This window comes from Salmo salar, chromosome 16 (genome assembly GCF_965601325.2).
Source record: "Salmo salar chromosome 16, fSalSal1, whole genome shotgun sequence".
In the NCBI taxonomy this organism is placed as follows: Eukaryota; Metazoa; Chordata; class Actinopteri; order Salmoniformes; family Salmonidae; genus Salmo; species Salmo salar.
The window spans coordinates 76,009,182-76,297,539 of record NC_138306.1 but is presented as its reverse complement, the minus strand read 5'-3'; the positions used below and the strand labels follow the sequence as shown (position 1 = coordinate 76,297,539).

General features: G+C 44.6%; 10 protein-coding genes and 1 long non-coding RNA gene across 34 annotated transcripts in view; 5 read left to right on the top strand and 6 right to left on the bottom strand.

Annotated features, from left to right (window-relative positions):
• LOC106597322 (ubiquitin carboxyl-terminal hydrolase 9X) overlaps window positions 1–15,426 on the bottom strand; it is a 24,179-nt gene extending 8,753 nt beyond the window's left edge. For 2 of the 3 annotated variants that reach the window (XM_082962949.1, XM_045697826.2), the window contains exons 1-30: window positions 15,144–15,426; window positions 11,912–12,175; window positions 11,142–11,379; window positions 10,918–11,030; window positions 10,584–10,802; window positions 10,343–10,458; window positions 10,010–10,261; window positions 9,479–9,617; window positions 9,139–9,291; window positions 8,604–8,915; window positions 8,283–8,419; window positions 7,920–8,144; window positions 7,649–7,762; window positions 7,234–7,462; window positions 6,731–7,038; window positions 6,346–6,586; window positions 6,017–6,166; window positions 5,807–5,927; window positions 5,489–5,619; window positions 5,101–5,379; window positions 4,746–4,871; window positions 4,496–4,654; window positions 4,194–4,360; window positions 3,810–3,918; window positions 3,437–3,583; window positions 3,148–3,294; window positions 2,803–3,010; window positions 2,212–2,432; window positions 318–514; window positions 5–178 (exon numbers count right to left, since the gene is read on the bottom strand). In XM_082962949.1, the coding sequence (XP_082819075.1) occupies window positions 5–178; window positions 318–514; window positions 2,212–2,432; window positions 2,803–3,010; window positions 3,148–3,294; window positions 3,437–3,583; window positions 3,810–3,918; window positions 4,194–4,360; window positions 4,496–4,654; window positions 4,746–4,871; window positions 5,101–5,379; window positions 5,489–5,619; window positions 5,807–5,927; window positions 6,017–6,166; window positions 6,346–6,586; window positions 6,731–7,038; window positions 7,234–7,462; window positions 7,649–7,762; window positions 7,920–8,144; window positions 8,283–8,419; window positions 8,604–8,915; window positions 9,139–9,291; window positions 9,479–9,617; window positions 10,010–10,261; window positions 10,343–10,458; window positions 10,584–10,802; window positions 10,918–11,030; window positions 11,142–11,379; window positions 11,912–12,010 (5,231 nt within the window). In that variant the 5' untranslated portion in view covers window positions 12,011–12,175; window positions 15,144–15,426. Of the gene's footprint in view, window positions 1–4; window positions 179–317; window positions 515–2,211; window positions 2,433–2,802; window positions 3,011–3,147; window positions 3,295–3,436; window positions 3,584–3,809; window positions 3,919–4,193; window positions 4,361–4,495; window positions 4,655–4,745; window positions 4,872–5,100; window positions 5,380–5,488; window positions 5,620–5,806; window positions 5,928–6,016; window positions 6,167–6,345; window positions 6,587–6,730; window positions 7,039–7,233; window positions 7,463–7,648; window positions 7,763–7,919; window positions 8,145–8,282; window positions 8,420–8,603; window positions 8,916–9,138; window positions 9,292–9,478; window positions 9,618–10,009; window positions 10,262–10,342; window positions 10,459–10,583; window positions 10,803–10,917; window positions 11,031–11,141; window positions 11,380–11,911; window positions 12,190–15,143 lie in introns of all 3 variants that reach the window. The other variant, XM_082962950.1, reaches the window with a different exon arrangement.
• Window positions 15,427–24,371: 8,945 nt separating this feature from the next.
• On the bottom strand, window positions 24,372–28,189 carry LOC145861138 (uncharacterized). Its single transcript, XR_014380976.1, has 3 exons — window positions 27,594–28,189; window positions 25,473–25,622; window positions 24,372–25,181 (listed from the first exon to the last, which is right to left on the bottom strand). It is a non-coding gene; the product is annotated as an uncharacterized LOC145861138 (long non-coding RNA).
• Window positions 28,190–32,579: 4,390 nt separating this feature from the next.
• LOC106575564 (guanylate cyclase soluble subunit beta-2) lies at window positions 32,580–36,761 on the top strand. The gene is made up of 11 exons (XM_082962418.1): window positions 32,580–32,679; window positions 34,047–34,207; window positions 34,314–34,413; window positions 34,483–34,688; window positions 34,902–34,988; window positions 35,161–35,284; window positions 35,455–35,603; window positions 35,748–35,894; window positions 36,033–36,124; window positions 36,223–36,410; window positions 36,595–36,761. Exons 1-11 carry the CDS (start codon window positions 32,595–32,597, stop codon window positions 36,759–36,761), a joined length of 1,506 nt encoding a protein of 501 aa, XP_082818544.1. The 5' UTR covers window positions 32,580–32,594.
• A 24,774-nt stretch (window positions 36,762–61,535) lies between these two features.
• On the top strand, window positions 61,536–76,114 carry LOC106575551 (importin subunit alpha-4). 2 transcript variants are annotated; one of them, XM_014152127.3, is made up of 16 exons: window positions 61,536–61,763; window positions 64,596–64,640; window positions 66,636–66,725; window positions 66,859–66,888; window positions 66,986–67,134; window positions 68,202–68,287; window positions 68,536–68,622; window positions 68,731–68,900; window positions 69,844–69,888; window positions 69,988–70,119; window positions 72,543–72,671; window positions 72,900–73,004; window positions 73,119–73,190; window positions 73,339–73,501; window positions 73,650–73,744; window positions 74,049–76,114. In XM_014152127.3, exons 1-16 carry the CDS (start codon window positions 61,695–61,697, stop codon window positions 74,145–74,147), a joined length of 1,566 nt encoding a protein of 521 aa, XP_014007602.2. In that variant the 5' UTR covers window positions 61,536–61,694; the 3' UTR covers window positions 74,148–76,114. The 2 variants fall into 2 exon arrangements, with proteins under 2 accessions (XP_014007602.2, XP_082819074.1); XM_082962948.1 differs by having other exon boundaries at window positions 68,202–68,289; window positions 68,532–68,622.
• Window positions 76,115–76,246: 132 nt separating this feature from the next.
• Window positions 76,247–92,086, top strand: LOC106574681 (RCC1 and BTB domain-containing protein 1). 7 transcript variants are annotated; one of them, XM_045697822.2, is made up of 15 exons: window positions 76,247–77,915; window positions 78,007–78,076; window positions 78,414–78,552; window positions 83,966–84,200; window positions 84,384–84,534; window positions 84,682–84,848; window positions 85,388–85,546; window positions 85,688–85,795; window positions 85,948–86,090; window positions 88,037–88,114; window positions 88,256–88,446; window positions 88,634–88,760; window positions 88,937–89,088; window positions 89,216–89,346; window positions 89,852–92,086. In XM_045697822.2, the coding sequence occupies exons 1-15, from the start codon at window positions 77,727–77,729 to the stop codon at window positions 89,990–89,992; spliced, it is 2,181 nt and encodes a 726-aa protein (XP_045553778.1). In that variant the 5' UTR covers window positions 76,247–77,726; the 3' UTR covers window positions 89,993–92,086. The 7 variants fall into 7 exon arrangements, with proteins under 7 accessions (XP_045553778.1, XP_045553777.1, XP_014006156.1 ...); XM_045697821.2 differs by having other exon boundaries at window positions 88,253–88,446; XM_014150681.3 differs by lacking the exon at window positions 78,007–78,076 and having other exon boundaries at window positions 88,253–88,446.
• On the bottom strand, window positions 80,467–82,585 carry LOC106574683 (ADP-ribosylation factor-like protein 11). The gene has a single exon (XM_014150688.3). The coding sequence runs from the start codon at window positions 81,170–81,172 to the stop codon at window positions 80,891–80,893; it is 282 nt and encodes a 93-aa protein (XP_014006163.1). The 5' UTR covers window positions 81,173–82,585; the 3' UTR covers window positions 80,467–80,890.
• A 1,359-nt stretch (window positions 92,087–93,445) lies between the features above and the next one.
• Window positions 93,446–101,515, top strand: LOC106575553 (cytidine and dCMP deaminase domain-containing protein 1). The gene is made up of 10 exons (XM_014152130.3): window positions 93,446–93,707; window positions 94,367–94,470; window positions 96,147–96,324; window positions 96,410–96,772; window positions 96,985–97,212; window positions 97,723–97,772; window positions 97,948–98,117; window positions 98,631–98,817; window positions 99,067–99,124; window positions 100,753–101,515. Exons 1-10 carry the CDS (start codon window positions 93,584–93,586, stop codon window positions 100,851–100,853), a joined length of 1,563 nt encoding a protein of 520 aa, XP_014007605.1. The 5' UTR covers window positions 93,446–93,583; the 3' UTR covers window positions 100,854–101,515.
• On the bottom strand, window positions 101,450–118,719 carry LOC106575554 (calcium-binding protein 39-like). Its single transcript, XM_045697820.2, has 9 exons — window positions 118,493–118,719; window positions 106,935–107,060; window positions 106,097–106,261; window positions 105,864–105,982; window positions 105,597–105,765; window positions 105,283–105,342; window positions 104,500–104,565; window positions 104,234–104,377; window positions 101,450–104,066 (listed from the first exon to the last, which is right to left on the bottom strand). The coding sequence occupies exons 2-9, from the start codon at window positions 107,034–107,036 to the stop codon at window positions 103,887–103,889; spliced, it is 1,005 nt and encodes a 334-aa protein (XP_045553776.1). The 5' UTR covers window positions 107,037–107,060; window positions 118,493–118,719; the 3' UTR covers window positions 101,450–103,886.
• Window positions 118,720–120,146: 1,427 nt separating this feature from the next.
• Window positions 120,147–195,818, bottom strand: LOC106575542 (guanine nucleotide exchange factor DBS). 11 transcript variants are annotated; one of them, XM_082962945.1, is made up of 28 exons: window positions 195,725–195,818; window positions 153,137–153,220; window positions 151,056–151,170; window positions 146,490–146,580; window positions 136,209–136,328; window positions 135,966–136,082; window positions 135,625–135,774; window positions 135,238–135,362; window positions 134,315–134,429; window positions 134,041–134,160; window positions 133,058–133,249; window positions 132,581–132,772; window positions 132,150–132,309; window positions 129,728–129,866; window positions 129,029–129,095; window positions 128,736–128,851; window positions 128,346–128,508; window positions 128,006–128,224; window positions 127,633–127,854; window positions 127,244–127,415; window positions 127,045–127,117; window positions 126,844–126,944; window positions 126,496–126,588; window positions 125,939–126,013; window positions 123,792–123,872; window positions 122,801–122,910; window positions 122,446–122,671; window positions 120,147–122,249 (listed from the first exon to the last, which is right to left on the bottom strand). In XM_082962945.1, exons 2-28 carry the CDS (start codon window positions 153,210–153,212, stop codon window positions 122,170–122,172), a joined length of 3,510 nt encoding a protein of 1,169 aa, XP_082819071.1. In that variant the 5' UTR covers window positions 153,213–153,220; window positions 195,725–195,818; the 3' UTR covers window positions 120,147–122,169. The 11 variants fall into 11 exon arrangements, with proteins under 11 accessions (XP_082819071.1, XP_082819068.1, XP_045553765.2 ...); XM_082962942.1 differs by lacking the exon at window positions 195,725–195,818 and adding an exon at window positions 191,411–191,824; XM_045697809.2 differs by lacking the exon at window positions 195,725–195,818 and adding an exon at window positions 184,757–185,051.
• A 1,854-nt stretch (window positions 195,819–197,672) lies between these two features.
• On the bottom strand, window positions 197,673–223,314 carry LOC106575555 (tubulin, gamma complex associated protein 3). 2 transcript variants are annotated; one of them, XM_014152133.3, is made up of 21 exons: window positions 223,065–223,314; window positions 221,753–221,860; window positions 221,202–221,269; window positions 221,026–221,100; window positions 218,988–219,208; window positions 218,189–218,343; window positions 217,270–217,382; window positions 215,112–215,306; window positions 214,849–214,981; window positions 214,592–214,758; window positions 209,172–209,282; window positions 208,955–209,063; window positions 208,178–208,367; window positions 207,895–208,030; window positions 205,840–205,908; window positions 205,194–205,329; window positions 204,954–205,042; window positions 204,637–204,768; window positions 203,948–204,088; window positions 200,009–200,125; window positions 197,673–198,030 (listed from the first exon to the last, which is right to left on the bottom strand). In XM_014152133.3, the coding sequence occupies exons 1-21, from the start codon at window positions 223,138–223,140 to the stop codon at window positions 197,869–197,871; spliced, it is 2,703 nt and encodes a 900-aa protein (XP_014007608.1). In that variant the 5' UTR covers window positions 223,141–223,314; the 3' UTR covers window positions 197,673–197,868. The 2 variants fall into 2 exon arrangements, with proteins under 2 accessions (XP_014007608.1, XP_014007609.1); XM_014152134.3 differs by having other exon boundaries at window positions 214,849–214,975.
• Window positions 223,315–226,115: 2,801 nt separating this feature from the next.
• LOC106575556 (phospholipid-transporting ATPase IH) lies at window positions 226,116–288,052 on the top strand. Of its 4 annotated transcripts, XM_082962939.1 has the most exons (30): window positions 226,116–226,586; window positions 257,528–257,650; window positions 257,813–257,902; window positions 258,032–258,220; window positions 258,930–259,058; window positions 259,383–259,486; window positions 259,601–259,651; window positions 259,786–259,850; window positions 260,726–260,807; window positions 261,118–261,268; window positions 261,669–261,866; window positions 261,948–262,121; window positions 263,045–263,211; window positions 263,825–263,896; window positions 264,010–264,083; window positions 264,570–264,673; window positions 267,183–267,364; window positions 272,717–272,968; window positions 273,345–273,522; window positions 275,179–275,281; window positions 275,422–275,567; window positions 275,644–275,703; window positions 275,867–275,994; window positions 279,668–279,803; window positions 280,542–280,565; window positions 282,057–282,122; window positions 282,502–282,605; window positions 282,882–283,047; window positions 283,745–283,842; window positions 287,349–287,484. In XM_082962939.1, the coding sequence occupies exons 1-29, from the start codon at window positions 226,548–226,550 to the stop codon at window positions 283,820–283,822; spliced, it is 3,435 nt and encodes a 1,144-aa protein (XP_082819065.1). In that variant the 5' UTR covers window positions 226,116–226,547; the 3' UTR covers window positions 283,823–283,842; window positions 287,349–287,484. The 4 variants fall into 4 exon arrangements, with proteins under 4 accessions (XP_082819065.1, XP_082819063.1, XP_082819066.1 ...); XM_082962937.1 differs by lacking the exon at window positions 283,745–283,842 and having other exon boundaries at window positions 287,349–288,052; XM_082962940.1 differs by lacking the exon at window positions 280,542–280,565.
• Window positions 288,053–288,358: the final 306 nt, after the last annotated feature.

Here is a 288,358-nt window from a genome sequence, read left to right as displayed (position 1 = left end):
TCACCTGTGTGGGCAGTCACGGCAGATTTTCTGGTCGGCAAAGGAGCCTCCCAGCACCTTGCTGAGCATGGAGGGGTGGCCCATGGCCTTCAGAGCCTCGTCCAGACTGTCCACTAAAGAGTTGAAGAACTCCAGGGCATCGTGCTGCTCTCGCAGATTCACCGGCTCACCCCATAACCTACAGGATAGAGATAGCTCTTAGTCTTCCAAGACCGTTTGTGTTAAAATTGGTTTCAAAATAAACAGCTTGTAGTCTGTATTCCACTACATTCCTTGACATTTCATTGTTTTACCTCAGCCTGCTAACGCTAGCTCACCTGAACTGTTTCCAGAAGCCTCGGGGTACGTAGTACTGCAGTCGGGAGGAGGCCAGGTGACCAAAGATGACCTGTAGGTGGCGTAGCACCCCGATGTTGTACTCCTTCCTGTCCTCCGACTTACTCAGCGAGGGCTTGTCGTCAAACTGGTGTTGGTAGGCGAACACCTCGTCCCGCGCCGTTCCGTCTGCATTCGTCTGAGGAGGGAAAGTAACAATCCCCCGGACGGATTATTTAAGTTCAAAATGTACATCTTGGTTCTTCTACACAACATCCGTAAACACGCGGTAATATGAACTTCAGAGGGATTTCATTTCCCTAGTCCCTTAGCTCTATACCAAGTGGTGGGGCTGCCATAAAAAGCATCTCAGATTGTAGCTTTAACCTGTTAGGGCTAGGGGGCAGCATTTGCACGTCTGGATAAAAAAAATGTACCCGATTTAATCTGGTTACTAATCCTACCCAGTAACTAGAATATGCATATACTTATTATATATGGATAGAAAACACTCTAAAGTTTCTAAAACTGTTTGAATGGTGTCTGTGAGTATAACAGAACTCATTTGGCAGGCAAAACCCTGAGACATTTTCTGACAGGAAGTGGATACCTGATGTGTTGTATTGACTTTAAACCTATCCCATTGAAAAACACAGGGGTTTAGGAATATTTTGGCACTTCCTATTGCTTCCACTAGATGTCACCAGCCTTTACAAAGTGTTTTGAGTCTTCTGGAGGGAGATCTGACCGAACAAGAGCCATGGAACGATGATGTCCCATTAGACACCTGGCGCGCGAGTTCATGTTGGGTACCCTCGTTCCAATACGTTATAAAAGAGTATGCATTCGTCCACCTTGAATATTATTCATGTTCTGGTTAAAAAAGGCCCTAATGATTTATGCTATACAACGTTTGACATGTTTGAACGAACGGAAATATATTTTTTCCCCTCGTTCATGACGAGAAGTCCGGCTGGCTTAGATCATGTGCGAACAAGACGGAGATTTTTGGACATAAATGATGAGCTTTTTTGAACAAAACTACATTCGTTATGGACCTGTGATACCTGGAAGTGACATCTGATGAAGAGAATCAAAGGTAATGGATTATTTACATAGTATTTTCGATTTTAGATCTCCCCAACATGACGTCTAGTCTGTATCGCAACGCGTATTTTTCTGGGCGCAGTGCTCAGATTATTGCAAAGTGTGATTTCCCAGTAAGGTTATTTTTAAATCTGGCAAGTTGATTGCGTTCAAGAGATGTAAATCTATAATTCTTTAAATGACAATATAATATTTTACCAATGTTTTCTAATTTTAATTATTTAATTTGTGACGCTGACTTGACTGCCGGTTATTGGAGGGAAACGATTTCCTCAACATCAATGCCATAGTAAAACGCTGTTTTTGGATATAAATATGAACTTGATAGAACTAAAAATGCATGCATTGTCTAACATAATGTCCTAGGAGTGTCATCTGATGGAGATTGTAAAAGGTTAGTGCATCATTTTAGCTGGTTTTATGGTTTTGGTGACCCTGTCTTTGACTTGACAAAACATTACACACAACTCTTGTAAATGTACTGTCCTAACATACTCTAAATTTATGCTTTCGCCGTAAAACCTTTTTGAAATCGTAAAACGTGGTTAGATTAAGGAGATGTTTATCTTTCAAATGGTGTAAAATAGTTGTATTTTTGAAAAATTAGAATTTTGACATTTATTTGGATTCAAATTTGCCGCTCTTGAAATGCACCTGCTGTTGATGGAGTGCACCACGGGTGGCACGCTAGCGTCCCACCTAGCCCATAGAGGTTAAGCTAGTCATTTTGCAATTATTCAATCTGAAGAGTGAATACAGTTTTGATTGATTCCCAGTCAGTCCAGTCACCTCGTTCTCCTGCTTCTCGTCCCCGGACAGTTCATCGTCCACGTCGGTGCCAGTGCCCTCCACGGCCAGGACGCCGTTACGGATGGGCGGGATCATGTAGAGCTGCTGGATGACCGAGTTCATGTAGCAGGTGGCCCCCGCGTTCTTCAGCCCCACAAAGCCTTTGGTGGGCCGTGGCCCCACTGGGGGGAGGTATTCCCACTCTGTCAGAGCCTCACAACCTGAGAGACAGGGAGAGAAGGAGAGGGAGGTGTTCAACGTTTATCCATTCCACATATATGACCAACACAACAATGAATATCAGAAAAACATTTATAATTCATTGGGGAGAGGTACAATTTACCAGTATAGATAGAGGAATATGTGAGAAAAATAATAATTAGGAATTTCAGATTAAGTGACTATGTAGTACTTATCTGTGAGTGTATAGTTGGTGTACCTAGGTAGTACATGTCAGTGAGTGTATAGTTGGTGTACCTAGGTAGTACATGTCAGTGAGTGTATAGTTGGTGTACCTAGGTAGTACATGTCAGTGAGTGTATAGTTGGTGTACCTAGGTAGTACATATCAGTGAGTGTATAGTTGGTGTACCTAGGTAGTACATGTCAGTGAGTGTATCAACGATCTGCTTGAGGTTCCGGACACAGCCGACCGGCAGAGCCACCAGCAACTCGAAGCCGGCGTTGATGGAGGCGGGGCTGCTACAGACAGGGATGGCCTGCTCCGTAGGGAACTCCCCACTCTTCATGTACTGCAGGTACACGTTAGACGCCGGGAAGATGAAGTCATCTATCAACTCCTGGAGAAAGAGTGGGGTGAATTAGCAGAATGGACATTCCCATTCAAAGCATCATCCTATGGTGCTTTGTCCTGTGACTATATTGAGTGGACTATTTGGCAACCATACTGGATTTCATAAACAACATAATGACCCACCTTTATGAGGTTGGCCCCGCCCTTCTCACAGCCAATGTAGTACTTCTTCTCTGGTGTCTGGAAGGCCAGCAGCTCCTTGGTGACCCCCAGGTGACCTTCTAGAATGGTCTCCTCCACCCCCGTCTCTCCTGTCCGCTTCACCTCATCCTAATGGTAAAAACACCAAACTGCCATTTAGCGGTAATATTTATGAGAGATATGAAAGCCCATATTAGGTCTTCTCTACAACAACACCATGTTAAACTGCATTTCATTTTATAACAATGAAAAGACTTCTCTTGTCCAATACCCTGATCTTCTTGAGCCAGTCGATCTCGTTGTTGAGCAGCGCCTCAGCGTTGGGCAGGTTGATGTTGCTGTTGTAGGCGTAGTTCAGCAGGTGCCTCAGCAGCGTAAAGTAGTCCCCTGCGTGCTTCGCCCTCTCCTTTGCCGTGCTCTGGAGGAGAGAGGAAGGATACGTGTTACAACAACAAGGGGTCCCAATGGAGTGGGGTGAAGCGTTTCAGTGTGTTACATTTCCTCCTCTAATGATGAAGGCTGGGATTGAGAGATGGTAAGCTGATCCTAGGTCTGTCCTTAAGGGCAACTTCTACCCAGAGCTGAAGAATGACTATTGTGTCAGTAGGGGAGAGCGAAGAGATGGGAGATGGAAGGATACTCACCCCTAAGACGGTGAAGAGGAGGGTGATGAAGAAGAGGAGGGGTCTGTGTCCCATACAGCACCTAGTGGCCATGAGGAAGAACTGCTCCTGAGCCATCTGACGAACTGACCTGGGGACAGACAGATGACAACAGGTTCATTTCACTGTCAAAAGGTGCTTTTGACGTCGTTTGATGACAATTTTATATTGGCTTGTTTTTGTGAGATTAAGTTCGAACACCAAGGGGCGGTTTCCCCGACACAGGTTAAGCCTAGTCCTATACTAAACTCAATGGAGAATCCATTGAAAATGCTTTTCAGTCCAGGATTAGTCTGTGTCCAAGAAATGCCCTGAATGAACGGATCCCCAACACAGACATAGATTAACAGCCAGATGAAGACATACTTGCTGTGGCAGTGCAGTAGCAGGTCTATGATGTAAGTCTGCCAGGCCTTCTCCTTACTGAGCGTGTCCAGAGCGGTGGGCAGCAGGGCAAAACACAGGGTCATGATCTCCAGCGCCTCACAGCACACCATCTCATCCTCCCCGTCCGGCTCCTTACCCGCGTTCGTCTGTAGAGGTGATGAACACACACACCGCTGTGAGTTTATAGAAGACACAGAAACTCTCCATACAAACCCCTAGAAGTCTGCATTTCACACCTTAACAACCAAGCACACACCATCTCAGTTTAGAAAGGGTTTTACCTTCTCATAGATCTGACTGATCTCTTCATTAGAGCTGAAGACCAGCTGTACCGTGCCACAGCCTGAAGCCCACACGATCTTCTGCACCGCCCGGATCACACAGAGATCTGGGATGTACTTGGATGCTTGGAAGAAGTTCTGGGAGTTCGGGGGCAGAGACTGCCAAAACATTGAGCAGACGTTTACGGTCGTACTCTTTTTGACTAGCCGTTGTTACCCGGTTGAACGCATGTGTAAGCACTCGTCTCACCTCGTCAGAGATCTGTTGGGCCAGTCGTATGGCCACGTTGCGGAGCATGCACTCAGAGGCGGGGTTGGGGATATTCTGTAGAGCACTCTGGAGGACCAGGGCCTGGTCGTGGGTCGCCTGGTTGATCTGGAGAGGAACAAAAACAGAAGACTGTGGATTAAGAACACCAGTCATATTCAAGCTCATTGAAATACTCAGTGAAGGTATGTTTGGGGTGATCATGGTCTGTCCATTCGGGGTCTGGTAACAAGGGTCCTGCTACCCAGATTGTTCTGCACTCCTCGAAGCTGTAGTAATACAAGGTTTCCCCGTATTTACAGAGGTAATATAACGGCAATACAAAAGGGTTATTTACTGGTGATGCGGGGCTGGTCCCCTCCACTACGGGCTGGCAGGCCTCGGCCACAGCTTTGACGTGTCCGAACCCCACGGCGGTCAGCAGCAGCTTGGCGATCTTCAGGGCATTGAGGTACGCCCCCCGTCGCGTCTCCATGTCGGCCGACGGCAGGAAGTTGTTCCTGGTGAGCATGCTCAGAACGAGCGGGAGGCCGCCGCTCTTCAGGAAGTTGTACTGGAAGTCGCTGGCGTCCTCGCCAAGGGTGCCGCTGGCCGGCATCAGCAACGCATACACCACCTGGGGAATCAATCCAATCAATAAAACGTGGCAGGAGGATGTGAAGAGCGTAAGGGGTAATGAATCGATCACGTAAACCACCACACACACAGCGGCGTGTGTTACCAACCTCAGTGAGGTAGAGGACTTGTGAGGGCGAGGGGCCAAAGAAGCGGGAGTCCAGTGTGGGGCTCAGGCTGTTCTCTCCCAGCTTGGCATGATCCAGACAGATAGCACGCAGGTTCTCCACGGTACTGTTGTCTACACACAGCTCAACCAGAACATCAGTCAGGACGAATCATTTCAAACCACAGTAAGTAAGTAAAAAAAGAAAGAGAAAGAGAAAAAGAAAGAGAGAGAGAGGATGAGAGATGCTGTTTCGGAGCCACAGAAAGACAGCAAGCTATATTGAGAAAGAATGAGAGCGTGAGAGAGAAAGACAGTGTACCTGGAGGCATAAGCTTCATGAGGAGCCTGGCTCCGTCTCTCAGCAGAGGCATGTTGAGGGTACAGCCCAGGTCTGCGACCTGCCACAGGAACGAGATGTAGCGCAGGTGGAGAGACATGATCTACAGAGAGGAAGACGTTACTCAGGAGAAGACGACACATTTTACATTTCTCACGTGAGGAAAGGTGTGTGTGTGTGTGTGGGTCTTACCACTCCAGGCAGGCAGCCCTCCACCTCTGGGTTGGGCCCTTCGCTGAAGTGGTTGCCGTGGTTACTGGGCGAGCCGGTGGAGGAGTCCGAGGAGCTGTCAGGACTGGAGGGCACGGTGGCACTCACCTGGGTCAGCTTGGCTGTGATCAACTACACACACACAATATACCGATTTGAACCGAACGCTAACAGATACACTGTGCTTTCATCATCTAATCCTAGTAGATTAGTGATTCCAGAAGGGAGTAAAATTGTATTTAAACACATCGGAACTAAGGCCTAATTCAAAACCAGTGCATGGGCCATTGATTACGAAATGACTAGCTCACTGCTTTATCCTTGAGGTTGAGCTGTCCAATCAGCTTTCTGTCATCCGCCGGGTCGACAACCTCCCCGCCAATGAAGAGCTCTATCTTGGTGTGTGTGGCGTTGGCCTTGATGCGTGTGAGGATGCCGCGGCGCACCGAGCCGATGGTGTCATTGGTGTGAGACCAGATGTCCAGGTCATCCACCTGACGACCCTGGTTAGGGAAACGCACGATCAACGTGATGTGCTTCCCCCGGAACGCCCTGAGAGAGAGAAAGGGGAGAAAGGAAGAGAGGGATTGGTCAGTCAAAATGTTGGCGCTGAAACTCTGACAAACTAAGTTGGCCCTCGCTTTCACAAGTGTGTGTTGGTGTGAGTCCGTGTGTGAGCGTGCGCCTCTCTCCTACCTGGACATGGGCAGTATGGACCTCTCCTCGTGGTAGTCGCTGTCACACTCGTTGATGTACTCCTTGAGCACAGTGAGCACGCGAACCATGCGGATAGCCTCCTGCCGGGCACAGTTGATGCTGTCCTTGTCCCCGTCCAGGACACACAGCGTGTCGTACGACGCCTTCAGACGGTCAAAACACAACTGGATGAAGTCCTCGTGGATCTCCACCTGGTTGACCTGCAGCTTGGGTCCCAGGTTGGTGTAGATCTCCTTCAGCAGGTCGATGGCTCGGCTGGCGATGTCATCAGTACCCTGGATCACCACCTGGTAGAACAATGCAAAGCTGTTTTGTGCACTCTCCCCCTCCAGGGTTAATCCAGGAACCAGATTGTTGTCTATAAAAGCATATAACAGCAATAAGAGGAGTTTTAACTCGAATGGTAGTCCAGTCCTTTGAACTCCAGGTTTTACGGTATGTTCAGAAAGCTTTATAACATTGATAAGCTTTTTAACACTCACCCTCCAGAGGTAGTCCAGTCCTATGAGTTCCAGGTCATCCATCATGTAGGCCCTGCGTTTGGCCACCAGTTTGCCCTCGCGGCAGTTGACGGCCTTGAAGAACCTCTCGAAGCACTTCATGCCGTTCTCCGTGAGCAGTGACGGGTCCAGCTGCAGAACATTGTTCTCAAAGAAGTCCTTGTTGATGTCCGGGTCCAGGTCTGGCTCATCTCCCATTAACTTAGAGTACCTAGAGTTGGAAAAGACAGTATAAAGAAATAAAGGCTCAGACTTGCTTATAACAATTTATAAAGTATGATGCCAGCAGGCTTTAAGTAAAGTGCTACCAATAAGATTTGAACTAACCTGGAATAATTAAAAGGGGAAATCATATTTAATATACATCAAAGACTGGTCTAAACAAACGTGTACGTACCATTTGAAGCACGCCTCCCGGTCACACAGGAAGACGGCGCTCTCAGCCAGACACCTCCAGATCTGCTTAGCCTGAGGTGCACATAGCCACAACTGTCCGTCCTTCAACAGGAACCTGGAGAACAAGATGGTTCAAAGCAGTTAGACACTAACAGAGGACTCAGAATGGCCACTTTCATTCCCACAGACTGAGAAATGCCTTGCCGCTCAGAAAAGCAGTCAAGGTTCATTGTTTTCATCCTGAGATGCCTGGAGGCAGCCGCCTGCCTTACCTCAGGAAGTTGAGCCTCTCCTGGACCTCCTGAACATGACTGTAGCGACTGCCCACTCTGACCGTCTGAGGGTCAAAGTCTGCATGTTCAGCTTTGGAGAACGGTCTCATGGTCTCCATGTAGGCAGACAGGTTCTCAGCCACCAGAGTGACCAGGGCATGGTTGTGCTGCAGCTGGTTGATCAGGTCATGACGATAGAACACATGAGGACTCCTCTGGGTCTGACTGTATGGGAAAGAGAGAGGGAGAGGAAAGGGAAGGAGAGAAATGTAATATTTCATCACAAGCTTTGACTCAACGGGAAAAAGAGATGAGGTGAGAGAGAAAGGGAGAGAGACAGGGAGGTGGAGAGTCTTTCGTTACCTGAGGTTCTGAGGAGCTTCCCCGAACAGGCTGCAGATCTCTCTGATCTGCTTCAGGGCTGGTATGACCCACTTGTCGTTGGTGCGCAGCTCCTCGATGAAGCGGTCTATCCACTGGATCTTCTGGGTGTCTCTGTCCTGTTGGAACACACAGAAGCACAGAGCAGGGTCCTAATCATTAGGGACCATCGAAGCAAAACATTTTGCAACAGAAAACAAGAGATTCTCATTTGACACGGTCAGGTAGAACGTCCCAGTTTGTCTGTTTTCTTAAATTTGGTGCCTAATGAATACAACCCAGTAGCAGTAACTGTAGTTTTACCTGAGAGCAGCTGTAGTCCAGTATCTTGATGTGTGCACTGAGGGCCTGGTCCATGATGTCCACGGGGACGTCGTCACTGTGAGCCAGGTTCCACAGCAGGTTGAGCACCTTGTGGGCCATCACTCCATCCTTATCGTCCTCCGCCAGACGACGGATCAGCTCCAGCAGCTTCTCACGCTGCTTCTTACTCGCATGCGTCCAACTCTCCTTGAAGCAATCAAAGAGATGGTCTAGCTGCTCTGGAGAGAAGTCCCAGGCCAGTTTGGCCAGAAGGTCATGGACGTTCTTCACTATAGCTTCGTGCTTACCAGCCTGATATAGAAACAGACACAGAAGACACTTCGGCATGGTTCTAAAAACAACCCCTTCCCCTACTCATTCCTTTTTATAAAAGGTCTCTCTTGCAAAATATATATTTTTCACAACTGAGAATAACCTGTATAGGTTCAATGAATAGGAAGTACATTAAAATTCAAGATGGAGCCATCCCCATATTGCTGAGACCCATTTTCCCATGACACGTTTAACTCAGTACCTGCGCTGCCCAGATGTTGTCCAGGTCCTGCATGGTGAGGGCTTTCTCCTTGATGACGAAGCGGAGTATCTTCTCTAGTTTCTCTACGTACTGAGGCTGGTGGAGGCTGTCCCTCAGCACGATGGACAGGATGTGGTTCTGCTGGATCCACTCCTGAGAGAGAAAGGGAGAGAAAGTAAAAACGTCAGGCATAGATTTGCATTGCTGTGGAGAAATTTCATGTCCAATTCCACTGACAGGAATTGAACTGGAATTGACTATTAAGCTCTGATGAGCAATTTAAAAGCTCTATACAAATCCAGACCATTATCATTCATAAGGAGTAACTGTGGTGACTCACCGCCATGCGTTCTGCCGTCAGCCACTCCTCCTCCTCGGGGTTGCCATGCCGATGCGTGTAGTAGGACACGCTGGAGATGACCTTGTTGACCTCGTTCAGGGCGTTCATTTTACCGTTGAACGAGGAAATCTGCAATAACCTGGGGACCAATCAACAAATTAAAAGCAAACCATCTTATCGAAAAAGAAAATTCCACCCAAAAGCTATCTTTTGGTATTTGTTTCATTAGTCCATTGTTGACATATACAAAACATTTTGGGACTGTCAGAAAAATACCAGCTGTATCTGTATTTTGAAAGTTATACAACTTGAAAAATGTTTTGCATGTCAGCAAACAAGTTTGGGACTATGTCAACAATGGACTAATGAAAGAAATAGCAAAGCACAGTTTCTGGGTGGAGTTTTCCCTTAACAATAAAATAGCAGCTAACTGGCCAAAACACTCATCATACGAGGTACTCAAACCCCAATGTGACAGTTTTAATTCTATACAATAACCACCTAAAAAGAAAACAACTGAAGGAATCTCACCTAAGGATCATTTTCAACCTAAATATCTCCAAGTTCTTGACGGTCTCCTCCTGACCAGGCACCCTGGAGGACAGGTTCTTCAGGGACTTGATGATCATGGACAGGGCATCGTTCTTGGCCTCATTCTTGGCCTCCTTCTTCAGCTCCTCGTCCGTCAGGTTCTCCAGGAACTGAGGAACCATCTCGATCACTGGCAGGAAGTACTTCTTCACTGTGTGCAAGGTCAGGAACTCATAGCACTGGCCGAACGGCCTGGAGGGAAAACATACACGGGTTAGGACACGCACACGTCCCTTACAAATCTCTTACATTGGTCCATCTGCGTTAACATACTTAATGAGGGCAGCGATGATCTGTACGTTGAGTGCCTGTCCGCTCATGAAGCGGTCGTGTAGAGTCTGAAACCCGTTCAGCGTGCCAAACTTATTAATCAGGTCCACCAACCAGCCCTGAGAGAGAGAGAGAGAGAACAATGAATGACCAATCACTGACGTCAGCTTTATTCATTTTGAAAACTTGGATATACTGTATCAAGTGAGGAATCCTGAGTGAGCGAGGGTGAGTTGGGGCCTACCTTGGGTGAGCGAGGGTCGGGTGGGCGGGCGAAGAGCTCGTCGTCGGCCAGCGTGGCCCCGGCGGGGATGGTCTCAGAGGGCCGCGTGCCGTTGTAGATGTGGAACTTGCAGTGGGGGTTGGTGGCTGTGGCCAGTAGCTCCAGTAAGGGGAACCAGTCCTGAGGGAGCTTGGTCACACACAGCTCCACCAGCCGGTGTGTGTTGGTGATGATACACCTCTGGGGAGGGAAGGACAATCAGCTGTAGTTCAAACAGGAAGTGCAAGTGCACACACACACACACACACACACACACACACACACACACACACACACACACACACGAGGCCCTTACATGGATCTCAAACTTCCACCCGCTGACAGCCTCGTCTGTGAGGATCTTAGTGAAGGAGATGGTCAGGCCGTCCCTGAAAAACCTCTGGCACGCCTCACACTTCACATCAAGCCCTGCAGAAAGAGGCAACGATTAAAGGCAGAAAACAAAGAGAGATCAATATATGACAAATGAAAAAGATGTTGTCCTATATGGATGTATATTGTATACGATGATGGACACACCTTTTTTACATAAGTCTATTGCAGCTTCAAGTAGAACTTCTAATTCCCCCTTTGGCAGGACTGGGACTACCCATCGGGGCCTGTTGATCATGTCGTCCAGCTTGGCCAGGTCAGTGTGAGGGAAGGCAGGCTCCTCCTCCTCCAGAGCAGGGGCAGAGTCTCCTTGGCCCTGCTCCTCCTCCGCCGCCGGTGGGCTCACAGGAGACGGCTCCGTGGACGACGGGTTGGGGGACACCATCTGCAACGCGCACACACATTAATACCAAACATACTACAGACGCTGATTAAAAGAGATGAACGCTAGTCGGGAACACACACAGTGGGGAAGGTAGGTAATTAGCCTTGGAACTTCACAGGAAGCCCAAAGTCAAACAAACACAATTCATAGAGCATGAGGGACTAAATTCATAAAAAAAAAACAGATTATAAATAAAGCTTATTCAATTATGTAACAGTAATTACACTTACATCAGTGATCCTGTCCACAGATCAGAAACACTTTTAAATTACAAAGAGCTTCTCTCATTGGAGAGCAGCCAGCTGGGGCCTCAACATGACTCATGCCGTTTCATACTAAAGATGAACTCCTACTACTGTCCTATGCTCCTCATGGGGCGATGGGCCTAAGTAAGTAAGTACTAAAGCATATGCAGATCGCTCCATATTAGTCAGTTAACTTCACGCAGACATACAGCTGATATGCGGGTAACCTTGTTCACTGATAATTGGGGAACTATCCATAGACAGACACATGTCACCCCCTCACTCACCTGGGCCTGTGTGGGTGGGGGCTGGCTCTGAGAATCAGCGGGTGCCTGGCCCTGGCTATCATTGCCCCCCACGGGGGAGCCACGGGTGGTGACCGTCATGATTGACACGGGGCAGATCTTGGCAGTCTTGTCCGCTTTAGGAGGCCCTGGCCTGGGGGGGAATCACTGCCTGCACCTGGGTAGGGAAGGAGAACCGGAGGCCGGCTGAGATGGAACGCTCCGGCTGCTGAGGCTCAGGGAGGGTTGCAGAGACCATCGCAGAACCTGTGGGACAGAGACTTGGAATGGTTGAGGCCCCATTTTTCCCATGCATTTGGGACTGAGGCATGTGCATTTCAGCTAATCTGTGTACAATCTAGTGAGCATCACATGGTCAACTTCAGACCACTGTTGAGGTGTAAAAATAGCTGAGAAACAACACAGGTGCATCCAAAGGCCACATGATGTTTGCAAGACAGGAGTCTTCAACTAAGCTAGACCAATTCAAATGACTCTCGCTCTGCCACTATCTGGGTCGAGAGATTAAAATGCTAATACGCATGCTTGACAACAGGGTGGAATTATTACACACAGACACACACACACACTCTAGCCCCAATACCGGCAGACAGAAACCCCCCCCCCACTGCCGTCACCTCTCCTATTTCCAGTTTAGCTGTGCTGCAGACAGCATAGGACTATCAACCATACACCACACTGGCCTATTAATAGTCTCTGTCGAACTGGTTCAGAGATATCTAGACTGTGCAAGACAGTATACAGCTACTGACAAACTGTTGATTGGTCACACAGAGCATGACCCTACCCTACCCCAACAAACTGCAGCTCCTAGGTTACTCACGTCTCACTACAGCAAGACATGCATGGGATATTGAGGTTTCAAGATATCACCTGGCTATATTAGCCAAGCCTAATACAATAACTAAATAACAACAATTGGACAAGGAGAACAAGCCATTGTGCGCTTACTGACAAACAACGTATTCTTAATAATTGCCCAAAATGATTAATAATAGCATATCGGATTGAAATCAGGCCATCTATGCTTGGCTGTCAGTGCCACTGACATAAAGTTGCGGTAGTCCAACAACATGTCCCAGTACTGTAAGTGTTTCCCAACTCCAGTCCTCCAGTATCACCAACAGCACACATTTTTGTTGGAGCCCCAGACAAGCACACCTGATTCAACTTGTCAACTAATCATCAAGCCCTCAGTGAGTTGAATCAGGGGTTTTTGTCCAGGGCTATAAGAAAAAAGGGTGATGTTGGGGGGTACTTCAGGACTGGAGTTGGGGAACACTGCACTATAACATAAGTGAGTCTGTGTAGAATACTGACCTTACACGACAGCAGAGTGACAAAGCAAAACATCTTAAATCAGGATGAGTCAGGATGGAAGAGATAGCCTAACAACAGGTTTAGGGCCTGAGGCCCCTTCAATCCACTCAAGTGCCTATGAGGTAACGTTAAGATTAGGGGCTAGGGTTTCTGGGTAGGAAAGGTCTGTGTGTCTAGTTGTCAGACACTGGAAGTCTTGGGACACATTAAGACAGTCTCCAGCTGAGTTATGATCCTCTGGGCTCAGTTTACAGGTTTATTATTGGCGGTCTTCAGTTTCATAGCCGTTCGGCCAACACTGGTTTTCAGCATGCTGAAAATATAGTCATTCCAGCTGGCACAGCAGCCATGGCAGTGTGTATACACACACACAGCTAGTATGCAACAAGTATTCAGGTCATCATGGTCAAGGCTTAGCTTTGCTGACTTGAGTAAAACTTGAAGTGAGCATAGCTAGGTCAAGACTGAGGAAACGCAGACCTTTCAGGTGGAATGAAGTCATTTGTATCCGGAAATGCACAAAGTAAGCATATTACCAGGCCTAAAAATCGGCAACAATGACTTATATTGACAATGCCTTGCTTGCAAATAACTAAAATCGAATCTTTTTCAATAGATCCAATGCCAGCCCCCACCTTTGCTAGTCTCAAAAACCGACACTAGGCAGAGGCGACTAGGGTCGGGTTTTCAAGACTACCCTTGGCTACACCTTCAGTTTCCGTTTTGAGAGACAGTATGATGCAGACAGGCATGTCAAGACATTTAGACATTTCTTGTGACAGCCGTTGGTTTACAAACAGCTTGGCACAAAGGAAAACACTATGTAACGACAAATGACAAGGTTGCTTGCATGATGTGTGTGAATAAAAATGTACTTGGTCCTAGGCTTGCTAATCATTCTTGTCACAATCCGCTATCCACACCAGAACCTCTTTCTGTGAGGACACGTCATTGAGTAGCATTGTGCAGCTAACTAATTAAATCAAGTTATTTGGGGAATGGAGTATAAGGAAAACTTGATTTAGTTACAGCAAACAACTCAATCTCAAAATAAGTGTCACTGTCACATTGTGTGATGTATTCTAGATATGAGAGAACGCTAACTAGCCAGCATCAGCCAACAACTGTCTAACGTAGCTAACTAACGTTACACTTACTAGATTGCGTAGCATTAGCCAAACATTTCAACCAATGCGAAAATAACCAGCCTGCAAACACTGCCTGCAACACGGTTAATTGATGTGAAAAATAACCTATTTATTACAACAGCAGTCTGGACGATAACTAATGCATAACGTTAGACAAGGCCCGTAACGTTAGCTAGCTAGCTAGCTACTGACAAGCATTGTACGGGCCTTCTCCTTATTCAACATCGGTAGCTAGCTAGCTAGCTAGTTAACGTTAGCTAATGGCGCTGCCTCCACTGTCGCCGGGGCCACAACAATCAACAGTCTGTCTGCATTGGTAGGTTGTTGATCAAACACCAGCCCATATCTGTCAACACCACTAGTCCAATAAGTTAACCAACATCTTGTTGTCTGTTGAGACTGACCTTGAACTAGCTATGTGGAAACCGTTATATTTAAAAATCCAAACAATTAACAGGTTGGTATGGGAATCGTCAGCCATTTTGCCAGACAAAAATAATAGCTAACTTAACTAGCCAACGTTACATACAGAAACAAACCGGTATTTCAGCATTCATTCTGTCGATGTCAGGCACCTTGCTTGCTATTACTCTCTCCTCTTTATCCAATGAAAAGCATATGTGTAACGTTACACCTTGTAGCTAGACAGCTATAACGTTTCATTGTTAAAGATTACTCAGAAATGTCGTTATCTAGCTATACTAGCCAGTTAGCACCATTGTTGCTAGTTACCCAATGTTACTTACCCGAAAATTTGATGCAACTTCCTTGAGTTGACTTGTCCTGTCTATGAATCTTTAGATTCTGAGTTTCGCTAAGTGTCAACGTGTGTTACATAATATTTTCATGCATGCATCCTGATCTGCTAATATGATCTCTCTTCCTTGCTTATTTTTTTGTCTGCACTTGGGTGTTTTTCCTGCGTCACCATCAACCCCCCCCTGTACTGTAGTCTAGCACAGTTTTCCCAGCCAGTCCCTGGTAGCGCAGCTGACGGAGGCCGTGTTCGAGAGGATCAAAACCGTCATGTATCATGGGTAAATTGTGACTTGCTGACTGATCTACAAATAATAATGAGCAGTTATTTACGATGTAAAGTTCCTTGTAGATCAGTCAGTCGGTAGTCGCCTGCACTGTCAGCGCCAATGTTGAACAAGCCCATTAGGTAACGTTTACAATTAAAATGATAGTTCACTTCACATTTAGTTTGTCAAAAAGATGCCTTCAGAAAGTATTCACACCCCTTAGTTTTTCCCAAATTATGTTGTGTTACAGCCTGAATTTAAAATGTATTAAATTGAGATTTTGTGTCACTGGCATACACACAATACCCAATAATGTCCACGTGGAATTATGTTTTTAGAAATGTTTACAAATTAATAAAATTTAAAAGCTTAAATGTCTTGAGTCAATAAGTATTCAACAACTTTGTTATGGCAAGCCTAAATTTCAGGAGTAAAAATGTGCTTAACAAGTCACATAATAACTTGGATGGACTGTAATAATATTGTTTAACATGATTTTTAGACACTGCATCTCAGTGCTAGAGGCATCACTACAGACACACTGGTTCGAATCCAGGCTGTATCACAACCGGCCATGATTGGGAGTCCCATAGGGCGGTGCATAATTGGCCCGCGTCGTCCGGCTTTGGCCGGTGTAGGTCATCATTGTAAGAATTTGTTCTTAACTGACTTGCCTAGTTAAATAAAACATACAATTATCTGTTAGGTCCCTCAGTCAAGCATTGACTTTTAAACACAGATTCAACCACAAAGACCAGGGAAGTTTTCCAATGCCTCACAAAGAAGGGCACCTGGCCACTCTTCATCTATCAGAAAAGATCTGTGGACCGACCAAGGTCCACTGTCACCCAGGAGCCTGTGTCCATAACATCAACTCCCTCCTGCCCACGGTTCTGGCCAACTACTCCAATATTGACACCATCGTCACTCACGTAGGTTTTAACGACCTTTGTTTTAAGCGATCTGAGGAACTGAGTGAGGACTACAAACATTTTTAAACACCCTTGCTAGCACAGGGAAGAGATTAATTATCTCTGGCCCCCTCCCTTGCTACTGGAGGGTTTCAGAACGTTTCAGTTTACTCTTTTCCCTGAATGAGTACATGAAGAAACTTTGCAATGACAGGAATGTCTCTTTTTTTCCAGTAACATCGCAAACTGTTTTGGTAGTGCTCCAGTTCTCCCTGTCAGAATAAGCAACAGAGGACTTGGAAATCATATCAACTGCAGCAGAAAAGGCACTATGGTTATTATGAGTAACCTAATTGATGTTCCTTTAACTCTCTGATCCACCTCTACGCAGACGACACCATTCTGTATACTTCTGGCCCTTCTTTGGACACTGTGTTAACAACCCTCCAGACGAGCTTCAATGCCATACAACTCTCCTTCCATGGCCTCCAACTGCTCTTAAATACAAGTCAAACTAAATGCATGCTCTTCAACCGATCGCTGCCTGCACCTGCCCGCCCGTCCATCATCACTACTCTGGACAGTTCTGACTTATGTAACCGATGTGAAATGGCTAGTTAGTTAGCGGTGGTGCGCGCTAATAGCGTTTCAATCGGTGACGTCACTCGCTCTGAGACTTGAAGTAGGGTTTCCCCTTGCGTTGCAAGGGCCACGGCTTTTGTGGCGCGATGGGTAACGATGCTTCGTGGGTGTCAGTTGTTGATGTGTGCAAGGGTCCCTGGTTCGAGCCCAGGTTGGGGCGAAGAGAGGGACGGAACCTACACTGTTACACTTAGAATATGTGGACAACTACAAATACCTAGGTGTCTGGTTAGACTGTAAACTCTCCTTCCAGACTCATATCAAACATCTCCAATCCAAAGTTAAGTCTAGAATTGGCTTCCTATTTCGCAACAAAGCATCCTTCACTCATGCTGCCAAACATACCCTTGTAAAACTGACCATCCTACCGATCCTCGACTTCGGCGATGTCATTTACAAAATAGCCTCCAATACCCTACTCAATAAATTGGATGCAGTCTATCACAGTGCCATCCGTTTTGTCACCAAAGCCCCATATACTACCCACCACTGTGACCTGTACGCTCTCGTTGGCTGGCCCTCGCTTCATACTCGTCGCCAAACCCACTGGCTCCAGGTCATCTACAAGACCCTGCTAGGTAAAGTCCCCCCTTATCTCAGCTTGCTGGTCACCATAGCAGCACCCACCTGTAGCACGCGCTCCAGCAGGTATATCTCACTGGTCACCCCCAAAGCCAATTCCTCCTTCGGCTGCCTCTCCTTCCAGTTCTCTGCTGCCAATGACTGGAACGAACTACAAAAATCTCTGAAACTGGAAACACTTATCTCCCTCACTAGCTTTCAGCACCAGCTGTCAGAGCAGCTCACAGATTACTGCACCTGTACATAGCCCATCTATAATTTAGCCCAAACAACTACCTCTTCCCCTACTGTATTTATTTATTTATTTTGCTCCTTTGCACCCCATTATTTCTATTTCTACTTTGCACTTTCTTCCACTGCAAATATACCATTCCAGTGTTTTACTTGCTATATTGTATGTACTTTGCCACCATGGCCTTTTTTTGCCTTTACCTCCCTTATCTCACCTCATTTGCTCTCATTGTATATAGACTTATTTTTCTACTGTATTATTGACTGTATGTTTGTTTTACTCCATGTGTAACTCTGTGTTGTTGTATGTGTCAAACGGCTTTGCTTTATCTTGGCCAGGTCGCAATTGTAAATGAGAACTTGTTCTCAACTTGCCTACCTGGTTAAATAAAGGTGAAATAAATCAAATAATAAATAAAAAAAACTCTGCCTTCTAGTGAGTTTATACAAACTGTTATCTCCTACCATTCTGATAAAACCTGGTTGTAATGTTAATAATTAGTTTTTTATTCCATTGGTCACCTCAAGGCAGATGGCATTGAATATGGCGCTTTTAAATGTTAGAGCAATCACAAGTAAAACCTTTCTTATGAATGACCTAATTACTGAGCGCAAAGTGTATTGCATGTTACTCACTGAAACATGGCCGTCATCAGACTGTAGTGCTGCTCTTATTGAAGTCTCCCCCCGGACTACAGCTTTTCATGCTCTATCAGAAAAGGGAGAAGTGGAGGGGGACAGCCTCTATTTTCAGTAATGCTCTCAGCTGTAAGGACTTTTCGTTTGGCAACTTTGGTTTTTTTGAGCATCATGCTATACTGTTTAAATGTCAGCCACCAGTGCTGGCCATAAGACTCAATAGGCCACCAAAGCACTGCCCCACTTTCTTTACTGATTTATCTGAACTATTGTCTTTTGGTCTTGAGAACTATGATAAAATCATTGTGTTGGGCGATTTTAATATTCATGTTGACAAAGAGACTGACTCCAAGGCCATTCAATGTATTAATCTTTTAAGCTCTATGGACTTTATCCAACATGTTACTGGGCCCACCCATAACCGCGGCCATTCTCTGGACCTGGTTATTACCAAGGGGCTTTCTATTGACTTATCCTCCATTGTTGGTGTTGCTTTATCTGATCACCACTTTCTATTTCACGCTACCTTGTTGACCATAGCACAGGGTAATACTGAACGCATTATTAAGAAATGCTATCTTACCTTGCTGCAGATTTTTTTGAGTGTATGAACAATACTCCACCACCTCTTGTGATAATTTTTTTAATAACTTTAATAGCAAATTAAGGGCAACCATTGACGCCATAGCTCCAGTGGCATCAATGAGAGAGGAAACTAATAATTTAAAGAGAAACTGCAGAAAGGCAGAGCGGAAGTGGAGAAACTCAAAGTTGCAGGTCCATTCCCAAACCAGAAACTGTGGATTGATGGCAGCATTCGCGCAAAACTGAAAGCGCGAACCACTGCTTTTAATCAGGGCAAGGTGACCGGAAACATGACCAAATACAAACAGTGTAGCTATTCCCTCCACAAGGCAATCAAACAAGCTAAGCGTCAGTATAGAGACAAAGTAGAGTCGCAATTCAACGGCTCAGACACGAGAGGTATGTGGCAGGTTCTACAGTCAATCACGGACTATAAAAGGAAAACCAGCCCCGTCGCGGACCAGGATGTCTTGCTCCCAGACAGACTAAACAACTTCTTTGCTTGCTTTGAGGACAATACAGTGCCACTGACACGGCCCGCTACCAAAACCTGTGGGCTCTCCTTCACTGCAGCCGACGTGAGCAAAACATTTAAACATGTCAACCCTCGCAAGGCTGCAGGCCCAGATGGCATCCCCAGCCGCGTCCTCAGAGCATGCTCAGACCAGCTGGCTGGTGTGTTTACGGACATATTCAATCAATCCTTATCCCAGTCTGCTGTCCCCACATGCTTCAAGAGGGCCACCATTGTTCCTGTTCCCAAGAAAGCTAAAGTAACTGAGCTAAATGACTACAGCCCCGTAGCACTCACTTCCGTCATCATGAAGTGCTTTGAGAGACTAGTCAAGGACCATATCACCTCCACCCTACCTGACACCCTAGACCCACTCCAATTTGCTTACCACCCCAATAGGTCCACAGACGACGCAATCGCAATCACACTGCACACTGCCCTAACCCATCTGGACAAGAGGAATACCTATGTGAGAATGCTGTTCATCGACTACAGCTCAGAATTTAACACCGTAGTAACCTCCAAACTCGTCATCAAGCTCGAGACCCTGGGTCTCGACCCCACCCTGTGCAACTGGGTCCTGGACTTCCTGATGGGCCGCCCCCAGGTGGTGAGGGTAGGTAACAACATCTCCACCCCGCTGATCCTCAACACTGGGGCCCCACAAGGGTGCGTTCTCAGCCCTCTCCTGTATTCCCTGTTCACCCACGACTGCGTGGCCATGCACGCCTCCAACTCAATCATCAAGTTTGCAGACGACACTACAGTGGTAGGCTTGATTACCAAGAACGACGAGACTGCCTACAGGGAGGAAATGAGGGCCCTCGGAGTGTGGTGTCAGGAAAATAACCTCACACTCAACGTCAGCAAAACAAAGGAGATGATCATGGACTTCAGGAAACAGCAGAGGGAGCACCCCCCTATCTACATTGACGGGACAGTAGTGGAGAGGGTAGAAAGTTTTAAGTTCCTCGGCGTACACATCACGGACAAACTGAAATGGTCCAACAACACAGACAGCGTGGCGAAGAAGGCGCAGCAGCTCCTCTTCAACCTCAGGAGGCTGAAGAAATTCGGCTTGTCACCAAAAACACTCACAAACTTTTACAGATGCACAATCGAGAGCATCCTGTCGGGCTGTATCACCGCCTGGTACGGCAACTGCTCCGCCCATAACCGTAAGGCTCTCCAGAGGGTAGTGAGGTCTGCACAACGCATCACTGGGGGCAAACTACCTGCCCTCCACAACACCTACACCACCCGATGTCACAGGAAGGCCAAAAAGATCATCAAGGACAACAACCACCCGAGCCACTGCCTGTTCACTCCGCTATCACCCAGAAGGCGAGGTCAGTACAGGTGCATCAAAGCAGGGACCGAGAGACTGAAAAACAGCTTCTATCTCAAGGCCATCAGACTGTTAAACAGCCATCACTAACATTGAGTGGCTGCTGCCAACATACTGACTCAACTCCAGCCACTTTAATAATGGAAAAATGTATGTAATAAATGTATCACTAGCCACTTTAAACAATGCCACTTATATGTTTACATACCCTACATTACTCATCTCATATGTATATACTGTACTCTATACCATCTACTGCATCTTGCCATCTTGATGTAATGTATCACTAGCCACTTTAAACAATGCCACTTTTATATGTTTACATATCCTACATTACTCATCTCATATGTATATATTGTACTCTATACCATCCACTGCATCTTGCCTATGCCGTTCTATACCATCACTCATTCATATATATTTTTTATGTACATATTCTTATTCATTCCTTTACACTTGTGTGTATAAGGTAATTGTTGTCAAATTGTTAGGTTAGATTACTCGTTGGATATTACTGCATTGTCGGAACTAGAAGCACAAGCATTTCGCTACACTTGCATTAACATCTGCTAACCATGTGTATGTGCGAACTTCATCACTATTAATCAGAATAATTTGTGTCTCGACCAATGATGGCCTGATGAATCCTACCCCCGCAAACCTATTTGAACTTTCCTCCACATCTAAATGTAATGAGTTTGCAGCGTATTTCAGAGATAAGATTAGGTAACATTAGGCTGGGTATCAGTCAAGCAAGACCTGATTAGAAGTTTGATGATATGTGCCCTAGCCTATCATGCAAAGGCACTATGGATTTATTTTCCCTGGTTGACACAGACACTCAGGAAAGTGATATCACAACTTTAGCCTTCTACCTGCCTTCGCGATCCTATCCCCACCATCTTCTTCAAAACCGTTTTCAATTGCATATCTGAAGAAGTGCAAGCTATAGTTAATCACTCCCTGTTCACAGGCACTTTCCCCACTGCACTAAAAACTGCTATGGTGAAACCCCTTCTGAAGAAAAGTAATCTATTATTCAGCTATTAGCAGATTTTGGGCAAATCTCCAACTTTCCATTCCTAAACAAAATTCTGGAGAAATTAGTGTTTGAACAGCTAAATGATTTTTTTAAGTGCCAACTGTATTTTTGAAAAATTCCAATCTGGTTTTTATGCCAGAGAGGAAAGAAATCTCTCAGGGATCTAACAATGAGGCTAATGGTGACATTAAAATAGTTACAGAGTTTAATGGCTGTGATAGGAGAAATCTGAGAATGCATCAACAACATTTTAGTAACTCTACACTACTAACCTAAATGACAGAGTGAAAAGATGGAAGTCATTACAGAATAAAAATATTCCAAAAAAGTACACCGGCAAAAAATTTGCAAATACATTAACTATATGTCTTGAATACAAAGCGTTATGTTTGGGCAAATCCAACACAACACATCACTTAGTATTATCTTCATATTTCCAAGCATGGTAATTATGGGTATGCTTGTCATCGGCAAGGACTACGGAGTTTTTTAGGATAAAAAGAAACAGAATAGAGCTAAGCACAAGCAAAATCTTAGAGGAAAACCTGGTTCAGTCTGCTTTCCACCAGACACTGGGAGACAAAATCACCTTTCAGCAGGACAATAACCTTAAACACAAAGCCAAATATACGCTGGAGTTGCTTACCAAGATGACATTGAATGTTCCTAAGTGGCCTAATTACAGTTTTGACTTAAAATTGGCTTGAAAATACATGGCAAGACTTGAAAATGGCTGTCTAACAATGATCAACAACCAACTTGACAGAGCTTGAAGAATTTCTAAAAGAATAATGGGCAAATACTGTACAATCCAGGTGTGTAAAGCTATTAGACACTTACCCAGAAAGACTCACAGCTGTAATCACTGCCAACGGTGACTCAAGGGTGTCAATACTTACATAAATTAGATATTTCTGTACTTAATTTTCCACAGATCTGCAAGAATTTCTATAAACATGTTTTCACTTTGTCATTATGGGGTATTGTGTGTAGATGGGTGAGGATTGAAAAAAATATTTAATACATTTTGAATTCAGGCTGTAATTGACAACAGACCTTCAGCACGCTTATAGGGAAGGACACTCAGCATCCACAGCGCTTACACAAATGACTGATGATTGGCTGAGAGAAATTGATGATAAAATACTTGTGGGGGGTGTCTTGTTAGACTTCAGTTCAGCTTTTGAGTCTGCTGCTGGAAAACATATGTGTTATGGCTTTACACCCCCTGCTATAATGTGGATAAAGAGTTACCTGTCTAACAGAACACAGAGGGTGTTCTTTAATGGAAGCCTCTCAAGCATAATCAAGGTAGGATCATGAATTCCCCGGGGTAGCTGTTTAGGCTCCTTGCTTTTTTCAATCTTTACTAACGACATGCCACTGGCTTTGAGTAAAGCCAGTGTGTCTATGTATGCGGATGACTCAACACTATACACGTCAGCTACTACAGTGACTGAAATGACTGCAACACTTAACAAAGAGCAAACAGTATTTGGGACAAATCATTCACTAAACCCTAAACCTCAACTACGTCTTGTAATGAATAATGAGGAAATTGAGCATGTTGAGGTGACTAAACTGCTTGGAGTAACCCTGGATTGTAAACTGTCATGGTCAAAACAGTTTACAACAGTAGCTAAAATGGGGAGAAGTCTGTCCGTAATAAAGCGATGCTCTGCCTTCTTAACAACACTATCAACAAGGCAAGTCCTACAGGCCCTAGTTTTGTCGCACCTAGACTACTGTTCAGTAATGTGGCCAGGTGCCACAAAGAGGGACTTGGGAAAATGACAGTTGGCTCAGAACAGGGCAGCACGGCTGGCCCTTTAAAGTACAGCAGCTAATGGGGATCCCTAATAAATACACATACAACAAAATGTGGAATAAGTCAAGGGCTATGAGTAGTTTCTGAAGGCGCTGTATGTTGTGCCCATATGAATGGTAGTAATCATTGAATAGTCTAGAATTGTGTTCTGGTGGAGTGACAACAGCTACTTTCAAATGAAATAAAACAGAAAACATTTTTGCAAAATATGGTGTGCTGTTTCTAAGACAAATGACTGAACATAAATGTACAACTTAATTTTACTCTCGTACGTGCTTCCTTATGAACCTGGATCTGAGGGCCGTTATGGTAACTAACATCTACAGAATAGTATTTTCATAGACCTAAATATCTATCTTCACTATCTGGAATGGACCTACATTGAATGGAAAGGAATAATGATAAGAAACAAGTGCAGGCCTATTCTATCCCCATTTGTTAATAACATCAACACAGAACAGAGTACAGGATTCATTCCATGTTATCCTGTTACAGTGTTCCAGTGATGGTGAGTGTTAAGGCTGGCTTTGTCTCCATCAATAATAAATAGTTGAAAAAACTATGTATAAACACTGCACATTTAGTCAATAAATGAACATCCTTCAATCAAACAAATGCAATAAGCAATAAGCCTATAGGGCTATTTAATTCACAGGAATGGTTGAACAGGATATCAAGCACAGGTTATTATAAGTTTTGTTTGTACTTTTTACCCCTTTTTCTCCACAATTTCGTGATATCCAATTGGTAGTTACAGTCTTGTCGCATCGCTGCAACTCCCGTACCGACTACGGAGAGGCGAAGGTCGAGAGTCATGCGTCCTCCGAAACACGACCCTGCCAAGCCATACTGATACTTGACACACTGCTCGCCGAAAACCAGCAACACCAATGTGTCTGAGTTAACACCGTACAACTGGCAACCGTGTCAGCGAAAAAGCACAGGTTATAAAGGATAGTGAAATGACATACAAAATAAATAACATTGTTCCATAAGCCACTGTTAAATATGTCCATGGAGAATGAAGAGGCGGGCTTTACACCACATCGTTTTTAGTGCGACTCTGCGAGAGGCTTGGAGATGACGTCTGACACGGTACCAGTGTCCGTCCGGCTCCTGATGACTTCCCTCTCCCTGTTGGTCCAAACCGCTCTGTAGAATGGGGTGATGCCATATTCCTCACTACTTGGTCTCCTGGGACCAGTCCCTTTTCTTGATGAGCCGATCTCTGTTTCACCGCCTCTTTCCTTGTATGGTTTTCCATATTTTCCCTGCCATCATCCTCGATGTTGGCGCATTTGGAGAGATGCGGGTAGAAACTACCCCGGTCTCTGTTGTTTTCTGATGTTGGCTCTGACAGGGACGCGTGAGGAGTGAGTTCTCTCACCAAGTCTTCATGGTGACCCATGCCCCAGAGTGCGCATTCACACAACATCCCTGTGTAGAACAAGACAGTAAATATAGTATGAGTTTATACTGTATGTTCCGATGTTGTTGAAGTGTTACTCGTATTACAATTGAAAAGCCTACATGCTCTAAACTGTATTTCCGCTGTGTTTTAGTATCTCTACCTTATCAGTTACACTACTGTCATTTCATTGCCTTCCATGTCAAATGACTCACGCTGATTACAAAACCCACATAACACAAAAAGCGTTGAGAATAGCTGTGATTGGTTGTCGATCGTAAAAACTCAGTATTTAAATAAATAAACGTTCAAGGTCTTACGTGCTCCTCCTTTGGCAATGCTGCACTTGATTCAGCTGTAGGTTATTGATTCTCCTCTTCCTGAAGTTACACCAGAGATGGTCTGGGAATGATTTCTCTACTGTCTGGTTACACACCGCATATAAGCACTTTACTGTTGGAGGGGTTTTCCTTTGGAAAAATACATTGAATTAAAGATTAACAGAAAATACTGCCAACTGTTATGATCATTGTAAAATAAAATACAAATTGCTGTGACGTAATGTCAGAGCAACTTTAAGTTAATAAAAAAAAAGTAGTTCACGTGATAGTTCACTCCAAATCAATGTTTGTTTGATTCCAAATCTTCTTGACATTTGACCCTCCTTGAGGGGTCTGGAAATTTGTGACAAACTGAACATGAACGTTACTTTGATCCTGAGCAAATCCACCTTTTACAGCAATGATCAAAGTAACTTTGCATCAGTTCACACTTTATTTTAGGGAGCCATATGTTTTTTGGAAAGCATACCAGGAAGTATCAGTTTTTACAATTTAGTTTCTTGTCTTGTTTTGTCTTGTCTTGTGTTACACGTGATGTGTGGTGACACTTGTACAATTTTATTGGGGGAACAACAGCATTTATAGCTCGCAGAAAGCATAGGCAGGAAAATCATAATTGTTTCCTTGAAAGCGCTGGGATTCAAAACACAACAGTGTGGTTTATATTGCCACTACAAAATTCAGGGCCTAATCTGTGTTCAGTCATGAAAACGCTCGGAAAAGACAGACATCTAAACTTTACAACTGTTTATGGTTTTTGCAGACTATGTCAAGTAATAATATATTAGAAAAATAAAATAGCTTCCTTTTGCATCCAAAGACTGAAATGCGTTATTTACTTAAAATAGACCATATTCCTATGAGGCTGTTAACCCTTAATCTCACATGCAGCCTGCAACATTGACCTGGACACTATTTCAGGACCATGGACAAGGACTTCCAACCAATAAAAGTTCAGGCAACTGTGTGTGTTCAATACTACTGATATACACACCTACAAAACATTAGGAACACATTCCTACTATTGAGTTGTACCCCCTTTTGCCTTCAGAATAGCCTCAATATGTCAGGGTATGGACTCTACAAGGCGTCGAAAGCGTTCTACATGGATACTGGCCTATGTTGACTTCATACTTCCCACAGTTGGGTTAAGTTGGCTGGATGTCCTTCTGGTAGTGGACCATTCTTGATACAGATGGGAAACTGTGGAGCGTGAAAAACCCAGCAGTGTTGCAGTTCTTGACACAAACCGGTGTGCCTGGCACCTACTACCATATCCCCCGTTCAAAGGCACTTAAATCTTTTGTCTTGCCCATTCACCCTCTGAACGGCACACATGCACAATCCCTGTCTCAATTATCTCAAGGCTTAAAAATCCTTCTTTAACCTGTCTCCTCCCCTTCATCTACACTGATTGAAGTGGATTTAACAGATGACATCAAAAAAAGAACATGGCTTTCACCTGGATTCACTTTATCACTTTATCTTTTTTCCAAGATGGCGTAGCAGTTCAGACGTCCTCTACCCTCCTCTTGTCGTGTCCCGTGTATATATATATTTACATATTTTTTTCTTCTTCACTTATCTTTATATATATATATATATATATATATATATATATATATATATATATATATATTATTTTTTTAAATTCTAAATACTCAACCTCAAAGCACTCTCCTGCAACCCGCCTCACCAATTTAAAAAATAAAGTATTATTTACCTCATCTGAATTCCACAACAGAAGCTAGCAAGTGTTTAGCCATTTTCACTGGCTAACGTTGAAGTTCAGCTAGCCACGGTTAGCTGTCCTCAGCTATCCATTAGCTCGAAAAGCTATCGCCAGTTTTTGTACAGCGCGATTCAGACCAGAGCATACCGGACCTATTCTCTCTCCTTTTCCCCGATTTCTACCGCAGGCTCTGGACATTTACACCTGGATCTTGCAGCTAACTAGCTGCTACCTGAGTGACTATTGGCAACGTCGGTCACGGAATTAACACACATTATTACGGAGCTAGCCAGCTGAAGAGTTCCGTCAGCCACTCCTGGGCTATTCATGAGCTAGCCAGCTGAAGTGTCTCCTGGGCTACAACTCACCTATCCTGACCCGTTTTACTGCCGATGCGGAGCCCCATCGGGTCTTCACGACTGGACCACCGACGTTATCTGCCCGAGGGAGTTATCCAACTGGCCCCTCCGTCGCGACGTAACCTGATCGCCCATCTGCGGCCCGCTAATCGTTAGCTGTCTTTTCGGCTGCGATCTGAATAGGTCTATCGGACACTTTTCTTGGGCCACTATAACTAACTATTTTGCCAACTTGGACTGGTCCCCCCTTCCACACGGAACCCCACTAACCCACAGACGGAAACGCACGAGGTGGCTAAAAACAGACCTCCCTCCCATCTTCCACCAGCTTGCTACCTATGGCCCGGCAAGCTGTCTGAATCTCACTGGACCCTTTGATCACTCGGCGAAGCATGCCTCTCCTTAATGTCAATATGCCTTCTCCATTGCTGTTCTGGTTAGTGTTTATTGGCTTATTTCACTGTAGAGCCTCTAGCCCTGCTCATTATACCTTATCCAACCTCTCAGTTCCTCCACCCACACATGCTATGACATCTTCTGGTTTCAATGATGTTTCTAGAGACAATATCTCTCTCATAATCACTAAATGCCTAGGTTTACCTCCTCTGTACTCACATCCCACCATACCTTTGTCTGTACATTATACCTTGAAGCTATTTTATCGCCCCCAGAAACCTGCTCCTTTTTCTCTCTATTCTGGACGTCACAGACGACCAATTCTTATAGCTTTTAGCCATACCCTCATACTTATTCTTCTCTGCTCCTCTGGGGATGTAGAGGTGAATCCAGGCCCTGCAGTGCCTGGCTCCACTCCTACTCCCCAGGCGCTCTCTTTTGATGACTTCTGTAACCGTAATAACCTTGGTTTCATGCATGTTAACATTAGAAGCCTCCTCCCTAAGTTTGTTTTATTCACTGCTTTAGCACACTCTGCCAACCCGGATGTCCTAGCTGTGTCTGAATCTTGGCTTAGGAAGTCCACCAAAAACTCTGAAATCTTCATCCCTAACTACAACGTTTTCAGACAAGATAGAACGACCAAAAGGGGCGGTGTTGCAATCTACTGCAGAGATAGCCTGCAGAGTTCTGTCCTGCTATCCAGGTCTGTACCCAAACAATTTGAACTTCTACTTTTAAAAATCCACCTCTCCAAAAACAAGTCTCTCACCGTTGCCCGCCTGCTATAGACCCCCCTCGGCCCCTAGTTGTGCTCTGGACACCATATGTGAACTGATTGCCCCCCCATCTATCTTCAGAGCTCGTGCTACTAGGTGACCTAAACTGGGACATGCTTAACACCCCAGCCATCCTACAATCCAAGCTTGATGCCCTCAATCTCACACAAATTATTAATGAACCCACCAGGTACAACCCCAAAGCCGCAAACACTGGCACCCTCATAGATATCATCCTAACCAACGTGCCCTCTAAATACACCTCTGCTGTTTTCAACCAAGATCTCAGCGATCACTGCCTCATTGCCTGCACCCGTAATGGGTCAGCGGTCAAACGACCTCCAGTCATCACTGTCAAACGCTCCCTGAAACATTTCAACGAGCAAGCCTTTCTATTCGACCTGGCCCTGGTATCCTGGAAGGATATTGACCTCATCCCGTCAGTAGAGGATGCCTGGTTATTTTTTTTAAATGCCTTCCTCTCCATCTTAAATAAGCATGCCCCTTTCAAGAAATTTAGAACCAGGAACAGATATAGCCCTTGGTTCTCCCCAGACCTGACTGCCCTTAACCAACACAAAAATATCCTGTGGCGTTCTGCATTAGCATCGAACTGCCTCCGCGACATGCAACTTTTTAGGGAAGTTAGAAACCAATACACACAGGCAGTTAGAAACGCCAAGGCTAGCTTTTTCAAACAGAAATTCGCTTCGTGCAACTCCAACTCTAAAAAGTTCTGGGACATTGTAAAGTCCATGGAGAATAAGAACACCTCCTCCCAACTGCCCACTGCACTGAGGATAGGAAACTCTGTCACCACCGATAAGCCCACTATAATTGAGAATTTCAATAAGCATTTTTCTACGGCTGGCCATGCTTTCCACCTAACTACCCCTACTGCATTCAACAGCACTGCACCCCCCACAGCTACTCGCCCAAGCCTCCCCCATTTCTCCTTCTCCCAAATCCATTCAGCTGATGTTCTGAAAGAGCTGCAAAATCTGGACCCCTACAAATCAGCTGGGCTTGACAATCTGGACCCTTTCTTTCTAAAATTATCTGCCGAAATTATTGCAACCCCTATTACTAGCCTGTTCAACCTCTCTTTCGTGTCGTCTGAGATTCCCATAGATTGGAAAGCAGCTGCTGTCACCCCCCTCTTCAAAGGAGGTGACACTCTTGACCCAAATTGCTACAGACCTATATCCATCCTACCCTGCCTTTCTAAGGTCTTCGAAAGCCAAATCAACAAACAGATTACCGACCATTTCGAATCCCACCGCACCCTCTCCGCTATGCAATCTGGTTTCAGAGCTGGTCATGGGTGCACCTCAGCCACGCTCAAGGTTCTAAACAACATCGTAACCGCCATCGATAAGAAACAATACTGTGCTGCCGTATTCATTGACCTGGCCAAAGCTTTTGACTCTGTTAATCACCACATCCTCATCGGCAGACTCAGTAGCCTTGGTTTCTCAAACGATTGCGTCGCCTGGTTCACCAACTACTTCTCTGACAGAGTTCAGTGTGTCAAATCGGAGGGCCTACTGTCTGGACCTCTGGCAGTCTCTATGGGGGTACCACAGGGTTCAATTCTTGGGCCAACTCTTTTCTCTGTATACATAAATGATGTCGCTCTTGCTGCTGGTGAATCTCTGATCCACCTCTACGCAGACGACACCATTCTGTACACTTCTGGCCCTTCTTTGGACACTGTGTTAACAACCCTCCAGACGAGCTTCAATGCCATTCAACTCTCCTTCCGTGGTCTCCAACTGCTCCTAAACACAAGTAAAACTAAATGCATGTTCTTCAACCGATCGCTGCCTGCACCTGCCCGCCTGTCCAGCATCACTTCTCTGGACGGTTCTAACTTAGAATTTGTGGACAACTACAAATACCTAGGTGTCTGGTTAGACTGTAAACTCTCCTTCCAGACTCACATCAATCATCTCCAATCCAAAGTGAAATCTCGAATTGGCTTCCTATTTCGCAACAAAGCATCCTTCACTCATGCTGCCAAACATACCCTCGTAAAACTGACCATCCTACCAATCCTCGACTTCGGCGATGTCATTTACAAAATAGCTTCCATCACCCTACTCAACAAGCTGGATGCAGTCTATCACAGTGCCATCCGTTTTGTCACCAAAGCCCCATATACTACCCACCACTGCGACCTGTACGCTCTCGTTGGCTGGCCTTCGCTTCATAATCGTCGCCAAACACATTGGCTCCAGGTCATCTACAAGACCCTGCTAGGTAAAGTCCCCCCTTATCTCCGCTCACTGGTCACCATAGCAGCACCCACCTGTAGCACGCGCTCCAGCAGGTATATCTCTCTGGTCACCCCTAAAGCCAACTCCTCCTTTGGTCGTCTCTCCTTCCAGTTCTCTGCTGCCAATGACTGGAACGAACTACAAAAATCTCTGAAACTGGAAACACTTATCTCCCTCACTAGCTTTAAGCACCAGCTGTCAGAGCAGCTCACAGATCACTGCACCTGTACATAGCCCATCTATAATTTAGCCCAAACTACTACCTCTTCCCCTACTGTATTTATTTATTTTGCTCCTTTGCACCATATTATTTATATTTTATCTCTGAACTTTCTTCAAACTACAAATCTACCATTCCAGTGTTTTTCTTGCTATACTTTATTTACTTTTCCACCATGGCATTTTTTTGCCTTTACCTCCCTTATCTCACATCATTTGCTCACATTGTATATAGTCCTATTTTTTTTTTTTTTTTTTTTTTTTTTTTCTACTGCATCATTGATTGTATGTTGTTTTACTCCATGTGTAACTCTGTGTTTTTGTATGTTGTCGAACTGCTTTGCTTTATCTTGGCCAGGTCGCAATTGTAAATGAGAACTTGTTCTCAACTTGCCTACCTGGTTAAATAAAGGTGAAATAAAAATAAAATCATTTTATGTCATGTTTTGTACACTCAGCGTATATTGTATCCACAGGAGGTTGGTGGCACCTTAATTGGGGAAGACAGGCTCGTGGTAATTGCTGGAGCGGAATAGGCAGAATGGTATCAAATACATCAAACGTGTGGTTTCCATGTGTTTGATGTCATTCCATTCACTCCGTTCAAGACATTATTATGAGCCGTCCTCCCCTCAGCAGCCTCCACTGATTTGATCAACTACCAAGAGAAAGAATACACATTAAGAATAATAAAATAATTGGAAGAATTGAAGACAGGATTCATGCAATAAGAAGATGGGACTGGATGCAATGTCTAATTCTCACCATATGGTGGCAGAGTAATGTGTGTGTGTGTGAGAGTGAGAGAGAGTACAGAGTACAAACCAGGAGGACGAGGACAGCGAGATACCAGAGAGATGGTGAGTACCAAGATGTCTGTTTGTTGATTTTAACATCAAGTCATTCTAGTTTTGCTTTTGACAACTATATCTCATATCGCTCTCTTCTTCTTCGCTGTTTGTGTTCGCAGTACGGATTCATAAACACCTGTCTGAAATCTCTGGTCATTGAGAAATTTGGTGAAGAAACATGGGAGAAACTGAGGTCTGGTGTTTTGTGTACTAAGTAACTGTTGATGTAAATTTGAAACAATTCAGGACATGAGTATGCCAATTCTCTCTATCTACATTTACATTTTAGTCATTTAGCAGATGCTCTTATCCAGAGCGACTTACAGTAGTGAATGCATACATTTCATGCATTTTTTGTTGTTGTTATACTGGCCCCCTGTGGGAATCGAACCCACAACCCTGTCGTTGCACACACCATGCTGGCGTTGCAAACACCATGCTCTACCAACTGAGCCACAGGGAAGGCCAGAGGTCCAGGACACGTTCATGACGTTCATGACGTTCATGACTTATGAGATATACGATGATGTTATAACTCTGCGTCTGGTGCAGGAGGCATGTACTATGCTGGGTAAGTACCAGTCTCTACGTTCTTTACAATTCTATAACGGTGTTTTATCTTGAACCAGAAACACAGGTCAGTGTTTTTGATACCCTTATATCAGTGGTTAGGAGTATCTACCTCATCGGGGGAGGGGGTGTGTAAGGCCAGGTGTTAACAACATCCCTGCTAGAGGTCCTCCAGGTGAGGTCAGGTGTTAACAACGTCCCTGCTGAGGCCCTCCAGGTGAGGCCAGGTGTTAACAACGTCCCTGCTGAGGCCCTCCAGGTGTGGCCAGGTGTTAACAACGTGCCTGCTGAGGCCCTCCAGGTGAGGCCAGGTGGTAACAACGTCCCTGCTGAGGCCCTCCAGGTGAGGTCAGGTGTTAACAACGTCCCTGCTGAGGCCCTCCAGGTGAAGCCAGGTGTTAACAACATCCCTGCTGAGGCCCTCCAGGTGAGGTCAGGTATTAACAACGTCCCTGCTGAGGTCCTCCAGGTGAGGCCAGGTGTTAACAACGTCCCTGCTGAGGCCCTCCAGGTGAGGTCAGGTATTAACAACGTCCCTGCTGAGGCCCTCCAGGTGAGGCCAGGTGGTAACAACGTCCCTGCTGAGGCCCTCCAGGTGAGGTCAGGTGTTAACAACGTCCCTGCTGAGGCCCTCCAGGTGAAGCCAGGTGTTAACAACATCCCTGCTGAGGTCCTCCAGGTGAGGTCAGGTATTAACAACGTCCCTGCTGAGTCCCTCCAGGTGAGGCCAGGTGTTAACAACGTCCCTGCTGAGGCCCTCCAGGTGAGGTCAGGTGTTAACAACGTCCCTGCTGAGGCCCTCCAGGTGAGGTCAGGTATTAACAACGTCCCTGCTGAGGTCCTCCAGGTGAGGTCAGGTATTAACAACGTCCCTGCTGAGGCCCTCCAGGTGAGGTCAGGTATTAACAACGTCCCTGCTGAGGCCCTCCAGGTGAGGCCAGGTATTAACAACGTCCCTGCTGAGGTCCTCCAGGTGAGGTCAGGTATTAACAACGTCCCTGCTGAGGCCCTCCAGGTGAGGTCAGGTATTAACAACGTCCCTGCTGAGGCCCTCCAGGTGAGGTCAGGTGTTAACAACGTCCCTGCTGAGGTCCTCCAGGTGAGGCCAGGTGTTAACAACGTCCCTGCTGAGGTCCTCCAGGTGAGGTCAGGTGTTAACAACATCCCTGCTGAGGCCCTCCAGGTGTGGCACAGGTGTCCTGTACCCGAGGGGTCACCCCAGAGCCTGTGGACATGACACCGTGTCAGGGTTAGAATTACGGGACAGTCCACAGTCCCAAACTAAGGGGAGAGATATGCACCATTTAGTTTGACAGTTGGTGATGATATAGTGATGACAATGATGATGTGGTGGTGTTGTGGCCACAGACATGCCTTCTGAGGTGGTGCTGAAGCTTTTCGGGGAGTACTTCTTCAGCTTCTGTAAGATGGCGGGGTACGACACCATGCTACGTACGCTAGGGGGGAACCTGGTGGAATTCATTGAGAACCTGGATGCTCTTCACAGCTACCTGGCTCTTTCCTACCAGGTGACCTTCTCTTTACGACCTCTACAATGGATCTACTACGTATTTCAATCCATTAGAGCCCAGATTTAAAAAAAGATTATGTATGCAATAAATATCCTTCTTCCAGGAGATGAACGCTCCCTCGTTCCGTGTGGAGAAGAATGATGATGGGAGGATGTTGCTTCATTACTACTCGGACAGGAAAGGCCTATATCACATTGTGCCAGGTATGGTAATCATCCATACCTAAAATGTACCTTTAATCTAAGGAGGTTATCTCTTTTCTCTCTGTGCAGGCATCATTGAGGCGGTGGCGAAAGACTTCTTTGACAGCGAAGTGAGCATGACCATCCTTAACCAATCAGAGGAAGACGAGCGCACAGGGAAGAAAGAGCATGTGTTCTTCCGGGTCTCTCAGAGGAGCAGAGGGTCAAATAGGGATTTCCGGCCCCAAAGAGAGAACAAGGAGGTAACCAAGGAGGATGAGGAGATTGATAGGAGGGTGAGAAGTTAATTTTTTTATTTAAATTTGTCATGATTCAAAACAAGAGTCAAGTGGCAGTGTTTAAGTATTACATGTTTTATAATGGAATGAAAGTAGAATGAGGTCTAGAGGGTTAAAAAACAAGAGCAAAGTAGACTACACCCAGCAGACACTGTGGCCTCCAGGGGTTGAGTGTGAGATCCCTGGTGTATTCCTCTGGTCTGGTAACAGCATCAAGCACAGGCATTGGAGAGGATGAGAGCCAGGTGTGCCAGTCTGCCCCACTGCCCTGCTGGGAAAAGATCACACTGGGACATGGTTAGGAGCGTTGTCATGTTTGGAAAAGGTTGGGCTCTTTCTTTACTTGAAGTGTTCACTCCAAAAGCAAAGTTTGTTGGACGCTTTCATGTTGATATGAGAACACCTAATGAGAACGATTCTTCTGTGAACGATTCTCATCCTCATTGTCTATCATGTTGTAATTTCATAGGAGGAGCTGAGGATCCTCTCACGCCACCTCGAGATGGAGAAGAAGAAGACGGAGACTCTGCTCTACGCCATGTTGCCTCGCCACGTAGCCAAGCAGCTGAAGGAGGGCAAGAGGGTGGAAGCAGGTACGATGGCAATGTCTGCCTAATTCCATATCTACCTGGTCCTCCAGACAGGGCCAGCATATCTGCTGCCTTTTATTTTGTTCTACTCTTCAAATGAGCTAGAAAACCTGTGTAATGAAAAGTGTGGCCATTACAAACATCTCTACTTCACCTTTCTCCCTCTATTTCAGGTGAGTTCCAGGTGTGCACCATCCTGTTCAGTGATGTGGTCACCTTCACCAATATCTGTGCTGCCTGCGAGCCCATCCAGATCGTCAACATGCTCAACTCCATGTACTCCAAGTTCGACCGCCTTACCAGCGTCCATGACGTGTACAAGGTATACAGAGAGAAAGAGAGAGGTACATGAAGGGGTAAATGAATGTTTGAATGAAGGAGAGGAGATAAGGGAAGGAAAATACTTTCAACTATTGAGATGCAGCCAACGTTTCAATGAGTGCTCTGAAAGCCTCGGCTCTTCCAGGTGGAGACTATTGGAGACGCCTACATGGTGGTGGGTGGGGTTCCCATTCCAGCTGACAGCCATGCAGAGCGGGTGGCTAACTTTGCCCTGGCTATGCGTATCGCTGCCCGGGAGGTGACCAACCCTATCACTGGGCAACCCATCCAGGTGACTTTATAGTCCAAAATGAGCTGTTCTTTAATGAAGCTATGGAATTGTGCTTTAAAGTGACGGCATGTGTGTGTGTATGTGTGTGTGTGGTGTGTGTGTGTGTGTGTGTGTGTGTGTGTGGCGTACGTGTACCAGATTCGGGTGGGTCTGCACACAGGTCCAGTGCTGGCTGGTATGGAGAGTCACGGAGTGCCTGACCACATACACCTCAGCCCTTTCACATACAGGTAGTGCCAACATGGCTCCCATTCAGATTTGCCAATAAAGTTGGCCGAAGAACTTAGTTCTTATGGTTCTGATTCTCTCTAACTATACCTATCTGCAGTGCGCTGGAAGTTAAGGGCTTTGACATCCTGGAAAGAGGAGAGATCCAGGTGAAGGGGAAAGGCCTGATGACCACCTACTTCCTGCTGCAGAACCTGTGTGTGTCTGAGGACACCATCATGGCCAGAGGGACAGGAGAGCCCTGCGTGTACAGAGACAACAAGCAGGGGGCGGGAGAGAGCGAGAGAGGTGAGGCAATTTGGGTTTGTTCGAATTGCTAGCTATTAGGGAGAAAAAAAGGTTATTAAACAACAAAATGTGTTTATTATTGGACAAGTTATACAGCCTTCATTACATATCAGAAGATATGAAAGATTCTGTTTCATATCATACAGCCAGATAAAGGAGTCTTTCTTGTCCCATTTACACACAGAAGAACCAGACAGTGTGAGAAAGGAGGAAACGAATGGCCAAACCACGGCATCTGCTTCTTCTTTAAGTGACCTCACCAACGAAGACACACCTTTTCTGGGAGACACTACACCTTTTAAAATGGACCACCTCAACGACGTGAACTCACAATTCTGCCGACTGCTCTAAGTATGTGGAGTTGGACTCCATTTGGAAGCACATCGTTTGAAAATCTGAGACCATTTAGGAAATGAAATGTTGAACTCCACAAAGGCATGCTAGTTCTGACAGTTTTCAAAGAATCAACAATGTTTCTACACATGCTTGCTAACCCACTGGGCACAGATGTCAATTCAATGTCTATTCAATGCTGCTATTTCAATAATTTCATTGAAATGACGTGGAAACAATGTTGATTAAACCACTGTGTGCCCACTGGGAAGTTTTATAAATACTGTAGACAAAAAGTGATAAATCGGTATCTCAAATGTTTGTTGATGATCCAATGACCTCCACGTTGATTCAACATTGTAACCACATTGACAAAATGATGTTTAGATATTATAAACAGATTGATTCAATCTGTGGGAGACTCCTGGGGGACTGCTGGGGGACACCTGGGGGTTTCTATGGGGTGGGGACACCCTCTCTGTCACCACTGGTCATCAGCTGGTGAATATTACTCACACACTGGCCACCAGCATGCACCTCGGTGCATCATTGCCTTTCCCTCATTAGCACTTTCCTGGGCCTTCAAATGAGTGTAAATTAAATAAGAGATGAGGAAAGGAAGCAGCCATTATAGAAAAGACAAGCTTCATGTGCAGCTGCTGTCAACATCAGAACTCTGCCATAGCTAATACATGCCCCCCAGGCTTGTATTCGATAGCAGAAAGATAGCAGAGAGACGGATCTATTGAACAGAGATGCTGTAGTTTTGATCTCCCGAGTGGCGCAGAGGTCTAAGGCACTGCATCTCAGTGCAAGAGGCGTCACTACAGTCCCTGGTTCAATTCCAAGCTGTATCACATCTGGCCGTGATTGGGAGTCCCATAGGGCAGCGCACAATTGGCCCAGCATCGTCCGGGTTTGGCCGGGGTAGGCCGTCATTGTAAATAAGAATTTGTTCTTAACTGGCTTGCCTAGTTAAATAAAGGTTGCATTTATTTTTTTTATGGTTTGGGGTCTGCTAGACCACAGCAAGGAATGTCTCCTTTCTCTCCTCTCAGCCTTTCCAGATGCTAATCATGAGTACACAGTAACTGTAATCTGCATAAGGAGGTGTTGATGTGTGATCTTATATAGTCTAAACCTTGTACAGTTGGGATGTTCTTAGACCTGTTTACTTTAGGTCTGGTTCCTCATTTTCCAACTCCCTGTGGCCCTTTTCGCTGACTAAAGTAAACAGATAACAGTTGAGAAAAGGGGTCATGTGTGTGTGTGTGTCTATGTATGTGTGTGTATGTTGGGAAAGTGGCTGTCATTAACATTTAATTACCACAAATACCAGCGATAGCACAACTATTGACGCGTGAGTGGGAGAGGTGGAGACTCTTGTGACTTAAGCGCACCTAGGTACAATCGCGCTACAGGCAGCGACACAGAGGGGCCCAAATGTAGACAGCAACGTTGCAGTACAGTCCCATGGAGCACCAAACAGAAGCACTGAAGTTGCTACAGAATGTGCGCTCTCACCAAACAGCGATTAGTAGGCCCAGTAAACTTGGACAAGAAAAACAAGTGACAACCAACCAAGACTCTTCAACAGCGGCACGCACAATAGCAGAAAAGGCGCGTGAAAGTGTCATTACGCAGCTAATCGATATTCTAACCCAAATACTTACAGTCGAGGAAGAAATCAGTCATAGTTCGTTTCAGGATCTGAGGACATTTCTGCGTCCTAAAGTGAGTGTTTTATTCCTTATATGAAATTCTAATTTCTTGGTGGGTGATGGTGTGCATCTGCTGGTTTGCATAATTTGACAAAAATGTTTGATATATTTCTATTTGGTTGATAGCCTAGAGATTAGAATAAAAATGATTATGAATGAGAAAACAATATTGTATGGTGTGGATATCAAAATATTTTGTATATGTAAAAAAAAACATTACATTTGTTATGACTGACTCATGTTGGCTAGACGTGAAAGCTTAACATACGCTTCCCAGTCGAAACAGTTCACGGATATATTATGACGACGTTTTTGTGACGTTTTGGTCTTTTTTCGTGAAGGGTATAATTGCAGACCTCAATTAGGGGCGTTTTCTGATATAGGTGTTTCCTGATATCAAGTTACACCAATTGATGCTAGCCATTGGTCTGTGGCCGTTTCTTTTATGTCGGGACAACAGTTGTTGACAACTGTAGCATTGTAGCTAAGCCTAACCTGACACGTACGTTATCCTAACCTTTATTTTTTTGTATTGTAAAGCAATTCAAAATGTCAAATATAGAAAGAACAAACAAAGAGTATACAAACAACATTCCTTGTCTGCTCTTACCAGAGTTTCTAAACGGTCGTCACTAGTTACCACAGCCACAAAGGCCACCTATTTCTACAATTTCTCTTCTTAAAATTGGATTTTGAACCTAACCAAAACCACATTGCTAACCTTATGCCTAACCATAAATTAAGACCAGTTATAGATCATTTGTAGTCAGCAATGGAGTGATTGCTTCCTACAAGACCACAAAACGTGTACATTTTTAGACATATTTGAAAGCAAATCTAGAGCCTTTTTTTGTCTTAAAGGCGCAGTGTAGCCGATTCTGTAATAATGGTATGTTAATAATAATGCATTTTATTTTGTAAAGTGGTTTCTTGCATCAAACAACAAGAACATTTTCAGTCACTTCCTTGTCTGAAGGACAAGTGGATAAACAGGTTAATGTCAAACCCAGGTTTTTTCTTCTTCTAAGGTCTCATGGAATGTGGGCCTACATTGAACACAACACATTGGCTGCTACTGTAGGCTGAATGATAGAACAGCCATTTCCAAGTTAAACTGTTATGGAATGCATTTTCTCAGTTGTTTTTGATGGTAGGCCACACTGGTAGGCCTATATTATGATCAAATAGCCACAGTAGCTTACTTGAACACTGTCTGAAACTGTAACTTAAAGCGGGTACAGCCTCAGTGTTGACAGTAAACTCGAGCTGGAAGTTGAAATTTGCTCAGTGGCAAAACCATTTTGAGAAAACAATGCTTCTATTTATGTGGATTAGTCCACATTAGTTATCCTAAACTGCGATGTAAACAAATCATCTGTGGCAAGAGCCCATCAGTCTAGTCTGACTAGTTTTCATGCACATTTTTTCACTTGGGAAATACTGCACCAAACATCTAGATGTAAATAGACATTAAAAAAATGTCAATTTATTACAGATTTCTCGATTTATCTGAACTAATTTAAGCTATTTTGAGGAACTGTATTGGCTATGTTGTTGCTATGATGACACGAGCGACAAACAAAAGTAATATTGCTGCTTTTTTTTTTAACAAAGGTCTTAGGGAGTATGTGAGCAGAGATGTTCGCCTACCCGAGTTCTGCTAGGAGCAAACCAAACCTATGTATGCGGACGCCTCTACCAAATATTTTTATAACTAACCCAAGATAGAGCAGAGCCTGTCGTTTCCAATGGGTGAAAATAAATCATAGTGGGCAAAACAAGCAAAGCGGTGAACAGAGCCAAGCACGAGCTAGTGAGAACCTATTGGAGCAATCTAGCATTTATTTGCATATTTCCGTTAGGGAACGCCTACTCTGTAAAATGGGTGTGTGTGAGAACTCAAGTCTCCCTTGCACTCCTAAACAACACCATTTAAAAAAACTTTGGCAAAGGGTAAAGTCTACAAAACTCAGTCCACTCTGTTTGTTACAGATTTTAGTTTTGGAAACTGTATGGAGATTTGGTTTCATTGATGAGAAAATTTGCAGAATGTCCACCAAAATCCATCTCGCTCCATCTTCTCCCACTGCCGGCCACTGGGTTTCTTCTCATCACCATATTTGGTAGTGAGTGGAAACGCCAACCTGATACTTCACATTTATACATCCGGTAAAATATCTGGCTCATTGTTCTATCTGTGCCTCTACTCTCTCCACCTAGGAAAGCATAGAGCTGAGGAACATCTGTGTGCGCATGGCAATGAGGGACTCTGACAGTCAGAAGGACTGGGACCTTAGAGATCTGCAGGACTGTTTAAAAGCCATGGTGGACAGTCTGGTGTCTTCTCTCATCAACATGAACCATCCCGTGGCCATTCAGACATCACGCACGCTTGAAGAGATATATCTGAGCTTCCCTGAAATCTGAATAGCTAATATCTCACTTTACCTAGTCTCAGGGTTGATAGCCTATTGTTTACTTGAATGTACTTTTTAAAGAATTTATTTTATTTCAAATTATTGGAGGTGCAACTATGTAGGCCTACTTTGTCAAAATGAATGTCAGAAGAAATGATACTGGGACAAAAATGTGTGTTATGAAAAGTGTTTTATACAAATCCTCCTTAAAGGCCTGAAGTTTCTGTCAGTTTGTTGAGGAAACCTACCAGGAATTCCAGTTCCCTACAGTTGTGTACTGTAAACCTGCCCATTGTGGGTTGGCCTTTCCAAAGTATAATTATGTTTAATTGGGTAATAAACATTGATTGAATCGTTGTATGAAGTTGTTACTTCACATTTTCGTGGATATATGTTTAGATCTGACCTTTTATACAAGGCGTGACTAAAACGGCTATGTGGATGGATGAGAAGTATGGGCATGCCAGCACACTACAGGGTGGATCCAAGCTGCTGTCACCAGATGGCGCTATTTATCAAGGAAGTAGTTCAAATCCATTATCTCGGTATTTTGTGCTAGCCCAGCACTAAAGCACCCGATTCAACTAATTTACTATACATCAAGCCCTATAGCCCTTGTTTAGACTTTGTGGATCCCAGGACCAGGATTGGTGATCACTGCTCTTAAGAAATAGTGGTTCTTAAAAGGCTACAAGTTGTAAAAATGTTTTATAGTTAGACAGGTTTTTTATAGTACTACATACTCCTACTGTAGATAGATACTGCATTAAAGTAAGTTAGTCGGCAGCCCTATCAAATATAGTTGTGAACGCGAGTTCTAATACCGCCGTTCGCGGGTGTACTCCATTACACAGGCACATACAGAACTCTAAGCTTGTGACACATCCTGTTCTCAGGGTCTCAGACAGTCCTAGACGGCTGAGTCAGGAGTCAGGGCTCATGTCAGGGCCCACCATGTGGTGCGTGGGTGTCTGGAACAGTCTGCAGTCTGGCTTTAGAGGTTGTCCCAGGATGTATGGACCCCCATCCCACTCGTTCCACTCTAGCATGTCTCCATTGTTTCCTAGGACTTCTAGATAAAGTGCAAGATGATTCATTCAATAATTCATTCATCCATTGAGTCATCGTCTGTAATCTGAATTTCATTTATTACCAGTTGTGGCAAATTGAAGACAATGTAGCCTGGCAGGTAGCCTGGTGGTTAAGAGTGTTGGATCAGTAACCGAAAGATTGCTGGTTTGAATCCCAGAGCCATCAACAGGGCGAACAATGTGCCCTTGAGCAAGGCACTTAACCCTAATCACTCTGGTTATTAAGCGTGTCTGCTAAATGATGTTAATGTTCTGTGTACATGTGTTGTCTTTATGTACACTATGTATTTGACTAATAGGTAATGACAGCCTTCTGAACTCTGATCCAATCTTTACTGCAACTCTGGAAGTATTAAAAAAAGTATCCTTTCTTTTCAAATGATATTCTCTAAACCCTGTATGGAGTGATATGCACCTGTATGGAGTGATGTGATAATGTGTATACTGTGTCTATGTCCATTTGAATGGTTCCAGACAGCACCTGTGTGATAGCGGGAGAGCCATGCAGTGACTCACCATTGTGGGAAAACTGTAGGCTCAAGAATCTGTCCCACAGCAGCATAGGACTGTGGAGGTGCTAGACAGTGGGCGGTAAGTGGTGGTCAGAGGGAATTTCCCCCCCTTGGTCTGATATGGGTCTAGGTAGGCCCTGACAACTGATTGGACCTGTAACATGGTCTGTTTTGGTAGTTTAGTGTTAGCACTGTAAACCACATAGAGGGTTGTTGAAACGTCCTGGCAGTTTCAGTACCGTTATCGAGTTTCTACGTCTATCTGAGTGAAATCCCCGGGAAGAGAGTCACCGACTGACGGACAAGTCACGAGTCACCTTCTCCTCTCCTGGGCTAGGAAGGGTGATGTCATGGCGTAGATGTTGGTTGCTATGGTTGCTGCACACAGAGCATATAGCTGTGTGTGTGTGTGTGTGTGTGTGTGTGGTGTGTGTGTGTGTGTGTGTGTGTGTGTGTGTGTGTGTGTGTGTGTGTGTGTGTGTGTGTGTGTGTGTGTGTGTGTAAATGTATGCGTGGGTGGGGGACTGAATTGACTAGTGGGTTTTCGTCCATGATGTCATTCTTGCAGGGTGACTTTGGCATGTGTGAATATGTGACTGATTGGGATCTGCTCTTTACCCCACAGAAGCAGTCCAAGAAATGACGTGCCTGCTTCTTGTGTACCCTCCAGAGAGACTTAATAATGATTTGATTTATAACCCAGAGATGGTCATTTGATCAACCGCACACCCCAACCCCTCAGGCCTCTCTCCCCTTCCTCCATCACTCCTCTAAGGCGCCGTTCACAAAGGTACCCAATTCAGAATTTTTTTTCTCACTAATTGGTCTTTTGACTAATCAGATCAGCTCTGAAAAAGAGCTGATGTGAAAATATCTGGTTTAATTGGTCAAAAGACCAATTAGTGCTAAAAATATCAGCATTGGACTGTCTCTCTGTCTCTCTCAATTCAATTCAAAGGGCTCCATCTCCTCATCTCTCTCTCTGTCCCTCCATTTCTCTCTCCATCTCTTTCCATCTCTCTCTTTCCATCTCTCTCTCTTCCCATCTCTCTCTCTTCACATCTCTCTCGCTTGCTCTCTCTCTCTCTCTCCATCTCTCTCTCTCTTCCTCCATCTCTCTCTTGCCATCTCTCTCTTTCCATCTCTCTCTCTCATCTAGCTCTCTTTCCATCTCTCTCATCTCTCTCCCTATCTCTAGCTGGAGGGTAGTAAGGCTAGTACAGAGTCAGTGTACGCTTTTAGGAAGGAATCACATTCATTCTCATTAGGTCTTGATCATGTCATATGGAAGGAATCACATTCATTCTCATTAGATCTGGATTATGTCATATGGAAGGAATCACATTCATTCTCATTAGGTCTTGATCATGTCATATGGAAGGAATCACATTCATTCTCATTAGGTCTTGATCATGTCATATGGAAGGAATCACATTCATTCTCATTAGATCTGGATTATGTCAGATGGAAGGAATCACATTCATTCTCATTAGATCTTGATCATGTCAGATGGAAGTGGAGGGAGCACGACAGGGCAGAAATCCATAAAACCCAAACCGCCTCCACGCTTCATGATGACCTCATACAGATACAGAACACCCTGAGGCCATCAGTCTGTCAGTCTCACCTTCACTTATTGAGGGGCAGGGCCAGCTCTAGCCTTTTGCGGGCCCTAAGCGAGATTTGTTCAGTTTTAGATTTAACTTCTTGCAATTCTACACATTTTTCCATGGGGTGTAGAGAAAATGTTGCAGTTTTATAACAGATTACGTGCAATTCTACCCATTTGCCATGGGGCGGAGAGAAAACATTGCATTTTTATGACAAATTTCATGCAATTCTACCCATTTATCATGGGATGTAGAGAAAACTTAGCATTTTTATAACACATTTCATGCAATTCTACCCATTTGCCATGGAGTGGAAAGAAATGGTTGCAGTTTTAAAGCAAATTTCCTGCAATTCCACAATTTTTTTATGACTTATGCCATGCTAACATGATATCTGAGTGCGAATGACTAACAAAATTAATGGGGCCTCCTGGAGGTCAGGGCCCATGGGCACGTGCCCTGTGTCCCCGGTCGGTATTCGGCCATGACTTACTACAAGTTTAGATACAATTCAAAACATTGTTAGCTGACATGGCTAATGGAGTGACTGACATACAGTAGCAAGAGAACAACTGCTGATGCACAACTACATTTTGAAATTGCACCTGCTGTATTCTAGTATATTCAATAGTAAGTGGAGACCCCACTTATGTCTTTAACTAGGCAAGTCAGTTAAGAACAAATTCTTATTTTCAATGACAGCCTAGGAACAATGGGTTAACTGCCTTGTTCAGGGGCAGAATGACAGATTTGTACCTTGTCAGCTGAGGGATTTGAACTTGCAACCTTGGGGTTACTAGTCCAACACTCTAACCACTAGGCTACGCTTATATCGCTTAGGACTTTGTCCCTGTTTGAGGGGAAACATCTAATGGACATGAAACAGCTAGATACGGTTCATTTAGATGAGGATTCAGTGAGTCAAGTTTCACTGAGGGGGTTTTCCGTTTGTTGTAGTGTATTAACAGTAGTAGTTCCTTATTTTTAGTCGAGGATACTACCATTGCTAGCCAAGCAAAACTTTAGAACTCTTATAGCACTTTGTTTTCCCAAAGCAACTGCAAGATCAGATCCCTGCCTTGAACGAACTCCCAGCCCAGGTCTCGAGGGACTCACTGGTCTCAGTCTTTGTTTAGTCTACTACTGCACAACAGACAAAACACACCAATGGGGACGAGATGAGACGATCACTCGTCACCTCACTTCTGACCTCTCAGCTCTCTCAACACTATCTTTACCAACCGATACTGAGCCTATTATCTGTGTTGTCATGACAATGTTATACGCTTACAAGAGATTTCCATGTCAACGGATGAATATGTGACAAGAAGCCTCAATGTGTATCTCTGTGTTTAAGAATCCAGCAACGGTCGCTTATGGTCGCTGCAATCATGATTTTTTTTTTGTGACCTTATAACATAATTGGTTTCTATGCTGACCTCAAAGACATCTGTGACACAGGAGACCAGACCCAGTCCACCAGTAGACCCCAGTCCACCAGTCGGAAAACTCACTCTCTGCACTACAATGCCTGTCACACGATCCAATTTTCCAATCAGAGTGATTGATAACCTTGTCTATACCAATCACCCTGAGGGGCTCATTGTCTCATTCAGCAGATTAACAAAAGTCAGTGAGATGATACATTTTCTTATTACTCAGTCAGTCTGCAAAGCGGTGATATCATCCTATAGAATGAGTGGAATACATTACATTTACATTATTTAGCAGACACTCTTATCCAGAGCAACTTACAGTAGTGAATGCATAGATTTCTTTTTTTTTCCCCGTACTGGTCCCCCGTGGGAATCAAACCCACAACCCTGGCGTTGCAAAAACCATGCTCTACCAACTGAGCCACACGGGACCACACCGTGGGGCTATGACAATATAGGTCCAGTATTCATCTCATTAGTTCTATAATATGACACTCATGGCTCATCTTCTGTTTTGATTGAAGCATTGAATTGCTTCAAAACACCCATATTGATTTGAAAACCATGTTGAACTGTTGTAAAAGGAACCAATGAAATGTATGACTGGGGAATAAAAGAGCAGCCATCCAGGGAGATAATCAATGTCAGTTCTCTCAGTCTGAGACATGATGATGTCACCCTGTTCTGTAGAGTGCAGTGGCAAGGATAAACTGAGGCAGACTGATAGACGGTATTTATCTCATTAGCTGTTTTTAGACTCATGAATCATTTCAGACTCTGGGGATCAGGGTGAATTACAGGGGCATTCCCATTAAAACCTCAGACCTCAGAAGAACCTTCAAACGCACACACACACACACACACACACACACACACACACACACACACACACACACACACACACACACACACACACACACAGTTTTTAGGTCAACCTGAGTCAATGTGTATGAAGCCCGGCTTGGGACATCATACCAACACTACTATATTAGCAGATAAACATTCTCCCTTCTCTTTGTCTGCCACAGACTGAATGTCATTTCTCGCCCAGTGCGTTTGTCACAAAGGATGCTCATTCAGACATTCACAGTATATACAGCAGGGAGGGGTGAGTTAAACTAATTTAGACAACAGTGCTAACTAACCACGCTTAATTGTACCATATATATACTGAACAAAAATATAAACGCAACATGTAAAGTGTTGGTCCCATGTTTAATAAGTTGAAATAAAAGATCCCAGAAATGTTCCATACGCACACAAAGCTTATTTCTCTCAAACTTTGCCAAGATAATCCATCCACCTGACAGGTGTGGCATATCAAGAAGCTGATTAAACAGCATGATCATTACACAGGTGCCTCTTGTCACCAGATCCTGAGGACCATTTATTTAAGGTATCTGTGACCCACAGGATCTGTATTCCTAGTCAAGTGAAATCAATAGATTAGGGCCCCCAAAAATGTTCTCAATTGACTGATTTCCTCATATGAACTGTAACTCAGTAAAATCTTTGAAATGGTTACATGTTGCGTTTACATTTTTGTTCAATATATTTGGGCGAGGACATTCCTGGGATGCTTTGTGTCATCACACCAGGAGCAGTTAATTGTTGGGAATGACCTCATGCAGAATATTCCTGTTTGACTGTCTGACGTTCTTGCGGTCAGGAACGTAAGACAGTCAGTAATGAATTCCGAGGTTAAGGAATGAATGGAGGAATGCAGGCTTAAAGACCCCAGACTGCGACCCAAAAGGACACAGTCAGAATGAACGGCAGGATGTGTGGGTCATGTCTCATTAGACATTGCAGGTTAGTGTGACTCACTGAGACCCCAATAACCACTCATACACACATGCGCACACACACACACACACACAACACAACACACATACCACTGATATACAGACAGGCTATTGTGACCTGTTGCTCTTAGGTGCCGTGAGACTTAACCGGTAACATGTCAACCAAGAGGCCCAGAAGACTAACTGATTTTATTTTATATGTGGCTGTTTGCTAACAGTGTCCTATTCTAGGTTTCTAATTTCTCCCTGCCGCTCTCCTCAGAGGCTTTTTGGATATGTTTGCTGCAAGTCGTAATTGCGGTTGAGAACAGTTTATGTAAGAAGAGACATGGAAGAGTTTGTTGAAAACAATAATTAGCGAGGCAGTTTGTAAAATGTAGCGTGAGATAGTTCATCTAACAAGGCCCATCTTTGATGATGTTCTCTCCTTAAAGTAACTGTTCAGTGTTTCCAGATTTCTATGCAATATGACCTAAAATGAACTACAATATGAGTGAAATTGTTTTCCTTTCAAACGGTTAAAAGATGTTATGTGTTTGAATGGTGTGGGCGTACCCCAACAACAGAATGGTGTGGGCGTATACCGGTCATTAAAAATATTTACACGAGTAAACCACTGATTGGCCGGCTCAGCCAATGAGCCAACATGACATCATGTTCTATGAGGAAATAGCAAGCATTTTTTAAGTGTTCTGTTTGAGATACAAGTTTGAGGTGGAGTATTTGAAGTGTTTTTTTTCTCCAATTTATGCTTTGGCCACAAATACGAGTATAGGACGAGTCAACAACATTATTTGGGTATGAGTTAACAGAATACAAACTTTTATAAGTTTGATTTTCACTCCACAGTTACTTTAAATGCTAAGGAAACATGGAAACCTTCATGTACTGTAACTCACCAAGCCTTTTAGAAACGTGCTGAGGGCTTATGTCAGCATTCATTTAGTTTTTTGGTTGTAAAGTCACAAATTGACGCTGGCCTGTTTTTCCAAAGGAAATATCAAAGGAAATGTGTTCTGTTCTTTCAAAATAAGGATGTTGTTCAGTACTACAAGTCACAGGTCACATACCTTTGATCCATCATGAAACAAAATAAAAAGAATGGAAATAGTTCCACAAACGACAGCCAGTTCTACAAAACATTTACTGTAAAGGTTGGGGGTCAGAAAAACAGGCCAGTCTTTAGGTATGAGAGAGAAAATACCTCTGTGATGATTTAGAGAATACCAGACATTCCATTCCCGCTTTCCATTCATCCCTTGGCAGAATGTTGAGGCGACGTTAGACACGGGCCCATCGTTATGAATGCACACACACACACACACACACACACTGGATCACCCTGCATTCTTTCCTAAAACTACAGTAGGCCATTCTTCCTGCCTATATTTGGTAGAGTGAAGAAGGGAATTCCCTGTGATGACATCATGACTTTCTCCTGCCAAAGGGGAGCTTACAATCCGGAGGAGGACTTTGTAAAGTAAACTACATCTGTGTGTTTTTCCACCTGACATTCATTTGAATGGTTATCAATTCAAAGTTGCTTTTCCACTTAAATAAACCATGTTGATCTGTTAGTCAGAATGAAGCATGAAACAGTGTATACTGCAGTATTATAGATTTGCCATGCATCTTTTTTATTTCTTTTTTATTTCACCTTTATTTAACCAGGTAGGCAAGTTAAGAACAAGTTCTCATTTACAATTGCGACCTGGCCAAGATAAAGCAAAGCAGTTTGACACATGCAACAACACAGAGTTACACATGGAGTAAAACAAACATACAGTCAATAATACAGTAGAAAAAGAAGTCTATATTCAATGTGAGCAAATGAGGTGAGATAAGAGAGGTAAAGGCAAAAAAAGGCCATGGTGGCGAAGTACATACAATATAGCAAGTAAAACACTGGAATGGTAGGTTTGCAGTGGAAGAAAGTGAAAAGTAGAAATATAAATAATGGAGTGCAAAGGAGCTAAATAAATAAATACAGTAGGGGAAGAAGTAGTTGTTTGGGCTAAATTATAGACAGGTTATCAACTGTGCAGGGATGTTTTGGTGGGTTATTCTTTTAGCTCTGTCTTGGTCTTGGCAGGCATTTTCCACACTTCAGAGCTCCTAATGTAAACCTTGGTGGGTTTGAAAACAAACAAACAGCAAAGCCAGAGATTATAATCAGGGTGAATGTGGAGTTTAACAGCACTCAGATTCAACTGTTGTTTTTCCCTTCTCTGGACACGCCCATTCCCAGAGGAATATGGTGATGCTGGCTCTTTTGTTGCGGGGTGGGCGGTGGGGAGGGTTGGAAACTGGGGCTGTCTAGTGAAGTTTGTGGCCTGTGGCCTGTCTGCCACTTTTCTGGGCACCGACCAATTGAGCCGACCAAGGGCTGCCTGCCTTTTAATGCCAAAGAGTTTCCCCCTCCACTATGCTCTCTACCCTTGCTCACTTCTTGTCACAGATCTGGCTAAACCAAATAGGTGAATTGCATATAGCCTCAGCTAGGTGGACCTATCGCTAACTTACTTGAAGGGAAGTGACGGAGGATAGAGGGCATAGGAGGAAAGGGAGCAACTTTCGGGATTGAGACGAGGCCCTGGGCTCTGAAAGCAGTGAAGAGAGAGAGAGGCCTGTTATTTCCCTGGCGCCCACGGGACTGAGCGGTGTGAGGGAAGGAGGGAGGGAATGACGCCTGTCCTTTAATTAACTTCTACTACTACTCCATCATCCACTAGAAAGCAGCAGCAGCAGGCTGGCTGGGTACACAGATCAACAGACTGTTGTATTGTGGAAATGGTTCATTTTCTAGATGAGCTGTAGGCTATATGGCTATAATAATATTGCTATGAATTTGGTTTATTTGCTATTTAAAAAAGTACTTAAAACACTTAAATTAACAATCATGTGGATTTTAGAACTGCGTACACTTCTATTGGTTCTATTTCTATATTTTGAATTCCCAGCCTCTCTACCCGACTCTCAGGATAAAGACTCCCTTTGTTCTCTCACAGACATAAAGAGAGAGTGAGAAAAAATACGCCATTTTTTTAGGAGAATATGGCCTCTGGTAGTTCCTCTCAGACAGCTACTGTCATGGCGCGCTACTAGTTTTCCCAGAAGATGAAGATATCGGGCCAGCGTCAGAGAGAGAGAAACAGAGGTGGAGAGAGAGCGTCCACCTACGCCTCCATGTACAGTGAATGATCCACTCATTATCCATGGTGTGAGTAGCTCTTCAGAGATTTTGTAATAGAATGACTTCAAAGCTGCCCTGATCACATGGTTGCCTTTCCCTAGCCTTGGAGTAAACAAGCTAATTAGCTAACACCAACTTAATAGTCCATGCCATTGAAGCCATTAAGATTAGTGGGCTTTACACACGGTGTTGGGCAATGGAGACATGTGGTAGTACAGTAATGTCGGTGGTTAAGAGACAGACACTTTGTGCTGTGGTGCACCTAAAGTGGTGCACAGGGGGGGCGATGATGACACTGCATGGTGAGGTCATTAAACATGACATCATTGTCTGGACAGCAGCCAGGAGAGATGGTAGGCTTTCATCTCTCTCTTTCTCTCTCTCTTTCTCTCTCTGCGCCCATTTCTCTTAAGACAACACAGACTACCTCTGTCAATCAGTCTCTATTTTCTGTCTCTCTATCTCTTCATTTTCTCTTTCTTTCTTTCTTTTTAAGTGTCTGTATTCGGTGTCTACTTCTACATTCAACAACGAGTTAGCCCAAACAGAAACGGAAAAGACTCTCAGGAAACCAGGCAAGCCACTATTCATACTTCTCCTCAATTCATACAAATTGGGGTTCACCCCTGAGGGCAGATTGTGACTGTTGGGCCTCTCTGGACTGTGTTCAGAGTCACGCGATGGTGGCAATGGTCCCCTCCAGAGGCCAGTGGCCCCCCTCTATTTATACAGAGCCCTGTTCTAGTGTGACGGCTGCTGTTGTCTGTGGCCTGGCTCTCTGAATAACCAGCTTTCTCCTCTGTAGGACCACCATGCTAATAGGGAGCATGGGTTATAGGGGGACAGAGGGGCACTGTGGACTGGGCGCTAATGGAACACGCTAACAGAATGTTAGACTGACTCTCTGTCTCTTTCTGTCTCTTACACTCTCAATAAAGCTTTTTCTCTCTCTTATTATTCTCAACCACACTCTCTCCCTGTCTTTCTTTTGCTCTCTGTCTCTTTCTCACTCACTCACTCTTTCTCTCTCTCTCTCTCTCTCTCGCTCTCTCACTCACTCACTCTCTTTCTCTCTCTCTCTCTCTGGCATGTTGTCCTTCTTGGATGTTTGCCGACATACAGTATGGTTGCATAGGTTTTGATGTACTAACACACACACATACACACACGACTAATGCCACTAACGCGTGCCCAAACTTGCGCCATGCATCAGATTACTTCGACAGGGTGGAGCGTTGGCTGAACGAGGGAATATTCCAGAAGTCAGAATTTCAGGCATTTGCTGTCGTTTGCTCCGGCACCTTGGTTATGCAGGCAGGGAGCAGCTGCTGTCATTACAGACACTGTACTGTACTGTGTGTGTGTGTGTGTGTGTGTGTGTGTGTGTGTGTGTGTGTGTGTGTGTGTGTGTGTGTGTGTGTGTGTTTCACTACCAACGGCTTGGGAGAATCACTCTAGCTGCATCAACCAGCCACTCCCACACAGGGAGGAATGGGAATAGGATGATGTTGACCCCAAGCCACTGATCTTTGTGTTTTATATAGAATTTTTATTTACGTACATTTCCACATGAAGTAACAGAAAACTAGTACTAAAAAAATTTACCCAATTGGTCCATAAAAATGTACTCATAACAGAATACCTGAGAGAGAACTAAGGTTTGGTTTGGACTACATAGATATGAGACTACTTTTAAAACCTTCTCAGTATCAACACACAGACACACGTTATTCCCCATATCGCCTCTCACAGCCCCACACTGCACTTGCTGGGCATTCCCCAAACTTAAAGAGTTAAGACCTGATGACAACTTGTTCTGGCTTTATTTCTGTACATCGCGTTTGTCGGCCATATTTGTTTATGCTGTGGTGTCTGGTGATCACAACCCTGGATCTGGATTCTGTGTCCTGTTTTGTGTTGCATTGACGGGTTGGGCTACTGCTACTGCATGGATACTGTTAGGCCCAGTCCTAAAAGAAACTCTAGAACCTTCTCTCCCTACATATGTAGGATCTTAAATTGATCAGCCTGTTGCAAGAGAACTTTCCTGCAATGCAGGGGGGAATTTAAAACGTATGGTGTATTTGAGGTTTAAAAAGTATTCTGAAGTTTGTAATTTCCACTGTTAAATTTCAGTCTTGATTTTCCCTTCCAAAAGAATGTATCAACCCCTACAAAAATGTCTATTAATTATAATCCACATAATAATTCAAATGTCCTGATGCTGCAGGATTATTTTCTGGCGCAAATTAAGATCCTACATCTGTCGTTCCACCCTATGGTGTTTGTAGATCTGAGGGAAGTGGATAGTTGTAAGCAACATGGTGGAAGTTACCCAAGTCCATTTGGAAGACTGTAATAAAATCCTTACCATATTTCTTAAACCTATCCAGCCCCTTCATATCTGAAATCACTAAATGGGAAGGAGCCTATGGCTAGAGAATAGGTCTCAGTATGGAAAGGGATGGGGACTAGTGTAATTGAAGAGGGTAGCAACTAGTCCTTTATAAATAGTCAGGAAGCAAGCACACGTGGAATGATTGCTCAGAAATGCAGACAAACATTTAACCTGATGGGACATGAAGAAAGATAAAGATAGACAGAGAGAGATAAAGATAGACAGAGAGAGGGGTTGAGAGGTGCACAGGGGATATAGGACACCTTTTGCTCCTGTGTTGTCTTGTCTCCATGGACTTCAGTCCGCCATTTTTACCTCATCAGTTGCTTATACAGAAATGAGCTTCATTATCTTCTTTAGATTTCATGAACTAATCTATACTGAACAAAAATGTAAAGTGTTGGTCCCATTTTTCATGAGCTGAAATTAAAGATCCCTGGATACCACGAAATTGGGGAGAAAAAGGGAGAAAAAAAAAGAAGAAATAAGACCCAAAAAGTTTTTTTACATCCCTATTAGTGAGCATTTCTACTTTACTAAAGATAATCCATTAACCTGACAGGTGTGACATATCAATAAGATGATTAAACAACACGATCATTACACAGGTGCACCTTGTGCTGGGGATAATAAAAGGCAACTCTAAAATGTGCAGTTTTGTCACACAACACAATGCCACAGATGTCTCAAGATTTGAGGGAGCGCGCAATTGGCATGCTGACTGCAGGAATGTCCACCAGAGCTGTAGCTAGAGAATTTAATGTTAATTTCTCTACCAACGTTGTTTTAGAGAATTTGACAGTACATCCAACCGGCCTCACAACCGTTGACCACGTGTAACCACGCCAGCCCAGGACCTCAACATCCGGCTTTTTCACTTGCGGGATTGTCTGAGGAGGGGGATGGGGGTGCTGAGTAGTATTTCTGGGCCTGGCTCCCCAGTGGGTGGACCTGGCTCCCAAGTGGGTGGGCCTATTCCATCCCAGGCCCACCCATGGCTGCGCCCCTGCCCGGTCATGTGAAATCCATAGATTAGGGCCTAATTAATTTAATTCAATTGACTAATTTCCTTCTATGAACTGTAACTCAGTAAAATCTTTGAAATTGTTGCTTGTTGCTTTATATTTTTGTTTAGTATATACTTTATTCATAAAGGGGATCCCCACTCTACCACTTCCACTGAAACATGGGCTTTCAATTGCCCCTGTAAACTGGGTGAAATTCAACACCATTGAATGTAGGCTATGTTTGTTGATAGGATCCACTGTCATGTTTTGTTTCACTTATGGGACATCAACTGTTTCTGAGGTTGGCCATTTGCAGATACTGTGGATCTTCTGTTGAAATAGCAGACATGTCTGTCATCTCTGATGCCATTTGTCGATACAGACACATCAGAGAAAGTGATGCAACAGTTTGTCTTTATGCCATGTTGTTACTGTACTTTGGTAAGAATGTAGCCCAATTACTCAGCTGTAGTTGCAAGTAAAGTATAAGACAATGACTGAATTGTAAGAAAACTGGACGAATTTATGTTTCAAATTCGTTCCATGTAGAGTAAATAAAGTATTAAACATGAATACAATCTTCGGGTCGCACGCGGACGGCAGGTGTCACAGGTTAATACGGGATTTAGTAATAGGCATGATATTTTACAGTATTTTATCCATAGGCCTATAATGAAGATTTGGATAAATGAAAAACACCTTTGTAAGACCAATGTTCCATTACATAGGCCTCCGATACATTACATACATTATTTCAAGGATTAAAAGGGTTCATAGACTATAACCTATACAATGCATTCCAAATATTAGCTCATTGCTATTTAAATGAAGACGACAAATTCAGAGTTTTGTTTTCCAACACATTTTTCTTTTCGATAATCAGACTGGGCTAACTTATTTCAGTGAGCACGCGAAAATACTCTTCCAAGCAGAGTTGACGATCGTTTGTTGAGTAGCCTTACTATGTCTGACTGCAAATATTTTCGAAAACAAATTGTTTCTATTTCGTGTATATTCCTTTCAGATAGACTTTCAGCCTATAGCTATAGCGTGTACATTAATTGACCTGTAATTAAAAAAATTATGTTTTAATTTAACAACATGCTAGAAATGTACTACATTTCATGTAGCCTAAGTAGTGTGACATCAAAATGTAACATTAAAATACATTATTTCAAATAAATGTATGAACTAAGCGTGAAACTAAGCGTGAAAATGTGTATCATTTACGACTAAACACATGCACCTTCAAAATACAAAATTTTGCTTTTACAATTTTGATCACAGAAAACGAGAAACAAAGTGATGATATTGAAAATGTGTGCTACATGGAACGAGAAGGATGTGGACAACAATGTAAAAATGGAAAAGATTAAGGCAATTCCACCAACAACACTTTCAACTGCTATTTCATTGCATGAAGCAACTTTAAAACGACATTATCAACGAATGGAATATGTTCATCATCATTACAATGCAGTGCAGCCAGTGTTAGTTGGCGTTGACGCGCGAGATACAATTCCCCACTGTAGGGCCTCGGCCTATCAAACCACGCCAAATTACCCGCCGAATAGTTCCTAACACAGAGTTAAAGAAAAGGCCTGACAGCTCCTGACGACCAGCGGTGGAAAAGGTACTCAATTACATACCTTAATAGAAAATGAGTCAAGTAAAAGTGAAAGTCACCCAGTAAAATACTACTTGAGTAAAAGTATTCGGTGTTAAATATACTTAAGTATCAAAAGTAAATGGAATTGCTCAAATGTACTTAAGTATCAAAAGTAAAAGTACAAGTATAAATAATTTCGACTTCTTTATATTAAGCAAACCAGACGGCACAATCTTCCTTTTTTATTGGATAGCCAGGGGCACACTCCAACATTCAGACATATATAAAACCAACGCATTTGTGTTTAGTGAGTCCGCCAGATCAGAGGCAGTAGGGATGACCAGGGATGTTCTCTTGGTAATTATGTGAATTTGACCATTCTTGTCAAAATGTAACGAATACTTTTGGGTGTTAGGGAAAATGTATGGAGTTAAAAGTACATTATTATCTAAAGGAATGTAGTGAAGTAAAAATAAAAGTTTTCCATAAATATAAATAGTAATGTACAAATACCGAAAAAAACGACTTAAGTAGTACTTTCAAGTATTTTTACTTAAGTACTTTAAACCACTGCTGAAGACTATAGTCATCACTTAACCGAACTTCGAAAGGCGACTTATTTTCTCCCCGGGGCGCACGTCTTTGGAAGAGGGCTCGCCGATTATGGTTTTATAGAGATGGGGTGTCGATGGTCGCGCTCTGCCTATATATAAAGTCGATGGAGGATGCGTTGATCTATTGGTTCGTGTGTAGTATCTCTTGTGGCGTCTGAGGTCAAGTGATCTCCCTTTTTTCTTCAAATGCCTTCGCCCCGCCTCTTTCGCAAAACTAGCGCTATGGGGTAGCTTATAAATAGGCTACTACAGTAGTAACAAAAGAATAGAACTTCCTTGAAGCGTGATGACCGGCTGGTTAAACTCACTGGAATATTATGTTTCAATCCGCAGCCTCCTGTGCTCATTGGGAAGAGTCTAAACGGGATCATTGGCTATAGGCTACCGTCTCCAGGTGTCATACGCGCAGGTAAGTAGCACGATGTCTACTCATTTATTCTCACTCAGTCGGTCTGTAACATTTTTTTCGTCATATCGGTGTGTGACAGTTGTTGTGACCGTTATAGTCACTCAGTCGGTCTGTAATTTTTTTTTTTCATCAAGTCGGTGTGTGCAGTTGTTGTTATGATCGCCGTGTGTGTTCCTCAATAAATACATTGCTTGAAATAGCCTACCTTAAAACATTATTACATTTCATAAATGACCGTTATAATGTAGCCTGTACACTTCCTTATTTGTATTTGATTAACAGATACATACTAATGCTAGATGTGGATGGTCGACTGTTTACAATAACAATGACCTCGTGTAACAGACAGTAGACTCAGCCACTGGAGAAAAACAACTTTTGAGGCATCAACAACTAGATCAATTTAGAAACGGGTTACATCATCAACTGTAACCAATAAGAGGCGGGACTTCCGTTTCAGTTGCGGTGGAGTTCTCCACATCAACTGCTGTTTTATCACTGCCAGAGCCTAAGAAAATATGTAATAAGTGATAGAAATAAATAAATTATTAAAAAATATATACATTATATTATATAATGCAACAATGCATGGGCTTGTCAATCTCAACTGTTGATTTCTGTATTATCAATAGTGGTGCTTAGGGTAGACCGAGGCTAAATTAACACTTTTTGCCTTTTACTTATTTCTGAAAAGATTGTTTGAGTTAGATTAATAATATTTTTATACAAACAACACATATGTCTCAGCTACCATTACACACTGTAACTACGTTTCTAGGACATACAGACGTTTACAGTTCAACGAGAGCGGCGGAAGTGAAATGTTACAATTGACCCCGTCAGCAGGGTTAAATGTAACACTCTCTTCAATTGTAAAAATAAGTGGTAATTGAAAAATGTTATGATTTGAAACTGATATTTAAATGGAAATACACTAAGTTGACAAAAAATATTTTGATTAAATTTTTTGGGCATGTCATATTGGCCAAAAGCGAATTATCCCAAATTAATATAAGCATTCAAAAGTATGAACTGTACTTAAAAAAAAAAGGTATTCTCTTAGTTGTACTGGGAAACTTGATGTAAAGAAGTGAGATGTTATATCATTATGTGAATGTGTCTAAATACCATATAAAATACCAAATGATAAAATGTGTTTCATTTGACCCACAATTACTCATTTTAATCAAATCTGAGTCTTTTGAAAAAAATACTAGAATCATTATTGTCATCAACTAATCAAAATATCTATTCTTACGGATAAATTATATATGATTAGATACATGGGGAATGTTCCACTGGTCATAAAAAATGGAGGCATCAAGAGTTTAATTTGAATTATGTAGCTGTTACAACTGACCCTGTGCATACTACCACTTGTGCCATAAAGGCCCATACCTCATGGCAGAGGACGCAGCATGCTGTTATTGCTCCATGACCATACTATCCCAACCTCATTGGCTTTTCTTGTCTTGTTTCAGATAGAGGAGAACTCTAGCCATCCTTCATACCCAGCTGATGGGTATGTCTGAATGTGTTAGTGTAGATGTGTCAGGCCTTGCGGTGCTGAAGCAGCACAGAATGGTTTGTGGGTAATACAGGGATACAGGCTGTACTGTGCTGTTGCAGTAACGCCTGGAGAAACATGGAAAAAAGGATTGGAAGAGTGAAAGCAATACGCAAATAGTTCCACCTGCTAAGTAAATGCAGGTGGATGCAGGCTTTTGTGTATGCAGGCTTTTGTTACAACCCAGCTCTAACACACCTGATTCAACTAATTGTGGTTTAAGACCACAATCAATTAAATCAGGTGTGCCGGAGCAAAAGCCTGCATACACCGTGGCCCTCCAGGACCAGTGTTGCCCAACCTGTGCTTACACCCATCCTATCCTCTCAGACCTATGATAAGTGTCTAAGGCAAGGGCTTGAGAGTTCAGACTGGGTACAAGAGGGGATGGCTGTGGTGTTATGTGCATGTCTGTGACAACGTGAGCGAAGCCTGGACTTCCGAGGCTTGTGACCGCCATTCTGTGACTGGCTGCCTTGCTGTAGCAGCACGTAAATATTGGAGTTCACCACTGCTGAAGCCTCCAGTATTGACGGTGCTGTTGAAGCAAAGCATTGCCGTTCGACATCAGTCTATGGGCTACCTGGTTGAATTAAACAAAACTTTTTTAAATGTTTTATTTGTGTTCTTGATCAAATACATTCTAAATTCTATTTCAATTTAGAGAATTGTACTTTTGGAAATATACTTTAGGACACAGGAAATTGATGTCAAAATATACTATATAAATTGAGACTAATGGTGAGGTGAAGCATATTGACGTTATGGCCCTCAACATTATTATCCTTTGTCGCCATCTAATGGTCAATCCAGTCTGACTCTCAGAGAATGGGTCCATCTCAATAGTCTGAAGTCCACTGATATTACAGAACTGGACATGGAAAGGGAACCACTTTAGACTTTTGAGATACACCCTGACACTGAGTTCACTTTTTTTTTCCTTCACCAAGCTGGTTCTGTGTGTCCTCTCTTCTGAGATGTTCTGCCCTGGGGGTTTCACTCAGTACAACGATCTGGGTATTCCTGCTCCTTTCAAACATGTAGCATTCAATCTTCTCCTGTTGGGAAACTGTCTTTGTGTCGATCAGGCGGAACCCATCCTTCAGAAGAGTGTCTACCAGCAGGCCCAGGACATTGGTGCTGTTGAGAAGCTTTCTGTCGTCCGGCTCAATAGTTACAAACCTGTAAGAGTAAAACAATGCAAGTTTGGTCTTTAAAAACTGTGCATAATATAGTGCTTTGAATAAACATACAATAGTTATTACAGATCCAGTGTTTCCCCTAACATTACACAGGCGAGTGTCTATACACTAAGCAGCTACCTGCTCCCCCTGTCCCCCTCCTGCCCCCTGGACTTCTCACTTCCCCCCTGCAGCTCCCCCAATGTACAATCCCTCAGGGACATTCTACCTGCCCCAATGGACATTCACCCTTCCCCCAACTCCCAATGGACATGTATTAGTGTTACAGTTGTAAATATGTGTATATTTTAATTATTATTTGTATTGTTTCATTCACTTCTCTTTTTGACCTGCACTGTTGGAGTTCGGAGCTTAAGAATTTCACTGTACCCTGCAATTACATCTGCAACTCTGTGGATGTGACTAATAAACTCATCATACAGTATGGAGCCCTTGAGGAATTGGCCAATGGGAGACACTGAGATGTGTATAATAGCCTACAGGTGAGTGTAACTTCCCCTCACCTGGCAGAGAAGTCATCCCTGGCTAGTTGGTCAGTCCGACATTGGAACACCATGTTGTGGTGAGAGGGTCTCTGGACTGGTAAAGGATGAGGTGTGCTGGAGTTCTGAGGCAGGTGTGGGAAATTTCCATTCAGATTTGGATGTTCCACGAAAATGGATATCCTTGTCGCCAAAGCCTCCAGAGTTTTGTTATTGGAGCAGAATATTCTGAAGAATACGTGAGTTTCCTGGACAGAGAAGCGCAATTCTAGAACCTCAACTCTGGATCGGTGGATGTTCCGCTCAACCCAAAGTGCCAATGGATACACACCATAGAACTGTGCTTCTTGAGCCAAGCCATTGTAGTCAGAGAATTCTGCTGGCAAGGTGATTTGACCTGTCCTCATATAATCCAGGGTGTATTTAAAGAAAGTCCAATCTCTATCTACAAAAACTTGTCCATTGATAACTTTAAAAGCTGTGTCTTTGCCATCCAGGATCCTAGCTATTCTTGAGTCTTGGTGTCTTCTGAGAGTAGACAGAGTAGTGGTGAATTTTTGACCTCCAATATTGAATGTTATTAAGTCCTGGGCACTCATGTTTAGATGACTGACAGTTTAAATCATTGCAGACAAGAATAGGTCTAAGGAGAGGAGTGGTATTCAGTGAACATATCCTTGCAACACCAACCGTAAACAAAACAAATCTCATGCTAGGTGAGTGCAGTCACATAACTTCAGTTGGAGAGGCTGGTGACAGTACAGAATGTTACCACCAGGAGCTAATATAAGCCACAAATTGAGATTGATCATTGAGCCCCAATGGAGTAAATTGAGTAATAAAACACAGGAGGTTAGAGGCACTTTAATTGGGGAGGACGGGCTCGTGGTAATGGCTGGAGTGGAATAGTATCAAATACATCAAACACATGGTTACCATGTGCTTGATGCCATTCAATTCATTCCTTTCCAGCCATAATTATGAGCTGTCCTCCCCTCAGCAACCTCAGGTGGTACTAAAGTTACTAAATGGAGTACAGTGAGGTTGGCCCCCCAGATGGTTGGTTTGGCTCCTGACAGTAGACCTTGGTCGAAAGTTACATCTACATTCATTCAACATGGGAATAGCATTATCCTTTGTTGCGTTGTTTTTTTGTTTTAGATTTGTCTCTTTTATTCAGACTACCCTGTCCGTTTAGTTCAGTAAATGACAGTGAGTGGCACTTCATCTGCACAGGAGGGGTAATATGTGAGAATATGTTTCTGTAGTTTCCCCAAGATCAATATGATAATGTTTATTTAGTTGTAGGTAATAAATTAAAGCAATGCTTAACAACAAAATGTAGTAGTGATTTGATTGTTTTTTGTTCACATATTAGTGTAGCTACATTTGTGTGGATTAACTGTAATGTCAATTCATTTTTTGTTTAATTTGTGAAGCATTGATCTTCAGTGATTCTTCATAACGAAGTCCTCCTTTTGGGCTCAAATCCAACCTATCTGACAGCAACACCAAGCAATCAGTGTAAAGTAGCCAGCCATAGCATAGTTGATTAGCAAGTCGTTTTGTGATAATGTACAGTATCTTCATTGGAGACTAAAAAACAACTGATATATTGCAGCAATTTAAGGGTATCAACTAGTTACATTGCGCAACAATGTTGCAAGGAAGTCGGTTACACCAGGGGATGCACGCATACTAGCCATTGGTCCTCCTCCCCCAATTGACAGGATTCCGTGGCTCCTCCTTGACGAGATTATCCCATCGCGGTGCATCACGTCTGGCCAGCCACACTTCGGCAAAACAGCAGTACGTGTTCTCTTTTCCCACCGGAGCTTCAAGCACAGGACTAGCTAAACACCCCGAACACAGACGGCCATGGCAGAAAACGCCGACTTGGATAACCACCGAATTAAGAGCTTCAAAAACAAGGGGCGCGATGTCGAGGTGAGAATCTAGCTAGGCTAACGTTAGCTGGCTAGCTAACTAGCCGTTAGCAACGAGTGCTAGCGAACACTCTGGGTTACCTAGCTCTCAATTCGGGTTGGTTGCTGCAGTATTCATTGTCCGTCCTTGTTGAAGTTTTCTTTTTCTATAATGTGTCGCCGATTATGATATATCCTCCACATACACTAACTAACTAAAGTTTATCATGCGGAGCGGGCGCGGCTTTCGCAAGAAGGCCTGCTAGCTAGCCAAGGAAAGTTGCTAATTCTGTGCTTGTTAGCAGCTAGCTAGGTTGTGAGAAACATATTTTTTGGAAATTAACTCTTGGCATCAACTAAACTAAATGAAAGTAATAGTTATAATTGGTAAAAGGCACCAGACAACTATCTTGATGTTGGTCATGGGCATGACATTTGATATTTCGAGTTGGCAAGTCAGTCACTGTAACTTAACTAGATACGCTTACCAGCTAATTATAGCTAGTTGTATGTGTCAAAATGGGCGGATGATGCACATTATCTGTTACAAAACAACTAGCACAACAACTTCCACGGCTGCAACAGTTGAGATTCGGCGTTATTAATCAGTTTATAATAATATACCCAGCTAACTAACTCATACGTGAATGAACAGCTTGCAATTCAATATCCCAGTGACCGCAGGGTGGGAGTTTAACAAACAGTGAGTTAGAGCAGTTGCACCATAGCACATCTGGATCTAAAACTAATGATGCTACTGTCACCATGCTGATTCAATAAACCTCCCGAGTGGCGCAACGGTCTAAGGCACTGCATCTCAGTGCTAGAGGCGTCACGACAGACCCTGCTTCGAATCCAGGTTGTATCACAACCTGCCGTGTTTGGAGTCTCATAGGGCGGTGTACGATTGGCCCAGCGTCGTCCAGGTTTGGCCAGGGTAGGCAGTCTTTGTAAATAATAATTTGTTCTTAACTGACTTGCCTACTTAAATAAAGGTAAAATTAAAACCCCATACTCGATGATTAGGGCCACACATTTAATTCAAAGGGACATGCAATTTCCCTTGTATCTGTATTGATCACACATCCTTAACATAAATATTCCACTTTTGGGACTACATAACATGTTGACTATCCCATATTCTTATGTATTAGAAACACAGTAATCTCGGACGGGGGGGCATGATGGTATGTGCTATATTGAGCGGAGAGGAAACAGAAGTGTGACATGGTTGTTTTGGGGCCAGGTGCCAGTGTGACTTGCACATGTCTGACGACCCACCAGCCCCGCTGACAAGCTTGCAGCAGCTAAGCCAAGAATACGAGATGGATCACTTGTTGTCAGAGACGAAAGGCCTTGTCCAGATACAGCCCCTATCCTTTAAGCACAGTAACCTATCAGATCTATAGAAGTGCCCCAGGCCAGGGCAACACACACTCACCCTGCTCCTATGGTGCTGAATTCTACTGCATCAGAGAGGAGACACACGCACACACACAGCATCTACAATGAGATTTAGGCAGTGTTTAGACTTCAAGGAATGTTAAAAGCTGTAGGTTACAGAAAATGTATCCCTTTCACAAGTTCTGACCTACACCACCACAGTGACTGCCGTGTATGACGTTGTTACAATACAATAATAATCCCAACATATAACAGGATACTCCACAATCAACATTGGCTATGCAGAATTAGTAGTATTCAAATGTAAAGAAAGGTTGAAGACCTCTGGTGTGTTGTTCAGGAGCTGAGGCAGTCTTCCCTCTCACAGGAAGTCGCCCTCTTGTCCCAGCATGGAATGAGTGTTCCAGAGAAATGCCTGGAATTCCATAGATTTGATCGATCGTTGTTGAGTTTCAGAGGTCTCTGACTTCCTCCTCCCAGCTGAGCCACTCAGGCATTCTCTATTGGCTGATTCACTATCCTCCCTAAACACAGTTCCCACAAAAGGCAGTGTTGTCAAAACATTGTGTTCCGTCTTCAATAGATGGAGCGTTTCAAACGCATACGGAACCACATCAGAATTTTACTGCGACCTTGAGTTAGGGTGTCAGATCAGGGGCAGGGTTTTGCCAGCAGCAGCGGGTCACACCTTTGAGTTGGTGGAACATAATCATTGCTTGCATGAGGGAGGTTACACAGCATTAGTAATATGAACCAGGATGCCCTGACTGGCAATCAAGTTAACCTTTCTGGGAAGGGTGTTCCGCTGGCCTACAGACAGTGAAATTGCAAGGCACCAAATTCAAACAACAGAAACCTCATCAAAATTCCTCAAACATTACAAGTATTATACACCACTTTAAAGATCAACTTCTTGTTAATCCAATCACAGTGTCCGATTTTAAAAAGGCTTTACGGCTAAAGCACACCATGCGATTATGTTAGGACAGCGCCTAGCCACAAAAAACCATACAGCCATTTTCCAAAGAAGGAGAGGTGTCACAAAAGTCAGAAATAGCGTTAAAAGTAATCACTAACCTTTGATCTTCATCTGGTGGCACTCCCAGGACTCCATGTTAGACAAATGTTTGTTTTGTTAGATAAAGTTCATCTTTATGTCCAAAAACCTCATTTGAAATTGGCGTGTTATGTTCAGAAATGCATTGTCTCAAACAAACATCCGGTGAAAATGCAGAGAGCCACATCAAATTACAGAAATACTCATCATAAACATTGCCGCCTGTTGCCAACATGCAGCAGTACACTTGTATTCTAAAGCCCAGTCTGTAAACAAAATGGAGCCAGTTCCATTTGGCTAACATTGCATGTGGTTTGTTTGAGTGTATGGGCTGTCTTTTAAATGCTCCAGTAGTTAGGCTCATCTTTGACTGTTCTCCTCTCTCTCTTACAGACTATGCGAAGACATCGCAATGAAGTGACAGTGGAGCTGAGAAAGGTGAGCCGAGCATCTCAATTGACTGTTTATAGTTCAGTCGCATCCAATGGACTATCCCATTAGCCTATTTCTGCTCCTCCCCACACTGAAATTAGAAAGGCTAAATCTCCACACTATCCTCTTGAGTTTCACCCTTCACCTCTCCCACCCTACCACACCTCTCTGGTCTCTGTTTGTGTCCCTGCCCACTCTACAGATGCCATTCCAGCGCTGCCGTGTCTGTCATGTACCTCTTATTTTGGTACGCGTGGCACAACAGACACACTGTCATTTTAATTGATACATGCAGGCCCTTTTTCCAGCAGTCTCTGTTGCAGTCTCTGTTTATCAAATTGGCTGAGACAGAGCAGCCAGGTCTGCCCCTTATGGGCTGCTCTGTCTGCTGAGTCATTTTGTTTCTAAATAGGTGTGTGTGTGAGGAAAGTAACCCCCCCCTCTTATGCTCAGGTTGTTGTTGAAGAGTCAGGATGCCTTGGCTGTATTTAGGTCATCCCTCTCTCGCTCTCCCACCCTGTCAGAGAGGCCAGACTGGTCTTACCCCTCAGCCTTGGGGAGGGTTTCCCTCTCCTGGCCTGCCGAAGTGCAGAGCTCTGGCCTGGCCTGCCGAAGTGCAGAGCTCTGGCCAGGGGCCATTAAGTAGGTGTCTTGGAAGTATGACTCTATAGCAGCTGCTCTGGGTAGAACCATGACCATTCCTCTGGATGTATGACGCTATAGCAGCTACTCTGGGTAGAACCATGACCATTCCTCTGGATGTATGACTCTATAGCAGCTGCTCTGGGTAGAACCATGACCATTCCTCTGGATGTATGACTCTATAGCAGCTGCTCTGGGTAGAACCATGACCATTCCTCTGGATGTATGACTCTATAGCAGCTGCTCTGGGTAGAACCATGACCATTCCTCTGGATGTATGACTCTATAGCAGCTGCTCTGGGTAGAACCATGACCATTCCTCTGGATGTATGACTCTATAGCAGCTGCCGGGAGCCTGCCTCCCGGGTAGACCAGCGCACTCGGGAGCCATGCCTCCTCTGGATGTATGACTCTATAGCAGCTGCTCTGGGTAGAACCATGACCATTCCTCTGGATGTATGACTCTATAGCAGCTTCTCTGGGTAGAACCATGACCATTCCTCTGGATGTATGACGCTATAGCAGCTTCTCTGGGTAGAACCATGACTATTAGAGGGGATGGTGCCAAACTGAACTTAGATCAGCATCTGGGGGGGGGACTTTATTCCACTGGAATATAACTCTGAGCTAGAGCTGAGATAATACAATGAAAATGATTGACACCGACCATACCGGTCACTTATTGCAGGCATTTAGCTGATATCGTTAATTATGGTAAGACGCCTATATTAGAGAAAAGAGAAATTTGAAATCAAATACATTTGCTAAAATGGGTGATTTGAGCAAATGTACAAGCAGTTTAAAGGATAAGTTAAAACTGTGGTGCACATCAACGTTCCAAACTTATCGTTATTGCATCAATTCAGACAATTTATCACGGTATGGATTTTTGTCCATATCGCCCAGCTCTACTCAGAGCCCTTGGTTTTTGCACTAAAGCCCCAACGTGTCCTCTGAATGCGGCTTGCAGAAGTGTTTCAGGAAGTCTGAGCTGACCAGCAGTTTTGTAGAAACATATACAGTTGGCCTGTGATTTGATGACAACTTCTGTCTTTTTCTGCTAAAAAGCCATGTCCTACCCTTACAGAAGAGCACACCACTAATGTAGGATGAGTGACACAGCAGTTCTCTCACATAGCAGTATGTGTGCTGCAGAAGGGAACCGAGATGGATGCATTCCTCCCTCGTGCTATCTGCCACTAACGTCACTGGGAGGTTATGGGAGCAGTCTTAGCCTGTTGGAGTCAAGCAGGGAATCTATTCCCTCACTGTGTGGGTGAATGTTTCCAATAGCATTCCCTCCTATATTCCTTCTAGGATTCAACACTTAAAAATATATATCTATATTTTTTCCCCCAGAACAAACGAGATGAGCACCTTCTGAAGAAGAGGAACGTTCCACAGGAGGAGAGCCTGGAAGACTCAGACATAGACTCTGACTTCAAAGGGGTGAGTCAGTCCTCATTCTCTCTCACACTACGACTTCAAGTTCGGGAATGACAGGAATATCTTAGCTCTAACCTTGCAACATGTAAATGCGTAGCTACAGCAAATCTCACAACTCTTGTTTTTTGTTTTGCAGCAAAATGTAACACTGGAAGCCATCTTACAGGTAAGCCTGCATTCTGTCAGTGTGGTTGAGATCCATCCCGTACATACATCTTGAGCTGTTGGAGCTAACCTCGTGTTCTCGCTCTCCTTCCTGTCAGAATGCTGTCAGTGACAATGGACTCATCCAGCTCAGTGCCGTGCAGGCAGCCAGAAAACTCCTGTCCAGTGACAGAAACCCCCCCATCGACGACTTGATTAAGTCCGGCATCCTGCCCATCCTGGTCAAATGCCTGGAGAGGGACGACAAGTAAGTCTGCTTTATGAGGGGGAGGAAGAGACTGTATGGGGCACCTTTGCCCTGGAAGAGTAATTGAAAGATGAGGGCGGTAAATTGCCCCTGTGGTAATTCTGTGTGATGCCTCCGTTCAAAAGTCAGAAGTGCGAAAGGAGAGAAGGCTGAAAACTGGAGCGTGAATGAGTGGGTAGACTAGCCCTGTATGTGTCAGACTGCTCTCTCACCATTCTCTCTCTCCATTGTCTCTCTCTACATTCTCTGTCATGCTCTGGGGCTACTGGTGTGCCCTCCCTCTCCTCCGCATGGCTGGGCTGATGTGAACACTGTAGCAGGCTGCAGACACACACAGACGGATAGGAGAGAAAGTGTGTGTTCCGCTTTGCTGCACTAGCGCTGCCCCACAGCTGTTAGCGCTGTCTCTTCAGTGGTGGGGATGGGGAGCGATTAGAGGGGAGTCCCCTGGACAGGGACTGGTGGATGGGGGGGGGGGTGTGTGTGTGTGTGTGTGTGTGTCAGGCTTGGACAGGCGCAGGGCTGCAGGAGATGTGGGGGGATTTATGTGTTGTGTAGACAGGGAAGGTTGGGTGATGGAGCATGAGGCGATGCCAGATATATATATGTATGCATACACACACACACACACACTACCGTTCAGAAGTTTGGGGTCATTTAGAAATGTCCTTGTTTTGAAATAAAGCACATTTTTGTCCCTTAAAACAACATCAAATTGATCAGAAATACTGTGTAGACATTGTTAATATCGTAAATGACTAATGTAGCTGGAAATGGCAGATGTTTTATGGAATATCTACATAGGTGTACAGAGGCCCATTATCAGCAACCATCACTCCTGTGTTCCAATGGCACGTTGTGTTAGCGCAAACTCCCTCTAACCAGAATATATATATTTATATGAATGAATGAATTAGACAGAGGTGGGGGTTAGTGGTGATGCAGGTTGATATGGATTGTTGATCAGTAGCCATGTGCTGTTGATGGGCTTATTGGTTGTGTTGTCTGGGGACAGCTTCTGTTTGTCTCTTCATATAGCTAGCCTCATTTACTCTCATCTTCCTCAGTCCCTCTCTCCAGTTTGAGGCTGCCTGGGCGTTGACCAACATAGCATCAGGGACGTCACAACAGACTCAAGCTGTGGTCAAATCTAGTAAGTAGTTTCTAGTTCTTCTGTGGCCCAGTTTCAAACTGAACCATCAGGCATACATGATGGACCTGTCCATATGAGCCAATCTATCCATCTGGTTCCTGGTATAGAAACGCATGCTCTCAACTGTCTTCACCGTCTCTTGTCTGCCATATCCTCACTCTACCTCTGTCTAACTAATGTCTCTGTCTCTCTCTGTTGTCTGCAACGTTGTCTAACATATGGGTCTGCCTTTCTCTCTACATGTCCAGATGCTGTGCCTCTATTCCTGCGGCTGCTACAATCTCCTCACCAGAACGTATGTGAACAGGCTGTGTGGGCGCTAGGCAACATCATCGGTGAGTGATGGCTCACACACATGCACACACACACACACACACACACACACACACACACACACACTGGCCGATGCCAGGCAATGACATACCTGTGTTCTTCCCGCGCAGGCGATGGGCCGCAGTGCAGGGATTACGTAATCTCCCTGGGCGTGGTCAAGCCCCTGCTGTCCTTCATTAACCCCTCCATCCCCATCACCTTCCTCCGCAACGTCACCTGGGTCATCGTCAACCTCTGCCGCAACAAGGACCCCCCACCCCCCATGGAGACAGTACAGGAGGTAAGACAGACAGAGGTGTGTGAGACCCCCCCACCCCCCATGGAGACAGTACAGGAGGTAGGACAGACAGACAGACAGAGGTGTGTGAGACCCACCCCCCCCCATGGAGACAGTACAGGAGGTAAGACGGACAGACGGACAGACAGACAGGTGTGTGAGACCCAGCACAGTCATTCAATCTAACTGAATTTTGTTGATATCCAATTACGATTTTGTCTCATCGCTGCAACGGGCTCGGGAGAGGCGAAGGTCAAGTTATACGTCCTCCGAAACATGACCCGCAAAACTGCGCTTCTTAACACCTGCCCGCTTAACCCGGAAGCCAGCTGCACCAATGTGTTGGAGGAAACACCGTCCAACTGACGACTGAAGTCAGCCTGCAGGCGCCCAGCCCGCAACGAGTCGCTTTAGAGCGATGATCCAAGTAAAGCCCCCCCGGCTAAACCCTCCCCTAACCCAGACGACACTGGGCCAATTGTGCGCCGCCCTATGGGACTCCTGGTCACGGCCGGTTGTGACACAGCCTGGATTCAAACCTGGGTCTGTAGTGCTGCCTCAAGCACTGCGATGCAGTGCCTTAGACTGCTGCGCCACTCGGGAGGCCAATCTGACTGAATGATGATCTTCACATAGACGTTTGTTGTCAATATTAGCTGAACCCTTTGCCAAACAGCTCTGGCTGTGTTCCATGTGTTTGGCTCTGAGGACAATCAGACGATGGGGGGTTTGATTAGGGAAAGTGGTCTGGGACTTTGGGTGCTGCCTAGCATTCTGCTTCCCTGTTCCCAACCATCCTCTAGCCTGGTCCTGGAGGTCTGCAGTGTCTGCCTGCTGAAACAGACAACACCCTGGGTCCTGTCTGTTGATCTGCTCAATAGTGTCGCCTCATTGTTACGCCTCCACTCATTTTGCCTGACTCTCTCTCTCTCTCCTCCTCTTCCAGATTCTACCTGCTCTCTGTGTATTGATATACCACACTGATATAAATGTAAGTATCACCCTACTATCACAACAGCTAAGCTAGTTGCTTTGCCATTTCCTATGGAAATTCCCTGGTTCTAACACCATCCTCTCTCTCGGTGGTCAGATCCTAGTGGATACAGTGTGGGCCTTGTCCTATCTCACAGACGGAGGCAACGAACAGATCCAGATGGTCATCGACTCGGGGGTCGTCCCCTTCCTCGTCCCCCTGCTCAGCCACCAAGAGGTCAAAGTTCAGGTATGTCTGCATCCTTTCCCCTGATTGGAAGTAGGATTAGGGCTGTTACGGTGACCGTATTACCGCCACATCAATGGTCATGAGTCATGTCCGCAGTCAAATGCCACGTGACCGTTTAGTCAGGGTAACTAGGCTTCTCCAAGCTCTGCTGCTGGTCATTAGTAGCCTACCAAACTTGCTAACTGCCTGGTACTCAGCACTCTATTGTCCCTCTAATCACTCTGAAATCAATGCAAATGTATTGAAAATCGAATCAAACACTTCCTGAGAGCTCCTGTTGCGCAACATTTTAATAGGCTATGCAATTGCGTGAGAAAACAGTGATGGATTCTATTAAAAAGAGGAGGATCCCATCAGCTTTCTATTAGCTAGGCCTACTATATTTCTCATCTTTCCTAATATTAAGCACATTGCTTCTCTTTACAACAGGAGTATAGCCCACCTGGCTGGCATGAAAATAAACCACGGGAAAAGCAATGTGCTCCATTCGCTATATAATTGCATAGATTGCATAATATTTTCCCCCCTACACCTGTTCCGAGACAGCATTAAATCAAGAATAGTCTAATGGGTGACAGTATTAGCCTCTCATTTGTGAGTGATGTATTATCATTTGTGAATGGTGCCCAGCGTGTGCATTAAGACAAACAGGGCGTGCCTTTTTTTGCCCGACTTTTTCCAATCACCTCATGTAGCCTAGCCCAAGGTTTGTATCACAAATAACTTCTTAAAATGAAGCACATTAATCCGCTTTATAACCGGTGTAGTGGCCAACTGGCATACATAGGTGGCGCTTGAGTTTCAAGTTTGAAGAATTACATTTTCACCATAGAAATGCACCTTTTTAATATTAAAGCATTACATGCAGAATCGCATTTACGTTCACTTTGAGAACAGTTTTCCTGCTAATTGATTGCATTTTGGAACATTCATGCTTATAGCCTATTGCCGTGTGCGCATTGCTGTGCTTACGTGACGAAATGGCCTAATAGTTTATCAACATTTTAAGCTTAATGCTCTGATCTGTTGCATCAGCCTCATTGCTTTTAAAGGTTTTTTTGATGCGAGTGGTTGTATTCATTTGGGCTTTATCGCGTTCCACAACGGCCCCAGAGATGTTTAGAATAATTATTTATTTCACAGAAGGACAAGCTGACCAACAGAATAGGGACATTTTTGTACTATGGGGGATAGTAGATTGACATAGGCTAGTGCCTTTGCTGTTTGTTAGGCTCTACTCATCTTGTTGGCTGACGAAAAGTAGGCTAAATGTGGACAGTTCTAACATAAGAGCGACGCGCGCAGTTGTGTCACGATATGTCTGTCTTCACTTGTAGCCTACTTCTTAGCTGAGATGCCTGTGAGAAGGACCTGATCACGTGACGGGCATTGGCTAATTAATGAGAATTGAAATATGAGAGAACCATGTGAGAGGTGCTTTGGAGCACGGCAGCCGAGAGAATGGAATTATAATTATTATATTCAGCCCCAAGGGCACAACGACCACTTTGGCGGCAAAAGGCATAGTTTTTTTTTAGGGGATTAAGGCCACACAAGGGGATGCCGCTGGGAAATTCGAGGCCTGTTGAGAATATTATCAAGTACTTGTCAAATTGTGAATGAGAGACTGATGAAGTGTGCAGCCTGCACCAGAAACAGCTTATGCCATTCATGCGACTTTTTTCAAATCATCATTAGTCGCATCATGCAGCCTTAGAATGTATTCAAAATGAAAACATATCTCCCAACGTTGGTGTATCAACTAAAGTTGCATAAATAACTCAAACATATAGGAGTACCTGTTTTTAACTGCTCAACACAGAATAGCCGCATTTGCAAACTTCTTAAATTGTTTGGAGAAAATATCCTTTATTTAATTTAGCTATGTTCAATTGTATTCTTCATACTATAAAATAATGCCATGGAATTCTAAGTAAATCTTGTCTGCTAAACTCGTGTAGCCCACAGCCATATGGCATAGCCAAGTCAGGACCTATCATAAGGACAACTCAGAGTATGCTATTCTGTTCTTCTGAAATAGACTACATTTTCTTTAGAGCTGTCTAAAATAAATAGTGGATTTATTGTGAAGGTGTAAGCTATATTACATGGATTTATTAGATGTTCCAAAGGTCTGCATCAGGGGCTTGTAGGCTATGCGTGGAAGCCAGGAGATGCTAAACGTGTTTATGTTAAGTAACGGTCAATTACCGTGTGAATGACATTCACCGGCTGACTAAATTTCATGACCGCCACAGCCTAAGTTGGATGAAGTCGCCCCTACTCTGATCTAAGGTCAGTTTCCAGTTTTCCCTCTAAAGGTTGAGGTTAGGCTTGTGGGAAGGGTGATATACCTGGAACTTACTGTACGGAATGTGACTTCCTGTGACGTCATTAACCACCTGTGATGTCATATCCTGTAGACTGCAGCTCTGAGGGCAGTGGGGAACATTGTGACGGGGACAGACGAGCAGACGCAGGTGGTGCTCAACTGTGACGTCCTCTCGCACTTCCCCAACCTGCTCACACACCCCAAGGAGAAGATCAACAAGGTAACAGGCACACGTTTAGATGCTATTGGTGGCATATGTTTGTTTTGCTGTAACTAAGTCCTGTAGCGTTGAAATGGGATGGACCCCCAGTGTCGTTTATTTCCAACAGTATCTATACCTCTGTGTAACGGTCTCAGTCGTACTCATGTGGTCCATGGTGTGCGTGTCTGTGGGTTTCTCTCAGCTGAATGGCTTCCTGTGTGTGTGTGTATCCCTCCCGCCCACTAGGAGGCGGTGTGGTTCCTGTCCAACATCACAGCAGGCAACCAGCAGCAGGTGCAGGCCGTCATCGACGCTGGCCTGCTGCCCATGATCATCCACCAGCTGGCTAAGGTCAGTCACTGAGCCCTTATGTGCCCTACGAAGTATTATGTAGCCCATATGTTCTTGTGGAGATCTGTAAGGAACACTACCCTAACCACTGACAACCTCTGTGTTTGTCTGCAGGGAGACTTTGGCACACAGAAGGAGGCAGCCTGGGCCATCAGCAACTTGACAATAAGTGGAAGAAAAGATCAGGTATGTTCCACCAGGGCTGTTTCCATCAACACCCAATCCATAAGGCGTTGCGTTTTGTATGGTCCTGATTGGCTGGTTAAGTTTACCCGTCTGTAGGCAAAGCAAGGCCCTGATAGGCTGATCTGCTATGTTCTACCCGACCCTATAGGTGGAGTACCTGGTGCAGCAGAATGTGGTTCCTCCGTTCTGCAGCCTGCTGTCTGTGAAGGACTCCCAGGTGGTCCAGGTGGTCCTAGACGGCCTCAAGAACGTCCTCATCATGGCCGGGGACGAGGCCAGCACCATCGCTGAGATCATAGAGGAGTGTGGAGGTCAGTGTGTGTGTTAGAGGGGGGAGTGCTTGTGTGTCAGTTCACCATGTTGCCATTGTATGACAGTGTAGTGTTGCTACTGTGAAGAACACATTCTAGATTGATTCACTGTGATGGACTTTCATGCTAATTTCTCTCTGCCCATCAGGTCTAGAGAAGATCGAGAACCTTCAGCAGCATGAAAACGAGGACATCTACAAACTAGCCTTCGAGATCATCGACCAGTACTTCTCAGGAGACGATGTGAGTACCTCTGCTCTGACAGAAGCCCTACAGTTTGCACACCGTTAGAACCCAGCGCTGTCCTGACAGTGCTGTGCTGGGTGTAGGATGTGTGCTACAGAAACGTAGGGCCTTTTTCCTCCACTTCCTCTGTCAATGGGGTAAGATGGAGGAATCGGCTAGAGGCCTTGCTACCTAATTCGATATAAAATCAAATAAAAAATTGACCTGTTTTCTGTAGTGACAATGAATCTAGTCTCCACTCTGTGTGTTTGTTCATCTATGGCACCACCCTGATCCATTTATTTTCCTTCTCTCTTTTTAGATTGACGAGGATCCCAGCTTGATCCCCGAAGCCACTCAGGGCGGAACCTTCAACTTTGACCCCGCCACCAACCTGCAAGCAAAGGAGTTCAAGTTTTAAAGGCAAACGTCCACCTAGTAGGTCTAACTCTCTAGCTGCTCTGAACCCTCCAGTCACCTCCTTCCCAACATCAATCACTGACTCACTAACAACAGCTCAAGCACTGAAGGATCATTGTTATCCATCTCTTTTCAAGCATCTCACAGCGATGCTTATAAATGTTCCAGAAAGAGAAAACGCCTCGTCCGTCATTCCTGCAGTTCCCAAAAAGTTGCTATTATCCTCTTACTCAGACACGTTCACACATACACATACACACTGAAGAGACTGAAGACATCTGTGTGCATGGACCAATGATCTTGTCCTACCAATCATCATATCAGCAAAGAAGAGGAATGGTCTCATTTAAAGGCGTGCTCTTCTCTGGAGTCTGGTCTCATGGTCTGGGATCAGAGCACGTTGGACACAGCGACTGAAGACACTCAACCTCTGAGTTAATTGACTTTTGAGGAGTACGGACAGCATCTGGGCCGTCCTTTGTTAAACATTCTAATTGATGACCTCATCAAAGGGCTGTTAATTATTCAGTCCTCATTGAACTACAGTTTTTTTGGAACAGAACACTGAGAATGAATGCTCTCAAAACCCTTCTCAGAGGGTACAGAAGTGAGCAGTCGACATATACCCAAGTGGACTGAACAGAATTCAACAACCACCCACCACTATAATATTTTTCATTTTAGTTGTGAAATCATCATGAAAAACAATGGATTTAAAGTACAAAAAAATATATTTAAAATTATGCAACAGGGAAATTCTGAAATGAATAACAAGGAAGACTGTAGCATTGATCTATGGATGGCTTGCTGGTGGAAGGGTTTTTGGGTTGAGAGGAGGGGGAAGGGGAATGGAGTTGAGCTGGAACCAAACGCACCTCTCCTCAGAACCTCTAAACTGGGTTTTGGATCAGTCCCTCTTACCAGGTTCTATCCTCTGAACGAGAAACCCCTCAACAACAAATAAGCCTTAAAAACCAGGCTTCAACTGGGCTTTTCCAAAAGACACATCTCCTCTTGCAGGGGAGACATATCGTCGGACGTTGAATTTAATGACTCAAGAATGAGGAAGTATTTTGGAAAGATATATCGGTAGAGGGACAGAGAAAGACAATGTAACACTGATTTCATCTGTGTAGATTCCACATCTGCAGTTTCTATTCAGTCTTATGCACACTTCAGAGTCACCCCTCCCTCTGCTTACTGTGTGTGGAAAGGAATGTTTGCTTCAATAAGTCAAAGCTATGGTTGCATTGCAATGGCCCATTGACCATACAGTTGTTCCATATTTTTCTCTTGTTCTATATGCTACATCTAATTATACAATTTAAAGAGTATTTCCCCAACTGTCTGAAGTTTGGTCTGTACAAAGCAGCTGCATTTTGCCAGTCATCCATTGATCGGTTCACTTTGCGAGACTGTAATGTTTTTACTGTTAAAAGATTAACAGGGAGGTTTGTTTTTAAACGTGTAACGTGATCGATGACTTGATTGAAAATTCTCTTGTGAACTGGACTTTTGTCTTGATTTCCCTCAAGCATTTATTTGTGAAGGGACCGGAAAAAACTAAAATTACATTTGGACTAATGTAGTTATGTTTTGGCTGCTAACTACTGAGAAGGAATGGGGATTATTTCAGGGGAGCGGCCCACGCCTTTTTGGACTAGCCATTCACAACTGATGAACAAAGTCTAGCTGGTGTACGGTCATTGATCTAGATTCTAGAGACATAGAATGAGAGCCACTTTAAAGAATGGAATTTTTGTCTTGTGTCAGAAACTGATACAAGCTTATGCTTTTGGGCAAGATTTTTACTTGCTAACGAAACATGTACTAAAGAAGAAAAAGCAACAGATAGCATTTTGGCCTCTGTCTTACTTTTTATACATTTTAGAATCCATATCTCTTTAAGGTGGCTCACAATGTTTCTTTCAACTCTTGTGCATATTAAAGAAAATGAGTTGAAATCCATTTTGCCTTTTTGTTTTTGAATTTTGGTAACTTTTGTTTATTTCACTAGGTAAACTGAGAACCATGGCAAATGCACACTGTTTATTTGGATCTCCATTTTGTTTTTGCAGAAGCAGCAGCTACTCTTCCTGGGGTCTACAAAACTGATAGGCAAGGACAGTCGCACAAATGTAAAATACCAGTGGTGGAAGAAGTACCCAATTGTCATACTTGAGTAAAAGTAAAGATACCTTAATAGAAAATGACAAGTGAAGTGAGTCACCCAGTAAAATAATACTTAAGTACATATAAAACCCATACTTTTAGACTTTTACTCAAGTATAAATCATTTCAAATTCCTTATATTAAGCAAACCACCATTTTTTTGTTTTTATTAATAGCCAGGGCACACTCCAATACTCAGACAATTTAGGAATGAAGCATTTGTTTAGTGAGTCGGTCAGATCATAGGCATTAGGGATGACTAGAGTTGTTCTCTTGATAAGTGTGGGAAAATGACAATTTTCTGTCCTGCTAAGCATTCAAAATGTAAACGGGTACTTTTGGGTGTCAGGATAAATGTATGGAGTAAAAAGTACATTATTTTCTTTAGGAATGTAGTGAAGTAAAAGTAGTCAATATGAATAGTGAAGTACAGATACCCAAAACTACTTAAGTACTTTACACCACTGTAAAATACGATATACAAACAATATAACAAGTTTGACTAGTCAAATATAGTATGCTTTATTTATACTATTGTCAATCGCTGTCCGAGGTCCTGATTCCTGACCCTCTCCTGGCTTGATCTACAATCGGCGTGGCAAAATGGTCGACTGACCGCGCTAACAATTTCGCAAAGGCGAAAGGCATGCGGCAGGCGAGATCAGGTGGGAACATTCTAGCCAATGAGCGCAGAGACCCGTGTGAACTGGCACAACCGATAAAAAAAAAATCGTCGCAATGTCACGTGCAGGACACTTAACTTAAGTATTATAAAACTTATATTTGATCAAATAAGCCTCACCTATCAAAATAGCAATTAACTTGTATCTTCACTAGATTCGACACTCATTGCTGCTCCCTCATACAAAACTCCTCACTTGGTCTGCTTTAACGCTTATTTTAACTCGGACATATTTTGGGAGGAGTCGACACTCGCTTCGCCTCTGTTTCACCAACTTCAGCTCCCCTTCATTTCTCTTAGGAGGGCTCACAAGTGTAGAGATTTATCCGACAGCCAATCATGTACTTCTCACAGCGTGACACTGTGGGGCAGGGGGAAGACGACTACGGAATCCATTTGGAACAAGACCATAGAGAATGATAGAGGCCTCTAAGTGGCCCAAAATATATATTAGGATGGGAAGTGCCATTGAGGGCTTCCACCATTGTAATGAAGTCAACTGGGGGGGACTTCCAACTTCATTGAATGATCCCGCCTGGTGACGGTTCAGCCAATCATGAAGAATAAAATGTACTACTTCAAAATTGAGATTGACAGCATCGGCAGGGCAGGCAGACGCTACAATGTCACAGACACAAAGATAAGTCCTCTATCTAGCTTTATGGACGAGACAATAGTTGCAAGTTCAGAGTATTTTGCATGGTTTGAGTCGAGTTTTCTGTGAAAATGGTATCGGCGGCGTTGAAAGATGCCCAATCTCTCTTTACTCCGGTGACGGTTTATTCTCTGCTGGCCTGCGCCGCTCAATTCGCCGTGGGATACATCCTCGCGCAGATATGGGGAAGAAAATGCTCTGGAACTGATAGATGGGTGCTCGTGTGGCTTTTCTACGACGCAATTGTTCACATTACCTTGGTGAGTGTGTGATGTGAGTGAGAAGGCGTTGTCAATATAGAAAGTTAATTTGCAGCTCTTATTTGACTCTTTCTACTGTTTGTTCATACAGGAAGGGCCCTTTGTTTACATGTCACTTGTTGGAACCGTGGCAACTTCAGACAATATTTTTGCTGAACTTTGTAAGTAGGCTACCTGTGCAATAAAAAAATAAAATAAAAATGATGATTTAAAAAAAAAAAAGAATTTATATTTAACTTTCATTTAACTTTTTTTTTATCATGCAAAATATAAATGAAATTAACAATGGTGCGTGTGTTTGAGATGTGCTTTGGAGCCTGGTTGTGGGGAGACATCTAGTGGACGTAGTATTAAAATGCTCACAAACGGAATAATATACAGGAATGGAATATCAATCACTGTTAGTGCTGGAGTAGAACAAAAACGCCCACCCTCTGGCCCTGGGGTCCCCCAGGAATCGATTGAGATACTGCTCTAACAGATATCCTGTCCATGTAGGGAAGGAGTATGGAAAGGCAGATGAGCGCTGGCTCCACTCTGACCCCACCATCGTCTCCCTGGAGCTGCTGACGGTGGTCCTGGACGGCATCCTGGCGCTGGTGCTTGTCTATGCCATCGTCAAGGACAAACACTACAGGTAGGAACACTGGTACTAAATATGCTTCATTGTCAGGCTTTTCTCATGCTTTATGCCATTAATTTCTATATTGGTACCATATTTCTTTATAGACAACACTAATTATTATATTCAGAATTGTCCCATTACACAAACAAGTGTTTACATGCCATTAGCATGTCACAATTTACATTTGTATAGTGTCTGTCTTCAGCATGTGATGTGCTGAATGACCTATTACCATATACATAGATGTAACGTGCATTTGGAAAGTATTCAGACCCCTTTTGTTACAGCCTTAATCTAAAATGTATTAAATACTGTTTTCCCCCCGATCTACAAACAATACCTATAATGACAAAGCGAAAACAGGTCAAACATTTTTTTTAACATTTATTAAATATAAAAAGATACCTTATTTACATAAGGATTTTTTGCTATAAGACTCGAAATTGAGCTCTGGGGGCATCCTGTTTCCATTGATCATCCTTGATGTTTCTACAACTTGATTGGAGTCCACCTGTGGTAAATTCAATAGATTGGACATGATTTGGAAAGGAACACACCTGTCTATGTCCCACAGTTGGCAGTGCATGTCAGAGCAAAAACCAAGCCGTGAGGTCGAAGGAATTGTCCGAAGAGCTCCGAAACAGGATTGTGCCAAGGGACAGATCTGGGGAAGGGTACCAAACATTTTCTGCAGGGTTGACGGAAGGTTGCCAAGAACACAGTGGCCTCCATCATTCTTAAATGGAAGAAGTTTGGAGCCACCAAGACTCTTCCTAGAGCTGGCCACCTGGCTAAACTGAGCAATCAGGGGAAAAGGGCCTTGGTCGGGGAAGTGACCAAGAACCCGATGGTCACTCTGACAGAGCTCCAGAGTTCCTCTGTGGAGATGGGAGAACCTTCCAGAAGGACAACCATCTCTTCAGCACTCCTCCAATCAGGCCTTTATGGTAAAGTAGCCAGACGGAAGCCACTCCTCAGTAAATGGCACATGGCAGCCCGCTTGGAGTATGTCAAAAGACACCTAAAGACAATCAGACCATGAGAAACAAGATTTTCTGGTCTGATGAAATCAAGATTGAAATCTTTGGCCTGAATGCCAAGCGTCACGTCTGGAGGAAACCTGGCACCATCCCTATGGTGAGGTATGGTGGCAGCATCATGCTGTGGGGATGTTTTACAGCGGTGGGGACTGGGAGACTAGTCAGGATCGAGGGAAAGATGAACGGAGCAAAGTACAGAGAGATCCTTGATGAAAAAAAGGACTGGGGCAACCACCCTAAGCACACAGCCAAGACAACACAGGTGTGGCTTCAAGACAAGTCTCTGGATTTCCTTGCGAGGCCCAGCCAGAGCACGGACTTGAACCCGATCGAACATCTCTGGAGAGTCCTGAAAATAGCTGTACAGTGACGCTCCCCATCCAACCTGACAGATCCTGAGAGGATCTGCAGAAAAGAATGGGAGAAACTCCCCAAAAACAGGTGTGCCAAGCTTGTAGCATATCAAACACGGTTAACGTGTGTTTTTAGCTTGTCTTGTTGTTGCACAGTCTGGCCCCCCGGGTGAATAGTTCTCCATGTTTGTTTTCAGGCACTTTGTCCAGATCACGTTGTGTGTGTGTGAGTTGTACGGAGGCTGGATGACCTTCTGCCCAGACTGGCTGGCAGGCAGCCCCAACCTCAACACAGACCACTGGCTCTACTTATGGATCTACCTGGTCTTCTTCAATGGGGTGTGGGTGGTGGTGCCTGGACTGCTGCTGTGGCAATCATGGCTGTCACTCAAACGACTTCACCCCTCCTACCAAGCCCCGAAGAAGCGGAAATAGACATTATTTTGTATATGCTAATGCCTATTATGTACGCCCACTACACCGAAAAGCCTGGCTACACACAAATAATGCCATTTAGCAGACAGACATTTACATTAGGTTTAGCATGTTTTATTAGTTTATCATTAATATAAAGTTATGTATCTGCAAACAAAATATTAGTTTCCCTAGCCATCTTTCCCCACATCTCCACAGGGTAACAATACTCTCCAGTCTCCCTTAGCAGGCACATTTAACTGCTGTGATGTTAAGTGTTAAATCTCAACCATGTTGATAGCACAATCAAAATGCCCAAATATGGATCCTGCGCTTAGTTCATCATTGGATTGAGAATCCTGGCTCTTCCACAATCATTGTTCCGTTATAATCTGCATTTCAAATGGCACCCTATTCCCTTTATAGTGCACTACTTCTGAGGTACTTTCATATTGTTCTAGTTTTAGGTAGTGCACTATAGTGTCAGTATCTCCGACTTGGCAAGTGTCTCACACAGTGATATCTCCACTGACGTGTCTCCTCTCAGCTCTTCTTGATGAGTTTGGCCACAGAGAGGAAGGCTTGCTGGAGCCCCATTCCCTTCAGGCCGCTGCATGCCTGGATCTGCCAGGCTCGGTCTTTGTAGCTGGGCAGCTCCAGCTGGTTGGACACCTCTCTGATGTTCATGGTGTTGGGGAGGTCCTTCTTGTTAGCCAGCACCATCAGAGGTATTCCCTTCATGTTGTCGTCGGACGGGACATTCTTCAGAGCCTTCTGAGCGTCCCCTATACTGGCCCGGTCACTACTGTCCACCACGAATACCATAGCCTTACAGCCCTCCAGGTAGTACCTGCCAATTATAGAACTAGGGTAGTGTCTAGCTAATGATATTGCAATTTTAGCAAGTCATTAGTTGAGGATAAAAGGTTATTCTATTCCAGTACTCTACCAACCTGATCATGGGACCGGAGACAGAATGTGCATTTATTTGTTCTAGACTTGAACTGTCACACCTGATTAAACTACACTGAACAAAAATATAAACTGTGTTGGTCCAATGTTTCATGAGCTGAAATATAAGATCCCATACATTTTCCATACACACAAAAAGCCTAATCTCAAATTTTGTGCACAAATTTGTTTACATTCCTGTTAGTGAGCATTTCTTCTTTGCCAAGATAATCCATCCAGCTGACAGGTGTGGCGTATCAAGAAGCTGATTAAACAGCATGATCATTACACAGGTGCACCTTGTGCTGGGGACAATAGGGCCCCTAAAATGTGCAGTTATCACAACATTCCACAGATGTCAAGTTGAGGGAGCATGAAATTGGCATGCTAACTGCATAAATGTCCACCAGAGCTGTTGCCAGAGTTTTGAACGTTCATTTCTCTACCATAAGCTGCCTCCAACGTCATTTTAGAGAAATTGCGTCCAACTGGCCTCACAACCGCAGACCACGTATAATCCCGCCAGCCCAGGACCTCCACATCCGGCTTCACCTGCGGGATCGTCTGAGACCAGCCACCCAGACAGTAGATGAAACTGTCTGTAATAAAGCCCTTTTGTGCAGGGAAAAAAATATTCTGATTGGCTGGGCCTGGCTCCCCAGTGGATGGGCCTATGCCCTCGCAGGCCCACACCCCTGCCTAGTCATGTGAAATCCATAGACTAGGGCCTATTTAATTAAATTGACTGATTTACTGTGACTCAGTAAAATTGTTATTTGTTGTTTATATTTTTTGTTCAGTCTAATAACAGGCATTATGATTAGTGGAATGAGATGCGTTCGAAAATAGTAATAGAATAGCACAGGTCAAGGCCGTTTTCTTGTTCAGATCCAGGGTCACCACGTTGAAGCCCACGGTGGGGGAAGTATCCAACCCTGTCTTGAGCCTGAAGAGCAGGGTGGACTTCCCAGATGAGCCCAGGCCCATCAGAACAACCGTGGGCGTCCTCTTGATGTCCCTCTTGGATAGAAGCAGCCCCATGACAGACACACTTGGCTAGGCAAAGCAGGGTCTGAGGTAGAAGGTAAAGAGGAAGTACGGCAGTCCCACCTCTGCTTCTGAACAATGTTGGTTTGTTGGGTCTTCCTCGGTAGTCTCTGATTTGCATCAACAAAAGGAGATTCGGTGATATGTGCAACCAGTGGCTCTTCTCGATTTAAATTGTTTTTGTATTTTTGTCTGGGAGTAAGCGTCAGGTGTGCTCACTTGCTGCTGCCCTCCGGTGACTAGAGACTCACTCAACGTGAATAAAACTGAGTTTGAGTTTCAGAATATAAACATGGTCACATGAGAACCAGTCTTTTCACATTCTTCTTTTAGAGGCTGTACCAACAGGCTTTCTCAGTTTCTCTATACTCTAAAAGCATCCTCCCTCATTGCGCAGATCTAGGGTTTGATTGGTGAAAGCAGTGGGGTAATTATTACCGCAAGGGAGGAAAGTATGTTTTTTTAATATTTTAATTGGGCCTATGTTTTTTTATTGTTATTTTTAAACACCAGAGGGCTGAAAACTGTTATTCTTAATTCCCATTTCTTGCGTTAGGAGTTGGCAAGAGAACAATAGACTGGCACCCAGGCTAGGCGTATGTGTCCTAAAATCTTCTCAACCGTGGACTCTGTCCGCTGGTGACCTAAACCAAGCGCACCTTCTTTTAGCCCATGACGTCAGAGTGTGTCCATCTGGACCAATGATCTGGACTGGGGCTCGAGCGCAATACTATCGCTAAACTCAAAGCTGCTGCCTGGTACATTTGGCGTCCTTAAATCAGCGACGACAACAACGAAGTGACAGCTTTATTCTGGTAATCGTGCTTTCAAATCATATTTACTTGAGGTAGGTTTATTAATAGTCGAGCGGTTAAATGTGTCTTTCTTGTTTCTCTCCTTAGTTTTCTTGATGATATGGAGCGATGCTTTAGGTACAGTAACGTTACAGCTTGCTAGCTATTAGTCAGCGCTGAATCTAGCCAGCTAGGTGCTGGGCTAGCTTGCTTTGTAGATAGCCAACGAACTGTAAACAGCAAAGGGAGACTGCCATGGGTGCAGCCTTCAACGTAGTACATCGCTAGCTTGACCAGTCACTGTTAGGTGACCGTTACCATGTCGCAAGCTAGTTTGCTACCTGGCAGAAGGTAAGCTAACTACTGTTAGCCAGCTAGGAGGCTAATGGATGCCGCATCTGTTGTGGCTGAGATTCACGATTGTAATCCCAATGGTCAACAGAGTGCCTGGCCAGAGATGCGTTGGCTCTGCAGTACTTACGTAGTTAGCTAACGTTACCTAGCTAGTCATCCAATTATTTAACCAACTGTATGGGACAGTTAAAAGATCTGGATGGGAACGTTTGCCAAATAAAGAATCCATTCCATCTGCATGTTGTCTGTATGGCCCAATACTATTTAAAACCATGTCGATATCATCGTGAGCATCCAGAGATGGCATTATAAAGTCCTGAAGTCATGTCTAACTTACTGCACAAGCCTTTGAGAAATTATTAACATATATTTATGAATACCTTCATTGAAACCAGGGTGCCTCACCACTGAGGTTTAGACTAAGACACAGTGTTTTGTACGTGTCTGTCTTTTGATGGTTGTCTTGTAACAGTGTTAGCGGGGACAGTGGTGGCCTCACAGCCCCTGCTTCTCCCTCCCCTGTGCCACCCGTCCTGACCCCGACCCCCCCACCGCGGAGAGCCAGAGTGAGGTACCAAGCCATGGTGGACGTGGGGAAGTGGCCCCTCTTCACCCTGCTGGGGGCTCAGGAGGTCTCCCGCATCAGGCAGGCCTGTGTCTTCGGAACCTCAGCCAACGAAGCCATCTACATCACCCAGGACGATGAGGTGAGACTGGGGGTGTCTCGATTGTATAGAATAACTTTATAGTTTTTATGTAGTGCAGAAGTCTCTGGAAAGCAGTGGAAATGGTTACTGGGTGGAGTTTCTTGGTTAAATAAATATAATTACATGTAGTGGCATCCTCTCCCTGCCTTCTCCTCTTCATCTTTGTCGCTGATCTCCCTGTAGGTGTTTGTGTTTGGGCTGAACTGCAGTAACTGTCTGGGGACAGGAGACAGTCAGAGCACCATGGTCCCTAAGAAACTAGACTTCCTCCGAGGCAAGAAGGTGGTCAGTCTCAGCTATGGCAGTGGACCACACGTCTTACTGGCCACAGAAGGTATGCTGTCCACTTGCCGTACCTGTTTTTACCACCACCAAATGGCTACGTTGACATGTTACTAGAACTTTACCAAAAGCCAGTACAATTGTCATAGTGCAGCTTACTTAAATAGCTCTGTGTTACTTTGGTGTGTTTGTCTCCCAGGGGGAGAGTTGTTTGCCTGGGGGCACAATGGATACAGCCAGCTGGGCAACGGGACCACCAATCAGGGGGTGTCACCCATCCTGGTTTCAACCAACCTGCAGAACAAGAAAATAACACAAGTGGCCTGTGGGTCCCATCACTCTCTGGCCCTGACACACGATGGAGAGGTGAGGGGATAGGAGAGGGGAAATGCTTGTTTAAGTCCTTTTACATGCACTTGTAACCCTGAAATAAGCCTGTTTCAAGATGTCAGCACCTTAATGCTACTGCTACAGTGCTACTGCTAGGTACATAATGTTCAAGAGAATAAAAACACTGTTGGTGAACATGAGTGGAGTATTGGTGGAGGTCGTGTGTAGCCTGTCAGTGTGTGGAGTGGACCAGGGCTGATCAGTGGTCACTTGTCTTGGCTGTCTGTCTCTTTAAGTGGTTTATGTTTGTCCCAGCAGCAGGTTAGGAAGGTATTATCTCAGTTCACTGTGTCCAGGCGGGCTGCATCTAACCCAGGCCCACTGGCCTGGTCTCACACACGATTGAAGAGTTGATGTAGAAATGACTAATGATTTCCAAAAGTAGCCCTAAATATTTATCTTGGATGTTTTGAAGTATGTTACTCAGCACTGTAAAGGGATAGTTACAGCATTACCTAATATCATGGTTACCTAGGATCACTGGTCACGAGGTGTGATATGATTGTATCTGCTAGGTGTTTGCGTGGGGTTACAACAACTGTGGCCAGGTGGGTTCAGGTGCCACAGCCAACCAGCCAACCCCCCGCAGGGTGACCAACTGCCTGCAGGGTAAAGTGGTGATGGGCATCGCCTGTGGACAGACCTCCTCTATGGCCGTGCTCGACAACGGGGAGGTGAGAGACCAAGCCCTTGGGAGGGATGGGTTTATATTGGATCGTTCCCTCCGGTCCAGTGAAAGTCAAAGCAAAATGTTATATAGCAGCATATACATAAAGGAAGATATTGCTGACTACCGTGGCCTGTGTGTGTCGCAGGTGTTTGGCTGGGGCTACAACGGGAATGGCCAGCTGGGAGTGGGCAACAACGGTAACCAGCTGACCCCCTGTCGCCTGGCAGCCCTCCAGGGTCTCTGTGTACTACAGGTAAGACTGGACACTAGTGTACACTACTACCACCTGTATGTCTCTGTCTGAATCGTCTACTTCAACTCAAACTAATACGAAACAGAATTGAGCCCAGAGCCTTGTTTCTGTCCACTCCCACTGTGTAAAACCCTTAAGGACTTGTCTTCCAGATCGCGTCAGGCTACGCCCACTCCCTGGCTCTAACAGACGAGGGCCTGCTGTATGCCTGGGGGGCGAACACCTACGGACAGCTGGGTACTGGCAACAAGAGCAACCAGCTCAGTCCTGTACACATCATGGCTGAGAAGGAGAGGTAAGGGAGAGAACACATTCACAGGATTGAGATGTAGCTCTGGTGGCTGCTACCGCCCACTAAAAGCCCCAGTTGATACTGTCATCTTTCAGAGACCCATGGTTAGTTCTCTTTTCTCTTCGTCTTCTCTGTTGTATTCCATCCAGTGTGGGTCCATACGGTAACACTGCATAGTCCAAACATTGGCTCACACACCAGATCTGGAATAATCTGTCTCTGAGTTTACATTGTCCCTGTCACAATGAAGCAAAACTATAATAGAGGGGAGAGAGGGGGCCATTATGTTGTGGGCTGGAGTACAAATGGTTTTGACACTTGACAAGCATTAACTTTTCACTGAAAACATGCAAACCAGTTATTGGGATTTAATTCGGAATAGATCGTGGACATTTGTCATGTTCATTTCTATCTCTGAACGTTGTGTAACATGTCATAACACTCTTGAATGAGCCTCAGGTTGGCCTTGAGATCAAGCTACAAGACAGAGGGCACAATAAAACCAACAACCTTCTGTGTCCATGGAATACGGTCATGGCTAGACAGGATACAGTTTGTCAAATTGACGTCAAAAGTATAATATTTTAGCTAACCCTAACCTAATACTCCTAACCTGCTACGTTAATTCTTCTAACCTGCTACGAAAAATCGATTCTGACATAAGCTACACTACATGACCAAAAGTATGTGGACACCTTCTCATCGAACATCTCATTCCAAAATCATGGGCATTAATATGGAGTTGGTCCCCCCTTGCTGCTATAACAGCCTCCACTCTTCTGGGAAGGCTTTCCACTAGATGTTGGAACATTGCTGCGGGGACTTGCTTCCATTCAGCCACAAGAGCATTAGTGAGGTCGGGCACTAATGTTGGCCGATTAGACCTGGCTCGCAGTCTGCGTTCCAATTCATCCCAAAGGTGTTCGATGGGGTTGAGGTCAGGGCTCTGTGCAGGCCAGTCAAGTTCCTCCACACCGATCTCGGCAAACCAATTCTGTATGGAACTTGCTTTGTGCATGGGGGCATTGTCATGCTGAAACAGGAAAGAGCCTTTCACAAAGTTGGAAGCACAGAATGGTCTAGAATGTCATTGTATGCTGTAGTGTTAAGATTTCCCTTCACTGGAACTAAGGGGCCTAGCCCCAACCATGAAAAACAGCTCCAGACCATTATTCCTCCACTAAACTTTACAGTTGACACTAACCATTGGGGCAGGTAGCTTTCTCCTGGCATCCGCCAAACCCAGATTCATCCACCTGACTGCCAGATGGTGAAGCATGATTCATCACTCCAGAGAACGCGTTTCCGCTGCTCCAGAGTCTAATGAAGCTCTAGCTGACGCTTGGCATTGCGCATGGTGGTCTTAGGCTTGTGTGTGGCTGTTCGGCCATGGAAAACCATTTCATGAAGCTCCTGATGAACAGTTTTTGTGCTGATGCTTCCAGGGGCAGTTTGGAACTCGGTAGTGAGTGTTGCAACTGAGGACAGATGATTTTTATGCACTTGGCAATCCCGCTCTGTGAGCTTGTGTGGCCTACCACTTTGCGGCTGAGCCGCTGTTGCTCCTAGACATTTCCACTTCACAATAATAACAGCACTTGCAGTTGACTTTGGCAGCTCAAGCAGTGCAGAAATTTGACGAACTGACTTGTTGGAAAGGTGGCGTCCTATGACAGTGCCGAGGTTGAAAGTCACGGAGCTCTTCCATAAGTCCATTCTACAGCCAATGTTTGTCTATGGAGATTGCGTGGCTGTGTGCTCGATTTTTACACACCTGTCAGCAATGGGTGTGGCTGAAATGGCCAAATCCACTAATTCGAAGGGGTGTCCACATACTTTAGTACATATAGTGTATATCCCATCTAGTTAAGTTCATGGAACACCAGCGACTTCAGCAGTGTCCTGTCATTCTTCCTTCTCTCTTTGTGTTTCCTGTCTTCGTCTTAAAGGGGAGAGGGAGAGTGGCCCGCCGTAGGCAGCAAAAGAACAAGGGAAAACACTGAAGAGGCGTGGCACAGAGAGACAGAGTAGGGAGACGTGTAAAGAAACAATGCACTCAAGAATCACAGAATTTCTTATAGCGGTCAAAAGACACAGGAGAGTACCGTTACTTGGTAGAGTGTGTGTAACTCACTCCCCCCCCCCCCCCCCCCCCCCCCCCCCAGCAGGATAGTGGAGATCGCGGCGTGCCACTCCACACACACATCTGCCTGTAAGACCCAGAGCGGCCAGGTGTACATGTGGGGCCAGTGTAGGGGTCAGTCCATCGTGCTGCCACACCTCACACACTTCTCCTGCACTGACGACGTCTTCGCCTGCTTCGCTACGCCGTCTGTCATGTGGAGGCTACTCTCCATGGGTGAGTTAATTTAATCCTTTATTAAATGGTTTTTAAAGGTGCAGTATGTAACTTGGTTGTAGTGGGGTTTTTTCTTTTTCTGATCTCTAAGTAGGAGGTACCCCTAACCAATGGTCTAGGATAACCCTCTCTCACTCACACACACACACACCATGATTCCCATCTAAGGCGTTGTGTTCTGTCGTAGAGCATGATGACTTCCTGACTGTGGCCCAGTCTCTGAGGAAAGAGTTCGACAGCCCTGAGACGGCCGACCTCAAGTTCAGCTTGGACGGGAAATACATCCACGTACACAAGGCCGTGCTCAAGATCCGGTATGTGAATGTTTGTAAAAAAAATATATTTTTAAACTGCTGAAGCAAGCGCACACATTTTCTTTAAATGTAGCTTTTCTAGTTTTAGCCTTTCCAATAGGACCAAGCAGGTACATATAAACCTGTCTATAGACATAACACGACAACATAACAGTGTCCATCATTGTTTCTGTCAGGTGTGAACACTTCCGCTCCATGTTCCAGTCCCACTGGACAGAGGACATGAAGGAGGTGATTGAGATCGACCAGTTCTCCTACCCCGTCTACCGCTCCTTCTTGGAGTTCCTCTACACTGACAATGTAGACCTGCCCCCAGAGGACGCCATCGGTGAGTTGGACTGAACCAGGAATCCTATTTAGGATCATACGGGGCCCCAGACTCAAAACAAATGACTTTGAGTTAAAGTCCACCCATAGGAAAGCCGCTGTGTGTACAAACTGTGTCTCTGTTTCAGGCCTGTTGGACCTGGCCACATCGTACTGTGAGAACCGTCTGAAACGTCTGTGTCAACACATCATCAAGAGAGGCATCACCGTGGAGAACGCCTTCTCTCTGCTCTCTGCCGCCGTGCGATACGACGCTGAGGTGAGACACACTGTGACAGAGTGTCACTAATAAGGGTTAACCACTCAGATGCTTACTGGTTACCACAAGCTTCTTGAGGCTGCCTTATACGAGAGACGTTAGCCATGTCATTATGGACATATTAGTCAGATGACCTCGTATACCATCTTATACCTATTTAGGTACTGTATACCAGGGGTAGGGAACTAGATTCAGCCGCGGGCCGATTTGACGCGTCGGGGTGCTGGAACATAATTATAATAAGTTGTACTCTACAAATTGGATACAACTAAGCCCCAAAATAGATTTTATTTGCAAATAACAAAGATACCTTGATTAGCTTACGTTAAACTGTTTTTTGTTTTTTGAATTCCTGGTGACTTTACAGTATTTTCTGACCCAAAACTAAGGGGGCCCCAAAATAATCAATTGGGGGCCGGTTTTGGCCCGCAGGCCGCTTGTTGCTGACCTGCTGTATACTGTACCCGTGTTCATACTGTGACTGGATGTGATCGCTCCCCTGTAGGACCTGGAGGAGTTCTGCTTCAAGTTCTGTGTGAACCACCTGACAGAGGTGACACAGACTGCAGCCTTCTGGCAGATCGATGGCAACATGCTCAAAGAGTTCATCTGCAGAGCCAGCCGCTGTGGGGCCTTCAAAAACTGACTGACCACTAACCAGCCCCGAAGGAAGGAAGGACGAGGAAAGGGCTAGCATGAACTGGTTTGGCTTGACACTACTTGGCCATGGTAGAAAGGACAAAGAAAGAAATGGTATGAACATGGAAACGGCTAGCTTGAACCGGATCTCTAAATTGCCATATTATTAATCCATTGAGACAATGTCTGGTGAGGTCATCTGGTGAGGTCATCTGGTGACTATGGCTCACCTCCAGTTACACAGCCAAAGAAGCCAAAGCGAGTCCCTGCCTATGCACCTAATATTCCACGTGGACAGGTGACACTGTGGGGAGGAAGTTCCTTTACCAGTCAAAACAGTGACATCAGAGTTCATTGTCTGTCACTGCATGTTTACAAACCTGCTAAATGGCATCAGACTGCTCGTTTAGCGTCAGTTTAATTGGAGGACCATAGATCTAGCTTAAGATGGACACTGTTACATGTCTGACAATGTAGCTGGCCAGAAATATATTTTACAGGGTTTATGGTTCAGAGCCTGTGGATGTTTTTGAGGAAATGACAGTTTCAATATGAATTGTTAATATGCTGTGTACTGACAAAGTAGAGCAGAGCCTGTGGATGTTTTGAGGAAATGACAGTTTCAATATGAATTGTTAATATGCTGTGTACTGACAAAGTAGAGCGGGCGCCTTGTCATTTATTCATTCAGGCACATTCATTCTCGAGATTTGAAATTAACATGGTGATGCAATTCAACAATGAGCAGGAAGTTGGTTTTCAACTCTTCAGTTCTTTTACCAGACAGAAAACAACAAAACATTTGGACCATATAGAATTTGTTACTGTGTGAACTTTTTTTATTCTTACAAAAATAGATATCTACATTTTTTACTATTACTTATTGCATTCCTTTGGTTGAGATTACCCCCACCCCCCCACCCAAGCATTTTCAATCATTCTGCTGCTTTGGTTGAGATTACCCCCCACCCAAGCATTTCCAGTCATTCTGCTGCTTTGGTTGAGACTACCCCCCACCCAAGCATTTTCAATCATTCTGCTGCTTTGGTTGAGATTACCCCCACCCCCCCCACCCAAGCATTTCCAATCATTCTGCTGCTTTGGTTGAGATTACCCCCACCCAAGCATTTCCAATCATTCTGCTGCTTTGGTTGAGATTACCCCCCACCCCCCACCCAAGCATTTTCAATCATTCTGCTGCTTTGGTTGAGATTACCCCCCACCCCCCACCCAAGCATTTTCAATCATTCTGCTGCTTTGGTTGAGATTACCCCCCACCCAAGCATTTTCAATCATTCTGCTGCTTTGGTTGAGATTACCCCCCACCCAAGCATTTTCAATCATTCTGCTGCTTTGGTTGAGATTACCCCCCACCCAAACATTTTCAATCATTCTGCTGCTTTGGTTGAGATTACCCCCCACCCAAGCATTTTCAATCATTCTGCTGCTTTGGTTGAGATTACCCCCCACCCAAGCATTTTCAATCATTCTGCTGCTTTGGTTGAGATTACCCCCCCACCCAAGCATTTTCAATCATTCTGCTGCTTTGGTTGAGATTACCCCCCCCCACCCAAGCATTTTCAATCATTCTGCTGCTTTGGTTGAGATTACCCCCACCCCCCACCCAAGCATTTCCAATCATTCTGCTGCTTTGGTTGAGATTACCCCCCACCCCCCACCCAAGCATTTCTAATCATTCTGCTGCTTTGGTTGAGATTACCCCCCACCCCCCACCCAAGCATTTCTAATCATTCTGCTGCTTTGGTTGAGATTACCCCCCACCCCCCACCCAAGCATTTCCAATCATTCTGCTGCTTTGAATATTGTTTTAATGGTTTAACGTTCATTACTACATTCTAATTTACTTTGAAGCGAGTGTTTGTACTGAAATTTAAATTCAACGCATTGTATTCTTTGATTATTTTTTCAGAAATATTTTGTTGCGCATGTTTATTTTTGCAATTACATTTCTTTTGAAATATTTACAATTATTTAGGATGGAAATAGTTGCTATTGGTGCCACAATTCTCAACATGTTTATTAACTTGCAAGTCATGAGAAGCAACCACTTTGAAATAAACAACTACATTCTTGTACACAATGCTGGATGATGCTTTAGAAATGACTTTATATGTCCTTGTTTTGAACATTCATTCATATGTGCAACGACAGATAATTACAAACATGTCCTTATGCTGCCATCTAGAGGCCATCACATACATTTTCTAATCCTAGAGACACTAGCCTAATGAAAACCATTCTTTATTATAAACTGGGTGGGTCGAGCCCTGAATGCTGGTCTTTATTTACAAATATATATATTTCACCTTTATTTAACCAGGTAGGCCAGTTGAGAACAAGTTCTCATTTACAACTGCGACCTGACCAAGATAAAGCAAAGCAGTGCGACAAAAAACAAGAGTTACACATGGGATAAACAAAAGTACAGTCAATAACACAATAGAAAAATCTAAATACATTGTGTGCAAATGAAGTAAGGAGGTATGGCAATAAATAGGCCAATAGTAGCGAAGTAATTACAATTTAGCAAATTAACACGAGTGATAGATTTGCAGATGATGATGTGCAAGTAGAAATACCGGTGTGCAAAAGAGCAAAAAAAAGGAAATAAAAACAATATGGGGATGAGGCAGGTAGTTGGATGGGCTGTGTACAGCTGCAGCAATCGGTAAACTGCTCCGATAGCTGATGTTTGAAGTTAGTGAGGGAGATAAGTCTCCAACTTTAGCTATTTTTGCAATTCGTTCCTGTCATTGGCAGCAGAGAACTGGAAGGAAAGGCAGCCAAAGGAAGTGTTGGCTTTGGGGATGACCAGTGAAATATACCTGCTGGAGCGCGTGCTACGGGTGGGTGTTGTTATCGTGACCAGTGAGCTGAAATACTGCGGAGCTTTACCTATCATAGACTTATAGATGAACTGGAGCCAGTGGGTCTGGCGACGAATACGTAGCGAGGGCCAGCCGACGAGAGTGTACAGGTCGCAGTGGTGGGTGGTATATGGGGCTTTGGTGACAAAACGGATGGCACTGTGATAGACTGCATCCAGTTGGCTGAGTAGAGTGTTGGAGTGATTGGCTGACAGCAGTGGTATATCAGACCCCATACCACAGATATGACAAAAAAAAACGTTTTATTGCTCTAATTACGTTGGTAACAAGTTTATAATAGTAATAAGGCACCTTAGGGGTTTGTGATGTATGGCCAATATACTACGGCTATGGGCTTTGTCCAGGCACTCCGCAATAGAACAGCCCTTAGCCGTGGTATATTGGCCATATACCACACCTCGGGCCTTATTGCTTAAGATTATAACGTCATGAAGTAAATGACATTCTAATAATGGAATGCAGATGTAATCTGACAATTGTTTTTTAATTGCAACCAAGAATGCAAAACATTTACAACAAACACACTGCGTTGACAGTTCTGGGGGTTGGGTGCAAGACAAGCTCCGCCTATTTGTGTCCACGTCAGAAGATATAGGAAGAAGCCTAGCTTAGCTGTTCAGAAACCAACAACATAATAACTATTTGCTTTGTCTGGTGACGTTCGCTACATTTTACATTCGTTTGATTGAATGGCAACGACGGATACTGTACAGTCGAACCAATATTTGAAACCAACCTGTGCCGCTTCATGCAACTGTAAAGGATATCGCGATGTAAGGGAAGCCAGCACACAAACCGACACCAAAGTACAAGGTGAGACTACTGCACTGTCAGTTACAGGCTAGTTGACAGCTTGACAGAGAATGCTGCGAATGTTTTTACTGTTCGATATAATATTGCTACTCACACGGAATAATGAGCTTTGAGGCATATTAAAAATAAAGACGTCATTGTGTCACCGTCAAGCCTTTTATTAGTTTGAACCCACACGTCTTTAGCCTACCTAGTGACTGTCTAGAAACGTCCAAACGGGATCCTTGGGACGTCCCAACTCTGACGTCACCCCATTGAAAAATTAAATAGTAGCGGTTTCGGGTAGTGACGTTCCAAGGATAACGTGACTGGTGCTGCAAAGTGGTCTTGAGCTTTTTGGCACCGGACAGGTAAGCTGGGCTTGCTCTGTAATAGTAGGATTGCTGAATCAAGCATCCGTTTGGTTGTTCTCCCATATGAATGCCAGAGTCACATACATGTTTTGAAGAGAAATGTACTGGCCAACAGTTTCAAATTCTATGTAGGTGCTCCAGAGTTGCAGTGGGAAGAGGAAGCAAATGTCTGCCCAATGTTTGCTTTAACCAAATAGTTTCTTTGAGCTCAATGTGTTATCACTTGGGAGCAGCAAAGATCTAGTGGACAAAAAACTCACTTGCCTTCCCTGTTTGTAATCCTGTTTTTCTATGGTGTGTTATTAGGTCATGGACCCAGGCTGTCCAAGGTTAACCTCTTCACCCTGCTGAGTTTATGGATGGAACTTTTCCCCAAGGAGGAACCAGAAGACATAAACCAGAATGACTTTGTAAGTTTGACCTACAGTGCATTCAGAATTTATTTAGACAACTTCTCCTTTTCCACATGTTATGTTATAGCCTTTTTCCCTCATCAATCTACACACAGTACCCCATAATAACAAAGTGAAAACAGGCTAAGACTTTTTGCAAATGTATCAAAAACAGAAATACCTTATTTACATAAGTATTCAGACCCTTTGCTATGAGACTTGAAATTGAGCTTAGGTGCATCCTGTTTCCATCGATCATCCATAAGATGTTTCTACAACTTCATTGGAGTTCACCTGTGGTAAATTCAATTGATTGGACATGATTTGGAAAAGCATACACCTGTCTATATAAGGTCCCACAGTTGACCGTGCATGTCAGAGCAAAAACCAAGTCATGAGGCCAAAGGAATTGTCCATAGAGCTCAGAGACAAGATTGTGTCGAGGCACAGATCTGTGGAAGGGTACCAAAACATTTCTGCAGCATTGACGGTCCCCAAGAACACAGTGGCCTCCATCAGTCTTAAAAATATATATATTATCTTTATTTAACTAGGCAAGTCAGTTAAGAACAAATTCTTATTCTCAATGACAGCCTAGGAACAGTGGGTTAACTGCCTTGTTCAGGAGCAGAATTACATTTTTTACCTTGTCAGCTGGATTCGATCTTGTGACCTTTCGGTTACTAGTCCAACGCTCTAACCTGCCGCCCCATTCTTAAATGGAAGAAGTTTAGAATCTTCCTAGAGCTGGCTGCTCGGCCAAACTGAGCAATCGGGGGATAAGGGCCTTGGCCAGGGAGGTGACCAAGAACCCGATGGTCACTCTGACAGAGCTCCAGAGTTCCTCTGTGGAGATAGGAGAACCTTCCAGAAGGACAACCATCTCATCAGCACTCCATCAATCAGGCCTTTATGGTAGAGTGGCCAGGCAGAAGCCACTCCTCAGTAAAAGGCACATGACAGCCCACTTGGAGTTTGCCAAAAGGCACCTAAAGGACTCTGACCATGAGAAACAAGATTTTCTGGTCTGATAAAACCAAGACTGAGTTCTTTGGCCTGAATGCAAAGCATCACGTCTGGATGAAACCTGGCACCCTCCCTACGGTGAAGAGTGAATTTGCAGAGAAGAATGTGAGAAACTCCCTGAATACAGGTGTGCCAAGCTTGTAGCATCATACCCCAGAAGACTTGAGGCTGTAATTGCTGTCAAAGGTGCTTCTACAAAAAATTTGCAAACATTTCTAAAAACCTGCTTTTGCTTTGTCATCATGGGGTATTGTGTGTAGATTGATGAAGAACATTTATTTAAAAATCAATTTTAGAATAAGGCTGTGATGTGGAAAAAGTCAAGGGGTCTTAATACTTTCCGAATGCACTGTATAGCGGCCATTACATATTGTTGTTAGAACGTTGGGCCAGTAACCAAAAGGTTGCTAGTTTGAATACTCGAGCCAACAAGGTGAATAATCTGTTGATGTGCCCTTGAGCAAGGTACTTAACCCTAATTTGCTCCAGGGGTGCTGTACTACTATGTCTGACCCTGTAAAACAACACATTTCACTGCACCTATCTGGTGTATGTGTCAAAACATTTGTATAGATAACATGCAATAAATTACCATATCGAGCATCATCAATTATATGAGATGCATCATCACTTTTCTCCCTTATCTCCTGTCTGTTTCTCTGTGTCAGACGCGTGGTACAGGCCTGGTGGTGGTTCGGGACCACAGGGTGGTGGGTCTCCACTGCTCCGGTCCAGAGCTCCACGTGGGGCAGGTAGCTGTGATCAGACACGGGCCCAGGCTGGCTGCCTCAGACCTGTACTTCTCTAGGAGACCCTGCGCTACCTGCCTCAAGATGCTTATCAATGGTGAGGATATATATACACACACACACACACACACACAGAGGGCGAGATCACTTGTAAAATCTTGTCTCTTGTCTGTCATCTCCAGCTGGTGTGAGCCGCATCTCCTTCTGGCCTGGTGACCCTGAGATGAGTCTGCTAGCAGTCAGGCCTAATGGGACGGACACCATTTCCCTGGAGGCCATGCTGGACGCCATTGCTTCCGAGAAGCTGAAGTCCAACAGCCGGCCCCACATCAGTGTGGTGGTGCAGCCCGTGGCCCCCGGCATGCAGCAGTTTGTGGAGGAGACCTCCAGGGGGTGTGACTTCATGGAGAGGGTGTTGGGGGACGACCCCGAATTGGACGCTGGGGACTTCTACTGGAAGCAGAGGAGACGGAACCTGGACACTTTCTCCGAAAAGTTCCTAATCCCGCACGAACAGTGCCACCGTGACATTCTCACCAAAATAGGTCCGTAGTACAATCATTCAACTGTACTTGTTAGCTAGCTTGTGTTCACCGGCTAGCTGTATTTGGGCTATATTGCCTAACTCAAGATGGGTAGGTTTGAGGATCTCCTTTGCTCAAGAGGCCACGTGCCACGCCATCTGTTGTGTAGATCCTGTTAAATGAATGGTAAACATACTGTTTATAGATGAGGATTTGACACTGTCTTGCTACAGGTCTGGAGAACTTCTGCATGGAGCCGTACTTCTCCAACCTGCGTCAGAACATGAGGGAGCTGGTCGGGATTCTGGCCTCAGTAGCTGCTAGTGTGCCTCTACTCCAGCATGGCTTCTACAGGACGGACTCCCAGCCTGCGACCTCGGAGCTGCCCCAGCCTCAGGGGGTGTCCCAGGAGATTGCCAGACACTGCATCATACAGGCCAGACTGTTGGCCTACAGAACAGGTACCTGAAATATCTGTTTAGTAGTCTAGATACCAGCCAGATTACTCATTCAAACTAGGAAGTCATTTTGCAAATGTGACATGTCACTACATTTTGTGGGGAATCGCATAAAGGAGTTCCAAGCAATTAAAAAGAGAAAATGCAGGAGAGAGAAGACTATTGTTATGACTTTTGTTATGATAACTATTGTTATGACATAACATCCCATGGTTGACTGCACGTTTGTTGGAGAGATGTGTTGCCCTGGGGGGGTATCGGGTGTCCGATGAACAGAAAGTATCCCAAAAGACATTCTAGTTTCATTAGTGGTTAGCGACAGCTGCTATGAAAAGGAGTTCTCTGATTGGTTGGTCAGCCGATCACTCAAGAAATCAACATTTTTATTTTTTGAAAGGGTTAATTATATGTTCATGTTTTAAGGCTAACAGGACAAGCTGTGATGGGTGGTTCAACCTGTCTGAAGGTTTAAACAGATGGAACATGTCTGAGTGTTGTTTGTTGCTATTCCAGAGGACCCTAAGGTTGGGGTTGGTGCTGTCATTTGGGCAGAAGGGAAATCAGTGAGTAAACCATTATTGTATTTTCTAAGCTCATAACTATACATGAATATTATGTGTTTCGCCTCTGTTATATAATGACAAAAATAAAGTGGAAAGGCTGGTAACAAAGAGTTCAATGTGAAAAATGAATAAGGTCAAACTGGCATTCACTGTTTTCTGTGCTCACCTGTTTTAGGGTGGTTGTGATGGCACGGGGCGGCTGTACCTGGTGGGTTGTGGGTACAACGCCTACCCAGTGGGCTCAGAGTACGGAGAGTACCCCCAGATGGACAACAAACAGCAGGACCGCCAGAGGAGGAAGTACCGCTACATCATCCACGCTGAGCAGAACGCACTCACCTTCAGGTCAGGAGGAGAGGGAAGACATGGGCTCCATCTCGATACTCCTAAGTGACTTCCTCCTCTTATATCCACCCTTCATCTCCACTGATATGAGAGGACAGGATACAGATGTAGGAGCTTAATTGCAGCAACAGGAAATGTGAATTATAATTAATGGACATTTTTGTAGGGTTTGATACGTTTTTCGTATGCTATTGACATTTTTAAAGTGGAATTGGCAAACTTCAGAAGCCTTTTTAAACCTCAAATACACTACACATTTTACATTTCCTACATTGCAGGAAAGTTTTTCTGCAACAGGGTGATCAAATTAAGATCCTACATCTGTAGGTGAAGGAAATAAAGGGAAGGTGTACATGGGTATATTTGCTCTTGACCTGTCCAGTCCTTACAGGTCAGCAGAGATTGCAGAGGATGCAAGGAGGTACATCCGAGAAGTCGGACCAGGGGGCAGGAATTAGTAGCTGGGCATGAGGATTTATGACGTAAATAAATGTGATTGACTGTCGTTTCTAGGAGTGACGAGATCCGCGAGGAGAACACCATGCTGTTTGTGACTAAGTGTCCGTGTGATGAGTGTGTCCCTCTGATCCGAGGAGCTGGGATCAAGCAGATCTACACCACTGACCTGGACAGCGGCAAAGACAAGGGAGACATCTCCTACCTCAAATTCCACGGCCTCCAAGGAGTCCTGAAGTTCATTGTGAGTACCTACATTGATTGACGGATGAATAGTTTTTCTATGGGTGTAGCAGCATCTCGATAGTCTCTTCCTCTCATATTTTCTTCATCTGTACTGATGAGGGAAAAAACTGGATGGATTCCTCGTAGATGTTTTCCATTCAGCTTTTACCTATCCTTGTGTTTTCCTCGTTAGGCTAATGAGGTATACTTATGATAGTGCTTTCTACAGATGCAATTTTCTTAGTGTGTTTACATGTTTTCGTTACAGTGGCAGAAGTCCTCTCTGGCCAGGAGAGCCTCTGAACATGCTGGTCTTCATCTAGCCAGTGAGTTGTCCTTCTCTGTACCATTAGTTAGCATGACATTTGTCACTTTGTAGAGAGTGATGTCACGTCTTCTCCTCCTTCTCTAATAAACTCAGCAAAAAAAATAACGTCCCTTTTTCAGGACCCTGTCTTTCAAAGATAATTCATAAAAATCCAAATAACTTCACAGATCTTCATTGTAAAGGGTTTAAAGACTGTTTCCCATCGTTAAGACACTAACAGCTTACAGACGGTAGGCAATTAAGGTCACAGTTATGAAAACTTAGGACACTAAAGAGGCCTTACTATAGACTCAGAAAAACACCAAAAGAAAGATGCCCAGGGTCCCTGCTCATCTGCATGAACGTGCCTTAGGCATGCTGCAAGGAGGCATGAGGACTGCAGATGTGGCCAGGGCAATAAATTGCAATGTCCGTACTATGAGACGCCTAAGACAGCGCTACAGGGAGACAGGACGGACAGCTGATCGTCCTTGCAGTGGCAGACAACGTACAACACCAGCAAAGGATCGGTACATCCGAACATCACACCTGCGGGACAGATACAGGATGGCAACAACAACTGCCCGAGTTACACCAGGAACGCACAATCCCTCCATCAGTGCTCAGACTGTCCGCAATAGGCTGAGAGAGGCTGGACTGAGGGCTTGTAGGCCTGTTGTAAGGCAGGTCATCACCAGCAACAATGCCGCCTATGGGCATAAACCCACCGTTGCTGGACCAGACAGGACTGGCAAAAAGTGCTCTTCACTGATGAGTCGCGGTTTTGTCTCACCAAGGGTGATGGTCGGATTCGCATTTATCGTCGAAGGAATGAGCATTACACCGAGGCCTGTACTCTGGAGCGGGATCGATTTGGAGGTGAAGGGTCCGTCACAGCATCATTGGACTGAGCTTGTCATTGCAGGCTATCTCAACGCTGTGCATTACAGGGAAGACATCCTCCTCCCTCATGTGGTACCCTTCCTGCAGGCTCATCCTGACATGACCCTCCAGCATGACAATGCCACCAGCCATACTGCTCGTTCTGTGAGTGATTTCCTGCAAGACAGGAATGTCAGTGTTCTGCCATGGCCAGCGAAGAGCCCGCATCTCAATCCCTTTGAGCATGTCTGGGACCTGTTGGATCGGAGGGTGAGGGCTAGGGCCATTCCCCCCAGAAATGTCCGGGAACTTGCAGGTGCCTTGGTGGAAGGGGGGGGGGGGGGAGGGTGTGTGTAACATCTCACAGCAAGAACTGGCAAATCTGGTGCAGTCCATGAGGACGAGATGCACTGCAGTACTTAATGCAGCTGGTGGCCACACCAGATACTGACTGTTACTTCTGATTTTTACCCCCCCCCCCCCCCCCCCTTTGTTCAGGGACACATTATTCCATTTATGTTAGTCACATGTCTGTGGAACTTGTTGAATCTTATGTTCATACACATGTTAAGTTTGCTGAAAATTAACGCAGTTGACAGTGAGAGGACGTTTATTTTTTTGCAGAGTTTATATTGCCGGTCGCACAAATGTAACGTGCATGCCGCCACCTAATCACCACAATACTGATGACAGATCAGCCCTTCTAACCGTCTCTGATTTGACTCTGCGATGTGTCCCACCTCTGACCATGTCTTATGATTACAGATGGCTGCGTGGGGAAGCATGGGAGACAGCCTGAACAGGCCCTTCAATCCAATAAGAGGTTACGGTCAGCAACAAATCCAGACCTTTCTCCTGTTTGTTGAACAATGGTACCTGTAGCTTTCAGTCTGGTTTCACCAGGCTACGGTCCCCAGGCTCTTGTTGGCATTGGAAACATTTTAATTTATCCAATCGCATATTGATCAGTGATTCAAGTAAGGAAGGATGCATTTTAACAATGATGGAAATTCAAAGGCCTCATACTCCCCTGTAATGGACAGTTTCAAGGAGTAAACTCAAGGTGATTTTTAAAGGACTGACTGTATATTCGAAGGAAATGGTACTACGTAGATATTAAAAAAACAGTAATTGCGAGGCTTGTATAAGTGAACTGTAAATGCGTGTTTCCTGTTTGTCTGAAGAGTTTACAATGAAAGTTGTATGAAGGCTACTGTTGATTGTAGCTTTAAGTTTACTATAGTTCTTCCAGACTTGAAGAACCCCAGCCATTGCAGGCTACCGCCACTATATTGCACTTTGCCTCAAAGGAAACTAACCTCTAGACCCATGCAACTGTGCTTTGTCTGTTTTTTTGTTACATGGTGACTCCTACATCCTTGAATTGTTTCATCCTGTTTTGCCAAACTTTTTAACTGATAACAATAAGCATCTAACGATATAAAATGACAAACCAGGAAAACAATGTATGCATTTATTTTATTGGTGTTGTGGTGTCAATGTGATTAAAAAAAAAAATGAAATCCCATGGTTGAAAAGGGTCAATATTACAGTATGTTAAGTAAATCTGTTTTGGCTCGGGTGTAAGTTCCTACTGATACAGCCTCTTATCATTTTAATCCAACAAAGTCACAGTTTGCCATTCGAAGCGCCGTTTATACCTGGTATTAACATGGGTCCTGATCTTGTCCATATTCTGATTGTGACCATTTCTAGACCTGTGTAGAATATTAAAATTATTGATGGTGATTCTTCCTGACTACCTCCAGAGGTCATCGAGGACTAATTGTATCTTACAAGTGTAAACAGATCTGGATTGTCAAACCGTCCCTCTAAAATCATTGATTCAAGGGATCAATATGTCTTAACATTGGGAATCTCATAATTTGAATACAGGGAGGGAATAGGGTTCAAAATACAACTTTTGAGAAAGGTCATTGGCATGGCAAGACTGTGACCTTATGGTCCCTCTCCTAGTTCACAGCACCAGCAGGAGGGAGGGCACCATTATTGTTTTTGTGCATTTTATAAAGCTGTTCATTCCTTTAGTCATTTTAGAATGTCAGATATGTATTAAAACATTTAAGTAGGTTGTAAAACAAAAGCCGCATTGGGATTCAAACTGGCAACACCCTCCCACAAGCACTCCACCTCCCTGAAACACTTGTAAACTCCACCCACTGACATGTCACTCTAAGCTCTGCCCACTGAACTTTCATCCAACCAATCAATTTGTCCCCAGCTACCTCGAGAGGTGGTCAGGAAGATCTGTTCACAATTAATTATTGTTTACACTGGTCTAGAAATGTGGTCAAGATCAAGATTGCATGTTAGCACCAGATATAGAACAGGGCTAGAATGACAGTTTCACCAAAACAAGGGCATTGAGGATACTATCCCTTATGTGTCAAGTCCAATCTACCAATTGTAAAAATAAAGTATTTGGCAATTTAAAGAACAATCACTTGTCTGTGGCATGGTGCCCATCACATTTATTATTCAATATTACTTTGAAGAGCCATATTAATTAGTTCATATTTTCAATTTAGATGTGATTGTAAGTTACAAGCTCAACCACCATGATTAAAATATGCATTGGGTCAATTTATGAGGTTATTTAATTTAGATTTACCCCAAAACAAGCTCCATGTACAAAATAAAATAAATTCAGAGCAAGATGCTTCTACCTTATCCAGTTTACTGGTATGTTAACTTTCCTGGACAATCATAGTCCTGAGTTTTGGCCTCCTGGTTTCTAGTTGTATGATGCGATCAATGAACTGCACAACATTTTTTTAAAGTAAAAATATTCCTTCAACTGCACAACTCAAATATAGTGAGTTCAAGGTTCATTGCTTAATCACGACTAATATGTTCAACCAGACCATATTTTTCTAAATAAGAATTAAGCTCTGCCTAGGAAAGTATTTAAAATACAAAGAAAGGGAAAACAAAAACAAAGGCACCTCTGTATGTACCCCTACTGTTAATGTGTTCCACCAACCATCCCCCTCCACCATGAAAACAAGTTAAAGAAATCACTTTCTTACAGAAAAAATAAAAAAATCAGAGGATTTTTCTGTCACCCGCAATGGCACTCACTTATGGGTTAAAACCCCAAACTTTTTTTTAATCATCATGATAGAATCCTGTTGAACAGGAAACTACTTCATCAGCATAAAATGAACCAAAAAGGAATAGATCCTTTAGCGTTGAATGATACAGAAAGTGCTACCAGCCATCTGTGGAGAATCAATTATCAAAACTATTGATAACCTTCGTATAGAATATGACTTGGCAGTAAAAGAATGGCCCCGCTGATCACCAGACATCTAATATGTTCCTTGTAAGATCAAATTTAGAGAGTTGTCATGTCAGAGGACCTACTACAGCGTTGAAGCACAACTTAAGTGTAAATTGTGGAAGTACAACCGCAGGAGTAAGACTAGCAGGGAATGTGAGTCTGAAGAGGAGTTCTACAGAACATTTGAGAATACCATTTAGATCCTCTAATGGAGAAATAGCAATTCCTTCTATGATTCTGGATACTTCAGTTGTACTGTGGTTAGATTAGGAGAGTATTAGAAGTCAGAACTATCTAGCTGGCTCATGCCTGCAAGTGGCAATGAAAAGAAGAGAACATTTGCAAAAAAATCTTTGCGCAATTAAAGTGATGACCAGTGGTCTCCACAGCTCACTCAGCCAATCACCTAAGAAAAAAAATCTGATTGAGAACTATTCTCCTCAAAGTTAAAGGAACCAAGAAAAAGACAATATTGTCTTCGATATTTGAAACTGAATCATTATTGTCAATGTATTTTTGTCAACAATAAAAAGTAAAGGTTAGGTAAAGGTCATAGCTAAGGGGAAGGGTTTTAGGGACGAATGGGGGTAAGGTTTTAAGAGGCGGGTTTCTTTAGGTCTCGGATCTGTTTGATTAGGTAGGTCTTCTCGTCGTTGAATTGCTCGTCGTCCATGCGGTCCTTCTGGAAGTTGTTAAGGAAGTCGATGAGTTTGGGCTGGTTCTTCAGCAGGATGTCTACGATGGGCTGCGTCTTGTTGGGGTTCGCTACAAACACCTGGGTGGAGGGGTCAGCCTGTCAGTTCTGTACATTACATTGATATCAGCAATTACATTCTAGTAAGAACCCAATGGTAATGCCATGGAATGTTTGGGGACAACATGGAGGCCAGTTTGCCAGACTTTTTTATATGAACGGCTCAGGGAACGGCTTCTGTGTCGTACCTTGAATACGTGGAAGGCCTCAAATTGTATGTTAGGGCTCTTGTCCCTCAGTAGGTTCATCATCAGCTTCAGGTTCTCAGGCTTGCTGATGTACCGGGTCATCACTGTGAAGTTATGCCTGTCCAACAGAAGCTCTCCCAACAACTACACAAACAAAGACCAGGGTATGCAAATGTTTACTATGAAGCAAGATAATCAACACCATAGTAGCATGCAAAGATTTAGTCTAGAAATAATCCATGTAAAATGTGAATAATAGAACACACCTTTAATGACTGTCTCTTTGTCACATAGTTATCAGAGTGTAATAACTTCTCATACTGGTCAAAGATCTGCAAAGATATAAAGGAACAGGCTGAGGGGTGGCTGCATCAACAGTCAAAAGTGGCTCAAAATAAATTCACAATAAAAAAAAAAAGTTCACAGAATGAAATAGGTGTTTCAGATAGTTCAATGGGATGGAATGTCTTGAAGTTGATATTCTCTAACATCTCAGTCAGGTCTGAAAGGGCCCTTATCAGGGGTGCGGTTTGGGCCTGTGTGTGAGAGAGTGAGTGAGTGAGTGAGTGAGAGAGATAAGCCTCCAGCGGCCTTTGGCATGAAAGCAGCCTTCTGTAACCTAGTGCGGCCCAGTGTAGGGTAGTGTCTGGCCAGTAACCCGAGCAGCCTCCAGCCTGGCCTGTCTGCTCTCCCCTGGGGTCTTCCCTGAGCCCCACACTACAACAGACAAGGTGGTCTTATGCAAGCAGGGAAAACCAGTGACCACAGATGCCTGGAGTGTATGTGGCTAGTCTTAAGGGTGGTATAAATGCACTCATTCATTGTAGAGTATGGCTCATCAATCAACGTGTTTTGTTTATCCACACACACTTCAGTGTATTCATCTGGTAAATGGCAATGAGAGTACGAGTGTGTGATGTAAATGGATTCATGAATTCTGTCAAGAGGGTAGAGGGCGCAACAACAACAAACACATTTTCCTTCCATGAAGTCCATCTGCTAAAGGTTAAATGCTCCCAGGGCGGCAGAATGTTGAACATGTCACTTACTGCGTCATAATTCTGCTCTAGATATTCAGCTACCAGGACCTTGTGTCTTGTGAGCAGGTCCTGTGAATGGGGGAGGAAACGTGCTCACTTTAATTCACACAAAAACAAACATTGTATATTACATATCATCTGCTGCATCGAGTCATTTCTGATCTATTCATTTTGTCAACTTTCAAACAAATGGGCATGGACAGATACAACAGTAATGTAAAGATTAGCATATCATCTAAGACCCATCCCAGTCTTATTAATATGGGTTTAATACAAGGTTTTTCCAGGACCCAAAGATGCTTTCAAATCTTGTGTAATCTGACCTTGAAGGTGGCGAAAGCGTCTGAGGCGATGTCGAAGGTCTCCAGCTCTACGTAACTGAAGAAGTCCTGGAAGTGTTCTGAGTGGAGAACCAGCTTGGCCAGTGGCTCGTGTCTGATGCACTCCCTCAGCATGATGCCACAGTTCAGCGCCGACCCAGGGGTCTCATACCTGCAGGAAGAGGGACACACGCAGACATCACTGAGTATCACACCAACGGCTGTGGTCAGCTGTGGTACATGAAGAGAGTGTGTGAGAGAGAAACTCACCCTTTTTGCAGCACAAACAGCACCTCTTGGTGAGAGCAGAAGTACTCGACGGTGGGGCTGCGGGTGCCGATCTGCCTCCGCAGGATGTTGTTGAAGATCTGACACACGTCCTTCTTCCCCTGGGGACATGCAATGGAAAACGTTTAAAAACAAAAGCCTCCTTGTTTCAGACCGTTTTCTTCCGTTTTGTGCCTAATGAACACGACTTTGGTCCGGCTTTGGCTCAGTCTCACCTCAAAGTCGATGACCTGCAGGTTTTCCACCAGCGAGATGAGCAGGCCGCTGTTGTAGAGCTCCTGGGCCAACTGGGCCACCGTCTCTGTGTGAGGCTCCTTGTCACCGGTCCCATATAGTATCTCCTTCATGGCCACAAGACACTTAGACACCTCCTCTGATGCCTGGGACAGGGACACCAGTTAGAAGTACATATTGTGCCTGTGTGTCTAACAGTATTGCTGCTAATAATGTTATGCTGTTTATTAAAAAAAAACTGCCATGGTATTATACTTGTTGACCACAAGAGGGAGACATTTAATTGACTACCTATGGAGGTACAGCTCTGTAGACACTTATGTCTCAGCCTCAGACCCAATCATAAGACACATTATTATTGACTTGCTCTGGATATCAGCATTGCATATGACAGGAGTGGACTGTATTGAGATCACTATAGCCTGGCTGTGTGTGGAAGCAGCCTGGTTAGAGCTGAAGCAGTTCCAGAGCCAGGTTACTGGGAGTTCTGTCTGGACAGCCCCTCTAACAGTCCCGTGGTGGAAAGGGCCTTTACAGCTGGGTGTCAATGAAGGAACGGCCAGGCAGCGATGCTACTTTCACAGCCCAGTGTCAGTTAGAGGCGCACCGTAATAATAACCACACCAACTGACTGATCAGATAAAATAGAAGAGGTACACCGAGGCCCCAACAGCAATGTTACACAACACCTGCTTGTGGGCCTTTTCTATGGGAAGTACTGGTTTGTGTGGTGAGGACTATTATAAGGACTTGTGTTGTAAGGATTTGTTTAGTGAGGATTCGTGGTGTAAGGACTCGTGTTATGAAGAGGAGTCACACCTTATCTGTTTTCTTGTCTTGTTTGACCAGGATGGCCATATTCTCCTTCAGAGTCCGGACGATGTCGGCGGGATTCTTGTGGGATTTACCGAACAGCGGCATGGTGGCGGGGCCTCTCCTGACAGCCTTAAAAACACACACAGGACACACATAACACACACACATTATACCCCATCTATCGATAACATATAAATTACACAACTGGGTGGTTCGAGCCCTGAATGTTGATTGGCTGACATGGTCCAGCATCCCTGTGGAATGCTTTTGACACCTTGTAGAGTCCATGCCCCTAAGAATTGAGGTGCAAGCCAATATTAGGAAGGTGTTCTTAATGTTTTGTACACTCAGTGTATATCACACATTATAAACTGGGTGGTTCGAGCCCTGAATGCTGAAAACGGTGGTATATCACGGGTACGACAAAAAAATTATTTTTACTGCTCTAATTACATTGGTAATCAGTTTATAATAGCAATAAGACACCTCAGGGGTTTGTGATATATGGCCAATATACCACGGTTAAGGGTTGTATCCGCGTTGCGTCATGCATAGGAACAGCCCTTAGCCCTGGTATATTGGCCATATACCATACCCCCTCGGGCCTTATTGCTTATTTATACCATCCGTCCGATTGAAACTCAGTTTTTTTTATATCAGTGGAAGATAATTTATTTAAAAGTCCCAATTCAGAAAAAATGAATTGGAAGACGTGATGCTTCTCATTTTCTCAGATAGGATAGGACACGGTTTTGATCTGAGAATCCGTCGGGAGAATACATACACACACTACCGTTCAAAAGTTTGGGGTCACTTATAAATGTCCTTGTTTTTGAAAGAAAATCTCATTTTTTGTCCATTAAAATAACATCAAATTGATCAGAAATACAGTGTTAATGTTGTAAATGACTATTGTAGCTGGAAACGGAAACGGCTGATATTTAATGGAATATCTACATAGGCGTACAGAGGCCCATTATCAGCAACCATCACTCCTGTGTTCCAATGGCACGTTGTGTTTGCTAATCCAAGTTTATAATTTTAATAGGCTAATTGATCATTAGAAAACCATTTTGCAATTATGTTAGCACAGCTGAAAACTGTTGATCTGATTAAAGAAGCAATAAAACTGGCCTTCTTTAGACTAGTTGAGTATCTGGAGCATCAGCATTTGTGGGTTCGATTACAGGCTCAAAATGGCTAGAATCAAATAACTTTCTTCTGAAGCTCATCAGTCTATTCTTGTTCTGAGAAACGAAGGCTATTCCATGTTTACAAACACTACTGGAACAAGTATCCGTACCCATTGAATGCAGCGATCACAATATAGTGGCTATATCCAGGAAAGCCAAAGTTCCAACAGCTGGGCCTAAAATAGTGTATAAGAGATTTCGCTGTGACTTATGTGGATGATGTTTTAAAAATATTTTTTGGTCTGATGTGATTAATGAGTAGCATCCAGGTGCTGCACTTGATGAATTTATGAAATTGCTTCTTCCAATTACTGATAAACACACACCTGTTAAGAAACTGACTTAAGGCTCCATGGATTGATGAGGAATTGAAAAACACTATGGTTGAAAGAGATGGGGCAAAAGGAGTGGATAATAAGTCTGGCTGCACATCTGACTGGCTGACTTACTGCAAATTGAGAAATGTGACTAAACTCAACAAAAAGAAGAAGAAACTGTATTATGAAGTCAAGATCAAAAATATAAAGAATGATGGAAAAAACGAAATGAATTTATGGACAGTTGTGGTGGTCCTCATGAAATCTAGTTTCATCATAGGGCTTGGTTTTTGCGACTGCACTTGAAGAAACGTTCAAAGTTCTTGAAATGTTCTGAATTGACTGACCTTCACGTCTTAAAGTAACAATGGACTGTCGTTTCTCTTTGCTTATTTGAGCTGTTCTTGCCATAATATGGACTTGGTCTTTTACCAAATAGGGCTATCTTCTGGATACCACCCCTACCTTGTCACAACACAACTGATTGGCTCAAACGCATTAAGGAAAGAAATTCCACAAATTAGCTTTTAACAAGGCACACATGTTAATTGAAATGCATTCCAGGTGACTACCTCATGAAGCTGGTTGAGAGAATGGCAAGAGTGTGTAAGCTATGATCCCTTATTGATGTCACATGTTAAATCCACTTCAATCAATATAGATGAAGGGGAGGAGACAGGTTAAAGAATGATTTTTAAGCCTTGGGACAATTGAGACAAATTGTCTATGTTTGCCATTCAGAGGGTGAATGGGCAAGACAAAAGATTGAAGTGCCTTTGAACGGGGTATGTTAGTAGGTGCCAGGCACAGTGGTTTGTGTCAAGAACTGCAACGCTGCTGGGTTTTTCACACAACAGTTTCCTGTGTGTTTCAAGAATATTCCACCACACAAAGGACATCCAGCCAACTTGACACAACTGTGGGAAGCATTGGAGTCAACATGGTCCAGCATCCCTGTGGAACGCTTTCGACACCTTGTAGAGTCCATGCCCCTAAGAATTTAGGTGCAAGCAAATATTAGGAAGGTGTTCTTAATGTTTTGTAAACTCAGTGTATATCACACATTATAAACTGGGTGGTTCGAGCCCTGAATGCTGAAAACGGTGGTATATCACGGGTATGACAAAACATATTTTTACTGTTCTAATTACGTTGGTTACCAGTTTATAATAGCAATAAGGCACCTCGGGGGTTTGTGGTATATGATCGATAAACCACGGCTAAGTGTTGTATCCAGGCACTCCACATTGCGTTTTGCATAAGGACAGCTTTTAGCCATGGTACATTGGCATATACCACACCCTCTTGAGCCTTATTGCTTAATTATACCATATATCAGTGTACCACAGGCATTTCTTCCCTTACTTGACATGGGGTGCATCTCAATAGTCTGAAGTATCTTCTTCTAATCTCCTCTCGTTCATCTACATTGATGTGAAATAAACAAACAAAAGCCTGCATCCCCTGTGGGTGTCCCAGACCAGGACTGAAGAACATTAGTAATGATGGAGGAGAGGAGACAAGGAGAGGAGACAAGGAGAGGAAGGCAATTGTATTGAGATACACCCACAGAAAGAAGAGTGCAGTCTTACCCCTGGGATCTAGCAGTGATTTATAAAAGGGCATAAGCAATACCCGCTTACGCTGAGTCAGACTACACTCTGCACACCTCACTGCATTCAGCACGGTTGTCATGACAACAAAACAAAGGCAGCCAGACGACAGATAATAGGTGTGCGTTTCATCACTCAAGAGGATGTCTCAACAATGTGCGTCCGAAATACTGAAATAGCCTACTCATGGCCAGTGTAAAGTTAGGCCAACTCTGTTTGAGATTTAGGATTCCAATGGTTCGCCATGTTGGCACCTAGAGTTCTAACACAGTTTACATTCTACCAAGAATCTTACAACATTATTGTCATGGAGTGTTTGACGCCAACATGAAGGATAACCTCGCTACTGAAACAAACTCTCAGAGAGAGAGAGAGAGAGAGAGAGAGAGAGAATGAATAACTTGTGACTGTTAATCCTTAGTGCTGAGCGTGACGGTATTACCTCCATTCCTCCCAGAACAGAGAGACTGATGCCAGGAGCTTGTCACTTTGATCACAGTCCACAGCAGGAGACTAGTCAGTGGACTGCATCGCTCACAGCCTTGCACATCATTTAGAGCAGATGGGATTCCCTATTCCTATTTTCTTCATGCAAGAGAATGTCTGTTCTCCACTATCCATTTCTATCTGGATGTTTGGTATGCTTGCAGTCACCCCTGAAAAAGCCCCAGCGCAAAACGCAGGACAGTGAACCCAAGAAAATCCTATTCCTATCCCACTCACTGACTACAAGCAAGAAAGGAGCCCCCTCTCTACCCAACCCCGCTCTCCCCACCCAGACCTGTTAAAAAAAACTGCATTTCCCATGAAGCTGTGAGGTAAACACAGTATAAGTAGTATCTTTGTCTCTGCATTGTTGGAAAAGGCCCCGTAAGTAAGCATTTCACTGTTAGTCCTACACCTGTTGTTTACGAAGCATGTGATAAATAACATTTGATTTGATTAATGCAACTTTAATAACAACCCATCAATCAGAATTAAACAAGAATGAGGCTAAATGTCTCTGGACAGGCAACAGCATGAGTCCATAATGGAAGGGATAATCCTGATTCAGACACGCCACAACATGCTCAACCAGGAAATAAAAGGCTGCTAGCCTACTTTATAAACATACCACGGAGCCTACGGATATGAGGAGCGATTGGATAAAACCAAGGGGCCTGGATGTAGCCTAGGCCCAGTTGGACATAATTCACAGACTTGGGTTCACTATCGGACCTCTAGTAACAGACTAGGGGCCTACAGCATGCCATATTTTACAAATAAACTGATTTCCCCTGGATTATCTGTAACCTTAATCTGGTCTAATGTAACCTAGAAGGACAGAGTTAGGTAACAGAAATATCCTATGTATACAATCTACAGTTTATGTGATCCTTTTTAGAGCATGGTGCTTGTGACACTAGGGTAGTGGGTTCGATTCCCGGGACCACCCATACGTAAAATATATGCACGCATGACTAAGTTGCTTTGGATAAAAGCATCTGTTAAATGGCATATATTTATATTGATTTCCCCCATGCTAGATTACGGAGAAGTAATTCATAGATTGGCAGGTAAGGGTGCTCTCGAGCAGCTAGATGTTCTTTACAATTCGGCCATCAGATTTGCCACCAATGCTCCTTATAGGACACATCACTGCACTCTATACTCCTCTGTAAACTGGTAATCTCTGTAGACCCGTCACAAGACCCACTGGTTGATGCTTATTTATAAAACACTCTTAGGCCTCACTCCCCTATGTTAGATATCTACTGCAGCCCTCATCCTCCACATACAACACCCGTTCTGCCAGTCACATTCTGTTAAAGGTCCCCAAAGCACACACATCCCTGGGTCGCTCCTCTTTTCAGTTCGCTGCAGCTAGCGACTGGAACGAGCTGCAACAAACACTCAAACTGGACAGTTTTGTCTCAATCTCTTCATTCAAAGACTCAATCATGGACACTCTTACTGACAGTTGTGGCTGTTTTGCGTGATGTATTGTTGTCTCTACCTTCTTGCCCTTTGTGCTGTTGTCTATGCCCAATAATGCTTGTACCATGTTTTGTGTTGCTACTGTGTTGTCATGTGTTGCTGCCTTGCTATGTTGTTGTCTTGGGTCTCTCTTTATGTAGTGTTGTGTTGTCTCTCTTGTCGTGATGTGTGTATTGTCCCATATTTATATTTGATTTATTTTTAATCTCAGTCCCTGTCCCCGCAAGAGGCCTTTTGGTAGGCCGTCATTGTAAATAAGATTTTGTTCTTAAAACTGACTTCCCTGGTTAAATAAATACATTCAAAAAAATAAGGAGGAATGCTTTTAGCCTTTCCTAAAGGGAGTGGTTGTATTTCTTGTCATGGGCCTAGAACAGCAAGGTTGTTATCCTATACTGACACTAGAGCTGGGACGATAAACTGAAAATGATCGACACCGACCACTTATCGTGAACAATTTGCTGATATCGGTCATTACATAAATAACCAATAAGGTCCTACTAGAGGAATGGGAATTATGAAATGAAATAGGTTTGCTAATATGGGTTATTGTTTATGGAACACGTGATAGCTACAACATTCAAAGTAGTTGTAGTAGTTTTAAGGGGAATAAAAAAGAATAACTGTGGTACACATTAAATGTTATAAACGTATCGTTAAATGTATTGTTATCGTGATAATTCAATGAATTTAGCTTGATATGGATTTTTGGCCATTTCGCCCAGCGTTAACCGACACCCTGGTATTACAATTAAATAAACTAACCTCATCTAACGAACACCCTGGTATTACAATTAAATAAACTAACCTCATCTAACAGACACCCTGGTATTACATAGCATATTAAATAAACTAACCTCATCTAACAGACACCCTGGTATTACATAGTATATTAAATAAACTAACCTCATCTAACAGACACCCTGGTATTACATAGCATATTAAATAAACTAACCTCATCTAACAGACACCCTGGTATTACATAGCATATTCAATAAACTAACCTCATCTAACAGACACCCTGGTATTACATAGCATATTAAATAAACTAACCTCATCTAACAGACACCCTGGTATTACATAGCATATTAAATAAACTAACCTCATCTAACCGACACCATGGTATTACATAGATGAGGTTAGTTTATTTAATATGCTATGTAATACCAGGGTGTCGGTTAGATTAGGTTAGTTTATTTAATATGCTATGTAATACCAGGGTGTCTGTTAGATGAGGTTAGTTTATTTAATATGCTATGTAATACCAGGGTGTCTGTTAGATGAGGTTAGTTAATTTAATATGCTCATGTAATACCAGGGTGTCTGTTAGATGAGGTTAGTTTATTTAATTGTAATACCAGGGTGTCTGTTAGATGAGGTTAGTTTATTTAATATGCTATGTAATACCAGGGTGTCGGTTAGATGAGGTTAGTTTATTTAATATGCTATGTAATACCAGGGTGTCTGTTAGATGAGGTTAGTTTATTTAATTGTAATACCAGGGTGTCTGTTAGATGAGGTTAGTTTATTTAATATGCTAACAGACACCCTGGTATTACAATTAAATAAACTAACCTCATCTAACCGACACCCTGGTATTACATAGCATATTAAATAAACTAACCTCATCTAACAGACACCCTGGTATTACATAGCATATTAAATAAACTAACCTCATCTAACAGACACCCTGGTATTACAAGTTAAATAAACTAACCTCATCTAACAGACACCCTGGTATTACATAGCATATTAAATAAACTAACCTCATCTAACAGACACCCTGGTATTACATAGCATATTAAATAAACTAACCTCATCTAACAGACACCCTGGTATTACATAGCATGGATTAAATCAAACTAACGCTGGACATGCTAACCGACACCCTGGTATTACATAGCATATTAAATAAACTAACCTCATCTAACAGACACCCTGGTATTACAATTAAATAAACTAACCTCATCTAACAGGCACCCTGGTATTACAAGTTAAATAAACTAACCTCATCTAACCGACACCCTGGTATTACATAGCATATTAAATAAACTAACCTCATCTAACAGACACCCTGGTATTACATAGCATATTAAATAAACTAACCTCATCTAACAGACACCCTGGTATTACATAGCATATTAAATAAACTAACCTCATCTAACAGACACCCTGGTATTACATAGCATATTAAATAAACTAACCTCATCTAACAGACACCCTGGTATTACATAGCATATTAAATAAACTAACCTCATCTAACAGACACCCTGGTATTACAATTAAATAAACTAACCTCATCTAACAGACACCCTGGTATTACAATTAAATAAACTAACCTCATCTAACAGACACCCTGGTATTACATAGCATATTAAATTAACTAACCTCATCTAACCGACACCCTGGTATTACATAGCATATTAAATAAACTAACCTCATCTAACAGACACCCTGGTATTACAATTAAATAAACTAACCTCATCTAACAGGCACCCTGGTATTACATAGCATATTAAATAAACTAATCTCATCTAACCGACACCCTGGTATTACATAGCATATTAAATAAACTAACCTCATCTAACCGACACCCTGGTATTACATAGCATATTAAATTAACTAACCTCATCTAACAGACACCCTGGTATTACATAGCATATTAAATAAACTAACCTCATCTAACCGACACCCTGGTATTCCATAGCATATTAAATAAACTAACAGACACCCTGGTATTACAATTAAATAAACTAACCTCATCTAACCGACACCCTGGTATTACATAGCATATTAAATAAACTAACCTCATCTAACAGACACCCTGGTATTACATAGCATATTAAATAAACTAACCTCATCTAACCGACACCCTGGTATTACATAGCATATTAAATAAACTAACCTCATCTAACAGACACCCTGGTATTACATAGCATATTAAATAAACTAACCTCATCTAACCGACACCCTGGTATTACATAGCATATTAAATAAACTAACCTCATCTAACAGACACCCTGGTATTACATAGCATATTAAATAAACTAACCTCATCTAACCGACACCCTGGTATTACAATTAAATAAACTAACCTCATCTAACAGACCCCCTGGTATTACAATTAAATAAACTAACATCATCTAACCGACACCCTGGTATTACAATTAAATAAACTAACCTCATCTAACCGACACCCTGGTATTACATAGCATATTAAATAAACTAACCTCATCTAACAGACACCCTGGTATTACATAGCATATTAAATAAACTAACCTCATCTAACAGACACCCTGGTATTACAATTAAATAAACTAACCTCATCTAACAGACACCCTGGTATTACATAGCATATTAAATAAACTAACCTCATCTAACAGACACCCTGGTATTACAATTAAATAAACTAACCTCATCTAACAGACACCCTGGTATTACAATTAAATAAACTAACCTCATCTAACAGGCACCCTGGTATTACATAGCATATTAAATAAACTAACCTCATCTAACCGACACCCTGGTATTACATAGCATATTAAATAAACTAACCTCATCTAACAGACACCCTGGTATTACAATTAAATAAACTAACCTCATCTAACCGACACCCTGGTATTACATAGCATATTAAATAAACTAACCTCATCTAACCGACACCCTGGTATTACATAGCATATTAAATAAACTAACCTCATCTAACAGACACCCTGGTATTACATAGCATATTAAATAAACTAACCTCATCTAACAGACACCCTGGTATTACATAGCATATTAAATAAACTAACCTCATCTAACCGACACCCTGGTATTACATAGCATATTAAATAAACTAACCTCATCTAAACGACACCCTGGTATTACAATTAAATAAACTAACCTCATCTAACAGACACCCTGGTATTACATAGCATATTAAATAAACTAACCTCATCTAACAGACACCCTGGTATTACATAGCATATTAAATAAACTAACCTCATCTAACAGACACCCTGGTATTACATAGCATATTAAATAAACTAACCTCATCTAACAGACACCCTGGTATTACAATTAAATAAACTAACCTCATCTAACCGACACCCTGGTATTACATAGCATATTAAATAAACTAACCTCATCTAACAGACACCCTGGTATTACAATTAAATAAACTAACCTCATCTAACAGACACCCTGGTATTACATAGCATATTAAATAAACTAACTTCATCTAACAGACACCCTGGTATTACATAGCATATTAAATTAACTAACCTCATCTAACCGACACCCTGGTATTACAATTAAATAAACTAACCTCATCTAACAGACACCCTGGTATTACATAGCATATTAAATAAACTAACCTCATCTAACCGACACCCTGGTATTACATAGCATATTAAATAAACTAACCTCATCTAACAGACACCCTGGTATTACATAGCATATTAAATCTACCCACACAGACACTCCTACACACACACACACACACACACACAGAGAGACACTCCTACACACACACACACACACACATCACATCACATCACATCTATCCTGTTAACTAGTCACTTTACCCCTACCTATAAGTACATATCTACCTCGATTACCTCGTACCCCTGCACATCGGCTCGGTACTGGTACCCCGTGTATATAGCCAAGCCATCATTGCTCATTGTGGATTTATTCCTTGTGTTACAATGTTTTCTATTTTATTGTATTCTGCATTGTTGGAAAGGCCCTGTAAGCATTTCACTGTTAGTCTACACCTGTTGTTTACTAAGCATGTGACAATAAAAATACAAGTTTACATGTCAACGATCCATTGATTCTAAGCCAACCCCGCCTGTTTTGCTCCATGGTTGCGAATGCATTGATTCTTTTGCTAAACAAGCTATAGGGAGTCATTTATAGAGCTATAGGGAGTCATTTATAGAGCTATAGGGAGTCATTTATAGAGCTATAGGGAGTCATTTATAAATCATGAGAATGGTTACGGTAGTAGGAGAGAGAGAGACTGAAGCAGGAGAGGGGAGAGGTACTGCCCTTCACAGGGTCTGACATGATTCCATCAGTCAAGATGGAGTCCAGTCCCAGAGCTCCATGAATAAACACACACAACCCCATCACAGAAAGAATACAGACGGAACAACTCAGAATTCTCAGACTGAATGCAAACGGAACCCAGACAAAACAAAGACTGATGGAACACTCCAATGGGTTGTTCTATTTCAGGGGATGTTCTGCAGCCATTTTGCCTGTTATCTTTATCATCAAACCACCATCATCATCATTCTGGCCTCTAATCACCCCTAACCACAGATAGGGGTTCAGATATTTTCCAACCCCTAATGGTGAAGGCTATGATTGGTGGAAGGGTAATCTGGTCCTAGATCTGTGGTTAGAGCCAACACACAGTACATGGCGCTGCTGCTGAAATAAAACTCCCATAAGGCCTAGAGTTATCTAAAGTGTCATTGAGCATCATGACAGTCCCTGCAATGACTACATCACTGATGACATAAGCCTATGCAGCTTGTCAGACATGTCATAGGGTACTCTTTAAAAAAATGGTGAGACACAATCTATCCTAGGTGAGGTGCAGTCTGGGTGACAGTTGTTTATGCCTGGTCTAAGATTGGCTACCAACATTCACAATCTGACACTTTCAAAACGATTTAGAAATATGGAGGCACAAATAATTATGCATTAAAGCTGGAAAACACCAAACTAGTCTGGCTGGATAAATACATAAATAAATGAATAATAACAAAACAAGGAGCCAAACTAAAAATGTAACATGGTAGGTCAAGGTCCAATGTCTTTAAATTAAGTAATTACTTATAAGACGAACATTTCGATGAAGTTGTTACTGTAGGCCTAATAGAGAATGACAGCCGGCTAGACAGAATAGCAGCCCGTATACGCGACGGCCTCTCTCTGTCTTCACTGTCCATTGGTGTTCCGATCCTACTGCACGGGAAGCTCTGCTAGTGCTAAAGCAAAACAAACACTGTACAAACAAAGCCAGACTGGACACATTCGATGCGTGACATTACGCATACGCACTCTACTTGTCCTGTGTGTTAAAGGACCATCAAACATGTTTAGGGAAGAGCGTTCCCGGATGAGGGCTTCACATGACATGTAGATTACTGTTGACACGCAGAAATAAAACAAACAAGACATGTGCGAATATGTCAAATATGGGATACACCCGTTTGGGGTTTTAAACTCCCTTTAACAGAATGGCTGTCACACGCATAAATCGGACCGTTTTAGCAGCTAATGGTTTTACAGAAAAGCAGCTAAACAGATTGGCAAATGGCTGCATTTCATTAAAGTAGCAAAGATTGTTTCAAACTTGAATCGATTGAATACAATGTTAAGGGCAGCATCAATTTGAAACATTTGAACAATAATCGTGGGCTAGCTATCTCGTAAGGATCTAATAATTTACGAATACTTACGGTGCAAGAGTCTATTTTGTATTTTTTCTCTCGGATGTCTTTGCTGCTGTCTCGATTCTCAATGTAACCGAGAAGCTTTTTCTGGTCACGCCAGCGGTGTGTTGTATGCTGGGCAAAACGTCAGAGGAAGATGTGTATGTGCGAATTAAAATGTAGGGAATCTTTTAAGAAGGCAGTGCAGAATTCCATTTGGTCTGATTCGATATGAGCCACAGTCCCGGGATAGACGGCGCGCACTGAATATTTATCTACCAGCCCATTGGTCCGTTCCCCTGTGACGTTGAGGGATTTTCATATCCGGATCACATTTTTATTTTTTAGATTTCATGGATAATAGCAGCTATGCTCTAGAAAAACATGCTCGAACAATGTTTTGATTATGGCTGTGTTTTTTTTTGTGTACAAATTATTTATAAATGGTAAAAAGTCAATTTGACCCTTAAACCGGTGAAACAAGATGGCCCTACTGTAGGTCTATCAGTTACAGCTCACAAAACAGGTATTCACCAAACCTCCGTGAACGCTGGAAATCACGCTTCTAGAGCTTAGCATTTAGGGGTGAATCATAATCTTTTCTAGTAATATACACTCAATAAAATATTTCATAAAATATTTTTGGTAGAAGCCTAACTTGTGTTGTGCGTGGTGTTTTCTATTCATATACTGTACTGTTTTTATGTTGTGTTATGTCAAAAATCACCAAAAGATTGAAAATATTAAACAATTTCAAATGTCTAGATTTTAAAACATGTCTAGGCTGTGCGTGTGAAAATCGACATTAAAATAAGACAGTAGCTGCAACGACCACACAGTGAGCAATGATTGACTACATCTGTGCTGCCATCCTGTTAGAAGGTAATAGATCATTTTATTACAGTGGTTAAGATGGATTGTCATTGTGTTCCATGGTGTTATTCGCCCCCTAGTGGAGCTTTCTGCTACTTAAGAAAGACTGTACGCAAACAGGAAGTAGAGAATTCGTTCTGCACGCATAGAAGCAGCTAAAAACAACGCTACGGTGCAGGTCTTTCAGTGTAGCTATTTCTTGTCACGCTTCAGCCTCGGAAAATATTTGTTTGTAAGTTCGATTCAAGCATTTAGCTAGTGATGATAATCTTGTTATTGATAGAGTTGCTTACATATCAATGTTGGTTGTATTTACTCACACAAATTGCAATGCTTTTCATGTACGCCGTCAGCTGTATTACTTTGCTCGTGCGTCATGTAAAACATACAATACTGAAGTTTTGTTACTGTTTCTAGTGTAAAATGATTTGTTATTCTACAGAGATGGTTGTACATTATTAGAGTAATGAAAGGAGTTAGCCAGTTACCATGAGTAACAATTAGCTACATGGTTTGGCGTCATGCCAGATGCATGGTATCCTTGGCACGTGTTTTGTATTTTCATATGTATAATGTACAGCTACAGTATGTCGATTTGAATTGAATACTAAAGTATATTCTTTTCTGTATTTTGCAGTTTCACAACATAAACGTTTTCAATATATTCATTCATGAAAAGTCACGCCTTGAGTTTTATTGAAGACTTAGTTGTTAGCTATCTGTCTAGTTTTGCATGGGAACGCAATTCAAGGGCAGATTAACCTTTAATGATATCTGATGATTTTATGAGAAAAACAAGGTCATTGGATTAAAGCAACGAATATTTGTCTTTATTCAGCGGCTTTAATAATACACCTCAGAGATACATATTTACACAGATATGAATGCATATCATTAATTATATAACATCTGTATCAATACTTGTTACCGTAGGAAAATAAAGAACAAAATAATGCTGCAATGTGCTGCATAACAATGTGACACACAGTAACGACATTGTAATCTCACTGGGTGCAAATCGAAAAAGATATACAGTAGAACAATAAGTTATAAAAACAGTTATAACTAAAACGGTTATAACCAAAACAGTTTAAAACCTTTTATTGTGCGTGCTGAAATTTGAGACAACCATCATTCTGAGTTCAACTTTCAGCACAGGAGGTACAGTTATATTCCATCTTCGGTTTTCAGTGTACAGACTGCATTCTCAAATAAGCAAAAGGACGATATTTCTATTAATATATGTCCTCAGGAGTTTTAAGAAATTACCATGGAAACATGCCCGCCAACCAATTAATAAAATATCTTTGATATACTTAGACCCACGAAAACATATCCATGGTCTTCATACACAACATATACATATTCAATGAAAAATACGAGGTATAGGCTAATAATATCTGTACACATCTTTCTCAAATAAATGAACTTATACACATTGATTAACGCATACAAATAATTCCTTTTAAGTTTATACTCTCTGGTACAGTACACAGTTATTTCAACATCAATCGACCTGACATTAATCTTTTTATGGGAATCTCAATCTTCAGGGGATTTCTGTGTAGTGTATAGGATTCCACTTTGAGCCAAGAGAAAATGATTCAGAAGAACATCCTGAGCACTGTTATTGAAGTTTCTATGATATCTGACCGTCCTGTAATATCGCCCCTGCCTAAAGGAACACCTGGTAGTTTAAAGCCCAGCTCTCTCAGATCACTGGGAACAAAGCCAAGAGTTCACTGATAGCCCAGACAGCACAGGTGGCGGAAGGAGAAACAGGGAGGGAGAGGGACTGGAAATGTACTGGAGGGCCTCTGAACAAAGCCATAGATATACACAGTTGACCAAACTCAAAAAGTATCTCATGACAATTCCATTCTAATTTGCATTCTTGCTAGAATGTGATTGTCTCGACACTTTTACAGTTTAGTTTGTCTTGGGGGATCCAGTAGAAACATATGAAATATAAATCCATCATCTATTTTTAAAGTCACCCAGGAGAGAGACTGAGGACATACTGAGGAAGTTGACTGCCTGACACAGAGAAACATTATGACACAACCGGTTACCAGAGTCCACAGGAGAGAGACTGAGGACATACTGAGGAAGTTGACTGCCTGACACAGAGAAACATTATGACACAACCTGTTACCAGAGTCCACAGGAGAGAGACTGAGGACATACTGAGGAAGTTGACTGCCTGACACAGAGAAACATTATGACACAACCGGTTACCAGAGTCCACAGGAGAGAGACTGAGGCATCTGTTCGTCTGTTGAAGTGTTGAGTTCAGTAGAGGAGCTCCTGGCTGCATATCACTGTCACCTTGTTGGAGTGGGAGGAGCGGTACCACGCTAGGCTAACAAAGCCTGCCTGTGTGTGTGAATGGAGCGGGTGTGTCCTTCCTTGTTCATCTCTGTCAAACAGGTAGGGGAGGCCTGAACTTCCTGTTCTCAATATGTGCTAGCCCTCAATCACAGTAAAAGGCTAGGACACTACCTCTTATCCCTGAGAGTGGAGTATGTCCAGAGGAAAGCATTCCTTCTTTACCTTCCCTTCACATTGACAGATAAGCAGCTATTAGTCTGCTTTCTGCTACAACACAGGCAGCCTCCACTTCAGTGTGAGAGTGAAGTATCTATGGACTGTAATGAAAACTAACGTGTGCAAGCATTTCACTGTAAAGGCTACACCAGTTGTATTCGGCGCATGTGATAAATACAATTTGATTTGAACAGTAGTAGAGGGGAAAAGTGCACGTGTTGTTTGAACAGCCAACCACTGGGTGGCGCTGTAGCTGTGTCTCAGGGCTTAGAGAGGGCGGGACTTTAGGGCTTGATGTCAGAGAAACTTGTGTAGGTTTCACTGCAGCTGGAGGAGGTGCTGAGGTTGCCAGTTACACTGCCCTCTGTAACACAACAAAACACACACAAGTTAGTTTCCATTAGAGTCCACAGATACTTCTAAAACAAACTAAAATACAGACACACTCCTGTTACTTTTCATAAAAGCTATTTGGGTTGCAAGATACAGTTCCCTCTTGCACAAACTGAGAGAGAGAGACTGAAGAGAAAGAGGCAGACAGACAGACGGAGCCAGTGTACCTGAGCTGCAGAGAGACTGCGAGGACTTGGACTCTGTGATGAGGGTGAGAAGGTTGGCTGCTGCTACCCAGCCATCTTTGTTGCTCCCCAAGTTTCTAACAAACCACTGTCCGTCATCTCCCTCTTTAATGAGCTGCACCATGTCTCCACTCTTCACTGACAGGTCCTGAGGCCCTCCTTTCTCCTTCTCATAGTCCGCCACCACTGTGAACCTGTCGCCGACAGCCTGGGGTCACAGGGTAAAGGGCAAAGTTCATATGTTTGCGTCCAGTGTGTCAGGTTACCATGTGTGTTGCTAGGGAATAACAAGTAACTTTCATAACATGTTGTAGAGATGTTGGCGACCATGACTCACCAGCTTCCTGCCTCCTTCATCCTCAGGGTCAGAGTTCATGGGGTCCTCGGCGCTGGAGTACCCATCATGCACTTCTGACACGTCCATGGAGAAAGAGGCCTTGTTCCAACCTAGGGGGAGGAGGGAAAGAGAGAAGGAGAGTAGGAAAGAGAGAAGGAGAGTAGGAAAGAGAGAAGGAGAGTAGGAAAGAGAGAAGGAGAGTAGGAAAGAGAGAAGGAGAGTAGGAAAGAGAGAAGGAGAGTAGGAAAGAGAGAAGGAGAGTAGGAAAGAGAGAAGGAGAGTAGGAAAGAGAGAAGGAGAGTAATAGAATTCAGCAAACTCGATTGATATAATAGATTAAGATTTAGCAGTGGCACCAAAAATTCCAAGACACATCCAAGATAGATTGCAATTCAGAGAATGTTATTGTCATGGAATGTTTGATCCCAACATGGAGGATAGTTAGTCAAACTAGAGGAAGGGAGTGACACTCAAGAGGAAAGGAGGAGTGGACACTAACACAATCATCCACAAGACAAGGTGATAAGTACAGTGATAGGTGACGTGTGTGGTGAGAACATGATGCAAACACATCCATTGACAGAGTACACTGCAAATCCTCAAACAGAACCACAAGAACCAGATTAGAACCCAAAGAACATGATTGAATAACCAAGAAGAACAGAGGTGGAGTCCTAGCATCCAGTGAGACCTAGATCAATGCATTGTGATCCGTCAGAAACACAGACGCACAGCAACCAACACGACAACACATGCTACAGAGAGAGAGACACACAGTTTGCCTTACAGTAAACAAACAACCCAAATCAGTATTTTCCGGCTGTGAATATCACACAGATATTCAACAGCAAATCTCAGAGAGAAGATTTGTCTGTGATTGTGGAACAAGCTAGTGATTTGTGACTATGTGTTGGGGGTAAGAAGCAGAGCAGGGTCCAGGCCAACCACACAGTGCAGCAGGGTGTTCCTCCCAGTCATGTTGTAACACTACCTCTCCTTTTGGCCTGTAAGAGACTAGAGGTGCTGAGCCACTTGGCCCTGCTGAGAGTGATGTGAGGAGTCTGACCAGGCTCTGAGGAGAAGAAGCAGTAGCAGTCAGCAACGTCGTCCAGATGAACGCTGTGTCTGCCACTCAGGTGGCTTTGAAGTACACAGGTGTAGGTCGACTCATCCATCACACTGTATGACTAAGGCCTTTGAGACCAACAAGGCTTTCATTGATTTTTCCCTTGTTTAAAACAAGACATTGTTGTATGCATCTTCTGTGTCAACGAACGTCCAGTCCAGTGTTTTTACCTAGACAGTACCATGGCACTCAGCGGGCCTGGTGGCTGAATGTCGATCATTGATCTACCACAATTCATTCCCTCCCCAGTTTACTCAAATAATGCTTGCATGATGGTCACACAGATATATATTTTGAGATGATGGGGAGTTGACATGGTGCTGAGACGACTACAGTGAGGCAGGGTCAGGATGGATGGATGACTACAGTGAGGCAGGGTCAGGATGGATGGATGACTACAGTGAGGCAGGGTCAGGATGGATGGATGACTACAGTGAGGGAGGGTCAGGATGGATGACTACAGTGAGGGAGGGTCAGGATGGATGACTACAGTGAGGGAGGGTCAGGATGGATGACTACAGTGAGGGAGGGTCAGGATGGATGACTACAGTGAGGCAGGGTCAGGATGGATGGATGACTACAGTGAGGCAGGGTCAGGATGGATGACTACAGTGAGGCAGGGTCAGGATGGATGAATGACTACAGTGAGGGAGGGTCAGGATGGCTGGATGACTACAGTGAGGGAGGGTCAGGGTAGGTGGATGACTACAGTGAGGCAGGGTCAGGATAGGTGGATGACTACAGTGAGGCAGGGTCAGGATGGATGGATGACTACAGTGAGGCAGGGTCAGGATGGATGGATGACTACAGTGAGGCAGGGTCAGGATGGATGGATGACTACAGTGAGGCAGGGTCAGGATGGATGGATGACTACAGTGAGGCAGGGTCAGGATGGATGGATGACTACAGTGAGGGAGGGTCAGGATGGGTGGATGACTACAGTGAGGCAGGGTCAGGATGGATGGATGACTACAGTGAGGCAGGGTCAGGATAGGTGGATGACTACAGTGAGGCAGGGTCAGGATGGATGGATGACTACAGTGAGGCAGGGTCAGGATGGCTGACTACAGTGAGGCAGGGTCAGGATGGCTGGATGACTACAGTGAGGGAGGGTCAGAATGGCTGGATGACTACAGTGAGGCAGGGTCAGGATGGATGGATGACTACAGTGAGGCAGGGTCAGGATGGATGGATGACTACAGTGAGGCAGGGTCAGGATGGATGGATGACTACAGTGAGGCAGGGTCAGGATAGGTGGATGACTACAGTGAGGCAGGGTCAGGATGGATGGATGACTACAGTGAGGGAGGGTCAGGATGGGTGGATGACTACAGTGAGGGAGGGTCAGGATGGCTGGATGACTACAGTGAGGCAGGGTCAGGATGGCTGGATGACTACAGTGAGGCAGGGTCAGGATGGATGGATGACTACAGTGAGGGAGGGTCAGGATGGCTGGATGACTACAGTGAGGCAGGGTCAGGATGGCTGGATGACTACAGTGAGGCAGGGTCAGGATAGGTGGATGACTACTGTGAGGCAGGGTCAGGATGGATGGATGACTACAGTGAGGCAGAGTCAGGATGGATGACTACAGTGAGGCAGAGTCAGGATGGATGACTACAGTGAGGCAGGGTCAAGATGGATGACTACAGTGAGGCAGGGTCAGGATGGATGGATGACTACAGTGAGGCAGGGTCAGGATAGGTGGATGACTACTGTGAGGCAAGGTCAGGATGGATGACTACAGTGAGGCAGAGTCAGGATAGGTGGATGACTACAGTGAGGGAGGGTCAGGATGGCTGGATGACTACAGTGAGGCAGGGTCAGGATGGCTGGATGACTACAGTGAGGGAGGGTCAGGATGGATGACTACAGTGAGGGAGGGTCAGGATGGCTGGATGACTACAGTGAGGCAGGGTCAGGATGGATGACTACAGTGAGGGAGGGTCAGGATGGATGGATGACTACACTACAGAGTCAAACACAGGTATGACATGGACTAGATAGAATACCTTTACACCCAAAGGGAGTTGGGTCACTCTTAATCTCGTGGCGTTTGGCTTTATGGTCAGGGCTAAGGGGGGATCCTGTCGGCCGAAGAAGAGAGACAGAAGAGAAGGAAACAGAGAGAAATGATAAAGAGAGCAATAGAAAAACAGCTGTGAGAGAGGGAAGAACTTCCTGAAACTGACTAGAATAGATACTTGCTAATACTATTGGAAACATCTAAATAATGAGGCTGGGGGACAGGCCTACTAAAACAGACACTAATTCTAATATTTGATGTATTAACCGCAAACTATACTGTAGTATACCTGGTTGAGAGAATACCATTGGTAATGTTAGACTTTTACCAGCAGGGTGAAGAAATTCTGCAAAGGAAAGCATTCCAAAATATCAGTCTTCAAAAGCCCTGATGCAGTCGACTACTGGAAAGGATGTGCCCTGTCTAAAATCATATTCGGGGGGTAGGTTAAGAGAGCTTGGGGTTGACTTCAAAATGGAGAACATATCTTTGCCATATATGATGACGATAACATGGGGGATGCCTCCAGAACACTAGTGTTACCTTTCTGACTCTTCAGGTTGCTGAAGCCTTGAAGGGTAAAACGCTTTTTAGCCACTGATGCCCTGTCAGTGGTGGGACTGGTCACTGTCTCCTCTACAAACATGGTAGAGAAAGAGGGACAGGAAGGAGAGACAGAGTAAAATGGTTTGAAGAGGAAAAGAAGAGAAAGAAAGCTCAGATTAAAGGAGGAACAAGGAAGGAGGAAGTAGGAAAAGATTCAAGGACGGCTTGGGTACCTAACCAGACGAGGGGGGTCACTAAAACTGCAACAGAAGTTGGCTTTCTTGTCATGAGCATTTGATAGAAGTAAAAAACGTTTTCTTTACTCAACAAAATAGGGCAACTCACCTTTGTGTTTTGGGGAGGAGGGGGAGATGGGGTCAGAGTTGACAGCATCTGTCTTCTTCTCTTCTCCCTTCTTCACGCTCTTCTGACAGTTCCTAAATGGACTAAGAGGGAGAAACAAACAGGTGAAAAAGAGAAGAACCAACCATGTTGATTCCTTCTCTCTAACTGGCTCTAGCCATGGTTCTCTCTGTAAAATCTGACCTGAGACAGATAGGTGGGCTGTTGCTGGTTGGACTGGGAGACATTGTGTCTGACGCCTTCTTTTGACTCGATTCTGGAACAAATCATCACAGTTACTAACAGAACACAGACACAACAACAGAGAATTTAGCATCCAGATGTGTATCAACTCTGGAATGTGTGTGCGTGTGTCTGTAATGCCACATATCCCCTATCTTACCCCTGCAGGCCTTCAGCTGGCCAGTCAGAACCTTCCTGATCTCGTTCAACCAAGATGTTTTGATCTCAGGTGTCGCAGCCTGGACGATAAACACCTCCTCTCTGGAATTACACCAGATCTCAAACTTCTTGTTGTCACCCTTGGCGCTCTCTGTGATGCCCACCGCACTCATCTGTTTGAGAGAACCGAAGAATATTACACTTCTATATCACTGTTGAACTCATAACATACTATAGATCCAAGTAAAAATCTAAGGAGAGCCAGCCAGCCAGACAGACTGCCAGAAAGTCAGTCAGGACATTGAGGAAGTGTTTGAAGCTGTACGAGGGGGCTTTCTCGTAACCCTCCCCCAGACAGTGAGCCAGCCAGCCAGACATAAACAGACTCACGTTGAGGGAGTGTTTGAAGCTGTAGGACGGGGCTTTCTCGTAACCCTCCCCGTTCTCCTCCCGTCTCTTACAGAAGAGCAAGGCTTTTTCATGCAGGAACAGGTGTCTCTGCATGGGCTTGAAGCGGGCCAGGTCCTTGACCTTAGCGTGACCTTTCTTGTGTTCCGTCCACACGCTGAACGACCCCTGCATCAGCAGCCTGCCCAGCTCCGTCAGGCTCCCCTGGGGATCAATAAATTAACACAATCAATCAATCACAAGTAGGAAAGATAACTGAGCGTTGTCTGTGGTACAGAAGATGTTACACTGTTGGGTAACTTTCTCCTCTCCACCCTAAAGCACAAGGAGAATAGGGGGGTCGTGGTTAGCTGACCTCATATCCTGTGATGGCGATGAGGTGCATGGAGTCGTTGACAGCCTTCAGGATCCCCAGGATGGAGGACAGCGCCTCCTGCAGGTCCACTGAACCCTCACAGCCCTTACTGTACTTCAGTAACTCCTTCAGTATCAGCTGGTATTTGGTTATTCTCTGGACTGGCTTGAGGAGGTACGAGTCCAACCCCAGTTTGTGTTCCAACTTTCTCTGGCACTCCTTCGTAAAAACAAACAATCACACATCAATACATTTTTGTTTTTACAAGCTTACAGTATACTGAGCTTGAGGATCCTATCCAAGATACACTGAGGGCCCTGAAAGAAAGGTGAAAGGTTACCTGGAAGAAGGCGCAGTCGGAGCACTGTCTCCACAAGCTCTCGGAGCGAGGTTTGTTCTGACAGTACTTCTCATAGATCTGCAGGTCGCCCATCCTCTCCAGGAAACAGCGTCCCACCAGCTCAGGGACGTCTGTGTAGGTCTCCAGCTCCCTGAGGAATGTCCTGATGAGAGACACAGACAGACAACGGGACGCAGGTTAGTACTCCCGAGGTTGGGAAGCAGTGGGGGACTTGAGGTAATGTTAATCAAATGAAATATTGTTGAAATTGGTCCCTATAAATCGATATGGTTGAATGAATGTGCCTCTTCTGTAACAGCTGTTCACAATGACAGGACATTGCTCAGTAAACATTATGTAACATGGGTGTTGCAGTGGAGTAAAAGTCACCTCTTGTGGAACTGGTAGATCTCCGGCATGTTGCCAAACAGGACATCCTTCCTGTTGAGCAGAGCACTGGGGAGGAGGTGGGCCATGGCTGGGTTGTCCATCTCTGCAGCATAACCCTGGAATAACAACACATACTAAAATGTTAACACAGGACAATCTGAGAAGTCAATTTTCAACCCCCCCCCCCACACACACACACACATATACATACATATACATACATATATATATATTACTACATTTAGGACAGTAAGTGAAGTAGTGGCGACCTCTAGTGGTCAGAAGTGACACACCTGCAGTACACAGAGTAGCTCCTCTACATACGCCCTCTCAGTCTCCAACAGCTCGTTCATTACATGTCTGTAGGAACAAAACAACATTCTATTTAACATCAACATATTGTATTATTATTTTGATAAACTATACCAAGTATGAAATATCTCACTATCTTTCTAACCATCTCTTTTCAATTGTGTTTCACAAGAGGATTAATTGATAGTTTTTAAAATATATTTTTTTACCCCCTTTTTCTCCCCAATTTAGATCTTGTCTCATCGCCGCAACTCCCCAACGGGCTCAGGAGAGGCGAAGGTCGAGTCATGCGTCTTCCGAAACATGACCCGCCAAACCCGGAAGCCAGCTGCACCAATGTGTTTGAGGAAACACCGTCCAACTGACAACCGAAGTCTGCCTGCATGTGCCAGGCCCGCCACAAGGAGTCACTAGAACGCGATGAGCCAAGTAATGCCCCCCCCGGCCAAACCCTCCCCTAACCCAGACGACACTGGGCCAATTGTGCGCCACCCTATGGAACTCCCGGTCACGGCCGGTTGTGACACAGCCTGGGATCGATCCCGGGTCTGTAGTGACGCTTCAAGCACTGCAACGCAGTGCATTAGACCGCTGCGCCACTCGGAAGGCCGTTCATTGATTTATTTTAAGGCATTTCAGGCTATAGTATGACATCATTGACCTTTGACCCCTGACCCTACCGTCGGAGCACAGCCAGGTTCTCCTCCTCCTCAGACAGAGAGCCGTGTCTGCTGCCACCGTTCTGCACCTCCACTATTCTGCAGTTTTCTACGTTCAAGATGTTGTCCTCTGCATTCCTTGTCTCTTGACTCCTGTGAGCTACAAGAAACAGAAAGACGGGATAAGAACTACTCATCTGAACTTCAAACAACCAACAAAAAAGTCATTTCAATCAATCAATGATATATTGTCGGGGAATGAGATATTGTTTAAGGCACAATTGCAGTTCTTACATGCCACTAGATGGCAAAGAATGGATCAGAAACAGGACAGGCTACTGCTGACCTGCAAAACAACTCAGCAAAATGTAAAACTGACCCTTACCTCAACCAAACCCTTAACGTAACCCAATTTGAACCTATTCTGAAATAAAATATTAGGAGTGTCCGTATAGCTTTTTCCATCAGAACCAGAGAGATGGAGGGAAAGACAGAGAAAGAACCAGAGAGACAGGGAGGGAAAGACAGAGAAAGAACCAGAGAGACTGGGAGGGAGAGTCGGAACCAGAGAGACAGGGAGGGAAAGGTAGCGTCGGAACCAGACAGACAGGGAGGGAAAGGTAGAGTCGGAACCAGAGAGACAGGGAGGGAAAGGTAGAGAAAGAACCAGAGAGACAGGGAGGGAAAGGCAGAGAAAGAACCAGAGAGACAGGGAGGGAAAGGTAGAGAAAGAACCAGAGAGACAGGGAGGGAAAGGCAGAGAAAGAACCAGAGAGACAGGGAGGGAAAGGCAGAGAAAGAACCAGAGAGACTGGGAGGGAAAGGCAGAGAAAGAACCAGAGAGACAGGGAGGGAAAGGTAGAGTCGGAACCAGAGAGACAGGGAGGGAAAGGCAGAGAAAGAACCAGAGAGACAGGGAGGGAAAGGTAGAGTCGGAACCAGACAGACAGGGAGGGAAAGGCAGAGAAAGAACCAGAGAGACAGGGAGGGAAAGGTAGAGAAAGAACCAGAGAGACAGGGAGGGAAAGGCAGAGAAAGAACCAGAGAGACAGGGAGGGAAAGGTAGAGAAAGAACCAGAGAGACAGGGAGGGAAAGGTAGAGAAAGAACCAGAGAGACAGGGAGGGAAAGGTAGAGTCGGAACCAGAGAGACAGGGAGGGAAAGGCAGAGAAAGAACCAGAGAGACAGGGAGGGAAAGGTAGAGTCGGAACCAGAGAGACAGGGAGGGAAAGGTAGAGAAGGAACCAGAGAGACAGGGAGGGAAAGGTAGAGTCGGAACCAGAGAGACAGGGAGGGAAAGGTAGCGTCGGAACCAGACAGACAGGGAGGGAAAGGTAGAGTCGGAACCAGAGAGACAGGGAGGGAAAGGTAGAGAAAGAACCAGAGAGACAGGGAGGGAAAGGCAGAGAAAGAACCAGAGAGACAGGGAGGGAAAGGTAGAGAAAGAACCAGAGAGACAGGGAGGGAAAGGCAGAGAAAGAACCAGAGAGACAGGGAGGGAAAGGCAGAGAAAGAACCAGAGAGACAGGGAGGGAAAGGCAGAGAAAGAACCAGAGAGACAGGGAGGGAAAGGTAGAGTCGGAACCAGAGAGACAGGGAGGGAAAGGCAGAGAAAGAACCAGAGAGACAGGGAGGGAAAGGTAGAGAAAGAACCAGAGAGACAGGGAGGGAAAGGTAGAGAAAGAACCAGAGAGACAGGGAGGGAAAGGTAGAGTCGGAACCAGAGAGACAGGGAGGGAAAGGCAGAGAAAGAACCAGAGAGACAGGGAGGGAAAGGTAGAGAAAGAACCAGAGAGACAGGGAGGGAAAGGCAGAGAAAGAACCAGAGAGACAGGGAGGGAAAGGCAGAGAAAGAACCAGAGAGACAGGGAGGGAAAGGTAGAGTCGGAACCAGAGAGACAGGGAGGGAAAGGCAGAGAAAGAACCAGAGAGACAGGGAGGGAAAGGCAGAGAAAGAACCAGAGAGACAGGGAGGGAAAGGCAGAGAAAGAACCAGAGAGACAGGGAGGGAAAGGTAGAGTCGGAACCAGAGAGACAGGGAGGGAAAGGCAGAGAAAGAACCAGAGAGACAGGGAGGGAAAGGCAGAGAAAGAACCAGAGATTCAGGGAGGGAAAGACAGAGAAAGAACCAGAGAGACAGGGAGGGAAAGGCAGAGAAAGAACCAGAGAGACAGGGAGGGAAAGGTAGAGTCGGAACCAGAGAGACAGGGAGGGAAAGGCAGAGAAAGAACCAGAGAGACAGGGAGGGAAAGGCAGAGAAAGAACCAGAGAGACAGGGAGGGAAAGACAGAGAAAGAACCAGAGAGACAGGGAGGGAAAGGCAGAGAAAGAACCAGAGAGACAGGGAGGGAAAGGTAGAGTCGGAACCAGAGAGACAGGGAGGGAAAGGCAGAGTCAGATGGTGACGACCAGTGGAATATGTGGAGAAGGGTGCAGTACTCACTAGGAGGGGACATGGGGAACTTGATGATGGCTTCAGGCCTGGGAGCCACTGGCTGGACGGGCCGTGTCTGTTTGGCTGCCAGCTTCTTCAGACTGACCCTCCTCTTCTCAAACATCTCCTGCATGGACACCTGCTTTTGGAACACCTTCTCTACCTGCTCCTGTTAACACACACAGAGTGGAGGGAGGGTTAGATGCGGACGTTTTGAGGGTGTATCTCAATAGTCAAAAACGTCTTCCTCGTCTCCATTTAATCGTTTGATTATACTTGGGGCCAGGAGTTTTTCCTGACCAGGTGGAGAGGGGAGGAAAAACCTGGAAAAATATCTCGACCTCCTGGTCAGGTCTCGTGTTCAAAACAACTGACCCGCCAAATACAATGTTTTCTCCTCATGTAATGTATATCTGGTGCCTCCATGGGGCGCCACCTACCCTGAGCTCTGGGTTGAGGATGGAGTCATAGTCCCTCCAGATGGCGTTGAGGTCGGTGATCTGGTGTTGGGCGGCCGTGTCCAGGTACTTCTCCAGCTCCTGCAGCGCGGCCTCCGCCCCGTCCTGAGACTGACATCTATCTACCGGCTGGGAGGCAAGGAGGTAAATCCCTTCCTCACACCACCTCGATGCCTAGGGAGGGAGGGAGGGAGGGAGGGAGGGAGGGAGGGAGGGAGGGAGGGAGGGAGGGAGGGAGGGAGGGGTTCATTATACCACAGGTCAGAGGGAGAATGAATCCTTGACTGGCTGAACTCAAACCCTAACTCTTATACCTTGACACTTGTCAAACATCTGAAAGATTCCATCAGCTCTCACCTACTAGAGGGCTACATTGACCAATCACCCTGTTACTGATGCCCATCTAAACCAGGGTTTGCCAGTGTTTCCATGGCCCTACTTCTCCCCTCCAGCCCTCACCTTCTCCAGACAGTGGTGCAGCTCCATGGCCCTCAGGAGGAGAACCTTCTTGGTCTTGAGGAAGGAGGTGACCTCATCACACACGGCCCTCAACTCACTGCACTTAGGCAGGATGGAGTCCTCAGCGTAGTGAGCACTCTCAATCAGCCCATCCCCCTCGGCGGCCAGGGACAGAGCCCAGTCCAACACATCCTGGAGAGAGAGGCACAGGCAAGTGAGAACACACACACACGACTATTGCACAGCAAAACAAAGAAATATGAACGAAGCAGTCGTAATGGAAAGCCATTAAATCCATGTTACTTCCTAGTTGCCTCTGAAATAAGGACCTATGCATAACAGCCAACAGCATTTTACAGAACGTATACAGTCTGTAAAGATTTCACTGTGGATGTTCTGGGCCTTATTGCAGGCATTGTGGATTCAGTTCATGTCCATATATGTGATGGGAATATAGAAAGAGGTAGCAGGCTGTTTCTGTGGTGCAGAACCAGAAGTAGCACCATCCACTCTACCATCACACAACACACACAATCTGTCTCTCTCTCCCTCCTTACGTCCCCTTGAATGAAGCAGCACAAGACATATGATGTCATTTCTCCAAGATAATAATAGCAGCGCATACAGCAGGTGTTGTACATGTTTAGATACACAGTCATATCCATGGCAACAGGCCATGTTTTCTAGTCACATAGGGACTACAGCAGTAATGTATGTGTGAACCAACCGATAGAGCTATGGTCCACTGCACGTGAGTCTCATCTGTACAGTCAATACGGTCATTGAGATGAATGGGGTCTATAATGTACTGGGGTACAACTAGAGCGGAAACAGGATACGACCCATGTCAGCTGGTGGAATCTCATCATTCAACTTTCTACATTCATTTCACTCATCGTGTTTTGGATCTGTTAGACAAGTTGATGAGCTATGGGGAGGATGATGTGTGCTATTGGGATGAAGAGTGTGTGTGTGTGTCTTACGCAGACTTTCTCCTCCTGGCTGTTGAGTTCTCGTAGGATGTGTTCTGCATGGGCGGGACTGATGCCAACCTCCGAGAACGCCTCTACCCGCTCTGACACCACATCCAGCTGGGCACGCACCTGAACACACACACACACAAACAGTGAGGGACAGGTAGAGTCAGAACACACACACACACACTCAGACAGACAGACACACGCACACACTACAAATTGACAAACAGTGACTGGGACTACATCTCCCATGATGCTCTTGTGTCCCTGTTCCCCTCACCTCACGGAAGTAGTATTCAAAATGGCGGAGCTGCAGACACTGTTCCAGCTTGGTCTGGTGTCTCTCCCAGAAATCATCAAACGCTGTCTCTGTCTCATCCAGCTGGCCCAGCAGTCTACACATGGATGGAGGAAGAACGGTAGACGAATGAAGGGATGGAGAGAGAGAGAGATGGATGGAGGGAGAGAAAAATGGAAAGGGAATGAAGGATAGAGAAGAGAACCTGAGTCAAAGTTAAAAAAAGCTAACAATGGTATTTCAGCTTGGATCTCAAAGTATCACTAAGTGAAACCAGTGGAGATCAGAAGTACCTATTCTTTGAAACCAAACCAAGTCATGTGTTTAATCAAATCCCTTACATAACCTACTCCTCCAAGAGCAGAGCACTTTACAGTATAACCAACATAATGTTTTGGGTTATGAAACACTGCAGTTTTCTTTCCTTTGTTCTCCCAATTCTGCTCTGCAGCTGTGAGTGCTGCCACTATGCATCCTATCCCCGTACTCCCAAAATACACCAGAATGGCACGGGGGCAGATTTCACTGCAGCGCGGCAGAACACAGCCTAGACGGTTCAGGGTCATGGTGGGAGATGAGAGAGTAGAGTTCTAGGTAACTTCTACCAAGACACACACCACCATTGTTACTAGAGAACATGAATCTTGACTGTTCCATAACCAGTTGGACCTCAGGATATCTCTGTCTTCTTTCCTATCTCTGTTGTTCCTACTGTACCCTGTCCCTTTCTCAACCTATTTCATTAGCATTAAAGGGACAGTTAACCCTAAAATTGATATGGCGCCAAACTTTCCCATTAATTTAGGAGTGAGGCATACATACAGATTTAGTATGATCTAAACAACACAACCTTTTAGGTATGAGAGTACCTCTAAGCCTGACCCTTGACCCCTGTCCCCTCTGACCTCTGCACGGTGGCCAGGTTCTCCAGCTCGTCCTGGTTCATTGTATAGTCGGGTTCTCTCTGCAGGGGCTCGTTGATGCTCTCCAGGAGCCGGCCCCCCTGGCCCAGGGCCACACACAGGTCCTCCTGGGAGAGAGACAGGACATGGACACATCAGTCAGAGGGATCTATCATTGGACAGTACAGAGTATACAGTCTCAGCTACAGCCAAAGTATGTTCTTCAGTATATCTTTCCTCTGAGAAACACTAACATCAGGAACAAATCAGGAACTGAATGTTTAATCGCACCTTGAATTTCAAATGAATTGACCTCAACACTATCACTTAAAACATGGAGTTTTTGGTTATAGTCTGTATATTAATGACTTGGTCTCTCCATGCCCTTACCTTCATCTGTCCCTTCTTCTCGGTGTGTGTGGCCAGCAGGTTGGAGGTGGCCTGGGCGTCGTTGGGTAGCTCGGTCTCGGCCAGCTCTGTCCCAAATGACTGCAGGGTCTGAGCCGTGGTCTTCACCATCAGAGCAAAGGCCTCGATAGCCTGAGGACCGGACAAACACAACCCAACTGTGTCATCACTGTTATAAACACACACACATCCTATTGAGATGGGGGGGACTAATGGGACAGTTTAGAAAGAGTTCAGTTCAGTGCGCAGATATCAAGTTAGGATTGGGCCCCATGTAGTCTGTCAGGGGTCTGGTGGGAAGGGTATGGTAGTAGGGTACTCACGGTGCGGTGTGAGATCCAGGTATCATGGCAGTAATCCTGGGTTCCTCCCAGCTCCTGGGGCAGCTGAGTCCGGTCGATGTAGGCATGGAGCTCCGTCACAGAGCTCAGCATCACCACCTGGGACACAGGAAGGAGAGTCAACGCACATTAACCTACATATGAGACGCATACAAACGTCCACGAACGTCCACTAACGTCCTCACATCAGACGAGCACGTGCACATGCATATAAAAAAAACATACCGGCACCTTCATCTTGAACTCATCCCTGTTGAACTTGTAGAAGATGTCGGAGAGCGTCCGCTGGAATAAGGTGGAGGGCCGCAAGACCAGAACCAGCTGTAAATTCACTGGGAATGAGCCCTGTGGAACACACACATTCATTACTTTGTGGTGTTGTTGTTGTTGTTGGGGGACAACCTTTCAGAAGTCTTATGGACTTGAATGGAATTCATTGATACAAATTAAATGGACATACATACACACATGCCTTACTGGAAAGAGTGGTAAATCAGGGTAGTGATTCGTCTTGGTAAGCAACTCCAGTGTATATTTGGCCTTGTGTTTCAGGTTACTGTCCTGCTGAAAGGTGAATTTGTCTCTCAGTGTCTGATGGAACGCAGACCGAATCAGGTTTTCCTCTAGGATTTTGCCTGTGCGTAGCTCTATTCAGTTTCTTTTTATTCTACAAAACTCCCTAGTCCTTGCTGATGACAAGCATACCAATAACATGATGCAGCCACCACCATGATTGAAAATATTAACAGTGGTAGTCAGTGTTGTGTTGGATTTTCCCCAAACATAACACTTTTGTATTCAGGACATAAAGTTAATTTCTTTGCCACATTTTTTGCAGTTTTACTTTAGTACCTTAATGCAAACAGGATGCATGTTTTGGAATATGTTTATTCTGTACAGGCTTCCTTCTTTTCACTCTGTCAATTAGGTTAGTATTGTGGAGTAACTACAATGTTATTGATCCATCCACAGTTTTCTCCTATCACAGCCATTAAACTCTGTAACTGTTTTAAAGTCACCATTGGCCTCATGGTGAAATCCCTGAGCGGTTTCCTTCCTCTCCGGCAACTGTGTTATTGACTGGGTGTATTGATACACCATCCAAAGTGTAATTAATAACTTCACCATGCTCAAAGGGATATTCAATGTCTGCTTTGTCCATTTTTAGCCATCTACCAATAAGTGCCCTTCTTTGCGAGGCATTGGAAAACCTCCATGGTCTTTGTGTTTGAATCTGTGTTGGAAATTCACTGCTCGACTGAGGGACTTTACAGAAAATGTTATGTGTGGGGGTACAGAGATGAGGTAGTCATTTAAAAATCATGTTAAATACTATTATTACACACAGAGTGAGTCTATGCAACTTATTAAGCACATTTTTACTCCTCAACTTATTTAGCCTTGCCATAGCAAAGGGGTTGAATACTTACTGACTCAAGACATTTCAGCTTTTCATTTTTAATTCATTTGTAAATATTTCTAAAAACATAATTCCATTTTGACATTATGGGGTATTGTGTGCAGGCCAGTGAAACAAAATAAAAATGTAATCCATTTTAAATTCAGGCTGTAACACAACAAAATGTGGAAAAAGTCGAGAAGTGTGACTACTTTAGGAAGGCACTGTAAGCCAGATTGTTAGTGGCTTGTTATAACAGGAGTAGTGAATTACTCTGCTCTACGGGGGGGTACCTTCCTCAGCCTAGGGCACACAAACAACACTACCCACAGAGATGTAGCATCACCACACTCCACTGCTGCAGGCTACAGCTGACATATATAGCAGGCTGAGTGGGCATAACACTGATCCCTGGAGGAGTGGAGGGGGGAGGGCTAGCACTTCAACCAACATCACTGGAGGTGTAGCCAAAAATATTTAGTGCATGTTATAAAACAGGTGCATCTCTCTCTCTCATTTTAGAATAGGTACTTTTATTGAATTCTTTGGGTTGAAAATACTGACAAGAGATTTCGCCAGAAAACCCAGAATCCACACAGCAACTGACAGCCTGAATATAGCCTATTGTCTGATTGGATGAACCAGAGCCACACACACACACACAGTACATACAGTTATATACACTCCCCTATGTATTTACTTGGACAGTGAAGCTAAAAGTGCATTTGCAGTTTATTTTGGTGGTGTTTATAGGCATAAAATTACACCCCCCCAAAAATGCTACCCTCCCCTGTTATTGGTAATGGTGAGTGGTAAGCATGTTTTGGTGGCATGATCTCATTAACGTAGGAGTGTTCAGAAACATACTTTATTCTTATTTATAGTAAAAGTGACCAAATAAATGACAATACGTTATTTACCATTAATTTCGTTTGGGCACAACATAATCTGAAACACAGACAAAACAAACTGTAAATGCATCCAAGTTTACTGAGCCTCAAGCTTGATGTAGTCATTACGTGCTAGCAATATGGGACCAAATACAACCTTTTTAACTAAATCCAAATACTTATGACACCTTCAAATTGGGGGACTTTCATTTCTAAACGGTTAAACAGATATAGTGCCTTCAGAAAGTATTCATACCCCTTGACTTATTCCACATTTTGTTGTGTTACAGACTGAATTTTTCTCACCCCAAATCCAGATACAAGATGTAATCGCCATCAAAAAGTTATTCTACAAAGTATTCACTCAGGGGTGTGAATACTTCTGTAAATGAGATATTTCTGTACCGGTATTTCATTTAAGAAATTTGCTACATTTTCTAAAAACCCATTATCACTGTCATTATGGGGTATTGCGTGTAGGTGGGTGAGAAAAAAACATTTAATCCGTTTTGAATTTAGGCTGTAACAACAAAATGTTGAATAAGTCAAGGGGTATAAATACTTTCTGAAGGCACTGTATGTATGAAAATACCCTCAAATAAAAGGTGACATTCTGTACTGTCGCCTCATATTAAACATTTGATCTCAAATACAAAATGCTGGAGTAGAGACAAATTAAAAGTTTTAGCTTAACTGTTCAAATAAATACGTAGGGGCTTTGTAACCACATTAAAACCTTTTCTGCAAATCACAATTCCAGTTAGCAGCATAAGGCTCTATTTCAGCAGTATGATGTCATCTCATATTGCCAAACGGCTGCTTCCCAGAGACTAGCCCACTACATCCACACACAGCTGCTTACCAACCCTGCAAGACCACGTTGCCATGGAAACTGCACTCCTTGGGAGAAAGAGATGAGATTCCACACAGCGCCGGTTTCCACGTCTGTCACACAGCCAGTCTATTTTGTATTAATTCATTGCATCTAGTAAATAAAAGACTGCTCTTTCTCACTGAATTTTTTTTGTCAAAGACCAGGTTTCGAACCTGGATCTCAAGACTGCTTTAGCCCACTGAGCTAAAGACCTAGGCATTTGCTCGGGGAGTTAACACGTGTCTTCAGGGGTCAGGCGAGGTCCCTCAAATCTGAGTGTATTACTGAACTACCACCGCAAAACCAATGAAGAGACCCTGAGAGATAAAACGTGTTGATCTTCATTACCTCACTCTCTCTCATTATTAATCTCCTAATCAATAATCCAGCGCACGGTCACACTCTATCCTGCACATGACACTCAAACAAATGACTTGATCTGTATGGGACTGATGGCTGTATGGGACTGATGGCTGTATGGGACTGATGGCTGTATGGGACTGATGATTGTATGGGACTGATGACTGTATGGGACTGGAGCAAGCTTGCTGTGATTGGAGCTCGACTGTTATTAGGCTCCTCCTCTCAGTAGATTTGAATCCAATTTGCACATAATACGGCCCTTTTCTATCACAGTAACCCATCAATATTCTTGGAGAGCTTGGAGTTTGCTGACACTAAAATCATAAAATCCCTTTAACAGCGGGCGGGCGGACGTTAAAAACCATTTAATGAGAACATGGAAGGAGGGGCTGCTTCTTGACCTTCAAACTGTGATTTCCATAACAATACCATTCCATGTAGTCTGACTCTGGTTTATCCAATGAAAGCTCATGTTAAACCCAGCTACACAGTATATGATATACTGTAGGAAGTAATGATGGAACACATATTAGAATAAGGATTTTCACTGGGGTTTCAGTCGGAGGGAACTCACCCCATCCACCGCTAACATGTAGCAGCACCCACCTAGGTGATAGGTGGTGGCCATGTTGAATCAGAACACTCAAACCACACATCAGCTAGCTGTTATGGTGGAACAGCTGATTTGGTCATTTATTCTGAACATGTTTTTCGATCTCCAATGTCATTCTATAGGGAGAACCATATAGACAGAACATTAATCAGGATAACCTTGACATATGTCAGCTACAGAGGAAGATGTATGGCCTCCAGCATAACAAACACATTCACAAGATATGCCATCACACACACACACACACACACACACACACACACACACACACACACACACACACACGTCACTGGGGAGCCCCTACACACAGATACATACACAAGCACACGCAGACCAATATATCCTATCAACAGTAAGTAACCTCCACCACACACCCAGCTGAGTAGCCTACCACCGCTATCTCTTCCCCATCACACCCAGCTGAGTAGCCTACCACCTCTATCTCTTCCCCATTACACCCAGCTGAGTAGCCTGCCACCGCTATCTCTTCCCCATCACACCCAGCTGAGTAGCCTGCCACCGCTATATCTGCCCCATCACACCCAGCTGAGTAGCCTGCCACCGCTATCTCTTCCCCATCACACCCAGCTGAGTAGCCTGCCACCGCTATCTCTACCCCATCACACCCAGCTGAGTAGCCTGCCACCGCTATCTCTGCCCCATCACACCCAGCTGAGTAGCCTGCCACCGCTATCTCTACCCCATTACACCCAGCTGAGTAGCCTGCCACCACTACTATCTCTTCCCCATCACACCCAGCTGAGTAGCCTGCCACCACTACTATCTCTTCCCCATCACACCCAGCTGAGTAGCCTGCCACCACTACTATCTCTTCCCCATCACACCCAGCTGAGTAGCCTGCCACCACTACTATCTCTTCCCCATCACACCCAGCTGAGTAGCCTGCCACCACTACTATCTCTTCCCCATCACACCCAGCTGAGTAGTCTGCCACCACTACTATCTCTTCCCCATCACACCCAGCTGAGTAGCCTGCCACCACTACTATCTCTTCCCCATCACACCCAGCTGAGTAGCCTGCCACCACTACTATCTCTTCCCCATCACACCCAGCTGAGTAGCCTGCCACCACTACTATCTCTTCCCCATCACACCCAGCTGAGTAGCCTGCCACCACTACTATCTCTTCCCCATCACACCCAGCTGAGTAGCCTGCCACCACTACTATCTCTTCCCCATCACACCCAGCTGAGTAGCCTGCCACCACTACTATCTCTTCCCCATCACACCCAGCTGAGTAGTCTGCCACCACTACTATCTCTTCCCCATCACACCCAGCTGAGTAGCCTGCCACCACTACTATCTCTTCCCCATCACACCCAGCTGAGTAGCCTGCCACCACTACTATCTCTTCCCCATCACACCCAGCTGAGTAGCCTGCCACCACTACTATCTCTTCCCCATCACACCCAGCTGAGTAGCCTGCCACCACTACTATCTCTTCCCCATCACACCCAGCTGAGTAGCCTGCCACCACTACTATCTCTTCCCCATCACACCCAGCTGAGTAGCCTGACACCACTCTCTCTACCCCATAATGCTCATCTCCCTAGCGGGTTCCATCTCTCTCACACGCCCTCCCCCCCTCTCCATAGCCCAGCCCCTCTCCCTCCCCCCTACCTCCCTCCTCCTCTTCATAGCCAAGCCCCTCTACCTCCCCCCTACCTCCTCCTCTCCATAGCCAAGCCCCTCTACCTCCCCCCTACCTCCTCCTCAACATAGCCAAGCCCCTCTACCTCCCCCCTACCTCCCTCCCTCCTCCTCCTCCTCTCCATAGCCCAGCCCCCCCTACCTCCTCCTCTCCATAGCCCAGCCCCTCTACCCCCCTGCTTCAGTACCATGCAGTACAGTGCCTAGGGGTGAGTAATGACACCAACCCTGTGCTCCTCTCAGTGCAGGCCCACAGAGACACAGTCACAAATCATACTGGTAATCACAATCACAATCACAGACACTGCATACTTGAGGGTGTGTGTGCGGGTGCGTGTGCGTGTGTGTGTGCGTTTGCCCTTGGGGCCACCACACTGATACAGTACTCTACTAATCAGCAGGTTTCCCCAGCCTGTTTACACACTACTATCACTGTAGGGAAATCAATGAACACACACACACACTTAACAGAGGCTTACAGAGGACGACTGTCCTACCTCAGCAATGTTAACAGCTCAACACCAGCCTCCTCCCCTCTACTGTCACATGGACAGATCCAATGGGCTGGAACGGGCCGTTATGGCTGGAACAGCCCATTATTATTGGGGGGTTGACAGGCCCATATAAGGAGAATGATGGAGACATTATGGTTTGCTGATGGGAGATGGGTGAGCTAAAAGGTTAACATTTGTTAATGTTATATTCACATAAAAGTTATATTTCTGTTTTCTTTGTCTGTTTCATAACTCTCCATTTATTACCAACATTATGAATAACACAGATGTGAAGCCTGTATCAAGTTATTAGGATGGTGACTCCTGGAACTCATTGTGGGTGTTTCATGTTCATCACCCTATCCCCTCCCTACTCAACCACCCTATCCCCTCCCTACTCAACCACCCTATCCCCTCCCTAGTCAAATCACCCTATCCCCTCCCTACTCAACCACCCTATCCCCTCCCTAGTCAACCACCCTATCCCCTCCCTACTCAACCACCCTATCCCCTCCCTACTCAACCACCCTATCCCCTCCCTAGTCAAATCACCCTATCCCCTCCCTACTCAAATCACCCTATCCCCTCCCTACTCAACCACCCTATCCCCTCCCTAGCCTAACCACCCTATCCCCTCCCTACTCAACCACCCTATCCCCTCCCTAGTCAAATCACCCTATCCCCTCCCTACTCAACCACCCTATCCCCTCCCTAGTCAACCACCCTATCCCCTCCCTAGTCAACCACCCTATCCCCTCCCTAGTCAAATCACCCTATCCCCTCCCTACTCAACCACCCTATCCCCTCCCTACTCAACCACCCTATCCCCTCCCTACTCAACCACCCTATCCCCTCCCTACTCAAATCACCCTATCCCCTCCCTAGTCAACTCACCCTATCCCCTCCCTACTCAACTCACCCTATCCCCTCCCTACTCAACCACCCTATCCCCTCCCTAGTCAACCACCCTATCCCCTCCCTACTCAACCACCCTATCCCCTCCCTACTCAACCACCCTATCCCCTCCCTAGTCAAATCACCCTATCCCCTCCCTAGTCAAATCACCCTATCCCCTCCCTACTCAACCACCCTATCCCCTCCCTAGTCAAATCACCCTATCCCCTCCCTACTCAACCACCCTATCCCCTCCCTAGTCAACCACCCTATCCCCTCCCTACTCAACCACCCTATCCCCTCCCTACTCAACCACCCTATCCCCTCCCTACTCAACCACCCTATCCCCTCCCTAGTCAAATCACCCTATCCCCTCCCTACTCAACTCACCCTATCCCCTCCCTAGTCAAATCACCCTATCCCCTCCCTACTCAACCACCCTATCCCCTCCCTAGTCAAATCACCCTATCCCCTCCCTACTCAACCACCCTATCCCCTCCCTACTCAACCACCCTATCCCCTCCCTACTCAACCACCCTATCCCCTCCCTAGTCAACCACCCTATCCCCTCCCTACTCAACCACCCTATCCCCTCCCTACTCAACCACCCTATCCCCTCCCTACTCAACCACCCTATCCCCTCCCTACTCAACCACCCTATCCCCTCCCTACTCAACCACCCTATCCCCTCCCTACTCAACCACCCTATCCCCTCCCTAGTCAACCACCCTATCCCCTCCCTACTCAACCACCCTATCCCCTCCCTACTCAACCACCCTATCCCCTCCCTAGTCAAATCACCCTATCCCCTCCCTACTCAACCACCCTATCCCCACCCTACTCAAACCACCCTATCCCCTCCCTAGTCAAATCACCCTATCCCCTCCCTACTCAACTCACCCTATCCCCTCCCTACTCAACCACCCTATCCCCTCCCTAGTCAAATCACCCTATCCCCTCCCTAGTCAAATCACCCTATCCCCTCCCTAGTCAATCACCCTATCCCCTCCCTACTCAATCACTCTATCCCCTCCCTACTCAATCACCCTATCCCCTCCCTACTCAATCACTCTATCCCCTCCCTACTCAATCACCCTATCCCCTCCCTACTCAATCACTCTATCCCCTCCCTACTCAATCACTCTATCCCCTCCCTACTCAATCACTCTATCCCCTCCCTACTCAATCACTCTATCCCCTCCCTACTCAATCACTCTAACCCCTCCCTACTCAATCACTCTAACCCGTCCCTACTCAATCACTCTAACCCCTCCCTACTCAATCACTCTAACCCCTCCCTACTCAATCACTCTATCCCCTCCCTACTCAATCACTCTATCCCCTCCCTACTCAATCACTCTATCCCCTCCCTACTCAATCACTCTATCCCCTCCCTACTCAATCACTCTAACCCCTCCCTACTCAATCACTCTAACCCCTCCCTACTCAATCACCCTATCCCCTCCCTACTCAATCACCCTATCCCCTCCAGCTACAGCCACAGCTGTTGAGCTGTCACAGCCTGTACCACACGCAGTGAGAGTGAGAGAGGATAGAGGGAGGGAGAGAGAGAGGGGAGAGAGAGAGGGGAGGGGGGGGGGAGAGAGAGAGGGGGGAGAGAGAGAGAGAGGGGAGAGAGAGAGAGGGGGGGGGGGGGGGGGGGGGGGGGGGGGGGGGGGGGGGGGGGGGGGGGGGGGGGGGGGCAGACAGACGGACAGGGAGAGGGGGAGAGAGAGCGGGAGAGAGACAGAGACTAACTATTTTCACATCATTACAACAATGTATATAGACATAATGACATTTGAAATGTCTTTATTCTTTTGGAACTTTTGTGAGTGTAATGTTTACTGTACATTTTTTATTGTTTATTTGACTTTTCTTAGTTCATCTATTTAATTTGCTTTGGCAATGTAAACGTTTCCCATGCCAATAAAGCCCTTAAATTGAAATAGAGAGAGAGAGAGAGAGACACAGAGAGAGACAGAGAGACAGAGAAACAGAGAGTGAGAAACAGAGAGAGAGAGAGAGAGAGAGAGAGAGAGAGAGAGAGAGAGAGAGAGAGAGAGAGAGAAACAGAGAGAGAGAAACAGAGAGAGAGAAACAGAGAGAGTGAGAAACAGAGAGAGTGAGAAACAGAGAGAGTGAGAAACAGAGAGAAAGAGAACAAAAGAGAATTAGAGGAGCATGTGACAGAGTAGAGAATGAGAGAGGAAGAGAGAGGAAGACAGAAGTGTAAAGGGTGATTATTACTAAATATTTTCTCCGATTGTTCTGGCAATTCTAACATAGAAACTTCATTGGGAGGAAGGATGTTCAACAAGCTTTTTACATTTGTATCACAATGTGAGAAAATCAAGATGAAAGTGGCCATATAAGGCCATTGTTAGACCTATACAGTGCCTCCTGTAAGACCCTATGATCTGTGAACCGTACATGATACAGACAACGTCTTGGTGCAATTATACTCCTTATAGTGTGTTCTAAAATACGGAGTAGGAAAAAGTGAGCGAGTGAGCCAATCCCATCGCTCTCTCTCCTGCAGGTTGAAGTGAGTGTGATGTTGTATAATCTGAAAGGAGGTGATTCTACAGGACCCTCCTGCAGGTTGAAGTGAGTGTGATGTTGTATAATCTGAAAGGAGGTGATGCTACAGGACCCTCCTGCAGGTTGAAGTGAGTGTGATGTTGTATAATCTGAAAGGAGGTGATGCTACAGGACCCTCCTGCAGGTTGAAGTGAGTGTGATGTTGTATAATCTGAAAGGAGGTGATGCTACAGGACCCTCCTGCAGGTTGAAGTGAGTGTGATGTTGTATAATCTGAAAGGAGGTGATGCTACAGGACCCTCCTGCAGGTTGAAGTGAGTGTGATGTTGTATAATCTGAAAGGAGGTGATGCTACAGTCCCCTCCTGCAGGTTGAAGTGAGTGTGATGTTGTATAATCTGAAAGGAGGTGATTCTACAGTCCCCTCCTGCAGGTTGAAGTGAGTGTGATGTTGTATAATCTGAAAGGAGGTGATTCTACAGTCCCCTCCTGCAGGTTGAAGTGAGTGTGATGTTGTATAATCTGAAAGGAGGTGATTCTACAGTCCCCTCCTGCAGAACTAGGCTATTAGTTAGTTTCACCAGACAGCAAGACACTTCACGGAGAAGTCTGCACCCTGCCATTACTCTGATATACAAAGGTTTCCTGTCGCTCAGCACATCTCTAACACCTGTTAAAGTGTATGTCCTAATAGATTACACAACAGACTACACACACACCCTCAGCATACAGTGCACACACACACACACACACTGGGTTACTCACTGCAATGCGTTGCAGGGTCCCCTTGACGGCGGTCCATCTGTCCTGGCGGCGGTCAATGACCAGGATGAAGCCCACTCCAGACGCTGTCACACTGCAGGAGAGCGAGACCACGGTTACATGGATGTGTGTATATGTTACCACGGTTACATGGATGTGTGTGTATGTTACCACGGTTACATGGATGTGTGTGTATGTTACCACGGTTACATGGATGTGTGTATATCCTCCTAATGACAGGACCCTTGACTGCTCCAAGATCACAGGCTACCCACAGGCTGTGGCATTAGAACAGCCTGCTCAATCCCTGTGTGTGTGTGTGTGTGTGTGTGTGTGTGTGTGTGTGTGTGTGTGTGTGTGTGTGTGTGTGTGTGTGTGGTGTGTGTGTGTGTGTGGGGGGGGGGAGAGTTGTGTACAAAAATACCAGGAGAGTGTTGCTGGCAGCACACATTTACATCTCAGTCAATTAGCAGATGCTCTTAACAAGAAAGACAACCACACACACAGAAATGTGAAAGAGTCAATGCTGCTGAGGTGGTCCAAGTACATCAACACAGCCAGGAGAAAATCCATCATCCATCCATCACCCTGCTGTACATCAACACAGCCAGGAGAAAATCCATCATCCATCCGTCACCCTGCTGTACATCAACACAGCCAGGAGAAAATCCATCATCCATCCATCACCCTGCTGTGCGCCCACATACACACAAACACACACGGTAGAAAACACACTACCAAAACGTTGCCTCTTCCTCAGGTTTATCCCATTGATGTCACACGACAGGATACATCTGTTATTCCCAAGACCTCCTCAATAGAATGTCATCTCCTTCTCCCATTCCTTTACTCTGTTATTCCGGTATTCTGGTTTTCCCTCTCTGCAGATCCCGTTTGTTAAGCACCAGCGTTCTGTTTACAGCTCTGATAGAACGGGAGCCAACCGCCAAGCCCCCCCCCCGAGAACAACTCTCCTCTGCCTACCCGCTTCTCTACACCAGCCAATCAACTCAGCCCTGCATCTCCTGCTGCTCCCCCATAACCTATCACAGAGCAGCATACGGGTGATGGACAGCGGTGGCGGGAGTGTGTTTGAATGGCTCATGAGCAGAGGGGGGCGGGACATCTGATGGAGAATGAGATGGGATCCACCCCCCTTTAGCTGGTAGGTGAGGGAACCGCAAAATATCATTAATTCAATTGCTGCCATGACAGTTGTGCGCACACACACACACACACACACACACACACACACACACACACACACACACACACACACACACACACACAGCTATCTTTTCGCTTTAGCTATAGAGCTTCCCCTCCCCTCCCCCTCGTCTCATTGGCTCTATCCCTCTCTCCCCCTCCTTTCGTCCCTCTCTCTATCCCTCGCTCTCCCCCTCCTTCCGTCCCTCTCTCTCGATCTCTCTCTCCCTCTCTGCTCAGCAGCATATGTGTTGGCAGTGAGGAGAGCACAGAGGTAAAGGAGGAAGCCAGTGAGATAGAAAGAGAGATTTATAGAAATAAAGGTAGAGAGATGAACAAAGAGAGAGAGGACAGAGAGAAAAAGGAGAGGAGAAAGTGAGAGAAAGAGGAGAGAGCATGCATCTTGTGAGATAAAACAGACGGTGATATGATTTTATCCAGTGGTACTAATCAGGACCGTCCATAGGGCTGAACTGGCAGCATGATGAATGTTTCTCTATAGGACACAGTGTTAAATACAACACTCTGATTCAGAGATAAACTCATAGTAATTAAACACCCAGGACACCCCGTCTATACCCCCACAATACCCCTCTTTCTCTTTAATATCTCCTCTTCCAGCTCCCTCTTTCTACCCCCTTACTGTCACTCACGCTTTTGGTCTGACGAGCGCGCTAGAGAGAGAGAGAGAAAGCAAGAGTGAGTAAGTAAGCAAGAGAGAGGGAGAGGCAGAGAGAAAGAGAAGGAAAGCGAGGGAATAAATGAAAGCAAGCTAGAGAGCACAACAGAGAAAGAAAGCACCCCCCCTCTCTCTCTCTCTCAATTCAATTCAAGGGGCTTTATTGGCATGGGAAACATATGTTAACATTGCCAAAGCAAGTGAGGTAGATAATATACAAAAGCGAAATAAACAATAAAAATGTACAGTAAACATTACACTCACAAAAGTTCCAAAAGAATAAAGACATTACAAATGTCATATTATGTCTATATACAGTGTTGTAATGATGTGCAAATAGTTCAAGTACTTCTTTGTGGTAGTTCTTTGTGGGTCTGTGTAATCTGAGGAAAATATGTCTCTCTAATATGGTCATTCATTGGGCAGGAGGTTAGGAAGTGCAGCTCAGTTTCCACCTCATTTTGTGGGCAGTGTGCACATAGCCCGTCTTCCCTTGAGAGCCAGGTCTGCCTACAGCGGCCTTTCTCAATAGCAAGGCTATGCTCACTGAGTCTGTACATAGTCAAAGCTTTCCTTACGTTTGGTCAGTCACTCTCTGTTTAGGGACAAATAGCATTCTAGTTTGCTCAGTTTTTTTGTTAATTCTTTCCAAAGTGTCAAGTAATTATCTTTTTGTTTTCTCATGATTTGGTTGGGTCTAATTGTGTTGCTGTCCTGGGGCTCTGTGGGGTGTGTTTGTGTTTGTGTTTGTGAACAGAGCCCCAGGACCAGCTTGTTTAGGGGACTCTTCTCCAGGTTCATCTCTCTGTAGGTGATGGCTTTGTTATGGAAGGTTTGGGAATCGCTTCCTTTTAGGTGGTTGTTGAATTTAACGTCTCTTTTCTGGATTCTGATAATTAGTGGGTATCGGCCTAATTCTGCTCTGCATGCATTATTTGGTGTTCTGATTATTTGGTACACTGAGGATATTTTTGCACAATTCCTCATGCAGAGTGTTTGGTGTTTGTCCCATTTTGTCCCGTCTTGTGAATTCTTGGTTGGTGAGCAGACCCCAGACCTCACAACCATAAAGGGCAATGGGTTCTATAACTGATTCAAGTATTTTTTGCCAGATCCTAATTGGTATGTCGAATTTTATGTTCCTTTTGATGGCATAGAATGCCCTTCTTGCCTTGTCTCTCAGATCGTTCTTGCCTTGTCTCTCAGCTTTGTGGAAGTTAACTGTGGCGCTGATGTTTAGGCCAAGGTATGTATAGTTTTTTGTGTGCTCTAGGGCAAAGGTGTCTAGATGGAATTTGTACTTGTGGTCCTTGTGGTACTTGTGGTCCTGGACCTTTTTTGGAACACCATTATTTTGGTCTTACTGAGATTTATTGTCAGGATCCAGGTCTGGCAGAATCTGTGCAGAAGATCTAGGTGCTGCTGTAGGCCCTTCTTGGTTGGTGACAGAAGCACCAGATCATCAGCAAACAGCAAACAGTAGACATTTGATTTCATATTCTAGTAGGGTGAGGCCGGGTGCTGCAGACTTTTCTAGTGCCCTTGCCAATTCGTTGATATATATGTTGAAGAGGGTGGGGCTTAAGCTGCATCCCTGTCTCACCCCACGGCCCTGTGGGAAGAAATTTGTGTGTTTTTTGCCTATGTTAACCGCACACTTGTTTGTGTACATGGATTTTATAATGTTGTATGTTTTTCCCCCAACACCACTTTCTATCAATTTGTATAGCAGACCCTCATGCCAAATTGAGTCAAAGGCTTTTTTGAAATCAACAAAGCATGAGAAGACGTTGCCTTTGTTTTGGTTTGTTTGTTTGTCAATTAGGGTGTGCAGGGTGAATACGTGGTCTGTCGTACGATAATTTGGTAAAAAGCCCATTTGACATTTGCTCAGTACATTGTTTTCACTGAGGAAATGTACAAGTTTCACCATTAGCAGATGGGGAGGGGAGGATATGGTCCATTTTATCACTTTTTTTTTGTTATTCAACATTTGTTAATATCAGGAATTCCTATTGCGATAGAGAATATCGTGGGATATCTGGCCAAGAATGTAGTTCCTGTATAGAAACAGGAATAGCATAACATCCAGGACATACATCACATGTACCAGGACATACATCACATGTACCAGGACATGCACCTCATGTACCAGGACATACATCACATGTACCAGGACATACACCTCATGTACCAGGACATGCACCTCATGTACCAGGACATGCACCTCATGTACCAGGACATACATCACATGTACCAGGACATACATCACATGTACCAGGACATACATCACATGTACCAGGACATGCACCTCATGTACCAGGACATGCACCTCATGTACCAGGACATACACCTCATGTACCAGGACATACACCTCATGTACCAGTTGCAGCAACATTGAGGTGTAATATAGATGCCAACTATAATGGTTAAGATACAGTCCTGCATAAGACAAGTTGACTTTGTTGTAGGGAGATTCATTGTTGTGTTCAAACAAAGGAACTGAGAATAGTTGTACACTGACATCTGCTGGTAGGTTATGTTACCACACCACTTCCTCAACTATACAAAGTAATGACAAGTTCAAGCATCAGAGTGTGCAATGCATTGTGTGTGTGTGTGTGTGTGTGTGTGTGTGTGTGTGTGTGTGTGTGTGTGTGTGTGTGTGTGTGTGTGTGTGTCACCTGGGCACACTGGTCAGGTAGGTCAGTACGTTGTGGAACTCTTTCTCCTGGAGCTCGCCAAACGCAGGGAATTCTGGGAACACGATGATGGGACTGCCGTTCTCAGCTCGGCCCCCTGGGAAAGAAATGGGGACGTTTGATTGATTGATTGATTAAATTTGTTCAACAAGGCCATCATTTTACCCTCAATTAGACAGCACATACAAACCCCCATATCCCCCTTTCAGACCCCCACAGAATAGACATAGTGACAAGCTTTGGAATCCTTTTATTGAATGCGTTTTAAAATGTTCATGTGCATCATATTCATAATGCCCATTATTCTTCTGATAGATATAGCTAATCCACCCCAGTGGAATGAACACACAGAGCAGTGGTTCAAGCCTTTCCCCGGGGACCCCCAGCTCTTCCACAGCTAGCACACCGGATTCAACTTGTCAACTGATCATCAAGCCCTTTGTGAAACGTCTGTGGGTCCCCGAGGAGAGGTTTAGAGAACCACTGACCCAGAGGAATCATGTGACGGTCTGAGTGGGGGAGGGGAAGATTAAAGTCTGAGATATAGGATCCATCTTCTCTCACAAAGCCTGGTGTTACTGCGGCTCTGCAGGCTGCAATAATAGGCTTTTCTATTTGTATTCTTCCTTTTTAACTCTGCGTTGTTGGGAAAGGACTCGCGAGTAAGCGTTTCACGGTAAAGTCTACACCCGTTGTATTCGGCGCCTGTGACAAATCAAATTTGATTTAGTGCTAGAGGAGGGTACAGGGAATGAGAGATGAACAGGTGTGAGTAGAGACAAAGAGACAGACGGTCTGTGTGAATCTCTGCACCAGCCGTGCCACTAGAGCAGAACCGTAGCACTGTGCCCTGATCCATCTGGTACCATGTGTGTATGTGTGTCAGGCAGACACCTGCCTGAGCGGGCGACTAGAGGAGGACCAGAGGTTAATGATTACAACACAAAACAAGGCCTGGAGAAACATACAACCTCCAGGGGAGAGGACATACAGAGAGAACAGGGAAGGAACAGTAACACAGCAGGAGTCTTTAATGACACAGCTAAAACAGTATTGCTGCGTCACACTCTAACCCGCTGGGCTCGGAGTCATTCTAGTGGCGTACCTAGGCTGTAGAGTAGAAGTCTGAACTAGAAATAGACCAAGGGTCATCTTCATCGGACTTAGCTGTGTGCTCATATGACTCCTCATCAGAGGGTGGTCAGCTGTCATGAACACACACACACACACACATCACCCCTGGCAACCACAGAGTTCTTAAACACACTGACAGAGAGATGTGAAGACAAATGGACTCTGTACACAAACTGTACACAGCCAAAGAACAGCATCCATATAAAACACACAGTTAGGAACTGAAGCTTGGGAAATTCATTTACACACACACACACACACACACACACTCTCTCTCGCTCTCAACGGGTGGAGTGTTAAATTCAGTCACACACTCAGCAGCCAATCACAGCAGCACATAGTGCCATACACACTTGGCTCTTCCAACCGTTGCCGGGCCAGGTTGCCAAGCGGATCGCCGTGTCGATTAATTATTCACCGGCCGTCTCCGTGCCGTTATTATCCGTGGTAACCCGACGTGGGGCCCTATCTGGGTTGGTATCGCCGTAGTAACGGAACAAACTATGTTGGCCCAACTCTTTGGAAATATGGGTCTGGTGTAGAACAGTTTTCCCCCCAAAGGTCGGGTCGTTGCAAAAGTCTTAGTTTAGTTAAGTCACACGACAGAAATCAGTTTGAAAAACACTCCTGTGGCAGCCAGAGTGCTATTCCTGTACTTTTATAAATAGGAAAATGCTGACGGATTATGTTTTGATGTTTAGGCCAGCTACTCCACTCAGCTACTCCACTCAGCTACTTCACTCATACAGTGTGATATGATTGTTGCTCCGTCAGTGTGTGTCAGCTTTGGGAATGGTTCTTCTGCCACGCTGCTTAAGCTTTTTCCTGTATGTGCCTTGGCATCGCGTCTTGGGATTGGCTCACTCGGATGTTTGGGACTGAACCACTATGAGAGGTAACTATGATGGAGGGGAAATAAAAAGACTGACCTGAGAGGAAAGCAAACCGTTTCCTGAGGTCAGGATCGATGTCTGCAGCAAACAGACGATCACTCTCCTGCTGCATGATGTCATCTGGAAGAGAGAGACAAATAAAACACATCAACTACAGTTACAGTAACAAACAGTATTTACAACAATAGATGACAGTTACAGTAACAAACAGTATTTACAATAATAGATGACAGTTACAGTATTTACAACAATAGATGACAGTTACAGTATTTACAACAATAGATGACAGTTACAGTATTTACAACAATAGATGACAGTTACAGTAACATACAGTATTTACAACAATAGATGTGTTACAGTAACATACAGTATTTACAACAATAGATGACAGTTACAGTAACATACAGTATTTACAATAATAGATGACAGTTACAGTAACATACAATAATAGAGCACAGTATTAGTCACACAGAGTACCTGGAATGACATGACAGAGAGAGGAGCAGAGACCCACTGACCCACTTCTCAAGGAGAAGTTCCCCCAAATCCCCCCTTTTCTCCAACTTTCAGTCCCAGGCTCAGTGAGGAAGAGAGAGCAGGAGGTGAGGCTGAGGAGAGGAGTAGAGAGGGGAGAGGCTGAGGAGAGGAGTAGAGAGGGGGGAGGCTGAGGAGAGGAGTAGAGAGGGGAGAGGCTGAGGAGAGAGGGGAGGAGGAGAGAGGGTAGAGGCTGAGGAGAGAGGGGAGGAGGAGAGAGGGGAGAGGCTGAGGAGATAGGGGAGGAGGAGAGAGGCTGAGGGGAGGAGGAGAGTGGCTCCTCCTCCCCTCAGGCTCTCTCCTCCTCCCCTCAGGCTCTCCCCTCAGTCTCTACCCTCTCTCCTCCTCCCCTCAGCCACTCTCCTCCTCCCCTCAGCCACTCTCCTCCTCCCCTCAGCCACTCTCCTCCTCCCCTCAGCCACTCTCCTCCTCCCCTCTCTCAGCCTCTCCCCCTCCTCTCAGCCTCTCCCCCTCCTCTCAGCCTCTTCCCGCAGCCTCTCCCCCTCTACTCCTCCCCTCAGCCTCTCCCCTCCTCCCCTCAGCCTCTCCCCTCTCTACTCCTCCTCTCAGCCTCTCCCCTCTCTACTCCTCTCCTCAGCCTCTCCCCTCTCTACTCCTCTCCTCAGCCTCACCTCCTGCTCTCTCTTCCTCACTGAGCCTGGGACTGAAAGTTGGAGAAAAGGGGGGATTTGGGGGAACTTCTCCTTGAGAAGTGGGTCAGTGGGTCTCTGCTCCTCTCTCTGTCATGTCATTCCAGGTACTCTGTGTGACTAATACTGTGCTCTATTATTGTATGTTACTGTAACTGTCATCTATTATTGTAAATACTGTATGTTACTGTAACTCATCTATTATTGTAAATACTGTATGTTACTGTAACTGTCATCTATTGTTGTAAATACTGTATGTTACTGTAACTCATCTATTATTGTAAATACTGTATGTTACTGTCATCTATTATTGTAAAAACTGTATGTTACTGTCATCTATTATTGTACAAACTGTATGTTACTGTAACTCATCTATTATTGTAAATACTGTATGTTACTGTCATCTATTATTGTAAAAACTGTATGTTACTGTAACTCATCTATTATTGTAAATACTGTATGTTACTGTAACTGTCATCTATTGTTGTAAAAACTGTATGTTACTGTAACTCATCTATTATTGTAAAAACTGTATGTTACTGTCACCTATTATTGTAAAAACGGTATGTTACTGTCATCTATTATTGCAAATACTGTATGTGCCTATCTGTGTGAGTGAGTGAGTGAGTGAGTGAGGGTGAAAGGCTAGTGATAAGAGGGGGGTTGTTGGGGGGGTATGGTAGTGGTCCTGGGGTTTGGCAATGCTGTGTGTGTGTGTGTGTGTGTGTGTGTGTGTGTGTGTGTGTGTGTGTGTGTGTGTGTGTGTGTGTATATATCATGCTGTGTGTGTGTGTCATGCTGTGTGTTGGCTGGCAGTAGGGGAGTGTACTGGTGAGAGGTGAGGGTGGTTACAGGGGGTAGTGTATGGTGCTGTGTGTTGGCTGGCAGTAGGGGAGTGTACTGGTGAGAGGGTGGTTACAGGGGGTAGTGTATGGTGCTGTGTGTTGGCTGGCAGTAGGGGAGTGTACTGGTGAGAGGTGAGGGTGGTTACAGGGGGTAGTGTGTGGTGCTGTGTGTTGGCTGGCAGTAGGGGAGTGTACTGGTGAGAGGTGAGGGTGGTTACAGGGGGTAGTGTGTGGTGCTGTGTGTTGGCTGGCAGTAGGGGAGTGTACTGGTGAGAGGTGAGGGTGGTTACAGGGGGTAGTGTATGGTGCTGTGTGTTGGCTGGCAGTAGGGGAGTGTACTGGTGAGAGGGTGGTTACAGGGGGTAGTGTGTGGTGCTGAGGGATGGCTGGCAGTAGGGGAGTGTACTGGTGAGAGGTGAGGGTGGTTACAGGGGGTAGTGTATGGTGCTGAGGGATGGCTGGCAGTAGGGGAGTGTACTGGTGAGAGGGTGGTTACAGGGGGTAGTGTATGGTGCTGTGTGTTGGCTGGCAGTAGGGGAGTGTACTGGTGAGAGGTGAGGGTGGTTACAGGGGGTAGTGTATGGTGCTGTGTGTTGGCTGGCAGTAGGGGAGTGTACTGGTGAGAGGGTGGTTACAGGGGGTAGTGTATGGTGCTGAGGGATGGCTGGCAGTAGGGGAGTGTACTGGTGAGAGGTGAGGGTGGTTACAGGGGGTAGTGTGTGGTGCTGAGGGATGGCTGGCAGTAGGGGAGTGTACTGGTGAGAGGTGAGGGTGGTTACAGGGGGTAGTGTGTGGTGCTGTGGGATGGTTGGCAGTAGGGGGGTGTACTGGTGAGAGGTGAGGGTGGTTACAGGGGGTAGTGTATGGTGCTGTGTGTTGGCTGGCAGTAGGGGAGTGTACTGGTGAGAGGTGAGGGTGGTTACAGGGGGTAGTGTATGGTGCTGTGTGTTGGCTGGCAGTAGGGGAGTGTACTGGTGAGAGGGTGGTTACAGGGGGTAGTGTGTGGTGCTGAGGGATGGCTGGCAGTAGGGGAGTGTACTGGTGAGAGGTGAGGGTGGTTACAGGGGGTAGTGTATGGTGCTGAGGGATGGCTGGCAGTAGGGGAGTGTACTGGTGAGAGGTGAGGGTGGTTACAGGGGGTAGTGTATGGTGCTGTGTGTTGGCTGGCAGTAGGGGAGTGTACTGGTGAGAGGTGAGGGTGGTTACAGGGGGTAGTGTATGGTGCTGTGTGTTGGTTGGCAGTAGGGGAGTGTACTGGTGAGAGGGTGGTTACAGGGGGTAGTGTATGGTGCTGAGGGATGGCTGGCAGTAGGGGAGTGTACTGGTGAGAGGGTGGTTACAGGGGGTAGTGTATGGTGCTGAGGGATGGTTGGCAGTAGGGGAGTGTACTGGTGAGAGGTGAGGGTGGTTACAGGGGGTAGTGTATGGTGCTGTGTGTTGGCTGGCAGTAGGGGAGTGTACTGGTGAGAGGTGAGGGTGGTTACAGGGGGTAGTGTATGGTGCTGTGTGTTGGCTGGCAGTAGGGGAGTGTACTGGTGAGAGGGTGGTTACAGGGGGTAGTGTATGGTGCTGTGTGTTGGTTGGCAGTAGGGGAGTGTACTGGTGAGAGGGTGGTTACAGGGGGTAGTGTGTGGTGCTGTGGGATGGCTGGCAGTAGGGGAGTGTACTGGTGAGAGGTGAGGGTGGTTACAGGGGGTAGTGTATGGTGCTGAGGGATGGCTGGCAGTAGGGGAGTGTACTGGTGAGAGGGTGGTTACAGGGGGTAGTGTATGGTGCTGTGTGTTGGCTGGCAGTAGGGGAGTGTACTGGTGAGAGGTGAGGGTGGTTACAGGGGGTAGTGTATGGTGCTGTGTGTTGGCTGGCAGTAGGGGAGTGTACTGGTGAGAGGGTGGTTACAGGGGGTAGTGTGTGGTGCTGAGGGATGGCTGGCAGTAGGGGAGTGTACTGGTGAGAGGGTGGTTACAGGGGGTAGTGTGTGGTGCTGTGTGTTGGCTGGCAGTAGGGGAGTGTACTGGTGAGAGGGTGGTTACAGGGGGTAGTGTGTGGTGCTGAGGGATGGCTGGCAGTAGGGGAGTGTACTGGTGAGAGGGTGGTTACAGGGGGTAGTGTGTGGTGCTGTGGGATGGCTGGCAGTAGGGGAGTGTACTGGTGAGAGGGTGGTTACAGGGGGTAGTGTGTGGTGCTGTGGGATGGCTGGCAGTAGGGGAGTGTACTGGTGAGAGGTGAGGGTGGTTACAGGGGGTAGTGTGTGGTGCTGAGGGATGGCTGGCAGTAGGGGAGTGTACTGGTGAGAGGGTGGTTACAGGGGGTAGTGTATGGTGCTGTGTGTTGGCTGGCAGTAGGGGAGTGTACTGGTGAGAGGGTGGTTACAGGGGGTAGTGTGTGGTGCTGTGTGTTGGCTGGCAGTAGGGGAGTGTACTGGTGAGAGGGTGGTTACAGGGGGTAGTGTATGGTGCTGAGGGATGGCTGGCAGTAGGGGAGTGTACTGGTGAGAGGGGGTGGTTACAGGGGGTAGTGTATGGTGCTGTGTGTTGGCTGGCAGTAGGGGAGTGTACTGGTGAGAGGGTGGTTACAGGGGGTAGTGTGTGGTGCTGTGTGTTGGCTGGCAGTAGGGGAGTGTACTGGTGAGAGGGTGGTTACAGGGGGTAGTGTATGGTGCTGAGGGATGGCTGGCAGTAGGGGAGTGTACTGGTGAGAGGGTGGTTACAGGGGGTAGTGTGTGGTGCTGTGTGTTGGCTGGCAGTAGGGGAGTGTACTGGTGAGAGGTGAGGGTGGTTACAGGGGGTAGTGTATGGTGCTGTGTGTTGGCTGGCAGTAGGGGAGTGTACTGGTGAGAGGGTGGTTACAGGGGGTAGTGTGTGGTGCTGAGGGATGGCTGGCAGTAGGGGAGTGTACTGGTGAGAGGTGAGGGTGGTTACAGGGGGTAGTGTATGGTGCTGTGTGTTGGCTGGCAGTAGGGGAGTGTACTGGTGAGAGGGTGGTTACAGGGGGTAGTGTATGGTGCTGAGGGATGGCTGGCAGTAGGGGAGTGTACTGGTGAGAGGTGAGGGTGGTTACAGGGGGTAGTGTATGGTGCTGTGGGATGGCTGGCAGTAGGGGAGTGTACTGGTGAGAGGTGAGGGTGGTTACAGGGGGTAGTGTGTGGTGCTGTGTGTTGGCTGGCAGTAGGGGAGTGTACTGGTGAGAGGTGAGGGTGGTTACAGGGGGTAGTGTATGGTGCTGTGTGTTGGCTGGCAGTAGGGGAGTGTACTGGTGAGAGGTGAGGGTGGTTACAGGGGGTAGTGTATGGTGCTGTGTGTTGGCTGGCAGTAGGGGAGTGTACTGGTGAGAGGTGAGGGTGGTTACAGGGGGTAGTGTGTGGTGCTGTGGGATGGCTGGCAGTAGGGGAGTGTACTGGTGAGAGGTGAGGGTGGTTACAGGGGGTAGTGTATGGTGCTGTGTGTTGGCTGGCAGTAGGGGAGTGTACTGGTGAGAGGTGAGGGTGGTTACAGGGGGTAGTGTATGGTGCTGTGTGTTGGCTGGCAGTAGGGGAGTGTACTGGTGAGAGGGTGGTTACAGGGGGTAGTGTATGGTGCTGTGGGATGGCTGGCAGTAGGGGAGTGTACTGGTGAGAGGGTGGTTACAGGGGGTAGTGTATGGTGCTGTGTGTTGGCTGGCAGTAGGGGAGTGTACTGGTGAGAGGTGAGGGTGGTTACAGGGGGTAGTGTGTGGTGCTGAGGGATGGCTGGCAGTAGGGGAGTGTACTGGTGAGAGGGTGGTTACAGGGGGTAGTGTGTGGTGCTGTGTGTTGGCTGGCAGTAGGGGAGTGTACTGGTGAGAGGGTGGTTACAGGGGGTAGTGTATGGTGCTGTGTGTTGGCTGGCAGTAGGGGAGTGTACTGGTGAGAGGGTGGTTACAGGGGGTAGTGTATGGTGCTGAGGGATGGCTGGCAGTAGGGGAGTGTACTGGTGAGAGGGTGGTTACAGGGGGTAGTGTATGGTGCTGAGGGATGGCTGGCAGTAGGGGAGTGTACTGGTGAGAGGGTGGTTACAGGGGGTAGTGTGTGGTGCTGTGTGTTGGCTGGCAGTAGGGGAGTGTACTGGTGAGAGGGTGGTTACAGGGGGTAGTGTATGGTGCTGAGGGATGGCTGGCAGTAGGGGAGTGTACTGGTGAGAGGGTGGTTACAGGGGGTAGTGTATGGTGCTGAGGGATGGCTGGCAGTAGGGGAGTGTACTGGTGAGAGGTGAGGGTGGTTACAGGGGGTAGTGTGTGGTGCTGTGGGATGGCTGGCAGTAGGGGAGTGTACTGGTGAGAGGGTGGTTACAGGGGGTAGTGTGTGGTGCTGAGGGATGGCTGGCAGTAGGGGAGTGTACTGGTGAGAGGGTGGTTACAGGGGGTAGTGTGTGGTGCTGTGGGATGGCTGGCAGTAGGGGAGTGTACTGGTGAGAGGGTGGTTACAGGGGGTAGTGTATGGTGCTGAGGGATGGCTGGCAGTAGGGGAGTGTACTGGTGAGAGGTGAGGGTGGTTACAGGGGGTAGTGTGTGGTGCTGTGGGATGGCTGGCAGTAGGGGAGTGTACTGGTGAGAGGGTGGTTACAGGGGGTAGTGTGTGGTGCTGAGGGATGGCTGGCAGTAGGGGAGTGTACTGGTGAGAGGGTGGTTACAGGGGGTAGTGTGTGGTGCTGAGGGATGGCTGGCAGTAGGGGAGTGTACTGGTGAGAGGGTGGTTACAGGGGGTAGTGTATGGTGCTGAGGGATGGGATCAGAGTACTAAACAAACATATTATTCAATGTGTTTCTCCAGTTTTAGTATGAGATGTAACAGTCACTGAAGACATTGGCCAACATCTTCTGACATCACTGGTATTTTATGTCAGCTAAGGGATTAAACATGCACACTTTCCCACTACCCTCCTCCTCCCTCCATCTTTTAGTGTGTCTAGGCCCTGCCTGGGAAACGAATCCCACTGATTGTCCCGGTAAAAGCCACCAATGTTTCTCACAGCAGGGCAGAGTGAACCACAAAACCACACATCCACCCACATAGGCACAAAGAGCATCAAAGGATCACCAAGGTATATTGAGACATTGATGGTTGCATCCACACCAACTCTCACACAAACGGTAGAGAGAGACCATTGTTTCAACAACAGTATCTCCAGGATAAAGAGCTTATAAAACACCCATCAGGTGTTGAAACACTCCGCTGCGTAGTAACTAACTCTCTTGGCAGCGAAGCGCTGTGTGTTTACTCTGTCAGTGGGTCATTAAGCCAGGCTTTTCATCTGTCTAGATATAGCCAAGGTGCAGTGGCGACCCGTCACTCAAGGGGTGGTTGCAGTTTTGAGCCCCACCTGTTTAGCTAAAAAAAATTATGTTTTGCATGTTATTTTGGTATTTATACCTTTCGCATATCAGTTTGCAAACAATGTTAAAAATAAATAATTGAGTTAATAAAGCCGCATACAAACATGGTCTCTTTTTTTTCTCTTGAATGTTTTATTTATTTTACCCCTTTTTTCTCTCCAATTTCATGGTATCCAATTGGTAGTTACAGTCTTGTCTCATCGCTGAAACTCCCGTACGGACTCGTGAGAGGCGAAGGTCGAGAGCCGTGCGTCCTCTGAAACACAACCCAACCTAGCCGCACTGCTTCTTGACACATTTCACATCCAACCCGGAAGCCAGCCGCACCAATGTGTCAGAGGAAACACCGTACACCTGGCGACCTGGTCAGCGTACACTGCACCCGGCCCGCCACAGGAGTCGCTAGAGCGCGATGAGACAAGGATATCCCTGCCGGCCAAACCCTCCCTAACCCGGACGACGCTGGGCCAATTGTGCGCCGCCCCATGGGCCTCGCGGTCGCGGCCGGCTGCAACAGAGCCTGGGCTCGAACCCAGAATCTCTGGTGGCACAGCTAGCACTGAGATGCAGTGCCTTAGACCACTGCACCACCCGGGAGGCCCTTTTTTTGCTTTCTTGAGTAAGGCAGCACCAAAATGCATGTGTTTCAGCCTAGCTCAGTGCTTTCTGTGGTGGTGGGGCAGCCAGCGTAGGTTGTTGGTAATGTTCTCTAGTTGCGCCGTGATTGGCTCAGTGTTCTGTCACTCATGGGAACACTACGTCACCACAAAATCTACAGCTAGAGCTCGAAAATTCAAGCCCCTGGGGTGCTGCCATAGAGTTACATTAGAAGTGCCCATCCAAGAAGGCTCAAGGTCAATAGCCACAGATAAAATGACGTCTAATTCCCTTATATCTACCGTAGTTTTGATTGGACTGATCATATCAACATCATACTTTCAAAATCTTAGCTAGCAGTCATCATCATGAATCAATCAAGTTTATTTATAAAGCCCTTTTTACATCAGCCGATGTCACAAAGTGCTATACAGAAACCCAGCCTAAACCCCCAAACAGCAAGCAATGCAGATGTAGAAGCACGGTGGCTAGAAAAACTCCCTAGAAAGGCCGGAACCTAGGAAGATACCTAGAGAGGAACCAGGCTCTGAGGGGTGGCCAGTCCTCTTCTGGCTGTGCCGGGTGGAGATTATAACAGAACATGGCCAAGATGTTCAAACATTCATAGATGACCAGAATCAAGTCGACAATCTACTGGCAAATCCTTTTCAATCCTTGTCATATGAAGAGAAATTAAAGATAAAACGTATCGGTGCTCATCGGTCATAAACATTACACAACAAGTTGAAAATTGCAAATTCAGCAATGAGTGGTCTGGAAGGAATCAGTGGCTAACTGCAAGTGTTGCAAAGCAATCACTAGCCTGCTATTCAGACGAGTGGGCGTGTGGTCCAAGTCTGGGTTTAAGGGTCTCTTTTCCAAGCTTAAAAGGATAAACATTCAACACCATGGTAGAATACATTGGACATGCTGTCAATCCAAAATGACTTGTGCCGCGTTCAAAACAACTGGAAACTCGGAACTGGGAAATGGGAGACTTCAGTGAGTTCAAGACAACTGGGAACTCTGAACAAGATCCGACTGTGAAAATACGGTCATACAACTCGGAATTCCAAGTCGGGATCTCGGGCCTCTTTCTTGAGCTCCGACCTGAAGATCACTGATGTCATGATTCAACCTTGTTCAACCTCGAGTTCTCAGTTGTCTTGAAAGCACCATAAATCCAGAGAATGCCAGACTTTGATGACAAAGTTTATTAACAAAATTCACCCACGAAGGACGGCCGCGCCACCTTCCTGTTCAAGTGAGCACAGCACAAGGTGCTGCATCAATGATGTAATATGCCAGGGAGATATGTACACTGTAGCTAAGAAAGTAATACTAAGTGTATGTTGTGTCGCAAGCTGTTAGTAGCCCATGTGCCTCACTCTAATAATTCCGCCTACTGTTCTGACATTTAGCCTATAGCCTGTTTTAGATGAATGTAATCATCGAATATTGTAAGAGATTTCATTGTCTGCTTCTATGCCTCCTTTATTTATCCTACGGTTCTGACTTGGTGTACAGGGAGAATACTGTAAGAACGGCTCATGTTCTGAATTCTGTCGCTGTACCTTTCAAAAGCGCTGAACAAATAGTTATATTGACTATGTCTGTCCTAGCTCGGTCATTAATGTCTTAATAGAAATTGCCTCTTATCCGCTCGTCGTCCCATTTGTACATCTCAATTGTCAATAGAAACCACATTTGTTTAAGCAAGTCAGCCATATCAGCTATGTGTTTTTAAAAGGCAGTAAATGAGGCTGAATGAACTGTTTCGCTGCTAGACAAGGCTCCGCTGATAGCCAGGTGTAGCAGTGGTAAGGATTCACTACTTGGTGCTGAAAATAATTCTCTGCGGTTGGGACAGCTCTACCGTATGTAGACCCTAACAGTTTGTGGGCACCGTTTGTCACAGTTATAGTGCAATTCATGTATTGTTTAGTGTTGTGTAGTGTGGCTTTGCTGGCATGCATATATATATTTTTTGAGTTTGCCCTACCAAGATTTACATGTTAAAATCGCCACTGCCAAGGTGAGCTTAAAAAAAATACTTTACTCTTTATTCTTAACTCATTTTAATAAAAACAATTTGGAGTGATACTCAATTGTTTCTAACTAATGCTTATGAACCTGTTTGGTTTTGATACCATGCTCTCCCAAATCAACCATCATCAGTATAAACCAGAAAACCCTGTGGTCACGTTTCAGGAGGGACTGACTTCAGGTCTCAGGGAAGGTGACCTCAACCTGTCAGGCTTAGCTAGCTCCAACCAGCTGGAGCCGGTAAGACTAGCATCCACACAGTGAGTGGGTCCATAGGGATCAAGGTTGAGAAACACTAATGCAGTCTATTCTAGAACCATAGACATGTTGGCAGTCACTTTCAGTATTCAGTCTGATGTTGGTGTAATGCATCAGGACAGGTGGACAGGCAGCCCTGGGCGGTAGGTAACAGCTCAGTCTTACAGCCCTGGGCGGTAGGTAACAGCAGGGGCGAAAATCTGATATCAACTTTGGAGGGGACAATTACATGACATTTTCTCAAGAGCAATTCCTGAGGGGGACACCAAAAGTAGTGCTGTAACACATAGCCTACATTGTAATATGGTAAATGTATATTGAGGAACCAAAGAAATAAGGTGTTTGCCGTACTCCTAACTACCGGTAGCCAAAACTACACAACTAATCACAACAGCAATACCATTGGCTTTAACAAATCTTAGTTCAGTCACCAGTTTAAGTTGAGAGTGGGGGTATCCATGGCATTTTCCAATTATGTTCCTATTTTACAAGTCAAAAAAATTGAGAACCTTTCATAATGTTGCCAAACAAAGACTCAACAAACTTACCTGAGACTCCCTGTCTCTGCCAGTCTGTCCCTGCATATCTGTCCCCAACTCTGCTGTCTGTGTGCCATCTGTTGCCTGCTCTGCCTAGTGACATCACTGTGAAACATTTCCATTAGAATTTCATTTCTTTCTTATGAACATTTTATCAACTAGTCTTTGAGATATTAGGCTACTAGGGTTCTTACTATGCGTTTTGGTGTATTGAAAAATACTCTGATGTCCGTCTTTTATTTTTCTGCCATTTTTCTACCTGGCTGGCTGGCTGGCTCCACACACAGTGTGTAGGTTATTTACAGTAGGAGATGGGCTTCTATCATCTTCAATCATTCTATTTGGGCTTCGATCTAAAAGGTAGCTAGCAAATGTGAAACGGATTAAAATGACAAGAGTTGACAGCTGTATGAGTTCACCATTTACACAACATATGCTGCAACCTTTTGTAATTTTAATAGTTTGTTTCATATTGGCTGGCTTCCAACAATAGCTGAATTTGCAAAGCTAGCGAGCACCAATTCAGTTTCAGTGGTGTTTGCTATAATCTTTGCTACCCGGGTTAAATAAAGGTGAAATAAAATAAATAAATAAAAGTTCACTTGCGACAATTTAGCTTTTGCAACGAGACCATTAAATATATGTAAGACAATGGTAGAAGAGTGTAGTTCTGTTCAGTTTGGATTTCAGTTTTTCAGTTTAGCTAACCTTATCACACGGACTTTGAAGCACTAATTTACATCATCTGCATGCTGATTCCATCTTTGACGACGCCACATAAATGGAATAGGTACTAGCTAGCTTAATAGTTAATATTTGCGTGCTAGCTCTGCATATTCAGCTAGTGTGTGTGCGCGATTGACTGGATTAACCTCACGTCAGTTACGTGCATTGAGTGCCTTTCAGACAGTAGATACGACCTCTCTGTTACCTAGCAAGCTAAGGAACTGGCAGTGGATTAAACCACTGTGAGGCAAAGGGTGGGGGGGTTGCAATCTTTTGAAACTTAAAAACGCGCTATTAAGTGTCTATAATCAGCACAATTGCTTTCATTGCGTATTATTAATATTATTTAAATTACATAGATAAGTTTCAGTGATATATTGGGGGGGGACAAATCATATTTTTCCCAGGATGGGGGGTAGTGTGTCCCCCGTCCCCCCCGGGATTTCCGCCCCTGGGTAACAGCTCAGTCTTACAGCCCTGGGCGGTAGGTAACAGCTCAGTCTTACAGCCCTGGGCGGTAGGTAACAGCTCAGTCTTACAGCCCTGGGCGGTAGGTAACAGCAAGCTGCCACTACAGTCTTCCCTCAGACTCTTACCCTATAAACCCAGAGTTAGTTTGTTTAATAGCACGGTTAGGATAACACTCTGGCCCAAACCCAGAAACTCTCTCACACACACACCCAGAAACTCTCTCTCACACACACACACACACACACACACACACACACACACACACACACACACACACACACACACACACACACCACACACACACACACCCTAGAGAGAAGTTGCCACAGAGCGAAGGGTGTGTGTGAGTATATACATCTAATTCTCGAATAAATCTAACTTAAGTTTATACAAACATGTCTTCTAAAAATAGACCTTACAGTACTTCTCGCTCTGAGTTTTCCCCTCTTTCTTCCTGGTATTAGAGGTAAGGAACGGTTCTTTCAAGAGCATCTCTAACCCATTCAGTTCCATTGAGAACTAAGGGCCCTACCCTCCTCACTGAGTGCATTGAATATGATGTGTAGAGACGTGATCCGGAGAAAAGCCACCAAAACAGGCCTGTGCCAGCCAGGGAACTCTTAAGCAGCACAAAACCACACAACACCCCCAACTTCCTCCCAGCCAGGCCAACACAGGCCCCACGTTTTGAGGTTGATGGGGGCCAAGAATGCCACCTCTCCACTCATTCACAATCAGGTCAGGGGCTTAATCACTGAAGGTCAAGGTTTACAATGTTGAGGATAGAGCTGACCTGAAAACAGACAGAATCATTTCTACTCTATGCAACACATTTCTATCATGTAAGGTTTTATATCTCCTCATATTCCTTCCTGTCTGGTAACTATTGTATAACCTCACAGATTACAGCTCGGATCTGGATGGATGACAGCTCACAGAGAAAAGGGGGAGAAATGTGGAAGAGGAGGAGGGAGAGAAAAGGGGGGAAAGGAGGAGGGAGAGAAAAGGGGGAAAAAGGAAGAGGGAGAGAAAAGGGGGGAAAGGAGGAGGGAGAGAAAAGGGGGGAAAGGAGGAGGGAGAGAAAAGGGGGGAAAGGAGGAGGGAGAGAAAAGGGGGGAAAGGAGGAGGGAGATACTTCACTGTATATAGAGTTTTTGTTTTCTTTTGTTCTACTGTATTATTGACTGTATGTTTTGTTTATTCCATGTGTAACTCTGTGTTGTGTCGAATTGCTATGCTTTATCTTGGCCAGGTCGCAGTTGCAAATGAGAACTTGTTCTCAACTAGCCTACCTGGTTAAATAAAGGTGAAATAAAAATAAAATACAAATTGAAAGGAGGCCAGGCTCTATTACTAATGCCTAGATTGTTAATGTGGAGACCTGGCTCTGGTTGAGCTGTGGGGACTGAGAAGACAACTACACAGCTCTCTCCAGTAAAGGAGATTCTACACAGGCCTCTCTCTCCACGTTCCTTCTATGCGTTTAATCGAATGCCATCAAAGCTACAAAAAAAGAACCGACCAACAGTTTTTGTTGAATAGTTTACGATGCATTTTCACTCCAGTCATGACATTCCTTCCACATGATCGTGTGACCCCACTGACACAAAAGTTCACCACCAGTTCCACACATGCACCAACATGGTAGTTACCATGCCTCTGTGCAGTAGACAGCTTGCTACTCCCTCTCCTGTCCCATGAATCTCTCTTTGTTCGGTCATCATGTTCCCACAAGCAGCAGGCGGTAAAACACATGTTAGCAGCCTGGAAAGACCTCCTTGCCTTTACACGTCTGGTCTGAAGGACCAAGTCATGATCACAGGTGGTTCAGTCCTTCATGTTGCCCCTTGAAAAATACAGTATAATCACCCAGTCTGAAATTAACCCCTAGACCCTAACCCCTCCCTTCCCCTCCCCTTTATTTAACCCCTACAGCTAACCCCTCAGTTTGCTGGTCCATGCAGTAACCTCATGTGGTGTTCTGGTATGTGGTGTATGGGCAGGGTGGGCAGGGCAGCCTTGGTATGTGGACTGAAAGGCAACAGATTGTATTGGGGATGTGGAAGTATGTGTGTGTGTGTGTGTGTGTGTGTGTGTGTGTGTGTGTGTGTGTGGCGTGGAGCACCATGCTGTGTGGAGCCCTATGCTGTGTGGAGCGCCATGCTGTGTGGAGCGCCATGCTGTGTGGAGCGCCATGCTGTGTGGAGCGCCATGCTGTGTGGAGCGCCATCGCTGTGTGGAGCGCCATGTGTGGGTATGAGCGGGTGATGGAGCTGTTGGTGTGGCAAGAAGAAGGGCAGCTGTGTGTGTGAGTAAGAGGACAAGTAAGGGATGAACAGCCATTCCACAGCTGTGTGTGTGTACTATTGTGTGTGTGTGTGTGTATCATTGTGTATGTGGGGGCAACCCGGTTCTATTATGGTATTACAGTCTGGGTTTACCAGGTCCCCATCTGCCATGGGGATAACAACACACATGACAATAACAACTGGGTCAAACGGCCACTGTTGCCCTGTTGCCATGCATGCTCAGTGTGTGTGTGGGAACCCTCTGCCCAGCCCATAAATCTCTGGATAGGATTAAATCTGTAATAGCCAGAATATTTCTACATGATGAGCTGCAATATGTGGCTACTGTTCAGTCTTTTTCACATCCTTTTTGTCATGGAGCGCCAGGTGCCAACATGGTGGCTAGTCTGCTGCACTGTAAGCTACACTATATACACACAGCAGTATGTGGACACCCCTTCAAATGAGTGGATTCGGCTATTTCAGCCACACCCATTGCTGACTGGTGTATAAAATTTGGCACATAGCCATGCAATTTTCGCAGACAAACATTGGCAGTAGAATGGCCTTACTGAAGAGCTCAGTGACTTTCAACCTTGGCACCATCATAGGATGCCACCTTTCCAATAAGTCAGTTCTGCTAGAGCTGCCCTGGTCAACTGTAAGTGCTGTTATTGTGAAGTGGTAGGCCACACAAGTTCACAGAACGGGTCCGCCGAGTGCTGAAGTGTGTAATAATCATCTGTCCGCGATTGCAACACTCACTGCAGAGTTCCAACCTGCCTCTGGAAGCAACGTCAGCACAAGAACGGTTCGTCTGGAGCTTCATGAAATGGATTTCCATGTCCGAGCACCCGCATGCCTAAGTTCCCAATGCGCAATGCAAGCATTGGCTGGAGTGGTGTAAAGCTCGCCGCCTTTGGACTCTGGAGCAGTGGAAACGCGTTCTCTGAAGTGATGAATCACGCTTCACCAACTGGTAGTCCGATGGACTAATCTGGGTTTGGCAGATGCCAGGAGATCGCTACCTGACCCAATGCATAGTGCCAACTGTAAAGTTTGGTAGAGGAGGAATAATGGTCTGGGGCTGTTTTTATGGCTCGGGCTAGGCCCCTTAGCTCTAGTGAAGAGAAAGCCTACAATGACATTCTAGATGATTCTGTGGTTCCAACTTTGTGGCAAAAGTTTGGGGAAGGCCCTTTCCTGTTTCAGCATGACAATGCCCTCGTGCACAAAATGAGGTCCATACAGAAATGGTTTGTTGAGATCGGTGTGGAAGAACTTGACTGGCCTGCACAGAGCCCTGACCTTAACCCCATCGAATACCTTTGGAATGAATTGGAACGCCTACTGTCAGCCAGGCCTAATCGCCCAACATCACTGCTCGACCTCACTAAGGCAAGTCCCCGCATCAGTGTTCCAATATCTAGTGAAAAGCCTTCCCAGAGGAGTGGAGGCTGTTATAGCAGCAAAGGGGGAGACCAACTCCATATTAATGCCCATGATTTTGTAATGAGATGTTTGACGAGCAGGTGTCCACACACTTTTGGTCATTAGTGTAAATCTGTGTATGTGGCCTATCCCTGAGAGACTGGAGGAGATGTGGCACAATGTCTTTCCGCTTGGCCAGCTGACCACTCTGTGTGTTGACAAGCATATCTCTGTTACTGAACGGTAGTAAGAGACAGACAACACACCACTGTTCATCACCCCTTCCACTGTCTCACGCCTCACACACACACACACACACACACACACACACACACACACACACACACACCACACCCCGGAAACAGAACATCTCTTTTAGGACACCTCTAGTCAAACGTTCCCTTGGTTTGACAAAGGAGGGATAAATTCCAAAGAAGAGATTCCAAGGATGTGTTTTCACTTGTACTGTAAAACCTCTCTTGGAGCTTAATAGTTCAGGAGATGGAAGTGGGTTCACCGTCTTGATCAATGTCAACTCACGTGTTTAATAAAAAGCATGAGCTGGTGCAGACCCAGAGAAAATGATGTAGAGGTGCTGACTAACGGTGAATAAACTGTAAGCTATAGAAACACTCCATATGTATAACCTCCCAGTCATTTATTGGGTAAAAAACACCAACGTTTCAGCATCACTGTGCCTTCTTGAGGGTGGAAAAAGCCCTGAAGAAGGCACAGTTAAGCCGAAACGTTTTTTTTTTTACCCAATAAATTACTGTGAGGTTATATATATATATATGGAGTGTGCGACTCTCTTTGTTTTTATAACTCACGCGTTTAAGACAACATGTTAACTCATGACATGAGCCAGGCAGAATATACTGAGAAAAACCGCTGCCTTAAGCTCCCGGAAAGGATTTGAAATACTTTGGAATCAATTCAAACCAATGCAAAATACAACAAACTGCTACAGTTTTCTCAAATGAATGGACAGTCAATGAAGTGAAAGTGTTGGCATGACAACGTGGCACAGATTCCTGCTGGTGCTGCCCATGTTATAATCAAGCCATCCAGATTGTCAGATTGGTAGACAGCGAAGACTCTTCTGTAGTGAGGGTGACTCTTCCGTGTGACGTGGCAGTGAGGGTGACACGTGAGGTGCCAACTGTGAAGGTTCGGTGTTGAGGGGCTCGGGTGAGTTTAAACTAGAGGTCGACCGATTATGATTTTTCAACACCGATACCGATACTTGGGGGGCCAAAAAAGCCGATGCCGATTAAATCGGCCGATTTCTTTTATTTATTTGTAGTAATGACAATTACAACAATACTGAATTAACACTTACTTTAACTTAATATAATACATCAATAAAATCAATTTAGCCTCAAATAAATAATGAAACATTTTAAATGTGGTTTAAATAATGCAAAAACAAAGTGTTGGAGAAGAAAGTAAAAGTGCAATATGTGCCATGTAAAAAAGCTAACGTTTAAGTTCCTTGCTCAGAACATGAGAACATATGAAAGCTGGTGGTTCCTTTTAACATGAGTCTTCAATATTCCCAGGTAAGAAGTTTTAGGTTGTAGTTATTATAGGAATTATAGGACTATTTCTCTCTATATGATTTGTATTTCATATACCTTTAACTATTGAATGTTCTTATAGGCACTTTAGTATTGCCAGTGTAACAGTATAGCTTCCGTCCCTCTCCTCGCTCCTACCTGGGCTTGAACCAGGAACACATCGACAACAGCCACCCTCGAAGCAGCGTTACCCATGTAGAGCAAGGGAAACAACTACTCCAAGTCTCAGAGCGAGTGATGTTTGAAACGCTATTAGCGCGCACCCGGCTAACTAGCTAGCCATTTCACATAGGTTACACCAGCCTAATCTCGGGAGTTGATAGGCTTGAAGTCATAAACAGCGCAATGCTTGAAGCACAGCGAAATGCTGCTGGCAAATGCAGGAAAGTGCTGTTTGAATGAATGCTTACGAGCCTGCTTCTGCCTACCATCGCTCAGTCAGACAGATTACACAACCTTCAATGTTATGTCATAATTACGTAAAATTCGGGCAAATTAGTTCGCAACGAGCCAGGCGGCCCAAACTGTTGCATATACCCTGACTCTGTGTGCAATGAACGCAAAATGACACAATTTCACCTGGTTAACATTGCCTGCTAACCTGGATTTATTTTAGCTAAATATGCAGGTTTAAAAATATATACTTCTGTGTATTGATTTTAAGAAAGGCATTGTTATTTATGGTTAGGTACAGTCGTGCAACGATTGTGCTTTTTTCGCAAATGCACTTTTGTTAGGAAGAAATAGTCTTCACAGTTCGCAACGAGCCAGGCGGCCCAAACTGCTGCATATACCCTAAACTGCTGCATATAATTAATGTTAGCAGGCAATATTAACTAAATATGCAGGTTTAAAAATATATACTTGTGTATTGATTTTAAGAAAGGCATTGATGTTTATGGTTGGAGCAACGTGTACCTAAGCGATTATATGCAACGCAGGACAGGCTAAATAAACTAGTAATATCATCAACCATGTGTAGTTAACTAGTGATTATGATTGATTGATTGTTTTTTATAAGATAAGTTTAATGCTAGCTAGCAACTTACCTTGGCTTCTTACTGCATTCGCGTAACGGGCAGGCTCCTCGTGGAGTGCAATGTAAAGCAGGTGGTTAGAGCGTTGGACTAGTTAACCGTAAGGTTGCAAGATTGAATCCCCGAGCTGACAAGGTAAAAATCTGTCATTCTGCCCCTGAACAAGGCAGTAAACCCACCGTTCCTAGGCCGTCATTGAAAATAAGAATGTGTTCTTAACTGACTTACCTAGTTAAATAAAGGTCTAAAAAAAAATATATATATATATATAAAAAAATAATAAAATCGGCCAAATCGGCGTCCAAAAATACCGATTTCCGATTGTTATGAAAACTTGAAATCGGCCCTAATTAATCAGCCATTCCGATGAATCGGTCGACCTCTAGTTTAAACCCACTTTATGCCAAAGCCTGTCCATCTGGCAGTGGAGAAACAGAGACAAGAGACTCTCACTGTGCAACGGCCTGGGTGTGCACAGGCATGCAAATTTAAACAGCCACTTTGTAAAATATATGGGGGGGGGGGGGATGTTTTCATTTGAATTCTCTTGTTTAACATTTACTAGAATCTAGTCCTGATTGCTTGGCACAGGGAAACAAACACAGTCATTGGAAGTTGAAGATTGTTAGTAACCAGATACCAATGAACTGCTGGTACAGTATTTCAATTTATGCAAATAGAGTATTTTTGCAAGAGGGGGGGACAGATTTAGATTTTCCACACTGAATGACAACAAAGCTAAAATATCAGAACTTGAAATTTAAAAAAAAGTGTAAAAAAAAGTGCATTAAACTGAAGTAGAACTTCCTCACCTCTCTGACAATACCGTTCAGTCACACACACAGCTGCACACACACCGTATTCTGTCACATGCACTGGCAGTCACAAACACCGCCCCCCTGCCACACACACACACACACACACACACACACACACCTTACCTGTTATCAAGTTGAGTTGCAGCCACATCCTGGTGATGTCATGGCAGAGCAGGGCCACTCGGTTGAGGGCCATCCTGTCCCCCCTCTCCCCCTGGGAGAACACTCCCAAACACACACACTCTCAGAATAAGCGGTCGTGTGAGCGACAGCCGTCCATTCCTCCACAGCCTGAGTGCTGAGACTTCAGCGGTACTCTGAACGCTCCGTCGCTGGGCGGCACACACACACACCACACCCCCATCCCTCCCCTCTGTCTCCATATACACACTCAGCCAGACTGGGCTCAGTTTCAGATTACACCTCCCACTGATCCCTCTCTCCCAGGTACTGAAAGAGCGTAAACAAACGACTCAGAGAGAGAGAAATAGACAGACACAGAGAGACGGAGAGAGAGAGAGACGGAGGGAGGGAGGGAGGGAGGGAGGGAGGGAGGGAGGGAGGGAGGGAGGGAGGGAGGGAGGGAGGGAGAAAGAGAGAGCAACCAGATGTAATTCCCTCAGATAAGCCTATACATGTGCACCTCACACATCTATAATCGGTGTGTAAGCTGGTCTGGGATCAGATCAAGGGGAGATAAAGACGAGTGACAGACAGAATGTGGTTGGTACCAAAGCCATCGTCCCTCACACAGCCCTCTGGAAGACCCCTCTCTGTCTGATACCCCTCATCCAATCAGGAGCCAGGGCCTGAGTGATGATGTCACAGAGCAGCTGCCTGTATGGGACTGCCTCCAGCTCAATGCCACCTATGACATTTAATGGCCTTTTATGCAGCCAGAGATATGGAGAGGGATGTTGCCCCCACTGATCTAGGGTCAGTTTTGTGTTAAGCTGATCCTAGATCTATCACACACACACCACACGTTTGTTTTACTATCCTTGTGGGGACCAAACAATTCCCTAACCCCTAACCCTTAACTTAACCTTAATCCCAAACCCTAAAATGGGTCGTTTAGGAATCCAAATGGGTCAAAAGCCAGCCACGGACCCCCCACACCAATCCCACCTCAACAACGAGTATTTAGTATCGGTTCTGTGTCTAACAAGTAGTATGGAGTTTTGTTTCTTCATCCCTTGTAATGTATTTCCCACCCAACATCCTGATATTACCTGGTTCTGACCACTAGATGGTGCTGTTCATGCTATTTAAAGAATCCCCACATCCATTGTTAAAGGGATGGTTACCCCACATTACATATTGGCTTTCTTACTGTATAAGCAGTCTATGGACCAGGTATGACAGCAACCCATTCTTTGCTTTTGTTTACAAGGTCACTGTTTCAAATGCTAACTTTTTTGCATTTGTGTCACAAATCCAATGCAAGTCAATGGTACCGACACAGAGTACAAAACATTCGGAACACCTGCTCTTTCCATGACATAGACTGACCAGGTGAAAGCTATGATCCCTTATTGACACCACATGTTAAATCCACTTCAAATCACTGTAGATGAAGGGGAGGAGACAGGTTAAAGAATAATTATTAAGCCTGGAGACAATCGAGACATGGGTTGTGTAGGTGTGCCATTCAGAGGGTGGATGGGCAAGACAAAAGACTGAAGTGCCTTTGAACGGGGTATGGTAGTAGGTGCCAGGTGAACCAGTTTGAGTGGGTTAAGAACTGAAATGCTGCTGGGTTTTTCACGCTCAACTGTTTCCCCTGTGTATCAAGAACGGTTCACAACCCAAAGGACATCCAGCCAACTTGACAACTGTGGGAAGCATTGGAGTCAACATGGGCCAGCATCCCTGTGGAACGCTTTTGACATCTTGTAGAGTTCATGTCCTGACGAATTGAGGCTGTTCTGAGGGTAAAAGTGGGTGCTACTCAATATTAGGAAGGTGTTCTTAATGTTTTGAACACTTAGTGTATATTAGCACACACACACACACACACACACACACACACACACACACACACACACACACACACACACACACACACACACACACGCACACACACACACACACACACACACACACACAGCAGGAGGAGGGCAAGGGACCCATAGTGCCACACACAGAGAGCAGGCAAACAGAAGTGAGCCATTACTGATGGGACTGAATAAACCAATAGGTTCTGTATTCAGAGGAAAAACACACAAATCTTTACAGTTCCACACTTTCTCTCCCCCTCCCTCACACACCATCTGTCTGTTACCCTGGACACTACAGAGAGGAAAACATGTGTTGTAGTGAAAATAGGAGGACAGCAAAACCTTGCTGAAACAGAGGGCACATTGGCGGGAGGGAGAGAAGGGGGTGACGAGAGGGGTGTAAAGAGGAGGGGCGAGAGAGAGAAAGAAGGGAGGAGCTTGTAGATTTCTCTCCCAGTCTTCCCCTTTACCAGCTCTGTTCTAGACACTCAGAAGACACCAGGTGATCTGGACCCCTGACATTAACCTCGTCTCACACAGCTGTTGTCTCCTGACCCCCCTTGTGAAGTGTGTGTGTCTGTGTGGTGTGGTGTGGTGTGGTGTGGTGTGGTGTGTGTGTGTACTTAGCCATAGATCTACAGAGTTTTGATACTTTTACTGCCAATGAGGCAAACTGTGTTAGAAAATGTGAAATGCAGAATGTTTACGGTCAGTGTTAATTGCCGGTGGTCCTATCTGCTGAGCCTCTCCTTGACATAAAAGTCCAGACTTGGTGCATGACTCAGGCACGCTAGTGAGATAGTGAAGCAGTGGGCTAATCTCCTCAGGAAGTAATACGAGACTCTAGCTGAGACGTGTTACACACAGACAGCACTCAGTATGGAAATCCCCTTAACTCACTACACAGATCCCATCGCACATGGCAATCAACACCCCCCCCCAACCCGACTCACGCTACATCCATCCATCCATCCATCCACCCAGACATCCATCCATCCATCCATCCATCCATCCACCCATCCATCCACCCATACATCCATCCATCCACCCACCCATACATCCATCCATCCATCCATCCACCCACCCAGACATCCATCCATCCATCCATCCAGCCAGCCATCCATCCATCCATCCATCCACCCAGACATCCATCCATCCACCCAGACATCCATCCACCCAGACATCCAGACATCCAGCTCCATCCATCCACCCACCCAGACATCCATCCAGCCATCCATCCATCCAGCCATCCACCCAGCCATCCATCCACCCAGCCATCCATCCACCCAGCCATCCATCCACCCAGACATCCATCCATCCAGCTCCAGCCATCCATCCATCCATCCATCCATCCATCCATCCATCCATCCATCCAGACATCCATCCATCCAGACATCCATCCAGACATCCATCCATCCGAGACAACCGTCTGTCTGGCCATGGTGGAGAGGACAGAATCATGTACCGTAATTTCCGGACTATTAAGCGCACCTGAATATAAGCCGCACCCACTGAATTAAAAAAATATATATTATTTTGAACATAGATAAGCCGCACATGTCTATAAGCCGCAGGTGCCCACCGGTACATTGAAACAAATCAACTTTACACAGGCTTTAACGAAACACGGCTTGTAACAAAAAATAAAACATTTGCAGTAAGCTTTAGTTGTCTTTTTGCACTGAGTCAATTCCTCACGCTGCTGTTTCCAACGTCTTATCATCGACTCATTAAGACCAAGCTCCCGTGCAGCAGCTCTATTTCCTTTTCCAACAGCCAGATCAATCGCCTTCAACTTGAAAGCTGCATCATATGCATTTCTCCGTGTCTTTGCCATGATGAGGGTGACAAAATGACTACCGTAATCAGAATGATGGGAAGTTTGAGCGCGCTCGATTTAATCTAAACAGTAAACAAAAAAGTTGTTTGACCTTAACCCGTTCGGCAATTTCATTGGTCTAATGAAAGCTTCATGCCGCCAAAAAACTGAGCATGTCACAGAATGTTTTTTTTGTTTTTTTTGTTGTTAATTGAAAGCGGGAAAAATCCATATATTAGCCGCGTCATTGTTTAAGCCGTGAGGTTCAAAGCCTGGGAAAAAAGTTGTCGCTTATAGTCCGGAATTTACGGTACTTCCTTTTTAGTTCTATTTATATTGTCATTGTGGTCCTTTATGAGATGGCCACCTAGTGATGAAGTCATGTATCTGACAGTGCTACATGTTTCCACATAGACTACAGAACAGACTACAGAACAGACTAGGAGACCCCTCTACATACAGGATGTTGTATAATCCCAGGCAGTATTCAGACAGGGTGGCATTAGGTTTTTCCATTTAATGTAAAAACTGAATTGACTGAGAGATAAGGGACGACGGGGTTAAAAGGGTAAAATTGGTTTCATCCCATCTCTCTCTCCAGTCTGTGTCCTATAGACTCCCACAGTCCGATATATCTAGAGACAGAGTATTACCAGCAACCTAGCCTCTCTTGTCAGGCTGGTTCTGGCTCCCAGACTACAGCAGACAAATGACTGTGGTCTCATGGGATAATGTAAAAGGATCATTTTACCTGTTACCGTCTGTCTCTCTGCCCCAGGGCCACTCCATCCCTCCCTTTCAATCTTTTCCCCGTCCCTTCCCCAATACTTATCTATCTCCTGTTACACAACATTATAATAACTTCATAATAAACATGCCAATAACATAGGTAATGCTATTTGAGTAATTGCTACGCTTAAATATGCGTACAATATGCGTCACGTCAATTACTTTTGAAAGACATCAATCCAGGCCCCACAGTAATTAGTCAAACACATCTGATGTCAGTCAACAGGGACAGACTCAGGAGTAAACAAGCTTGCATCCCAAATAGCTCCCTAGTCCCTATATAGGGGGTCAAAAGTAGTGCACCATAAAGGGAATAGGGTGCCACTTGGGAAGCACCCCCAAGTGTGTCTGATCCAAATCCTTTTACATTGTCTCTCTGCCGGCGTAGTGATGAAAGTAGACTGCCGGGACAGTCCCAGGAACCAGGAAGCATATGGAGATTCAGCCTGTCAGCTGTTCTACTGTATTATGGGATGGCTGACAGCCTTCCTGTCACATGGTCCCACTGTAGGGGTGCGTCTCATCTCATATATCTAAACTGACCTAATAACTGATATGAAATCCAGGGCAGAAGATGGGAAGTAGACAGGGCCAGTGTGTGATCTGTGTGACACTGAATGTTGTCTCTAGGAAAGGAAGTGGTAGTTTATAAACGGCCAGTTTCCTGTGGCTGCTGGATTGATCTGGGACACATGAGGCGTCTATTGACAGGGCATGGTGCACAACAGACCTGTCAGCATTTCATTTCCAAGAAACAGATTGTTAGGCAACTTAGTAGTGACCCATGCCTGGCCTGCTATGTTGTAAATTGTAAACATTGACACTCCTGGACTAAATGCTTCTGTCAATGTTTACAATGTAGACCAATCTATTGGTACAATGCTCTCGGTTTGTTTGCATTACGTGCAACACTTGTACCTGTGTGATGCAGTTTCCTTCTGAATCGTTTGCTTTCATTTGAATAATAGAGGATTGATTGTCTTGTTGTTGACTGATGGAAATAAATACAGACTGACAGCAGCTTGAGCCAGGTACTATTAACATGACTTGATGTTTGTGTTATGGGTGGGGTCCCCACGGTCTCTGAAACAACTGAAGTGTGTGTTTGTGTGTACATTATGTGTGAGACAGAAGCTGGTGCTGTGGGTGAGGGAAATCGACCTGTCTGAAGTAATCCAAGGGTCAAACATACTAGCTTTATTCTGGATGGAACTTGTTGACAACTGAGCTTAGTACTTAGGCCACAGGTGTCAAACTCATTCCGTGGAGGACCAGGTTTCTGCAGGTTTTAACCTTTCAACTAAGACCTAGACAACCAGGTGAGGGGAGTTCCTTTACTACTTACGCAATCAATCAAGTACAAGGGAGGAGTGAAAACCTGCAGTCACTCGGCCTTCTGCGGAATGAGTCTGACACGTGATCTAGGCGGTTAATGTCAACTTTTCATTTATAACGTGACTGATAACATGAGATTAGTGCTGACCGTTGCCAGGCCTGTTCAGTTGAAGGAAGTAATTGTTGTGGTTGATAAACATGTACTGGTCCTTTTAGTGGCCTGAGATGAAACAGTGGGTCTGGGGGGGGCATGGTGGAGACTGGACCCAGACTAACTGCTCTGATTGACTGTTTATGCCGGGCTTTCCCCGTCTCTTTATTCAAACACCATTTGTTCCCTACCCCCATAAACTTACCAGGAAAAGAAACATTGAGGTGTGACTTGAGGCATGTGGGATCTGTGTAGGTGTAAGAGAACAGCCACCTGAGAACTGACGTGATCTCTGGGGGATTTCTAGAGCGGGAACACTGGGACATGTAGGACTCATAAGACAATAATAGACCGTCCACTGAGTCAATAAAGGATTAGACTCGTCTCTAGTTTAGCTGTCAAACCATCAGACAGGAAAACACCTAACAACTAAATGTTGCTTTTGAGATCATTTATAGTACAAGAGAACAACAACCAATCTTTCATATTTCTCTGACACTGTATGTGTATTTGTTTACCAAAGGGAGTGGCTGGTCACTCCCTGTCTCCGTTTCTCAACCTCTCTATATCCTTCTCTGTCACTATGTGCATCAGTTCAGAATGCCAGACGGTCATTAAGGCCAATTTGCTTGTTCCTGCCCACTCCCAGTCACGTCCGCCTCACCAGCAGCCTGGGTGGTGCTGCCAGGGCAGGCAGGCTTGTGTGTGTGTGTGTTCTTATCAAGCTATCTTACTTGGAACCTGGGCGTCGTAACACATATTTGGGATAATGATGAAATAATCATACTTCAACATTTATCATGTATAAAACACTATCAATAGCCTGACACACCTGGGATTACCAGCTGTTGGGATTAGTATACGACTACATTGAAAGACAGACAACTTGGGAAAGGAGGGATGGAAGAACAGATGGCGGACAAGATGGAAGGGAAAAACAAGGGAGGGAACAACAAACAGAAAGAGAACTGGATAGAGGTAGAGAAGAGCACAGCCAAAACAATCAGACAAGCCTTCGTGGTGGACAATGATTCATCTGAACATTTCACAGATAATTCAGTCAACCTAATGTAACACCTATTGCACATGCCCTGCTCAATCATAAAGAACCATCGATAGCATCCAATCAGGCACAGACAACAACAAAAAAACACCATTATCCATGCCACTTCTTAGCAAGACAAACACTGAAATCTTACCCAAGTCTGACAGAGAAAGCATCATCACATTACTGTAGCTGAGTCAAAAACATATCCAGTCTTTCACAAGCACAATACCAAAGGACGCACACAACAGTCTACACTGGACTCGAGTAACATGAGTTGGATAAAGGATAGGACAGGAAGGGGGTAGCCTATGTGTCAGTGTCTGGGCCTGGGCTGTTCAGTATTTAGAGATGCTGACGCTGCAGAGCGCTACAGAGGGGTCACAGTGAGGTTCAGAGGTCAGGGGAAGGTCACCGCTGGGACGAGGAAACCAAAATCTACATTGACAGATAGAGAGGGTGTTCTATGAGATGAAAAGGAAACTGAAATATAAATGACTAAGAATCATGGTCATGGGATTGAGGTGTAACAGAACAAAAGTGGTGGAAAATGTATCGGGACAGTTTTCTGGACACAGATGAATACGGGTCCTGAAGATTCCATTGAGAATGAGTTCTAATCCAGGCCTAGCCTTAATGTGTGTCTGGGAAACCGGCCCATAGCGTGTTGTTAGGGCTGAATCCTACCTTTAGATCCACACTTGAAACTCTGACTTTTAAGTAAACCATGCCTGGATGTCAGTGGAGGCTCCTCAGAGGAGAAAGGGGAAGACCCTCCTCCTCAGTGAATTTCATAAAAATAAAAAGTGAAACAGTAAAAATCTATAATTTTTTTAATAAAACTATACTAAATGTATCCAAATATGTGTCACCAAATAATTGATTAAAACACACTGCTTTGACAAGAAGGTCTACAGTAGTCTCAACAGCCCTCTGTAGGGTAGCACCATGGTGTAGCTGGAGGACAGACAGCTAGCTTCCGTCCTCCTCTGGATACATTGACTTCAATACATAACCTAGGGGGCTCATGGTTCTCACCCCCTTCCATAGACTTACACAGTAATTATGACAACTTCTGGAGGACATCCTCCAACCTGTCAGAGCTCTTGCAGCATGAACTGACATTTTGTCCAACCAATCAAAGGATCAGAGAATGAACATATTGTCACGTCCTGACCATAGTAAGTTGTTATTTTCTATGGTAGAGTAGGTCAGGGCGTGACAGGGGGTGTTTGTCTGTTTTTGTATTTCTATGTTCAGTTTCTAGTTTTGGATTTCTATGTTGGTGTTGATCTCCAATTGGAGGCAGCTGATCCTCGTTACCTCTAATTGGAGGTCATATTTATGTTGATGTTTGTCCCGCCTGTGGTTGTGGGTGATTATATTTTGAGTAGTGTGTTTTCTCTCTGTGTCACGGTTTGTTGTTTTTGTGTTTCAAGTATTAGTGTACTGCATTTCAGTTTCACGTTAAATAACATATGTGGAACTACGAACACGCTGCATTTTGGTCCGATCCTTCAAACAGCCGTGACACATATGCTTTCAGTACTAAGCTACAGCTAGCTAGCACTGCAGTGCATACAATATGGTGAGTAGTTGACATAAAGAGAGAGAAAGACAATAGTTGATCAGTTTTGAACAATTACATTTCTTCAAAAATGAAGGAGAAGCAAGAGAGAGAGCTAGCTAGCTTTCACTTACTTAGCTAGATTAGCCTATTCAAACAGAGAAGGCTTCTATGTTAGCTAGTATGGCTATCCAACACTGGAACTCTTCCAAGTCAAGGTAAGCCTTTAGTTTAATTAATTTATTGCCACCAGGGCCTGCTGGTGTAGCTGAAAGTACTTGCTGACTGTACACTGTACTGCATGATTGTAGCGGGTTTACTAATGTGTTAGTTCTATTAGCTATGTTGACTATAATGTTAGATAATATGGTGACAACTATGAAGGCTGTGCGTAGTAGTTATGATATGAAGCTTTGGCTTGGAAAGTTTTTTTTGCCTGGTCACAGACAGCTGATGTGTTGTGCACTAACGTCCACAAGCGTAATCATGCTGTTTGTATGTGGCTGCTATGGAAGTGAACTGTGTTTGCGTGTGATTAGGGGTGTATTCATTCCGCCGATTCTGTTGAAAAACGTTTCTCAAAACGGAAGCAAACGGAATGAAACGGGGATAAACATACCCGAATTTGTCCAATAGAAACTCTTGTTTGCAACTGTTGGACTAATGATTATGCCCTAGATCAGCTAGATGCAGGCAAGAGTGTGCAAGGCGGTTATGAATGTGTCACTGTCTGTCACCTTGATTACAAAAAATGATCATCTTGACTAGAGGTCGATCGATTAATTGGAATGGACGATTAATTGGGGCCGATTTCAAGTTCTCATTACAATCGGTAATCGTTATTTTTGGCCACCGATTTGCTGAATTTAAAAAAAAAATTATACACCTTTATTTAACTAGAAAAGTCAGATTATGAACACATTATTATTATTATTATTATCATCATAATCAATGACGGCCTAGGAACAGGGGTTAACTACCTTGTTCAGGGGGGATTCGGGGATTCATTTTTGCAACCTTCTGGTTACTAGTCCAATGCTCTAACCACCTGCCTTACATTGCACTCCATGAGGAGCCTGCATGGCAGGCTGACTACCTGTTACGCGAGGGCAGCAAGAAGCCAAGGTAAGTTGCTAGCTAGCATTAAACTTATCTTATAAAAAACGATCAATCTTAACATAATCACTAGTTAACTACACATGGTTGATGATATTACTAGTTTATCTAACGTGTCCTGCGTTGCATATAATCGATGCGGTGCCTGTTAATTTCTCATTGAATCACAGCCTACTTCGCCAAACGGGTGATGATTTAACAAGCGCATTTGCGAAAAAAGCACTGTTGTTGCACCAATGTACCTAACCATAAACATCAATGCCTTTCTTTAAAATCAATACACAAGTATATATTTTTAAACCTGCATATTTAGTTACTATTGCCTGCTAACATGAAATTGTGTCACTGCTCTTGCGTTCATTGCCTGGCTCGTTGCGAACTAATTTGCCAGAATTTTACATAATTATGACATAACATTGAAGGTTGTGCAATGTAACAGGAATATTTAGACTTAGGGATGCCACCCGTTAGATAAAATACGGACCGGTTCCGTATTTCACTGAAAGAAAAAAACATTTTGTTTTCGAGATGATAGTTTCCGGATTCGACCATATTAATGACCAAAGGCTCGTATTTCTGTGTGTTTATTATATTATAATGAAGTCTATGATTTGATAGAGCAGTCTGACTGAGCGGTGGTAGGCACCAGCAGGCTCGTAAGCATTCATTCAAACAGCACATTCGTGCGTCTTGCCAGCAGCTCTTCGCAATGCATTGCGCTGTTTATGACTTCAAGCCTGTCAACTCCCAAGATTAGGCTGGTGTAACCGATGTGAAATGGCTAGCTAGTTAGCAGGTGCGCGCTAATAGCGTTTCAAACGTCACTCACTCAGACTTGGGAGTGGTTGTTCCCCTTGCTCTGCATGGGTAACGCTGCTTCGAGGGTGGCTGTTGTCGATGTGTTCCTGGTTCAAGCCCAGGTAGGAGCGAGGAGAGGGACGGAAGCTATACTGTTACACTGGCAATACTAAGGTGCCTATAAGAACATTCAATAGTCAAAGGTATATGAAATACAAATCGTATAGAGAGAAATAGTCCTATAATTCCTACAACCTAAAGCTTCTTACCTGGGAATATTGAAGACTCATGTTAAAAGGAACCACCAGCTTTCATATGTTCTCATGTTCTGAGCAAGGAACTTAAACGTTAGCTTTCTTACATGGCACATATTGCACTTTTACTTTCTTCTCCAACACTTTGTATTTGCATTATTTAAACCAAATTGAACATGTTTCATTATTTATTTGAGGCTAAATTGATTTTTAATGATGTATTATATTAAGTTAAAATAAGTGTTCATTCAGTATTGTTGTAATTGTCATTATTACAAATAAATAATTAAATCGGTATCGGCTTTTTTGGTCCTCCAATAATCGGTAGCGGCGTTGAAAAATCATAATCGGTCGACCTCTAATCTTGACCTGTTCACCTATGTTGTAAACTTTTATTCATAGGCTAGGTTGTAACAATCTCATGATGGGTATAGGGAAGATTAGAGTGTCATGTGGTAGACTAAACATATCAATGTTACATTGAACTGGGTGAATGCAATATGAATGACAGTCATCCAACATGCTGTAATAGACATAAGGCCATGCTCATAAAAAAAAATGAATCGACCTCCCTCATCTTAAACGGCACCGACCACCACTGACTGATGTCAATGGGAAATGAATGCAGAAATGTGAGTGGCATACAAAGACTGAAATGAAATGGAAATATTGGCACCGTCTAATGCCATCCAATAACATGGTGCCAATCTTTCCTGTTTGTTTAGGACGGGTGCCTGCAGAATTCTCTCTTTAGCGAATTCTACCCAGTAGACGGCGTGTGGAAAACAAACTCTGAAGCTCAACTTCAGACGGCTTCAGAGGTAGAAGAACATCTGACAAACTCTTGGCTTTGGGCTGAACTATACCTTTAAATAGCTTCCATTCCCTGACAGCATGACACAGCAATCCAAGTCCCTGAGGTGCACGTCAATGAGGCTAAAATTAAGTCTTAAGCTGAAAAAAATATAACAGACTTTGCAGTCCAAGGCAGGGTGAATGTTTCATGTCAAAATATTCAGGCAAATATGCACTTTATAATAGTATAGCTCAGCTGGGGCTTGGATTAACACTGACTCCTATGATCCTTTCCTACGCATATTCAGCAACACCCTGAGCAAATAAGGATATAACCATTTAACAATTACCACTGAACACAATAGGGATCCATTTCCTGACAGCTTGCCTTGTGCAATAAAACGGACTACAGTGAAAAGGAGACGAACGTCTCAAACACAACATGTAGTTCCTGCTTCCTGGCACATAGAACACACATCAGCCTCATCTAGTAACGCATCACTTCAGAGTTGACCAATAGGCTGATGTTTAAGTCAGTGCTTATAAGTGCCATGATGAGAAACTCCACCAAGCATTACAAGGTTATGTACTGTATGTTATTACACTCTGGTGGGTGGCTGAACAGACCCTTTAACACTGTAAACATACAACCCTGGGTAATACACACACAGTACAGTACACAGAGGTGCACGGTGAACACACAGAGGCTCACTCAAACACACTTTCACCACTGTCTCAAAGCAGTGAGAGTAAGAGCTAGCTACGCATGACACACACATGCACACACACACACACACACACACACACACACACACACTCACTATGCAGCCGCTGACAGCTCTGTGAGAACCGGTAGAAGCTCTTCACTTCCTCCAGAGAGATGTGGACACATCCTCCTCCTCTGTGTCCGCTGGACTGCAAACACACCTCCATCTCATCCCTCTCTCCCATCTTCTCCTCTTTTTCCTTCATATTCTCATCACTCTCTCCCGTCCTCATCACCACCTGTCACAGAGATATGAACCAGTGCAGCTCTGTCATCCTCTCTTCACACCTCTATATTATGATGTCCCTCCCTCATTCTCTCCCTCCCTCATTCTCTCCCACCTTCCAAACAGCTGCAGTAAAAATGAGTCGCTCTGAGCGCGTTGTCGGTCTTTCTCTCCACTTCGCCTTGTGTGTCCCTTTGAGTTTTTTTTACCTTGAGTGCTACGCCTCAACACACACACACACACACACACACACACACACACACACACGGTTTCACTTCTGCCATTGAGCTGGATTTACCTGACTGCCTTACTCAGCTACAGTGCAACAGAAACAGACCTCTCCACACAACAAGACTCCTGTAAGGTTCCAGTCACATTGTATCCATCTCTCTTACTCAGTTACTCACAATAAAGAGTATTCTGACAGGGAGGCTGAAACAAAACACAGTACCAGCACCTACAGGAAACCAACCCACACTAGTGCTTTTACAAGAACCCCTGTCCCAACCAACAGAGCCACCTGAATCATAGAACACAAACACAACGAATCAGTCTTCCAACGTGACGTTAACACTTGAACATTACTAACCTGAAACAAACCAAAAAGGAATATTCCACTGCCACTCACAGAACCACTGACCTCGGGCCACTGACCTGAGTGCTCGTACAGCTCTGTCTCAGACCAGCAGCAGAACCACCTTCCTGTGTGCTCCTGCAGCTCTGTCTCAGACCAGCAGCAGATCCACTGACCTGAGTGCTCCTACAGCTCTGTCTCAGACCAGCAGCAGATCCACTGACCTGAGTGCTCCTGCAGCTCTGTCTCAGACCAGCAGCAGATCCACTGACCTGAGTGCTCCTGCAGCTCTGTCTCAGACCAGCAGCAGATCCACTGACCTGAGTGCTCCTGCAGCTCTGTCTCAGACCAGCAGCAGATCCACTGACCTGAGTGCTCCTGCAGCTCTGTCTCAGACCAGCAGCAGATCCACTGACCTGAGTGCTCCTACAGCTCTGTCTCAGACCAGCAGCAGATCCACTGACCTGAGTGCTCGTACAGCTCTGTCTCAGACCAGCAGCAGAACCACCTTCCTGTGTGCTCCTGCAGCTCTGTCTCAGACCAGCAGCAGATCCACTGACCTGAGTGCTCCTACAGCTCTGTCTCAGACCAGCAGCAGATCCACTGACCTGAGTGCTCCTACAGCTCTCAGACCAGCAGCAGATCCACTGACCTGAGTGCTCCTGCAGCTCTGTCTCTTCTCTTCTTAGACCAGCAGCAGAAATGGCTAGCTGCCATCCTGACCCAATCACACACACACAACAGAGACTATCTAGTGTACAAAGCTTGTGAAGGGAGGCCAGTAGTTGTAACTACAACACTATAGGAAATACTCTCAGCATGTTGACCTCTACAACGGTTTCAGCTCTTCACAGGGTGGTTCCAGAGAGGTTAACCATTAAATCAAATCACATTTTATTGGTCACATACACGTGATTAGCAGATGTTATTGCGGGTGTAGCGAAATGCTTGTGCTTCTAACTCCGACAGTGCAGTAATATCTAACAAATTACACAACATATACCCAATACACACAAATCTAAGTAGGAATGAATTAAGACTATATACATATGGACGAGCGATGTCAGAGTGGAACGGATACAGAACGGATACAGTAGAATAGCATACAAAAAAACCTGTATATAAACTACCATTCAGACATTGTTATGTTGTAAATGACTATTGTAGCTGGAAACAGCTGATTTTTAATAGAATATCTACATAGGCGTACAGAGGACCATTATCAGCAACCATCACTCCTGTGTTCCAATGGCACGTTGTGTTAGCTAATCCAAGTTTATCATTTTAAAAGGCTAATTGATCATTAGAAAACCCTTTTGCAATTATGTTAGCCCACTTGAAAACTGTTGCATTGAAAGCATCCTGTCGGGCTGTGTCACCGTCTGGTACGGCAACTGCACCACCCACAACCGCAAGGCTCTCCAGAGGGTGGTGAGGTCTGCCCAACGCATTACCGGGGGCTAAACCACCTGCTCTCCAGGACACCTACAGCACCCGATGCCAAAAAGATCATCAAGGACATCAACCACCCTAGCCACTACCTGTTCACCTCGCTATCATCCAGAAGGCGATGTCAGTACAGATGCATCAAAGCAGGGACCGAGAGACTGAAAAACAGCTTCTATCTCAAGGCCATCAGACTGTTAAACAACCATCACTAGCAGATTAGAGGCTGCTGCCTATATTCATAGACTAGAAATCACTGGCCACTTTAATAATGGAACACTAGTCACTTGAATAATGTTTACATATCTGGCATTACTCATCTCATATGTACAGTGCCTTGCGAAAGTATTCGGCCCCCTTGAACTTTTTGACCTTTTGCCACATTTCAGGCTTCAAACATAAAGATATAAAACTGTAATTTTTTGTGAAGAATCAACAACAAGTGGGACACAATCATGAAGTGGAATGAAATTTATTGGATATTTTAAACTTTTTTAACAAATAAAAACCTGAAAAATTGGGCGTGCAAAATTATTCAGCCCCTTTACTTTCAGTGCAGCAAACTCTCTCCAGAAGTTCAGTGAGGATCTCTGAATGATCCAATGTTGACCTAAATGACTAATGATGATAAATAGAATCCACCTGTGTGTAATCAAGTCTCCATATAAATGCACCTGCTCTGTGATAGTCTCAGAGGTCCGTTTAAAGTGCAGAGAGCATCATGAAGAACAAGGAACACACCAGGCAGGTCCGAGATACTGTTGTGGAGAAGTTTAAAGCCGGATTTGGATACAAAAAGATTTCCCAAGCTTTAAACATCCCAAGGAGTACTGTGCAAGCGATAATATTGAAATGGAAGGAGTATCAGACCACTGCAAATCCCGGCCGTCCCTCTAAACTTTCAGCTCATACAAGGAGAAGACTGATCAGAGATGCAGCCAAGAGGCTCATGATCACTCTGGATGAACTGCAGAGATCTACAGCTGAGGTGGGAGACTCTGTCCATAGGACAACAATCAGTCGTATACTGCACAAATCTGGCAAGAAGAAAGCCATTTCTTAAAGATATCCATAAAAAGTGTAGTTTAAAGTTTGCCACTAGCCACCTGGGAGACACACCAAACATGTGGAAGAAGGTGCTCTGGTCAGATGAAACCAAAATCGAACTTTTTGGCAACAATGCAAAACGTTATGTTTGGCGTAAAAGCAACACAGCTCATCACCCTGAACATACCATCCCCACTGTCAAACATGGTGGTGGCAGCATCATGGTTTGGGCCTGCTTTTCTTCAGCAGGGGCAGGGAAGATGGTTAAAATTGATGGGAAGATGGATGGAGCCAAATACAGGACCATTCTGGAAGAAAACCTGATGGAGTCTGCAAAAGACCTGAGACTGGGACGGAGATTTGTCTTCCAACAAGACAATGATCCAAAACATAAAGCAAAATCTACAATGGAATGGTTCACAAATAAACATATCCAGGTGTTAGAATGGCCAAGTCAAAGTCCAGACCTGAATCCAATCGAGAATCTGTGGAAAGAACTGAAAACTGCTGTTCACAAACGCTCTCCATCCAACCTCACTGAGCTCGAGCTGTTTTGCAAGGAGGAATGGGCAAAAATGTCAGTCTCTCGATGTGCAAAACTGATAGAGACATACCCCAAGCGACTTACAGCTGTAATCGCAGCAAAAGGTGGCGCTACAAAGTATTAACTTATGGGGGCTGAATAATTTTGCACGGCCAATTTTTCAGTTTTTTATTTGTTAAAAAAGTTTGAAATATCCAATAAATTTCGTTCCACTTCATAATTGTGTCCCACTTGTTGTTGATTCTTCACAAGAAATTACAGTTTTATATCTTTATGTTTGAAGCCTGAAATGTGGCAAAAGGTCGAAAAGTTCAAGGGGGCCGAATACTTTCGCAAGGCACTGTATATACTGTTTTCTATACTATTCTACAGTATCTCATTCAGTTAATAATGCTAACACATCTTGCATTACTCATCTCATATGTTTTATTTATTTTACCTTTAATTAACTAGGCAAGTCAGTTAAGAACAAATTCTTATTTTTAATGACAGCCTAGGAACAGTGGGCGTTGTTCAGGGGCAGAACGACAGATTTTTACCTTGTCAGCTCGGGGATTTGATCTTGCAACCTTTCGTTTACTAGTCCAACGCTCTAACCACTAGGCTACCTGCCGCCCCATATGTACACTACAGTTCAAAAGTTTGGGGTCACTTAGAAATGTCCTTGTTTTTGAAAGAAAAGCAAATTTTCTGTTCATTAAAATAACATCAATTGATCAGAAATGTTGTAAATTACTATTGTAGCTAGAAACAGCTGATTTTTCATGGAATATCTATAGGCCCATTATCAGCAACCATCACTCCTGTATTCCAATGACACGTTGTGTTAGCTAATCCAAGTTCATAATTTTAAAAGGCTAATTGATCATTAGAAAACAATTTTGCAATTATGTTAGCACAGCTGAAAACTGTTGTTCTGATTAAAGAAGCAATAAACTGGCCTTCTTTAGACTAGTTGAGTATCTGGAGCATCAGCATTTGTGGGTTCGATTACACGCTCAAACTAGCCAGAAACAAAGTACTTTCTTCTGAAATTCGTCAGTCTATTCTTGTTCTGAAAAATGAAGGTTATTCCATGTGATAAATTGCCAAGAAACTGGAGATCTCGTACAACACTGTGTACTACTCCCTTCACAGAACAGCGCAAACTGGGTCTAACCAGAATAGAAACCAGAGGTCCCGTTGATGTGGATAGGGGGTGCTCCCTTTGCTGTTTCCTGAAGTCCACGATCATCTCCTTTGTTTTGTTGACATTGAGCTGTTGAATTGCAACTCCACTTTCTCTGTTCTGACGTTTAGCTTCTTTGATTGCCCTGCGGAGTGAATAACTACACTGTTTATATTCTGCCATATTACCAGCCGCCTTGCTATTGTTAAATGTGGTGGTTTGCGCTTTCATTTCCACGCGAATGCTACCATCTATCCACGGTTTCTGGTTAGGGTAGGTTTTAATAGCCACAGTGGGTACTACATCTCTTATACACTTATGAACTCAGTCACTGTATCCGTGTATGCGTCTAGATTATTTTCGCACGCTTTCCGGAACATATCCCAGTCCACGTGATCAAAACAACCCTGAAGCGTGGATTCCGATTGGTCAGACCAGCGTTGAATAGTACGAAGCACGGGCACTTCCTGTTTGAGTTTCTGCCTATAGGATGGGAAGAGCAAGATGGAATCGTGGTCAGATTTGCCGAAAGGAGGGCAGGGTAGGGCCTTGTAAGCATCCCAGAAATTTGAATAGCAATGGTCGAGAGTCTTAGTTACGCGAGTAAGACAGTCAATATGTTGGTAGAATTTTGGCAGCCTAGTCCTCAGATTTGCTTTGTTAAAGTCCTCAGCTACAATAAATGCAGCCTCAGGATATGTGGTTTCCAGTTTGCTTAAAGTCCAGTCGAGTTCTTTGATGGCCGTCGAGGTTTCGGCTTGAGGTGCGATGTAAACGGCCGTGGCGATGACGGAGGAGAATTCTCTTGGGAGATAAAATGGTCGGCATTTAATTGTGAGGTATTCTAGGTCGGGTGAACAAAATGACTTGAGTTTCTGTATGTTCCTAGAATTACACCATCAGTCGTGAATCATGAAACACTCCCCCCCCGCGCCCTTCTGCTTGCCGGAGAGATATTTATTCCTGTCTGCGCGATGTACTGAGAATCCTGCTGACTTTACTGACTCCGACAGAGTATCCCGTATGTTACAGGATCCTTTTTTCTCTGAAAAAAAATCCTTGCTCTAAGCTCATCAACTTTGTTATCCAAAGACTTAACATTAGCGAGTAATATACTCGAAAGTGGTGGGTGGTGTGCGCACCTCCTAAGTCGAACCAGCAGGCCTCCTCAAATGCCTCTTCCGCCGGCGATGTTTTGGGTCGGCCTCCGGAATAAGTTAAATTGCTCTGGGGTGAGTGAACAAAGGATCTGTTCCAGGGAAGCCGTATTCCTGGTCGTAATGCTGGTGGTTCTGGTGAGTCACCGTCACTCTAATACTAAATAGTTCTTCCCGGCTGTAGTAATGACACAAAACATTTCCTGAGCTAATAATGTAAAAAAAAATACTGCAAAGTTTTTTAATAAGAGGAAGTCGCGATGCTGCCATCTCCGTCAGCACCATCATCTTCATTAGCTAGATATCAGGGTCAAGTGATGCAATGAACTCTCGAGGGCAAGTACTACACTTCATTAAACCACCCAAGTAGCTGCAGGGAGATTCCTGTAGCAGCCATGTCAAACTGACTGTAGCTTTCTGTAAACACAGACCGACAACAGTGTTTCACACACACAGACTTATGCACGCACACAAACAGTCCACAAAAGAACACCCCATAGAAGCACACCCAGGGTCCGATGCACACGCACACACACAGACTCCTAACCTGTGTCCTGGCGGTCCCAGTAGGTGCTCTTGCGTCTGTAGCTATAGCTGAGGTTGTCTGTAGCTCCGTGGGCCAGGACAATGACAGACAGGCTGTGTAGGACCTGACCCAGTCTGGACAACAGATGTGATGAAGCCTCCTGCAGCTGTCCCTGATGCACAAACTCCGCCAGAGACATGACAGAGTGTGTGACGGAGATAGTGTGTGTGTATGCAGCTTCGTGGGTGAGTGTTCCGGAGTCCCCAAGTCGAGCCAGGTCGCACTAAGCTACGCTCAGTGTGTGTGTGTGTATTCCAGTCTCTCCAACTCAAGTCTAAATGAGTCAAACCAAGCCACACTGGTCCAACCAGTGCCTCTGATTCCTCCACTCCTCAGCCAGTCTGTCTGTGACTGTGTGTGTGACTGGGGAACACATCTTAGTGGTGGTGTGGTGGTGGTACGTCCGGAAGACAGCAGAGAGGAAGAGAGGGGTGGGACCCGGGACGGGGGATGGAGGGAGCACAGCGCTGGCTGCTGTGTAAGACCATCAATCACCTTCTGCTGCGCTAATTATACCAACAGCCAGCCAAGTGTAATCTGTGCATGCTCAGGGACCAACACACACACGCACACGCACCCACAGACAGTTTACGATGTGAGCACACTGTGAACAATGCCATTGTCCACTTCCTCCACAGCAGCACCAAACCAAGTCTGTGACAATAAAGGACGCATTAGTCCAGATTCAGGACTCTCTCTTTCCTCAGTCAACTCTATTGCCTTGGCCTACCACATCTGATAGCATGATCTGCAGCCAGACATACACTGGGTATTCTCCACCCTCCTCTTATCACATAGAAACAAACTGGGATTTACAGAGCCAATCACCCAGTACAACATCCCTGGGTAGTCAATGGTTCCCTGATGCCCATCTTTCACAAGCAGGCTCTCTGTGCGACTCTTTCGGTCTGTCTGGGGAAACACTTCATTATCACACAACAGAGCCAATACTCTAGAGACAGTCAGACTCAGGCAGAGGGAATGGCAGCTACAGTACACCAGGCACTTATTTCATTATGGAAAATGTTCAGAGTTGTAATATAAATGTATGGTCTATGACAGACTGAGGTTATTTCCCCATGATAGGAAGTTACAAAGTGCCTTTTCTGCACAATGTATCTCCATCTGCCTGGAATATAAATTCAGCTGAATTTTTAGAGCACTTCTGAGGTATGGAAACTTCTGACAAGCTTTGATTTTGGTGTGAACTACTCCTTTAAAAGGAATAGTTCTCCCAAAGCTAGTCCATGGACAAGGTAAGACAGCAATCCATCCATTGTGTACCTGGCCACTGTCTTTGCTTAGCTCAAAAAATGTACTTTAAGATTATCTATTGTTTGGAAATGTGGGTGAACCATCCCTTTAAGTGGGTCTGTCCTCCCCCCACACCCCCCGTCTGACCTCAGGCCAGACAGCTGAGGAGTGGTGTGACAACAGCTGATACAACCCCTCCAACCCCCCACCCGATACCCCCGTCCAACAACTCTCCACAGCTTACTCCGGTAATCTAACTGGAGTTTCCCAAACATTTGAAGTATCTCACAAACCTGTATACTGGCCTCGACTGAATGGGACACTAAAGGACAAGGGTGGGCAAACTTTTTGGCTCAAGGGCCACATCGGGATTTTGAAATTCAATGGAGGGACACATTTTTTGGGGGACCAATTGTTTGTTCAAATCAATTTTCGGGGGCCTCCTGAGTGGCGCAGCGGTTTAAGGCACTGCATCGCAGTACTTGAGGCATCACTACAGACCCAGGTTTGATCCCAGGCTGTCACAGCTGGCCGTGACTGGGAAACCCATGAGGCGGTGCACAATTGGCCCAGCATCGTCCGGGTTAGGAGAGGGTTTGGCAGGCCGAGATGTCCTTGACCCATCACGCACTAGCGACTCCTGTGGCGGGCCGGGCGCAGTGCACGCTGACACGGTCGCCCGGTGTACGGTGTTTCCTCCGACACATTGGTGCGGTTGGCTTCCGGGTAAAGCGGCATTGTGTCAAGAAGCAGTGCGGCTTGGCTGGGTCGTGTTTCAGAGGACACGTGGCTTTTGACCTTCGCCTCTCCCGAGTCCGTACGGGAGTTGCAGCGATGGGACAAGACTATAACTACCAACTGGATACCATGAAATTGGGGAGAAAAAAGGAGTAAAAAAGATATATATAAATATAATTTTTTTTTAAATGTCTCGCGGTCTGGATTAAGAAAACTTTCCTCCTTGCTCTGCCCAAACACTTAGTCAGACAATACCAGAAAGCGTAACAACCTGAATTCATAAAACGTCTCTTAGAAGATGGAGCCCCTCTGATTACACTGCTACTGTAAACTAGGTCAACATCGTGCAGTAAGGACAAATAATACAATGACTTTAGGCCATTTTCACTCTCTATGCTAATTCGAAGCCATGAGTCATTGATTGTGATGCACAGAATCCCTCTCTGCAGCCCCACGACAAAGTGGGAAAACATTCATTTGCAACCAGTCACAAATCAAGGAGATTAGAATTATTCTGAACACAGTTCTTACAGTTAAGAATCAAGTCATTATGAGGTGCAAATGGGAACTTTAGAAGATAATATGGAGATTCATCTCTAATACTGTACATGAAAAAGGGAATATTACTTAATTGATAATCATTCATGTAATCCCTCATTGTTTCGCTAAGCAGCTGTGTGTGATGCGGAAGGCATGAGGCTGCACCCCTCATGAGTTTTATATGGTCACTCTCACCTAGTTCACTATGCATCATTGTCCTACACTTTATCGTCTGCCAGATGATCACGCCCGCAGGTTCATCACAGGGTCAGTAGGGAGCTTCCAGAGTAATACAGAGACACAGATCCATTACCTCAGTGACTTTGATAAGCCTAACATCTCATATTCAGCCAGAATTCACAGGTCGTGTGTAAACTGTACAAGAACACCACTAAAAGTGACCTGTATAGCTAGTATATATCATCAACTGAGGATAAAAACCAAAGTGTGGTAAACGCTAAGGTTGATCTGTGTGTAAACAAAGCTTGGTATCCTCTGCTTCAAGATGGCTGCTGCAGGCCAGAACATCACATTTAAACAACAGCAACACTGACCTAGTTATTTTTGTTTTATTTAGCAGACGCTCTTATCCAGAGCGACTTACAGGTGCAATTAGGGTTAAGTGCCTTGTTCAATGGCACATCGGCAGATATTTTCACCTAGTCCGCTAGGGGATTCGAACCAGCAACCTTTCGGTTTGTGGCCCAACAGTCTTAACCGCTAGCAGTTACACTTCACACATCAAATGTGAAGCACTGTAGCGTACAGTAATTGTGCACGTCATTTATAGCCTGCACCTACAGGCTACTGAGCTGGGAAGTAGTGCCCTTGTGACATGAAAGGCTGCTTCAGGGACCACACGCATTTGCATTCTCTCTGACTGTGTGATGTGGCTGCCGGCTACACCAGCAGGAGAGTTTGATCCATGTCATCTTACATGGTCTTTCACCCCCTCCTCCACTCCGCCTGCCAGTGACTGTAGTGGATCAGAGCTATAAAGCATTTTATTAAATATACTGATCCCGAGATCAGCTAATTAAGTTTGCCACCAGCAACAGACACACAGGCACCAGAACACAGACAACAGGGATAATAATGAAACAAAGTGAGTTAGTGTCAAGAACAAGAACACCATTCATCTCAATGGGGGGGGGAAATAGTGTCATGGGTCTTGTGACGTGTCCAAATAAAGCCAGGCTGCAGTGAGACATCCATTGCCATTGTGACACCTCTCCTACCAAATATATCGCAACTTAATAAAGCTGCTCTGTGACTGTCTATTCTACTCCAACACACAGCAAAATGCATGAGAGCTGACTACGTATGATATTGTGGATAGAAAAGTGAATCCACGGTTTCACAGATCAACATGAGCGATCAATCAATGAATCAGTACTAAACGTCATTATCACGCATTTATTGAGTTACACCGCCACCACGTGGTTAAATACTCAAACTCATTCTACCTCAAATATCTCAAGACAGCTCGTTGGAAGTGTCTAGCTAGCACAAGTGTAGCTACTACTGTATACTCCAGTTACCTGTAATATTGTTTGTTTTCTAACCATGACCAGTTGTCTAAACATGATGTCCTTACTAGATTCAAACAAGCGGGAATTGACATTGACAAGTCTGTGCGTTTTACCTACCTAGAAAACATTATCTGAAGTCTGCCCCGTATGTCGACTACATTCCAAGTTTCTAAAATCACTTCGATGTTATTAACTATTTAAGTAAACTTACCTGCTATATCGTGGATTTCCACCGTATAACTTCACATGCGTTCGCATGCGTTCTCTAGCTCCAGCACAATGGCCAAGTCACATGCATCCTTCAAACTAATTAGGCATTAACTCTGAATGCGTCCTGCAAGAAAAAAAACTCACCGGGAGCGTGATGTATTAAATTAAATTTATTAGAAAATACTTTGCTTTTTTAGACAAAGGCCCTGTTATAGTCTACTTAGAATGCACCCCTGATGCTGACAAAAAAAAAACGAAGTACAAACTGTTAAAAAACTTGACTTTATTATTAAAGAGATGACAGGATGTTTGTGTCCATGGCATGTCATTTCTATACATCTGTGCTATACAATGGACAGGATTTACAGACAGAGGTCTTCCGGTAGCATCTTCTCTTGGCACGCCCTGATGAGAACTTGTGATTGGAAAGAAAGACAGGGGAGCCTGCCTGGAGGGGTTAAAACACTAAAGGGTGCATCTCTAACTCTGCATCTCAAATGGCACCCTATTATGTAATGGTGCCATTTAGGACGCATGCAATAGCTTCATTTCCTCCTTTCCTTCATCTGCTCTGCTGACAGCTGAATGAAAGCAAGTCCTGGTAAGCATCTTCCATATCGCTTTCAGATCAGTGAGAAGGGAAGGAGGCGAGGAAGCCACCTCTGACTATTGAGATGCACCCGAATACTACAGTACACTCCATCATGGGAGGGTTTTGAAAGGCTAGTTATGTCACCATACAGTTACCATTCCACTTGTAGCTTCTTCAAGGTTTAATGTCGCAGTATGACAAAAGTATTTTCCCAGGTTTGTCTGAGCGGTCAGGAGAGAAAAGTGGCATAAGTTGGGTGCAACACGTTTGACAAATCTGTCTTGTACAATTAAGGAATTGAGCTGGTTCAACATGACAGTTTGACATGCAGAACAGAGGAGAATCAAGAGAAACCCAGTTAAATAATACAAAACACTAATAAAATCCTAACGTCTGTCCGTCTTTTAGCCTTAGGGGCTGTGGGCATTGTTTTTGAATCTCTTTAGAGGTGGGTGGGAGCCTGCTGTGTTGGTTCCATAATACAGTTGTTAAACAGCTATAACAGTGTTTATTAACAGTTATAAAACACACCGCAGACTTTTAAGACACTGGTATGAAAAATAAACAAACGTCAGTAAGAAAAACTAAACAAAATATTCACAGAACATGTAAACAAACCAATCAAATCAAGACATCCTGTTCATTATCAAATGTACAATATGAAATTCACACGGTGATGGTAGCCTATCAGACACCTCGAAGAGGTGAGGGTGAACACAGCTGGATGCTGGATGCTGGAGGCAGAGTACTAAAATGACAGGCTTCTAAAACCACATCTCCCAAGAGGGGACTGTGAAAGAGTGGGAAACATGGATGTGTGTGTGGTGAATTGAGTGTGTGTTTGTGTGAGTAATTTACCAATGACATTGGGGGAGGCGGCAGGGTTTCAAAATGTTCTGTTTGTTTATGTCATAGTGAAATGAATCCCAGTTAGCCCTATTTGTCTTGAGGTGTTAAAATGCAGGGCCAAATGGAATCTGTGAAGTCACCACTACATCATTCTCTTATGTCGCATTCAAGACAACTGGGAATTCTGAGAAAAAAAACTAGGTCAAATCATTACGTCAGTGATCTTCAGGTCGGAAAGTCGGAGCTCTGGAAAGAGTTCCCGACTTGGAATTCCGAGTTCGATGACAGTTCAAAACTATTTTTCCCAGTTGGAGCTTGTTTTTTACCGAGTTCCTAGTTGTTTTGAACGCACTGAAGTCAGAGATTTCAGAGTTCCTAGTTGTTTTGAATGCACTGAAGTCAGAGATTTCAGAGTTCCTAGTTGTTTTGAACGCACTGAAGTCAGAGATTTCAGAGTTCCTAGTTGTTTTGAACCCTGGCGGCAGGTTCCAGTGGGCGGCTCCCACCTGGCTCAATAATGATGTCATCACAACAGATTCTGTCTGGCTCTTTTGTGATGTCAATGTTCTGTCTGGTTCTATTGTGATGTCATCACAACATTCCATCTAGCCCTAATTTGATGTCATCTTCATGTCATATATAAATACTATCAAGGCAGATTCCGTGTGGCTCTCTGTCCCTATGTTGTGACATGGTGGTGTCCGTCAGATGTTGGAGGGCCGTCGGCCCCTGGTGGCCCCCAGCGAGGCCCTCAGACGGGGGTCTCTGGCCCGGTAGTGCTCGTTGAAGTCCAGTCTGAAGCTGAGGAAGCGCAGGCTCTCGTCTGGGCTAGTCATTATCAGCACCAGGAACTGCTGCACTATGCCCTGAGGAGCACAACCAACCACAGATATTATACACTGATATTATACCACAGACAACCAGACGGTCCTATTCACTGAACACCACCACAGACAACCAGACGGTCCTATCCACTGAACACCACCACAGACAACCAGACGGTCCTATCCACTGAACACCACCACAGACAACCAGACGGTCCTATCCACTGCCCCCCGCCCGCGGCCCCCGAACACCACCACAGACAACCAGACGGTCCTATCCACTGAACACCACCACAGACAACCAGACGGTCCTATCCACTGAACACCACCACAGACAACCAGACGGTCCTATCCACTGAACACTACCACAGACAACCAGACGGTCCTATCCACTGAACACTACCACAGACAACCAGACGGTCCTATCCACTGAACACCACCACAGACAACCAGACGGTCCTATTCACTGAACACCACCACAGACAACCAGACGGTCCTATTCACTGAACACCACCACAGACAACCAGACGGTCCTATTCACTGAACACCACCACAGACAACCAGACGGTCCTATCCACTGAACACCACCACAGACAACCAGACGGTCCTATCCACTGAACACCACCACAGACAACCAGACGGTCCTATCCACTGAACACCACCACAGACAACCAGACGGTCCTATCCACTGAACACCACCACAGACAACCAGACGGTCCTATCCACTGAACACCACCACAGACAACCAGACGGTCCTATCCACTGAACACCACCACAGACAACCAGACGGTCCTATCCACTGAACACCACCACAGACAACCAGACGGTCCTATCCACTGAACACCACCACAGACAACCAGACGGTCCTATCCACTGAACACCACCACAGACAACCAGACGGTCCTATCCACTGAACACCACCACAGACAACCAGACGGTCCTATCCACTGAACACTACCACAGACAACCAGACGGTCCTATCCACTGAACACTACCACAGACAACCAGACGGTCCTATTCACTGAACACCACCACAGACAACCAGACGGTCCTATCCACTGAACACCACCACAGACAACCAGACGGTCCTATCCACTGAACACCACCACAGACAACCAGACGGTCCTATCCACTGAACACCACCACAGACAACCAGACGGTCCTATCCACTGAACACCACCACAGACAACCAGACGGTCCTATCCACTGAACACCACCACAGACAACCAGACGGTCCTATCCACTGAACACCACCACAGACAACCAGACGGTCCTATCCACTGAACACCACCACAGACAACCAGACGGTCCTATCCACTGAACACCACCACAGACAACCAGACGGTCCTATCCACTGAACACCACCACAGACAACCAGACGGTCCTATCCACTGAACACCACCACAGACAACCAGACGGTCCTATCCACTGAACACTACCACAGACAACCAGACTGTCCTATCCACTGAACACTACCACAGACAACCAGACGGTCCTATCCACTGAACACTACCACAGACAACCAGACGGTCCTATCCACTGAACACTACCACAGACAACCAGACGGTCCTATCCACTGAACACCACCACAGACAACCAGACGGTCCTATCCACTGAACACCACCACAGACAACCAGACGGTCCTATCCACTGAACACTACCACAGACAACCAGACGGTCCTATCCACTGAACACTACCACAGACAACCAGACGGTCCTATCCACTGAACACCACCACAGACAACCAGACGGTCCTATCCACTGAACACTACCACAGACAACCAGACGGTCCTATCCACTGAACACCACCACAGACAACCAGACGGTCCTATCCACTGAACACTACCACAGACAACCAGACGGTCCTATCCACTGAACACCACCACAGACAACCAGACGGTCCTATCCACTGAACACTACCACAGACAACCAGACGGTCCTATCCACTGAACACTACCACAGACAACCAGACGGTCCTAGTGAAAGCCACTGTAGCAGTGAGAAGAGAGTAAGACCATACCTGGTAGAAGTGTGTTAGTATCCGTAGCTGAGAGCGCATTTTTGGTATGGTCTCCTGGAACTCTTGGATCCTCCTGTTCTCCTCTGCCTCCTGTTCAGCCGTCACGCCCCACTCACCCTGAAAACACACAGACAGGCAACATTAGAGGTGTCAAGTTTCAGACGAAACTTTGTTGCTGCAGCATCAGTGTGGTACAAGAAACCCTACACCCACTCCAATTTGCATACCGCCCCAACAGATCCACAGACGATGCAATCTCTATTGCACTCCACACTGCCCTTTCCCACCTGATCGCCGACAATGACGAGACCGCCTATAGAGAGGAGGTCAGAGACCTGGCCGTGTGGTGCCAGGACAACAACCTCTCCCTCAACGTGATCAAGACAAAGGAGATGATTGTGGACCACAGGAAAAGGAGGACCGAGCATGCCCCCATTCTCATCGACTGGACTGTAGTGAAACAAGTTGAGAGCTTCAAGTTCCTTGGTGTCCACATCACCAACAAACTAACATGGTCCAAGCACACCAAGACAGTCGTGAAGAGGGCACGACAAAACTTACTCCCCCTCAGGAGACTGAAAAGATTTGGCATGGGTCCTCAGATCCTCAAAAGGTTCTACAGCTGCACCGTCGAGAGCATCCTGACTGGTTGCATCACTGCCTGGTATGGCAACAGCTCGGCCTCCGACCGCAAGGCACTACAGAGGGTAGTGCGTACGGCCCAGTACATCACTGGGGCCAAGCTTCCTGCCATCCAGGACCTCTATACCAGGCGGTGTCAGAGGAAGGCCCTAAAAATTCTGCAGCCACCGTAGTCATAGACTGTTCTCTCTGCTACCAGACGGCAAGCGGTACCGGAGAGCAAAGTCTAGGTCCAAGAGGCTTCTAAACAGCTTCTACCCCCAAGCCATAAGACACCTGAACATCTAATCAAATGGCTACCCAGACTATTTGCATTGCCTGCCCCCCCCCCCCTTTAACACCACTGCTACTAACTGTTGCTATCATCTATGCATAGTCACTTTAATAACTCTACCTACATGTACATATTACCTCAACTAACCGGTGCCCCCACGCATTGACTCTGTACCGGTACCCCCTTGTATATAGTCTCGTTTATTGTTATTTTACTGCTGCTCTTTAATTACTTGTTACTTTTACTTCTTATCTGTATTTTTTTTAACTGCATTGTTGGTTAGGGGCTCGTAAGTAAGCATTTCACTGTAAGGTCTACACCTGTTCTTTTCGGCGCATGTGACGAATAACATTTAATTTGAAAGAGTAACCAGTGCCATCTCTTCACTTCAGTAAATGGGTAACTAACACCCATTCTAAACTGTTTCAGATTCCCGCTCTATGACCCCAGCATTCTCTCCATAGAGACATGACCTTCAATGTCTTCTCTACTCACATACTTCTCATTCATGTAACACACTCAATGCCCAATATTTAAAGTTAATATAAAATCCAATATCCCCCCCAATCACTGACCAACAGCTTCTGTCACCCCAAACCCTTTTACCTTGGACCTCAGTCTTATTTACAAGCTATTAAAAGAGAAACTTGGCAAACGCCGAGGCGGTGTTTGTTTTTCTAAACACTTAGAGTTTAATAGTCTGATGCTCAGGGCCTGTTTAATCAATAGAATGACAACAACACCAGCATGGCCAATGGCCATTAAGCAGGGAACTTGAGTTGTCCCCTGGCTGGGTTCCAGACGACTTAGAACAAACAGGACATGGGGCTCTCTGAAGACTACATGGCCCTCCAATTGCGCTCTATAACTAAAAGTTATCATTATAAGTAGTTGAATTGGGCTAGTACACACCGGTACTGAATACCAACACCTCAAATGTTCTACTGCTTGAGTACCGGCACCTCTTATAGAATATTGGCTTAAAAATATTGCAGAGTACCGGAACCTAAATATAAAGAGGTAGGGCTGTGGCGGTCACAAAACTTCATCAGCCGGTGATCGTCAAGCAAATAACTGCCAGTCTCACAGTAACTGACCGTTAATGAACATTAACACATTTAGCATCTCCTGGCTTCCACACTGATGCAGACCATTGGAACATCTACATTTCAGAAAGTCTAATAAATCCATGTACTATAGCCCACACTTTCACAATAAATCCATTATTTATTTTAGACAGGTCTAAAGAAACATGATATGAAGAAAATGTAGTCTATTTCAGAAGAACAGAATAGCATACTCTGAGTTGTCCTTATGATAGGTCCTGATCTGGCTTTGCCAAATGGCTGTGGGCTACACTCATTTAGCAGACAAGATTTGCTTAGAATTCCGTGGCATTATTTTATAGTATGAAGAATACAATTGAACAAAACAGAATAAAATATAAAGGACACTTTCTCCAAAATATTTGAGGGAGTGCCCACATGCAGCTATTCTGTGTTGTGCAGGTAACAAAGAAACAGGTACTCCTATATGCTTAATTTAGAGTTATTTATGTACCTTTAGTTGTGATACAAATGTTGGGCTGTATGTTTAGATTTTTTTATACATGATGCGACTAATTATGATTTGAAAAAAGTTGCTTGAAAGTCATGAGCTCTGCTTTGTTTTTTGTGCAGGCTGTACACACTTCATCAGTCTCTCATTCACAATTTGACAAGCACTTGATAATGACTCAAATTTCCCGGCGGCATCCCCTTTGTGTGGCCGTAATGCCCCTAAAAAAAAGCACCTCTCACTCACATGGCTCTCTGTCACGTGATCTAGTCTTTCTCATAGGCTACAAGTGAAGACAGACACATCGGGGACGCAACTGCGCCAGTCCTTATCCAATTCCGAGGTGCATATTGAAGATAGTGGAAGAACTGTCTACATTTACTTTTCGTCAGCCAACAAGATGAGTAGGCCTAACGAACAGCAAAAGCACTAGCCTATGTCAATCTACTATCCCCCATAGTACAAAAGTTCACCTATTCTATATTTTGTGTGAGAAATAAATATTCCAAATAGTCTGGGACAGTTGTGGGATGCGATAGATCCCAAATTAATACAACCACTAGTATTAAAAAAACGTTTTTAGGCAATGAGGCTGATGCAACAGATCAGAACGTTTAGCTTTAAAATGTTGCTAAACTATTAGGCTATTTCTTCACATTATATGCACAGCAATGCACACATGGCTATAAGCGCAAATGTTCCATTAACTGGAAAACACCATTATCAAAAGTTACAGATTATGCATGTAATGCTTTTACTATAAAAAGGTGCATTTTTATGGTGAAAATGATCTTCCCCAAACTTGAAACTCCCGCGCTGCATATTTATGCCAGTTAGGCTCTACACCCATTGTAAAGCGGATAAATGTGCTTTTTAGAAGTTATTTGGCCACTTTAGTTGTGAAACAAATCTGTTTTGATTTAGAATGGACCATTATCATGCACCTGTCTCGAAACTGGAGCAGAGGGATAAAAATACATCTAGGCAATTAAATAGCAAATGGAGGACGTGTTTATTTTCATGCCAGCCAGATAGGTTATAGTCCTGTTGTAAATTAGGAAAGTTTAAAATAAAATACAGTAGGCCTAGCCAATAGAAAGCTGATGGGATCCTCCTCTTTTTAATAGAAGCCATCACTCTGTTTTCTCACGCAATTGCATAGCCTATAGAAATGTTATGCAACATGAGCTCTCATGAAGTGTTTGATTAGATTTTCGAATACATTTGCATTGATTTCAGAGTGATTAGAGGGACAAGAGTGCTGAGTACCAGGCAGTTAGCAAGTTTGGTAGGCTACTAATGACCAGCAGCATCATCAGAGCTTGGAGAAGCCTAATTACCCTGACTAAACAGTCATGTGGAATTTGACTGCCTTCATGACTGCCGTTATGGCGGTAATACGGTCACCGTAACAGCCCTAAGTGCTGGCAGCCATTTCAGTCCACTTCAAGCCCTGATCCTTCTACCTCAGAATCCCTCTGCTTCTTCCGCTCCTCGTACTGCAGCCGCAGGGTGAGTTCCTCCAGGGCAGAGCGGTACAGAGAGTCCTGGGCACTCTGGAACTCTATGATCTGGTCAAAGATAGCCCTCAGCTGGTTCAACAAGGACTGGAGAGAGGATAGCGGGAGAGAAAAACATTTTAGATTAGAGTTTATTAGTCACATGTACAGGGTCGCAGATGTAATAGCTGGGTACAGGAAAATTCTTAAAGGGATACTTAGAGATTTTGACAATGAGGCCCTTTATCTACTTCCCCAGAGTCAGATGAACTCGCTGATACCATTTGTTAAGCCTCTGCATGCACTTTGAAAGAAGTTGCTAACTACCGCTAGCGCAATTGCTAACTAGCGTTAGCACAACGACTAAGTCTATGGGTATCTGCTAGCATGCTAGTAAATACCCATAGACTTCCAGTCATTGCGGTAACACTAGTTAGCATTGGGTAATGAAACTACCTCCAACTTCCTTCATACTGGACACAGAGACATGAAAGTTTATCCACAAGTTCATCTGACTCTGGGGAAAATAGATAAAGAACCTAATTGCCAACATCCCGAAGTATCCCCTTAAGCGCCAACAGTGCAGGTCAAAGAGAAGTGGATGTCAGTAAGTGTCTGTTAGAGTGTATGAGCATACGTGTGTGTGTGTGTCTCACCCTGCTGTTGGTGTCCAGTAGGCAGCGGGAGATGACAGAGTCTAAGAATTCTTCGTGGGCAGCGATGATGTGGTCTAGATCCTGGGCCTTCTCTACCTTGTTCCACAGCTCATCCCAACAACACTCTAGCACCTGTACACACACAGCCAGAGACCCAGACAGCCAGAGACCCAGACAGCCAGAGACCCAGACAGCCAGAGACCCAGACAGCCAAGGGAGGAGGGAGAGTGTGAGAGGAGTGATAGAGGACTAGAGAGGGAGAGGCTAGGTGAGCCCAGTGGTCTCTAGATAAATGAATGAAAAGTACGGCCCCTGACCTCGAAGGTGATGTAGTACTGCATCTGGTGGATGAAGTGGACCATCTCATTGGCCAGGATGTGGCACTGGTGCAGCACGCCAGACAGCTCTGTAACACAACATCTAACATGTTACCCTGGCTGCCTCATCTACAGCTCTTCGGTACATGACTCCCTCTGCTGGAGGTGAGAGGGAACTACATGGTTGTGTGTGTGTGTGTGTGTGTGTGTGTGTGTGTGTGTGTGTGTGTGTGTCCCCACCTGGCATGCTCTTAAGCAGCTTGGCGTTGCACATCTGTCCCTTCCAGATGTCGGTGAGGATGTACTCCATACGCTTGGCTCGCCACAGGAAGTTGAACACCCGCAGGTAGTGGCTCATGCACTCCCGCGTAAACACCTGCCACAGCCAGAACCAGGGAGAGAAACAGAAAGCAAGAGAGAGACAAAGGAGACAGAGAGAGATAAATGAGAGAGAGACACACAAATTAGACAGAGAAAGACAAAGGAGACAGAGTGAAGAGAGAGAGAGACACAAATTAGACAGAGAAAGGAGACAGAGTGAAGAGAGAGAGAGAGAGAGACTGAGTGAACACCTGTCACAGGGTAGCACATCATTTACACATGTTCTCTCACCAACTCACAGAACAACACAAAACCAGCCAGCACTTGACTTCATCTAACATGGTTGACTGGTGGCCTGTGAGTGAACATGTATAACAGAGCAGAAAGAAACAACGACCTGATGCTCCAGGTGGGCTTTTATGGATGAATGAAGAGGAGAAGCTTATTGGATTGTTTGTGAGGGTGCATGTGTGTGTGTGTGTGTGGGTGTGTGTGTGTGTGTCGAGAAAGACAAGGCAACACCAGATAGGATGGTATGTGTATGTACGTAAAGTGCTGTGGTTACCGTGGCGATAGGACCCTCTACGTGGTAGTCTAAACTGAAGACGTCCCAGCCCGTATCCCCGGGAGACACCTACAGAAGGAGCACAGATGGGTTGATGACCAGGCTTTAGTTCAGAGGGATAACATGGTGCCAAGTTGACAGTTTGAAATCCAATAGGTAACAGTGACACGTGTACATCAACCATCTAGGCTTCAGCTCAGAGGGCTAACAGTCTTGAGCCACGGGTTACCAGGTTGTGTTTCAAACCCCTGACTCAATACCGTGTTTGCCCACTGAGATAAAGCCCATGACAGCAGCAACGGTATGAGCCGTAGCCCGTGACAGTAGTAATGGTATGAGCCGTAGCCCGTGACAGTAGTAATGGTATGAGCCGTAGCCCGTGACAGTAGTAATGGTATGAGCCGTAGCCCGTGACAGTAGTAATGGTATGAGCCGTAGCCCGTGACAGTAGTAATGGTATGAGCTGTAGCCCGTGACAGTAGTAATGGTATGAGCCGTAGCCCGTGACAGTAGTAACGGTATGAGCCGTAGCCCGTGACAGTAGTAATGGTATGAGCTGTAGCCCGTGACAGTAGTAACGGTATGAGCCGTAGCCCGTGATAGTAGTAACGCTATGAGCTGTAGCCCGTGATAGTAGTAATGCTATGAGCTGTAGCCCGTGATAGTAGTAATGCTATGAGCTGTAGCCCGTGATAGTAGTAATGCTATGAGCTGTAGCCCGTGATAGTAGTAATGCTATGAGCTGTAGCCCGTGATAGTAGTAATGGTATGAGCTGTAGCCCGTGATAGTAGTAATGGTATGAGCTGTAGCCCGTGATAGTAGTAATGGTATGAGCTGTAGCCCGTGATAGTAGTAATGGTATGAGCTGTAGCCCGTGATAGTAGTAATGGTATGAGCTGTAGCCCGTGACAGTAGTAATGGTATGAGATGTAGCCCGTGACAGTAGTAATGGTATGAGCCGTAGCCCGTGACAGTAGTAATGGTATGAGCCGTAGCCCGTGACAGTAGTAATGGTATGAGCCGTAGCCCGTGACAGTAGTAATGGTATGAGCCGTAGCCCGTGATAGTAGTAATGGTATGAGCCGTAGCCCGTGACAGTAGTAATGGTATGAGCCGTAGCCCGTGACAGTAGTAATGGTATGAGCCGTAGCCCGTGACAGTAGTAATGGTATGAGCCGTAGCCCGTGACAGTAGTAATGGTATGAGCCGTAGCCCGTGACAGTAGTAATGGTATGAGCCGTAGCCCGTGACAGTAGTAATGGTATGAGCCGTAGCCCGTGACAGTAGTAATGGTATGAGCTGTAGCCCGTGACAGTAGTAATGGTATGAGCTGTAGCCCGTGATAGTAGTAATGGTATGAGCTGTAGCCCGTGATAGTAGTAATGGTATGAGCTGTAGCCCGTGATAGTAGTAATGGTATGAGCTGTAGCCCGTGATAGTAGTAATGGTATGAGCTGTAGCCCGTGATAGTAGTAATGGTATGAGCTGTAGCCCGTGATAGTAGTAATGGTATGAGCTGTAGCCTGTGATAGTAGTAATGGTATGAGCTGTAGCCTGTGATAGTAGTAATGGTATGAGCTGTAGCCTGTGATAGTAGTAATGGTATGAGCTGTAGCCTGTGATAGTAGTAATGGTATGAGCTGTAGCCTGTGATAGTAGTAATGGTATGAGCTGTAGCCTGTGATAGTAGTAATGGTATGAGCTGTAGCCTGTGATAGTAGTAATGGTATGAGCTGTAGCCTGTGATAGTAGTAATGGTATGAGCTGTAGCCTGTGATAGTAGTAATGGTATGAGCTGTAGCCTGTGATAGTAGTAATGGTATGAGCTGTAGCCTGTGATAGTAGTAATGGTATGAGCTGTAGCCTATGATAGTAGTAATGGTATGAGCTGTAGCCTGTGATAGTAGTAATGGTATGAGCTGTAGCCTATGATAGTAATAATGGTATGAGCTGTAGCCTATGATAGTAATAATGGTATGAGCTGTAGCCTATGATAGTAATAATGGTATGAGCTGTAGTCTATGACAGTAGTAATGGTATGAGCTGTAGCCTACCTCCAGCAGGCGTACGTCCAGTCTCTTGAGGATCTCAGCGTTGTCATACTGGGCGTTGGTGGCCCTCACGGCTGTCTCCAGGATGCCTGTCAGGTTGTGTTGGTACAGAGTGGTGGCTGGGCGGGCCAGCTCTGGTCTGAAGGGACAAACACTAAGGTCAATATAAATGACATATAGGATGGGGTGGGTGGGGGTGTATTTGTGCGTACCCATCTGTCTGTATACCTGTGTGTGTGTGTGTGTGTGTGTGTGTGTGTGTGTGTGTGTGTGTGTGTGTACTAACTTGAGCAGGTCCATGAGGTGGCGTATGAAGTCTCCCTGGCCCAGCAGCAGGTATCGTCTCATGGCCTGCAGGTGCTCCAGCAGCAGATAGTTCTGGTTGAGGACATTCAGCAGGTACTTGCTGGTTTCAAAGTAGGCTGCATCTATCTTCCCCTGGAACGCCCCCTCCAGGTCTGATAACAGCTCTGCAGCTACAGAGAGAGAGCGGGGGAGAGAGAGAGTTATTATTTGTGGTCATTATGTGGGTACTGGAGTTGGCACTACATGATGCATATTAAACTCATCTCTCAGACAGTTTGCTGAACTCTGTATTTATAACTCAAGATGGAGACTGCATCCCAAATAGCACCCTATTCGCTTCATAATGCACTACCTTGGACCGGGGGCTTCATAATGCACTACCTTTGACCCATAAGGTTCTGGTCAAAAGTAGTGCACTATAAAGGGAATAGGGTGGCATTGGGACAGACAAGGTAAAAATACAACCCCTCCCCTTCCAAAGCCAGTCAGTGCGCAGTCATTCCCCTCAAGGACGAGGCTAAGGAAGGAACTGGAAAACCATTGATCAGCGACGGAGAGAGGAGTGAGACTAAATCCAGTCGATACGACAGTAAGTACCATAACAGTACAACCAGTTCTGATGCCAAACAGATCAATGCAGCTCTGCTCTCACTAGCTACAAACACTACTACGGCAAGGCCAAGGCTTCTCTACTCTGTTAAAAGACACTGCCTGCTCAATACACACTCTCTGAAGGTATATTATGTAGAGAGCGTACCATCTTTGGGGGAGTCTGTAGACTTGGAGGCCGGAGTGATCTTCCCTGGTGAGGTTCTGTCATGGCACACCTGATGCAGGAAGTTAATGGACTTTCCAATGAGCAGAACCTACAGAGACAGAAGAGAAAGAGAGAGCGAGCAAAAGTGACATGTGAATGCAAAGCTTGTATTTTTTATGTTAAGGATGAGATAATTGGTGTTAGTGTGTGTGTCTACCTTGCGGGCCTGGTCCATGGTGATGAAGGTGGGTATCATGGACTTCCTCAGTGAGTACTTGTCGTGCCACAGTCTGTCTGTCTTCACCGTGGGGTCAGACGCCACAAAGAACTGCAGGGAGAGGAATCCCCATCACAATCACACCTTAAAAGACCGGACTCAACTATAGCCAAACAACACAGGAAATTACTACAACAATGGATACTTATTACAGTAATGGAAAGAAAGTGAATGGTGGTTCCATCTCTCAATCATGATCGTCACTGAGCCAGTGGTTCAACTTGAAAACCAAAATGGATGCCGATAAATAGACATCAGTGTTACAAGGTGAAGACTTCTCTCCTAGGGGGTACAACAAGGGGGATTGAAAAGCCTTTTAGTAAACAAAAAGTATATATCAAGTTTGATTTTAATTTCCGCTCTTCTTGTCATAATAAGGGTTTACAGTCTAACAACACCTCCCAGCAGCCCCCTGGGCTGACTGAGGTGCCTGTAAGCTTCAGAGCCATCCTCTCATTCCCCTCTGCTGGGAAGGAACAGCTCCATAACTATCACTTAGCCCTGCTACGGGGAGGGTCAATACAGGGGGCGTAAATACATTGTGCCCTTTGAAGCGTTCCCTTCTGAGAATAGCTCGGTAGTTGGTCTTGAAAGCCGCTACAACTCTCCTGTGCTCTGTGCTCGCCCAATCAGCACTTAGTCACAGGTAGACGGAGTCTGATAGGGCGATTCAGCAGCAGGTGCATTAGGACTAGATTCACGGTCTCCCCTGTTCTGTAGTTGTGGAGATGGATGGAGAGCAAGGACAGAGACGGGAGGAGAGAGAGAAGAGAGGGCGATCACTCAGTTCCCCATTACCGTCCTCTCATCCATCCTCATTTGGAAGGCCGCCGTACCCCTCCCCCCCACTCCCGTCCCCCTTTCCCTCCATCTCAGCTCAGAGATGAACCTGTCTGACGTCTGTCTGAGTCCACTTCAGCCTGAGCTCAGCTACTACCATCCGGACTCTGACCTTGACAAACTAATGGAAGTGTGTGTGTGTATTATATTTAAGCAATAAGGCAAAATGGGGTGTGGTATATGACCAATATACCATGGCTACGGGCTGTTCTTACGCACAACGCATCGCGGCGTGCCTGGACACAGCCCCTTAACTGTGCCTTATTGCTATTTTAAACTGGTTACCAACGTAATTAGAGCAGTAAAAATAAATGTAAAAGCTGTCATCAAGGCCACCCTAGTTTCAGAAACAGACACCTTACAAGTCCTCAACTGGCAGCTTCATTAAACAGTACCCGCAAAACACCAGTCTCAACGTCAACAGTGAAGAGGCGACTCCGGGATGCTGGCCTTCTAGGCAGAGTTCCTCTGTCCTGTGTCTGTTCTTTTGCCAATCTTAATATTTATTTTTATTGGACAGTCTGAGATATGGCTTTTTCTTTGCAACTCTGCCTAGAAGGCCAGGATCCCGGAGTCGCCTCTTCACTGTTGACATTGAGACTGGTGTTTTGCGGGTACTGTTTAATGAAGCTGCCAGTTGAGGACTTGTAAGGTGTCTGTTTCTGAAACTAGGGTGGCCTTGATGACAGCTTTTACATTTATTTTTACTGCTCTAATTACGTTGGTAACCAGTTTAAAATAGCAATAAGGCACAGTTAAGGGGCTGTGTCCAGGCACGCCGCGATGCGTTGTGCGTAAGAACAGCCCGTAGCCATGGTATATTGGTTTTGTGGCCTATAATCGAACCTGCTGATGCTCCAGATACTCAACTAGTCTAAAGAAGGCCAGTTTTATTGCTTCTTTAAATCAGAACAACAGTTCCAGCTGTGCTAACATAATTGCAAAAGGGTTTTCTAAAGATCAATTAGCGTTTTAAAATGATAAACTTGGATTAGCTAACACAACGTGCCATTGGAACACAGGAGTGATGGTTGCTGATAATGGGCCTCTGTACGCCTATGTAGATATTCCATTAAAAATCAGCCGTTTCCATCTACAATAGTCATTTACAATATTAACAATGTTTACAGTGTATTTCTGATCAATTTGATGTTATTGTCATGGACAAAAATTGTGCGTATATATATATATATATATACATACACACACACACACACACACACACACACACACACACACACACACACACACACACACCTTAGCGAAATACATTTAAACTCAGTTTTTCACAATTCCTGACATTTAATCCTAGTAAAAATTCCCTGTCTTAGGTCAGTTAGGATCACTACTTTATTTTAAGAATGTGAAATGTCAGAATAATAGTAGAGAGAATGATTTATTTCAGCTTTTATTTCTTTCATCACATTCCCAGTGGGTCAGAAGTTTACATACACTCAATTAGTACTTGGTAGCATCGCTTTTAAATTGTGTCAAACGTTTTGGGTAGCCTTCCACAAGCTTCCCACAATAAGTTGGGTGAATTTTGGCCCATTCCTCCTGACAGAGCTGGTGTAACTGAGTCAGGTTTGTAGACCTCCTTGCTCGCACACGCTTTTTCAGTTCTGCCCACACATTTTCTATATGATTGAGGTCAGGGCTGTGTGATGGCCACTCCAATAGCTTGACTTCCTTAAGCCATTTTGCCACAACTTTGGAAGTATGCTTGGGGTCATTGTACATTTGGAAGACCCATTTGCGACCAAGCTTTGACTTCCTGACTGATGTCTTGAGATGTTGCTTCAATATATCCACATCATTTTCCTCCCTCATGATGCCATTCATTTTGTGAAGTGCACCAGTCCCTCCTGCAGCAAAGCAGCCCCACAACATGATGCTGCCACCCCAGTGCTTCACAGTTGGGATGGTGTTCTTCGGCTTGCAAGCGTCCCCCTTTTTCCTCCAAACATAATGATGGTCATTATGGCCAAACGGTTCCATTTTTGTTTCATCAAACCAGAGGACATTTCTCCAAAAGTACGATCTTTGTCCCCATGTGCAGTTGCAAACCGTAGTCTGGCTTTCTTATGGCGGTTTTGGAGCCGTGGCTTCTTCCTTGCTGAGCGGCCTTTCAGGTTATATCGACACAGGACTCGTTTTACTGTGGATATAGATACTTTTGTACCCGTTTCCTCCAGCTGCTTCACAACGTCCTTTGCTGTTGTTCTGGGATTGATTTGCACTTTTCGCACCAAAGTACGTTCATCTCTAGGAGACAGAACGCGTCTCCTTCCTGAGCGGTATGACGGCTGTGTGGTCCCATGGTGTTTATACTTGCGTACTATTGTTTGTACAGATGAACCTTGGTACCATCAGGCGTTTGGAAATTGCTCCCAAGAATGAACCAGACTTGTGGAGGTCTACAGTTTTTTCCCCCCCGAGGTCATTTCTTTTGATTTTCCCATGATGTCAAGCAAAGAGGCACTGAGTTTGAAGCTAGGCCTTGAAATACATCCACACCTCCAATTGACTCAAATGATGTCAATTACCCCATCAGAAGCATCTAAAGCCATGACATCATTTTCTGGAATTTTCCAAGCTGTTTAAAGGCACAGTCAACTTAGTGTATGTAAACTTCTGACCCACTGGAATTGTGATGCAGTGAATTATAAGTGAGTAATCTGTCTGTAAACAATTGTTGGAAAAATTACTTGTGTCATGCACAAAGTAGATGTCCTAACAGACGTGCCAAAACTATAGTTTGTTAACAAGAAATTTGTGGAGTGGTTGAAAAACGAGTTTTAATGACTCCAACCTAAGTGTATGTAAACTTCCGACTTCATATATATATATATATATATATATATATATATATATATATATATATATACTGCTCAAAAAAATAAAGGGAACACTAAAATAACACATCCTAGATCTGAATGAATGAAATAATGTTATTAAATACTTTTTTCTTTACATAGTTGAATGCGCTGACAACAAAATCACACAAAAATAATCAATGGAAATCCAATTTATCAACCCATGGAGGTCTGGATTTGGAGTCACACTCAAAATTAAAGTGGAAAACCACACTACAGGCTGATCCAACTTTGATGTAAGGTCCTTAAAACAAGTCAAAATGAGGCTCAGTAGTGTGTGTGGCCTCCACGTGCCTGTATGACCTCCCTACAACGCCTGGGCATGCTCCTGATGAGGTGGCGGATGGTCTCCTGAGGGATCTCCTCCCAGACCTGGACTAAAGCATCCGCCAACTCCTGGACAGTCTGTGGTGCAACGTGGCGTTGGTGGATGGAGCGAGACATGATGTCCCAGATGTGCTCAATTTGATTCAGGTCTGGGGAACGGGCGGGCCAGTCCATAGCATCAATGCCTTACCCTTGCAGGAACTGCTGACACACTCCAGCCACATGAGGTCTAGCATTGTCTTGTATTAAGAGGAACCCAGGGCCAACCGCACCAGCATATGGTCTCACAAGGGGTCTGAGGATCTCATCTCGGTACCTAATGGCAGTCAGGCTACCTCTGGCGAGCACATGGAGGGCTGTGCGGCCCCCCAAAGAAATGCCACCCCACACCATGACTGACCCACCACCAAACCGGTCATGCTGGAGGATGTTGCAGGCAGCAGAACGTTCTCCACGGCGTCTCCAGACTCTGTCACATGTGCTCAGTGTGAACCTGCTTTCATCTGTGAAGAGCACAGGGCGCCAGTGGCGAATTTGCCAATCTTGGTGTTCTCTGGAAAATGCCAAACGTCCTGCACGGTGTTGGGCTGTAAGCACAACCCCCACCTGTGGACGTCGGGCCCTCATACCACCCTCATGGAGTCTGTTTCTGACCGTTTGAGCAGCCACATGCACATTTGTGGCCTGCTGGAGGTCATTTTGCAGGGCTCTGGCAGTGCTCCTCCTGCTCCTCCTTGCACAAAGGCGGAGGTAGCGGTCCTGCTGCTGGGTTGTTGCCCTCCTACGGCCTCCTCCACGTCTCCTGATGTACTGGCCTGTCTCCTGGTAGCGCCTCCATGCTCTAGACACTACGCTGACAGACACAGCAAACCTTCTTGCCACAGCGCGCATTGATGTGCCATCCTGGATGAGCTGCACTACCTGAGCCACTTGTGTGGGTTGTAGACTCTGTCTCATGCTACCACTAGAGTGAAAGCACCGCCAGCATTCAAAAGTGACCAAAACATCAGCCAGGAAGCATAGGAACTGAGAAGTGGTCTGTGGTCACCACCTGCAGAACCACTCCTTTATTGGGGGTGTCTTGCTAATTGCCTATAATTTCCACCTGTTGTCTATTCCATTTGCACAACAGCATGTGAAATTTATTGTCAATCAGTGTTGCTTCCTAAGTGGACAGTTTGATTTCACAGAAGTGTGATTGACTTGGAGTTACATTGTGTTGTTTAAGTGTTCCCTTTATTTTTTTGAGCAGTGTATATATGGTGTGTATATTAAATATATGGTGTGTATATTAAATATATGGTGTGTATGCGTCACCTCATGGTAAGTGTCCTCCAGCTCTCCGTCATAGATCCAGCGGTAGAGGAAGTTGAGGATGGGATGTGACACCAGGCTGAGGATGTGCTGCACCAGAGCTCTCATCTGAGGGTCCCCCGTCTTCCCATAGGCATGGACCGCTGACGCCAGTTCACCTCCCTTCCTCCCTACACCACACACAACATTTGAACCACACACACTATTTAAATGGATACTTTGATGGTACCAATCAGCAGGCGCCACAGACACAACTCTACCTTGGCAGAAGTCAACGAGGGCAGCCAGGGTTTTGAGGCGGACTTTAGGGTCGTAGGTCCAGACTAGGAGACGTCTGAGGGTCAGACTGCTCTCCACTCCCAGGTTCACTCCCTGGTCGTCCTCCACCTGCAACTGTCAAACACACCTTTACATGTCCTGTAGCCTACATGGGTTTTTCCTCTTGAAGGGCTAAGAACAAAGTTCATTCACTTGAATAAGGCGGTACAGTGTTTTGAGAGGTAGAGAAAGGTGTGTGTCTTACCTGTGAGTGCAGCACTGCCAGAAGTCTGTAGTATTCCTTCAGTTCCTGATGCAGGGAGGCACAGAAGCTCTGTCCCACCAGGCCGAAGGCTCGGTCCAGACTGCGCGAGTCAGTGTACTTCCTGATCTTGTTGTGGAGCCAGCCCAGCTCAGCCAATCGGCTACTGGTGTCCCTCAGAGACTTACAGAGCACCACCTAGGGACACACTTGAGAAGTTACAACAGGAGAATGCACACGCAGGCACACACAGGCACAAAATACAGGGAATACTGTGAATATCTGTCAAAGTAACCCATTTAATCTGTGAAGGGGTTGCCAGGTTGGTAGTTAATTATCCCCGGGTGTACCATCTGTCCTGTATGGCTCCCCACAGACACGAGACACTCACAATCGGAAAACGGGCCTCTACTGCTGCCAGGTTACCATTCAGTCACTCACACACATGTAGGCCACAACCTCCCATGACTACAGCAACACCAAAGGAACAGCAGCTCCACTCTTCAGCCCAGAAACATGAATAGGTACACATCAGCCGTATTATTACAGAGCCATTTGGAGGACCATTCCAATTCAAGGTTCATCCCTTTCACACCAGTTTGTTCAGAATTAATTTCACTTAAAAAAAAAAAATGGTAGTCAGCGTGGCCCTTGTTTCACAGATTGAAGACATTCGCCAAGAAGCCTGGAGCCAAAACTGTCTGCAGTCTCTCTCTGCTGACGGAGTCGTCTTGAGGATGAGGTGTTGATACTCACCTTCTCTACTTTAGACAGAATAATAAAACATGATTGTCTCTAATAATGTTCCATTTCTGTATTCTGTTCTAATTATTCCGGAAACCGTGTTAGATTGAATAGTCTCTTACGCGTATAGCGTAAATGATAACTTCAAAAAGACCTCAGGAAACACCCTTGACGGCTAGATTTGGCTCCAGTGTTCTCGTCCGATACAGTGGTCCTAGGCCAGCGCATTGACAGCAGGCTATATAGAACGCTGAGAAGACGTATAGCTGAAACAGGCCGACTGTAATTTGTAGGAATATTAGAAGGGAGGAAAGTTGTAATGAATCCTTGATGGATGATAGAGGGACGCCATCGACGTGGCTCCTAACCAAAGAGCCAACTATTGATCTGTCGAGCTTTTTACCCCTTTTAGAAACAGATCATCAGCCTTGATGTCAGCAGCACTACAGCTGAATCTGAAAAACGCTGTCGGTCAGCCGGTTCTAGAACAGCCATGATGTCAGGGAGTCAGCTAGCGATAAAACAGGGTAATCTGTCAATAACTGGTCTAGCTAGTATGGATGGAAGTACGGCGCTGTCTACATTAAACATTTGAGTCATTTAGCAAGACGTTCTTATCCAGAGAGACTTACAGCAGCAGTTAGGGTTAAGTGCCTTGCTCAAGGGCAAAGACAGATTTTTCCCCTAGTCAGCTTGGGGATTCAAACCAGAGACTTTCGGTTTCTGGCCCACCGCTCTTAACCGCTAACCTACCTGCCATGGTGCGTCTAAACACAACATTTTGACTAACTAACATATACGCAGTGTACAAAACATTAGGAATCCCTGCTCTTTCCATCACTTGTTAAATCCACTTCAATCAGTGTAGATGAAGGGGAAGGACAGGTTAAAGAAGGATTTTTAAGCCTTAAGACATGGATTGTGTATGTGTGCCATTCAGAGGGTGAATGCACCAGACAAAAGACTTAAGTGCCTTTGAACGGGGGGGGTATGGCAGTAGATGCCAGGAACACCGGTTTGAGTGTGTCAAGAAGTGCAACGCTGCTGGGTTTTTCACACTCAACAGTTTCCCCTGTGTATCAAGAAGGGTCCACCAACCAAAGGACATCCAGCCAACTTGACAACTATGGGAAGTATTGGAGTCAACATGGGTCAGCATCCATGTGGAACGCTTTTGACACTTTGTAGTCCATCCCCTGACAAATTGAGGCTGTTATGAGGGCAAAAGGGGTGCAACTCAATATTAGGAAGGTGTTCCTAATGTTTTGTACACTCGGTGAAAGGTCAAATAGCTTATGAAGTTGGTCATCCGTTTTTGCATTCGTCAGGGAAATATTTCAGGAACAAAGGGCACGAACTGAAATACCAAACACCTTGGCATAGACATTGTTCACGTATGAACGAATGTTCAAGTCACCTTGGAGTCGATCTTGTAGCAGTTGTCGGTGTTGCTCATCTTAATGAACTTGCCATCGATCCCCTGGAAGACATACAGGATGTCTCGGACCAGCGCAGCCTCACCAACCTCCGCTGGAGAGGAGAAGAAGAACGAGGGATTCAGAAAAACAACAAAAACTAGGACAACATTAACGAAAGCCATAAAAGTTACAGTACCAGTCAAAAGTTTGGACACTTACTCATTCAATTGTTTTTCTTTATTTTGACTATTTTCTACATTGTAGAATAACAGTGAAGATGTCAAAACTGTGAATTAACACATATGGAATCATGTAGTAAGCAAAAAAGTGTTAAACAAATATAAAATATATATTGATTTGTTTAACACTTTTTTGCTTACTACATGATTCCATATGTGTTATTCATATACATTTACGTCATTTAGCAGACGCTCTTATCCAGAGCGACTTATATCTTTGATATCTTCACTATTATTCTACAATGTAGAAAATAGCACAAATAAAGAAAACCCCTGGAATGAGTAGGTGTTGTATCTCTCTATATATCTATTTAAGTCAGCCCCCAACCCTGTCAGTGGAGCACCAAGACAAATTAAATACCGGGAGAGCAACTAAACCTTTATGAAATGAGGTGATTATGTGAGGTGGTGCTTACTGCAGAACGGGAACATTTCATTGCAGACCTGGTCAATTTCCCTCCGAACTAATCTCTTTCTGTTAAATATTGAGTATTCAGTTTGCAGAGCCACTGTGCAGAGAGCATTGTGTCTTTCACCATTACAGGCCCCCTGCCCACCTTCTGCCTACGTTACAAAATGTCCTCCAACCGTGAAGCATGTCCCAACAACGCCATGTAGTTTCATACACAAAAAGTAGGCCTATACATCCCAACAATGTCAGTCCCCACCCACAACTCACCAGTGAGGTCCCCGTCATGGCGTGGCCTGGGGGCCCGGGTGGACAGGGGTGGGGGGCCGAGCGGGGCCCGTGAGGTAGGTGCCAGGGCGGAGGTGTTGGGGAGGGCCCACGCCAGCCGAGAGCCCAGCTGCTGCCCTGCTGTCTGGGGTGGGTGTCTGGAGAGAGCACACACAGAAATGTTTAATAGGCCATTTTGTATGTTTACATCCGTGCAACTATAGACATTTTTCCTCCCCCTCGACATGCATCACTCTTCCCCTATACATGTTGGTTCTCCTAATGCAAACTGTCTTGTAGGACCATTACCATTAATAGCCTGTTAATGAGGGACTCTTGCCTTTCAACAGCAGAGAATGGCTTTAGAGTCACGCCACTGTAGCGATGCCTCAGCTCCAAATGACTTTTATAGTGTTGATGATGATCCACTCAACCACCCACTAATCAGATACTTACCCTGGCACTAGACGAGTATACCCAGAGTAATTATACACAAGTGCTGGTGGGGTTGTGGAGAAGGACATGCATAATTGATGCTCACAACGGAATGGAAATACCCTGCTACAACAAATGGCTACAAAGAAAAATGTTTTTTTTTTTTTAAACATGTCCTACTAATTTAAGACCCCTTCATATTCTGAAGGTTCATTGGTTATGCAGGTGCGGTGCTGAGCTACAACAAACGCATGCACTCCCTGCGAGTCCACAGGAACAAGACTGAAGAAAGTCTAGAGTCATGTACGACTGACTATGGAGTCCTGGGTGCTGACCAGAAAAACAGGGTTCCATCAATTGGTCTTACCCGGCCAGCAGGGGCTGAGGGGTGGGTGTGGGCCCGTTGAGGGAGTACACCCCCAGGCTGCTGATGCCACTGGTGCCCATGCTGGTGGAGATCTGGGCACCCCCGGGCCCCGAGCGCTCGGTGTAGCTGAGGGGCAGGCTCCCGGGCCGAGTGCAGTAGAACGGGGTGGAGTGGGCGTCCCGGGGGAGGGCCTGGGCAAACAGCGCCCCATAGCTGCCAACCTGGGAATGACACATGCTATCAATAACTCAATGATGTATCAATTAAATAAATCAAATGTGGAACAATATGGAACATTTAATAGAATAGCTATTTCTGCTATTAATGTAGTTCTATAGAGCTAACATGGCAGCGATGGAATTACTGTTTTTGATGATGCAGTCTGGAGGATAATAAATGCTTTCATTTTCTGTATCTACAGTACCAGTCAAAAGTTTGGACACACAAAGGTTTATCTTTATTTCTACTATTTCCAACATTGTAGAAAAATAGTGAAGACATCGAAACTATGAAAAAACACATATGGAATCATGTAGTAACCAAAAAAGTGTTAAATAAATCAAAATATATTTTATATTTGAGATTCTTCAAAGTAGCCACCCTTGGCTTTGATGAAAACTTTGCACACTCTACGCATCTCTCAACCAGCTTCATGAGGTAGTCACCTGGAATGTATTTCAATCAACAGCTGTGCCTTGTTAAATGTTCATTTGTGGAATTTCTTTCCTTCTTAATGCATTTGAGCCAATCAGTTGTGTTGTGACAAGGTAGGGGAAGTATATAGAAAATAGCCCTGTTTGGTAAAAGACCAAGTCCATATTATAGCAAGAACAGCTCAAGTGAGCAAAGAGAAACAGTCCATCATTACTTGAAGACATGAAGGTCAGTCAATACGGAACATTTCAAGAACTTTGAAAGTTTCTTCAAGTGCAGTCGCAAAAACCATCAAGCGCTATGATGAAAATGGCTCTCATGAGGACCGCCACAGGAAAGGAAGACCGACCCAGAGTTACCTCTGCTGCAGAGGATAAGCTCATTAGAGTTACCAGCCTCAGAAATTGCAGCCCAAATAAATGCTTCACAGAGTTCAAGTAACAGACACATCTCAACATCAACTGTTCAGAGGAAACTGCGTGAATCAGGCCTTCATGGTCGAATTGCTGCAAAGAAACCACTACTAAAGGACACCAATAAGAAGAAGAGACTTGCTTGGGCCAAGAAACACGAGCAATGGACATTAGACCGGTGGAAATCTGTCCTTTGGTCTGATGAGTCCAAATTTGAGATTTTGGGTTACAACCGCCGTTTCTATGTGAGAGTAGGTGACCGGATTATCTCTGAATGTGTGGTTCCCACAGTGAAGCATGAAGGAGGTGGTGTGATGGTGCTGTACTGGTGACACTGTCAGTGATTTAGAATTCAAGGCACACTTAACCAGCATGGCTACCACAGCATTCTGCAGTGATACGCCATCGTATCTGGTTTGCATTTAGTGGGACTATCATTTGTTTTTCAACAGGACAATGACCCAACACCTCCACGCTGTGTAAAGGCTATTTGAACAAGAAGGAGAGAGATGTAGTGCTCCATCAGATGACCTGGCCTCCACAATCACTCAATCTCTACCCAATTGAGATGGTTTTGGATGAGTTGGACCGCAGAGTGAAGGAAAAGCAGCCAACAAGTGCTCAGCATATATGGGAACTCCTTCAAGACTGTTGGAAATGCATTCCAGGTGAAACTGGTTGAGAGAATGCCAAGAGTACAAAGCGGTCATCAAAGAAAATGGTGGCTACTTTGCAGAATCTAAAATATATTTTGATTTGTTTAACACTTTTTTGGATACTACATGATTCGATGTGTGTTATTTCATAGTTCTGATGTCTTCAATGTTATTCTACAATGTAGAAAATAGTAAAATCAAACAAAACCCTGAAATAAGTAGGTGTGTCCAAACTGTTGACTGTACTGTATATATAGCTATGGTTAGTGTGTGTGTGTGTTGAGAGCACTGTGATATAATGACAAGTATACCCACCCTGGACGGTTTCCTGGGGTCCTCACAGAGACTGAGCAGCAGGTATAAGACGGACCACCTGTGTTTCAGCACCCCCTGATAATGGAAAGCAAAACACAAAGATTCTCAATTTGTTCTCCTTTCAAAGCTAATACAAGTATGCATATGCACCAGGGTATTTGGAACAGAAGACTGACCTGAGTCTGCAGCTTTCTGTGGAGCTCAGAGAACAGGGCAGCGTCGCCCTCTCTCCTCTGCTTCAGCACTGGAGAACCAAAGGACAAGACAAAAACAATCAGACCACTAAATAAACAGACATAGACCAATTCCAAAAACACAAGTTGATTAAAGGGGGCTCAACTCCACACCGCACATGGGTAAGTGCTGTTTTCTTTTACTTTACTATGCTTAGCGATCGATAAGATGGTCATTAGTGGCATTACTCCGACTACAAACAAAATGTATTGAGATTTACTATTATGGAGACTCTTAACAACCGTATTTCTTTATTGTCAAATGTACAATGCAGTCACCTTTAACACAAAAAGCTCTACTGGGAAAACAACAACAAGACCACATTAACAAAGGATGCATGTCTGCAAAGGTAACAGAGAAAGCGCAAACCAGTGATGTGCAGATGCTACTTTCGACTGTCGAGATGGACCCTCAAAGAGGAGTCACTCAGCAAACCTGTCCAGTTTAGGTCACTCACATGAATGTCTCTAATCATAGGTCATAGGTCACTCACGCTCTTTTTTGATCTTCTCTGACACTAGGAACTCATCCCTCTCAATGGTGGGAGCATAGTTACTCCCGACAACTCTCACAGCATACTGGAACTGGTGGGCTACTTCAGCTGAAACGTGAAATAGGGTTGAGTTGAAGTATTGAGCACGGAATATCGGCTTTTCCTAAACCATATGTCACTGCTATTGAATGAATCTTTCAGACTGGTTCAAATCTTACAGATGCAGAACGTTTCCCCTCAATCAGTAGCTAGCTCCCAATCTTACACTTTCTGGTAGTCACGAAACGTGGCGAAACATGCCTTCAATTGTGCAGGCAATACCGCGTACATTTACATAGAAAAAAAAACGAAATGTCCCTTGTCTGTCACCAATGTTTCAAATATATATATATATATATACATACTTACTCTGCCGATTGTCTATGGTGTTGGTACTTGAGACAAAATATCCACAGGAAAGTATTATTAAATGACTTCAAAACGCGGGTCTGTGTGTGTGGCAATCAATATGTGTTTGCTCATGATCAAAGGCACGTGCACAAGACGGTAAGTACCTGCATACTAACAGGTGTTTACATGGTTTTGAGCATGTGCCAGGTGATAGAAAATTAAACTTCAGTACCTACGCTCTAAAAAGTCGGCTAAACAATACTTTCCGGTGAATATTTTGTCTCATATTTCGAGCAGCTGAAAGACTAACTGCACAGACAACCGGTATAGTAAGTTCAAACGTAATTGTATTCAACATTCTGGCTTGTAAGGAAAATGTCCACGGTTGTGCAGTGTTTTGTTTCAGACTGTATACCAAGAATTGGTATCAAAGTCAAATTTATTAGGCACACTTTCTGGCAGCCTGGCAAGCCAAGCTAGCTATCCCTAACTAGCTAACTTAATTGAACAAGGCGTGGTTGGACTGTTGTCAACCGTATCTGCAGCTACCTATATCTAGTTATGACACACTTTTGGTAGTTAGCTAGCTAGCTAACTACCTTGGATGTAGCCATCACCTAAATACAAATATGGGTCGAGCTAACGTTAGCTAGATGGCTAGCTAGCTGGGGTCCATACATAGCCTACCATCTGACTTGGCTAGCTAGATGTACAGTTACTAGCTATCATAAGCTAACTAGCATTGGCTGTCACACAAACTTGACTTAGCTACAAACTTAGTTAGCTACTGTAGCTAGATGGCGAGCTGAACGCTGGCATACAACTGTTATATCAGCATCACTGTTAATGCTAGCTAGCAACAGACCAGGCTAGCTGCACATAACCGCGCCTGGGCAATCTAACTAGCTAGCATCATAGCTACCTTCGCTCTTCCCAGTGATCCTGCAGCAGAGACTTTGAAGGAGGACGTTGGGGGACTTTTGATCTAGGGCAGCCATTGCGTTGCAGTCTTTTATTTTCCTTATCAGACACCAGCGATACTACTGGATGCAGGTGTACCCACTACGATTGTTCTTGCTTTGGGTTTCCACTCTCAGTAACAGCCATTTTAACGGAACCCGCCGAAAGCGTCCTGACTGGAGGCGTTACTAGCAAGAAGAGATGGGAAAAATAAATGAAAATATTACCCTCCAAAACAAGGCAATGGCGCTAAAGGTTCCCATCTCAGTTGTTCCTAGCCTTCGCCCCATGCTTATGGTCGTCAAATTGTAAGCTAAGTAGATAGCTAGTTGACTGTTAATTTTGAAATACATTTTCAATGTTAATTTCAAATGATTTTATTGGAATTAATTGCAATGAAATACAGCCGTATCGAAAGACAGTTATTTTGCATATTTGCATTTCAGAACCAGGAGAGTGGACAGTTCCCAGACTTGGGGTACAAGGCAAGCATTTCATGACCCAAATAGTGGACAGCTCTCTCTCTCTCGATTCAATTTCAATTCAAGGGTTTATTGGCATGGGAAACATATGTTAACATTGCCAAAGCAAGTGAAGTAGATAATGAATTAAAGTGAAATGAACAATACAAATTAACAGTAAACATAACACTCACTAAAGTTCCAAAAGAATAAAGACATTTCAAATGTTATATTATGTCAATATGCACTAGTTAAATAGTTAAAGTACAAAAGGGAAAATAAATAAACATAAATATGGGCTGTAATTTACAATGGTGTTTGTTCTTCACTGGTTGCCCTTTTCTTGTGGCAACAGGTCACAAATATTGCTGCTGTGATGGCAAACTATGGTATTTCACCCAGTAGATATGGGTGTTTATCAAAATTGGGTTTGTTTTCGAATTCTTTGTGGGTCTGTGTAATCTGAGGCAAATATGTGTCTCTAATATGGTCATACATTGGGCAGGAGGTTAGGAAGTGCAGCTCAGTTTCCACCTCATTTTGTGGGCAGTGTGCACATAGCTTGTCTTCTCTTGAGAGCCAAGTCTGCCTACGGCGGCCTTTCTCAATAGCAAGGCTATGCTCACTGAGTCTGTACATAGTCAAAGCTTTCCACGTTTGGGTCAGTCACAGTGGTCAGGTATTCTGCCACTGTGCACTCTCGGTTTAGGGCCAAATAGCATTCTAGTTTGCTCAGTTTTTTTGTTAATTCTTTCCAATGTGTCAAGTAATTATCATTTTGTTTTCTCATGATTTGGTTGGCTCTAATTGTGTTGCTGTCCTGGGGCTCTGTGGGGTCTGTTTGTGTTTGTGAACAGAGCCCCAGGACCAGCTTGCTTAGGGGACTCTTCTCCAGGTTCATCTCTCTGTAGGTGATGGCTTTGTTATGGAAGGTTTGGGAATCGCTTCCTTTTAGGTGGTTGTAGAAATAACTTCTCTTTTCTGGATTTTGATAATTAGTGGGTATTGGCCTAATTCTGCTCTGCATGCATTATTTGGTGTTTTATGTTGTACACAGAGGATATTTTTGCAGAATTCTGCATGCAGAGTCTCAATTTGGTGTTTGTCCCATTTAAGTGAATTATTGGTTGGAAAGTGGACCCCAGACCTCACAACCATAAAGGGCAATAGGTTCTATAACTGATTCAAGTCGCTCTCTCTCAATTCAATTAGCTTTATTGGCATGACACTGTCCCTCATTATATGGCAGGCAGCAATGTAGTGCGCTGCCAACCCACACCTCTCTGCGTCCTCCCGCAACAGGACGGTTAGCCTATCCTCATCAGAGGTTTTTGAAACCTTGAATAAGGGTTTCAAATTTGGGGAAATGACACTCTCTAATTGTTTTATATTTGTGTCATTTTGTCAGGAAATGCAGCTCTGTTTTGGGTTCTGCTGTGGTGCAGTGGTTGCACAACTTCTCCTCAACAGGGTGCCATGTTTGTTTTGACTGTGTTGTAATTTGGTTTGATCTGATTGATTGGATGTTCTGGTCCTGAGGCTTCAGTGTGTTAGTAGAGCAGGTTTGTGAAATCTCTTTCTCCCTCTCTCAAACACACACACACTTTTTTTAATTTAAGTTTATTGTAGCCTGCATGTGCCAAAATGAATTAGGCTTTATGGTCCAAAACTTTACCTTGGTGCGCTGCCATGCATTAATGGGGAATTTGCCATTCCATTTTGTTTCTAACTCTTAGTGCAACAGTTTTGTGAATTAGTTAAGAACCTCTATAGGATTGGACCCTTTATTTCAATTTTCGCCTAAAATGACTTGCCCAAATCTAACTGTCTGTAGCTCAGGCCCTGAAGCAAGGATATGCATATGCTTGGTACCACTTGAAAGGAAACACTTGGAAGTTTGTGGAAATGTGAAAGGAATGTAGAAGAATATATCACATTAAATCTGGTAAAAGATGATACAAAGAAAAAAACAACTGTTTAGTATTTTTTGTTTGTTTTGTACCATCATATTTGAAATGCAAGAGAAAGGCCATAATGTATTATTCCAGCCCAGGTGCAATTTAGATTTTGTCCACTAGATTGCAGCAGTGTATGTGCAAAGTTTTAGACTGATCCAAGGAACCATTGTATTTATTTTCAAAATGTTTTATCAAGACTGCCCAAATGTGCCTAATTTGTTTATTAATAACTTTTCATGTTCAAAACTGTGCACTCGCCTCAAACAATAGCATGGTATTCTTTCACTGTAATAGCTAGTGTAAATTGGACAGTGCAGTTAGATTAACAAGAATATGCGCTTTCTGCCAATATCAGATATGTCTATGTCCTGGGAAATGTTCTTGTTATTTACAACCTCATGCTAATCGCATAAGTCTACATTAGCTCAACCATCCTCAGGGGACCCACCAATCTGAAGAAGTTTTAAGTGATTCTGCTGAGAAAAGACATGAGCATGCATGCCTGACCGAAACTGATACATTCCAGTTGGCAAGTGTGTGACACTAGAGTGCGCAAGCGCCTACGGCTCCCAGTGACGTAGCCTATGATGGAAGAAAAACTGTTATTTCCCACAGCCGAGAGCCAAGAAGATTACCGGCGCGAGGAAGGTGAGAGAGAAGGCAGGAGAGGAAAAAGAAGACGCTACTTCTGACTAGTAGAAGTAGGGGACTTTGCGTCTGAAACATTAGGGGAAAAGAATACCGCACTGGCTGCTGAATCATAGACTAACAAGTCAGCATATGAATGAAAGCAGAACTATGAAAGCGCGTGGGCATCTGAGCTTTACCTTTCATAGAGAGACCAATAGGTGACTGATCGTATAGGATTGCAATAGTCGCACCCAGACTATTATAGTTCTTAGGCAGAAAAAGGGGACCGTCCGAAAGTCATGGAGTATAGAGTAGAAATAAAAATTAGCTAGCGTCAAAAGATTAAAGAAGACGGCAAAAAAGAAATTGCTTGGAGCAGCTGGAACCTGTTAAAGAATGGATTTTAGCTCTATTCGCAAGTTCATCACCAGATGGGTAAGTAGCCTATTGCACTGAATTACTTTCTTGGAATCCATTTGGTTGTGCCAAAACAAAAGTCTATGGGGTTTAGCCTACTATTGCATAGTAGGCTACCAACTTGTTGGTCAGGTGGTTGCGGCTTTACAGTCTATTCTCAATTAAACATTGTTGCGTTTCTATGAACAATTCTGGGTTTACATTTCCCATGTTGCCCTTTACACTCGTACCCATATACCGGTTGAAATGGCAGATTTCCGCACTAATAAACTCCTAAATTGTAACGTAGTGGCTGTACAGGAACACTCTATACATGACGTCAGAGCTCTGGCTCTGCACTTCACAGAGCTGTGTGGGTTTTTATTTTTTAAATTTTATTTCACCTTTATTTAACCAGGTAGGCAAGTTGAGAACAAGTTCTCATTTACAACTGCGACCTGGCCAAGATAAAGCAAAGCAGTTCGACACATATAACAACAGAGTTACACATGGAGTAAAACAAACATACAGTAGAAAATAAGTCTATATACAATGTAAGCAAATGAGGTGAGATAAGGGAGGTAAAGGCAATAAATAGGCCATGGTGGCGAAGTAAATACAATATAGCAATTGAGTGTGCAAAGTAGAAATACTGGGGTGCAAAGGAGCAAAATAAATAAATACAGTAGGGGAAGAGGTAGTTGTTTGGGCTATTTACAGATGCGCTATGTACAGGTGCAGCGATCTATGAGCTGCTCTGACAGCTGGTGCTTAAAGCTAGTGAGGGAGATAAGTGTTTCCAATTTCAGAGATTTTTGTAGTTCGTTCCAGTCATTGGCAGCAGAGAACTGGAAGGAGAGGCGGCCAAAGGAGGAATTTGCTTTGGGGGTTTTGACTGACAGACTTTCTGAATGTGAGTACCACGCACGTCAAAAAGTTGCTCCATCCCTCCCGCCAATTGGGCAACATTTGCAAATGTTTTGTCTGAATAAATTAAGATGACTTAATGTACTTTTGAAAGATGAGACGGTGAGGATTACAGTAAATACCGCTTTGATGTCATACAAGCATGCCAAACAGTGAGTCCAAAAGTGAACTTCACATTTCGAAATTATAAAACTCATGTCGTATACAGTGTCAACGTTTATGATCACTATGTTTTATGTACAGTTACAAGATGACATGTCGTCAAACTCTCTGTTGTTCTGAACAGAATGAGACTGTTTATTGTGGTGAAAATTTGTCTTGGCACACGCACCTGAATGCACTAATAACTCCTTTCTATGTACACCAGAATGACCATCTGTTTCTCTGAATTGCCTTGTGAAAGCTGTTAGATCGTATTTTATAACTTAGCTAGTCATGTTGGCAATAGAACAAGCTTTCAGGTTATGCCCACCTGACCCAGATTGTGATTTATAACGGACCGTTTTTGGGTTGTGTAAACAACAACAGTAATTGTGTGACGGCGACGATTCAGCGTTGTGTTCCAAATGAAAGAATTACAAGTGTGCTTGCTCTAGTTCCTCAACGTCACAGCTAGGAGAGCAAAAAAAAAAAAACTTATAGTTGAAGACTCTTCTTTGAGTCATTAAAAGTGCATTGAAATAACTTAGGAACTGTGCACACTTTGGAGAGGTGAGGTGACTTGGAGACACCAGTTAGTCCTCTCACTCAAACCCTCGTCATGTTGTTGTTTTATGTTGCACCTACCCCACATTTTCCAGGAATAGTCTTATCAGGTTACTGAATGTGTCCAGAGTATTTTCAGATTTCGTTATCAACAAATGTGGCGTAAATGTAAAATGCACATAAACTGAAGTGTAATGTTGGATTTTTATTTTTTTGTCAGGTGAGCTGTTGTGTACTCACCTTTCGTCTCATAGTTTTCTCCAAACTTTTCCCTTTCAGTTACTACAATGGTTATGCATTTTAATATTACTTCTGTAAGAAACATTTCAATTTATCCCTATCCATATCGGCCAATTCCCTAGAGTGTAAAAGATTAAATAGGCTACATCATAAACATTTAAATAAATTAAGAAAGGAGTTTTTGTAATTGGTCGGTTTAAACTTTTTGAATTGCACAATGTCACTATCGTCTTGACTCTGTAAGGTGAAGAATGGACTCACTCTTAGAACACGGAAAGAGCAAATCATCATAGTTGCATTTAAACCACAATTTAAGTCTATAGGGTTCTAGAATTGTTTCCTCGAGCTTAACAGAGTAGTCACTTGTAGCCTATTAGCATTGTGTATTTAATTTATAGCCTAGTTGCTGACAAAATCATTCGTTGATATATATTTTTCTTCTGTCATCACCAGGAACCTGTGCTGACTGCTGATACAGCATCAATGTCACCTCATGTCTTTTTCATGAAATTGATTATGATATAAGCGCTCATTAGTCGGCAGATAGCCCAAAGTCAAACTGATGCACGCAATGACAGACGTAATTGACAGCACACGCCAAACCATCAATTCAGTATGTTTTAATCTAGGAAGAATAATGATTGAACACTGAATCATTGACTGAAATGTAAACATAACAATAATGGAATTGAACTCATGAGGAAGAGATCCCTGGTAAAGTTCTGTAAAACAACAACAACCCAAGAGTGCAAATACACACTTCTACCAATTTATTTCTGTTCTGTGTTGCATGTTAAAAGATGAAGCAAAAAATATTTCAGATGTTCATAAGTTTACATCAGAGGAGGCTGGTGGGAGGAGCTATAGGAGGACGGGCTCATTGTAATGAATGGAATTAATGGAACGGATTCAAAAATGGTTTCCATATGTTGGATGTGTTTTGATACCGTTCCATTTGTTCTATTCCAGCTTTTACAATGAACCCATCCTCCTATAGCTCCTCCCACCAGCCTCCACTGATTTACCTAAAGCAAACAAACACTCCTTCTGTCTTTATGACCAGGCTGGAACACATCCTCTTACCACACATCAGACCATATGTCTAGCATAGTTGTGTGGAGAATTACGTAATCCAGTGGTTTTAGGGCTGATGTGTGCTGCTGGGGAAATCAATAGGTTACAGCGGAGCCTATGGGCTGTGGGTTATCCAGTTCAGTACAGTAATGCGTGTTTGGCGCTAATCCAGAGGGCTGCTCCCATGAGCCCACGGGGTCCAAGGCATTTGGAGAAGCTTATGGACATATTACTGACTGTAGCCATTAGCTGAATGAAGGAGACATAGTGTGGTGCTCTCAGGTATTAAAGGGTAGCTGCCCAGTGCTCACACCTGGCTCTCTGGGTTTAATATGCTTACTGCTTATAGATCTGAATTGTGGCAGAGAGAAACTTCAGTTTATTACATTTTGTGCCTCAGTGATTATTTGTGATGTTTCACATGAAGTTGGAACACCTCAATAACATGGCATCTTTGGCTCAACAACAAAACGACACAGAACATCAGTGGACTAGTCGGGGTACACATGCGAGTCGTCCAGCGCGTCACCTCTGAAGGCTGTGACTGTAGCCGCGTGTTGAGACGTGTGTTTATCAGCAAACAGACGGGCTGACAGACAGACAGACTCTGATTCACACAGCCTCGCTCTGTTGAGGAATGATGGGCGTGAATTAAAGAATAGCAAATAGTGACGTCGTCTTGGTGATTGGCTACAAACCTACACCCATAGGACTTCACTACGTACATGACTATTGAATAACATACTGTAACTTTTGATGGACATCAATGGTGTCTATTAGAGAGCGGTCCCGTGACAGTGAGGAGAGGGAGAGAGGGAGGCAAGCTATTGGATGCAGTACGCACTGGGTTAGTTAGTCACGAGGGGACTGTGGAGAGAGTGAGAGTGTAATGTGTAACGAAAAGCTCGGGCCCCCCTGAACTTTGATCTAATGCGTAGTAATACTCTCTGGCGTGAGGAGAAAAAGAGGAGAGGAGAAGATTTCTACACACACACACACACACACACACAGTTATGCAAGTGTACCTTTTTAACTTGCCAATTTCAAATTTTCATTCCCACAAAAGTGTTCAAAGGCAGCACTGTAATCTTTGTAGCTGTCAGTTTGCACAAGGTGCCTGCTGTTCCTCTCCTGGTCGTCTTTTATGCATTTCTCCATCATCTCCTCCTTTTCAACCTGTCCTCTTCACCCCCACTCTGTCTATGATGTATTGGTGGGTTATGAAACCCAAATACTAATTCATCCATAGAGCTGAAGTCGTGAGTGAAATTGCTGTTTCTTACAGTGATGAGGCTCGTTGTACAGACTTTTTTCTGTGTGTAGCAACATGTTTTAGGCTCATCCCCTGACAATGGCTTGTTATTGATGAATACATTATTCCTTTGGGGTAATTCCCATTCCCTCGGGAATGTGTTCTGCCTCAGGGGAAATCAGCCAGGACACAGGAATCAGGACATTATCAATGATTCTGTCATCAGTCTCAGCCAATGGCATCTGTTCTCTATTCAATTATTTGGTTCTCGCAGCAGCTACTCTTCCCTATTCCTGAGGGTTCACTCAAAACACAAGTACATACATAGAAACAACAACAGCATAGAGACAGTAATGCATTATTCATTAACACAAAGGTGAGCGATGAAACATGTATGAGGCAGATCAGGCGACAGACAGACACAAGCACATAACAGTAACACACTGGTCAATACTAGTAAGGTGGGACAGAGCCTGAAACTCTCGGGCCGTGGTTGTTTGGCTGCTGACTAATCTGCTCGGCTGGACAGGAAGTCTCTCTCCTGCTGACTTCCTGTCTCCTGGGGATTAGGTTAGGAGTGGGGGAGTTCTCTCTCTCTCACGCTGTCCACATAGATAGATAATCTCATTTATACTCGCCAGGGGGAGGGACCTTAATGAAGCACTAGAACCATGTCATGATGTAATAGGGTCATGTTGTTGAGAGGTGATTATGAGCTGAATATACAGACATGTAAATGATCATATCTGACTGCACAATGGATCTCTCCAACTGGGACAAGAAGATATTGAATTAATTTGCTTTGAAAGGGAAACTCATGAGCATGTAATGTTACCATTATGTAATGTAGCCTACACTCTGTTACATTAGATGTACTGTGTAGCATGTTCTTAGTGTTTTAATTATTCCTGATAGTCAGTAATACAGTACTACAGCATCTGTGTCCACCAGTGGGATATTTACACAGGGTCTACTGCCTATGTGTGGTGTTGTGACTGTTTGGCTGTGTTTCTAGGGACAGAACGGGACAGGGGGGACGGTTTGGGATTAGTAGGATCTGAGCTAAATGGATAACGGGCCATGACACCACTTGTCGTTAGTAGTTAGACTTAGGATCCGGTAAGGGGTTTCTAAAGTTCACACAAACATTTTATCTGATCAAAAAATGAAGTTGTTGTTGTGTAAATTACATAAATTCAAAAGCTGTACTGTACATTACAATATGATGTAATATGCTTGGTCTCTTTTAAAAACATTTTTCTGAGATAAAGGAAAAAAAAGCTCATTTCCTTGATGTAGGCTTGCTGCATGAAAATACTATGCAACTCTCAATGGACATGAGTACGTATTTCTCCTGATGACCTCACTCATAGAGCTTCGACTCAAGCTTCCCGTATTGATCTGGCTGTGGCCAGGTTAAATAGCAGTATTATGACTGTGTGAGCTGTGTAATCACAGTGTTATCACACCTCGCTGCACCCACCCTCTGTGTCTCTCGGCCCAGGTTCTTTCAGCCAGGTGGAAATAACCTGTGACTTAACACCCTCATACTGTACGTGTGTCTGTCTGCCTCTCTGTGCGGACAGACTGGACTACTTCTTGAACAGGGATTCACAGAGCTCCTCCTTAATCCATTTTGTCTTGTTGCTCTCCTTTAAGTATCCGGTTAATTCCTTTCCATCCAATAACATTCTACTTTCCATTCATTTGGTCCCAACATGGTGCCCATCATAATTCTAGAATCTCAAAGCAAGTTGACTACCAAACTCTGTATATCTTTGGCCCTGCCTATAACTATGGAGCTGCTCCAGTATTACCAACTGTACTGCTGAGTATTAACCTACAGGGGGGCCCTGTGGACCAGGGGGGCCCTGTGGACTAGGAGGGCCCTGTGGACCAGGAGGCTGATGATGGATTACAGTGATTTAATGGAGCAGAAAAGGCCACATCAGGAGAGATTGAGCCAGTGAGTGTTTGGACTTGGTAATGTCCCACGTGTTGGTTCCGGGCCCTTGGATAGGAACACTAAAGAGTGCTGATAAAGGGGGGCATAACCCTTAATGCCGTCCCCCCTCAGAGAATCATATCTCACTACACAGCACACACTCATTCTTTAGAGATCATACAGAGACGGGAACATTGCTCAGGTGTGTCTCAATAGTCTGAAATGGCTTTGGGCTCAATTCAATCAAATCTCAATGACGGCACTCCCTTTCTTTTAACAGTGTTTTGTTATTAGGTCACTGGTCCCAGAGCCCTGAGGGAGCTGCTCAAAACCTGTTCCATGTGATCCAACTGAAACCGTTCTAATCTACAGTGATGTCAGGATGAAAGCAGCCCAGCACGACACATTCAGAAAACTGAATGTAGATAGAAATATGATAGAACACAGTGTGATACAACATTGTCCATTCTACACAATACATTTCTATGTGGATGGATCGTTCAGGACATTCTGTCCTAGAGAACAGAGCCCCTCTACCTATCCACAGCAGTGTCAGAGGAGAATGAGCCAGCCTAGCACAGCAGACAGTGGTGATGTAATAGCAATGGATGGTGGATGAGCGTTTGTCAGTTTGATAGGACCTTAGTGAAGTGACGCGTGAAAGTCCTCGCTGTTCGAATAGGAGAGATGCTCAACTTCTAGACTTGATGAACTGCACGCTCAGCCTGGAAATACATTATGAGAGAGCTTGACATTCCCTTTGATCTATTATGACTGCTATTAATCAGATTATTGACGAGCGACTAGTTACAACAGGAAGTCCCTCCTCACGGTCCCCTGCTGGGATGGAAATGAGGAGCTAATGGTTAAATAATTGTCAGAATTCTTGAAGAATGTGCCATGACAACTTGGAGACACACTGTCTGTCCTTGGAATAAATTGTGTGAATGAGAGTAAGATGGAGAGTGGGGGGTGTCTTGAGCCTCCTTGAAACAGACGGTCACTGAGTAAAAGAGGAAGAGATGGAGAGAGGAGGTGAAAGAGAGGGGGGAGTGGCTGAGGGCACAGGGGGCAGCTTTATTTCACGGCTGATAGGGAGCTAATGAAACACACTGAGACATAGTACTATTTTATCCACTGTGTCAACACCATAGGTGAGAGCCCTGGTGCAGCGTACCATAATATAGATCCTGTTCCCACAGTGACGACCAAGGACATCAGGGTTCATGCACCCAGCTCTCTGGCCCGTGTCTGGACGAGCGGAGCGGAAAATCGGTGTGTGATCCCCTTTAAAACCCCTTTTCAGGGTTATAATGGAGCACAAAGACTAGTTCGATTAGAAGTCAATGGTTGGTTCTATAGACGTCACGCTGCTGATGTGTTTAGGCTGGGACCTCTGACCTTTCAATATTGGTTGTCGTCATATGTTAAACACTCGTGATTGACTGTCTATGGTTTGCCTGTCATACATAATGTACAAGAAAGGTCGTCTGAAAACTAGAACAAAGACATGGCAGTCTGAATTTTAACTTTGGTCTTCATCACTTTAGGATGTGTTCTCTGCAGCAGAAAACTGATAGTGTCAAAGTGTCTTTCCATTTTGAAATGGAAACACACACCATCTCCTATTAATCAAAAATAATTATATTTTCCTGAATTGTACCATGTTCTAACAAGATCCTGCTACAACTCTGTTGTCTCTGATCATCAGAGGAAGACCTCGGTCTCGTAGAGGAAGACCTCGGTCTCGTAGAGGAAGACCTCGGTCTCGTAGAGGAAGACCTCGGTCTCGTAGAGGAAGACCTCGGTCTCGTAGAGGAAGACCTCGGTCTCGTAGAGGAAGACCTCAGTGTAGAGAGAGGGATTTTGTTTCCCTGGACTACTGGGTCATTGGATCATCATGTGACCGCCCACCAGCCAGGAGGCCTGGGGTGAGACAGCAGCATTACACACACACACACACACACACACAGGAAAAGGGGAAAGGTTTTGTCGACTGAAGCCGGTTGAGGGGGATTTAACAAGTGAATTAATAAGGGATCATAGCTTTCATGCAGAGCTGCTGTGAAGGAAGTTGTCAAGAACGTGAGTTTGAGTTTATACAGGAACTCCCGTCCCCACCTACCATCAACCAATCATTATAGCTATACGAAACCCCACCCTGTGCAATTGGGTCCTGGACTTCCTGACGGGCCGCCCCCAGGTGGTGAAGGTAGGAAACAACATCTCCACTTCGCTGATCCTCAACAATGGGGCCCCACAAGGGTGCATGCTCAGCCCCCTCCTGTACTCCCAGTTCACCCATGACTGCGTGGCCATGGGTGATGTCGATTTATGGCAGCCCCCCGCACCTCTCTGATTCAGAGGGGTTGGGTTAAATGCGGAAGACACATTTCAGTTGAATGCATTCAGTTGTACAACTGACTAGGTATCCCCCTTTCCCTTTCCCAAACTACCTGCCCTCCAGGACACCTACAGCACTCGATGTCACAGGATCATCAAGGACAACAACCACCCGAGCCACTGCCTGTTCACACCGCTATCATCCAGAAGGCGAGGTCAGTACAGGTGCATCAAAGCTGGGACCGAGAGACTGAAAAACAGCTTCTATCTCAAGGCCATCAGACTGTTAAACAGCCATCACTAACATAGAGTGGCTGCTGCCAACATACAGACTTGAAATCATTGGCCGCTTTAATAAATGGATCACTAGTCACTTTTAATAATGCAACTTCAATAATGTTTACATGTCTTGCATTGCTCATCTCATATGTATATACTGTATTCAATACCATCTACTGCATCTTGCCTATGTCGCTCTGTCATTGCTCATCCATATATTTATATATTCTTATTCCATTCCATTGCTGCACCGTCGGAACTAAAAGCACAAGTATTTTGCCACACGCAATAACATCTGCTAACCATGTGTATGTGACCAATAAAATTTGATTTGATTGACCTGGTAAGTCTGTCATGGAAAGAGCAGGTGACCTTAATGTTTTGTACATTCAGTGTATGTGTGTGTATATTTGTGTCATATCCTGTGATCAAATATCACAGATGATCGTGTTCGTTGTCCACATATTGTGAGTGGGCTGAGGCACCATAATGATACAAGTATTACAATTCGCTTAATTGCCTAATCTGATCTCACAAAGACATTATTTTTCAACTCTTACTTTGCGAGCTCCGTGAACTTCAGAACAGATTTCCATTTTTTCATTATCACTTCCCTACCATGTCCTTTTGTCTCTGCGTGCTTAGAAATTCCTCAGTCTAGGCCTGTAATCTGCTAAATGATCTATTTAAAGATAGCTGGCTCTTGCTAGCAGCCTTTTGTCTATCAAACGCCTGGTGAGGTGAGTGGATACAATGTGCCCACAGATCGATTTGAAGCGTTTAGGAGAGAAGAGCGAGGCTGCTATCAGGCTGGTGTCAGTGATCTGACGGAGAGGTATTGGGTTGTTATGCCTGGCTGCACATTGAGTGTGAGAGAGATTTCTGCTAGTCAAAACAATTCAGCTTCAAGTCAGAAAAAAATAACCTCAACTCTCTCCGTTCAAAACTTTTACTGGTATCGATTTTCAATGTTTTCATTCAAACGAATGAAATAAAGGGTTAAAGGAGTCAGAGCTGTGACTGTGGTCTGTGTTGTCCCCTAGCTGGCTCCTAGCTCTATGACAGGGAGGTTCCTGACAGGTCGAAGCTATTTTTGGTCCTGGCTTTAGCTGTTGAATGTTTTATAGGTAGTAGGAGATTGACTGGTGCTGCTAAGGTGAGAGTGTAGTGAAGTGATGCCACAGGGCCAACACACACACCTGGCTCTAGTCTGGAGGATTAGATAACACCACAGACAGAGAGCCTTAAAGGCTCTGTATGGTCAATCTGACGTCTGCAGTGGCTGTACAGCATTTACTGAGATACGGCCTCTGCAGAAGTCAGGGCATGTACACTTCTTACACTTCGCGGAGCAGAGCTGTTGTGAAGGAAGTTGTCAAAGAAGTGTTTGTGTTTATACAGGAAGTCCCAATCATGTCAATGCGGAGCTTTACGGCGCCCTCCACATTGTTACAACATGTGGGCGGTGCACGGCGATGTAACCTTTTACACTGAGATCAGAGAGACACTTTCACTGTGATGCTCTCACTTACACCTCCACTAGGTTTTTGAACACAGCCCTGGACTTTCTGGCATTTCTGTTTTGGCGTCTGTTCTATTGTCATTTGATACATTCTTAGCTACTTTTATTTAGTCAGGGGAGTCCAGTTGAGACCAGGGTTCATTTTCAATGGTGGCCTGCGACCACAAAGCAAAAGATTTAAAGAAATATAACAAGATCCAATAACAAGTACATTACATTAGAACATCACCAGCATCACAGCCTTCATTAACAAGTTACTAAATCAATCAGTCTAAAGTATTGCACACCTCTGTGAACTCATTCATCATCAGGGTTTCAATCGGCCCTAGTGGCACCAGGGAATCTAAATGTAATGAGTTTTGTAAGTGATTCCAAAAATGTGGAGCGTGAAAACTAAAAGCGGATTTACCTAATTCCACGGAGACCCGAGGAATCTGAAGAGTTAACCAACCCTGTGAACGGGTTTGGTATCTCATTCATTTATATGTTGGAAGCTAGTGTAGTTTTATAAAGTTTGAATTGATGGGAGTGGAGGTATAATCAAACCTGGCTGAGCACTGAGCTCTGAGGTGTTCCTCAGTGCATGTGTTCAGTAGGGCTGAGCAGATTTACCCCTGCTGAAGGGTCAGCTGGTCTGATGCCACCACACAGTCCCCCATCACATGACTAAGGCCTGTGTGATCATGTGACTGTTTAGCTCAGAACAGAACTGCCTCTATGGTGTAACATGCACACTAGTGTGACCATGTAGAGGATCAGTCATGGGGAGCTTTGTTAGGATTCATATCTGTGTTCAACGGATTACAAAGGCTAAAATCTTTTGGCGACAAAATCTAGAGTTTTTATGTGCACTTGGTTTGAGTGTTGTCGGGTTGACTTGAATGGAGTTGAGTTGGATGTTTTCCTGTCTCTGGAATGCTGTGTGTGTGTGTGTGTGTGTGTGGTAGCTTTAGACAAAGGAGGTTTGTTTGAGGAAATTACACAGAGACCATGTGAGTGGATGCCTGGCTACTGTGGCCGTCCTGGGATTAATGTTCTCTCAGACACACTGCCTCTTAGGCCTGGAAAACACACACACCACACACACACACACACACACGATAGCTGGAGAGACCGAGCAGGAAGAGAGACAGAGAGGAGAGGACCAAACCTGGCACCACTCTATAGACGAACAGACTAGCTGCCGTCACAGCCGTTCCTGGGAGTCATACTGCTTATGAACGCACTGATAACCTGCACCTTTGTTACTCTGCACCTTTTCCACTTGACGTTAGTAATGCATTGTGATGAAAATGTTCTGTGTGTATCCAATCGTATGTTTGTAATTGTCACGACTTCCACCGAAGGTGCCTCCTCCCTGTTCGGGCGGCGCTCGGCGGTCGTCGTCGCCGGCCTACTAGCTGCCACCGATCCCATTTTCCTTTTCGTTTGTGTCTGTCTGTTTTTTCACACCTGTGTTCAGTTAAGTTGATTTCGGTGGGTTTATATACACCCCGCTGCATGCTAGGCTTTGTGCGGGATTATTTGTGTGTATTGCATGTTAGGGGTGCGTGCCTGCACCACGGGGTTTCGATTTATTTTCGGTAAATGTTACCATGTGCTTTCGAGACTTTGTTTTTGGAGTCGAGGTTTCTCCTCCGTGTGTGCGGTTTATTCCCTGTGGGTGGCGACTACATTTGTGCGTGTTTTTCCCACTTCTTTGTATTGTGAGTTCAGGACCACCCTATTAAACGTTGTGTGCCACTGGAACTTCTTGCTCTCCTGCTCCTGATTCCTACACCCCCCCCCCCCCTCCTACTAGGAGGCATTGTTACAGTAATAACCTGTCTTGGTTGGGTTCATGCGAGTGACAGATTGACTAAGCAGTTAGGCGAGTGAGTTAGTGAGTTTATGAACCTCTCCGTCCGTGATAATACAGATTGCCTCATTTACTTGACATTAGTAATGAATCATACTTTGAGGAACAGCATTTTTGTTTCCCGTCCAAGCATTGACAGTGAAACAGCGTCTGTCACAGTGTGCCATGAATCAGTAGGATAATATGATCAGTCTTCTCCCCATGTAGCAGACGACCAGTCGGCATTTCATGGAAATAGACTAATTAGTCTGGTTCCATCCTGCTACAGCCTAATATCCACCACTTCACACCCCCTGGAGCCTGTCTGGTCCTGCCTGGGACAAAACACAGCCTTGGGAACACTCAGCTCTGGGTGGACTGACTTATAGCCCTGGGACTGGGACAAGTCGGCCTCTACAATAACAAAGAGCCTGGGACACTGGGACTTAGGTGTTGCTGTTTCCTATCACTCTGTGCTCTTGTCATTCCCTGCTGACTACAGTATCTCTGACTATGCTACAGGGTTACAGGTAGAACACGTTCCTTCCACACATCAGTTGTTTACTGCTAACCCCAATCAGCTGAGCAGATCCCAGAAAACACTATGACCTGCAAACACTATGGTTTATCACTTATCACTGTGGGTTCCCCATGTGATACCTCCAAGATGGCTACGATATCATCTTGTGCCATGGCCTGTGTGTGTAGTGTCTCCTGGAACAAAAGGAGGAAGTGAGAAGATGATTTATGAGGAGATGGTGTAGCGAAGGCCCAGGAGGTTTGGGCTAGTATAGCTTAGCATAGCCTCTTCCTCTTTCCTACCCTCTGTAGCATGGAGGAAGGAGTTTATTAACAGAGTGATTCAGCAGCTGTCCTGCACTGAGCCGTACAGCAGACTACTGTATGACTCCATGCGTGGTGCTGTCCTGCACTGAGCCTTACAGCAGACTACTGTATGACTCCATGCATGGTGCTGTTCTGTACTGAGCCTTACAGCAGACTACTGTATGACTCCATGCATGGTGCTGTCCTGTACCGAGCCTTACAGCAGACTACTGTATGACTCCATGCATGGTGCTGTCCTGTACCGAGCCTTACAGCAGACTACTGTATGACTCCATGCGTGGTGCTGTCCTGCACTGAGCCTTACAGCAGACTACTGTATGACTCCATGCATGGTGCTGTTCTGTACCGAGCCTTACAGCAGACTACTGTATGACTCCATGCGTGGTGCTGTCCTGCACTGAGCCTTACAGCAGACTACTGTATGACTCCATGCATGGTGCTGTTCTGTACTGAGCCTTACAGCAGACTACTGTATGACTCCATGCATGGTGCTGTCCTGTACCGAGCCTTACAGCAGACTACTGTATGACTCCATGCATGGTGCTGTCCTGCACTGAGCCTTACAGCAGACTACTGTATGACTCCATGCATGGTGCTGTCCTGCACTGAGCCTTACAGCAGACTACTGTATGACTCCATGCATGGTGCTGTCCTGTACCGAGCCTTACAGCAGACTACTGTATGACTCCATGCATGGTGCTGTCCTGCACTGAGCCTTACAGCAGACTACTGTATGACTCCATGCATGGTGCTGTCCTGCACTGAGCCTTACAGCAGACTACTGTATGACTCCATGCATGGTGCTGTCCTGCACTGAGCCTTACAGCAGACTACTGTATGACTCCATGCATGGTGCTGTCCTGTACTGAGCCTTACAGCAGAGTATGACTCCATGCATGGTGCTGTCCTGTACTGAGCCTTACAGCAGACTACTGTATGACTCCATGCATGGTGCTGTCCTGTACTGAGCCTTACAGCAGAGTATGACTCCATGCATGGATGGTGTGTTGTTTAATTAACACTAGGCTACACATTCTATGAACCACGTGTGTGGAATGCAGTTAGTTCCCAGGCCTATGTTTCCTCATGCCCCAAATGTCATTTCACTGCAACATTACAATTCCATATATGTAGCTGACTAAAAGACTTGCTGTATGTGCAACTCTGATCATGTAAAAATGTAGTGTGAGCATTTATTTTGATTGAATAGGACAGGAGTGGATATGTAGGCTGAGTTACTGTAGCCTCCCTCAGCATAAGGCTCTATAGACAGATCCCTCTACCTCTGTCAGGTGGGCAGCTCTGCTACTGTGTCTGCCCTGGTGACCCAGATTGACACAGAAGTAGGTGAATGTCTTTCTCTATGAAACTCTGTCCCCAGAGAATAACCAGCATGTTAACAATACGGTGCTGATGTAGAGTTTATGGTGTAGCATTAACCCATAAAAACGAATAGGGAACATATGTGGTTTGTATAGCAACGCAGTGTCATAAGCCTTTTTCTATTGGCTTTTTAATGCAACAGTCACCTTCAGTGTGCAGGAGTATTGATGGTATGTCAGCAGTGTAGTTATGGCATTCCAGAGTTGGGCTGGTTCAGTGTGACATAAAGGCTAATGGGAACCTGGAGCAGGTATCACACCCTGGCTTCCTTTCCTTGTCTCCTTTCCTCTTCAGTGATATGAAACAACTGGGACAGCGAGATGTTTTCTCCAAAGACAATCTCTCATGGACTGTTTAAACTCCTTAGTTCACTGTTAGCTCATGACTGGGAAACAGTGCAGTGTCACGCAATACCATTCAACTGGAAAACTCAAGTGTGTCTGTGTGTAACGAGTGACTCAGCTAGTAGTACTATAGTTCTCTGGGCTCAGCGCTCTGTCTCCCACAGTAACAGTGGGGAGGAGGAGAGGGGAGTAGGGGAGAGTAGGGGACAGGAGGAGAGGACGGGAGTAGAGAAGGAGAGGAGAGTGTGCCTGCTGTTGCATGTAGTAGCTCCTAGGTCGTCATTTTATTTAACCTTTATTTTACTAGGCAAGTCAGTTAAGAAGAAATTGTTATTTACAAATGCGGCCAACCTAGAGGCAAAAGGCCTCCTGCGGGGACAGGGGCTGTGATTAAAAAAATCTCTATATATACATATATATAAGGACAAAACACGTCACGACGAGAAACAACTCTACATAAAGAGAGACCTAAGACAACAACATAGCAAGGCAGCAACACAGCATGGCAGCAGCACAAAACATGGTACAAACATTATTGGGCACAGTCAACAGCACAAAGGTCAGGAAGGTAGAGACAACAATACATCACGCAAAGCAGACACAACTGTCAGTAAGAGTGTCCATGAGTCTTTGAATGAAGAGATCGAGACAAAACTGTCCAGTTTGAGTGTTTGTTGCAGATCGTTCCAGTCGCTAGCTGCAGCGAACTGAAAAGAGGAGCGACCCAGGGATGTGTGTGCTTTGGGGACCTTTAACAGAATGTGACTGGCAGAACGGGTGTTGTATGTGGAGGATGAGGGCTGCAGTAGATATCTCAGATAGGGGGGAGTGAGGCCTAAGAGGGTTTTATAAATAAGCATCAACCAGTGAGTCTTGTGACGGGTCTACAGAGATTACCAGTTTACAGAGGAGTATAGAGTGCAGTGATGTGTCCTATAAGGAGCATTGGTGGCAAATCTGATGGCCGAATTGTAAAGAACATCTAGCTGCTCGAGAGCACTGGGGATGACAGTAAATTATATTACCTTCTATTACCTCTGCACATTGATCATTATGTAACGGCCGTCGTGAAAATGAGACCAAGGTGCAGCGGAGGATGTGTTTATCTTTCAAGATATTTAATGGAACGCATGAACACTACAAAATAAACAAAATGACCCGCAACAGTTCTGTCCGGTTACACACTAAACAGAAAACAATCACCCACAAACCCCAAAGGAAAAACAGGCTGCCTATGTATGACTCTCAATCAGCAACAACGATCTACAGCTGTTCCTGATTGAGAGCCACACACGGCCAAACCAAAGAAACAAACCAACATAGAAAAATAAACAGAACGCCAACCCATGTAACACCCTGTCCTAACCAAAATAGAGAACAAAAAAACCCCTCTCTATGGTCAGGGCGTTACACATTACCATCCTGCCTCTCCAAACACACTGGCACGGGCACTGTTGTTCTAAGCGGTGGAGAGGGTGTTGATTTCAGACTACCAACCACACGGTTGCCTAGAATGAGTCACACCAACCATCTCAGTTCTCCCCGTACATGGAACACAATTCTGACACACTAACATCTTGGTTGGTAGTTTTGAAAATCAGCCTGGCCTCCAGACAGAGCCTGATGATGACTATAATAGCAGGAACAGCCATATGAAGGTGCAGGGGGGCTGGGGAGGCCTGATCTCTCAGCACGGTCACATTTTCAAAATGCAACAGTCAGTGAGCGACGACAAAGCCCTGGGGGATCTCACACGGTCAGCCTGGCCGCTCATCCAGATTGAGTCTTTTAGACTGACCTGCCTGGCTGCCTGCCTGCCACTGCTCTGCTTTGCTCTCAGGGTTTTAAGTGAATATAGTTTGATGTCATCTACTTTACATGGCCTCACACTCACTCACTCACACACACACACACACACACACACACACACACACACAGTGGGTTAATGGCTGCTGAAACATCTGGCCAGCCACGCTGGCTGTGCACACGCACACAAACACACACATCCTCACTAGCACACACACCCTGCACATCTGGCCTACGATGCTGCTGGGCTCAGTAAAGCCTATTAGCTGTGTTACCAGAACCAGGAGGCTGGCCCCTATGGTCCCACAGAGAGCAGAAGATGTAGACAGAAACACCATGGTAGATCAGGCCTGTTTTGCATTCCCTTTTCCCTTTGCAAATCACTCCAATGGGTACAGTATGTGAAAGAGCCACATGGTAAAGAGTAGTGACAGCATATTACCTTCATGTTGTTTTGCATCATGTTATACACAGTGACCCTGAGGCCGTGGCAGTAAGGCAGTTGATGTATTGTGGATCAGTCTGAGCTTGTTTGGTAGGGCTGTTTATCTCCAGGCAGTACGAGACACTGACAGATGGAGAGCACAGAAGGGCTGTAATCTGTGGGGTGTAATCAACCCACAGACAGAGTACAGTAAGGCCCATCTGCAGAGCTACAGAGTTCAGCTAACTATTCTCCATTTTGACTCGGAACGTTCCATGACAGTAACGTTCTAAGTGGTCTCTCTACAATTTGATTGTTTTGGAACCACAGAACTTTTCCAAAGCTTGGACTGAAAAACGGAACGGTTAGGGTTTTCTCAGGAGTTCTCAAGATTCTAGTCATCTTGAGCAGGACTCCCTGGAGATCTGGTGATTTACAGTAAGTTCTAAATGGCTCGGACAGAGAGAAAAGAGAGAGCAGAGGAACACAGGTACCTTGGAAGCAGTCTGTGGTGAAAATCCTTTTCTCCTTGGCTTCCCTTGCCTGCCAACACATTCCTCTCCTAATCTCTGGAGCAACAGGGAGACCAGAATTGCACGCACACGGGTGCACACACACACACGGACACACACACACACACACACGGGCACACACAAATACGCATACGTATGCACACACTCATTCATGCAGTCACGCCCATGCACGTGCATGCACGCGCACACACGCTGTGTGTTGTGTGTCGGCATATCGTTTGACTTGTTGCCCATGTGACAATGCTATTTACCCAGCTCTTGTCTCTGCCTGTTTTCCTCCCTGATATTTCAAGCCTGCGAGACGGTCAGCTATTGAAGAGCTGGAGACTGGACAGTAGAGATTCTCCTTATCTCCCTAACTCAGAACTGACATGACATGACTCTGTTCCATTGTTCCTAGCTACCTAGTGTTTCACCCTCTGTGATGGTGACATAAATAGATCACCACTTGTATCTGTTTCTATCAGTTCTCGAGCTAGAGTTTCTGCTGTGGCTATATGGACGGAAGTGTGGGTGTATTGTACAAACACACCGTTATCTTTCACACGCTTTCGCACAACCTTGTGTAGTGGGGGACAGTAACACACTTTAACAGCCTGTTTTTATCTGAAACCCGTCTAACCACAACAGAGTGTTGCTGTGCTGCTCCTTGCCCAGTGAGTGTTGTTGGACTGGTCCCTGGTCTCTCTGTGTGACTGCAAATGGACCAGCAGGCAGTCATGTCCAAGAGTGAGTGAGGCTGAAATGTAATCTCCCCGTTCAACCCCAACTCCCCCCCCCTCACTCCCTCCTCTCCCCCTTAATGCTGCTGTCGATAGTCAGCCTGTATCTTCATTGATGCTTCCCATCAAATATTAACACGGCGTCTCCCTTCTTTATATCGCTCTCTCTCTCGCTCTCTACTGAGGAGGCATGACAACATCTAAATGCTTGTGTATTAGAATCCAGGAATTGTCCCAGCAGTGGGGGATGGGTTATCCTGCACTTCCTGTTTACGACAATTACAGCACTGTTTCCACCAGTGTAACTGTTACTGTATAGTAACTGTAATTCACTAAACACATTCCTACACTTACAGTATCATTCAAAAGGTTGGACACACCTACTCATTCAAGGGTTTTTCTTTATTTGTACTATTTTCTATATTGTAGAATAATAGTGAAGACATAAACTATGAAAGTAGTAACCAAAAAAGTGTTAAACAAATCAAAATATATTTTCGATTCTTCAAAGTAGCCACCCTTTGCCTTGATGACAGTTTTGCACACACTTGGCATTCTCTCAACCAGCTACACCTGGAATGCTTTTCCAGCAGTCTTGAAGGAGTTCCCACATATGCTGAGCACTTGTTGGCTGCTTTTCCTTCACTCTACCTTCCAACTCATCCCAAACCATCTCAATTGGGTTGAGGTCGGGTGATTATGGAGGCCAGGTCATCTGATGGAGCACTACATCTCTCTCCTTCTTGGTCAAATAGCTCTTATACAGCCTGGAGATGTTTTGGGTCATTGTCCTGTTGGAAAACAAATGATACGCCATCCCATCTGGTTTGACTATCTCTGCAGAATGCTGTGGTAGCCATGCTGGTTAAGTCTTGTCTTGAATTCTAAATAAATCACCAACAGTATCACCAGCAAAGCACCACTACACCATCACACCTCCTTCTCCCTGCTTCATGGTGGGAACCAAACATGCGGAGATAATCCTTTCACCTACTCTGCGTCTCACAAAGACACGGCGGTTGGAACCAAAAATCTCCAATTTGGACTCATCAGACCAAAGGACAGATTTCCACCGGTCTAATGTCCATTGCTCGTGTTTCTGGGTCCAACCAAGTCTCTTCTTCTTATTGGTGTCCTTTAGTAGTGGCTTCTTTGCAGCAATTAGACCATGAAGGCCTGATTCACGCAGTCTCCTCTGAACAGTTGATGTTGAGATGTGTCTGTTACTTGAACTCTGTGAAGCATTTATTTGGGCTGCAATTTCTGAGGCTGGTAACTCTAATGAACTTATCCTCTGCAGCAGAGGTAACTCTGGGTCTTCCTTTCCTGTGGCGGTCCTCATGAGAGCCAGTTTCATCATGGCGCTTGATGGTTTTTGCGACTGCACTTGAAGAAACATTCAAAGTTCTTGAAATTGTCCGTATTGACTGACCTTCATGTCTTAAAGTAATGATGGACTGTTGTTTCTCTTTGCTTATTTGAGCTGTTCTTGCCATAATATGGACTTGGTCTTTTACCAAATAGGGCTATTTTCTATATACCACCCCTACCTTGTCACAATACAACTGATTGGCTCAAACGCATTAAGAAGGAAAGAAATTCCACAAATTAACTTTTAATGAGGCACACCTGTTAATTGAAATGCATTCCAGGTGACTACCTCATGAAGCTGGTTGAGATAATGCCAACAGTGTGCAAAGCTGTCATCAAAGCAAAGGGTGGCTATTTGAAGAATCTCATATATATATATATATATAAATAAATAATTTTTTTGGGTTACTACGTGTAAAATATATTTTGATATTTTTAACACTTTGCTTACTACATGATTCCGTATGTGTTATTTCATATGTGTTTTGACGTCTTCACTATTATTCTATAATATAGAAAATTGTAAAAATGAAAAAGAATTATTCAATGAATATGTGTCCAATCTTTTGACTGGTACTGTATATCCCATAGAACAGTGGTTCACAAATTGGTGGGTTGGGGTAACCTTAATTGAGTTTGAGTGATTACTTTTGGAATGAGATTGTGGACTGGAAACTGGTTAGAAATATGATTCTGGTTGACTTGGAAGGTCACAGGAAACTACTTCAGATAAACCATATCAAAACAATCACTGCCAATGAATTCACAAAAGGCTTCTGGGGATAGCGTACTCACCATTAGGGAATGGGGCTAAATGTATCCTCCTGCTACTGATCAGTGACAGGAAGTCCTTGGTTATCAAAAGGAAGCGGTGACTGATCTTTTAAAGGGGCGGCCAGCGAGAAGCAGGGAGAAAGTCAATGCGTCCACTAAGTGACGACGACAGAGAAGAGGCGGCCACTTTGTCTAATAGCAAAAGGTTCTCCATTGATTTTTGTCTTCCCATGTTTTTCCCTTTAACTATAAATACGCTCCCGTCTTGAAACCTGACCCAGCACTAACTATTAAAACCTCTAGAATAGAATAAGTCTAGTATTACATCCGACTGGATCAGAAGTCGGCCTTAATCATGGGACTTTGATTTTATTAGATGCAGACAGGTCTTAATGCAAAATGTCTTAAAATTCTAAAAGCTTCAATGTAATCAATAAAAGAATGTTGTCGGCTTAGCACTATATAAACGGTTGTCTGTGGCGGGAGAGAGAGAGAGGGGCTGGGCTGGAACAGAGACTCAAATAAGGTTAGAGATGCATTACCTGGGGAGGGGACATTACAGAACACTGAGCTCCTGGGAGGACGATTGAACTGTCATCTACAGTATGATAAGGTGCATAATAAAGCATTACTCTGCCTTCTTAACAACGCTATCAGCAAGGCAGGTCCTACAGGCCCTAGTTTTGTCATCCCTGGACTACTGTCCAGTTGTTTGGTCAGGTGACACGAAGGACTAAGGGAAAATTACAATTTTCCCAGAACAGGGCAGGGCGGCTGGCCTGTAGACAGAGAGCTAGCATTAATAATATGCACGTCGAGAAGAGGACAGATTGACTTCATCACTACTTGTATTAGTGAGAAGTATTGACATGTTGAATGCACTGAGGTGTCTGTTTAAACTACTAGCACACAGCTCAGACACCCATGCATACCCCACAAGACATGCCACCAGAGGTCTCTTCACAATCCCCTAGTCCAGAACAGACTATGGGAGGCTCACAGTACTACATAGAGCTATGACTACATGGAACTCTATTCCACACTGTACACCTTATAGAACAGCTGGACTGTGAAGAGACACACACACACACAGGCACAGACACGCATACACACACACACGATAACATACGCACTATACCCACACATACACATGGATCTTGTGTTGTAGAGTAGGGGCCTGAGGGCACACAGTGTGTTGTGAAATGTATTGTAATGTTTTTTAAATTCTATATAACTGCCTTAATTTAGCTGGTACCCAGGTAGAGTAGCTGCTGCCTTTGCAGGAACTAACGGGGATCCTTAATAAATACAAAAGCCATGATTGGCACTTACAGGGTCAGAGTTCACCCAGGCATTAAGGTTTTCAGATGTTTTTCATTCATCCAAGTCTACAGTAAATACCTAAATGTTTCAGGCCTCAGGCGAATGATAAATGACAATCTAGAAGAAAAAGAACGCACACCTATTAAGGCGAGGTGCTGGCTAGCGGAGTAGAAAACTAGAAAATAAGGGAGAGTCGCACACTCTAGGAGCTCAGATGCAAAAATGTAATATCCAACGTTTCGACAGCCAAGCTGTCTTCATCAGGGTAGGGTCATCAGGGTAGGGTGATCAGGGTAGGGTAATCAGTGGTTTGAACATCAGGATATGATCATCAGGGTATGATCAGCAGGGTATGATGAAGACAGCTTGGCTGTCGAAACGTTGGATATTACATTTTTGCATCTGAGCTTCTAGAGTGAATGACAAATGACACCATCTAACTCCATTCAAATCTTGATATTACAAATGAATTTGACTGTGCCAAATTGTATTGAATATTTAGCAGCATGATTTAGAGTATCGGTCACTGATGAACAGGGACATATTGTATACTGAGCAGACCATGAACAGGCAAATGGAGGGATCAGAAGAGGTCACTAGCGGGTCACCGGGCCTAGTGTGGAGAACTGAGGAGTGTGTTAGAACATGAGGAGAGGGCTTGATTAAAACCCGCTGAAGAGACTATACTAGGCCAGTGGTATAATGGCATGCAGTGCTTAAGTTCCAAATGGAATGCTGAAAAAGGTCAGGCTGATGCTGCAGTCAGAGATCTAATCAGTGATTGTTGTGGACTTACTCACCAGAGATCATCTAGTCCAGTGATTCCCAACTCCAGTCCTCTAGTACCCCCAACAACATACATTTTTACTATAGTCCAATGTTTCCCATCTCCAGTACCCCCAACAGTACACATTTGTATTGTTGCCCCAGACAAGCACACCTGATTCAATTCTTTAAGGGCCTGTTGATAAGTTGAATAAGGTCTGCATGTCTGGGGCTCCAATACAAATGTGTACTGTTGGGGGTACTGGAGATGGGAAACATTGGACTATAGTATAGTCGGTGAGGAAGCCCACAACAGTCATTGATTTGATCTCTCTGACTGCAGAGTCAGACTGACCTCTTTCAGCATTTTATTTGCATAGCATTATACCACTTGAATTACTCTGCTAACCAGAATGACCTCTGGTTGGGGATGACCATATATGGAATTACAAGTATCAATGGTTACTGAATCTGTATTCCTCTCCCACTTTATGTTTCAGTAAGCAAGACCCCCAACTCTCTTAAACCCCCAACTGTCTTAGACCCCCAACTATCCTAGACCCCAACTGCCCTCATGACTAGATATGTTTTATGAATCCAGTTTGTTCCTCATTCCATGCTCCTTAGTTGGACTGAGAGGTTCTGTACTGTAGCAACAGTGTTGTCTTCTTTTGAATAGAGGAAGCCCAGCTAGCACATAACGTTCTGAGAACCATACGTTTCTTAGAGCTTGGTGAGAGCGTGGTTGTCCTATGGTTATTTTGCATTAAACATTCCCATAATGTTTCCTCGTGATTCTATTAAAAGTAATGTTCTCATATTGTTCAGAGAATATTAAGAAGTAACGTTCCTCTATGGGAATTTCAGTACTTCAACATAATGTTTTCTCCAGGTTTCCTCATGGTTGTATTAAAAGTCATGTTCTCAGAATTTTAAGAAACAATTCCATAAAAATAAAGAAAACATTAGTAACGTTCAAAGAACGTTGTAGGAATGTTATTTAAAAACATTTACATTCCGTTCTCAGTGTCAACAGAACTATTTGAATATGTCCTCTATCTTAAAAACCTCTTACATCTAGACGTTCCGCTAGCGGAACACCTGCTCCAATATCCAATGATGGGCGTGGCGCGAAATACAAACTCCTCGAAAATCCGAAAACTTCAATTTTTCAAACATATGACTATTTTACACCATTTTAAAGACAAGACTCTCCTTTATCTAACCACACTGTCCGATTTCAAAAAGGCTTTACAGCGAAAGCAAAACATTAGATTATGTCAGCAGAGTACCCAGCCAGAAATAATCAGACACCCAATTTTCAAGCTAGCATATGTCACAAAAAACAAAACCACAGCTAAATGCAGCACTAACCTTTGATGATCTTCATCAGATGACACTCCTAGGACATTATGTTATACAATACATGCATGTTTTGTTCAATCAAGTTCATATTTATATCAAAAAACAGCTTTTTACATTCGCATGTGACGTTCAGAACTAGCATTCCCACCGAACACTTCCGGTGAATTTACTAAATTACTCACGATAAACGTTCACAAAAAACATAACAATTATTTTAAGAATTATAGATACAGAACTCCTTTATGCAATCGCGGTGTCCGATTTTAAAATAGCTTTTTGGTGAAAGCACATTTTGCAATATTCTGAGTAGATAGCTCGCCATCATGGGCTAGCTATTTTGACACCCACCAAGTTTGGTACTCACCAAACTCAGATTTACTATAAGAAAAATTGGATTACCTTTGCTGTTCTTCGTCAGAATGCACTCCCAGGACTTCTACTTCAATAAAAAATGTTGGTTTGGTTCCAAATAATCCATAGTTATATCCAAATAGTGGCATTTTGTTGTGCGTTCAAGACACTATCCGAAGGGTAACGAAGGGTGACGGGTGCGTTTCGTGACAAAAAAATTCAAAATATTCCATTACCGTACTTCGAAGCATGTCAAACGCTGTTTAAAATCAATTTTTATGCGATTTTTCTCGTAAAAAAGCGATAATATTCCGACCGGGAGTCGTTGTTTTCGCACCAGTCTCATTGTTCTCAGATCGACCACTTACCAAATGCGCTACTGTTTTTCAGCCATGGCCTGCAAAGTCATCATTCAACGTTCTGGCGCCTTCTGAGAGCCTATGGGAGCGTTAGAAAATGTCACGTTACAGCAGAGATCCCCTGTTTTGGATAGAGATGACAAAGAAGGCCAAGAAATGGTCAGAGAGGGCGCTTCCTGTTTGGAATCTTCTCAGGTTTTTGCCTGCCATATGAGTTCTGTTATACTCACAGACACCATTCAAACAGTTGTAGAAACTTTGGAGTATTTTCTATCCAAAGCTAATAATTATATGCATATTCTAGTTTCTGGGCAGGAGTAATAATCAGATTAAATCGGGTACGTTTTTTTATCCAGCCGTGAAAATACTGCCCCCTATCCATAACAAGTTAAGTGATTTTAATGATTGCGTGTTTCCTTTGAAATAAGGTTTGAATAGTCTAAAAGGAACAGCTTTGTATGAGTAAAAAAACACATGGCATGCTAGCTGCATCCTGGTGGCGCAGTGAACTAATTCCATGGATAGAAAGCAGAAGATCATAGGTTTGAATCTCACTAACGCCATGCCACAATAAAAAATTAATGTGTTTGCATGATTAATGCCTAAGCACATGAATTTCCATGTGTCCTGTCTATGCTGGGAGTTCAGAACCATTAAACTAAGCTAGCAGTGTTATTGAAAGTCTTATTGAAACATGTTCTTAGAATGTTATTTAATTGCCTTAAAATAACCTAGAATTTCCATTCTCAGATCGTTAATAAAACCTCCCAGGAAAACTTTCAGGGAACCATAGATAAATGTTCTCAGAACCTCCCTGCAACCTAAAATTGTATGTTCCCAGAAGAGGCAAAGGTTTCACTTCTGTTCTCAGAATGGTATAAAAAAAAAAAAAAAGTTTTAACCGTCAGGAAACTTATGGCTTTGTTCCCACAACTTCCAAGGAACCAAAAGTGCCAGCTGGGAGGAAGCAGATGGGGTGAGAGAGATGTGTGGGAGAAGAGGTCAGGGGCAGATGGAGAGAGAGAGAGATGTGTGGGAGAAGAGGGCAAGAGGCAGACAGAGAGGAGGGGAGTGGGCGAGAAGAGGGCAGGAGGTAGAGAGGGAGAGAGAGGGAGAGAGATGTGTGGGAGAAGAGGGCAGGAGGTAGACAGGAGATGTGTGGGAGAAGAGGGCAGGAGGCAGACGGAGAGGAGTGGGCGAGAAGAGGGCAGGAGGTAGATGGAGAGGAGATGTGTGGGAGAAGAGGGCAGGAGGTAGATGGAGAGGAGATGTGTGGGAGAAGAGGGCAGGAGGTAGATTGAGAGGAGATGTGTGGGAGAAGAGGACAGGAGGTAGATGGAGAGGAGTGGGCGAGAAGAGAGTGTTGTCAGCATCTCCAGACTCAAGCTAACCAGTCTATCTATATGTGCTCTCCTCCTCCTCTTCTCTCCTCCATGAGAGCACCAGAACAGACTGTGCACTATCAGCAGACATGCCATGATGATACGCCATGTACAAGAGATAGTGGTCCTGTACCAATACTTAAGGCACTCTTCCCTTCTCCCCCACTTAGTAGTCTAATCACAGATCCCACACCTTACTGGATGGGTGAAAACAATGTAGAGGAACTCTTATTTTCACTTATCCTGTCATGTTACCTCGGTGTTTACTGGTTCTCATCAGGCAGGGAGGATGTGCAGTATTTATGCATGGGCTTGTACCCTCATTAACGTTGCCCCGCCTCACGTTCTAACAGGAACATGAGTTTGTGTCCTTTGATGTGCTATTTCTTAGAGGATATATTTTAAAGGCCGGGATAGAATCTGTTTTGGAAGAGGGTTGTTTTTTAGAATATATCTTTAGCATCCATAAAGTCAATAGGTTCATTTGGTTGTCGTTGTGTGGATGACTCAATGGCTGCAGTCTGTACCCGTTGTTTCTCTGCTTGAGGGTGACTCCCTTTACTCTGTCAGGCAGAGGACAATACAGTGTTCATGGTAGAAGCTGCCTCCTCTGCTCCTGAACAATAAACACGCTCTCTTTCTCTCTCACTCTCACACTCTCACACCCGCTCTTTCTCTCGTGACTCATCTGAGAGAGGGAGTGGTGTATGTCTGAGGGTGAGCTGAGTGAGCAAGATAAATGCAGGGATTGTGAAAAGGAAAGAGAAAGCAAGTGTGGGCTGACTGTGAGAGAGAGCGGACCAGCTCTTATCTGGGGAGAAGAGGTCCCAGCTGTTCCCAGTCTGCTGCTGATACACACAGAACAGAAGGCTGCTCCTCTCTCCCTCATGCTATGTCTTCTCTCATCTCTTCTGCTGCTCAGATCACTGAAACAGGCCAGCTGCGGCTGCATCTCAATAGTCTATAGTGGTATCCTCTTCTCCACTCTTAACTCTTTGATTGGTGAACCAGTATCATGAGGATACTAGAAGACTTTGCCACTATAGACTATTGAGATGCACCCCCAGAATCACCAGTCAAAGGGTAAGGAGACTAGAAGAGGGTGTCACTATAGACTATTGAGATGCACCCCCAGAATCACCAGCCAAAGGGTAAGGAGACTAGAAGAGGGTGTTGCTATAGACTACTGAGATGCACCTTTGGATGGCCTGTTTCAGGTCAGATAAGACCAATTCAAACCTCCTTAGGCTCAATGATCCAGAGGTGGAGTCTCCTCCTGTCCTGTCTGAGGTGTGTATAAAACAGGTGAGCTCAAAATAGCTGAGTACTAGTGGGGGTGACCAGAGTAGTCTAGGAGACTAGGAGTGCTCGGTGACTTAACCCTGCGAGGCATGGCTGGAAACTAGAAGTGCTCAGTGACTTAACCCCGCGAGACACAGCTGGAAACTAGGAGTGCTCAGTGACCTAACCCTGTGAGACACGGCTGGAGACTTGGAGTGCTCAGTCACTTAACCCCGCGAGACACGGCTGGAGACTAGGGCACGTTGCTAGGGAAAAACAATCCTATTCCCCGGACAGGGATTGCCATCACCTCTTTTTTTTATACTGCAGGTGTGTGTGTGTGTGTGTGTGTGTGTGTGTGTGTGTGTGTGTGTGTGTGTGTGTGTGTGTGTGTGTGTGTGTGTGTGTGTGTGTGTGTGTGTGTGTGTGTGTGTGTGTGTGTGTGTGTGTGTGTCTGGGCAAGGGGAGGTCACTATTCATCTTGTGAATGTTATAACATCCATGCTATCTTTACTCAGGAGAAGATACTAACTCATATCAAACAACAAACCAATCACAATGAGTTGCCAACAGCAACAAACTGACGCAGAGGCAATAAGCCACTCTAGTAAAGAGAGCATTGTTGACAGCTGTAGTATAGTAATACTATGGTATGGAGACAGCTGTAGTATAGTAATACTATGGTATGGAGACAGCTGTAGTATAGTAATACTATGGTGTGGAGACAGCTGTAGTATAGTAATACTATGGTGTAGAGACAGCTGTAGTATAGTAATACTATGGTGTAGAGACAGCTGTAGTATAGTAATACTATGGTGTGGAGACAGCTGTAGTATAGTAATACTATGGTGTAGAGTAGAGTGGGAGGTCTGCTTAGAGAGGCTCAGTGGACACAAGGCCCCTCACCAGCTGTTATAGAGCCTACAGCATGGGGCTACTAGCCACTTTATTACAGAGAGAATAGAGAGAGAGGGAGGAGAGAGAATAGTGAGCGAGGGAAAGAGAGAAAGGGGAGAGAGAGAAAGAGTAGAGAGAGAATGAAAAAGAGAAGGATCTTGTCTGATGACTCGTAGGCTCTCAGGTGTTTTGTGTGTGTGTGTGTGTGTGTGTGTGTGTGTGTGGTCTTTAGGCTACATTCCTCTGTGAGACACAGGCTTGTGCTCAGCAGCCAACCAAGGTAACAGGTTGAACTTATTCAGGGATGAGAAAAGTGAGTAATTCACTTTAATACAGAATCTCTGGTATTCTGCTAGCGCGTTAGACACTAGCTAAACACAAGCTAACGTGTTGACTTCTGATTGATTCTTATTTTCTCCAAAAAAATGAAACTTTTATTGAATTAAAATCTGGTTCTATGAATGAAATCATGTAGGGCACTAGGGCTGAACGTTTTATAAGAGACATACACTGCCCAGGACAAGATAAGTAAAAAAGTTACGTTTTGTTACAGTACATTGTGATGCAATAACGATACTGTATGATGAAACTGTAAGCCTGATTGTCCCTGTGCCATTTAGCAGACACTTTGATCCAAAGTGACTTCCAGTCATGCGTGCAGGCATTTCTATGTATGGGTGGTCCCGGGAATCAAACCCACTATCCTGGTGTTACAAACACGATGCTCTGCCAACTGAACTACAAAGGACTAATTAATTTCCAAGAACTAACGGATGTTTAATCTGCTTGGCCGATATACCACAGTGCCCTCTGTGGGTAAAAATAATATCTAAAGGGATGTTAGCCTGTACTCGTCCCACTTACATAACCGCTAGCTAAAGATGCTAATGCTACACATGCTGGCTCATTGTAATCCCTGTCTAATGGGATGGATGGGTGGACCCGTGGTGCGGTAGGGGCATTCTGAGCGCAGTTTCACCGGCCATACTAGGAAACCACACTCATCACCTCACACTGGCCTCTTATGAACCACAGCTTACCAGAGCCTGGATGGCTGAACACATTTGCTTGTCTTACAGGTCATACTGAAAAACCACACTGGCCGCTCTGACCTTTTTAATAGCTGAGGTTTGATTGATTAGGTATGCAGAGCAGCAACCATTCAGGTTTTGATTAGATCATTCCCTGCAGCCTCTGTCTGGCTCCAGTGAGTGTGTCTATAGAAAGAACCAGGTCGAACTGTATCTTAGGCTAGGTCGACCTGTATCTTAGTCTAGGTCGACCTATATCTTAGGCTAGGTCGAACTGTATCTTAGGCTAGGTCGAACTGTATCTTAGGCTAGGTCGACCTGTATCTTAGTCTAGGTCGAACTGTATCTTAGGCTAGGTCGACCTGTATCTTAGTCTAGGTCGACCTGTATCTTAGTCTAGGTCGACCTGTATCTTAGGCTAGGTCGACCTGTATCTTAGGCTAGGTCGACCTGTATCTTAGGCTAGGTCGACCTGTATCTTAGGCTAGGTCGACCTGTATCTTAGGCTAGGGGCGGACTGTATCGTGTGGCTCAGTTGGTAGAGCATGGTGTTTGCAACGCCAGGGTTGTGGGTTCGATTCCCACGGGGGACCAGTACGGAGGAAAAAAAAAAATGAAATGTATGCATTCACTACTGTAAGTCGCTCTGGATAAGAGCGTCTGCTAAATGACTAAAAATGTTTAAAAAAAAAATCTTATGCTAGGTCATACTGTATCTTAGGCTAGGTTGACTGTATCGTAGGCTAGGTTGAGGAGTGATATTGCCACTATGGTGCATTTGTAAGAATACAGGAATGATAGATGAAGACAATGTCTTGAAAGGCCGGTAGGTAAGGTTTTGGTCTGGAGGGAATACAAAGGGGACATGGATACAACACATTCACATACAAGACAAAGTGCCAGAACTAAGGAGACATACAAAGTATAACATGCTAACCAAACAAAGGACATGACCAATATTTATGGGACTCAGGATATACACTATATTCAGACAAAGGAGGTATTCTAAGGAAAGTATAGCATTATATAAACGCTCTGATTGGCAATAAACATACAGGCTAGAAAGTTGGCGTTAGAACGCCCAGAACGGGGCTCCCGGCTCACACCCAGGAGGCAGCCCAGTTCTAAATGGAATGCAGTCAATGCTAACCCGGTTCACTTGGGGCATGCCCGGGGGATTAATCAAATCCCCTCAGTGTCTCTCTGTCTGGGCTTGTCCAGCTTCTTGAGCTAGCTCACTGGTGATAAACAGACATGGGAACACATGTAGCACTCTACTGGATGCAACCCGTTTAGTTACTGAAGGCTCAGCGAGTAAGGAAATTACTTTAAGATTATATTATATTTGATTTCCCTCTTCTTTTATATTTGATTCTGTTTGATCAGATTCTATTCTATTTGACTATTCAAGACAGGTGGGAAATCAGTGGGTTGACCTTCCTATGGTGGTGTGTGTTTGTATATAGGCGTGTGTTGAATGGGAGAGTTATTGTAAGGTGGAAGGCTTATAGCCGACACTCATTTATCATTCCCCACCCGGCTACATGACTCGGAGCACTTACTCACTGTTACTGGAGGTCTGTTGTGTTTGTTAGGTCACCAGTTTAATACACTCAACACAGTCATTTATACTGTTTACGACTGTAATGCTATTGTGTCTGCCAGACTGTCTCTGCATTCTACAACACTAACCAGGTTTGGTGAGACAAAGACATGTTGGCTGGAGCAGGAAACGACTGCTGACAACCAGCCAGTCAGGCCCCCAGCCAGGCAATGAGGCTACATTTGTTGCCCCTGTGTCTTGTCCTGTCCTGTCCTGCCCTGATTTGTCCTGTCATGATCTGACCTGACCTGTGTGCTGACCTGGCATTGACCTTTGACGTCTTGACCTCTGTGCAGTGTGCTGGAGAGGAGAACTGGGTGGACACCAGGACGGTGTACATCGGAAACAAGGAGCCCCCGCCGGGAGCGGAGGCCTACATTCCCCAGAGGTACCCCGACAACCGCATCATCTCCTCCAAGGTGAGAACCACAACCACGCTACAACCACATTACAACCACGTTCTAACCATGTTACAACCACATTATAACCATGTTACAACCACATTACAACCATGTTATAACCATGTTACAACCACATTACAACCATGTTATAACCATTTGCTGTTGCTTCCCTTTCAACAGTACACCTTCTGGAATTTTGTTCCGAAGAATTTGTTTGAGCAGTTTAGAAGAATTGCCAATTTCTACTTCCTCATCATATTTCTTGTCCAGGTCAGATCTTGACTGATAGATTCAATTTGAGTCAATTTAAGGCTTAGTTGGCAAGAAATATAAATCTGGCAAACGCAGAAGTTTCAGATGACAATAGATCATTCTCTCTTTCTCTCTCGCCCTCTTCAGTTGATAATTGACACTCCCACCAGTCCCATCACCAGCGGACTACCTCTCTTCTTTGTCATCACTGTCACGGCCATCAAACAGGGCTATGAGGACTGGCTCAGGCACAAAGCAGACAATGCTATTAACCAGTGTCCTGTGCACGAGGTGCAGCATGGGAAGGTGATCAGGAAACAGAGTCGTAAGCTGAGGGTACGTATCATCCTACAACTGAAACTGACCAGGGATCAAACCTGGGTTCTTTAGATCAGAGGTTGGCAAACTTTCATGACCCACAAATGAATATGTATTTTGAGTCGCGACCCACCATAAGGGTTGAGCAGAGAAAAAACATAAACAGACCAAAGAATAAGTACAAAATATCATTTTGGCAGCAGAGAGAACATTTTTCAAATTAAAGCTAATTTCCTGCAATTCTACACATTTTGTCATGGAGCTGAGAGAAGATTGTGCAGTTTTTAAGCACATTTCCTGCATATCTTAACATGGCTAATGCTGTGTTCTTATGCTCAAAACATTGTAACCCAATCTATGGGGGCCTCATTGTCTAGTTTTGTTTTATTTTGTTGATTGTAAGTTCTCAAAGATTCTAGACTATTATAAAAAAGATATATTGGTCCATTATCTTTTCTACACACTTTCTATTTGGTTTTAGTTGTTTACATTTCCAATTTTTTTTAAGTACAATGTTTTGCAGTGCACAACAAATGTCATCCCGTAACCAACCTGGACCCCCAGTAACCCACAAATGGGTCCAACCCACAGTTTGGGAACCACTGCTTTAGACAACTCAAGACTGTGTTATCCTATTGAGCTAAAGACATCTCTCTCACGCTCTACCTTCCAACCCACCCATTCACCCTTCCTTCATACCTTCCTTCCTTCCCTCCCTCTCTCCCAGGTGGGTGATGTGGTGCTGATCAAGGAAGATGAGACGTTCCCCTGTGACCTCATCCTTCTCTCCACCAGTAGGGAGGACGGGACCTGTTTTGTCACTACAGCCAGTCTGGACGGGGAGTCCAGTCACAAGGTAACACTACACTCTGACTGAGAGAGTGGAGGAGGGAGAGGTGGCTCAGGCAGAGATAAAGAAAGAATGGGATAGAGTTGAGAGGGAGAACAGAAGAGTGAAAGAGAGGGAGCATTGGAGACAGGGGACAGAGAGGAAAGAGTGAGTGAGAGAGAGAGAGAGCGGTGAGTGTGTATGTGAGGGATATAGAGAGATGGCGCGAAATGGAGAGAGAGTTTGTACTGTATTCTGTTTCATTAGAGGCGTAGTGTGTGAGATGCATCTTGGCTCGCTGTGTTCCTGATCTCGCTGTGACTCTCTCCATCCCTCTATCCCTCCACAAAGACCTACTATGCTGTGCAGGACACTAAGGCCTTCAACACAGAGGAGGATTTCGATACTCTACAGGCTTCTATTGAATGTGAACAACCACAACCAGACCTCTACAAGTGAGTGACAACACTGCACACAACACTGCATCCAGACAATCAGTACTGGTTGTATAGAGAAAAACAAAGCAAAGCACACCAACTCACACCTGCATTCCCTCTCTCCTTGGACAGATTCGTGGGCCGAATCAATATTTATTCGGACAGAAACGAGCCCATCGCGAGGTAAATCCATACCCAGGAAATTGACTCCAAATTCAGGAAGTCATTGCTCGTGTGTTTGCACAAAAAAAGAAAAAAAGTGTATTCTGACAGAGATGTGTATTCTGACAGAGAAGTGTATTCTGTGTTTGCTTCAGGCCTTTGGGATCTGAGAACCTACTTCTCAGAGGGGCGACACTGAAAAACACACAGCACATATATGGTAAGACACTACACTGGGTGACCTTGTGATGACATCACTAATAGAATGTAAAGACACCACACTGGGTGACCTTGTAATGACATCACTAATAGAATGTAAAGACACTACACTGGGTGACCTTGTAATGACATCACTAATAGAATGTAAAGACACCACACTGGGTGACCTTGTAATGACATCACTAATAGAATGTAAAGACACCACACTGGGTGACCTTGTAATGACATCACTAATAGAATGTAAAGACACTACACTGGGTGACCTTGTAATGACATCACTAATAGAATCTAAAGACACCACACTGGGTGACCTTGTGATGACATCACTAATAGAATGTAAAGACACTACACTGGGTGACCTTGTAATGACATCACTAATAGAATCTAAAGACACCACACTGGGTGACCTTGTAATGACATCACTAATAGAATGTAAAATAGATTCCTAGTTTTCATTCATATAATGGGTTTGGAATGTTTAGAGGTTCCACTCCAAATCATTACTTTCCTGTGTTCACATTGTGGCTTGTATAATGAGACCAGCTGCTGAGGCCTGTACAGACCTGGATGAGTGAGAATATTACAAACTGTCAAGCAGGAATGCAGTCAGTACACTGCATGAGATGACATGACTGCAAGCCAAGTCTTATTATGAAATCAGACGAGTGTGATGGGAGTTGATTTCACAGATCATTGTAGGACACCATGATAGTATTCAGTACTGACAGAGATTTGACTTGTCAGATCTGACTGATATTATTGTCATCAGGGCTGCATCTCAATATTCCAAAGTCATTCCCTTTCCTAGTCTCTTTCCTTCATCTGCACAGATGTGAAATGTCTCCCCAAGTTGACCCTCTGGTTTGTGTCTCCTAGCTGTTGCCATCTACACTGGTATGGAGACCAAGATGGCGCTCAACTACCAGTCCAAGTCCCAGAAACGCTCTGCAGTGGAGAAGTAAGGCCCACCAACTTGGTTGTGTTTTCCACTTTATGATGCATGTTTACCATGTTTCCAGACAGGTTCACTTAACATTGATTGCCATCTAATTGCATCATATCCGTTTCCCCATAAAGACCCGTTCAGACCATCCACTCTTCCTGAAGGCATTCTTATGTCTCCCCCCTCCTCTCTGTCTCCCCCCTCCTCTCTGTCTCCCCCCTCCTCTCTGTCTCCCCCCTCCTCTCTGTCTCCCCCCTCCTCTCTGTCTCCTCTCTGTCTCCCCCCTCCTCTCTGTCTCCTCCCTCCTCTCTGTCTCCCCCTCCAGGTCAATGAATGCGTATCTGATAGTGTACCTGTGCATCCTGATCAGCAAGGCTCTGATCAACACAGTGCTGAAGTATGTGTGGCAGGCTGACCCGGACAAAGACGAGCCCTTCTACAACCAGAAGACTGACACAGAGAGGCAACGCCATATAGTAGGTTATAAAACTACAATAATTTTTATGCAATAGCTGATGTTTTTTTCACCTCTCACTTTCCCTTTCTCTCTCTCTCCCTGTCACCTCTGACTGTCTCTCCTCCCCCTCTCCCTCCTCATACCTCCCTCTCTCTCTCTCTCCCTGTCACCTCTGACTGTCCCTCCTCCTCCCTCTCCCTCCTCATACCTCCCTACCTCCTCTCTCTCTCTCCCTGTCACCTCTGACTGTCCCTCCTCCTACCTCCCTCCCTCCTCTCTCTCTCCCTGTCACCTCTGACTGTCTCTCCTCCCCCTCTCCCTCCTCATACCTCCCTCTCTCTCTCTCTCTCCCTGTCACCTCTGACTGTCCCTCCTCCCCCCTCTCCCTCCTCATACCTCCATCCTTTCTCTCTCTCCAGTTGATCCGGGCGTTCACAGACTTCCTGGCCTTCATGGTGTTGTTTAATTACATCATCCCCGTGTCCATGTACGTTACCGTGGAGATGCAGAAGTTCCTGGGGTCCTACTTCATCATGTGGGATGATGACATGTTTGACGAGGAGCTGGGAGAGAGGGCTCAGGTTAACACATCTGACCTCAATGAAGAACTGGGACAGGTAGGCTATACACACAGTACACAAAGTACACACACACACCACATACACTCACCACTCTTACCTGAATGTTTGTGTTTTCAGGTGGAGTACGTGTTTACAGACAAGACAGGCACCCTGACAGAGAACAACATGGAGTTTATAGAGTGCTGTGTGGACGGCTATGTTTACGTCCCTGATGCCATCTGTAATGGACAGGTCATGCCAGGGGCAACCAGCATGGACATGATTGACTCCTCACCTGGACCAGGGGGCAAGGTGAGACAGAGAGACTCACTGTCACTTGATGTACTGTGCGACTATGTACAGGAATGTTACCCCTCCCTAACCACTGATACAGGGTCAGATATTGTTCATTCCCCAATGAAGACCAGCTGGATACTAACAGCTTTTACCTGGATGTCCTGGGTGAACCGTAACCCTATGAAGACCAGCTGGATACTAACAGCTTTTACCTGGATGTCCTGGGTGAACCCTAACCCTATGAAGACCAGCTGGATACTAACAGCTTTTACCTGGATGTCCTGGGTGAACCGTAACCCTATGAAGACCAGCTGGATACTAACACCTTTTATCTGGATGTCCTGGGTGAACCCTAACCCTATGAAGACCAGCTGGATACTAACACCTTTTATCTGGATGTCCTGGGTGAACCCTAACCCTATGAAGACCAGCTGGATACTAACAGCTTTTACCTGGATGTCCTGGGTGAACCCTAACCCTATGAAGACCAGCTGGATACTAACACCTTTTATCTGGATGTCCTGGGTGAACCCTAACCCTATGAAGACCAGCTGGATACTAACACCTTTTACCTGGATGTCCTGGGTGAACCCTAAACTCAGAGTGACACTGATACATTCTCTAAGGATGACACATTCATCCACCCAGGGATCCAGTGTCACACACACACACACACACACACACACACACACACACACACACACACACACATTGCTGTGTGCCAGGACTAGAGGGCCGCTTCACTCCGGTGACCAGCCTGTGCCATTCCTTTGTCTTCTGTGTGTCTGTGTGTACGAGGACTAAGAAGCATGACCTTCAGGAAACATGGATTGTGTTTTACTATGGATCCAAATGATGTATTCAAACGTGTATGTTTCCTGTATTTATGTGTTTATACGTGTGTGTGTGTGACGTGTTCTCTGTGCTTGGCTTGTCAGGAGTCTGAGGAGTTGTTCTTCCGGGCGTTGTGTCTGTGCCACACGGTACAGGTGAAGGAGGAGGAGACAGTGGATGGCATCAAGATGGGTATCCACCAGAACAAGGCCACCTCCTTCTACATATCATCCTCTCCTGACGAGGTGGCCCTGGTGGAGGGCATGAAGAGGTGACTGGCTTGTCACTCACCCAATCACTCTCACTCAATCACTCTCACTCAATCACTCACTCAATCACTCACTCAATCACTCACTCAATCACTCACTCAATCACTCACTCAATCACTCTCACCCAATCACTCACTCACTCACTCACTCACTCACTCACTCACTCACTCACTCACTCACTCACTCACTGTCGCTAAATCACTCACTGACTCATGCACATACACACAAAGGCAGTTGAAATGAACTAGATAGATAGATAATATACAGTGTATTTGGAAAGTATTCAGACCCCTTCCCTTTTTCCACATTTTGTTATGTTACAGCCTTATTCTAAAATTGATTAAATAATAGTTTTTCCTCGTCAATCTACACACAATACCCCATAATGACGAAGCGAAAACAGTTTTTTTAAATATAAATAAAAAACAAAAATACCTTATTTACATAAATGTAATCCATTTTAGAATAAGGTTGTATGTAACGTAACGTAACAAACTATGGAAAAGGTCAAGGGGTCTGAATACTTTCCCGAATGCACTGTATAGCCATACATTTAACTGCAGTTTAACCTGCTCCCCTATTCTGACAGTAATGGTACATTCCTCTTTCCCCCAGGCTTGGCTTCACCTATCTGCGGCTGAAGGACAGTCACATGGAGATTCTTAATAGGGAGGATGAGGTCGAGAGGTCAGTGTGTGTCCATTACTCCAGCCACGGCCTGTGGGCATCAGTTTATCTTTGTGTGTGTGTGTGTGGTTAGTAACCCAACCTCTTTCTCCCTTTCTCTATCTTGCATCCAGGTTTGAGCTGCTCGAGGTATTGACCTTTGACTCTGTGAGAAGGAGAATGAGTGTTATCGTCAGGTCCACCACAGGTACTGTACAATTACTACCATTATAATACTAGAACACAGAAACTAGAGGTACTGTACTATAGTACAATTACTACCATTATAATACTAGAACACAGAAACTAGATGTTACTGTACTATAGTACAATTACTACCATTATGATACTAGAACACAGAAACTAGAGGTACTGTACTATAGTACAATTACTACCATTGTAATACTAGAACATATAAACTAGATGTATCTGTATGGGAGTGGCTGGTGCTTTTTATAGATGAAAGCAGTCATTACTACGGCAACCCAGTCATTATTCTGTAAGTGTGTGTGTGTGTGCTAATAGAGAGGGCCATATGTGTGCTAGGAGGTTAACAGGCAGAAGGCATACTAATGACTGTAGAGTCAGTCTCACTGAGGAACATCTCTAGTGTTGTCTGCCACACACTGCTGCAAACTAACGATGCTTCTCTCTGCTAATGAGGAACCAGTTTTAACTGTGTGGGTGTCCACAGGGGAGTACTACCTGTTCTGTAAAGGGGCCGACTCCTCCATCTTCCCCAGGGTAATCTCTGGCAAGGTGGAGCAGGTCAAAGCCAGAGTGGAGCACAACGCTGTGGTAAGGACACACACACACACACACACACATAAACAGTCGTGGCCAAAAGTTTTGAGAATGACACAAATATTCATTTCCACAAAGTTTGCTGCTTCAGTGTCTTTAGATATTTTTGTCAATGTTACTATGGAATACTGAAGTATAATTACAAGCATTTCATAAGTGTCAAAGGCTTTTATTGACAATTGCATGAAGTTGATGCGGAGTCAATATTTGCAGTGTTGACCCTTCTTTTTCAAGACCTCTGCAATCCGCCCTGGCATGCTGTCAATTAACTTCTGGGCCACATCCTGACTGATGGCAGCCCATTCTTGCATAATCAATGCTTGGAGTTTGTCAGAATTTGTGGGTTTTTGTTTGTCCACCCGCCTCTTGAGGATTGACCACAAGTTCTCAATGGGATTAAAGGTCTGGGGAGTTTCCTGGCTATGGACCCAAAATATCGATGTTTTGTTCCCCGAGCCACTTAGTTATCACTTTTGCCTTATGGCAAGGTGCTCCATCATGCTGGAAAAGGCATTGTACATCACCAAACTGTTCCTGGATGGTTGGGAGAAGTTGCTCTCGGAGGATGTGTTGGTACCATTCTTTATTCATGGCTGTGTTCTTAGGCAAAATTGTGAGTGAGCCCACTCCCTTGGCTGAGAAGCAACCCCACACGTGAATGGTCTCAGGATGCTTTACTGTTGGCATGACGCAGGACTGATGGTAGCGCTCACCTTGTCTTCTCCGGACAAGCTTTTTCCGGATGCCCCAAACAATCGGAAAGGGGATTCATCAGAGAAAATGACTTTACCCCAGTCCTCAGCAGTCCAATCCCTGTACCTTTTGCAGAATATCAGTCTGTCCCTGATGTTTTTCCTGGAGAGAAGTGGCTTCTTTGCTGCCCTTCTTGACACCAGGCCATCCTCCAAAAGTCTTCGCCTCACTGTGCGTGCAGATGCACTCACACCTGCCTGCTGCCATTCCTGAGCAAGCTCTGTACTGGTGGTGCCCCAATCCCGCAGCTGAATCAACTTAAGGAGACGGTCCTGGCGCTTGTTGGACTTTCTTGGGCGCCCTGAAGCCTTCTTCACAACAATTGAACCGCTCTCCTTGAAGTTCTTGATGATCCGATAAATGGTTGATTTAGGTGCAATCTTACACACAATACCCAAAGCAATGATGATGGCACGTGTTTTCTTGCAGGTAACCATGGATGACAGAGGAAGAACAATGATTCTAAGCAACACCCTCCTTTTGAAGCTTCCAGTCTGTTATTGAAACTCCATCAGCATGACAGAGTGATCTCCAGCATTGTCCTTGTCAACACTCACACCCGTGTTAATGAGAGAATCAATGACATGATGTCAGCTGGTCCTTTTGTGGCAGGGCTGAAATGCAGTGGAATTGTTTTTTGGGATTCAGTTCATTTGCATGGCAAGAGGAACTTTGCAATTCATCTGATCACTCTTCATAACATTCTGGAGTATATGCAAATTGCCATCATACAAACTGAGGCAGCAGACTTTGTGAAAATTAATATTTGTGTCATTCTCAAAACTTTTGGCCATGACTGTACAGCCACTATCAGACACTAGAGGCCGTTGTCCTAAAGTAGCTCCAAACTCAGACTTTCAGAGTTTCTGACCTCAAATACATTTTTGACTTTCATTTTTGCTTTGCTTGAGGTGTATATTGTCATATGGCTGTATGGTAAACCCTGCTAAATGCTAACTGATTCTTGTATCCTTTAGTGGTAGTGTCCTTACTTAAGATGTTGGCCACCAAAAGTTCCAAGACCGCTGTATATGGAATGTAACTGAGATGGTGATTGACGGTCATTATTGAGAGTTTGGTGCCAACGTGGAGGTAGTCTACTGATCCCTGTGTGTCTGTGGCTCTGGCCCAATCTCTCCAACGTCACACTGACAGAATCAGGACAGGCTGGTTGCCAAGGGTGACATAATTGTGGATGCAGTTGGGGTTGCCGTTGGCAGCGGTGCCGACCCGTTTCTGTTGACTGTCAGGGAGAATGTGTTTCCCTGGTTACGTTACAATGGGATGGCCAGCGGTGATGCTGGTGTGAACCAGACTGGCGCTGAGAGAATGTCAGAACTGTGTGTGTGTGTGTGTGTGTGTGTGTGTGTGTGTGTGTGTGTGTGTGTGTGTGTGTGTGTGTGTGTGTGTGTGTGTGTGTGTGTGTGTGTGTGTGTGTGCGCGTGTGTGCGCGTGTGTGTGCGTGTTTGCTTATGTTCAAGGTCAAGTCTACTGCCACAGACTAAACTGGTATGGAAACTCTGCCCAGTGGGACAGCCCTCGATGCCAGTCTGTGCAAACTGCAGCTTTTTGTAACCCACTGCTCTGTCAGTGATGTCATTGACTTGTTTTTAACGGGGGAAAAAGCTAACAGAACAGTGGAATAATTGTTATTATTGGATTGTCAACTGCAACATCAGTGTCCAGTAATCATATCAAAGCATAACATAATTATCTCTCGCTCTGTCTATTTTTCTCTCTCTCTCTTCAGGAGGGCCTACGGACACTGTGCGTGGCGTACAGGAAGTTGAGCGTGGCTCAGTACGAGGAGACGTGTCACCTGCTGAACAGCGCCAAGCTGGCCCTGCAGGACCGAGACAGGAAGCTGGCCGAGGCCTATGACCTCATTGAGAAGGACTTCATACTGCTGGGGGCCACCGCCGTGGAGGACAGGTAACGTTCTGGAACCACAGCAGCGTAGAATCATACAATCTACATTGTCTTTTCTACCCAATTCTATTTATATATTCATGGAGCCACTGCTGTCGAGGACAGGTACCGATCTAGAATCACAACGTAGAATCAGAACCACTATCTTGTGGATTTTAGCTCTATTGCTTCTACTAATTATATTTCTATATTCTGGACAGAAGAGTTATATTAAGGGCAACTCTCTTTAGAGCTAACAATGTATGGGGCTAGAGAGACGGAGTAGATTAGCAACTGTAGAGTGTTTCTTTTACTGCCGCTCTTTAATTACTTGTTACTTTTATCTCTTATTCTTTTCCGTATTTTTCGAAAATGCACTGTTGGTTAGGGGCATTTCACTGTAAGGTCTACACCTGCTGTATTCGGCGCATGTGACTAATACAATTTGATTTGATTCAACTGAAAGTCAACCTCACTCTCCAAGCCCTAGTTTGCATAGTTAATTAATGACAATCGGACTCACTGACCCAGTCTGGGATGTTAGCTATTGAACGAATCACATTGTAGAACTATAGGGCTGACCAGTCCTGTAATGATGTTAGCTATTGAACGAATCACATTGTAGAACTATAGGGCTGACCAGTCCTGTAATGATGTTAGCTATTGAACGAATCACATTGTAGAACTATAGGGCTGACCAGTCCTGTAATGATGTTAGCTATTGAACGAATCACATTGTAGAACTATAGGGCTGACCAGTCCTGTAATGATGTTAGCTATTGAACGAATCACATTGTAGAACTATAGGGCTGACCAGTCCTGTAATGATGTTAGCTATTGAACGAATCACATTGTAGAACTATAGGGCTGACCAGTCCTGTAATGATGTTAGCTATTGAACGAATCACATTGTAGAACTATAGGGCTGACCATTCCTGTAATGATGTTAGCTATTGAACGAATCACATTGTAGAACTATAGGGCTGACCAGTCCTGTAATGATGTTAGCTATTGAACGAATCACATTATAGAACTATAGGGCTGACCAGTCCTGTAATGATGTTAGCTATTGAACGAATCACATTGTAGAACTATAGGGCTGACCATTCCTGTAATGATGTTAGCTATTGAACGAATCACATTGTAGAACTATAGGGCTGACCATTCCTGTAATGATGTTAGCTATTGAACGAATCACATTGTAGAACTATAGGGCTGACCATTCCTGTAATGATGTTAGCTATCGAACGAATCACATTGTAGAACTATAGGGCTGACCAGTCCTGTAATGATGTTAGCTATTGAACGAATCACATTGTAGAACTATAGGGCTGACCAGTCCTGTAATGATGTTAGCTATTGAACGAATCACTTTGTAGAACTATAGGGCTGACCATTCCTGTAATGATGTTAGCTATTGAACGAATCACATTGTAGAACTATAGGGCTGACCATTCCTGTAATGATGTTAGCTATTGAACGAATCACATTGTAGAACTATAGGGCTGACCATTCCTGTAATGATGTTAGCTATTGAACGAATCACATTGTAGAACTATAGGGCTGACCAGTCCTGTAATGATGTTAGCTATTGAACGAATCACATTGTAGAACTATAGGGCTGACCATTCCTGTAATGATGTTAGCTATTGAACGAATCACATTGTAGAACTATAGGGCTGACCAGTCCTGTAATGATGTTAGCTATTGAACGAATCACATTGTAGAACTATAGGGCTGACCAGTCCTGTAATGATGTTAGCTATCGAACGAATCACATTGTAGAACTATAAGGCTGACCATTCCTGTAATGATGGTACTTGTTCTTTCCCAAAGCAGCCTGTGAACCAGTAATATTAGTTAGCTGCAGTCCTGCAGTCTCTCAGGCCTAACATGAACAGTAGCGTCAGTAGTCAGTCAGTCAACATGTTGTGTGTGTCAGTCCCCAGTGCAGCCAGCTAATGAGCAGATAACCACATTAGAGTTCCACTGTTATTGATCTCTGCCAGACATCCATAGCAGCTGATGAAGTGGGGTCTCTTGCTGCTCTTCTGTCTGTCAGCACAGACGTCATGTTGAAGTACCAGAGGTTTTTCTCTGGTATCAGGTCTGCTTCTGCCCCATTAAAGAGAGTCAGTCACAGCCCATCACGCTGCCTTTCTCTCACTCACTTCGCTATCTGTCTATCTGTGTGTTAGTGTTAGTGAGTGTGTAGTGTTTTAGTCTCACCATCTTCCTTCACATCTGTCTTTGTGTGTGCATGTTGATGTGTGTGTGCATGTTGATGTGTGTGTGCGTGTTGATGTGTGTGTGTGTGTGTGTGTGTGTGATGTGTGTGCATGTTGATGTGTGTGCGTGTTGATGTGTGTGCGTGTTGATGTGTGTGCATGTTGATGTGTGTGCGTGTTGATGTGTGTGCGTGTTGATGTGTGTGCGTGTTGATGTGTGTGTGTGTTGATGTGTGTGTGTGTCTGATGTGTGTGTGTGTCTTTCTGTTTGTTTTCCCGTCCATCCGTCTGTGTGATTGTCTGTGACTCCTGGGCTGTGGTAGTAATTGGCTGGTTGGCAGGCAGCAGCGGTGTAGGGAGCTGTGAATCCTAACTGCACTGCAGCTTCGTTACACACTTCCCTGCTCTGTGACGTTGGACTGCTGCTGCAACAAACCAACTCCCCAAACCCACACCAGCTCAACACCCCAAAGCCAATTTACTGTACCAGTGGGGGCTGCTGAGGGGAGGACGGCTCATAATAATGGCTTTAACGGGGAGAATGGAAACCACACATTTGATGTATTTGATACCATTCCACTAATTCCGCTCCAGCCATTACCACGTGCCTGTCCTCCCCAATTAAGGTGCCACCAGCCTCCTGTGTACAGACGTGGCCAAAAGTTTTGAGAATGACACAAATATTAATTTTCACAAAGTTTGCTGCTTCAGCGTCTTTAGATATTTTTGTCAGATGTTACTGTGGAATACTGAAGTATAATTACAAGCATTTCATAAGTGTCAAAGGCTTTTATTGACAATTACATGAAGTTGATGCGGAGTCAATATTTGCAGTGTTGACCCTTCTTTTTCAAGACCTCTGCAATCCGCCCTGGCATGCTGTCAATTAACTTCCAGGCCATATCCTGACTGATGGCAGCCCATTCTTGCATAATCAATGCTTGGAGTTTGTCAGAATTTGTGGGTTTTTGTTTGTCCACCTGCCTCTTGAGGACTGACCACAAGTTCTCAATGGGATTAAAGGTCTGGGGAGTTTCCTGGCTATGGACCCAAAATATCGATGTTTTGTTCCCCGAGCCACTTAGTTATCACTTTTGCCTTATGACAGTAGTATGATTTGATATGTTTTCGTCTAACGTCCAAGTTCCCCGTCTCGATTGTCAGCGCATACGGAGAGCCGGCTGGTAGACTAGATTAGTGCTTGTCTAGCGTGGACTGGACACAACTGTGATTGTTTATCACCAAACTGTTCCTGGATGTTTGGGAGAAGTTGCTCTTGGAGGATGTGTTGGTACCATTCTTTATTCATGGCTGTGTTCTCAGGCAAAATTGTGAGTGAGCCCACTCCCTTGGCTGAGAAGCAACCCCACACACGGATGGTCTCAGGATGCTTTATTGTTGGCATGACACAGGACTGATGGTAGCGCTCAGCTTGTCTTCTCCGGACAAGCTTTTTCCGGATGCCCCAAACAATCAGAAAGGGGATTCATCAGAGAAAATGACTTTACCCCAGTCCTCAGCAGTCCAATCCCTGTACCTTTTGCAGAATATCAGTCTGTCCCTGATGTTTTTCCTGGAGAGAAGTGGCTTCTTTGCTGCCCTTCTTGACACCAGGCCATCCTCCAAAAGTCCTCGCCTCACTGTGCGTGCAGATGCACTCACACCTGCCTGCTGCCATTCCTGAGCAAGCTCTGTACTGGTGGTGACATGACAGAGTGATCTCCAGCCTTGTCCTCGTCAACACTCACACCTGTGTTAACGAGAGAATCACTGACATGATGTCAGCTGGTGTTTTTGTGACAAGGCTGAAATGCAATGGAAATGTTTTTGGGGGATTCAGTTCATTTGCATGGCAAAGAGGGACTTTGCAATTAATTGCAATTCATCTGATCACTCTTCATAACATTCTGGAGTATATGCAAATTGCCATCATACAAACTGAGGCAGTAGACTTTGAAAATGTATATTTGTGTCATTCTCAACTTTTGGCCACGACTGTACTGTACTTAACTACATTTAGATAGTGAGTGATACTTTTACAGTGTAAAACAGAACTACACTACGTTTTGACAATGGTATCTTACTAGAGATAGTTGGTGTAGGACTTTTATTCTGAACTGTGTGTGTCTGCACCATTCCATTCTACTTTTATTCTGAACTGTTTGCACCATTCCATTCTACTTTTATTCTGAACTGTTTGTGTCTGCACCATTCCATTCTACTTTTATTGTAAACTGTTTGTCTGCACCATTCCATTCTACTTTTATTCTGAACTGTTTGTGTCTGCACCATTCCATTCTACTTTTATTCTGAATTGTTTGTGTCTGCACCATTCCATTCTACTTTTATTCTAAACTGTGTGGGTCTGCACCATTCCATTCTACTTTTATTCTGAACTGTGTGTCTGCACCATTCCATTCTACTTTTATTCTGAACTGTTTGGGTCTGCACCATTCCATTCTACTTTTATTCTGAACTGTTTGGGTCTGCACCATTCCATTCTACTTTTATTCTGAACTGTTTGGGTCTGCACCATTCCATTCTACTTTTATTCTGAACTGTTTGTGTCTGCACCATTCCATTCTACTTGTATTCTAAACCTGAATAAATCATCTCTGCTCTCTATGGATGTGGTAGAATTAGAGATTTAGAAAAAATATTGAAAGATTGACAGGTCTGATGACCATGTACAGCGTTGTTCCATTGACTGCTAATGACCATGTACAGCGTTGCTCCATTGACTGCTAATGACCATGTACAGCGTTGCTCCATTGACTGCTAATGACCATGTACAGCGTTGCTCCATTGACTGCTAATGACCATGTACAGCGTTGCTCCATTGACTGCTAATGACCATGTACAGCGTTGCTCCATTGACTGCTAATGACCATGTACAGCATTGCTCCATTGACTGCTAATGACCATGTACAGCGTTGCTCCATTGACTGCTAATGACCATGTACAGCGTTGCTCCATTGACTGCTAATGACCATGTACAGCGTTGCTCCATTGACTGCTAATGACCATGTACAGCGTTGCTCCATTGACTGCTAATGACCATGTACAGCGTTGCTCCATTGACTGCTAATGACCATGTACAGCGTTGCTCCATTGACCGCTGCCTGACTTTATGTTGCCTGTTCTCCAGGCTCCAGGACAAGGCAGCAGACACCATCGAGTCTCTCCAGAAGGCTGGGATGAAGGTGTGGGTGCTGACCGGAGACAAGATGGAGACGGCGGCGGCTACTTGTTACGCTAGCAAGCTGTTCCGCCGCTCCACACAGATACTGGAGCTGACCACCAAACGCACCGAGGAACAGAGTCTACATGACGTTCTGTTTGACCTGAGTAAAACCGTACTCAGACAGCATGGTAGCATGACCAGAGACACCTTCTCAGGGTGGGTGCCGGGATCCCAACACACACACACACACACACACACACACACACACACACACACACACACACACACGTGCACCTGGACGCGTTTAACTATACTTGTGGGGACCAGAATAGTAAACATACAGACATTTTACCAACTGGGGACATTTTGTTAGTCTAGGGGGTTTAGGGTTAAGGTAGTATTAGGGTTAGAATTAGGGTTAGGGGTTAGGTTTAGGTTAAGGGTTAAGGTTAGGTTTTGGGGTTAGGGATAGAGTTAGGTTTAGGTTTAGGAGATAGGGAAAATAGGATTTTGAATGGTTATAAATTGTGTGTCCCCACAAGGTTAGTCAAAGACTGTGTGTGTGTGTGTGTGTGTGTGTGTGTGTCCCCAGTCTGTCTGCAGACTGTGTGGACTACGGTCTGATCATCGACGGGGCCACCCTGTCTGCGGTGCTGAAGCCCAGTCAGGAGGACTCCAGTCAGGGGAACTACAAGGAGATCTTCCTGGAGATCTGTAGGAACTGCAGCGCTGTGCTCTGCTGCCGCATGGCGCCCCTCCAGAAAGCACAGGTAGCCTAACAGGCTGAGTTATTTCAAACGACACGTTTCCACACCTATTTCTTTGGTGTCATGTGATCCGTCATGGCTAGGTTAAGTGAAGGAAGCACTGACACAGTCTGATGGAGTGTTGAGCTGGTTGATGTTTTATCGCTCTACTGGACTCCACTACCTCCCTCCCCCGTCTCTGGTCACCAATTCGTGTCACTCCAGACTGTTGCCTCTCTCTCCACTCTATTTCTCTCCGACCCATTATCTTTCTGTCTCCTTCTCTCACATTAGACCCCGCCTGTCATAGCAGACGTTATTTGGGACTGAGGAATTACAGTATATTATATTCAGCTCTGTCTGATATGACTCACTATCTCTTAGTGAGGAGTTCTATTGAGCTCTGTCTGATATGACTCACTATCTCTTAGTGAGGAGTTCTATTGAGCTCTGTCTGATATGACTCACTATCTCTTAGTGAGGAGTTCTATTGAGCTCTGTCTGATATGACTCACTATCTTAACTGAGGAGTTCTATTGAGCTTTGTCTGATATGACTGTCACTATCTTAACTGAGGAGTTCTATTGAGCTCTGTCTGATATGACTCACTATCTCTTAGTGAGGAGTTCTATTGAGCTCTGTCTGATATGACTGTCACTATCTTAACTGAGGAGTTCTATTGAGCTCTGTCTGATATGACTGTCACTATCTTAACTGAGGAGTTCTATTGAGCTCTGTCTGATATGACTCACTATCTCTTAGTGAGGAGTTCTATTGAGCTCTGTCTGATATGACTGTCACTATCTTAACTGAGGAGTTCTATTGAGCTCTGTCTGATATGACTGTCACTATCTCTTACTGAGGAGTTCTATTGAGCTCTGTCTGATATGACTGTCACTATCTCTTACTGAGGAGTTCTATTGAGCTCTGTCTGATATGACTGTCACTATCTCTTACTGAGGAGTTCTATTGAGCTCTGTCTGATATGACTGTCACTATCTCTTACTGAGGAGTTCTATTGAGCTCTGTCTGATATGACTGTCACTATCTCTTACTGAGGAGTTCTATTGAGCTCTGTCTGATATGACTGTCACTATCTCTTAGTGAGGAGTTCTATTGAGCTCTGTCTGATATGACTGTCACTATCTCTTAGTGAGGAGTTCTATTGAGCTCTGTCTGATATGACTGTCACTATCTCTTACTGAGGAGTTCTATTGAGCTCTGTCTGATATGACTGTCACTATCTCTTACTGAGGAGTTCTATTGAGCTCTGTCTGATATGACTGTCACTATCTCTTACTGAGGAGTTCTATTGAGCTCTGTCTGATATGACTGTCACTATCTCTTACTGAGGAGTTCTGTTGAGCTCTGTCTGATATGACTGTCACTATTGCTTACTGCACAATACCACCCTTCCCTCTAGTTCTCCTCCACTGTGCTAGGAGGCAGAGGAATATGGGCTGTGATGTAATATGGAGTGACATTCACACAGGAAGTCTTACTACTACATGTATCCCCTCTATCACGTTAATATACAGTGGTTAGGTTCATATAACAATGTCTATAGATTTAGCTCTAACTCTCTTTACAAAGATTGTCTGTATTAGACATATCTTCTTTCATGAATTACAGATTTAAAAAAACGGTTATCTCACTGATCCTGAAACGTTGTGTTGCCAGATTGTGAAGCTGATCAAATCGTCTCCAGAACACCCCATCACGCTAGCCATTGGAGACGGGGCTAATGATGTTAGCATGATCCTGGAGGCTCACGTGGGCATCGGTTAGTATTACCCTGTTCGCTGTAAATGGACCTCTTTTCAATAAAGTTATTTGAATTTGAATATAGTTTTATATATTTGTATTCATGTATATGACTTGCAAAACAAATGGTAAAAGTGCTCAGTCATGTCCTCCCCTAAGGCATCATGGGTAAAGAGGGTCGCCAGGCAGCGCGGAACAGCGACTACGCCATCCCGAAGTTCAAACACCTGAAGAAGATGCTGCTGGTTCACGGACACTACTACTACATCCGCATCTCAGAGCTCGTCCAGTACTTCTTCTACAAAGTCAGTGTTTTCTCACTAAATGTAACCAAGCACTACTGATGATTAAGCAGTAAAACATGATTTTCTTTTTCCTCAGAATGTCGCCTTCATCTTCCCTCAGTTCCTCTACCAGTTCTTCTGTGGCTTCTCCCAACAGGTACATAAAAGATGTGCCCAAAATTATAATACTTTAAACCATGACTTTGTGGAGAAGTTTGAATTGTTTTTCTCTGGTTAAGAATGTATGACAAATGAGTAAGATATAAATATTGTTTTAAATTACTGATCTTGGCTGTTCTCTCCATCCTGTCTCTCTCCAGCCGCTGTATGACACAGCCTATCTGACACTGTACAATATCAGCTTTACCTCTCTACCCATCCTGCTCTTCAGCCTCATCGAGCAGCACATCAACATGGACATCCTCAAGAAAGACCCCTCCCTCTACAGGTACACTACATGACCAAAGTATGTGGACACCTGCTCGTCGAACATCTCATTCCAAAACCATGGGCATTAATATAGAGTTGGTCCCCCCTTTGCTGCTATAACAGCCTCCACTCTACTGAGAAGACTTTCCACTAGATGTTGGAACATTGCTACAGGGACTTGCTTCCATTCAGCCACAAGAGCATTAGTGAGGTCGGGCACTGATGTTGGGCGATTAAGCTGGCTTACAGTTGGCATTCCAATTCATCCCAAAAGTGTTCGATGGGGTTGAGGTCAGGGCTCTGTGCAGGCCAGTCAAATTCTTCCACACCGATCTCGACAAACCATTTCTGTTTGAACCTCGCTTTGTGCACAGGGGCATTGTCATTCTTAAACAAGAAAGGGCCTTCCCCAAACTGTTGCCACAAAGTTGGAAGCACAGAACTGTCTAGAATGTCATTGTATACTGTAGCGTTAAGATATCCCTTCACTGGAACTAAGGGGCCTAGCCCGAACAATGAAAAACAGCCTCAGACCATTATTCCTCCACTAAACTTTACAGTTGGCACTATCCATTTGGGCAGGTAGCTTTCTCCTGCCATCCTCCAAACCCAGATTCATCCATTGGACTGCCAGATGGTGAAGCGTGGTTCATCACTATAGAGAACGTGTTTCCACTGCTCCAGAGTCCAATGGCGGCGAGCTTTATACCACTCCAGCCGATGCTTGGTAATCGATGATGTCAGCTGTAATACTGCAGATTGTAGCTTCTATCAATGTAATTGTCTGCATCATTTCAAATCCCCCATATATATTTTTGTATACATCTTTTTCAAAATATATTTTCCTTTATTATTTTCCCCTAACCCTACCACTCCTCCCCTAATTGGAGTAAACTAATGGACAACAACACTTAGGCTTATACTTCCAGCTTATACATACTATATACATTTCACGAACCGTATATTTTACGTTAGTTATCTTTTTGTTTGTTTTTAATCCCATCCTTCAGCTACCATCAATCAGTGATCTTAGGCTTGTGTGCGTCTGCTCGGCCATGGAAACCCATTTCCCGAAGCTCCCGACGAACAGTTCATGTGCTTATGTTGCTTCCAGAGGCAGTTGGGAACTCGGTAGTGAGTGTTGCAACCGAGGACAGACTATTTTTATGTGCTACGCGCTTCAGCACTTGGCAGTTCCGTTCTGTGAGCTTGTGTGGCCTATTACTTTGTGGCTGAGCCGTTGTTGCTCCTAGATGTTTCCACTTCACAATAACAGCACTTACAGTTGACCGGGGCAGCTCTAGCAGGGCAGAAATTTGACTAACTGACTTGTTGGAAAGGTGGCATCCTTTGATGGTGCCACGTTGAAAGTCCATTCTACTGCCAATGTTTGTCTATGAAGTTTGCATGGCTGTGTGCTTGATTATATACACTACCGTTCAAAAGTTTGGGGTCACTTAGAAATGTCCTTGTTTTTGAAAGAAAGCACTTTTTTTGTCCATTAAAATAACATCAAATTGATCAGAAATACAGTGTAAACACTTAATGTTGTAAATTACTATTGTAGCTAGCATCAGCATTTGTGGGTTCGATTACAGGCTCAAAATGGCCAGAAACAAAGCACTTTCTTCTGAAACTTGTCAGTCTAGTCTTGTTCTGAGAAATGAAGGCTATTAAATGTCCTCAACTGGCAGCTTCATTAAATAGTACCCTCAAAACACCAGTCTCAACGTCAACAGTGAAGAGGCGACTCCGGGATGCTGGCCTTCTAGGCAGAGTTTCTCTGTCCAGTGTCTGTGTTCTTTTGCCCATCTTAATCTTACATTTTTATTGGCCAGTCTGAGATATGGCTTTTTCTTTGCAACTCTGCCTAGAAGGCCAGCATCCCGGAGTCGCCTCTTCACTGTTGATTTTGAGACTGGTGTTTTGTGGGTACTATTTATTGAAGCTGCCAGTTGAGGACTTGTGAGGCGTCTGTTTCTCAAACTAGACACTCTAATGTACTTGTCCTCTTGCTCAGTTGTGCACCGGGGCCTCCCACTCCTCTTTCTATTCTGGTTAGAGCCAGTTTGAGCTGTTCTGTGAAGGGAGTAGTACACAGCATTGTACGAAATCTTCAGTTTCTTGGCAATTTCTTGCATGGAATAGCCTTCATTTCTCAGAACAAGAATAGACTGACGAGTTTCCGAAGAAAGTAATTGGTTTCTGGCGATTTTGAGCCTGTAATCGAACCCACAAAAATACTGATGCTCCAGATACTCAACTAGTCTAAAGAAGGCCAGTTTTATTGCTTCTTTAATCAGACCAACAGTTTTCAGCTGTGCTAAAATAATTGCAAAGGGGTTTTGTAATGATCAATTAGCCTTTTAAAATGATAAACTTGGATTAGCTAACACAACGTGCCATTGGAACACAGGAGTGATGGTTGCTGATAATGGGCCTCTGTACACCTATGTAGATATTCCATAAAAAATCTGCCTTTTTCCAACTACAATAATAATTTACAACATTAACAATGTCTACACTGTATTTCTGATTCATTTGATGTTATTTTAATGAACAAAAAATTGCTTTTCTTTCGAAAACAAGACATTTCTAAGTGACCCCAAACTTTTGAACGGTAGTGTACACCTGTCTGCAACGGGTGTGGCTGAAGTAGCTGAATCCATTAATTTGAAGTTGTGTCCACATACTTTTGTGTATATATAGTGTAGGTGCTACCCACAAACTGTCAGATAATCTCACATTGGGAATGTTCCTCAGTTGATCTCTTCCACAGCATTTCCTCAGAACATACTGAGCAGATAATTGTAAAATCCTATCAGCTCTTGGCAAACTACGACTGCCATCTCTCTCCTCATATGAACTCTGTTACTAAACAACAGCCCAATTCACATTCTCAAGATGTTATAAGACATTACAAGATAATAATAGAATCACGTAGACACACTTGTTTGTGAATCCATATATACAGTATAAAGCTCACATTGTTCAGTGGTGTTGCCAGTAAATGCTTGATGTTTTTGTTTGCTTTTCCTCTCTCTGCCTGGTGACAATCAATACTCCATTTTCCTTCCTTGCTACCTGTGGGTAATTGTGTGGAAAATTTAGACTAACAATGCAGCAGCCAGAAATGGATCTGACTGGCGTCAGGTCATTCCTCCATGTCTGGATTTGTCAGCTAACTGTTAAATCAAGGTTGCCTTGCACACCGTTGTGGTGGAGGAATGCTGTTTTAGTTCTGGAGACTAATAGAAAGTGTGATTGCTGGTAGCTTGGAATTCTTCTGGTTAAAGGGACAATTCACCCCAAAATCTAAATGTGTCAGACATTAGTATGAATCGAAAGGAATCTACAGATTAATGGGAAAACAGAACCATCTAATTAAATCCAAAAAGACATAGTATATAGACTAATGTAATGCAAGCATTATGCTCAGGTGTCTGGTCATCAGATAACATGGATCTCTTGTCTCCTCTCTACAGGGACATAGCTAAGGACTCCCTCCTATATTTACTGTATATAATGTGTACCATAATGTTTCTCCTCTACAGGGACATAGCTAAAGACTCCCTCCTATATTTTCTGTATATAATGTGTACCGTAATGTTTCCTCTCTACAGGGACATAGCTAAGGACTCCCTCCTATATTTACTGTATATAATGTGTACTGTAATGTTTCCTCTCTACAGGGACATAGCTAAGAACTCTCTCCTGCGTTGGCCCATTTTCATCTACTGGACCTTCCTGGGGGTGTTCGATGCCGTCGTCTTCTTCTTTGGTTCTTACTTCCTGTTCAACAACAGCACCTTCACCAGCAACGGACAGGTAAAGACCCTGTCGCCGTGGCTACTGTAGTACTGCGTTAAGGAGTATATGTTGGTGTGATGTATATAATGATCGTCTGATCATACTGCACTTCTCCAAGCCCATGTCAAGTGTTTATTTTCCTGCCGTGAAGGAGTGTCCAGTGAATGCGATGTGGAGTGGCTGATTGTGACTGTGGGTTATGAGTGAGTTCACTGGTCACACACGGGTTGGACCGACGTTGTTTCCACGTTTTGTCAACGTGGAAAACGTAATTGTCATCAATGTACATACTTTTCATCAAGTTTTGACCCAGCTTTTACCCACAATTCAACATGGACCTTTGAGTTCATTTGACATTGAATTCATGTTAGTGAACAACATTCTGGAACTTCAGTCAGAACAGCTGTCGTCTGTGGAAGGTGTGGTGATTCTAGGTAAATGGATGACATAAGATCTCCTGGCCTGCAGATTCACCTGTGATCCTTTGCATAAAACCATGATCGGATCTCCCCTTCATATCTAGGAAAGGAGAGCATGTTGAGTCTGCGGACATCTTTCTCTGTGCTCTTTCTCCTTTTATATTTCTTCATTTATATCACTTTAACCTTTTGGATTGCTTTGATTTGCCTGTTTTTGCTTTATTTCCTTTGAATATCAGATGTTTTAGTTTTCCAGCTTCCAGTTCTTTCTTTTTATTCTTCTTTCTCCTCTTACCTTTATGTTGCTTGTTCTTTATGCTTCTCGTCCTCTCCTCAGCTAATGACAACCAACACACAGATGGTAAGCCTGTCCCTATCTGTCTGTCACCCTGGTTTAGTTTTAGTCGGACTGTTTCCCCGCCCCCCCCTCCTCCTCCACTGCCCGTCACATTGCGTAACCAAACCGCCCTTCATCACCTCATCCAATAGGTATCCCCTCATATCCAACCCCTACTGCCTGTATAGGCCAATGAGCTGTAGGTATATCAGTGTAGGAATAGTAAACCCATACTCCAACTCCACTCTTGTCTCATTGTGTAGTTGCCGTAGTCCAGACCTTATGTTGTTTGTGTGTCCAGTACAACAGCGGTTTCTGCTAGTAGACATCTACCATGGATGGTGGTAGAGAACGGCTCATATTGAGTCTTTAGGTCAGGGTTTTGTTTCCGCCCAGCTTTAACACGCCTGTTGTAGATAATCAACTAATGGTATCGATCTATAACACAATTGATCTGGTGTGTTAGAGCTGGGCTGGAACAAAAGCCTGTAAACGCCGCGACCCTCCAGGACCAGGATTGGCTACTCCTACTCTAAGATGTCATCTCCTGTCAGAACGCAAGGCTGAGACTGTAAGACTGGCTCAGGCAGCAGTATATTGGAGCTTAGGGTTCACACTGTTCCACCCATACACTATAGACTACAGTATGTGACAAAGGAAATGAATGGCCAAGTACCTTTGACAGATATTGTTGTATAGGACATGTCAGGTTGGATATGTCATAGTTATGCAATTTTTAACAGAATGACCGTCTGTGGCGATTTCTAGACTTCTATCTCTAACTTATTGTCTTGGTGGTATATCTGGCAGAAAAAAAGTAAAGTTAAAACAACACAGACAGAAGGAGTCTGTTTTTCAAGGTTCTCTTCTATCACTGCATTTCATTGGCCCTTGCAGTAGTTTTAAAGAAACAGCTCATTTTGACGGTTAATAAAAGGACAGTTCTCCCTCAGTCAAGGTTTGTCAGGTGTATTGATACATTGGGGTGAATTGAGGAAAGCAGGTGGGTTAATGTGTTGGTAGGTATCTTCATGTTGTTGACCCTCATCACCGTTGGTTTGGGTATTAGCATTCCATCAACATCACAAGCTATTTGAACATACAGAACATGATTTATTTGTAATAATATTTATTTTATAGACACATTTAGGTCATTTCAGGTTATTCTGTACTTTAAATACAGAATTAAGAGAAATGGTGCACATGTTGTTTTAATAAAAGCAGCTTGAAAATAGTTTAATATCCATTTTCCATTTCTGCACTGGTTTGACTTCATATAACTGAATGAAAAAAACCATCTCTGGAAAATACAACTAAACTGTGTGATTTTTGTATTGATAATTGCTGGATAATTGGTCATTTAAAAAGCTAAACATAGCCACAAACATATGTAGTAATGCAAAGGAAATGAGTTAGTCCAGGCTGACTGTATTTCCAGTAGCATACTGTCCTCTGAAAAGGCTGCCTGTCTAATAGTATGTGTGATTTCTCTCTGTAATACCTTCCTCTCCACAGATGTTTGGTAACTGGACATTTGGGACTCTGGTCTTCACTGTGCTGGTGTTCACAGTCACGTTAAAGGTACAGTAACATCCTACACATCACCACCTTTAAGGCACTACTTTATGCTAGATGTTAAAGGGACTCGATATTAGAGTGAATTCTACTGCTTTGATTTAATTACCTGTCGATGGTCCTTCTCTATGTCTGTCTCTCTGTCTCTCTGTCTCTCTCTTTCTGTCTCTCTCTCTTTCTGTCTCTCTCTCTCTCTTTCTGTCTCTCTCTCTCTCTTTCTGTCTCTCTCTCTCTCTTTCTGTCTCTCTCTCTCTCTTTCTGTCTCTCTCTCTCTCTTTCTGTCTCTCTCTCTCTCTTTCTGTCTCTCTGTGTCTCTCTGTGTCTCTCTCTGTCTCTGTGTCTCTCTCTGTCTCTGTGTCTCTCTCTGTCTCTCTCCATCTCACAGCTCGCCCTGGACACACACTACTGGACGTGGATCAACCACTTTGTCATCTGGGGCTCGCTGCTTTTCTTCGTCATCTTCTCTCTGCTATGGGGAGGCATCATTTGGTATGTGTTAGTATATCCTATTGTTTTCTGTTCTCCATGTTACCAAGGGAAGTACTATGCGTTTATGCAGATGTTATAAACATAGATATAGGTGAAATAGATCTTGTCTTCTCTGTCTCCCTACCAGTGGTTGTATTATGTGTTTATGCAGATGTTATAAACATGGATATAGACAAAATAGATCCTGTCCTCTCTGTGTCCCTATCAGAGGTTGTTCTATGTGTTCATTGAGAGGTTCTAGATGTATAATAACTAGATCTTCTCTCCTCTCCCCAGGCCCTTCCTGAACTACCAGAGGATGTACTACGTGTTTATTCAGATGTTGTCCAGCGGTCCGGCCTGGCTCGGCATCATCCTGCTCATCGTCATCAGTTTGCTGCCTGACGTGGTCAAGAAGGTCGTCTGCAGGGCCCTGTGGCCCACCACCACAGAACGCATTCAGGTGGGCGAAACACACACACACACACACACACATTATGCACAGAAGTACATGCACACATGCTTACATTTGGATACACACTCTTGGTTGTATGTTTAAAATCCAAGGATTAAAGTGCATTGTGTATATACAGTATATCATATAGACATGTATCACCGTGACTTTAGCTGTATGTTTCAAATCCGAGGATTAAAGTGCATTGTGTATATACGGTATATCATATAGACATGTATCACCGTGACTTTAGCTGGATGCTGCCTGTGGATATATTCCAGGTCTTCTTCAGGTAAGTGAGCAGTTGAATCAGTGTGCAGTGTTCACTGCTATTTAAACAACTTATCTGGAGGGGAAACACCGTATAACCTATTACACATTCTTAAAGGCTGAGAGTTGTCTGTCTGTCTGGCATTTCTCTCACTACTGAATGAGCCATGTGTCTCTACTGTGTGCAGTGATTCCTCTGACCTCTCCCTACTGACCTCAGTTCACCTCGCCATGACCCGGAAGAGCTTCCAACACTCTCCTCTTCCTGAAATAGTGATTGATGGTGAACATCAAGTGTTTTTTAAGATACAAAGTGTTCCTTTTAACCCTTCTCTCCTCTCCTCTGTCCCTGCCTGCTCTCTCTACTGGCCTGTGTGACCTTTAACCTCTACCCTCTGACCACTCTGACCTGGCTCTGTCTCCTTGGCAACGGCAGACAAAGCGGCCATGCCTTACTTCTGAGCAGTCCACCATCTTTATGCTCTCCCAGACTTCAAGCAGAATCAGTTTCTAACCCAACCACCTGACTAGGAGGTCAGGTGACCCTCTCTCAACCTATCCGCATGCCCTCTCCGCCCTCTGTGTCTCTGCATGGGCATGTGGTGGTGAATGCTTACAGGTGCCTGTTGACTTGCATGTCCATGCCGTGCATTAAGTGTACCTTGAAAGAGCGTTGGTTAGAATCCTCATTCATAAATACAGAAACAATGTATCTGACATGAAACAGATATTTGAAGCCCCTTCAAAATGGAAAGTGTCAGTCTTGGTGTGTGTGTGTGTGTGTGCAGATGTATCTATGTTGTGTGTTTGTGCAGATGTATCTATGTTGTGTGTGTGTGTGTGTGTGTGTGTTTGTACAGATGTATCTATGTTGAGCGTGTGTATCTTGCTGTCCACAGCGAATGAGGGCTGATAGAAACTTTGATGGAGTTATGACGTACAGCCGGGACTCCCTGCTAGATGGGGGGGTTGCCCTGTCCACCTCAGAGGCCTAGCCTCACCATGGTAAAAGACAGGCGGGACCGACTCTGAGTGGGGTGAAGGGTGGGGTGAAGGGTTGGTTGGTCTCTGACAGTTGGATTTGCTTTGTTTTGTCTTCACCAGAACACTGTGGTATGGACACATACACATATATTCACACAGTGGGGGAAAAAAGTATTTGATCCCCTGCTGATTTGGTACGTTTGCCCACTTACAAAGAAAGGATCAGTCTATAATTTTAATGGTAGGTTTATTTGAACAGTGAGAGACAGAATAACAACAAATAAATCCAGAAAAACGCATGTCAAAAATGTTATAAATTGATTTGCATTTTAATGAGGGAAATAAGTATTTGACCCCCTCTCAATCAGAAAGATTTCTGGCTCCCAGGTGTCTTTTATACAGGTAACGAGCTGAGATTAGGAGCACACTCTTAAAGGCAGTGCTCCTAACCGCAGCTTGTTACCTTTAAAAAAGACACCTGTCCACAGAAGCAATCAATCAATCAGATTCCAAACTCTCCACCATGGCCAAGACCAAAGAGCTCTCCAAGGATGTCAGGGACAAGATTGTAGACCTACACAAGCCTGGAATGGGCTACAAGACCATTGCCAAGCAGCTTGGTGAGAAGGTGACAACATTTGGTGCGATTATTCGCAAATGGAAGAAACACAAAAGAACTGTCAATATCCCTCTGCCTGGGGCTCCATGCAAGATCTCACCTTGTGGAGTTGCAATGATCATGAGAATGGTGAGGAATCAGCCCAGAACTACACAGGAGGATCTTGTCAATGATCTCAAGGCAGCTGGGACCATAGTCACCAAGAAAACAATTGGTAACACACTACGCCGTGAAGGACTGAAATCCTGCAGCGCCCGCAAGGTCCCCCTGCTCAAGAATACATATACAGGCCCGTCTGAAGTCTGCCAATGTCCTCTGAGTCATTCAGATGTTCAACTGGTGAAAGTGTTGTGGTCAGATGAGACCAAAATGGAGCTCTTTGACATCAACTCAACTCGGCGTGTTTGGAGGAGGAGGAATGCTGCCTCTGACCCCAAGAACACCATCTCCACCGTCAAACATGGAGGTGGAAACATTATGCTTTGGGGGTGTTTTTCTGCTAAGGGGACAGCACAACTTCACAGCATCAAATGGACGATGGACGGGGCCATGTACCGTCAAATCTTGAGTGAGAACCTCCTTCCCTCAGCCAGGGCATTGAAAATGGGTCGTGGATGGGTATTCCAGCATGACAATGACCCAAAACACACGGCCAAGGCAACAAAGGAGTGGCTCAAGAAGAAGCACATTAAGGTCCTGGAGTGGCCTAGCCAGTCTCCAGACCTTAATCCCATAGAAAATCTGTGGAGGGAGCTGAAGGTTCGAGTTGCCAAACGTCAGCCTCGAAACCTTAATGACTTAGAGAAGATCTGCAAAGAGTAGTGGGACAAAATCCCTCCTGAGATGTGTGCAAACCTGGTGGCCAACTACAAGAAACGTTTGACCTCTGTGATTGCCAACAAGGGTTTTGCCACCAAGTACTAAGTCATGTTTTGCAGAGGGGTCAAATACTTATTTCCCTCATTAAAATGCAAATCATTTTATAACATTTTTGACATGCGTTTTTCTGGATTGTTTTGTTGTTATTCTGTCTCTTACTGTTCAAATAAACCTACTATTAAAATTATAGACTGATCATTTCTTTGTAAGTGGGCAAACGTACAAAATAAGCAGGGGATCAAATACTTTTTCCCCCCACTGTGTGTGTGTGTGTGTATGTATATATATATATATATACAATTTTACAGGTTGTCCTCCCGTTTGGGTTTCCTTAGATGAACTGGTGCACTAACACAGTGTGTGTAACACTGACAGGCTGTCCAGTCCCAGATGAAGTTTTAAGCATTATGCCATCAGTCTAAGAGTTGTTCATTACCCAAATTAATTAAATATGTTTCCTGGTAAAGCTATCACAACTAGTTAAACATATGAAATATGTGTCATTCTCTTTTTGAATGCTGAATATGTTTATCATCAGTGCCATAGCAATTGTTTTGTGACAGCGAAAAAGTACTATTTTAAAGTAGAGCACTTACCCCCTCCAGTGTTTACAGAAGGTACTGCAGCCTGTGTTTAATAACGAGCTCAAGGTAACACAATCGGCATCAGCTAAACAAGTAGGATGTCAGGAGATGTGTGGCTGCCCTGTAGTGTACTACGTCTCTGGGCCAGACCTCTCCTTAATTAAACAATGTAGTCCGTCTGTTTAGCCTGTGAGGCTACACTCCTGTCCTGACCAGACAAATTCTCCATCTATCCCAAAGTCCCAACTGAGTTAAGCAGAAGGCTCATACTGCTAGGATCTCCCTCCCCTGCCTAACATCATGTGGTCTGGCTCCGGTCTGGCTTGGGCCCTGTTCCTATACATTTAGAATACATCCTGAATTCATTCCTCCACCTAGAGGTTGTCAGCACTGAATTGTTTATGGTTGGATAGGTGAAAGCAAGGTTTAGAATCTAGCTTTCACCAATCCACAATAGGTTTGATTTGATGTTTAGTGAATCCAGTTCGGCAGAGTGACATGTTTGTCTGAGACTGAACAGCCGTATTCACCTTGATGTTTTCTGAGGACATGCTGCATGCTTTGACCGTTCACTTGTTCAGTTTGCTTATGTTTTGCTCCCTAACATCTTTTGCTACCAGGGTCTGGTGTGTTTGTGTTGATGTGGTTTTTGGGTAGGGGTTGTGGTGGGGTTTGTAGTCTTCTGGGTCCACCATGTGGTCAATCCTGGTTCTGGCAGACAGCAGAGTGTCGTATGCAGGCTTTTGTTCCCACCCAGTTTAGACTCACTGGATTAAATAAAATGTTTTTTAATTAAAGACCACGATAAGTTGAAATGGTTGAATCAGGTTAATGCTGGGCTGGAACAAAACCCTCTACACACCACACCGTTGAGGACCTGAATTGGCTACCACTTACCTTGATCCAGATAATAACTCCTCTGTTCTCTCGCTCTTTCCTCTCTCTCCTCCCATCTCTCCATCCCTCCCTTACAGAATGCAGACAAGCTGTATAATGGCCAGCTATCGGAGTTCACCCCGCTGGCATCTCTCCACGCTCCCACACGCAGGAGGGCCGACCACCAGAACCCCATTCCCAGAAGGTCTGAACCCTTCACCAAAAAACTCATGTTCACCCACTGGAGGGGCGGGCCCGACTACTGCACTTTCACCCCACTCCTCCGATTCGCCGGCAACTCCCGTCACTCTGGGGCTGGCTACGCCCACAATGGGGCAGGGCCTGAGACCTCGGTGTAGTCTAGAGTGGAGTTTAGTCTGATTTAGACTGGAAGTCTTTACCAAGATTTCAGTGTTGAGCAATTGACCACTGGAACAATCTGTCCTCTAGACAATAGATACCTAATCTAGACGCGTACCGTTACCAATGTCATTGTGAAAAAGCAAACAAACACCAAATCCACACAGAAGGACGATCCACATGATCCACAGTCCTAGGGCTGTGTTGTGTTAGCACAAGGAGCTGAGTGAACTGAACAGACTTGGCTCCAGGCAAGCAGTGGCTGTGGATTGGTGGAAAGGGCCTTGGCTCCACCCAGTAATGTCTACTGTGGGTCCGACCCCCTCAGACCCATACTGCAGTGTGTGTGTGTGTGTGTCACTCCCCCGTATCTGTCTGTCAACTGTCTGTCAGTGATGATGTCATTTAAAGTGTTTGTCATAAAGGATGTCACTCCCCCGTATCTCCCTGCGACTGTCAACTGTCAGTGATGATGTCATTTGAAGTGTCATAAAGCAGGGATGTCCAGTATGAATGGAAGATGTTCAGAGGAATTGCATGTGCTTTAACTGACCACACTTTCCTGTTTCTCTTTTGTCTTTTCCTCTCTTCCTCTCTCTTTCTGTCCTGCTTTTTATAGAACAAACTGGTGTTGCCTCTGTGCGTATCTCTTATCCAGGAACACGCCATAAGACACTAGTCTTTTCCAGTTCAGTTGTAAGTGGCGAGGCCGTGATAGTGGTTTATCTCTACTGGACTAGAGACAGTT

Bases quoted from the DNA above. Each gene is read 5' to 3' on its own strand.
- LOC106575555 (XM_014152133.3), bottom strand. From the start codon at position 223,140: ATGGCTGCCCTAGATCAAAAGTCCCCCAACGTCCTCCTTCAAAGTCTC. The intron at 221,101-221,201 runs GTCAGTCTTCTG...TTCCATTATCAG, and splicing joins ACAGAAAGCTGCAGACTCAG to GGGGTGCTGAAACACAGGTG. The intron at 219,209-221,025 runs GTGGGTATACTT...TGTCATTCCCAG, and splicing joins ACCCCAGGAAACCGTCCAGG to GTTGGCAGCTATGGGGCGCT.
- LOC106575554 (XM_045697820.2), bottom strand. From the start codon at position 107,036: ATGCCGCTGTTCGGTAAATCCCACAAGAATCCCGCCGACATCGTCCGG. The intron at 105,983-106,096 runs GTGAGACTGAGC...GCATGTCCCCAG, and splicing joins TGCAGGTCATCGACTTTGAG to GGGAAGAAGGACGTGTGTCA. The intron at 105,766-105,863 runs GTGAGTTTCTCT...CTCTTCCTGCAG, and splicing joins CTGTTTGTGCTGCAAAAAGG to GTATGAGACCCCTGGGTCGG.
- LOC106575564 (XM_082962418.1), top strand. From the start codon at position 32,595: ATGACGTTCATGACGTTCATGACTTATGAGATATACGATGATGTTATA. The intron at 32,680-34,046 runs GTAAGTACCAGT...TTGTGGCCACAG, and splicing joins GGAGGCATGTACTATGCTGG to ACATGCCTTCTGAGGTGGTG. The intron at 34,208-34,313 runs GTGACCTTCTCT...TCCTTCTTCCAG, and splicing joins ACCTGGCTCTTTCCTACCAG to GAGATGAACGCTCCCTCGTT.
- LOC106575553 (XM_014152130.3), top strand. From the start codon at position 93,584: ATGGCAACGACGGATACTGTACAGTCGAACCAATATTTGAAACCAACC. The intron at 96,325-96,409 runs GTGAGGATATAT...TGTCATCTCCAG, and splicing joins CCTCAAGATGCTTATCAATG to CTGGTGTGAGCCGCATCTCC. The intron at 98,818-99,066 runs GTGAGTACCTAC...TTTTCGTTACAG, and splicing joins AAGGAGTCCTGAAGTTCATT to TGGCAGAAGTCCTCTCTGGC.
- LOC106574681 (XM_045697821.2), top strand. From the start codon at position 77,727: ATGGTATCGGCGGCGTTGAAAGATGCCCAATCTCTCTTTACTCCGGTG. The intron at 84,535-84,681 runs GTATGCTGTCCA...TTTGTCTCCCAG, and splicing joins CGTCTTACTGGCCACAGAAG to GGGGAGAGTTGTTTGCCTGG. The intron at 85,547-85,687 runs GTGAGAGACCAA...TGTGTGTCGCAG, and splicing joins CCGTGCTCGACAACGGGGAG to GTGTTTGGCTGGGGCTACAA.
- LOC106574683 (XM_014150688.3), bottom strand. From the start codon at position 81,172: ATGGTATTCGTGGTGGACAGTAGTGACCGGGCCAGTATAGGGGACGCT.
- LOC106575551 (XM_082962948.1), top strand. From the start codon at position 61,695: ATGGCAGAAAACGCCGACTTGGATAACCACCGAATTAAGAGCTTCAAA. The intron at 61,764-64,595 runs GTGAGAATCTAG...TCTCTCTTACAG, and splicing joins ACAAGGGGCGCGATGTCGAG to ACTATGCGAAGACATCGCAA. The intron at 73,502-73,649 runs GTCAGTGTGTGT...TCTGCCCATCAG, and splicing joins GATCATAGAGGAGTGTGGAG to GTCTAGAGAAGATCGAGAAC.
- LOC106575556 (XM_082962937.1), top strand. From the start codon at position 226,548: ATGGATTTTAGCTCTATTCGCAAGTTCATCACCAGATGG. The intron at 264,084-264,569 runs GTACTGTACAAT...GGGTGTCCACAG, and splicing joins TATCGTCAGGTCCACCACAG to GGGAGTACTACCTGTTCTGT. The intron at 275,704-275,866 runs GTACATAAAAGA...GTCTCTCTCCAG, and splicing joins TCTGTGGCTTCTCCCAACAG to CCGCTGTATGACACAGCCTA.
- LOC106575542 (XM_082962942.1), bottom strand. From the start codon at position 191,588: ATGTCTCTGGCGGAGTTTGTGCATCAGGGACAGCTGCAGGAGGCTTCA. The intron at 146,581-151,055 runs GTGACACACACA...GCTCTCCTGCAG, and splicing joins TACCTGACCAGTGTGCCCAG to TGTGACAGCGTCTGGAGTGG. The intron at 123,873-125,938 runs GTATTCTATCTA...TCTTCTCCTCAG, and splicing joins AACTCCCTTTGGGTGTAAAG to AGCCTGGTCAGACTCCTCAC.